Raw genomic sequence first — 242,825 nt, forward strand, 5'->3', positions numbered from 1 at the left:
TTAATTTTTTTTTAATGTTTTATTTATTTCTAGGAGAGAGAGAGAGAGACAGCATGAGCAGGGGAGGGCCAGAGAGAGAGGGAGTCACAGACTGAAACAGGCTCCAGGCTCTGAGCTGGCAGTCAGCACAGAGCCCGACGCGGGGCTCGAACCCACGAACTGCGAGATCGTGACCTAAGCGAAAGTCGGACGCTCAACCGACTAAGCCACCCTGGCGCCCCCCTTCCTGGCTGTTCTGTGCAAGGGCACAGAGCTGCCAATCAGTGGGTTCCCTGGTGAGGACACCCAGAAATAGGGACCACCTTACGGGCCTCTGCTCAGGGGATTCCTAGGGATTCCCCTCATCATTGGTCATCAGCTCCCCCCCACTCCCTGCTTTAAGTTATCAGTGCCGTTTGTGAATTTCAGGGTTTACTTTTACTGGCCTGCATTTCTTCAGTGCGATACATGCCAGGTATCATATTAACTGCTTTGAAACCTTGTATTCTCATAATACCCCTATAAGGTGGGTAGCTCTCATTACTCTGTCCATGAACACACTTTAGTTAAATCACTGGCCCAGGGTCACCCGGCTGGTGGACGTCAGAGCCAGTGTTTGAGCCCCGGCCCACACTTAACTGTGAGGCTGTACTGCCCCTTAAGGAACACACGGACTTCTGCACACGTTTACATGTCTACAGTCTCGTGTCCTCCTGTGTGTACGTCCTGTGTCCCTCTTTCACAGATCAGAAAAATGAAGTGTTGATGGGCGGCTGGCCCGGGAATGGGTTATAGGTCTGCTCACTCCACCTGGAAAAGTATGGTCAAGGTGTGCACACATCCCACTCTGAGAATAGAGTTGTTAAAAAATAAAATATACTGGAAAATTGAGAGGAAAAAGAGTAAAGAAAACACAAAGACCGGAATCTTCTGTTTACAAAGCCCTATAAGAGGGGCTTCTTTTTATTGCATTTTTACTAAGTGCCAGGCATTGTGCTTAGCACTTTACAAACGTTATTTCAGTCAGTCCCCCAGCAACCCCAAGATTCTATTATTGCCACCATTTTACACTCGCGGTCATTGATGGGTAACAAGTTAAATGACCGGTCTAAAGTCACACAGCTCGAGAGAAAGCGAGTCAGGATTAGAACTCGGGACACCGAGGTCCTCCCACTTCCCATGCGGTAACACCACCAGTCCGGGTGTTTGGTAATTAGACCCACTAGAACGGAAGCTTCCGATCCGGGTTGTGCGCCTGCGCAGTGCTCGCCCTGCTGGTCGCTGCGGACGCGCCGAGCGCGTGCAAGAGCGAGGAGGGGCTGGGTTCTAGCGGCCCAGGCCTCGCGTCCGCTCCCCAGCTGGCCTTCGTCCGCCGGTGCGTCCGCCCCTTCTCCGCAGCTGGCAGGGGCTCCCTCCTTAACGCCGGCCACAGATCGAGATCTCCATCTACGAGGACCGGTGCAGCAGCGGCAGCTCCAGCAGCGGCAGCAGCTCCGGCAGCGGCAGCAGCGGCGGCGGCGGCGGGGCGGGGGCCCGGTGACTGGCCGAGAGTCCCTGCAGGGAGGTGTATGGCCGGACTGAGGGCCTCTCAGACCTGCGGCGGCTGCGCTACCAGAGCACCCGCTTCTGAGTCATTCTCTGGGCCCCCGCTGCTCCCCTGGGTGGGGGGCGGGAGGAAGGGGGACTGGCCTGGTGTTTCCCGCGGGCCAACTACCCGCGCCCCCTTTTTCCCCCTCCTGCCTCTCGCCCCGGCAGGACGGCCTGCTTCCTGACCTGGCACTTTCTCCTCATGGGGCCTGGCGGGTCACACGCAGCCAGATCTTCCAGGGAAAGGCTGGGGCGGGGTGGGGGTGGGGGTAACACAGTTTAGACAGCCCTTTTCTTCTGCAGCTCCTTTCCCCACACCCCGGACGGGGGGGGGGGGGGTTGCTCAGGTCCCAGAGAGAATGCCCTTATCCCGCACGGACGGGGGGGGGTGTGTGTGTGTGTGTGCTCAGGTCCCAGAGAGAATGCCCTTATCCCGCATGATCCCTCACCCCGAATCCCCCAGGGTCCTGCTCCCCGTGGCTGTCTCCCAGTGTCTGCTCTCTCTGGTGCCACTGCAGGGGCTCTGCCTGTCTGTGATCCTGCCTCCACCAGATTCGAGGTCTGGGGAGACGGGAGCTGCCCTGTCCCCCTCTTCTAGGCTCCTGGCTTCCCCTTCCTCCGCTCAAAGCCTGGAGGCCACCTTGGCCTTGCCAAGAAATAGCCAACTCCTGAGATTCTGCAGGACATCAGGCACTGGTTGAGGGGCACACAGCCGGGGGCGCTGCGAGGTTATCCAGGGGTCTGGAGAAACGCTTAGTGGAGACATGTAGCCTTGGGAGGTTTGAACCTCCAGAACTGGAGCCAACTTCCTGAGATTAGAACCTGTGTGTATGTGAGAGTGTGTGCGTGTGCATGCAGGCACGTGTGTGAGTGCATATGTGTGAGTGCACTGTGTGCATACATGCACATGTGTATGGGTAGGTGTGCGCATGAGCGCACATGTGGATGTTCATGGGTGAGTGCAGCTGTGTGAGTGTATGTACACGTGTGGTCGTACCTGTGAGTGCGTGTGTGTGTGTATGTGACCGTGCACTTGTCTGTTCCCCTTGGTTGCCAGGCCAATGACTGCCCCTCTCTGCATCCTGTCTTATTTTTGTATGTAATGGTCTGTGGCTGCTTCCCTGCAAGGGGCCAGCCTGTCCCCTTGTAAATAAATGTCCTAAAGCTCCTTGCCCCTTGCCTGGGGCTGCCAGCTTGGCTCTCCTTCCTGGTCTTTCCCCTGCCTACAGAGTCTTCCCCACCTTCTGATTCTACTGTGTACATTCTAGGAGAAGAGAAGCTGGAGGTCTAGGAGAGCCAGCCTTCTGGGACCTTCTGTGTCCCTCCCCCAAGCTCCCCGTGACAAGGCAACAGGGCCACACATGCTGCCCGTTCAGCCCACCCAGGCTCTGGAGCTCTCCAAAGCTGTGTAAACAAGGCTTCTGTGGATGTTCAAAGGAACTGGCAACCTGCAGGGGAAAAGGCAAACTCCTTTCTTCAAAGGGAAGGGAAGCATCCCACCAATGAGGCCCCACTTGCCAAGGCTCAGGGCGGCCAGTGGGAAGGAAGCAGCCCCGGCCCTGTGCCCTGAAGACGGACAGAGAGAGGCTGCCTGCCCCAGCCGGCAGGAGGTGCTACCAGTGCATGTGAAAGACCAGCTGCTGCAGGTAGCTTTCTGGAACCAAAGCGGGGCCTGATTGTTTTTGGACAAGAGAGCAGTGTGTGGGAGGGAGGTGCCTACCCAGGGAGCTGGAGAAGGCAGCTCCTGAGCCTGAGGGGGGCAGGTCCTGGTCCAAGGATCCCCCATAGAGGGCTGCAGCCTGGCCCATGCCCATTCTGGCCCACTGTGTGGCCGGGCCTTACATCTGACCTGTGCCTCTCCTGTGGGATCGCCGGGCACAGGTGATGCAGTGGCCTTTGTTTTTATTATTTCTTTTTCCAATAAAAGGACTTGCCCAGCTTGAGGCTCTGTGCCCCTTCTGTCCCCGATGGTGATGCGGTGCCAGTACTATGCCCCAGGGCCACAGTGAGGGGATGCCCGGCTGCCCACCAACCTCATGCCAACGAGGTAGGGCTGAGTGTGTTCTTGAAGCAGCAGTGAGGCTGACGTGGGCAGGACCACCCCTACTTTCTTAGAGCTTGTGGTCTAGTGGGGAGGCTAGGCTCTGGATCCTCTAACCTGGAGCCTTTATGGGGCACTTGCAGCCTTGGGTGGAGGGAGCAGCTTGACTGAAAGCCAGGTCAAAAGTCAGTAATGAGTAGATAAATACCCATGTCTTGAGCTCTGACCCTGGGTTGGGCTCTTTAAGGGGTTGGATCACAGAAGTAGTTCAGTTTTAAAGGCTAGAAAAGCATGTGGGTGTTGGAACCTAGCAGAGTCATATCCTGGATTTTATAAAACTAAGTAACACTTATTGAGCACCTACTGTGTACCAGATACTTTGGTAAAACCACATGCTAGAGCTGGGAGGGGATTTAAAGATCATCTAAACGAGGCAGAATGGAAGCCCAGAGAGGTCACATGACTTGCCCCAGTTCACACAGCTGAGTGACAATGATACCAAATTCAGATCCAAGATCTCCTGACCCAGTGCTCAGTCTGATACCATGCCGACGGCATCTTGATGGAAGTTGCCTGCAGGGTGGCCAGAGTCACACTCTCTGGTCTGTGGACCAAGAGAGGATCTCACCAGACTGTGGGGACAATGGCTCCAGCCCCAGGGTGGAGGCTTTGGGGAGCTCCTCTCTGGGTGGTGCTGAAGGGGACTCTGGGTGGCTTTTACACTCGTGCTTGCGGCTCCTAAGGGGCAGCTTGGCCTTTGCCTGAGCCCTGGGGCAGGCTGGACTCACTGCCTCTGCTCAAACCTGGCGCGTGAGGGGTTGTCACAATGGAGGCTGTTCTTTAACATGTGGGTAAATTCATTCTGTTCTATTGGATAGGTTATGATTCGTAGTAATAATAAACAATAGTAGCTAACATTTATCACTATGAGCCATGTGCTAGGCTAAGATGCCACATAATCATTCAGTCTTCACAACAATTGTATGGTGTGGATTATTATTCTCATTTTACAGATGAGGAGACTGAGGCTCACAGAAGTTAAATAACTTGCCCAAAGTTACACAACTAGGAAGTGGAAGAGCTTGGTTGTGAATCTAGGCAAAGTTAATCCCGGTTTAGGGACCCTGTCAGAGCTTGAGGTCCTCAGCCATCCTAGGTTAGGATTTGGCAGATTCCCAGTTAAGGACTTGGAGCTGTGTCTGGTATCTCCAAGCCCAGGGCTGGCACTTCTAGGCAACATAGGAGTGTGGGTGGGCTGTGCTCTTCAACGGCAGAGCCACAGGGGCAGCCTGGTGAAGGGCAGAGCGGGAGAAGCAGGTGAAGCATGGCTTCTCTCTCCCTGGTTCTTTTCTGCTGGCTCAGTTATGGGGAAAGTGGCCTCTCCCTTGGGTTGGGTCACAGCCACGTCTCTGCGTCCCCCTCGCCAGCCAGGAACAGGCCCCGTCAGGCCCCAGGGAGCAGAGGAACCCCCAGGAAGCTCCGGGTGCCATTCCCCAGTAGTCACTGCTGCCAGACTCTGCTTTCCAGCTTCCGTTGGGGTGTGTGAAAACCACAGGTTTACAGAAGCTTGTGGTGCCGCCGAGCGGCAGAATCGGGCACTGCACCCCGGAATCAAAGCAGCCTGGGAAACAACCCCAGGGCTCCCAAACTCTTTGGGGCAAAGATGGAGTCCCGTTGGTGGTGACTCTCCCTACGGCCAGTCCTCAGGTGCTGCTTTTTTCCTGGGAAACCCCAGCTCCCTTGTCCACAGCTCCGGAAGGACTTAGAGTAAGGAAAGTTTCTGGCAGGCACCTACACTTCGTTTGGGCTTCACTGTTTACGAAGCATGAAGGCAATGCAAATACCACTCCTAATGAGATCTGAACTGGAGTTCAGGCTTTATGAGAGGAGCACATGGTGGAGACTCTCTGCGCCTCAGTTTCCTCCCCCAGATGTAAGATAGGGGTACTAATAATTTACAAAATTGCCGGGGCCAGTGCCTCCCATCTTTGGCTGCAATCTGTGTCACCCAGGGAGCAAGAGAAACCACTGACGGCTGGACCCAACCCCAGAGATTCTGATTTCATTGTTCTGGGGTGCAGCCTGGACATCAGGACTTTTAAAAACTTTAAAAAGTTTTCCTGGAGGTTCTAGCATGAAAACAAGGTAGAGAACCCCCGATTTTGACAGTGCCCAGAGCCTATGAGCCTTTTCACAGGCCTCTAAAGGTGTCTGAGGCCCAAATAAAAGTTTATCAGTTCCACAAAAGCAACAAGACACAAAATGAGTACCAGCTATGATTCTACTTGTAACGTATTCTAATACGGGAAGGGTATTCTACGGTGTTAGATGTCAAGACAGCAGCTGACCTGGGGTGGGGTGCTGAATGGAAGGGGGGCTAGGGAAGCTCCTGGGTGCTCATGATCTGTTTTCTCCGGCAGAGTGCTGGTTACACAGGCGGGCTCACCTTTGAGAATTCACTGAGCTGTACACTTAAGATTTGTATATTTTTCTATAGGTATGGTACATTTCAATAAAATTTACCAAAAAAGTTTATGGGGTCCAAAGTAGGAAAAGAAAACACAAAACTGAAATTAATGTTTCGTTACATACCTACAAAATGTAACACTGACAAACAGTCCACTGTAATTCAACTGAACCCTATGTGTGTGTGTGTGTGTGTGTGTGTGTGTATGTGTGTGTAATTTAGTGTGGGTTGTGGATATATATGACCATGTCTGATATAATGAGGGGTGGGGTCTCCAAAAGATTAGAAGGTGTCTGGTACCTAAGAAAATCTTAAAACGGCCAGGGTTTACACCAGGAGCTCTTAACCTTGACCCCACCTCTTTTACTTATTTGCAAAATAATGTGCATTTATCTGGGGAAGAGAGTTCACAGGTTTCAGCAGATTCTCACAGGAGTATGTGACCACCCGCTAAAAACTGGTTGAGAGCACCTGGTTTTGAGGAATCTGAGAACCTGGCCTAGAATGTGCCTAGTATGACATGGGTGTTTGGTCATGTCAGTTTCTTTCCTTTCAGAGTCCTGCCTTCTGAGGTTTCCATACGACCCTTCTCAGGCAACTTTGGGAGGATTTACTCTCTTGGCAGCGCCCAGGGCAGACTGTGCGGAGCTCACGGCTCTTCCTCCAAGGGGCTATTTAATGGGCTTGTCATTTCAGCACCTGCCGGATGGCAGAACTTAGCCGGGCAGCCTGGAGCTGCACGGGGCCTTGCGGTTGTGAATCAGGGACCTCGAAGGAGGTGGAAGAGTGGGAAGGGGGAGTCAGAAGCCTTCATCAGTCTGCCGACCCCTAGGGCTGCACTCGGCTATCCCAAGTCCCAGCTCTGTCATCTGTAAAATGAGAGCACGATGAAAATGCATCTTGGTGAATGAGAATTTATTTCTCCCAAGTAAAATATTATTGTTATTGCCGAAGTTACACGAGGACCTCATTATACAGTGGCCTCATGATACAGATTTATAACCGGGTTTCAGATTCTTGCATAGAATAAACGTATTTGTCCACGGGTCACTGGTTCCCTGATATAACCCCGGAATATTCATGTATATTACTATTTAATTTAGTTCTCTAACACTCTGGTGAGTGGTTATATTTGGATTCTTATTTTATAGATGAGGAAACTGATGTTCCAGGTGGTTAGGTAGCTTGACGAGCACCCACAGCTAGTAAGTGTCAGAGTAAAGACCCGAACCTACGTGTCAGACCCCAAATTCTGCTCTCATTCTGCCAGCGTGTCACAGTCGGGTGAAAAACTCTCTTCTACCTGAATTGTCTCATAAAGACAGATTCCAGACTCGGGGAGAAGCACATGGGCAAATGCGGACACAGAAGAATTAGCTTTGCAGAGGCATGATGGGGCTAGTTATTCTGGAGTAATTCAAGTTATCGATTTCTGTAATGGAAAAGTGATTGGGGACCAGCTACCACCTGAGAGCAGCCTGAGCCAGGCCCTGGAAGGGGGAAATGTTATACATAGCTTACTGGACCTTGTGAATGGCAATGGCCTTCTTCCCTCTGTCCCCACTTCCTTGGTAAACTCTTGAAGGGTGGGGATCTGGTCTCACTCACCTCCAGCACCTCCCACCTCCCCCCCCCCCCAGTCCCAAGTGCCTGTCACAGTGCTTTGCCCTCAGGTGAATGCAAAATGAAGCTCACCAGGAAGCCTGGCAGGAAAGGAGGCAGGAAGAGAAAGGAGTATACACGGGTGTGAGGCCCCTGCGGCAATGTGACCTGCGAAGCTGCTTAGGCAGATGCAGACAGGTGAGTGGCCACTGAATAACAATTCAACTGCAGGTGAACTGACTAACTCAATTAAAGGGTAGAGGCAGCGAAGCTAGGCCATCCCCTGTGCTGGGCAGCTGCTATGAGTTGCCCTGGCCGTGATCTCATGGCTCTGCTCATGATCTCCACCTGTCCTGGGAGGGGAGGGGAAGAAGCTTGCATCCTGACCCCACTCAGCCCCTACTCAATGCTCCCTGAACACCACTACTGTAAGGTAGGTAAATCCTCGTGGGGCTGAGTATGTTGCCTGGAAATCTGGACCTGGGGCCCTAGAGAGTGAAGTACCATGGGCGGGTGGATGGCTGGACGGACAGACAAGTGGATGGATACAGAAAAGATGGGTATCGGGAGATGACTGATAGTTCAGAGGTGAGCAAAAGGGCTGCCTGGCTTGAGATGGATGCTTGCAGACCCTGGAGAGGCAGGTGAATGGATGGGTACCGATCGGCCCTGTGCTCCCCAGTGCAGATCTAAATACAGGGCCGGAGCTCTTCAAAGGGAAGATACTGTGTAACCCGGTTCCCAAATGAACTCTGCATTTGAGTGATGGATGTGTCTCGTTGGGAAGGATTCTTATAGGTTTAACATTGCCCCAGTTAATGACTTATGAATTGCTGTAAAATCAGGCAGTGCCAGAAGTGAAAGCAGTAGATGAAAGGGCCTGGAACAGATTTTATAATATCTGCATGTGATCAGTCAGTCCCTGCACTGAGCACCTCGCATGCTTTATCTCAACAGCTCTGTGAGGTTGTTATGCTTCCATTCTGTGGAGGAAGAAACTGATGCTCAGAGAGAGGAAACAGCTTGCTTAAGGTCACTTAAAGGGCGTGTCACTTACAGGTGGGGTGTCTGGAAGTCAAGCCTCCGTCCATCTGATCCCAGAGTCTTAGGGCAAAGAGAACATTTTAAGGATGTAAGGAAGGAAGGAGGGATGGTGGGAGGACCATAGGATTTGTGGACCAGTTCTCTAGTATTGTGGCACACGAGACACATTCTGCATTGGGGTGAGGCTGAGACCCCCTCTCTCCCTCTTTCTTCTCTGCATCTGCCTTCAAGGCCTATCAATCTTGAGCCAGGGGACCAGGAAATACAGTGACACTATGGATGGGGTTTTCCTTCCTCCTTGTGGCCCAAGCTAATTCCTCTGCCGTGGTCCCCATGGGCAGTTGGGGACGATGTGATTAGGCCTTTCTCCTTCCCCAGGAGCTCTGTGCTCAGGTCTGGGGTGGAGGGAGGAGTGTTAGTTCCTAGATCTTTCGGTGGGAATGGGGGTTGGAGGCGGGTACACGAGATGGTTCTGGGTGCTAAGTCCCTCACGGTTGCTCTGGGGCTGGCCATGAAGAAGGACAATGAGTTCCCTTTATAGGAATTATTCTGGGCCCCAGACTTTCCTTCTGGCAGGCAGGCTGGGTTCATGAGGTTCTGGGCAGGGACTTCCTAGGAAGAGGTGATACAGGCCCTCCTTCTGTCCCCACTGTCATCCTCTGCTCCTGATCCTGGCTGCAGCCTCCCTTCTCAGCTGAGCAGAAACCTCTGAGAGCGCCTGCACTCAGCTCTTTCCCAGCTGTGTTCCACGGGCTGAGGATGGGTCTCTGGTTTGCTTGGGACGCCCTTACCCTGACTCTGATGCTGGGTCAGCACTGTGGAAAGAACAAGTTCTGCTTCCCCGTATTTCTGACACTGTTGATACAATTGCGCATCCGAAATACTTGCAGGAGTCAAATTCCTGGCTCGGCTGTGGTCCTCGGGAAGTCACTGTTCCTTTTGAGTCCCAGTTTCCACAGCTGAACAGGATGGGGCAGGACTAAATGACTTCTCAGGTGCCTCCAGACTTCATGTTCTAGGGCTTCTGTGAAGGTCAAGGGCAAATCCCCAGACCAGTTCACTGGTTGCCAGTGGATGTGCGCTCTGTGCAGCCCAGTCAACGCTACCCTCTCCCTGCTTGGTTTACTTTGTGATTATTCTCCCTCAGAATGGCCCTGAGTGACACATAGGCTGAATGTCCCCACACCTCGGGCCCCAGGAGGATTTGCCCTGCTCCCTTATGGCCATTTTCAGTCCTGAGGTCTCTTCTCTGCAAAGCTTCCTGAGGGTGGCCCAGTGTCCTCCACCTCTCCCTCGCTGCAGACCCCCAGGTGGCCTGGGCCACAGCAGGGAGTGCTGGGAGCCTGTGAGACCCAGGCTTCACCCTGAACTCTGCTACTTAGTAATATCATTAATATTTTAAATTTCTTTGGGGCGTACTATACGCCAGGCACCATGTCAAGTGTTTTAGATCATCTTGTTTAATACAATAACTCTGAGATGTAGGTATTATCCCCATTTTACAGATGAGAAAGCTGAGGCTGGAGGCCAGCACATCTACTTTACATTTTTGCTCAAATGCCTCTTTCCAGAGAGGCCCACCCTCTCTGTCCCTATTTAAAGGGCCCTCCTGCCTCCATCCTAGCACCTCAGTGTGCCTTCACGCTGCTGCCCAACTCCAAAAGCACTTATCTCCCGCCTCTATAGCTGTATTCCCTTAGCATGTTGTTTAGTGCCTGCCCTACGTCACCGGGGCATTCAGGAGTCCGCCAGTGTCGTACACAGGTGTACGGGCCCAGCCACAAGAACCATGCCCAGCACACAGTACGTGTCCGAACTGCATATACCGAGTGAGAGCTGGTTACATAATTTGCCCAGGTGTCAGTTTTCTAGAGATTGTTCCCCACGAGGCTTAAGAACACAAGCTTTGGGGGGCACCTGGGTGGCTCAGTCGGTTAAGCATCGGTTAAGCATCCGACGTCGGCTCAGGTCATGATCTCAGGGTTCATGGGTTCAAACCCTGCGTCGGGCTCTGTGCTGATGGCTGGCCCAGAGCCTGGAGCCTGCTTTAGACTCTGTGTCTCCCTCTCTCTCTGACCCTCCCCTGCTCACGCTGTCTCTCTCTCTCTCTCTCAGAAAAAAACAAACAAACACAAAACACAAGCTTTGGAGCCAGTCAATTGCCAGTTTGAACCACAGCTTTGCCGCTTAACCAGCCATGTGACCTTGTGGAACTTATCCTGAGCCTCTGCTTCTTTGGTCATAAAACAGACGAGTAACATTTAGCCCACAGCACGGTGTGGGGATTCATGGGGAGATATATGTAAGGTTCTTGGGATACGACAGGCGTTCTGTAAATGTTAGCTCCATTCCCCAAGGAGGGTTTTTTCTCTTCCTGCTTCTCATTTTTCTCCAATAGTCTACGTTTCGACCACTTTGCTGTTCAACCACAGTTCCTTAAAGGGATGGCTGCGGAAGCTTGGCATTATCTGTGGAGTTAGTTAAGCAGCCCGTGCCCTCTCACCTCGTTCCTCTTCTGGGATGTGCCTGTGCTACATCAGCCCTGACAGGAAGTGGCTGGGGCTCTGGCCCACACTGAAGGGGAGAGCCACGGCTGACCCTGGGGAGGGAGAGAAGGGGAGGGACTCGGCCTGCCTCCCCGGCTGACGGTCTGGGTGGGGTATCCCTCCAGGATCAGCCGGGCAAACTCCGCTGGCTCCCTGAGAAAACGAAGCACTCGCTCCTCCTGTGTCCGCGCGGCTCCGGAGAGGTGAGCAACAGCCCTGTTCGGAGGCTGGAGCGGAGTTCCTGCTTGGGCCACAGTCCAGGGGTGCTGGTCAGCGTGTGATGCCCAGACCCTGGGAGGGGGCCATAGCAGCCAGAGTGACACATAATCAAACTCTTGGCCCTCAGAATGGCACCTCCCCAGAGCAGGGCTGGCGGCTGAGTAGGTATTTGGAGAGGCTGTGCAGGTGATTCTTGGTGTTCCTTTGCTAAGGGCAGCCACACTGGCTGGTGCGAGGATGTCTTCTAGCAGCTGGAGAGTGACCGTGTGGCACTTGTCACAGATCCTGAGCTCTTCTTCCTTCCCAACCCATCCCTTGCCTCGGGCAACATAGACTGTGGCTTTTGTGTAACTGGTTAGTCACCCCAAATGGGAAAGAAGGGTCTGTGTTAAGAGCTCAGGCTGGGGGACCAGACTAATCTGATGGAGTCCTTCCTCTGTCTGTCCCAGCTATGTGACTGGGACAAGCCTCTTAGCGTCTCTGTAAAACTGGGATCATTATAGCACTTTCCGCTTGGGATTGTGGTGATTACACATGCTGATTCTTCTAAAGAGCTTAGATCTGGCCCAGACATGCCAAGCTCACTGAATGTGGCTATTATTGTCATCTTAAGGGTACATTCCTGGGGAGAGGAGTATTCTTGGGCAAAATAAAAATGGTATTCTTTTTTTTTTTTTTTTTAAAATGGTATTCTTATTCTTATTACTCTTCTTATTACCAGAGTGAGCTGGGGCTGCCCCAAAGGAGGCACGATCTGTTGTAGGTCCACGCCATTAGTCAGTGCTCGAGGCACTTGCTATTCTGTTCCAAACTCAAGTCCAGCATAAGGCAACAAAGATGTCAGGAGTCTGAGTGTGGCAAAGGGACAAAGAAAAGCCTAGATTCTGTGCTCAGAAGGAGAAGGCAAGGGTGTAGCACCTGTGGGCGTCAGAGGAAGGGGCATTAGAAGAAAGGGGATGGTGATCCTGTGCCTGGCTAGCTTGGGCGTGGCTCTGGGTGGACCCCTCTGTGGCCAGATCAACACAGACCAGTAAATGCACTGGACTAGGGGCACTTGGCTCAGAAAGCCTGGATTCCTGACCCACTGGGGAGCCCCTGTTTTTTTGGGGGGGCAGGGACCGTTCAGTTGGGTCAGTACCTGCCTGGCCTCTATTTCTTTTAGCCTCGTATTTTTCCAACACAAGCATCTTGGGGACAGGAGACTTGACCCCTTCGTTGGAGGGGGGTTCCTCATGGAAGGGACCCAGTGCTGTCACACAGGAGGTTCCCCATGAATGGTTGCTGAATGGATACTGGAACGAGTGAGCAAATACAGAGAGCTTGCTTTCTGGCGTGGCACCACTTAGTTTGATTTTTCAGACATACCCTGGAAGTCCTACTCTGATCCCATGCCCTTGGTTCTGGCTGGAGGGAGACCCTGGGTGAACAATAAACCATATCATCTCGATTTACCACTGTATGCCCAGAGCCTAGCTTGGTACCTGTCACATAGTAGGTGCTCAACTAATATTTGTTGACTGAATGGACCACATCCAGAATAAGCCTTCTTGGCCCCGAGTTGGGATAGTGTAGTTGTGCTCTTGGTAGCTGGGGGGATTTGGAACACCTATGTGTAACTCATCTGGCCCCACCCACCAAGTAGGGTAAATCAACACAAATATACTGTCGTAAAAACTCAGTGTGCGAGGACTTGTGGTTATTACTTTATAAGGTATCCTCTGAAGTTTGCTGTCATCCTGAATTTTCTGATGTCCTTGGCAGGCCGTCTCATGAGCTGTCCCGTCCCTTACTTCTCGTGCTGTTGTGTGTGGTCTGTCAGTGGACACTGTTATCTTACCATTTACCACTGCATTTGGAACCATTGCTTCTGTGGGTTTTGGATTTTATTTCTCTTGCTATCTTAGATCTACTTGTTCATTTCTAAAAAGGCAGCCGCTTCCAGAACGACTAGGGAATAGTCTGAACAGAGACAGTGTGGTCTGCTACCCTCTGACAAGATGGTGCGGCAGGAAAGGGCTCCAGCCTTGGCTCGGGACCAGCTGGCTCTGTGACCTTGGGTCACTTCATCTCTCCGATCCTCATCTCTGGGCCCATCCAGACCTTTAATTTCTACCTGAACATACACGAGTGGGCTTCCCAGAAATGGAGCAATTTTTAAGTTGTTCTATGCTTTCCTGTGAAAATGTAGTTGTTTTTATTTTAAAACTTTTCATTCAAGCTCCTCTTTTGAGTGTAAAAACAGTACTAGTTATGAGGAATTCATATTTTGTGATTTATTGGGAATATTATTATTATATGAGAAAATGGTCTTTTTTTTGTTAAATATGTTTTTAAAATGCTTGCTGCATTCTTAAGTGTGATTTTATTATATCTTGGGGGAACTTTTTTCCCCCTGAAGAACAGATCTGTGATTTATAACAAGCCTTCACTACCAAGGCTGGTTGTGAAAATATTCTACGGTGTTACATCTTTCCCAAAGGGTGCTCTGCTTACAAAGGCTTCTGGGTTTCTAAGCATATTGCAGAGGAGACCATGTTGCAAGATTCTTTCTAGAAATCAAGGTAACTTGAGACTATCCATATCTCTGTCCAGCCACACACTGAAGGGTCTTAGAAAGGAAAGGGCTTCCGGGATACACCAGACCAAATCTCTCCTTACTTACATTATGCAGACTGAGGCCTGTGTAGAGAAGCAACTTCCTCCAAGTAAAAGACCCAGAATATTCCCTCCACATCTGCCCCTTGCTCTTCCTACATCCCTTGCCTGGCCCACACCCCAGCCCCCCAAATGTGAATATTGGTGCACATAGCCAAACCATTGCTCACACACAGGACGTTTCCCTGTCTTGTGATTTGCTCTCCCAGTGCCACCTGACAGAGGAGCTGCTGCTAATTCAGCATTCCAACCAGCATCTGCTTGCCCCGGACACATTTTTGTTTTCGCCAGCTAGGTGCTAATATCCAGCAGAGTTTATTGGCATAATTTCTCCAGAAAGAGGCTGGAGGACGTGGCAAGTTCAAACTTTAACATTTTTGTCATAGGTCCCAAAGGGCCACCTTTCCCCCTCCCATAATAACCACCAACTCCAATATGGCTTTCTCTACCACAGGAAGTCAGGGTACACAGAGCAGAAACAGCACAGGCCAAACCAGCAGGCACATGATACAGGAGTGAATCAACTGAGCAAGCAACCGCCTGGGAGCCATCTTTGTTAAGGGCAAAGTAGGGTGCTTGTGACACTGGAGGACACAGAAAAGACAGGACTATCTTGATTCTTCTGAAGAAGTGAGGGAGGGTAGATGGGGTAAGAGGGGAGACTTTTCTGTTTTCTCAGAAAACATTCAAAGAAAGGCTTCACAAACAAGATTACACAAACATCAGTATCTTCCAAACTTCCCTTTTCAAAGATGGCCACCCCTGCGGTCCATTCAGAGGGAGCACGCAGCAGAGTCTACTGGGCGTGGAGAGAGAGACAGGCAGCGGGAGAGATTTCGTGTTCCACAAAGGTTGTTGGTTTAGTTTAGTTTTTTTTCCTTTATTGATGGGATTTAAAGTGCATATAACTGAAGGCAAAGTCCAAGGCCTAGAGAAAGATATGAGGCACGAGAGAGAGGCTCAGAGATTCTAAAGGCAGCAGAAGGATACCCACCTAAAAAGGCCACTTGAGCTGCAAAAAGGATGGGAGGGAGAGAGAGAGAGAGAGAGTGGGAAAAAGAGAAAGGGGATGGGGGTGGGATGGGGGTGGGGGGAAGCATTTGGGAGGAAGAAGACAAATACCAGTTCAGAAATTCAGGCAAAGATGAGTGGTAGGAGCTAGTTTACATGCCTGGCAGGAAGAGACGGGCTGACCATAAGGTAGGAACATGTACGAAATGCGAGAAGGGGAGAGGTAAGAAGAACGACGGCCTCTGGCCAGGGCACGGCGCCCCAGGGGCCCTTCGGATGGCGGTAGTAGTGGTGGGGCTTCTCCACACCTCTGTCACGGTCTTCCCCGGAGACCAACGGGGGTCTAAGGAGATTCCATCTGGCCGGGAGAAGTCGGGGGATGGGGACCTTGACCTGGGGCCTCCCCAAAGCTCTCCAGTGGAAGACAACTTCCCGTGTCCTACCGGACCGTGGCTGGGCCTCACTCACCCACACAGGCCGTGCCGTCCTCGTTGGGCTCGTAGCCCCGACTGCACCTCCTGTTGGTCCGGCACCTGTAGCTTCCATACGTGTTGACGCACACAGGCTTGTCTCGAGGGCACACGAACGGGAACTGGATGCATTCGTTGGTGTCTAAAAGGCGAGGGGAGCCACTCACCAGGGAGGTGTGGGGCAGTAGGTCCTCGCTCAGGCTCTGCTGCCCCACCCACCCTGTGACCTTTCGCACGTCCCTTCTTCTCTCTGCGCCTCAACTTCCTCACTTCAGTCCCTCTGGCTGGCTCGTTCTAGATTTGACCTCTACGTGTTGGGGGTGTCAGACTTGGTCCCGGGTCTTCTATCTACCACGCTTTGTGTAGGTGTTCCCTCTATATGTGGATGATTCCAGACTCCTAGCTGCAGCCACAACCTGTCCCTGGGGCTCCAGACTTAGGAACCTAACATGTAGCTCATATCAGTAGGTGCAAGGTGGAATTCTAGATCCTCCAGCCCTCAAAGTTTTTCCACCCCCGACCCCATCATGCCTGAGTCAGTCAACACCACTGCCACGCACGCGGCTGCTCAGGCACAGATAGGAGCAATCCCAGCGCCTCCTTTTCCCTTATGTCTGCAGGTGAGTCAACAACAGAGCCTGCCGTCCTGCCCCCCATAGAACCCCTCTGTCTGTCTGCCGCCTCCTCCTCCGGCCACAGCTGATTGCCAGCCGGCACCACCTCTTGCCTGGATTCCTACAGCCACCTTCAGACCAGCACTCTGGCTCCCACGCTTCCCTCTAAATCTGCAGTTCAGCAGGCAGGGTGATCTTTTGAAAATGTGAATCATACTCTCCTGCTTCATTGCGAAGGGCCCCAGGACCAGCATCCAGACACCGTGAGACCCTCCCTGACTTAGCGCCTGGCACGCCAGCCTCCTGCCCGTTCCACACGCGGAGCCTTTCTCCTGCCTTGTGATCCTTGCTCCTGGGCTTCCCTCAGCTCTCTCTGTGGCTGGACCTTCTCGTCCTTCAGGTCTCGACTTGCAGGTCTTCTCCCTGACCACCCTGTCTGAAACAGTCTCCAGGGACACCTTGCTTAAAGCGTTTTCAGTCCCTCTCATTGGGCTGCCAGGTCATGTGTTCTGGTCCCCTCACCGGAACAGATGCTGCTCCAGGACAGGTGCTTGGCCCACATCCCCAGCACCTCGCATGAGCACATGACTAGCCGCTAGAGAGTGAAAAAGAAGTGGTGGCTGGAAGGGTGATCTCATAGGGTCCTTCCGGTGCACAGGCTAGATGCTGGAAGTTTTGTGTACGTGCATCCTCTGTTTAGAGAGGCCAGGGTTGGGACACGGAGAGTGGAGTGGACTAACTTCCTCCCAAGCCACCCTTAGAGCCACACTCCTCCACGTTCTCACCTGTGGTCCTTTGCCCGTGTAGTGTCCTCCACTGGGGGACCTTCTCCCCTCTCCCTGCCTGGTGAACCCCCGTTGCCCCCCAGGTTTCAGCTCAGACCTTGTTTCCCTGGGGCACCCTCTGGGACCCTCCCTGGCTGGTTTAGGGCCCCACCTTTGTGCTCCCACATCCCACCCCTCCCCCATCCAGTCCTGTCACACTTAGTGGTCATCACTGTTTATTCATGTGCCTCTCCCACTGGCTCTAAGCCCCACGAGTGCAGGGACTGTGTCTGTCTTGTTTACTCTTTTTTTTTAAATTCATTTTTAAAAATGTTTATTTTTGAGAGAGAGAGAGAGAGAGAGAGAGACAGAGCACAAGCAGGGGAGGGGCAGAGAGAGAGGGCGACACAGAATCCAAAGCAGGCTCCAGGCTTGAGCTGCCAGCACAGCGCCTGACGCGGGCCTCGAACCCACTAACCATGAGGTCATGACCTGAGCTGAAGTTGGATGCTTAACCGACTGAGCCACCCAGGCGTCCCTGTCTTGTTTACTCTGGCATCTCAGTAGCAAACCCACTCGCCTGGGGCTGATGAACATCTGCAGAACAGACTTGGGAAGAGTGCTGCCCGAGAGTCTAAAGGCAGGAGGAGTCCTTGACCTGACCCCTCACTGCTGGTTCCTGACACGGAAGATACTGGGTTGAGGGTCTTTTAGAGGCTGAGCCCCTTGGCTGCCCTTTGCCCCTCCAGGCCCTTGGAGGACTTTCAGGAAGTCAAGGAACCCTCACAGAGCTGCGGTCCAAGCAGCGCTATAGCTACCTGCCTCTCAGCATGGCACGAGGCTATAGTCTCCCTTCTGCTCCGTGACCGCACTGCGCACCCGGCTGCTCCAGGGCCCCTGGCCACGCCCATCCTTGTCTGCCGGCTCGCGTGCTGGCCAGCTGGCCACGCTGAAGCCACCACGGAAGACGTGTGCGCACCCTAGCCACTGTGGCCCCAGGAGCCAGGCCTCCCTGTGAGCATCATACAGGTACTTATGCGTCTCTCCCCGTGCCTCTTCTCTCCGAATCCATGGCAGGAAGCGCTCATCCCCAGAGCCTTAGTGACTCGGCCTGCTGGCCTCCAGTGTCACTCCCACCTTGGTGAGTCACACGGCAGTTGTCTTGGCATCTGGAGCCCCGGGGACAGACAACACCTTTCCTTCCCCACCTTTCTCCTCTTGTCTGCAGCCTAAGCTTTGCCAGGGCTCAGGCTGACATTCCCCAGGGAGGGTCTGGCCTCTGCCCCGTCCTCTGGAGGCTGCAGGCAACTCACCCATGCAATGGCCATTTTCCTGCTGGGAGAATCCTTGGCCGCACTGCAGGGTGAGCGGAAACAGAGACACTAGTGAGTTGAGAAGATCCCACCTCTGGTTCCCCTCTAGTCACAGCCACAGAGCAGCTGTCACCCTGAGCCCAGAATGAGGGGTGCTCTTAGCTCTGGGCCTGGGGGCAGCCCCTCCCTGCCGGGACCCCTTCCCTTGCACGAAGAAGAGGACCCTGGGGGAAGGACAAGAATATACTCAGTTCAAACTCCTGCTCACTCTCCTCACGTGGGACCACGTGGCTGAGCTGGGACACATAACAGTACCGATCCCTCTTAACCTACAAATCCCTCCCCAAACTACACATGGAGGATCATTATGAAGCCTGCTCTTTGCTGAGATTTCCCTCATTCTAGAGGCAAAGTCTGCACATTCCTGGGAGTCCAGCTTCAGACCCTAGGGCCGTGGGTGGGGTCTGCTCTTCTGGCTCCGAGGCCCAAGGCCCCCCGACACCATTTCTCACCTCCAGTGGGGCTGGGTTCTGAAGTCTGTCCTCACCGCGGGGGTAGGGGATCTCCAGCACAGAGTTCATCTCCTCACCGGCCACGCTCCGGCTTGCCATCTTGCCGTCTGGCCATGTCACCTCCACACTGCTGGCTTCGTCCTTCCCTATGGGACAGAAAGAGAACTGAGTTTTAAATTCTATTTAATTTTAATTGGTTTTTATTTCCATAGCTACACATGGCCAGTGGCTACCATACTGGACAGTGTAGCACCTGAACTCACATTCTAGCGGATAGGCCAATCAGCATGAAGCTGCTTTAGGGGAGAAGGTAAAGCCTGGTGGTAAGCAGGTTGACTTTGCAGTCCTGGGTTCAAATCCTAGTGGTCTCACTTGCTTGCTGTGTAATCTTGGCCATGTTACTCTATTTAAATTTATATTAGTTATAATTATAGCCTGCTAGGGGCCATGCTTTCTTTTACCACCAAGAATGTTCCTGTTTTCAAGGAGCTTCTGCTCTGGTGGGGATAGACAGGCACAGCGATGAATAGATCAATGCTGTCAGATATTAACAAGCTCTGTGAAGAACACAAAGATAGGGCACCAGGGTAAGGCGGAACTGGGGTGTGGCCGGGGGCCTCTTCAGGCCAGGGAGATCAGGGACGGGCTCTTGTGGGATGGCGCTTGAGGTGAGCTCCGAATAAAAGCTGAGGTGATAAAGAACAGGACAGTTGAAGGCACGAGAGAAGGACCATCCTATAGAGCTGAGATGTTTACAAAAGCTAATGGTGAAGTGCAGAGAATATTCACGGCGAATCCATCTGCACACAACCTTAGAGCAACGTGTTACATCGGTGGCAGAAAGCAGGCTGGAGAGACCTGTCAGGCATTCAGAGGCGGTATCAGAGGCGGCCCCAGCCCCCTGCTTGAGGCATCAGGCCTGTCTGTGGCAAGGTCAGGCTAATGGTGATGAATTGGGGTGGACAAGAGGTGGGGGCTGGGCCTCACCTGCAGGTAGAGGTTGTTTTCCTAGTCTGTCACCTGGGAAAGGGGGCCGTGCTCAGTGAAGGTAGGAGAGAGGGGGGCAGCTCCCTCGTTGTCACCCACCAGGGATGACCAGATGCGGGCCCGTTGCTCAGGGGTCCACAAATCTCGTCATACCCTCAAGCGTCATTCGTGGGCTGAGTAAACAATGTCACCCACGTGGATGTGCTACTTTCCCTTAATGAATGCAGACACTCCGGGAAAAACCAGGGAAACTGAAAAGTGCTGCTGAATTTACAGCAGCTTTGGGCCCTTACTGTCCGCCGAAGGATTTTACAAGGATAGCTACTGTGGGGGCGGAGGGTAGTCTGGGACACATTTTCATGTATAAAAGGGATTCCTGCATTTTAGAAAAGGGTTGGCAGCCACCAGCAGACTTCGAGGAGAGTGTGTGTGTAGACTCCCGTGTGCAAGGGTCCACTCTCGGGGGTGATGCTTGAGACGGCAGGGGGCACGGGGTGGAGGGCCCCAGCTGCGCCTTCTTCCTGGAGCCCTGGCACCCTTCTATGGGGCCTCCCCTCCCTGCATTTGCTTCCCCTTGGCCTTGCCACTACCTGCTGTCATTAAGGAGGACAGGGTGCTGCGGGCACACGTGCACGTGTCAGAGGTGAGCGGCCCCTGTCTGAGGGCGAGGCAGGGCAGTGGGACCAGGGAGAGGTTCCCAGAGCCAAGACCCCCAAACCCCACACCCGGGGCAGCTTCTCTTCCCCTCCAGACTCCCCGCTTCCAACCTCACTGATTCTGGGGTTTCCTTTCTCAAGTCAGACAATTATTTCTCATAAACCTCTAATCCCCCACTCCCTCCTTCTATAATAATTCGTTTTGGAGAAGGAGGGTGGATCATGGGACCGGGGGTACCCACGGTGGGCTCTTTTTTGTTTTTTTCTATTTTGAAATAGTCTCTTGAAGTTAAAGAGATTTGGCATTTTTAGGTTGTACAGTGCCCAAATTAAGTGGCATATATAAAAAGTAAACACTTTTCCATTAAAAAAAGGAGACAAAGAATAGCAAATGTTTCTCACCTCAGCCGACAGAACGCTACAGGAATACATTTTCCAGCCTGACTGGAGTGCCACAAATAACTCAGAAGAGTCACCGAATATTCATAGACAATCACAAATTTACATCCTGTGTTTGCATCATGTAGTTCTGAGTCCTGCTTCCTCCCTTCCTCCCAGCCCAGGACGGGCAGGGCTGTGAGTTAAGCCAGTCATGGAGAATACATCTCAGTAGGAGTCCCTCTTCTGCTGCTGCTGATTTTGCTGACTTGGGCACCTTCTCCGGGGCCTCAGTTTCCTCATCTATAAGATGGGGGTGTGGCCCAGAGCTCTAGCACTCCTGGGAAGGACAGGCCTTCTTCCTTGTGAGCCCTGCCCCAGCTGACTGTCCCCTAAGCATCCCCATCTCCACCATCTCTTAGATATGGGGGCACCTGTAGTTCCCAGAGCACCTTCATTGATTGGCAATAATGCTGGAGAATATGTACCCTAAACTGTAGCACGTGGTCTCACTGTTGGCACTGGGCCCTCTCGGCAGCACCACGGGGAATGTACTAGATTTCTAATTTCCATTTTATTTTTTATTTTTTTTATTATTTTCTTAAATAGTTTATTGTCAAGTTGGTTTCCATATAACACCCAGTGATCTAATTTCCACTTTAGAGATAAAGGGGCTCAGACCCGGGGAGGGGACACAAATAGCCCAGAGTTCCCCAACTAGGGATGTCTGACCCCAAAGCCTGTACCTGCTTTGCCCTTGTTCTACTGCTCACTTGGCCCCCACACCCAGCCCCACCACGGGCCAAGTGTCCTGCAGGGGTCTGGGATTTAGCAAGAAGATGGACCCAGGTCCCATCCTGTAAGAGCTGCATCCCGTGGGGGCAATGGACATAGTGATGATGTTATAATAAACTGGGAACGTGCAGCCATAGCCTTGGTGCCACGTGGTGGGAGAGGCGGGTGTTAAAAGTCATTCCATTTGGGTGTTGCAGGAGGAGTAGGAGTTTGTGAGGCAGAGAAGGGAAGGAAGGAGCAGTCCAGGCAGATGGTACGGCATGGTACAGAGGTATGATGAGGTCATGTGTGTATGAAGAGCAGGGAGAAGTTACAAGTGGGGGAAGCAGAGTGTGGGAAAATGTATTGGCGGGGTTGGGGGGGAAGGAGACTGGGAGAGGCTTTGGAACTTTCATGTATGAGGCTGATCTGAATCCTCCAGATGACTCTGTGAGGTGGGCATTCTATCCCCGCTCACCAGGTGTAGACATTGGCAAAGTGAAGTGACTCGCAGGTGCCTGAGCTACGATTCAAACCCAGACTCCTGTCCCAGGCTGTTCCCTCTCTCAAGCAGCCAGACATCTCGGGTGGTCCCAGGCACTGCACAAGGCCAGCTTTCACGCAGTCTGCCTGCCTGCCAGGCCCATGAGTCAGGGAGTGGGGCTGTGAGCAGGGGAGGCCCCATTAACCAGCACAGCTGGGAGGTCAAAAGCAGCAGGGAGTCACCTCTGGCAGCATTTAAAGGACAAAGGCCAAGGAGGCACAGAGAATTGCGCTTTTCAGAATTACCAGCAAAGCAGATGGTGGGAATACAGTTGGTGGAATATTTTTGCACTTTAATAAAGCAATTTTCATGTGGGCCACTGAATTTTCCTTCCCTAAATGAGCACCAGCAGGCTTGGAGGCAGCTCTGAGTCACTTGCAAACAATTAGCTTAAAGGAAGGTGGTTGAGTGTGTGTGGCAGGGGTACCGTCAAGGCCTGGGGTGGGCCGGCCTGTGGGTGAGCCCCCTATGGGGGCTGGCAGGGACAAGTAGACTGTAGGTGCTTGTTTCCATTTTCTGGGTTTGGCTGAGCTGCCTTAGCCCTCTGCAAACCAGGGATGGGACAGCCAGGGTAAGAGATCTGTAGGGTGAGTGTGTAGGGGGTGGGGACTTGGATGCAGGTTCAGAGCAAACAGTGTGCAGCGGGCCACCCCGCAAGGGCCGTGAGCAGAAATGCTTCTTTATGAGCCTGGCTGGCCAGCTGTACCAGAAGGGGCAGGGAAAGGCCAGGGCAGGGTGCAGAGGAGAGGTGAAACAAGGCCAGGGGCTCCACTGAGCAGGGGTGGGTAGGATGGGAGCCAGCACACAGAATGGGCCCTCTGGGAACCCCAGAGAATGAAACATCCACCCAGTGAGGTCCATGAATTTTTGGTGCATGAGGATGCGACGCGGCCCAGACCCTTGAGAGCAGGGAGGATACAGGAGGGTCTGAGGAGCTGGTCCTCCGACCAAGGCTCAGTGCTGAGCTGAGCAGGACGTGGGCGTGCTGAGGGGCACGCATGCACACCCACATACTTGTCCACGCCCACGCCCTCAACTGAACCTTGCTGCAAAGTCAGGGGGAGGCAGAAAATGATTCACAAAGGCAGGGAGGGAGCGGGGTCAGTTGGGGTGAGCATGAGCGCCGTGAGTGCTGGAAGGGGGGTTTCCTTGGGCCCTCTTCCCTTTCGAGACCTCCCCCTCCTGGGACAGCCACGGGGCCCACACGTGTGGCTCAGTGATTCAGAAGGACAAGGCAGGCCTTTCTTGAATTCGCGTTCTGGACATGCCCCTTCTCACCCCGGGGACCACAAAACAAACTGCTCAGGACTGGAAACCATCGGGCAGTCCATCAATGGGAGACTTGCTCCATAAATTATGACTGCATACTGCGCAGTACTGAGCTTGGAAAACAAAGGAGAGATGCGCACACTTGGAATGGCATCCAGGTTACATTCACTGCTATGAAGGGGGAAGAAAAGCAAATTTGGGACTAATAGGCAGAGTATAGTCATTTTTGTTAACAAAAACTCCCAAGGAATATTTATCTATAAAGATGCTCCTATGCACAGTGCATGTGGGAAAAGCACAAGGAAAAGCGTGGAGCTGGGAGCAGGTGACCCCACCCCTCACTCTCCACATTCCTGATCCCCTATCCTGTTCTGCAGGTCCTTTAACAGCACTTAACATCTAACAGTTGATATATTTCCCTAGTTATTATGTTTATGTCATATGTTTCTTCTACTTTCCCTAGAATGTAAGGTCACCCATGGCAGGGGTCTTTGTCTCATCAGTGTTTGGCACATAGTAGGTGGCTCAGTGAGTAAGTATTGACTAAATGGATCAAATGGTACTGGAGAGGGTGAAGGGAGAAATGTTTCCCTGTTGCTTAATATTCAAAACATAATGGTGAGCTTTTGGGTCATTTTTCCTTTCTTTTTAATCATGGTATAATTTCTAATTTTCCCATAATCAGTCTGCATTATTCTTACAATCAGGAAAAAAACATTAAATCCTTCTAAGACAACACCAGCGGCTCTCCCTGCGGGGCTCATGGTGCAGGATGCCATCCCTGCTGGGGGCCCCTGGACATCCCTCCCCACCCCCTGCCCCAAGCAGCCCTGTCCTCCCACAGCATAGCCTGGCTTGGGCTTGCTCAGGGGAGCTCTGATCTGCCTGTCCCACTCCAGCCTGGCTCCTGGTTCCCCCTACAGTTTGGCTTTGGCCTACCTCTCTAGACTCCGCTCCTACCAGACCATTCCTGTTGTGTGGACACAACGCTCGCATCTCTGGGCCTTTGTTCAAGCCAGGCCCTGGAGTGCTCTCGTCAGCTGCCCTCCAGGCCTTCTAAATTCCCACCGTCCTGCTAGACCTCATGCTGGCCCATGTCCTTGGGAAGCAGAATGAAGTTCTCCTGAGCTGGTCCTCACACGGGCCCTGGGCCAGCGTGATGGCACATCTAGGTCTACCTTGCACCAGAATCCCTGTGTCCATCTGCCTCTTCCCCTGGACTGTGAGCCCGGAGGGCAGGGGCATTTATTCTTCATTGCATCTGTCTCTTTCCCACGTCTCTCTGTGTCTCTCGGGTTCCCCAGCCCACTGTCGGTCTGTGGTCCCCGTCCTCTCTCTTTCCTCAATCCTTCCTTCCATCTGGCCTTTCCTCTTGGCTCCCTCTCTTCCTACCCCACCGCTGCCCCTCCATCAGCCAGGAAGGCTTGCGCTATGCTGGATCCATGAAGGAGACCCTCCCAGAGTGGGGGCCTTGGAGCCGCGGGGACAGAGCCCAGTTGCTCCTGGCTCTGCTGCTTGCTCGGTCACCTCCGGGAGTCTCACTGTAGGCCTGAGAGTGATCCACAGGGACAGGTCTCCGAGAGCAGCCTTCCTTTAATGACTCTCTGGGAGTAGATCCTGACAAGAGAGGAGCCTGCAAGGGGACCCAGGGGAGCAGTTTGAGCCAGAGTTCAGAGCCACAATACATCCCCTGGCCTTGCAAAATATCAAGGGGGAGCTCTGCATCAGATGCAGCATCTACCAGCCCAGTTGTGTGAGGCAGACAGTTGGGAAGAGGCATGGAGGCTCTAGGGTGCCTGTGATCCCCCCAAATGATGTGGCCAAGGCTGCCCAGTTAAAAAGTAGGTCTGTACTGGCCAGAGCAGAGACACAGTGAGGCCCATAAACACGTCTTAAATTAGCACAGGCAGCCCATGGGATGGGAGGAAGGAGAACCTCAGCTCCAGGCCCATACTTAACCGTTGGTTTGCTAGGTGGAACCTCAGTTTCCTGATCTCTACACAACGGGGTGGGGATAAACATCCCACCTGCGCTACCACGGCATTACCTTGCTGACTGGATGGCCTTACATGGGTCACCTGGTAACTGAGGGGATGGGGATGTCCAGGAAGAGAGAGGCAGAGCAGGAGGACCCTGGCTGGCTCCCCACACGGCAGCTATGGAAGGTCAAGTGGTTAAGTCACAGTGGTCAAGAACTCAGACAGTGGTGTTCAAGGAGTCGGGGTCCAAATCCAGCCCTCTCCACTTTCTGGAGATGTAATTTGGGGGCAGTTTACTCAGCCAGAGCCTCAGTTTTCTGACCTGTGAAATGGGGTTATGATTTATCGTGTTGTGGTAAAAACTGAGCGAGGTATCTCTTAGGCAAGGCACTTAGCCCAGTGCCTGGTGCATACTAAGCGCTCAGTGACTGTTGGCGATGGCTATTTTGTCAGAGGACAATGTATTTAAAAGTCGTCTTGCACTTGGCCAGCACCGCAAATGGCTACCTTAAAAGTGACAAACGTTTCAACAGCCAACCGACCCATCCAGGGTGAAATAGGCCAAGCACATGCTCACATAACCAGGCCCGATCCCCTAAACATTTATGCTTCTTTTTCTGACTGCATAAATATTATGTATTCCTATAAAAATTGGAACACACACACAAAACATATGGAAAAAAATAAAAATCATACGCTTGGACAGGTCTGGATTTGAGTCTTAGCTCTGCCATTGATCTACTGTGTGGCCTCGGGCAGGTTTCTTAATTTGCTGTGGTCTTCAGTTTTCCTATTTGTAAAATGAGGATAAATAGTGCCCACATCACAGGGTGGTCTTGAGGATGAAAGGCAGTAAGAGGAGTAAAGTGCCACCTGGAATGAGTAAGAGTTACCGTGGTAACCCAGCCCCTCCAAAGCACTGGTCACATTTTCTGCATGTTCTTGCAGTTTTTTTCTGTGCCCATGTGATGTGTGTCTAATATTAACACATACATTAATTTCAGACCACATTGCCTGCTCTTTTTATGTTAGTAGTATACCACCGTGTGAGGTGCTAACACGCGGGGGTGGGGTGGGTGGTGTCTGATCTTGAGTCCCGGTATGTCTGACTCAGATGCTTTCTTCGCCATGGTGTCTTAGTGAGGACCCTCGTGGCTCCTCAACACTTTTTCTATGATTGCCCCTCCCTCTCCTCTCTCAAGGGCTTTTTAGACTCCCTGCCCCCACCAGTTTCCTCCTCAATGCATTTCTTTAAAAACATCTTACGTTGAAATGATTACAGATTCACAGAATTTGCAAAGATAGTACAGAAAGACTCTGTCCCTATCACCCAGTTTCCCTCGATGGTTAGAGCTTATGCAACTATAGCATAATACCCAAACCGGAAATGGACCGGAAGTGGACTTGGTCATGTGTGTGTGTGTGTGTGTGTGTGTGTGTCTTCATGTCATTTTCTCACATGTATAGGTTTGTGCAACCATGCCCACAATCAAGATACAGAAGTGCTCTATCGCCCCAAAGACCTCCCTCAGGCTGTCCCTTTATGGTCACACCCACCCCTGGCAATGACCACTCTGTTTTCTGTCTCTGTAATTTTGTCAGTTCGAGAATATTATATAAGTGGAACCAATAGTATGTGACTTTATGAGTTGGGCTTTTCCTCACCTCCCACCACAGAGCCCGCCAGAGCTATCCAAGTTGCCACGTGTATCAATGTTCACTCCTTTTTATTGCTGAGTACTATTCCCTGGCACAGAGGGACCAGTTTGATGAACCAGTAATCTATCATAGGATACCTAGTGTGCTTCCAGTTGGGCTCTTAGTGCTAAAGCTACACTGAACCATCTTGTATAGGTTTTTATGAGGACATAAGTTTTCATTCATCTGGGATAAATACCTAGGAGTGCAACTGCTGGGTCTTATAGTAGTTGTGTGTTTAGTTTTTTTGTTTTTTGGGGGTTTTTTTTAGATTTTTTAAATGTTTATTTTTTTTTGAAAGAGATATGGACAGACAGAATGAGAGAGAAGAATGCAAGCAGGGGAGGGGCAGAGAGAGCAGGAGACACAGAATCTGAACCAGACTCCAGGCTCTGAGCTGTCAGCACAGAGCCCGACGCAGGGCTTGAACCCATGAACTCTGAGATCATAACCTGAGCTGAAGTTGGACGCTTAACCGACTGAGCCACCCAGGCGCCCCTAACTTTTTGTTTTTAAAGAAACCACCAAACTATTCTGCAGAGTTGCTGTACCTTTTTACATTCCCACCAATAATGCATGAGAGATCCAGTTTCTCTGCATCCTCACCGGCTTTTGGTATTGTTCCTTTTTTTTTTTTCCAGCTGTTCTGATGAGTGTGTTGTCATATCTCATTAATAACACAGATATACTGTACAGCTATTTATGTACTGTATGTATTATCTGTGCCTATATACATATAAAAATAGTAGGAATTTTTTGTCCCCCCCCCGACAAGAACAGATTTTTACCCCCTTGAGGGTGATGTCACACCCCCCTCCCCCCGAGAACGCACAGCTTCTCCAAGCCTCCTAGTTAAGGGAAGGCACCAGGGGTTTGATGAGGCTTTAACTACCAAGCCGGCTCCCAGGAGGCCAGGGAAACAGCTGGTTTGGACAAGTTTGGTACAATGTCTGAACAAGGCCACAGCCCTGGACAGAGGGAGGATTAAATACTCTGACCCCAAAGTGAACTAATTCAACAGAGGACTGCAGTGGGGGCCCCTGTGAGGGGAAGGGCCTGGAAACCTTCCTCCCGGGCTCAGGTTCGCCCAGAGCAGGGCTGCCGACAGCTGGTGTCCACCGCGGCTCTCACAGAACCTGGAGTGCTCTGTACGGTGGCTGCTTGGGCTGAGCTCTCTGTTACCAAGCATGTTTGGGATGCAGCTTCAGGAGCCCACTGTCCAGGCACGGCAGCTCACTGCCTGACCCTCCCCCAGGCCTGACTCACCTAAGCCAAAGTGAGCCACGGGCTCCATCTCACACAGGTAGCCTGAGCCCCCGTCGATAATCCTCAGGTGGGCCCCACTTTTCTTGGTGTAGAGCACGACCTTAGCTCCTCTGGCGAAGGCCCCGAACTGCGTCCGAGGCACCACGCGCAGCCAGTTGTTGTTGAAGCCCTGCAGGGTGGGAGGGAGGCAGGCCGGTGTCAGGGGTGGGCAGGAGGGGCAGGGAGGGAGGAGGGGGAAGGGAAGAAAAGGAGCAGAGGGAAGAAAGGAAGCCAGGCAGGGAAGGTAAACAGGGTGAAGTTTGGAAAGCAAGGCACTGGAGAAATGAGGGGAAAGCTAACAGACTTGGAGAAAAGAGTTTTGGAGCACAACTGCCAGAGGAAGGCGAAGGGACAAAGGGCTTCTCCCAGGAGGCAGCCCTTCTTGGAGGTTTACTGTGTATCTGGGAATTTATTTCCTGGGTGTCCATTTTCCACCACGCTGGGCAAGCAGGCATCCCGGGCCTTCTGCCCTCTGTCACCCTAGACCCAGGGTAGACACTAGGCTGGGCTCTGCAGGTCCCGGGGTCCATGCACACCTGGTTTCCCCGGAAGACGGACAGTGGCTGAGCCATGGACTCCCCGTGGGACAAGATGAGGTCCAGCATCCCGTCTCCATCGAAGTCTGTCACCACACCCCCTGCAACAAGGCAGATTTCACTCTGGCTGTCGGCCAGGAGACCCAAGTGGGAGAGGGGCTCCCAGCTAGTACCATGCGGTGCTGCATGTGCCAGAGGGTGGGAGGCAGAAGGCACGGTGCTGGGGCAGGGGGACAAGGTGGAAACCCATCTCCTCTGCTTTCCAACCGTCAGCTCATGGGAGGAAATCATGAAGAGGGGGGTCCCTTTCCTTTCCCTGAACTTGTGCATGGAACGCACGCAAATCGTTCAGACCATGAGGACTTCTTCCTGATCTATTACACATGGCCTTTGCACTTTCAGTTTTTGTCAATGTATCATGTTTGCATATTCATGGTCTCCTTTTGGGCCTCACTACAACCCAGGCAGGTAAGGAGGGCAGGCGTAGTTATCCCGTCTAAGGATGGTGCAGATCAGGACCCGGAAGATGAAACAACTTTCCAAGACCACAAATGAGGCAATGGCAGGACCAGGTCTTGGGACTCCTGATCCAGTGCTCTTTCTCCAACACCAGGCTGAATGCCAAGAGGGGAGGGGTCAGACTGCAGAACCCGCAGCCTCTCCTTTCCATCCCCACCTTGGTAAGGCATTGCCAGAGAAGCTACTGCCCCTGGATTCCCAGACTCCCGCCCCCAGCAGCAGTGCTTCTGGCCTGCTGCTCCCAGGGGCTCACCCCGGCCTTCAGAATGGCAGGGAAGGAGTCCCGTGCAGAGGAGTTGGCTGCCCCACCCCTCTTGCCCTCACCCTGGGCGTACGGGCACTGCTGAGACAGGAGTGCGGGCCAGGCCCTCCCCCTCAGGTGCCCTCACCTGTGCCCCGGCCCTCGGGCTCCAAGGCATCACCAGGATTGAGCTCCTCGATGAGAGGGTCGCCATGTTCCCTGCGGATGACACTGCAGAAAAATAGAGAGGTCATTCCTGGATTAGTAACGTGCCCGCAAGGCACCCGGGGCCCCCTCACTCCATCCTCTGTCCCCTGAACATCCCCAGGCACCCTGTGCATGGGCCACCGTTTGGATGCCTACGGAGCCACTCTGCTCACAGAGCCTGCCTACACCCTGCCTGTCCCCTTCTTGGGTTTTAATTTACGTTGGTAAATATTGATTTTTCCTTCTCTAATGGATGAATTATAGACAGCCTGGGGAAGGGCAGTTGATGGATGGAGAAGGGGCAGGGACGCAGCTACCTTCAACTGACCTTCACTTTCCTTTAAGTGGTCCCAGGTTTCCAAGTTCTGGGTGTGCCCAGGATTTAAACCACTCCAGTGCCACTTCCTCTAAGTCTTCCCTGATAGTCCTGCGGCCTTCCTGCTTGGCCTTTATCACTTTCTGCCTTGTGTAAAAGCTCTGATCTGAACGAATGCATCTTACCTCCCTGGGTAGACTGTGAGCCTTTGCAGGCCGGGACCAGTGTCCCTCATTCCTGCGTTTCCCACAGCACCGAACACAGTGCGTGGCTCCCGGGAAGCTCTGGGCACATGTCTGTGGGTCACACGGATGAAGTCCAGCGGCACAAGGGAGGAGAGGGCTTCCCTTGGGCTGCAGGGGCTCTGTTTTAAGCTCTGAATCACAGCAATATTTGCTTCAGAAAAGCCCATTGTGACTGTCCTGCTCCTTCTCTGCACTGAGCTGAATGCTGATGACGGTGGTGAGCTCTCCTCCGATTCTTTTCTCATTAGATCCTCGCAGCCCTGGGTGCTCTGGATGTGTGGAGCAGGGCTGGGGGGAGACGGGGCTGGGGGGATGTGACCATTCTCCTGGCAACGCTGCAGGTGGCTCTTCTCTGCCCATCACAGAGGGTCACCAGAGGGCTGAGGGGTGGCCAGTACTTTCAGAGGGGGACAGGCGTCCCCTCAGCTGGAGCCCTTGGTGGCGGGATGGCAGAACTGCAGGGGGTCCGCCACATGGAGCAGCTGCCCTGGAGAGCCCTCCGTCCACCACATGGGGCACCTGTGCTGAACGCATCCACGTGCGTGGTGTGGGCTGAGGTCGGCGTGCCTGGTTGCACTTGGGTGTGTACACCTGCTGGAGGTGTATACGCCTCAGCCTGCCAGTGACCACAGTCCCTTTGACCACCTGTGTCCTGCAGACTCTGCCGCAGCTGGGCAGAGACACCCCTTGGTTCAGGTGCAATGCAGTTAAGGGTTCCCGAGAATAAAGCCCAGCAGTTCCGCTGTTATCTGTGTATTCGCTAAGCAAACTCTTCTGCAGTGACTGCTGTGTGCCTGGGGGCCTGTGGCCATGGTGAACAGCAGGAAGGAGCTTAGGGTCCATGAGGATGGGGAGGCTCATGCTGAGGGCAGAGGGGCTGCAGGGAGGGCAGTGCTGACAAGCTCAGCCGGTTTTGGGTAACCAGGACGGGCTTCCTGGAGGAAGGGCCAACTAAGCTGAGACCAGAACAATGATAAGTATGTGTCCCTGAGACGAAGAGGGAGGAGCAAGGGGCGGGGGAGGGGCAGTAAGAAGGGCGGGGGTTTGGCAGTAGGAGGGTCCAGGCCTGGTACAGCCCAGAAGTGAACAAAGCTGGCAGTGTCTGGGGCTCAGTTGTGAACGGGGAAGTGGAGAGTGGAGACAAAGCCGGGAAGTGTGGGATGAGCCAAAGAGAGGGCAACGGGGAGCCTCTAAACGGTTTCAGGTGGAAGAAGGGTGTGGCTAGATCCGCATTCTCGGCAGCTTGCTCTGTAGGACTGGGCACAGACACCTGCTGGAGGCAGGAATTCCCTTGAGAGAGATGAGGTGTGGTACGGGGGCGGAGAGATGAGGCCAGAGCAGAGGCATGCTTCAGTAGGTCAGGGTGTGACCACACATATCCTGGCTGGCCTGGGAGAGTCCCCGCTTGCCTGCTGTTCCACCATCATTAACAGGACCCCCTCGTACTCAGTAAGCATCTGGTGCGGGTGACGAAGTCCCTGGTTACCCTCCTCTTCACTGAAAGATTCCAAGCTCAAGCACACTGAGGTTTTCGGTCCCCAGGGTCCCCTACAAGGAGACTGCCACACTCTCTTCAGCAACAGGGACAGGTTGGGGCTAAACATCCAGACTTGCCAGCTGAGTGGTGGCCCGAGCTATAGCCTCTCACACTCTCGGCTGTGTGCCCCAGCCATCTGCCACTGGGACTTGGAGCACAGCCACGTACCTCGGAAGTGGCTTCCACTGCTGCTGTGTGGAGGCACACACACTAACCCGTGGGGCCACTCTGTGGCAACCCCGACCTCGTCCATGGCAGCTCTGGGCCAGCCCGCCCTTGGGGTGGCCAGAGGGAGGCTGGGCCGTGTGACAGGCAGGCAGACAGCGGAGGCGCCTGGGTTCTGGGGCCACAGGGATGAGAGCACTAGACCCCTGCTGCCCAGGGCCCCTGGCGAGTGACACTTTATTAGCCAGAGAAGGAAAGCGGTGTCTCTGTTAACGAGCAATTGATCTTCTGCAATTAATCTGGAAGTTGTGAATAAGCTTTTTGCAAGGCACCTAATTAGTAAATCTAGTGCCTTCGGGGGGTGATTACATCCAGTCAGGATTGATGCTTTGTTAATAATTATATTTAAAAACATGCTTAGTCACAGCTCTTGCCTTTTATTAATAGTTGGGGCCCCCCTGGGGTAGGGGATGGGGGCGATGGGGGTCTTGGGGGAGCTGAGCAGGTGATTGGGCCCATTTCCTGAATCCAAGGCCTCCCTGGCCCCACTTGCCTCCTCTCCCCACCTGCTCCTGAGCCCCATTAGCATGTCTTAGGCCAGGGACAGGGCTGTCTCAGGCCACATGGGTCCTGAGGTCCCCCAACAGCAGTTCTCACACTTCAGTGTGATAGGAATCACCTGGTGCCCAGTGTTAGTAGATTCCTGGGCCTTACCTCTGGAGATTCTGATTCAGAAAATCTGGGTGGGCCCCGGGATTCTGTACTTTAAATAAACGCTCCAGGGAATTCTGATGCCAATGGTCCCTGGACCCCTCTTAGAGAAGTATTGCCTCTGAACAGCCAACCTTTCCTCCCCAGATGCAGATCCTTAACAGATTCCTTCTATTGTGTCACTCCCTTTAACTTGTCCACCATTAATTGTCTCATCTAGCATTTCCCAAGGCATGTTTCGCAGAGCACCAGTCCCAAGAGGAAAATCTATGAAACAAGTGTCCTGTGGTCAAATACTCCGTCTACCTTTCAGAAAATAAAAACACTTATGGTCCTGTTAAAGGCTCTGAGAAGTCCTGCAGCCAGTAAACCTGCCCGTCTTTGCTTACCCACAGGTGCACCTGAACAAATTTGACTCTGTAACTCCTTTTTGTGGCTGTGTGACTTTCTCCCATAGAGCTTGGCTTCTGGGCACACTTTGGGCTGTGCCCCTCTGACCATTTCCCCCACAACATCAGGAGGCCAGCTTCCCGCCCAAGATCTGCCCTCCAACCCACAGCCTCGCGCTCAATCCCTCTTTCCCTCCTGTTTCTTCACTGGGGGACCTTCCCCCGCCTCAGCCCTGGGAACTACTCTCTGAGTCCTACACCTTCCTCTCCGACTCTCAGCCGGCAAGAGCGAGAGGCCCCCGGCTAGGCTGAAGCATCTACCGGAAAAGGCGGTTGGCTGAGGAGCTACGGTGGGCGAAGTTGTTGAAGAAGATCTCCAGCTCCTGGTCATTGTCAAAGTCGGCAGCGATGACTGTGCGCACGGGAGACGGCATGGAGAACTTGGGCGAGGCGATGTCCTGGAGGATAGAGGGCCGCGGGTCAGCGGACCGATGAATGGGAGAGTGGGGGTGGGCAGCATGCCGACTCCCCACACTGCATGCGTGCGCGGATGCAATCGAGGAGAAAAGATGGACGGCCTAGCACCTGCCATCTCACCTCCCCCGAAGGGACCTGCGGTGGCTACACTCAGGGCCACACAGAACTTGGGCTGCTTGTAGCAGGACAGGGAGGATAGAGGAACAGTCCTGATTCACACCAGTGAAGCATGTGGCTGTTCCCTAGGCAGGGTCACACGTAGCCCTCCTGTCAGGCACTTGAGGAAGGGCAGACATTAGTATTCCCATCTTACAGGTGAGGTTACAGAGTCCTGGGGCAGGAGGGAAATCGCCTAAGGTCATAGCTAATGATGGGGCGGGAGCCAGGGCTTCTGTCTCGGGAGGCTATGCCCTTCCCCCTCTGCAGGAGAGTCAGAAGCTGGGGGGCAGGTTGGGGGGACATTGGAAAGTGCCGTGCATTTCAATCCAGACTTCTCTGCTGACGAGCTGTGTGATCTCAAACAAGTTATTAATCTCTCAGATCTCACTTTCTTCATTAGCAACATAGGGCTATGAATAGTGGCTCAGGCTGTGAGGACTGCGTGTGACATGCTTGGTACACAGTGGGCATGAAATAGATCCCTGGCGATCTGTCCTGGCCCTGTTCACGCCATCAGTCTCATGGAAAGCAGCAGAGGTGGCTTTTAGTTGTTATCTTTTGTTTTTATTCTTTAAATATTTTTGAGACATTTGCTTTGGGGATTTGCAGTATCAGGTACACCTCTCCAGGGCTCACGGGGAGACCCTAGGCCCAGGAGAGCCCAGCTTGGGCCTCGAAGTGCTGACAGGGCCTGGCGGACCTTGCAAAGGGTCCTGCGGGTGGGACTTCCTTTGAAATAGATGAAAAGGTGTGGAGAGCAACCTTCCTCTTGTTTATGAGAAGAATATCTGTTATAGATGGTTTTGTCTCTTTGAGATTCAAGCAGCCTGTTGAAATCTCAGGAACCGCGTGGAAAGGGCTGGGAAGGGACATTCGGGGTTTCTGGGAGTGCCCCTCTGCCCCTCGGCCTGGCCCTGCTCCCTGGCCTCTTACTGCAGCCGCCCCCACCTCCACACTGCAGGAACGAGCCAGCCTGGGACCTCTGGTGAGCTGCCTGTTCGGGGGAGGCCGGGAGGGAGGCTGCCCCATCAGCGCAGTAATGAGGCTGATTGAGAGCCTGGCCAGTTGGCCGGGGTAGGCTGAGCAGGGCCTGAAGAGCTGGAGGAAAAAGAGACCTCAGGATCTCTAACTCCTTATTATTCTATTGATCCTATAAAAATGGAAACCTGCACAGCCCCCTTGGGGTTGCCCCGCTGGACACCTGGGCTTCTGAGATAATGTATGTAAAGCGCTTAGCACAGTTTCTGGCACATGGAAGGCACCTGATAAATAGGGCATCTATTCTCATTATGATTGCTCCTGTGAGTGCTGGAGAAGAGCCACCAGACGGCTTAGCTGCCACAGCACACGGGCCTGGGTCATTCTGTGCGGGGGGCTGTCCTGTGCATTATAGGACATCTAGCAGCAACTCTGTCTTCTACTCATTAGAACCTGATAGCACCCCTGTCCCATTCGTGACAATCAGGAATGTCCCCAGGCACCATAAATGGCCTGGGGAGAGATTCACCCCTGGATGAGAACCTGGGTTAGAAGAAAAAGCCGAACAGAGATGAAAATCATCCAGGACCAACTGCCCAAGTTCAGGGCAAGCCCCCTTCCTGCCCAGAGAGCCTGGGTTTCAAGGGAGAGAGCTTGTGGCTGCCTACGGGGGAGGGAGCTTGTGGTAGCCACCTAGACGTAAGGCTCCTGGACACTCCCCTGGGACCATCAAGCATCAGGCAAATGCTGGAACTTTTACACTTGCAGAGGAATCTGGTAAGACCCAGGTACCTCCAGAACAATCTGGACTCCCTCACACCTGTTTCAAGCATCCTATGAAAGCTCCCTGAGAAAGCTCCAAAGTCAAGCTCATCAGGTGGGTGGCACTGTCACCAAGCAGCAACTTTGAAGAATTCTTGGCACCACAATCTATTGACAGCTCAGGGAGGGGGCACAGAGAGGAGTTTGAGGTCATCTTGCCTACCCTCTGCCATTTGTCCTGCAGCGAGGGGGAGCAGCTGTTGGGAGCCCTGTAGCCTTAGCCTCCCCCATCCCTTTATTCCCCACTGCACCCTTAGCCTGAACTTAAACCTGAAAAGATCAGGTTTTCCAGGAGTCAACTGGAAAAACACCGCCAATGCAGGAATGAAGTCCACCTTCCAGAGCCTTCATTGACCTGCTCTTGCCCACCTTGGGAAGCTGCTGTCCCTCCTCTGCCCATGATGCTCTCTGCTCCGGGCACTAGAAGCCCAGACTGGAGTCTGTCATTTTCCCTCAGGTGCTACCTTCATTGTGGCTCTCCTGCCCCCAGCCTCTGCAGAGCTATGAGCCTCTTCTCAGCCTGGTGGGAGGCGGAGGCAGGGCTGTATCCCCAGGACATGCCAGCGCCACTCACAGTGCTGGACGGCGGCGGGGGAAGGAAGGGAAGGTCCCTTACCCGAAATCGGACCTTCCCATGGGCGCTCATCTGCAGGTAGAGCCGGTGGGGGCCATTCCAGTTGCCGTAAACGATGTCCACTTTGCCATCACGGTTGAAGTCGGCCAGGGCAACGCCTCGTCCGTGCTGGTGGGGGTCGTCCACACCTGGGGAGGAAAGACAGGAGCCCTCAGGGCAGCGCCCCCTGCAGGCTCCACAAACATCTTTCTGGAGCCCCTTGGAGAAAGGTGGAGGGTGACCCTTGTGCTGACCCTGACCTCCTGGAGCCGATGGGGGCGCGTGATAGCCAGCCCAGAATTTCTCCACAGGGGCAGGAGGTGGGACATGTGTGGTTGCAAAGAGGACCAGACTTGTCTTCAGCTGCATCTGCCCAGAAAGCGCCCGGTTTTCACTCAGTTTTGGGTAGTGTGGGTACGGGAAAGAGACCTGGAAATCCTGGAGGACTAAAGTCCTCCCCAGCCATCCGACACTGCCACTGGGGTACACGGTAACTTGGTCATTACTCTTGTGCTTAAATTTCTCAGTGGCAGCTTCTGCACAGCCAAGGAAACAACCCAGAAAATTAATAGGCAACCAACGGAATGGGAAAAGATAGTTGCAAATGACATATCAGATAAAGGGTTAATATCCAGAATCTATAAGGAACTCACCAAACTACACGCCCGAAAAACAAACAACCCAGTGAAGAAATGGGCAGAAGACATGAACAGACACTTCTCCAAAGAGGACATCCAGATGGCCAACAGACACATGAAACGATGCTCAGCATCCCTCCTCAGCAGGGAAATACAAATCAAAACCACACTGAGATACCACCTCACGCCAGTCAGAGTGGCTAAAATGAGCAAATCAGAGAACTCTAGATGCTGGCGAGGATGTGGAAAAACGGGCACCCTCCTGCACTGTTGGTGGGAATGTAAACTGGTACAGCCCCTCTGGAAAACAGTGTGGAGGTTCCTCAGGAAACTAACAATAGAACTCCCTTATGACCCAGCAATAGCACTGCTAGGAATTTACCCAAGGGATACAGAAATGCTGAGGCATAGGAGCACATGTACCCCAATGTTCATAGCAGCACTCTCCACAATAGCTAAAACATGGAAAGAGCCTAAGTGTCCATCAACAGATGAATGGATCAAGAAGATGTGGTTTATCTATACCATGGAATACTGCATGGCAATGAGAAACAATGAAATCTGGCCATGTGTAGCAACATGGATGGACCTTGAGGGTGTTATGCTAAGCGAAATAAGTCAGGCAGAGAAGGACAAATACCATATGTTTGCACGTATAGGAGGATTAGGAGGAACTTGACGGAGGAACAAGGGGGAGAAGAAGGGCGGAAATGGTGGGGGAAAGGGAGAGAGGCAAACCATGAGAGACTCTTGAATGCTGACAAAAACTGAGGACTGATGGATGTGGGGGGGAGGGGGGGATGGGCATGAAGGAGGGCACTTTGGGGATGAGCACTGAGTGTTATGTAGAAACTAATTTGACAATAAACTATTTGTAAAAAAAAAAAAAAAAAAAAGAAGTGAAAAGAGTCGGAAAAAAAAAAAAAAAAAGAAAAAAAAAAATTTCTCAGTGGCTTCCCAGCACGGCTGGGTCAAGTTCAAATTTCTGCCTGGGAGCACAAGGCCCCTGCCCACCTTATCTGGTCTTTATCTGGTACCCTTGGCCCCCTAACTCATAGGCTTTTGCTACCTGGGTTCCTGTCATTCTTCAAATGAGCCCTGTTCTTTCCGGCTTCTGGACCTTTGCTCAAGCTTGTCTCTGCTCCTGGAATGTCTTCCCCTGGCTCTTGGTTACCTGGCTCCTTGTTTTTCTTCAGCACTCAGCTACAATGTCACCTCCTCAGGAAGCCTTCCCTGACTGCTCCCATGAAAACAGCTCCTCCCCAACTACTTCGTTTTCTGCCCTGACAGCCTCTCATTCTTTCCCTCCACTGTGCCGATCATAGGTGCAGTTATGTTCCTTTGCAGTTTATTTGCTTAGCGTCGGGTTTCCCCACTAGACCTCACACCCCATGAGGTCAGGGACTGTTTTCTTTTTCACCTGTGTTCACACAGCATCTATCTTTGTGCTTGCGGTGATCCGGTAGTTTTCAGTAAATACTTACTGAATGAACGAAGAGACATAAATAATTTGACAGAAGGCAACTAGGGACAGTGGTGACAGCAGAGGAAATACCACACCATAACAGAGAAACCCACAGCATGCCTTGTGAGCTCTGGGAAGAGAAGCTTGTGTGTTCAGTGTGACCTGTGTGTGCTGTCCCCACATCAGCCAGGGCCCACGGAGCTGATCCTGGGGGAGGACATGGGGTGGTTTTGCCCAGAGGGGCAATCGGACCTCCTGGCTGCGCAAGGCAGATATGTGCCCTCAGGCCGAGCATGGAGCTGAGAGGTGCTGGATGCTGGCTCTAAACACCCATGCCTACTCTCTCAGAGGACAAACCCGCAGTTGGCCACCAGGCCCTCACAGAGGGTGGGCGACAGGACAGTGTGACGGAGGGGGAATCACAGGATCCAGGGTACAGGGGGCTCTCGCCAGCTGCAGCCAGAGCCCCTGGGGCTGGGAGCCAGGAGAATATAGGGCTGGGGCCCCCTGAGAACCGTGGAGGCTGGGGGCTGGAGAACCGTGGAGGGAAGGATCTGGACAATGGTGGGGAGAAGAGGCAGTGAGGCCTAGGCTTTGCAAAGGAGCAGGGGCAGCCCCACCTCTAGGATTAATACCCCATTAGTTCTCTACACAACTCCCCAGCCCTAATGTCGGTGGCCTTCCGTGCTGGCCCATTTCTCTCCTATCTACGAGGCACCTTGACAAGGAGCTGGTTCCCTTTCACGGGAATAATCGGTGCCAGGCTGCATTTCACAGCAGCATCTGTTTGGGTGATGAATGCCCTCTTGACATGTCTTGTTAAACCCCTGCAATCATTCTGACTTTCAATTACGGGCCTAGCACCTTTCCTCTCTCCTCCCGCCAGATACCTTCTCCCGCTCCAACTCGTTCACTCACCTCTGCTCCCATCTCTTTAACACCTTATCAAATCCTCTAGGCTCCCTCCACCACCACCTCCCCTTCATTTTATGATTTTTCAGCAATGAGAAAATTTGCTGCCAGAGTATATAGCACTGGGGTGTGTGTGTGTGTGTGCATGCACCGTGTGGGAGGACAGGCCAGGGCAGCTGCCTCCAAATCTGGCTTTGCCCGGGAAGGAGAAGAGGGCAAGGCAGGAGGGGAGCTGACTGGCTATAAGCGGAGGGGTGGCATTCGAAATGGGAACTCCTGAGCAGAGTGCTGGGGATTAGGTACTTGTACGTGGCAGGGAGTGGATTGGCACTCGCTCAAGGATTTGATGCTGGCTGTCAGCACTAGCTGCAGCTTGTAGGACCTTTGATCTATGTGTCTAGATTCCCGCTCACCTCTTCTTCTGGAGGCTAGAGCTCATCCCTACGCTGCCCAGAAAGAAGTGAAATCAATCCTTTCATTGGCAAGGTGCGGAGGAAGTGGGTGGGGGGAAGTGGTTGAAGGGCAGACCGATTATATCCACAAACTTTTATGAAGTGTCCATTCTCCCATGCAGCAAGATTTACTGGGTGACCCCTGTGTGCCAAGTGCCGTGTCAAGAATGAACAGTCCAGGGCCCAGTCCTTGCAGACATAGATTATTTTAGCAACATAGAAGCCTGATGGAGAAGTGTATGAAGGGATAGTGTGAATGCAGAGGAGGGAGTGTGAATCTCTGCCTGGTGGTATAGACAGAGGCAGGAAAGGCTTCATAGATAACATCTGAGCTGCGTGAGGAAGGATAAATAGAAGTTCTGCAGATAGAGAAAGGGAGAAGGCACTTCAGGTAGCGAGGACAGCAGGTGCAAAGGCCCTGAGGCAGATGAGGGATGAGCAAAGAGGGAGGAAGGGGAGGAGAGCTGGGAGCCTGAAGTACTATTTTGTGTGGCTTTTGGTCTCCCTCTTATTAGAGCTCTATGTTTATCCATCCATTTCCCCTGCTAGAATGCCCATGCTGGGGAGTGTACGTGTGTATGGTGGGATGAGGTGGTATTCAGGTCAGCACCCCCAACTCTTCCCACCAGCCTGGCACTTAGCAGGGGCTCAATAATCGGTTATTGGATTGAATTCAGTGGTTAAGGTGAATGTGGGGAGAGGGCCTGGAAAGAGGCAGCTTGGAGGGGAAATTAAGGCTGAGTACTCAAGTAGGACTCAGAGGAATGCGAGCCGATTCTCATGGCTGGAAAATGGATAAGGCCCAGGAGTTCCAGGCTTGCCCTTTCCCCGAGCCTAGGGCACGTGGAACTGAAGAGGACAAGCAATGTTTGCCATGCGAGGGTGGTGGAGGGTGTGGGGGGGCAGGAACGCCTGGAGGCCCCCGCGGGGCTGGGGAGCCAGGGACACAGGGCAGCGGCCGCACTCACCAGCACTGGCAGCAGCATCCACAAAGGTGCCATCACCCTGGTTGTGGAAGAGGAAGTTGGGCCCATTCTCGTTGTCACAGAAGATGTCTGAGGCGCTGCTGCTGAGGATGGGGCCCACGCTGACACCCCGGCCCCCTAGGAGAGGACATTGATCCGCAGTGAGTGGCAGAAGCAAAGCCTTGGGCCCGCGAGGAGGCCTTCAAGGAGCGGCCATGGTGAGAGGCCTCAGAAAAGCTGCTGGGGGTGGGGGGAGTGGGGGATTTCCAACCTTCTGGATGCTTCTCTGAGCCCAGATCTGGGCTCGCCATCCCATAAACTTGTGTGGAGCATGACAACACTGACGATGAGGCAAGTAAGTGAGGGGCAAGGCAGACAGAGTCACTCTGTGCCAAAGCAACGATTCCGTGACCTGCAGGACACAGAAGCCACCGTATCCTTCCTTCCCTTCAGAGGCCGACTTACAATACTCCCTTCGCCCAGATCTCCCCCCAGCATTTTGGTCAAGTCACAGATTTTCCTGACACCCCACCCCCACTGCGAGTCATACATATGCCACTCGAGACACGCGGCGTGCCCCTGTTCTAAGAACATGCAGGAACAAGCTCCAGCTAAAGCTGCAGGGCGTTTCCCCGACTTTGTGCGACGGAGCCAACAGCCTGCATGTGCACCGACAGCCACGGGCTGAACGGACGATGGTGCGTCCACACGACGGTTCCGCAGCCACTAAAAAGCCTGTGTAGATCCACATGTACGGACTTGGAGGAGTGCCCGTGGCATATTGTTAAACGCAAAAGCAATTCGCCAAGTAACGGTATTGTGTCATCTTAGTTTTATTTAAAAACAAAAAGGGAAATACGTGATATTTCTGAACGTGTTTATGCAAGCTTGTTCTTGAGTTTGGGGAGAAGTGGGAAAGGCCCTACTCTGAGTTGTTAACCTAGACTACTAGATGGGGTGGGATCTGGGGAGGGAAGGAGAGACGGTAGTTGGCCTTTTTGGGGAATGTCTTTGTATTATCTGGCTTGTTGCAACAGAACTGCTTCTGTAGTTTGAAAGGAAAAAATCCAATAACTACATACTTTTTTTTTTTTTAAAAGAAGGAAATCAAGCCAGCTCTACATTAGGGTTTGATGTCTCCAAGATCAAGTTTGAGCTCTATGTGTCATCAAGTCCAATCTTAAGATATCTTGAACAAACAGCCCCAACTACTGGGTTTCAAATCAAGAGCTGGAAGCCACATCCTTAAACACTGGAAACACTGGGCAGAAAAACAGCCTGACCAGGGCTGGGGCATGGACTCTAATCCCAGCAAGGCCTTTCACAAGTTGTGCTGGGCAATTTATGTTACCCTTTGAGCCTCAGTTTTCTTGTCTGTACAATGTGGGTAGTGTGACCTGCTTTTTCTATTTTAAGAATTTTAAGAGGATCCCATGAGGTGAGATCCTCCCTCACAGGGTCTCTGTGTGAATCCCACCCCCTTGCTACTCAGAGTCAGGTCCGTGGCTCTGCTGCAAGGAGGCCACGTTGTTAGAAATGCAGAGTCCCAGGTCCCTCCCCAGTCAGAACTTGCGTTCTGGCAGGATCCTTGGGTGGTCATGTGCACAGTCAAATTTGAAATGTGCTGCTCTAATGGGCTCTTCAGTACAATAAGAATAGTGTTCAGAGCACTCAGAAGAACATATTATTGTTATTTGTTAAATAAATGCGAGCTCAGGCAGATCTGAGTGATGCTGGGCCAAGCCCCACCCACCTGCCCACCCCGCTCTGGATGGCGAAGAGGTTTCTGTAAAGTGACTGCTAATTTGGGATGGAGGTTCTCTTGGTCCCCAGACTCCTCCCGTCCTCGAGAAATGCCCCTGGAGGAAATCATGGGGCCTTTCTCACCTGTGCAATACAGTCTGCCCACCTGTCCTGGTGCTGGGGGCCAGGAGGAGGGGATGGGGCAAAGGCATTACTGCTCTCCTTGCTCTCATGGTTAAGCTCCAAATTAACACATTCTGGGCCCTGTGCCTCCCCTATTCCTCCCAGGTAATCTAATTGCTCTCAAGGAGAGCCCAAGCCTCATGAAAATGGAGTCACTAAATCCACAGCGCTCTCGGGGAACCATCATCCAAGATGTGAAATGTGATTTTCCATTAGGACAGCCCGAGTGTGGGGTGGGAGGCTTTCAGATGTCTTTCCTAAAGCCAGCAGAGAGGCGTGCTGGCTTGCAACCCGGGCACCGCTCTGCCCATTCATGAGGAGCCGAGGAGTGGCTGCTGGCGGCTGCCCCCGCCCTGGTCCTGCCAGATCCCAGCCCGGAACAGGCTTCAGCGAGAAACCCTCCGCCTTTCCCAGGCCTCCGGAAATTCCAGGTAGGGCTCTGGGACTTGTCACCACGAAACTCCATCCGTCACCCCCACTCTGGTGTCCTCCAATTTCCTCTCTGCCTTTGGCTCTCAAGCTGTGACACATTCTCTTCATTTTCTACAAAGCAGGTTATTTCCCTCTTGGACAAATTTCTAAATCTTTCTAATTAACTAATTGGGTTGGGTTGAAGCCTTGTACCATTTGTAACCTGTAATTATTAGAAAATTGCCATGGTAACCACACTACTAATTAGTGACAATTTATTGCCATGGCAACCAGACCATAACAGAGATGTTACCCACAACTCCTTCTTGGCAAGTTTGCCGCACAGTTGGAGAGAAGGTGAGTCAACAGTCAGGGAGACCGCCTCTTGGGCACAGGCCCCCGCAGCCCCAGGAGGGAGAGCCCAACTGGGGTCTGGGGCAGGGGCGCGGAGCAGCCGCACCCCTTGCTGTGCTCCAGGGGAATCTCTACTCCTGGGTGGGCCACGGAGGTCCTCTTCAAACCAATAAAATCCATCCATTCTAAGGTAGCCTGATACTTCCCCTCCCTGTGTGATCAGTGACAGAGGTTCCTGATTCAGTCTCTTCTAACCAGATGGCCTTCCTCCCCGCTACTCTTCCCCTCTTAAGGTTTAGCACACACCTTTTGTGGCTACACAAGGGGCACTTAGGAACATCTTTATTTTAGCCTTGGAGAATGATGTCCCAACTGGGAGTTACATTCTACTTTACATCAATTAATTCCTTTATATTAGAGGCAGGCACATCCTCCTGGGGAAAAGTAGTTTCCCCAGTTGGGGCTGGAGACGCAGCCCTGGTGGTGGGAAAGATTAGGGATCAGGAAGTTTGAGTGTGACCTTGGGCGCCTCACCGAACCTTTCTGGGCGTCTGTTTTCTCACCTATAATGTGAGACTGATAATAACAACAGTTCCTTCTCAGGGCTGTCATAAATATTAAGTGAGCTGCTTTTTCGGAAGGTACTTTGGAAAATGTCAGGCGCCACAGAGTCATTAGCCAGGACAATTTCCCACGTGCTAGGTCAATAAAATCCCCTTATTTCCCCGGCACTTTCAAGCGTCCAAGGCCTCCTCATTCTGTTGCTGGGTGTAGATGCCACTCCCTGCCCAACCCTTCCCGACTTAGGCTCTCACTCTGCTGATCAGGCTGGGTGGGGGAGGGGGAGTTACAGGGGAAATGCCTCCCCACTGCCCTTCTTCCTCCTGCCACATCCGTGAGCCCCCTCTGATTATCTGCCCATGGAGCAACCTCATTTACCCTCAAGAACTGCACCCCTAAAGCTCTGAACCCCTGAACTCTGGCAATGCAGAATCGAGTCCAATTTGGGTAGAGGCAATCCATTTCTCAGACTGCATCCAGGCCATCCCCAGGAGAGCCTGCTGAAAGGACAGACTGTATCTGGGAGCCGCGGGTGTCGGGGTAATGATGGAAAGAGGGCTATGGGGAACAGGGCGTGTGTGCTGCTGAACCACCCCAAACTGTGGGCCAGAGGACCCACGCACGAGGAGGCGGGCGTTGCCATGCTAAGGAAAAGCCTCCAGGTCCTTGCCAGGCATCTGCGCGGGCTCCGGCTGCAGGAACTTGAGCTGTGTGCTCTTGGGGCCTTGGTCTCCCTCCCTGTAAACTGGAGGCCGGGGGTGGGGGTGGGGGGAGGGAGGAGATCTCCAAGGCTCTTTCCCATTCTCCCAGGGCATCCTCTAGGTTGGAGCTCAGGACAAGCATGGCTGGGAGTGGATTCTCAGGCCACATGGAGCCCATACCACGGTGGTTTGTGAGGCCCCTTGGCCAAGAGATTTGGACCTGTGGGATTTATCTGCTGAGACCTCAACAGAAATACGATTCTTAGGATTCTTGTGGATGCCAAGGCCTGCATGCTGCCAAGAACATCCAAGAAATTATAAAAGAGTAGCAAAGATGCTGGAAAACATAAGGGTGGAGGAATGGGCTGTGTGTGTGTGTGTGTGTGTGTGTGTGTGAAGGGGGTGTGAGGATAGTGCAGGATGGTAACAGGGTCTTTCATCCTAAATTTCCTGAAAATTCGAACACAGAATAATACAGCGTTGGTGCTGGTAATGATGCGAGACGGACAGAGGCCGGGTGGGGTTCTGAGTGCGTGGAGGGCAGGGTGTTAGATACGGACATGCCCACTCCTCCCTCAGTCCATGCCTGCAGGACATGGAGGGGAGTGGGAATGTGCAGGGGCCCGAAGAAGCAGGCAAAGGGCAGAGAGGGGCAGGTAAAGGAGCAGGAACAGCTCCTCTAGCTCCCTGCTGCCCGTCCTGTGCATGAGACATTCTACAGCATCATCTCACCCGACCGTTTCCCAGGTGGGGAAACCTGGGCCCCAGAAGTGCAATCGCAGCCAGCAGGCAGTGGGTCACAGTTCAAACCCACAGCAGAGTGACCCCAGAGCCTGTGCTCCCCCACAGTGCCCTCTCAAACATTTCTACAGAAGTTTCCTCCAGGCAGAAGAGGGATCCCGGCTCCCCGTAAGGCCCAAGGTGGTCAGCCACAGGCTTGACCTTTAAAACCTTATTTTCACAGTGGAAAAGATCGTATTTGTATCATATGACATATTTGTGTTTGTTCTGAAAGAAAAATGATGTCCCCTCTTGTCAATCATCCAGTAGAGCGACACGCCGTGTGTTCTGGGGCAGGCCTGGGACGGGCCTCCCAGAGGGTCCTGGGCCCTGGTGCAGGAGCCTGTCACTCCAGCCCTGCCTGTCAGGTCTGGCTGTGCTCCCGCTGCAAGGCAGTGCCCCCCCCCCCCAGCAGCCCGGGGGGCTCCGTGGCCCCCACTCTGCTGCCCACGGTCACCTCTCTGCGGTCGGCTGCTGGGGAACCGCCAGAGGCCTCAGCTGGGCTTTAGGCATCTCCTTCTCCTCCAATAACGACTTCCTATAAATCAGATCTGCCCTCCGCTTTGTTCTACACTGCTTCCAGCCAACAGCAAAAATCCCCACCCCACATCATAAATCCACCTTCATTTTCTTTCCAAAGTTCTTGTAAGGATTCTTTAATCACCACCTTGCAGCCCAGGCAGATGCTCCCTCAGAGGGTGAGGCCGAAATGCAGAGCTCCTGGGGAGGGAGGAGAAGCTGGCAGGGGTGGGGGGCAGAGTTAAGAGGGAAGACAAGTGGATTCCAGGAGGGATGGGCATGAAGTAGCCAAGGGCCGGAGGGCAGGCTGCGCGGGGGCCAGGCCGAAGCACAAGGAGAATGCCTCCAGGGCAGGGGCGGGGCGGGCTTGCTCTGTGCTGCCCCCTGTGCCTTGCAGGGCGCTCCCTGCACCTGGGAGGTGCCCAGCAGAGGGCCCTGGTGTCCCTTTGGGCACCTCAGAGGAGGGGGGTCTAGGCTCTGAGGGTCCTGTGCCTGCCATGTCCTCTGTTTGCCAACCTTCATTCTCACACCCCCGCTGCAGGTGAGAAAGCTGAGGTCCAGACACATTATTAACAAGCTGCTGATAGCTGCCTGGACAGGAGATGCGGCGGAGGCAGGATGGGTACCCGGCACTGTGATGCCAGAGCCTGTCTTCTTAGCAGCGCTGTGAGACAGTAGTTCACACTGCTAGTTCAAGGTGCTCAGAGAGGCTGGGGATGTGTTCAAGGTCACTCAGGGCTGCAGGGGCCCGTGCAGACCTCTTGGTCCTCACTTCCGCCCTCCTTGGGTTCCATTCCAGGCCCTCTGCCACACGGACGACTGATTCTCAGGATTCCTCTCACCGTCCAGGCTCCAAGGGGCTGCCGGCATCTGGGAAAGTTGGGGCTGGGGATTCTCCTTGAACTAGGAGCTATGGGGGAGTGGGCTTCCCTCCCCTCAACTCGGCACCAGCCCCTCTTCAGCCAGCAGCCCTCAAGTCCCCGGAGAATGGGCATGGTGGCCACTAGATGGCACTGTGACCTAGCAGAGTGGCCGCCGCCAGTGGAATTGCTCAGGTCTGGAGAGTAGGCCTTCCCTCCCTGGGCCCTAGAGAGCCGGACAGCATGGTGGTGCGGGCAGCGCCATTGGCCGGCCTGCCGACTGCTGGCCTGGGTCTCCCCCTGCTGCCCAGCACAGCCTTGGCCAAGCAGCTGCTTCAGCCACAAAACCTGGGGGGTCATACTCAAACCCGTGAGTGCCATTCCCTGGGGCAGTGCCCTGGGAGTGCCATTCCCTGGGGCAGGCCTTCCTCCTTCAGCAGCCCCTCCCGTTTTGCAGGTTGGAGCCGGATGTTCAAGCTGTAGGTCATCAGGAAGGTCAGCTGGTTGTGGCAGATTAAGCTTTGGGGGCCGGGGCTCTAAATGCTAGTTTCTTTACAATGCTTCTGCGTGACTTTGGGCAAGTCCCTTTTTCTATCTGGACCTCGATTTATTCTTTTGTAAAATAGGAGCTTCCCCAAGGGCCGTCCGGCAGATGGGTATCGTGTGGCTTGGCTCTGGGGACGTGCGGCTCCCCGACTGCACATCTGGCCACGGCTCACTTCCCTCCTGGCCGGCTCAGCACACTGCCTGCCTGCTGCCCCCTTCCTGGGCCCCAGGGCACTGGCCTGGAGCTGAGTGCTGGCCATGTGCCAGAGACTCGGCAATCAGGCTGGGCTCCAGTGGTGGCCCTCACATTCGGGGTCTGTCCCTGGAGTTCCAGGCGGTGCTCTGGGCTAGCTTTCCAGCCAGATGTCCATGCGTCAGTATCCGAGTAACAAAGGGGGCTGCAGGGTAGAGCTGAGGGACTTGGCGGGCAAGGAAAGGGTGGGCTGGCGAAGGCGGGCAGACACAATAGTAACTTGGTGGGCCAAATAGGTTCTCGTCAGCCAAACGGCTTCTGGATGTCTGCAAAGCTGCTCTAATGTGTCCTCTGGGCATGCCAGCTGCCCCGGCCCGCCTGTAGCTGCTGTCCCTTCCTTGAGCTGCCCGGTCCTCCCTGCACAGCCCGGCGCAGTTGGCTACTGCTCCCATCCCCATCCATACTCCTCAGCTGTCTCCTCTCGGTCCCCTCCTGCCCCCTCTTCGGTTCCTACCTGCCCCTGTGCCAGCCCAGCCAGCGTGAACAACGTCCCCTTCATGCTCAAACCCAGTCGCAACCTCCCGAATTCTTTTATTCCGTGTATAACCCTCTCTCCCAGACCTTGCCTCCCTTCCATCTCCTCATTTTCAAGTGCTTCATCTCCCCAGCCCACTCTCCTGCTCCTGCAGATCAAGGCACTTAATTGCCAAGCCAGCCCAGTGCACAGAGCTGGGAACTATTCAGAAAAATTGACTGCACAAATCTAGGCTGAAGCTCCTGCATGTTTATTCCTTTTCCCAGGAAAGCATGGTTTATTACTGACACTCAGCCAGAAAGGCTGCACATTCACGTGCGGGGCTCTCGAGCACTTTGATGGGGCTCGAGCTGTGCACACTATTTTACTGTCTAGCCGTTTGTTCCCACAAACTTTGTCAGACAGGCCAACATCAATCTCCCTGTTTCACAGAGGTGGAAAGTTGGCTAGAGAAAGGCATCATAAACTCAGGAGAGGCTGTGACCACTTTTTCCAGGTAGGGCTTTGAGAGTGTGCTACCACCCGGCTGTCTGGAGGCAGGGATGGCCCAAAGGACCCTTCAGATAGCCTTCCAGCCCCAGGATTTGGATTCAGGCAGGGCCGACACTCTGGACGTCTGCAGTGAAAGTTGGGATGGATATATCGGGAAGGTCAACCAGAGAGAGGATTTCTATGTCCCAGTTATAGGCTTGGAGTGAGTGAGCCTGAAGTTCACGTGCGAAGTTGTTGTGCACAGCTCCGGCTTCCTGATTTTTGGCACCCAAAACAGGAACCGGATTGCTCTGCCATCAGCAGTCTATTGGCAGATTATCAGAGTTTAGTCAGCAGCAGCGCTTGAATTAGAAAAACAGCCTTCCCTAGAAAGATCTCCCTGTCAGAGACTGACAATAGGTCCCCCATCCAGAGAGATGTGGGGGGAGCGTGGCTTCCAAAAAAGGGCCTAGAGAGGTTTTGGAACAAGAACACAATTCTTTGAGCTCAGTTATCCAAGACGGGACCCAGCTGAAGCTTAGGGATTTAGCACTCAATTCCCGGCCGCTTATGTATAAGTAAATAATTTCATCTGCTGTTTGGCAATAAAGAATTCTTTAAATCTCAGCCTTGGTGATTTGTCAGTTTTCTCCTACAGAATCCGTTCACCCATCATTTGGGTTACAGCAGGGAATGAGGCTAGAGGTTCTAGGAGAGGAAGGTGTTGGGGTGTTCTCACCTTCCATCCTGTGTCCTCTACGCCCCCAAAACCCACACGTGGCAGGTGTCTCCCCAACCCTTGGAAAGGCAGTGCTGGAGGAGCTTCGTGTGGCTGGGGGGATGGAATCAAGCCTTCATCTCCCCTCCCCAGAGACACAAGCGCACCCTCTCCTGTGGGCTCTGATAAACTGAACTCAGCCTCACAGAGCCCAGCCCCCAGCGCCAGCCCCCCACCCTTCCAGCTCATAGCATGCCCCGTGTCACTCTGCCTACCTGTGTATTTGCTGACCCCAGCCTCAGCAGCCACATCTCTGAGCGCCAGAATGCCCTGGGAGAGGTCACTGGCCTCGGGGTCCATTTCAATGAGGGCATCAGGGCCCACGTTACCGTAGGCATAATTGGCGATATAGATAGAGTAGCGTCCTGAGCCCTGAGGAGGAAGGAAAGGAGGGTGGGTGAGAAGACCCATTCGGGTGCATTGTGGTCTCTTTCCCAGAAAGTGGCTCTCCCCCTCCTCTTAGGACCATAGCTCTTTCAAGGGTCAGGTTCTCCTCCCTGGTCTGGGGTGCATGGCCTTGTAAGCTGGGCCCGACTCCAGAGGTGCTTTCCCAGGGGCTACAGAGTGCATGGCACCCACCCTCGACATGTCCTACGACAAAGCAGCCCTGCTTCTCCTTCTATCCTGTTCCAGAAGAACACATCCCTCCCTCTCCCCCACAACCACCTTTTTATAGACAATTTTCTAATGTGCCTCTCTCCAGCTGAGCTCTCTCCAGCTGCCAGCCAGGGTAGCTGCTCAATAAATATTTGCTGATTGATTGATCTACCAATTCCCATTATTCTCAGTCTCTCTCTCTCCCATTCAAGCTCCCTCCAGCCAAGATGACAAGCAAATTCCGGAGTCTTCTCCCTCCCCATTTGTCACCCTGTGTTTCCTCATGCCTCTATTTCGGTAGCACAGAGGTTCAGATATGCAGGGGTCCTTCTTCCATCCCCCTGGTTTTGCCATATTACCAGAAAGAAATAGTATATTGCTTCTGCCTTTCTAACCCTGTCTCAAATGTTTTTTTTCTTTGCATCCAGGAGAAGCCTGGGCACCAGCTCCTTGCGGCTGTAGTCGTTCTCCGCGCTAGTCCGAAACCCTGCTGATGAAAGACTCTTTTCTGCCTGTTAGTATAACGGTGTCGTTTCTTCAATGGATGTCTCCTTTCCCCCAGGAGATCCGCCTGATTTCTAAATTCTAACAGTTTTCTAGCTTTCCTCTCATCATTTCACTCCAATTAATCAGATAGTACATATTTCTTGAGCTCCAACTACATGCAACACGCTCTGCTCTAAATGTATCTAAGACAAAGTCTTCAGTCTTCACTTGCCTATAGTCTCATTTAAAGGCAAGCTGTAAACGTGGGGCACCTGGGTGGCTCAGTCGGTTAAGTGTCCAATTCTTGCTTTTGGCTCAGGTCATATCCTATGGTTCATGAGATCAAGCCCTGAGTCAGGCTCTGCAGGGCTTGATTAATAAACAAATAAAGTTAATTATTTTAAATGTTTATTTCCTTTAGAGAGAGAGAGAGAGAGATAGCCTGAGTGAGAGAGGGGCAGAGAGAGAGGGAAACACAATCAGAAGCAGGCTCCAGGCTCTGAGCTTTCAGCACAGAGCCTGACGTGGGGCTTGAACTTGCAAACTGTGTGATGATGACCTGAGCCGAAATGGGATGCTCAACAACCGAGCCACCCAGGTGCCGCAATAAATAAATAAACTCTAAAGGCAAGCCACACACACAAAACAACCCGGGAGAAACAGAGGAGTTCCAGGCCACCAGACTGTGCTATTTCTTACTCAATGACTCCATAAGCCATTCCTGTTCCACCTAACCAACCACGGACTTTATCCCTTCTATGGGAATGTTTTCTTTGGGGAAGCTGGTTAAGAGCTAGTTGGGTCTGTCTGACTGGTGGGTGAGGGCAGCAAAGGGGCTCCTGGTCTCCCGAGGGGATGCAGACACATCAACGATAACACAATCATATGTATGAGTAAGAGAATATGTGTATTAACTACACTGGATTTAAAATAAAAAAAATTAAGAAAATAAATACATTAACTCTACTGGTATTAGAATATTTTAGAAAAGAAAAAAAAAGAAAGAGGTGAAAGAGAACATATACAGCATTTCCTGGTGTACAGAAGAGGATCCCCAGAGGAAGGGCATTGAACCATGGGGAGTTCAGGAAAGGCTTTCTAGGAGGAGTCTCAGCCAGGTGAAGTGTAGAGGAAAGAACCTTCCAGGCAGAGAATGACGAACATAGGCAAACCACAAGAAGTTGGTTCAATGTTGCTGGAACATAAAATGCGAGGCAGGGTGTGTCAGGGGCCAAAGCTGGAGCAGGTGGAAAGATATTCTCTCAAGCTGTTGACGCCCCTAGTGCTTTGGTTATCTGAGCCTCCACCCTGCCACCTGGAAGTCTGTGCTTTGCGAATCTTGCTCCTCAGCAGTGCGTGGCCTGGCAGCCTCGGTGTCGTCTGGGAGCAGGTTGGAAATATAGACTCCCAGTGACCCCTCCCCTCTGCCAGACCTGCTGAATCAGAATCTGCATTTTCACAAGACCCCATGTGATCCCTCTGCAAAAGTGAAGTCTGAGACGCACCGCTTTGCAACGCGGCTTCGTGCCTGGGGGAGGACCCTGAAGGCCTCTTGCCCATCCCAGGAGCCCAGTACATGTGTGTGAAATGACAGGAGGAAGGCTGAATGAATGGGCCCGAAGAGGAGAGTGAGCCCTCCCTGTGCCCAAGCCTGACCCCACTGGCTGTTAGCAGTCCCATCAACAAATGGGCAATTAAGCCCAAATGAACTGAAAGGCATTCTGCTAGAAATTAGGATGTTGATAAAATTCCGTTATAGCTAGTTCCTTTCTTCAATGTACTGGGCTGATAAAACTTGACAAACACAGATGTGTTATGGCTGTGGGAGACTGCAGGGATGCACGTGTGACCTTGACTACAATCGCTCTGGGATGGTGAGGTGATCCCAGAGATGAGCCTGGAAAGGGGCTCCCAGTAGGGCAGTGGGTTCACCCTTCAGCCTACATCAGAATCGCCTGCAGGGCTTGTTAAAACACAGATGCTGCCTCTCATCCCTTGAGTTTCTGATTCGGGAGCTCAGAGTGGGCCCCGAGTTTGCATTTCTAACAAGTTCCCAGGTGAAGGTGATGCTGTTGGCCCAGGAGCCACCCTGGAGGGCCACGGTCTAGGATACTAGCCTGGTCTTCATCCAGCTCTGCCCCTATGTGGCTCTTTGTCCTCAGGGAGGTTCCTCGCCCCCTGTGGCTGCGTCTCCTCGTGTGTTAAAGGGGAATCATATTCTCCCTGCTTCCTGGCAGGGTTGTTGAGAAGATGAAATGAGACAACACATGTGAAAGGTCTCCAAGAGATAAAAATGCTATATAAACATGAGGCGTAATCATTATCGATCAGGGAACGCTTCTTGTAAGAGATGGGCTTTGAGCTGGATCCAGAAAGGTGGGTGAATGATGAGGCAGCCACAGGCAAAGGGCGGGCAAGTGTGCCAGATGTGGGGCCGAGAGGGAATGAGGGCTGCTGGGAGCGGGCAGGGAGGGCACGGGGTAGGGCTGACACCTTTACCTGCAGGACGGCTCTCAAACGGCAGCCTGCACCACAGTCACCCGCAGGGCTAGTTCAAACCCAGATTTCGGCTCCCCTCCACCCACGGTGGGCTCCGAATCAGCAGGTCTGGAGGGCGGAGTGGGGGCCGGGCCTCAGAATCTGCGTTTCTAACCACGCTAACCAGCAACAGGTGCTGCTGGTCTGCAGACCACACTTTGGGAACAGGTAAGATGAAAAGGCTCCACGTGGTGGCTGTGGGGCTGAGGAAGGAGTAGGATGAAGGCTGTAACAGAACCCGTGGTTAGAAATGTGTCTGATGTGGGTTCACCCAGAGACGGGGTGGCCATGGGGCAGAAAGGCATCTAATTCATTCTCAGGCAGGAAGGGCCCAATTCCTGGCTTTGCCTGCCGTTTACCATGTGACCAAGGTCAAGTTGCTTAACTGACTGAAGCCTTAGTTTCCATATCTGTAAAATGGGGATAATGAGAGCATGTACTTCATAAGCTCATTGCGAAGATTCAGCAAGATGATGCATATAAACTGCTGAGCACAGGGCTTGGCATGCTGGTAGCTCATGAAAGTTAGACGTCATTAAGACTGCTTTTGGGTTTCCTACCCCAGGGTGCATTCCTACTCCTCAGTTTCCAGAGTGGCCGTGACCTCCCGCTACTCCTCCCCCACACAGTTCTCAGGCCCCAGGGTTTGCCAAGGTGGCAGTGGTGGCTGGACACAGAAAGCAGCCCCTTTCCTGGTGGCAGACGGACTGTAGGGGTGCTTTCTAGCTCCCTAAGGCTGGGGCTGAGTGGGCTGCTAAGTGCCTGCCTATGGCGCTGTGTGCAAAAGCATGGTTGTTGTTTTGTTTTGTTTTTTCATTTCACATGGTGCCTTTGTCCTGTGGTTAAATGCGTGGGTGTGCGGATGACCTTGTTAGGACAAGAGTGCATCTCTTTGTGATTAACCTTCAGGCCCTGCCACCTGCTCGGAGATGGTTTCCACCTTGGCCATGTGTGGGAAGCCCTTGTTCGGAAGGACTGAGACAGGAAACACGGAGCCTGGGAAGAGGCTCCTAGCGGTGGCCGGGCCTGGTACACCCCAGACCCTCCTCACTCTTCGGGGCTGCTCCCAGAGCCAGCACCTCCTCATTCCCTCCCACTAGGCAGGAGTCCAGGTGGCGAAGATTCAGGTCAGGGCTAAATGTGGCTTCACAGCCCAGCTTGGCTTCTTTTCCCAGCACCAGCTTGTTAAGAAATAAATATTTATACCTGGCACCTGCCTTCTCCCAAGGCCTGGCGGCCCCTGCTGTGAAGATTCACACTGAATCCCCAATCCCCTCGGGGCCATCTCAATCCTGAGATGAGCGAGGCCCCTTGCCCCTGCCCCCAGAATGGAGCTAGGCAGCAGCTGGGGCCCCGAGTGCTGATGACTGTCTGTAGAGCCAAGGAGGGGCAGCAGGGGAGCAGGTGACAGGAGGGATTAATCACCCTCACGGCAAGCCGTGGCTCTGGCTGGGGCTGCAGGGACGCAAGCCTGGGCTGGGGCCGCCCCACAGGGCAGGTGGCGGCATCTGCTCCCGCCCCTCCCCCTCAGCCTTTCCTCCCCACCTGCTTTGGGCTGGCACCCCAGGTAAAGAGGACTAGCAGGTGCGAACACAGTGACAGAGCTATTGATTAAACAGAGCACTTGGACGTTCGGGCCACCCTTCACTCACCCACCCCTGAACCTCTTCGTTGTGCCTTCATTTGTTCCACAAACATTTCCGGGGGGAGCTCCATGGCTCAATGCTTGGCACAAAGTAAGCACTTAATAAATACTGGTTGAAAAAATGAATGAGCTAGAGAAGTCTAATTCATGTCCTAGACACACTGCCAATCTATTCCGGGTCGTCAGGCAAGCCACTGCACCAAGCTGGGCCCCGGCTCCCTCCTTTGCCCAATGGACAGATGATGAGAGCCCTTGACCGGTTTCCTCACTGGTTGCTGGGAGGGCCCACAAGGAGAAAGAACATGGAGTAGACAGTAACTCACCCTGCAGGGCTGGTTAGTATTGAGCATCTACTATGTGCAAGGCACTGTGGGAGCTGCTGGTGCAGCTTTGGGCTCTGCTCCCGACAGCCGCACCCTGTTGGAGGACGTCGCCTGTTGGCTCTCCTCCAGGCTCTCACTTCACTGTGTGCCCCCTCTCCTCCCCCAGCCCCCCACGCAACCCTGAACTCACCGTCCTGTCCACACAGGCCACGGAGCGCCCGGCAAAGAGGCTGGCCACACCACGGGCCACGTTGACCTCGTCGCTGAGGATGTCTTCCCACCGGTTGTTGCGAAACTTGAAGAGCTTGTCCGTGTACGTGGCCACCCCTGGAGAGAGGAGGAAGGGAGGGCCGGTGGCTGGTGGGCCAGCGTGCAGGTACGTTTCGGGGCACCTGCCATAGGTGGTCCGGTCATCTGCGGCAAGGTGAGTGCACCCTGCAGCACTCACTCAAGAGGAGGAGAGGCTCTGTCAAGGGGGCACTCAGGTATTTTCAGTTGAGAGAAGAGACCTTGAGGCTTATGAAAAGAGCCAGCCCGGGCCTCGGGAGCTACCCAAGAAATGTTACCACTGCTGTGTGTCCGAGATGACCCTCAGCAGCTGGGCTTCACGTTCGGTACCACGTTCCTGCAACACACAGGAGATCTGGGATTGCTAGCGTTTTAGCTCCCAAACACAACCCAGAGTATCTCTTTTCCCAGGAGTTGCCTCCTACATTCTTTGCTGGATCGCAGGACCTGATCTGGGTCTGAGAAGAAATGATCCTGCTTGGTGGGTGGAGCTCTAAGTCTGGATCTCAGAAAGGGCTGGCAGTGGTGTCCTGCCAGATCCATCGCCCACCCCCAGGGGGACCAGATGGCAGTAGGGTCAGCACCCAGGTGGGTGATTTTGGGGCAGCCCTGGGAGGCCCTAGGGAGCAGTGGTCCCCACCCCTTTGAGAAACGTATGGAGGCTGAGGACCCTCAGCTCAGGGAATCGTACACACGTGCACCACACAACATACCACATGTAACTGCGGGGGGTCTGTGGCCTCCCAAGGCAAAGCCATGGCTGAGCAGCTTGTTTTTGGGAAGTGGGGAAGAACTTCTGGTGGCCGGAGGCTCATGCTTTTCTAAGGCCACTTGAGGTTTCTCTCCACTCTGCTGTCACCCCTAGTTTATTTCTTGTTCCTGTGAGACCCAGAGCTGTCATGTTTTAGGACGGATCACGTTCTGCTCGCAGGGATGGGCACTGGAAACACACGCAAGGGGCAGCTACAGGAAGCCAGGGAGGTGAGCCTGGGGAAGAGTGGACCTGGGGACAGACCCCTGCCGTTGACTCTCTGGCTGGTCCAGGGGAGAGGCCACGGGCTCAGGTGGAAGGGAGCAGCATGGTGCAGTGGTTAAGACATCAGGGTTTAGAGTGCACGTGCCCCAGTCCTGGCCTCTGTTCTACCCAGATTCTACTTCTAGGGGCTCGCTGTTGATTTTGGGCAAGTTGCTTAGCATCTCTGAGCTCCAGTTTTCCTGGAAATGGGACAGCAGTAAAAGCTGCATCAAGTTTACCGTGAGGAATACATGAGATGATGCACCCCAAAGGATTAGCACAGTGTCCCCTCAAGGTGGTAGCTATTAGACACAAGTGGTCATTGCCATGTTACAGATGGGCCACTCTTGAAGGCCCTTCGGGACACCAGCTCTGCACTGCAGGAGCCTGGTGACAGTCAGTGCCTGAAACGAAATGACTGAGGAGGTCTGTGGGAGTGTGAGCATGTGAGGTGAGGGCGGTTATAAAGGATCTCTCAGGTGGCTCTGCCCAGGAGATGACAAAAGGCTTTGATCTCTGAGTGGCCTCCCCTGGGAGCCTCCTCAGACCGCAGGGACCCACGGGGGCTGGTGCGTGGTCTGTGGGGTCTGCAATTGGCCTCAGAGATGCTCACCAGACACCAGGGAGCTGACACTGGAGCCTGACCCTCCCAGAGGGGCAGAGGCCCAGCCAGGGGAGGGAAAGGCCCTTCCGGAGCAGAACAGGGAGCAGATCCAGGAGGCCTGCGGATGTCTGTTCCGTGGAGGCTCGGGCTGGGGAGCCACGCTAGGGTAGGGCAGAGCCGCAGCAGCCCGGGGGGAAGCCCACTGGGGCATCTGAGGAGCTGGTTCTGGACTGAAGCACAGGTGCTGACTACGATGGCCTGAGCCCATGCCCCATGCCGACGCCCACTGGCTCGGGCCTTGCTTACTCCTTATCCTCTCCAGCCTTGGTTTCCTCATCTGGGCATCAGGGCAAAAGCTGTGCTTCCTCCACCCAGTGGTGGTAGGAATTACAGGATAAAAAACACTAGAGGGGCGCCTGGGGGCTCAGTCCGTTAAGCGTCCGACTTCAGCTCAGGTCATGATCTTGCAGTCCGTGAGTTTGAGCCCTGTGTTGGGCTCTGTGCTGACAGCTCAGAGCCTGGAGCCCGCTTCAGATTCTGTGTCTCCCTCTCTCTCTGCCCTTTCCTCATTCGTGCTCTCTCACTCTCTCAAAAATAAATCGACATAAAAAAAAGGCACTGAAGCCCCGGGCCAGGGTCAGCCTTGTGCATGGCAAGTCACACAGCCCCAGTCCACAGCACCTCATCACAATCCCTGGGGACCAGAAGTATTTAGAAATTCAGATTTTTTCTTTCACATTTTAGAAAGGTAATACAGTGCACACACCATTTATTACATAACACCCCCAGGAGGGATGGGGCAGCACCCTGTAATTAAACACATTAATATTTCTGCAGTAAAATATATGAATATTCACGCTAAGTGGGATAAATAGAGCCTATAAATAACTCACATCAGCTCAGGACAGGTTTTGCTATCAATTCACTTTCCCATAAACTTAAAAAAAAAAACCACCTGAGGCGTTCAGAATGTTTTGGATTTCAGGACTGCGGTAAAGGGACTGGGGGCCTGGCCTGCCGTGCTCACGGCTGTCCCCGAGGCAGTGGCAGCCTTATCACCGCTTCCTAATGCTCAGGGCACCTCTGAGGAGGGCCCTGCAGGCGTCTGGGTCTGCAACCTCCCCGACAGCAAGTGACCCTTGCCCTCTTCTGTCGCGACAGGGCGACAGGGCCCCTTTGGACGATGCCTCTGCTAGTCTAGTCCCCCCCCGAAGTACTGTGGGTTAACGTCCAGCAAGCACGGGCCAGGGTGAGGCAGCCGCTGTGAGCAGCGGGGCCCGCGGAGCTCCGTGGGGACCCCTGCATTCAGTCATGTCACGGAGTTCCTGCCTCAGCGAGACAAGAGGAACAAACGGGACCGCCATGACTCTGTCCCTTTCTGCTTCATCACCTCTGATTCTTACTGCTCACCCAAGATAAACCTTTCCCAGAGTGTGCTTTTTTTGGTAATTTTTTAATGTTTATTTAAAAATTTTTTAATGTTTTAAGTTTATTTCTTTTTTTTTTGTTGTTGTTAAATGTTTTATTTATTTCTAGGAGAGAGAGAGACAGCGTGAGCAGGGGAGGGTCAGAGAGAGAGGGAGTCACAGACTGAAGCAGGCTCCAGGCTCTGAGCTGGCAGTCAGCACAGAGCCCGACGTGGGGCTCGAACCCACGAACCGTGAGATCATGACCTAAGCGAAAGTTGGACGCTTAACTGACTAAGCCACCCAGGTACCCCTTAAATTTATTTCTGAGAGAGAGTAAGACTGTGTGAGCAGGGGAGGGTCAGAGAGGGAGACACAGAATCTGAAGCAGGCTCCATGCTCTGAGCTGTCAGCACAGAGCCAATGTGGGGCTCGGACTCACGGACTGCGAGATCATGACCTGAGCCACCTAGGCACCTCTTAAAGAATTAAATTAATTATTTAATACAGTCCTTCCCAAATACAGTTGGCCACGGAACCTCTTTTTGCAGCTTATCTATTAACATCCAGTGGACCTAGCACTGTTCCTAGCAAACTGCTCTCTTAGGGTGTGAGGTCCACCCAGGCACTGGAGCGCCATGTGCTGTTAGTTTCTCCCCCTGTTCCACCTCCTGGCTTCTCAGCTGACCAAGTACGCCCAGAAGAATAAACTAATTAAGGTAAAATGTGCAACAGTGATGCAGAGCCTTGTAGATCATAAACGGGAACGGCAAAATCAATGGCAGCCCCTCTGCAGGCAGAGGCCCGGAGGCCTGGGCGAGGAGAGACGGGAGCCCATGATTTAGGAAGAGCAAATGCTCTGGCAGCTGCAACCTGGGTAATTAGGTGTGTCAAGAAGACGGATAAACAGCAAGCCGTGCGGGTCGATGGCACTGGCAATAACCACCCAGCACTGGCCCCCGGCGCATGTCTGCGTGTAATCCCGCCTCTGGCTCCTTGTAGCTGCACTCGGCCCTGGGGTCGCTCACCAAGTCGGGGGGCGGCTGCTCAGGAAGAAGAGAGAAGAGGGGAGCTCTCCTGAGCCCCTGGGGGAGACTCTGAGAGGGCAGTGGCCTGGGAGAAACAGAAGGGTGTTCATGGGCAAGACGTGGGGCGCTAGGGGTCACAGCCCCTACGAGAGACAGGTCTGGGGGCTTCCCAATTCTGACTTTGGCACCTTGGCATTAAAGGAGCCTTGGAACTGCCAGTTACTGCCAGGAGGCCAGTTGGGAAGGCCCAGTGGGTGAGGCTGGGGGGTCCACCATGCCCTGCTGGGCACCGAGTGCAGCAGGAGGCCACGGAGAAGCAGGAGTCTTGGTCGCTGATCCAGGATGCTTACGGTCCATTCGACAACAGGAGGGATAGGGAGAGGAGGTGCCACAGCACCGCAGTGAAACTAATATTACTTAACATTTCTACAGCACTTCACGTATATTCAGTCATGTGCCAGACACATATATTCCTTCACTAACTCTTACCACAACTGCGAGGTGGGCACTATTCTCCTGACCTGATGCACAAGAGACAAGGGACCTACCTAAGACCCCACGGTTAGCAGAGCTCCGAGGAAGAGGACAGGGTGATGCATCCTGGAGATGCCATGAAGTCAGGGTGGAAGAGGCCATAGTTATCAGAGAAGGCTTCATGATGGAGGAGGCACGTGTACCCGTACTTGAAGGGTCAGAATAACAACAACAGTGACTCCTGTTTCTAGAGCGCTTAGCACGGCCAGGCTTCCCATGAAGCGCTCTCTTTTACAGCCATCGTCTTGCCAAAACCCCACAGCCACCTTGAGAGCTGGTACAGACCCATTTTACAGATGGAGAAATTGAGGGGGCAGAGAGATTAGTCAATTGCCCAAGGTCACAGAACTAGTAAGTGGAGGAGACAGATTCAAGGCCTGTGCTTCTGTGTGCCACTCTCTGTGGCTTAGGCGGAGGGGTGGTGCTCTAGGCAGGCCGGGTGCACAGACAGGGATGCAGAGGGGATGCTAGAGAGGACAGTTTGTGGAGGCTGAGAAGGAAGAACATGGCCGGGCAGGAGAGACCCACTAATTCCAGGACGGAGGGTGAAGGGACCATGGTGGTTTCTGATCTGGGGAAGACGGTGTTTCTAGAAGATTAACCTGGCAGTGGAGTGAGGAGTGAGCTAGCAAGGGAGAAAAGGGGAACACTTCTGTGATGATGGGGGAGCGAGAGGAAGCACGGGGTGCAGGAGGCTGGAGCACAAAGGGCAGAAGGGATTGGGTGAGAGAGGTCCACAATGTGGGGAGAGCGACTGAAGCGGGAGTTTGGGCCCGCTGGGTGTGGGCCCATTTGCATTCGACAGGGTCACAAAGCGGTGAGAAGACATGTCCAAGAGGTCGCTGGCCATAAAAACTATCAGCTTGCATAGCAGTGAGGTTGGAGCGGGGGCGAACGAGACAGTCCGTGTCCCAGGAGCAGCCTCATTCGGGTGCAGGAGGAAGAAGGGGCAGAGATGGAGGAGTCATCAGACAAATACAAGGGGAAGGTTCTGCACCGAGGGCAGCAGTGTCAAGCAAGTGGCCCTCAAGTCACCATTCAGTCATCCTCTCCACACCAAGCTTTGCCCCCAGAGGATAACTTGGAGCCACCAGGAGGGTGAGTTTGGGTCATAAAGGGCTCTTCCTAAGGATCACTGGCCCTGAGTGCCTCCTCCACCATGGGCTGCCCCCACCTCGGGGAGACGACCTGGCTTGTGGTCTGGTGTTGGTGGCAAAGAGAAGAGTGAGCAGTGTGTGTGGCAGGGAGGAGGGCTCCACCTCCCGCTTCCTTCATAAGGCAAAGAGATTACTGCCAAACAGCAGGGTTAAGGAGGGGGCCAGCAACATCCCTGGTCTAGGTTGACCTTGGGCAAGTCATAAGCTTGTCTGTTTCTTAGTTGTAAAATTGGGTAATGAGAATGACCACCTATTCATCAGGCTGTTGTGAGAGTTAAATTCTATAATTCATGTGAAGTACTTACGACAGTATCTGGCACATGATCAGTTCCGTAAGTAATAAAAATAATAGGGGCGCCTGGAGGGCTCAGTTGCTAACGTGTCCTACCTACTCTTGGTTTCAGCTCAGGTCATGATCTTATGTTTTCATGAGTTTGAGCCCCACATCAGGCTCTGTGCTGACAGCATGGAGCCTGCTTGGGATTCTCTCTCTCCCTTCCTCTCTCCGCCCCTCCCCTACTTGCTCTGTCTCTCTCTCTCTCAAAGTACATAAACTTAAAAAAGTAAAAATAGTGTATAACATCATCATCATCACTGTCATCATCACCACCATCCTTGCCACCAACCACTGTCACCATCATCAAGACCATCCTCACCATCCTCCCTCTCCTGCCTATCATCATCATCACCACCCGCATCACTACCATCACCACTATCACCATCACATCATCACCACCGCATCGTCATCGCTATCACCACCACCACCATCATCATCATCATCCAGGGAATTACAGGCCATGACCACTCCAGCTCCACAAGGAGCCACATCCCAAGAGACAACTGAATAAACTGACATTAAGTGTAAAATGCTTTATAAGACTTTGTCAATGGAAAGCCAGCAAAGCTGTGATGGCCTCAGGGGAAAAAAGGATGAATTTAGACAAAGGACATTTTAATGAAGAAGGAACCTAGGCTCTCCTTGACCATGATATTATTTCTGACCCCAGTCTTCTTCCTTCCATCCCTGGGTGAAGAGGGAAATCTTGACCACCTGCTGCCAGGTGTTTCACTCATATTAGCTCATTTAGCCCTCTCTGTGTCATGTCAGGAAGGTAGGCTCTTCGTTTTACAGAGAGAAATTGGGACTCTGAGGATTAAGTCACTTGCCTAAGGATGCACATCTGGTGTTAAGTGGCAAAGCTGAGCTTCAAACTCTGGTCTGACTTCAAAGTGTCCTCCATTGCACCTTGTATTAACGAGCTGGAGGGGTGCTGGTGGAGGGCAGTCTAGTCCCTGACTCCTAAGGGACCTCACTCTGTGGTGGGACTGCGAAAATGGCCCTCGGAGCCCATGCTCTTTATGGAACTGCTTTGACAGCCTCAACCATCCTGGCTTCTTATGGGGCTACATGGAAACCATGGCCCAACTGTGGGGTTGGGAGAGGGAGCCTGAGCAGCTCGTGAGCTTCTTCCCAAATGGGCCTAGGCTGGGGGAGCTGAAAATCAGCCTTTTGCATCCAAAGGAAAGCAGGCTGGGGATTAGGAGACCTTGGGAGCCTACTAGGAAAGAAGGTGGAGACTGAGTAGTGTCTTCCAGGCTTTACCAGGCACTGGAGGTCAAAGACAGCCTGTTAAAATGATAGGTCTGGAGTGGGGCCTGCCCTTCAAGCTGTTGCCAATGCCGCTGGGCCACAGAACACACTCTGAGTGGCAAGACGTAGGGTGTCTGGGCGTAGCTGGAGGTGGCATGACTGAGGGAGCTGCTGGACCAGGGGTGTGCTTTCAAGAGCAGGTGGCTTATCCGTTGTGTGGGCAGAAGCCGGAAGTGCAGCCCGCCCCAGTCCTCTTTCTTTTCTGGCACAGTGACTGAGTCCTCCTCTCTGAGAGGGTACAGAAGCCCCTGCCCATGGCCTAAGGATGACACAGAGCCCACAAGCCACCAGAGAAAACAGCGATAAATCCAAGTTCCTAAAAATAAAATTTTTCTGCATTGCAAAACCCGCTATGAGCAAAGACAAAACAAAAATGACAAACAAGGGGAAACTATCTGCAACATGCATTACAGACAGAGAACTAATTTCCCTAATTTATAAAGAGGTGTTATAAATCAATAAGAAAAAGGCCAATAATCAATAGAAAAAATGGGCAACGATGATGAGCAGAGACTCATAGAAAACTATGCTCAGTCTCACTTGTTTTGAGAAAAATGAAAATTAAGATAAAAATGAATAAATGCAATAAAAATGAAATTGGTACATTTAGGTACCAATTTTTTTCCTATCAGATTGGCAAATATTAAAAATGAGGACACACTGTGTCGATGAGAATGTTGGGAGATGCTCACTCACATCAGGGCCAACAGGAATGTCATCAGACTGTCCATTTGAAGGGTGGTTTGGCAATGCCTATCAAATCCACACACGTATAAGCCTCTGATGCAGCGATTCCCTTCTAGGAACTCACCTTATGGGTGCACCTGCAATGCTGCACAAGCTTATTCATTTGGTGGCACTGCTTGTAGGAGCAGAAGATTGCAAGCAATCTAAATGTTCATCAACAGAGGACCAATTTGGTGAACGGCAAATCAGCACAATGGAGTACTACACAGCCATCCAAAGAATGAGCAAGCTGTCTGTGTGCTGCTGTGAAATAATATCTGAAATCGATTGTTAAATGAAACAAAGAGCAGCCACATGAGTAGAGCACAGTCCTGTCTGTGTGGAAGAGGAGGGAGAATATACAGATTGAAGGTAGCAGTAATGAGTGACTATTCTGTTGAGTGAAAACAACATAAGTGGCGGGGCTCACAGCTGCTGCTGGCCCATCCCCGACCCACGCCCCCATTACCCAGGTTATGTGGGCAGAAGGACTCAGGACCACACAGCACAGCATCTGGGGTGGCCAGCGCCAGACCCCAGGGAGCTGGCTGGGAGCTTCAGGCCTTCCTGGGATTGTGGCCGATCTTTCTCTGTTCCCTCCCTCCTACCTATCTTCCAATTCTTAATCCTTGACCCATGCCCTCCTGGTACCCTTATCTGGGTGGCATTTGTTTACATGATGGTCCTTTTCTGTTTCTGCTCCTAGAGTCTCTCTCTCTCTCCCATGGGCCAGCAGGGAGGCCTGGCCCCTCTGCCCAGGACACTTCTAAAGGCTCTGACTTTCTTCGCGCTGCAGGATTGTAACAGCTATTGCTTGGAGAGCACTTATTAAGTCCTAGACACCATTATAAGTGCTTTTCATTCAGTATCTCGGTTGCTCATTCAAATATATGTATTGAATGTTTATTAAGTGACATAAGCACTTCTTTGCACCTGGACATACAGCAGCAGGCCAGACAAAGTTTTTGTAACTGTGGGGCTGAGTAGGAGAGATGAACAACAACCAAATGTATAACATACTTTCAGATAGCACTAAGTGCTAGGAAGAGAAATAAAGCAAATTAAGGTCACGGGGAGGGGGTATGGTTTTAAGGCATTCAGTAGGACATCTGGGGATGAGCCTGAATGAGGGGGAAGTTCAGGCTGTTCTGAACTTCTGAACAGAGTGAGCTCTGAGAACAGTGGTGGGAAAAGCATTTCAGGCAGAGGGAACAGCAAGTATGAAGGCCTCAGGTGGGAACATGGTGAGTGAGAGGAAATGAGTGGAGGCAACGAGGTCAGAGGACAGTCTGGCTCACACCAAGCAGGGGCGCTGTGGGCCATGGTAGAGATTCTGCGTATAGTCTATGGAGCTACTGGAGGGAGTGGAGCTTATGAAGTTGATAGAATTTTCATGTTCTACAGATGAAGGGGTTGAGGCTGAGAGAGGTCACCCAGTGAGTAAGGTGCAGACCCCAGGGTTGTATAGACTGACTCCCACTGCCAGGGTGCAGTGTCCCAACCCTTCTCCAAGGACATTAGTGCTGACATCCCAAAGGCTGGCTGAGGGAGGGGACAGGGCTGTCCATCCACAGGCCCCTCCCACACCCCAGCACAGGCTGCAGGGGCCCCCAGGCACATGCCAGGGCAGGCATGGGCTGGCAGGGCTCCCAGAGGGGATCTCAGGGTCCCCACCGTGGGCAGGGTGGCAGTGGCTGAGTGTCATGCCAGCTGGACCCAAGGAGGCACTGATGTGGCACAAATATCCCAGCTCTACACCTGCCCACTGTCGATGAATCGACTGAATCACTCAACTGAAAAATGAACTCGAACCCACAGAAGGTCACAGGGAGCTGTGCGTCTGGAGCTGAGGCTGCTGGGCACTGCTGCCCTCACCCCAGCGCCGGGGCCCAGCTCCAGCTTCTCCCATATGAACACTTGCACCCTCCAACCCAGGAAGCCCAGGACCTCCTGGGGGGGCTTGCGCGTTGCTTGCCTCCCCTTGTCTTCCCTTAGTTCGCAAACCTTCTCTCAGGCCTAATGGCTCATGCCTTGTCTGCTCTTCCTGGATTTATTTATCAAGTTTTGACTGTGCTCTTAGGATGTTCAAAGTCTAGCTGGGCTGAGGGTGCCAGTATAGGGACTTTGCCTTTAAGGAGCTCAGAGTCTATGAGAGTCAGGTACCTAGAGAAATATAAAGCTGTATTAGGCATACAGTGTAAACTTCAGGAGGGTGAGGTTTTTGTCTGTTTCATTCATAGGGCATTCTCAGTGCCTAGAATAGTGCCTGGCACACAGTAGGTGTTCATTAAATACTTGTCCAACGAATGAATACATTCATGAATGAATGGGGCCATGGTTAGGTTAGGGCTAGGCTGGGCACAGAACTAACATGACTGGTGGTGGTGGGATGGTGGTGGTTAGTTCTCCAACTTTGAGTGCATGTGGACATCACTTGGAAAGCTTTACAATCTGCTAACTGGGTTCCACCCCCAGAGGCTCTGATTGGACTGCACTGGGGTGCACTTTGGGAACTGGGAGTGACAAAAGCTCCCCAGGAGATTCTAATGTGCAGCTGGGGCTGAGCATCTCTGCCCTAGGATTCACAATGGAATGCTCCAAGAGCAGGGGAGGGGCACTGCTTCAGAGCCACCTGAAGTCTCCTCCCAGGTGCTCTTTGCTGGGTGAGTAGGGAGGAGAGTCTGTCCCCTTCCTCTGGCAGCCTGCCTGCCACTCCTATGTTGAAGACCCCCTTCCCTTCCGTAGTTCTCCCTATTTCTGCCTCCCTGCCCTCCCACATCTTCCCGGGGACTCACCCCTTTCACTGGGGACTCACCCCTTTCACCGATGTCCCTTGCTGCTGCTCCCCTCCTGACCTTGATCAGCTTAAAGGGTTGATCAGCCCATCAATTAATTGTGTCCTAATCCAATCTTGGCTTGGTTGGAGAGAGGGCAGTAAATCCAGCTGGGTAATCATGCCCTGATATTTGTGTAGGGATAATTACTATCTCTCAGGCCTCACTTGGTGGCAAGATGAGATGAAAACCCATAAAACACCACTCGGGGCTGTGGCTCATTGTTTCTTGGCTGCACAAGGCTGGCTGCCAGCCAGTAAGCCCCGCCTGCATCTGCCCCTGCCCCTGGCATGGGCCCCAACCCCTTCCCCTCCCATTCATGCCACTGGCAGGGCTCAACATCAGGGGTGGTCTAGGGGCTGGATCCTGGCCTGGCCTTGAAAACCAGTGGGGGCAACATGGGCCCAAGGAAAGCTAATGTGTGTGCTGGGGCTGGGGAAGAGGTGGGGAAGGTGATCCCTATTGCCAGGCAATCACCTGCCTCTAGGAGACTGGGAGGGTCCAGGATGGTGAATACACAAGGTCTGAACTACAGGGTGTTGTCTAGACCAACCGAAGAAGCTGTTGCATCTGCAAGAGCCCAATGCATGTCCCACCTGGCCCCTTATACACATGAGGCTCTGAGTGCTCCAGGAGGACACTGTGGCCTGGGACTTCCCAGCAGATGTGGCTCCAGGGGAGTGGACTTCATTCTAGTGGGCTGAGCTCAGGCTTGAGAGAATGGGAGAGTCAAGTCTAGGAACCACTTTGATCTTTAACCCCAAGTACACAGACCCCCAACTTGTGTAACACTGAGCACCCAACTATGAGCCTTGCTCTCCACTGGGCCCTGAGGACATAGGATTGAGCAAGGCCATGGAGCATCTTTTTTTTCCTTTAACTTATTTAGAGAGAGTGTGTGTGTGCGCACGTGTGTGTGCATGAGTAGGGGAGGGGAAGAGAGAGAGAGAGAGAGAGAGGAGAAAGAGAATCCCAAGCAGGCTCTGCACTGTCGGCACAAACCCACGAACCATGAGATCATGACCTGGGCTGAAATCAAGAGTTGGACACTTAACCAACTGAGCCACCCAGGTGCCCAAGGCCTGGGTGTATCTTAATTAAAGAATGGATCCAGAGTTAGACCCCTGGGTTTGAAATGTTGGGACTTACAAGTTTTGTGGCCTTGTGCTAGTCACATGATTTCTGTGCCTTGGTCTCCTCAACTATAAAGTGGGGTGCCCAGGACCTCCCAAATTGAGCTGTTGCAAGGCTTAGATGAGATGATTAGTATAAAGTGCTTAGACCTAGGCCTGGCACACAGTTGATGCTACTTAAGTATTAGCTGTTATCATTATTGTTACTATTACTTAGCCTTCTGGGCATCCATTTTCCTCAGCCATTCCTTGGTGTGCAGGGCCTTGCTACTCAAAGTGTGGTCCCTGGACCAGCAGCATCACCATGGCCTGGGAGCCTGTTAGCAATGCAGGATGCTGCCCCCGCCCCCCTCCCACCTGCTGAGTCAGAATGTGCATGTATACAAGACCCCCAGGCAAGTTGGACAGACACTCCGGGCTGGGAAAGGCTCCATGAACTCAAGGTCCGTCTTCTTCCAAGTTGTGTCCTCAGCCTCTAGTACCTCTAGTCTGGAATGGAGTAGGTGCTCAGCAGGAATTTGGGGGGTGAATAAATGAGCTCAGCTAAAAGCTGTGGGGGGCCCTTGATTTCAAAGCATTTTGAAAGGTTCCCTAGAAGCAGCACGGAGGGCAATTCCAGAGGGGCTGTCTGTCCAGGGAGCAGTGGAGGGAAAGGAGGGGAGGATTTAGGAGGACGGGGGTGGGGGGTGGCAAGGAGGACAGAAAGTCTGAGTGAGAGAACCGATCTCCTCTGTTCACGCTCTAAAGTTTCCAGGCCCAGAGGCTGGGAGCTGAGAACAAACTTCATATACAAGAGAAGAAGGGGTCCTCCTGGGGGTCTCTGCTGGGACAGAGCGAGGCAGGAGGCAGCAGGGGTCTATGCCCGGGGGAGCCCGTGACAGTAGCCCGAGGAAGGCCAGGGCCCAGAAGGCCCTACCCTCAGCTGGTGTTGGGAGGAAGAGGGTGGGAAGCAGGAAGAGGCTCAAGGCCCCAAGCCCTTACCTGAGAAGGCATTATTGGTGTTGAGGAAGTAGATCTCCTCACGGCCATCCCCGTCAATGTCGCAGGCTGTGACCCCAATAGCATTCCCCTGCCGGTCCCGCAGCGCATAGTAAGGGGAACTGCGCTCATCCACTGCGATGTTCACCAGTCGCTTTTGGGCCCGGTCATACTTCAGAACCAGGTTGGGGCCGTTGTACCTGGAGGAGGTAGGGGGAGGGGGCGTTGAGGAGGAGCAGCTGGGCTCACCTGGTGTCTCCCCGCCACCGAGCCCAGAATGGGGCTTAGAAAATCCTCCCAGACTGGTCAACAGAGGGGCAATTCAGCCCTGGCGCATTTAGGAGTCCCTGCGTATTTGGTGAGTGTCTCTGAATCAGATACAGACTCACTCAAAGTAAGGGTTAACTGGGCCCACGTGGGACACAGTCTGAGAAGCAGAGTGGCTTCCCCCTCCATGTACCTTACCCATTTCAATGTAAAAGACACTTTCATATTTATGATCTACTAATTTAAGTCTAATAAGCAAGTGAGGTGGGCATGGGAGGCTGTATTACTAACCCATTTTACAGATGAGGCAACCGATGAGCGTCATCAGGGAAAATGAGGCTCAGAGAGACGTTCCCCAAGGTAATACAACTAGTAAGTGTCAGGTGCTAGGACTTGGAACCAGGCGCTTTCTGCACCAATGAGCTCTGGAGGAGCAGCGGCTCTGTTGCAGGGGTTTGGAATGACTGTCTCCTGACAGAGCCCTAGCATTTAAACAGTAGCATGAAATGAGCATCCCTGAATAGAGATGACGAACGCATCGAAAGTCAGTGGGTGGACCTGCTGAATCTCTGTCTCTAAGGGACTCCATATGAAAGGTTAAAATGCTCATTGATTGCCATCTCTCCTGTCTCATTCTCCTGCAGCCACACAGCCCCCTGTGGCACTGAAGCCCCAGGCATGTTCTTGCCACAGGGACTTTGCACTTGCTGTTCCCTCTGCCCAGGATGCATTTCCTCCAGATATCCACATGGCTCTCACCCTGGCTCTATTGATGTTTCTCAGTGAGGCCTTCCTGCCACATTCCTGAAACCTGCAAACACTTCCCACCCCTTCTACTCTTTATCCCTCATCCCTGCTCTCTTCCCCTGAAGCTTTTATCAGCAGCTGACTGTTCTCTACCTTCTTGTCTATCTCTTCCTTCTCTGTCAGATCCCACTAGAATATCAGCTCCAAGGGCAGAAGTTTTGTCTGTTTTGTTCGCCAGCACTTAGAACAGACCCTGACACACAATAGGTGCTCAAAAAAAACTTGTTGAACCATTGAATGAATGAAACCTCAGAATCTACGTCTGAGTCATAAGGGCTTAGGTGTCCCACAGTCGATTTCTTCACATTGCCTTTCCATCTGCAGAAAGCACCATGCCCAAGGTCACCCTCAGGCAGTATAGCCGTGAATGTCTGAAGGCCTCCTCCCACCTCCAGGGAACACGGGGGTGCCAGGCTCTCCTAAGGAACCTGGCCAATGTCCATCCATTAGTCCCGGGCTCCTGCTTTTGTTTTAACCTAAGTGGGTACAGCCTGAGTGACGTTCGGCTGCAGGCCTCTGGCTGTCCTGGCCCAGAACACTTTGGGGGTGGGGATGGGGTGGGCGGAGAGACCTCTCCAAGGTCTCTGAGAGAAATCACTTCTTGCTTTCCTGAAACTGGTCCAACTTGGCCCTCTCCTTCGTCACTGAGATGCAGAGCCAGTGAAGTTTGGGGAACGCTGAGCAACTGGCCAGGTGCCTTCTGGCACCCACAGTGTGTGTGTGTGTGTGTGTGTGTGTGTGTGTGTGTGTGTGTGTGGCGGGGGGGCAGAGCTAACTGGGAGCTGAGTCAGCACCCAGTGATGGAAGGTTGTCCTTGGGCGCCTTGATGAATGGTGTCTGAGGGCTGCAAGTCGAGGGCACGGCATGACCCACGGGACGTGCCTGGGCAGGGGAGACAGAATACTTGGGTTCCAGCGCAGGCAGCAGCTGGCTCCAGCCCCCAGGGACAGAAGGTGCCCAGGATGCTGCACACTAGTCCTCCAAGGCCCCGGGGCTGCTGGTTGCTACCATCTTACTGCTCCTCACAAGACACCACAGTCCTAGAGCGCTGGGCTCATTAAAAGCACTGTCAGATGCATTGTTTCACCTGCGCCCCACAGAATGAGGGTTGATAAGCCATTTTCCTAGAAAGGGAAACTGAGGGTCAGGGAGGCAGCGAGCTGCCCAAGGTTACACAGCTGGTACGTGGTTGTGCCGGGCCTCTGTCTCCAGGGTCTACATTCCGTGTTCTGTCCGCACTGCCCATGGTGTCAACACTCCTAGTTCTCTGATTTCTTTCTCAGGTGACTTTCCCCCAAAGTAGTGACCATGAGAAATGCCCAGGAGCTTCATGTCAGAGGTGGAGATAACAGCCCTACATTCCAACAGCACTTTACAAGGCACGTTCTCACCCTGGATTTCATTCACTTCTCCCAGGCCCCGGCTTTCCCCCAGGCTGGTGTGCCTCAGGCTGGCCAGCTTCCCCTGCCAGGTTCTGGGTTTCTGTTCTGCAAACTGGACCAACTCAGAGGGTCATGACATGTGTCGACAAATGTGGCCACGGGGAGGCAGGGGCCTTGCTCTGCACAAACTGGAGGCCACTCCTATGGCCCTGAAGACTCGGTGGTAGGTGTGCACACAAGGTCCCCACTCCCATGGTGGTGGCCCTGGGGGAGCAGATGGCCCCGAATCATCTCTTCTTTGGAGAACTTGGGGGTGCTAGTTCCAGGCATTCCCTAGGGGCTAGGGGGGTGGGGTTACCAGGCTGGCTCAAGTTCCTCCATCCGTTACGGAATGGGCAGGTGTCGTGGAGTCCTGCCTAAATCTAACTGGTGGCCTGGGGCGAATCCCGATCTGTGGCCCCTTCTCTCCCACCACCACCCCTGGGGACGACAGACACGAGGCCAAGCCAACAGCTCCCACTAGGCTTCCCAACAAGCCCTGACGCGAGGCCGGAGGTAAATGCACAGAGCTGTCAATCTTCCCTCTACCTAGGCTGCCCTTTGCTGGCTCTGCCAGACTGACATCTGGGACTCTCACAACCCTCCCCCAGGATAACCAGTCTTGGCCCCTCCCCTCTTCTCCCTGGAGCAGATGCTCCTGTTGGGTTCCTCACCACCTGCCCTCCCACCCCCAAAGAGGCTCTGCCTTTTCCAGCTCCTGTGACTGCTCAGCTGCAGCTGCCCCTTTCCGTGGGGAGTGGGTTTCTTGCCCGCCCACGCAGCCTGCCCCTACTGACCACCTCTCGCCTCGATGCACTCTCTTCTCTGGATACCCGGTGTTTTGCACCCTGCTTATTCCTGCGAGGGCAGAGCTGTTTGTGTTCCAACATCCCTTCCCTTCATTACAACATATGCTTCTTGAGCCCAGGAAGCATATGTGGGTACGTCTCTGCATTTGCTGTGCCTAGAGCGATGCCTGGCATTGAGAAGGCGCTCAACAAATGTCTGTCCAATGTACGAATGAGTGAGTGAGTGGATGAATAAATAAAAATAATCACGGGCAGCATTAATAGAGCAGTCACCACGTGCCAAGCACCTTCCCAGCACTGCATACTCACCATCTCATTTCATCCTCAAGCTCACAACATCCCAGGATTTTACAGATGTGGAGACTGAGGCACAAAGGTTAGCCACAGTCACTAACCCACCCTCAGGTGCCCTGGGTGGCAGTCCCCATGTTGACAGGCCTCAGGGACTGGATGTGAAGGATGTGAAACTTCACGTATCCTCTCTCTAACACCTGCCAGATATTGTTGGTTTCTTCCAGAAATTCAGGAAGATCTGAGGCTCAGTTAAAGGGGCTTGGGAAATGGGACAGAGTCATGTATTCTTGAAAAGCGGCTGTGACTTCGTAATATGAAAGCTGGGCCAGCAGGCGAAAGTGATTGGCTTGGTGGCAACTGGAAAACCTGCCTGAGAGACACTGGCAGGGCACAGACCTTGCTGTGTGAGTGCCAACCAATTCTGGTGCCAGGGCCCTGGGACAGGACTGCTGTGGACAGGGAGGGTCTTCGGGTTAGGCTGAGGAGAGCGGTATGGGCATGGGGGGTGAGGGGGGGCTGGCCCTGCCCCTTCCTGGCTGTGACCTTGAACTTGTCACTTATTGCTTCATTCCTAACTCGGGGCTGCTACATACCTCATAGCATGGCTGTAAGGCTGAGAGAGTGTGTGTGATAACACTCGGTAAACTGTGAAGAGTTACACAATTCTAAGTTCTCATCGTTAGGAGAGGTAACACAAAAGCTGAGGCACTATCTCTCACTCTCCAGTGATCATTTTGAGCTTCCAAACACACTCTAGTATTTTTTTTTTATTTATTTTGAGGGAGAAAGACCGTGCAAAGCCCAATGTGGGGATCAAACCCACGAACCATGAGATCATGACCTGAGCCAAGATCAAGAATCAGATGCTTAATGGACTGAGCCACCCAGGCACCCCTCTAGTATTTCATATCCCAAACATCTCACCCCCGATCTCTCATGCTCTGCAGGTATATGTCTTTATTCCCCCTTCATAACCGAACTTCTCAAAGGCTTGTCCTCACAGGCTGTCTTCATTCTCTCATTGCAATTCACTCCACCCTGATCCACATTCCCCCCCAACTCTAGCAATGCCACTCTTATTACTGTCACAGGTGGCTTTCATGTGGCCACATCTAGGGACAGGCTTTCGGTCCTCATCTCCCTCAGCCGCCCAGCTGCACCTGGCATGATGGCCTGCTCTCCACTGCACCACTGCCTCTTGAAAAACCCTGCCCTCTTGGCTTTGAGGATGCACCCTGCCCTGGTTCCTTTCTCTCTCTGGTTCCCCTTCCTTTTCCTCTTTACAGGTCCTTCCTTCTCTCCCCGCTCCTGAGCCCCTTTCTCCTCTCTGTCCCCTTCCACTGGTGGATGACATCCACTCCCATGACTGACAACCCCCACATTTCTAGCCCCAACCCAAATCCCCGTCTGAGCACAGACTCCTATATCTGACCGCCTGGCTGACATCTCCCTTTGCACATGCCACACTCATCTCTGATGGAATGTGCCCAAAATGGAAGTATGATTGCTCAGCTCCCCCTCTTCCCTGCAATGAGCACCCTGGTGCCAGCCTCGGTTCTTCCTCTCCCTTGTCTTCACAACTAATTCATCGGCCAATCCTGTCAATTCTACCTCCTAAAATATTGAATGCTTTCTCTTCTTTCCTCGTCCGCTGTCACCATCTCTGTAGAGTCTCCTTCCACTGCTTCCCTGCTGGCCCCCAAAATCTAACCATCCCCCTGCACTGTAGCCAGAGTCATCTTTGAAACACATAAACCAGATCAGCCACTCTCCTGCCTAAAACCCTTTGGTGGCCGCTTTCATGTTGGAATGGCCCCTCACTGTGCCTGGCCTGGGAGCCTGGCTCAGTCTGCCGCCGCCTTGCTGACCTCTTCCAACCACCTGGCATTTCAGCAGGCGCCACCCCAGCCCCATGCCGTCTTGCAGGGCTGCTCCCTCTGATGAGGACACTCTCCCTCCACTTCCCTCCTGCTTCACCCCAGGCTGGCTCCTATTCACTCTCTGGGTCCCACCTTGAAAGGCAGCTCAGAGAGATCATTCTCTTCCCAGTATTCCAATCGTGCATCCACTGTTCCACTCTCGTTCAGGTACAGAGTTATTGCCCATTTCTCCCAGTAAACCATAAGCTCTGTGACGGCAGAGACTGTGTCTGCTTTGTTCATTTCTGTCTCCCCAGCACTGAGTACATAGTGAGCGCTCGATAAATACTTGCGCAGTGAACAAAAGAAGCTGTGGAAGGTGCGGGGTCTTCACTGGGCAGCTGAGCAAAAAATCAACTTTGATCCTCCACTTTTATTAGTTCCCACAGGATGTGTACAGACATAGTAATGACAAAGAGGAGGCTTAGGGCTGGTGCCCTGGGTAAGGATGGGACACAACAACAAAGTGTTCTAGATAGATACAGAGGATCTACCTTCTTTTCTGTTGAGAATCATTGACACATGTGAAAAAAGTCACTTAGGCAGTTACATAAAGGGAAGTCAGATAAAAGGATGTAATAATTACTGGGTACCTTTTTAATATTAGATATGGTGCTAAGTAATTTACATATGATACCTCATTGTACATAAATGGAAATTTAAAAAATATACAGCATATAAAACATGAACACTATATAAAATATGCTATATCTATTTGGAAAATTAAGAATAGGAAAATTTTTTGTTCAAAAAGGGAAATAATGAAAAATATGCAGATATTCAACATTATAATCAGGAGAGAGAGGCAGGGCAGAAAGAAGAGACAGATGTATGTATACACAAAGAAACAAGATAGGGACACACAAGAATGCACACAAATGAAAACTGAGGGTCAGCGAAACCCTGAGCACAGACAGAAAATCACACACATAAACACAGATAAAGGGAGTGGCCCATATAGAGACACATGGAAAAGGGGATATGAAGACCTACAGAAACAAATAGATTCTTGGAAAGATATAAAGTCATGGAAATATCAACAGAACTCAGATATTATCATGGAGAAACAACCTATCTGTGGCCATCTTGGGTGTGTCCTCTACAGAGTTTTAAAGATGTGTGGCATTTTCATAACTATGGGCATAAGGGGGTATTTTATTCTTGTTCACTTCAATATCCTTATTTATTTTTTAAATCTATCTATCTATCTAGAATCCCAAGCAGGCTATCTATCTATCTATCTATCTATCCATCCATCCATCCATCCATCCACCCATCTATTTAGAATCCCAAGCAGGCTCTGCACTGTCAGCGTGGAGCCCCATGTGGGGTTTGAACTCATGAACCATGAGATCATGACCTGAGCCTAAATGAGGAGTTAGATGCTTAATCGACTGAGCCACCCAGGCGACCCTCAATATCCTTATTTATAGATGAAAAACTGATTTTCAGAGAAAAGTGACTTTCTGAAAGTCAAAAGCTAATCATTAGACAAAATAAACTGAAAGACATACGGATTCCTTAGTCTAAAGCAGGGATTGGCAAAACTATGGCTTTTGGGCCAAATATGGTCTGCTACCTATTTTTGTAAATAAAGTTTTATTGAGATACTCATTTATGTATTATCTATGGCTGTTTTCCACTTTTATTATACAACAGAGTTGAAGAGTTGAGAGGTTGTGACAGAGATTGTATGACTCCAAAGTTGATAGTATTTACCATTTGGCTCTTTGCAGAAAAAGATTTCCAACCCCTGGTTTAAAGGATTGTCAGCCTTATATATTATAAGTTCTAAGTGATCATTAATATAACAGAATGCAAAATTAGAATAAGCTCTAGTAAAAATTAATTTGGAGTTAGCACTTGGGAATATACAGTTTCTGACACAAGTACTTCAGGGTGAGTACAGGTGAAATGTAAGGAAGATATTAGGTCTGAGGATGGAGATTGTGAGGCAAAATAATGTGTGGGGATAAAAGGGATTGAGAAGAGTTGCCTAAGATGAGAACAGGGTCCCATATACGGGGGTTTATCTAAGGCTAAGAAATGAACAAAAGCATGTTCCCTTTAAGTGAGTGAAGGGGTTAAACGCAGTGTGGGAGATGACCTCCAAAGATGGTTGCCATCATTTTCTTTCTTCTCTTTCTTTCTTACTCCACCCATCAAGAGGTGGGTGTATTTTACCTCCCCTTGAATCGGAGCTGGCTCTGTCACTTGCCTCGATGGCAGAATATGGTGGAATGGAAGTGACATTGAGCCAGTTCAGGGCCTAGCCTTTAGGAGACCGACCAGCTTCGCCTTTGTCTCTGGGGGAAGCCAGTCACCATGTAAGAAATTTAACTATCTTGAGACAACCATACTCTGAGAAAGCCCAGTCTAGCCCCCTGGAGAGACTGTGTGGAAGGTCACCTACGCACTAGATACCTGAGTGAGGGCCTCATGGGGCTCTCCAGCCCAGCCCACAGTTGAATACAGCCCAGTGAGTGACACCAACTAACGGCCTGTGGAGCAGAAGAATGACCTGGCTGAGCCCTGCCCAAATTTCTGACCCACAGAATTGTGAGAAATCATAAATTGTTTTTAAGCTAATAAATTTTTGGAATAAGAAGCAGATAATAGTGACCTATCATTTCAGACCTAAGGGGAAGAGGAAGTTTCTTTCCTGGAAAGTAGGTAAGAGTATTATAAATCGGTGGAATTCTCTAGTACAGCCATTTCAGTTCACAGTAGGCAGGTCTCCCTAAGGAAGGCCTGGATCCATTGGGGTGATACTTGGATCTCAGAATATCTAGTGGTCTGTGCAGAGGCCGAGAGTGGAGGGGTAATAAGAAATACAGGGATTTGGGGTGCCTGGGTGGCTTAGTCAGTTAAGTGTCCAACTCTTGGTCTTGGCTCAGATTCTGATCTTCCGGTTCATGAGTTCGAGCCCTGCATTGGGCTCTGTGCTGACAGTGTGGAGCCTGCTTGGGATTCTCTCTCTCCTTCTCTTTCTGCCCCTCCCCAACTTGTGCTCTCTCTCTCTCTCTCTCTCTCAAAATAAATAAACTTAAAAAAAAAGAAATATAGGGATTCCATGAAACCCTGTTTTTGTACTCCTCTTTCTCATTTTTCTTTCCTTTCTAGACAAATCTGTTGAATGTACAACCTTGAACATAGGTAATTTCTTCGGAAATATATGTAATGCTCTTTTTTTTTTTCCTTTTTACATCTTTGTTAGAACGTTGTTGAGGTTAAATAGGACCAGGAAACATATGAGAAGACAGTTAAACAGGAGATTCACAGATTATATCCTGTAAGAGGATATATCCAGAAGTTAGGTATTATATGTAGCTTAAAGGAATGTACACTTTGGTAGAGGGAGAGCTGGCATCATGAGAAATCTGGGGATGGGGATTTTATAGGGGAGTAGATTGGATAGGTCTAGAAAGGCCATCCCAGAAGACAAACAAACAAAAACAAACAAATTTGATCCTGAATGAGGAGCTAACCTGGTTGGAGAAGACCTCACAAATAAATGCAAAGAAGCTCTAAGATGGAGGTCCAAAACCTTTTGTCCTAAGGAATGGATCGCTTTTCAAGAAAGGGATGTTTGACACCAAAAGGTCAGAAAATAATCTGTAGTGGTAAGTGTCTATGTTCTGTAAAAACTCCACACAGACTGATTGATTTATGTCTTGTTCTAAAAAAGATCTGTGCTCAGCATATGCTTTATGCCCTTGGAATTTCTTGTATTTTGATGAGCGTGGAAGCACCCAGAAGGCAGAGACTACCATTTGCAGCTCTTTCCCCCCACTATACCTAGGACAATGCTAGGAAGAGACAAGTGCTTGGTCATTTTTGTTGAGGTTGATGATGATGGTGTTGATGATGATGATGATAGTGAAGCCCAGGACTCCATTCCTCACTGCAAGTTTATCTCAAGGAAAGGGGAAGAGAGGGAGGCAGGAATCCCTTAAACTACTAAGGAGGGATTCAGATGACAGATAGAGGCTGTGTTAATCAGGATGCTTTGGCTGCAAGTGGCGAACACTCCAGCTAAACTAACAGAGGAATTTATTGGCTCGGATGTCCAAACTGCCAGAATGGAAAGGGCACAGCCAGGCTTCCGGGTGACTGGAAGCAGGGTTCTGACCAGAAGGTTATCAGGACTTCATTTCTCCATTCCTCTTCCTTTACCCTCTGTCTATCAGCCTCCTTCTCTCACACCAGCCTCCTTCGCGAGGCTTGGCCTGTGGCAACACTCTCAGCCTCGCCTCTCAACTTTGGCACAGATGGTGGATGCTTTCTTTCCTCGGTTCCGATGTGAGAGGCGTCGGGGAAGGGCTCCAATTAGCCCAGGTGGAGCCACGTGCTCACTTCAGGAGCAGGGAGTCCATGGTGGACAGCCCTCAACTAGTACCAGCGCTAGTGAGAGCTGCGTTGCAGGAGCTACATATTTTCAGGAAGAGAAGTGCCAGGAAGGATGAGGGATGTGTCTCTAGATAGACAGTCACTCGTCTGGGTCTGTACGTTCCGGAGACAGACCTGCCAGGTCCTACTGATGGAAGGCAATGATTCCCTGGCACCACTGAGTCCCTGTGTCCTCTAGAAACATCTCAAGGTCCCCCCACGCCCCTCCAGAAGCCCCAGAAAGAGGTAAACACAGAAAGTGGAGCGACTGTCTGACTCACTATGTTCTGGAAATGGGTCTGGTTCTTGGCTTCCTGCCTGCCCCTCCATTGCCGGCTGCAGGGGGGCAAGAAGGCGCAGAGAGCTGGCGGCGAAGAGCCTGGTGTGGGGCGTGAGAGGACACGCCGCGAGCCCTGGCCCAACTCTGCGATCAGCCTTCTCTGTGTTCAGGCAAATCACTTAACTGCTTCATCACAAAATACTTTAAATGTCCAGTCAAACCTTCTCCCCTCATCCCATAACTACCTGAAAGCTTTTAGATAAAACCATGTTAGTCTTTGTCTCTGTCTCTCTTCTGGTTAAGGAGGTGGGCCAATTTAGAGGCAGAATGGTGAGGCTAGAAGCCTATGGATGCCTCACTCTTCTTTAAGAGCCAAAAAGAGAAGCCAGTTTTTCTCCAATGACTTCATTCCACCTTTCTGGGATCCTGTTTCCAGGTTGGGCACACTGCATGACACATGATGTCATTCTCTGCTCCAAGGGCCTCCAGCCTAATACGGCAAATAAGGAAGGGCCCTGATCCCAAGCTTTCAGAGGAGGGAGAGGCCACTTCTGCTGGGGTAGAGCCTTTATAAAAAAGATACATTTGATCTGGAACTTGAAGGAAGTGTAAGTTTTCACAGAAGATATGAATTAGGCATGTACAAAAGAAATAGTGTGAGCTATAAAGCAGAAAAATCTGCTTAGGGAATAGAAGGTGGACTAACTAGATGATACAGAGATGTGTGTTGGACAGTCGTGGAAGAGAGTGGAAGCAAACTGGAAAGTATGGCAGCTAGGACTGTGGAAGTTGTGGCATGAAAACTAAGACTTCAGATTTTATCTGGTGGGAAATGGGGAGCTGTGGGGGAATCCTGGACACGATGTACCATTATAACAGGACTACTTTGAAGAGCACTGTCTGGTGGCTGTGTGCATGAGGGACTGGCCAGGGGACAGAACTGAAATGATAATGCAAAAGAGTGGAAATTCTTCTGAATTATTCCCAAAACTCCCAAACTACCCTGAGCAGGTTTTTGCTCCTTGCAAGCAAATGACTCCTAAGACAAAGCAGAGTCACGAAGGCATGGAAATCAAGAAAGCAAGGGTTAAAAGGAGAGGCATGGCCAACAGTGTTAAATGCTTTCAAGAAGTCAAAAAGGCCAAGGATTCGAACAAGCAAGTACCTGGCAACTTGGAAGGCACTGCTGACCTTCAAGGAAGCTGTTTCCTTAGAGAAGAGAGAGGAGCTAGGTTGAGGGCAGAAGAGAGTGGATGGGCAGCAGTGTGGCTGACTCAGTGAGGACCAGAAGGGCACAGGAAGGCCTAGGATCCTGAGTTAAGTGACACCGAGTTAAGTGACAGTTTCACCATGATGCACCATGCCTGTGCATATTTGTGGGGAAGAGGAAAGGACCCCAGAAGGTAGTGGATTTAGAGGGACCTGTGCAGGATGTATAGGAGGTAGAAGGGACAGAGTCTAAAGTACCAGCAGTCTAAGCTCTGATTGCCTGAAATTAAGAGAAGAAGAGAGGAAGGCAGGATGGGTAAGAAGGCAGGACGAGGTAGAAGAGAGCAACTGGAAGGCTGGTGCCCAGACACCTTGGTCTGCTCCTAGGTAAAGAAATGAGGTTCTGGGGCGCCTGGGTGGCTTAGGCGGTTAAGTGTCCTACTTCGGCTCAGGTCATGATCTGTGGTCTGTAGGTTCAAGCCCTGCATTGGGCTCTGTGCTGACAGCTCAGAGCCTGGAGCCTGCTTTGGATTCTGTGTCTCCCTCTCTCTCTCTCTCTCTGCCCCTCCCCAGCTCATGCTCTGACTCTCTCTCAAAAATAAATAAACATTGGGGCGCCTGGGTGGCTTAGTCGTTTGAGCGTCCGACTTTCGCTTAGGTCATGATCTCGCGGTTCGTGGGTTCGAGCCCCGTGTCGGGCTCTGTGCTGATTGCCAGCTCAGAGCCTGGAGCCTGTTTCAGTCTGTGACTCCCTCTCTCTCTGACCCTCCCCTGCTCACGCTGTCTCTCTCTCTCTCTCTCTCTCTCTCTCCTAGAAATAAATAAAAAAATATTAAAAAAATAAATAAATAAATAAACATTAAAAATAAAAAGAAGTGAGGTTCTTAGCTGAGAGGACAGTGTGGAAGTCACGGCTTGTGGAAGGAGGAAGAAGTCAAAGTAACAACTGAGGAGCTAATACATGGCCATTTTCCATGGTAAACGGAGCATGCAGGGTGAGCCACCTCAGAAGGTGAAGTCGGGACAACGTGAGAGCTGGTAAGAGGCAGAAGTCAGGGCGTGGAACACAGTGAGCTCGGGTGGTAGGGAAGACACACTTTGCACCAGGAGTGAAGCAGTCACAGCAGGGGGGCGCAGAACAGGAGCCAGGGGGTCCACCAGAGGTAAGGCACAGGCAGAGGTGGAGTGCAGGCCTGGCTATCTCAGGGAGCCACACTCAGGATGGGAGCAGGCATTCAGGGTCTTAGACCTGGAATAGGGGGCACTTGCTCTCAGTCCCTGGCAGTGTCTGGATAAAGGTGGTCAGAACGAACATCTTCTCTAGGGACTGAGTGGGGTCTGTGGCTACAGTGTGGAGGCAGCAGAAAGTGCACTGGACTTGGAGTTCGAACAAAAAGGCTGAGAGGCAGGTTAGCTCTGTGGTGAGGTGCATGGCCCGGAAGTCAGAGCACCTGAGGGCATATTCCCTTTCTGCAACTGTCTACAGGTATGGGTGTCCTTGGACAAGTCACCCATCCTGTCCATGCCTGTTTCCTGAAATCAGGCCCCTGCCATAGGGTTGTGCTAACAATGAAGGCAATACATGTAAAGTTGTTAATACAATGCTGGGCAAAGAGCAAATGCTCAATAAACACTAACTAGTATGTCCGTCTTCTCCCACATACACTCGGTGCCTTGCACATAATGGGAACTCAATAACTGTTTTTGAAAGAATGAATTATTAGGAGTATTACCTGGGTAGCCTTGAGCACAGAAGACTGAGCTCTGCAGAGTTTTGGATTATATTTTATTCTTCTAGTCTCTAACACAGTGTTTGATAAAGGAACCTGCTAACATTCTCTAGGATTCAGTTTCCTCATCTATAAAGTAGGGCTAATAATATTTGCTCTACCTTAAGGTCAAATGAGATGACATATGTAAACTGTGACCTAGCTGTAGGTTTTGCATGTGCACGCGCGCGTGCACACACACACACACACACGTGCATATGTGCATGTACACACACAATATATGGCCGTTGTCTGCAGCCCAGGCAGCCGCGTGGGCCCCCGGGGAGCTCTAGCTCTTCTACCTTACCTGACAGGAGCTGAATGATAGGCCCATCGAGCTGCAGGAAGCCCTGTGCAAGGGAGACCATAGGAATTTGTTGAGGGCCTGGTCGGAAGGTGTCTGTGGTTTTCTCCAGCAGGGAAGAAGTCCAGAGCTGGGCACTAGACTGGACATGAGGTACGCAGGAAGCTGCTCTAAGTCAGCCTGGCCTGATGCCTGCGTGGGACAAGCAAGGAGACACAGGGGACGAGCCACAGGTCCTAGGCTCTGGTGACGGGGAGAGAATAGATGGGTTTTGGCTGGCGAAGGGCAGGGCTTCATGTGAAGACAAGGACCAGATGGGCTCCTGTTGGTCACAGCTCATGAGGGATTGGAGATGGCTATCTTTAGCTCAGAACACCCCTGTCCTGCTAGCCCAAGGCTCTGTCCGACCAGAGTCCTGGCCCAGACTCTAGCTGGGTGGCAGGTCCCTCTTTATGCTCATATGCTTCCCCCATGAGGACTATCTGCTTGGAATTTCTTCTTCTTTTTAAAGTTTCTTTATTTATTTTGAGAGAGACAGAAACAGCATGAGTGGGGGGAGGAGAGAGAGAGAGAGAGAGAGAGAGAGAGAGAGAATCCCAAGCTCCATACTGCTAGCTGCAGAGCCTGATGCAGGGCTTGAACCCATGAACCATGAGAGCGTGACCTGAGCTGAAACCAAAAGTAAGACGATCAACCAACAGAGCAACCCAGATGCCCCTTGGAATTTCTAATTTAAGTCAATGTTAGAGTCTTCCCCCCGCCCCCAGCCCTGCCCTGTGACCATCAGGATACGTGGGCCATGCTGGGTTGGCCCATCCCTCTTTGCCTGTCTCGATCTCCACATGCTCTCTCCAGACCTTGTGGACACACAGTTCCACTTGCTCCTCTCCATATTCACCCTGCTATCCCACCCCAATGGGAAAATCAAGTTCCTTCCAGTTTTTCCTCATCCTGCAGCTAATGGGGGCATGCCTGGCTGTCTTAAGAAATAATAGTTGGAGGAGGCAGCAAAAGCCTTTCTAGTTGCTATGGAGTGTTAACTGATGAATTAAACTCTTCATTTTGATTTGAAGGAAATAGTCCTAGAAGAGACGCTCGCTTTAAAAAAATATAAAGCTGCCAACAATGAAAGGCATTCATTCAGAGGGGTCTCTGCTGCCAAGCTGGCTTGAATTCCCTTAGCCATGCATTAACACTAATCAGAATCTGGCTGTTGGAGCAAGTGTGCATTAAAAGTTTAGCGATAGAAAATGTTGTGCATTAAGTATTAGCGAGAAAGTACCAGATGTACCTAGATAGTTATTCTTGAAAGTGCTCGCTGTGTAAAATTACCTACCTAAATTGCAATTAAAAATAAACAGTTATTTTAATTAAGAATGAAAGGTAACATGACTGTAATCTAAGATATTAGGTGATGCAGACATTTTACGTTTATCTATCTAGAGTGAAGCCCCCGCTTGAGCTGGTATGCTGTGATCATAGAGGGCTGGCAGGAAGATCCTTGCTATTCAAAGTATGGGTGGGAATAGATGGCACCTGCATTTGGGGTCATGGAATAAAATGCAAAATCCTGGGCCCCAGATCTCTGAGTCAGAACCTTCATTTAAACAAGATGTCCAGGTGACTCCCCTGTGCACGGTAAAGTCTGACAAGGTTTGAGCTGGATCAGTGTTTCTCTTTAAAAAAAAAAAAAAAAAGTTTATTTATTTATTTTGAGAGAGAGAGAGAGAGGAAGAGAGAGAGAGAGGGTGAGTGAGCATGAGAGACAGCATGAGCAGGGGAGGGGCAGAGAGACAGAGAGGGAGAGAGAATCCCAAGCAGGCTTCATGCTGTTAGCACAGAGCCTGATGCGGGGCTTGATCTCACAAACCATGAGATCACGACCTGAGCTTGAAACTAAGCATCTGACCCTTAACTGACTGAGCCACCCAGGCGCCCCATGGATCATTGTTTCTCAAAGAGCAGGCTGGCGACCATTTAGATCGGAAACACCTGGAGAGCTTGTTAAAAATGCAAATTACTGAGCCCCATCCACACCTACCGAAACAGGATGTCCAGACGTGGAGTCCAGGAATCCAGCATTTTAAATAATCTCCCAGGTGGTCTTTATGCTCAGCAAATGTGAGACCTATTCAGTCCTTCCAGGTCTCACTGAGGTCCACTAAGGGCCAGGTGACAAATGGTATCCTGAGTCCAGTACGAAAGGATATTGATGGGCCGTCATCTCTTCCAGTTAGGGGTTTATAACAACATTGCTAGAGCTGAACATGTAGAGAACAAGCTAAGGTATAGATACCTCAAAGGACTATGTATTGAGTATATATATTCATAACGCATTTGAGTCTCCCATACTTGTGGATATGCGTCCTCCCTGAGGATGGAGAATAACCGACACATTGTTCTCATCCTTCCCAGCTCTTTTCCCATTGCTGAGCTGACTTCTACTCCAAGGGGCCATTCATTATTTTGGACTACTGGGCTGGGCCCAGCCCACAGCCCAGCCACCTGAGTGTCCTGCTCAGAGCAGACAGGATACCAGTGATTCATTTCATTAGCCTTTTCCTCTAAACCCTCTCCTCGTGCCCACCACCCCTCGCCAGGGCCAGCAGGTCTTGGCCCTGTGTAGCTCTGCCCAAGTTGTTCCCAAACCACAGGTCAGGGAAGGGTCTGATCAAGCCTAGGCATCTGCGAGCACTTAGTCCTTGGGGATGGCATGAGCTTTCTTCTTTGGCTTTTGATGTCTGCATTGGTTCTTTCAGAAAGAGAGAGATGTGAACCATAATACTCGTTTTTAGAGATAAGAGAAAACCAGCCAGCATCTTTTGAAATTCAATGTACGACAAGGGAGATGGGGTAATGTATGATAGGAGCCTGGCTGGAGGTCTCTGTTGTCTCAGAAGCTTCAATAAATGGTAAGGGGGCCAGCCCCCAACAGTGGTCCTTCAGTGGAAAAATGTGTAGGTTGGGCTAACCTGGCTCTGATCTGAGAACTCAAAATGCGCCACGCTTTCTGGTTTACCCACATGTATGACTTAATCCTCTCAGTGATCCAGTAGGGGTCATTATTCATCTCCCCTCCCCCTTTCAGTGCAAAACTGAGGCCAGAGGTTAATCATGTGCCTGGATAGCTGAAAAGTGGAGGGCTGGGCTTTGCATGTGCTTCCTCTGACTTCAAATTCTAGTTTCTTTTCACCCAACAATAATGCCTTGTTCTAGTCATGAGCTAACATTATAAAAATACATATATAAAAACATAATAAAAACATTACTTTAACTAGACCAGGAATTCCTTTTGGCACAGCTCTCTCCAAATTATACCAGTGAGTGCAGAACCAGCATGTGACACTCCCTCAGCAGGTGTGGTGGCCAAAAACAAGTTGCTGCTTTTTTACTTTGTGGCTCTGGCAAACTCTTGGAGGTAGGGGTGAAAAATCAAGCCAGATGGCTCCTGTGGAGAATCCTCAATGGCCTGGCTGCTGTGGGATCCCCCTGGGAGGAACGTCTTTGCAGCCAGAGTACATGGAAGCCCACACTGGACCCCGGACCACACACGCCCCGCGTGGTGGCACAGACCTAACTTGGCTCAGTGCCACTTTCAACGTTCAAGGCCAGTGCTCAAGTGAAGTGACAAGGAGTTGCTGTAGTGAGAGCAGTATCTGGGAGGCATCCCTGCTCGTGTCGAGAGCCCCCTCCAGGCCTGGATGTGGATGGTGATGAAGCTCGATGGTGACAGCAGAAATAATGTTCCTGTCCACACAATCATCGGACTCAACAGATAAATGCAGACCTGTTGTCATAAATGACAATCTGGGTGGTACAAATAACTAGCTCAACGTTGTGATCACTGGAGCTGAGGCTCAGGAGGGAGATGGAAATCTGGGTAGGAATCTATAGTGGCCAGGAGATTCTGGCCCCAGAAGGGTCTTCAAAGAGTGGAGAGGGCTCTTGACAAAGCCTGCTTGCCCACCTCCAAGAATGAGGCATGTCCCTTTGATGTATTAGTCCAAGGATTCCAGCATGTGCTTTCCTCCTCCATCTTTGTGTGAACAATTCCCATATGGAGAGTGTGTGCCGGGGCCATGCTGGGGCTGTGCACTCCTGTATTAGCTTCCAAAGGCTGATGTAACAGGTTGCAACAAACTGGATGGCTTAAAAAAGAAGTGTATGCTCTCATTGACCTGGAGGCCTGAAGTACAAAACCAAGGTATGGGCAGGGCTGTGTTCCTGGACCTAGAGGATCTAGGAGAGAATCTTCTCCTGGCCTCTTACAGATTCTGTGGCTACAGGTATCATTTGGCCTGTGGCTACCTCACTCCAACCTCTGCCTCCATGATTCTAATGCCTCCTCCTCTCTCAAAACCCCCCTGCCCATCTCTTTCAAGGAAGTATGTGATTGCATTTAGGGGCCATGCCAGATAATCCAGGACAGGCTCTTCTCAAGGTCTTTAATTTAATTGCATCTTTTGCCATTGAGATATTATTGGATCCAGGAATTGGGGTATGGATTTATCTTTTGGGGCCACCATCCAACCCACTACAGACTGCTCTGAATTAACTCGTATTTTCCCATAAGACATATACCAGTTAGGATACTAATAATAGTAGATGGGGAGCATACTAGGTGCTTCAAAGGCATTAGCTCATCTGATCTTGCTGACAGCTCTGTAAGGCCAATATCTGCCTTCCCCATCACAAAGGAAGAACGGAAGCTCTGAAGTCCATATTCCTTCAGCTGCACCAGAGGTTTTCGGTTTGTGTCCTCTGGAGCTCAATGGTCTTTAAGGACCCCACGGGGAAGAGGAGAGGATGAGCAAGACCCTGAGCCTCCAACCCTCTTTACCGCAGCTCCACCCAGACCTGATTTAGATATTAGAGACTGCAGAAGATTTTTTTGTTCCAAAGGGTTAACCACTGAGAAAATAATTTTCAAACTGCACTGTCTTGTGCTGTTTGTGGAGGGGCCTGGGTTTAGGAGCCCCACCTCTGGAGACACATAACCTGGGTTCAAATACACTTGCTATTCTGTCCTTGTTCTGTGTCCTTGGACAAGTTACTCAACCTCTCTGAGCATCATGTTTCGCATCTGTGCCATGGAAACGATAATAGTATCTACCTGAAAGGGTTGTTGTGAGAACTAAATGAGATCATGCATTTATAATGTGGACAAAGTGCTCAATAGAGAATAGGTATTCTTGGGGCGGCTGGGTGGGTCAGTGGGTTACACGTCTGACTTTGGCTAAGGTCATGATTTCCTGGTCTGTGGGTTTGAGGCCCACACTGGGCTCTGTGCTGACAGCTGAGAGTCTGGAGCCTGCTTCAGATTCTGTGTCTCCCTCTCTCTCTGCTCCTCCCCCACTTGCATTCTGTCTCTCTCTCTCTAAAAATAAATAAACATTAAAAAAATTTTTTAAAAAGAACAGTTATTTTTTTTATTGTTCTCTTCATTGGCTTGTGCATAACTGATCAACTCCCTTGATATTCAATCTGGAACCCCTTGAAAATAAGTGCTTCTCCATACAGGTAGGTCCAGCTGTTTTCCCCTCACGAGAGTTTTCAGAGGACAGGGGTGGCGTTAACCCAGGGCAATGATGGGCAACGTCACTCTTCCTGGCTCATGTTTGACAGTGCTGTCACCTACCCTATGCCCAAAGGGTCTGAGTCACATTTGTGCCAATAAATACAAGGTGCAGCCATTGCCTTGGGAGTCCACAAAGAGGCTGTGATGACAAACCTTGTAAAGGTGAGCCCTGGAGGGAGGGGTGTGACCTTCTTGACATCTGTGATGATCAAAAAGGTTCATTTAGCAACATCTGTGGGGTTCTAGATGATCTTGGCCTCTATGGCCGAGCACAGCTCCGCATAAGCTGCTATATGAGTGGCACACGGAAGCTTGCAGGTCTCTGTTACGGGCTTGCGATTACATTTGGCATCAGATGAACGAACATGTGAGTTCCAGGAGGCGAGCTGACTGACACCAACTTCTTCAATGTATTCCAAAGCAGCTGCTTTAAGCACAGGTTCTGATTGAATTTTAGAATGTGTCATAATGAGAGCTTAGCATTTATTGACTTCTTGCCGGCGGCCAGGCACTGGGCTAAGGACTTTATCTGCATGTTCTCATGTTCCCCCTAAATAAACTAATTATCCTTTTTTACAGATGAGGTGCAGGAAGTCAAGTGACTCCCCGAAGGTCACACATAGCTGTAAAGTGGTGAGGCACCATGAGACTGGGGTCTGCTTGAGTTTCCTGGGGCTGTGCTCTCTATCCAGCCATGACCCTACTCTAGGACCGATGCTTTCAAGAAAAATCGCCCACTGCCCACTCTTGGGCATCTTCATTTCAGACAAGATCTTATCCCGATCGTTGAAAATAAATGTTATAGTCAGACACAGGGGTGGTTAAGCAAATCAAAACAAACAAAAACACCACCAACAACAACAAAACCCAAACTAACAAAAATGCTTTGGGCCAGATTCTCTTTTAAATCACAGAAACGTGCAACCACACATCCCAAAAGGTACAAACCCTTAACACAGACACAGGCCAGTTTTTTCAGGGCACAGTGGTGTGCCAGGGGGACAGGTATGCTCTCAAGTGGAGATGTCAGGGGTGGGGAGAACTTTTCCGGAAAGTGCACTTGGAGAAGCAGGGCACTCATTTTAAGAGAGGAGGTATCACTGTGGGGGAGGGAAGGAAATGCTCCAAAAAAATGTTGGGACAAAGGTGTGCCTGGCACTGGTGGGCTCTCTGTGGGGCCAGCAGCAGATTCCTTAGGAAGAGAGAGAGGAACCGAAGTAAGGTGCAGAAGGAGAAATGGAGGGAGTGGTGGCAGAAGCAGCGTGTCTGTCCTGAGGCCTTGAGGGGTGGGCCTGTTCCTAACAGCATCAGCAGCATCCACAGAAACGGCAGCTGATACTCCCTGAATGCTCATTATAAACCATGTGCACAGGGGCGCCTGGGTGGCTTAGTCGGTTAAGCGTCCGACTTTCGCTTAGGTCATGATCTCGCAGTTCGTGGGTTCGAGCCCCGCGTCAGGCTCTGTGCTGACTGCCAGCTCAGAGCCTGGAGCCTGTTTCAGTCTGTGACTCCCTCTCTCTCTGACCCTCCCCTGCTTACGCTGTCTCTCTCTCTCTCCTAGAAATAAATAAAACATTAAAAAAAAAAATAAACCATGTGCACAGTAGCCGAATGACCCCATTCACTCTTCACAACAGCTGTATATGGTAGAATTATGATTACCCCTATTTTACTGATGAGGCAACTAAGGTTCAGCAAAGTTAAGCAACTTGCCTGACGGTGCACAGCGGGAAAGCAGCCTAAGCCAATTTATACCCAGACTTGTGGGTCTGGAGGTTGTTCTGACACAGCTTTCTTCTTGCTTTCCTTTGGGCTGATCCCTGTGCTCAGCCTTCTGCAGGTGGTACGTTTTGATGCAGTGGGGACTGTCCCTTGCGTTGACTATATCTACTGCATTAGAGTGTGACGGACTTAGTTGGCTAAGCGTCTGATTTGATTTTGGCTCAGGTCATGATCTCATGATTCCTGACATGGAGCCCGCATCGGGCTCTGGGCTGACAGTGCGGAGCCTGCTTAGGATTCCCTCTCTCCCTCTCCCTCTCCCTCTCTGCCCCTCCCCACCGTGCTCACACATACACATGTGCTCTCTCTCAAAATATATAAATATACATTAAAAAAACAAAAGAGTGTGATGTACTCTCCACCCAGGAAGTTGGGTCCAAAGTGTGTGAGAAGTCAAAGACACATTAGTGGGGGTGGGGGTGGGGGTGGAGGTGGTGGGGGAGGGGTTAGAAACAGGACCTGGCAAGTTCTTCATCACATACAGAACCTCTTCCTGCATCACTCAGGAGAAGCGGGTTTGAATCTGGGGGTACTGGGACCAGTCCTCTGGGGCCCTCCTCCCTCCCATCTCTGTACCCCCACCAGGGCTGCACAGGGGGACATCACTTCCTTCTTTGCCTCCTCGTACCCCTGCATGGGTCCTGTTGCAGCCCCAGCAGAAAAGTAGGGGGCTCCTGGAAACAGGATACTCGTAAAAAGGGTAATTTCATGCTACGCCTCTGGCTCCCTCAGGCCCAGGGCACCTTAGGTGAAGGATGTAGTTTAAAGACAGAATCGGGCATTCTCTGCCTTCTAAGCCTGGGGAGGAGAGGATGGGCACGTCACATGCCAGTTGGCAAAAGAAAGGGGACAATTTCTTCCCTTTCAAAGACATTCCAGTGCATTTAATGGAGATAGCAGTGGGAGACGTTAGAAATTAGTCACCCTTTTAAGAAATCAGCGATCTCTTGCTGCCCTGATCCATTCTCTAAACTCTATTTGGAGAGCTACAGCATGTGCTTTAAAAAAAATTAATAAACTTAATTTTTTAGAGCAGTTTTAGATTCATAGCAAAATTAAGCATAAAGTACAGACAGTTCCGTATACGCCGTCCCCACACATGCACAGGCCTCTCCACTGCGGACATCCTTCACCACAGGAAGTACCTTTGTTACCATCGATGAACCTTCATGGGCACATTATTACCTGAAGTCCACAGTTTACAATCAGGGTTCATTCCGTGTACATTCTAGGGGTTTGGAGACTGTCCTTTGCTTATCTGATAGGAAAAGGAAGGGGCCCCTGGCTCCTGACCACCCGCTGGGGTGAGGCTAAAGCCAAAGTTAGACCCTAACCCTTGGTTAGTCCTCAAACTCACACCTTCTTTGCCAGAGAATATGACCAACTGGTCCTTCAGGGACAGATAAGAAAGAGAGGCAGAGAGAATCCATAGGCATGAAACCAACAGGAATAAATTCTATGGGACCCCCTCCCCCCTCCCACTGGCCCCCGCTGCTTTAAGGAGGGCTGTTTCATGGTTTATTTTCACCTCAGAAAACCCCGAGATGAGACTAGGAGACTTGTCTGGACGTCCAAGAACAGCAGGACTGTTCAAGCCTTAGGGCCTATATTAGCAGCAAGTGTAAAGGTGCATCAGGCTACTTGGTGACACAGAACAAATGAGCCTGTGGTGTCAGACCTGGTTCAAGCCCCGGCTCTGGGAGTTACCAACAATACGTGCAGAACTGCTATAAGAGGGGATGAGTAACAAGCCTGTGGATCAGGGGTCCCCACGACCACCCAGGTTCAATGGCTCTTTAGGAGGATTCTCAGAACTCAGCATATGGTACTCACAGCCACAGAGAACGGGTACAAAGCAAAAAAACAAAGGGAAAAGGTGTACCAGGTGAAGTCTAGAGGAACAAGCTTCCAAGGGCCATCCCCCAGTAGAGTCACAGAGAACATGCTTAACTGTCAAGCAAGAGGCTGTGACAACACGTGTGGAATGCTGTCCACCAGGGAAGTTCATTTGAGGCTCAGTGCCCAAGGTTTTTATTAGGCCTCTGCCCACCAGGTACCAAAACTCCAGACCCTCAGAAGGAAAGCATACACCACAGTGTGTATCAACAGTTTAGGCACAGTGGGGATAGTGGGAAATCTCCTTACCTCCAAGTTACCAGATGCCGGCCAAGGGTCAACCTTAGAAGCAGGGCTCTCTACGGAGAACAGTTTGGGGCCTACTATGTTAATTCTTTTCTGAACAGCCTGCTTCATCATTTGGCACATAGTAGATGTTGAATAAACAGCAGTGATATTGCCAGCGGTGTCACATTTCTGTGCCTTTCTCTGTAGGGAGAAGAGCTCATCGTACCAACACTAGTGTCCTCCAAGTCAAACCAGGTACCTGCTTGGAAAATGAAGACTATGTGTGCGTACAAGCGCACACACATATCTGCACACACACCAGTATCTGAGGGAAAGTAACCGCTTACAGAAGAAACCCTTCCCTCTTCAAATGTGGAATCATTGCTCTTTCACCTATGGTCTTAGTCTACCATTTTTAATTCTGAATAGCATGCTTTTTGTATCTTCTGCTGAGTCATTGATAAAAGTGGGTTCACCAAGGCAGGACCCAGGACAGGGCCCCAGCACTCTATTTAAAGCCTCCCTCAGGCTTTTGTTTCAACCTCAGGGCATGATCCTCCTAAGAGACTGATCATATGGTTCATGGGTCAACGTATGAGTTACTATAGTATGTGGGGAGGCTGTTAGCTGCTTCACTATAATAAAAATAAACTATGTCTACAGCATTCTGCCAATCCACCCGCCGAATGCCTTCTTGCAAGGGAAACACGGTTAGTTGGTATGCGGATGATTCCTAGGCAGCCAGTGCTAGCTCGTGGTGATCACACACCATGTCCTAAACACTTTCAAGCCATGTGTTCAAACTACTGTTCTTTAATTGACAGATACACTCTTTTTGCCTCCCGTTTGAAATAACTTGCCTGTTCTCTGACTGCACCATTTTCCAGGATCACCATGTGTCTGTCATTAAGAGCCTGGCTGTGAGCTCCCCAGCCCTTGAGACGCATTTTGACTCGTGATCTCATTTCCGATGACAAGATGTGCACCTCACCTGCCTCAGGCTGCAGGGCCCTTAGTAGATTATTGGTTCTACCCATTCGAGTTTGAAGACCCCTCCTGGAGAAGATGGAGGTCAAAAGAAATTGTAAATTATACCTTCCTTCTATCACTTGCAACATTATATTCTACCTGCCTCTCCTAATCTTTGTCTCTTCCTTTGTTACCCCAAACAAGACATCGATGCACTCCAGGACATCAATAACAGTCATTAAAAACTCATCAAAAATTATAGGAAGCTCGTTATACTATTCGGCCTACTTTTGCACATGTTTAGAAATCTCCAATATAATTTTTCTCCAAAAGCCAATGAAAATAATTTCAATGATATTAGAAAACAATAATTAGCAGTCTGGATCTTGGGTCAGAGGGAAAGGTGGGGAGGGACTGAGCATGTGTCCAGGGAGTAGACCAAGCAGACATAGAGTCTTGGAGAAATTATCAACCTCCCTGAGGCCTTACAATCCCAAATCTAAAAACCAAAAAGCACTCTCTCCTAGTTCTTCCTTCCCCTTGGGTAGTGATGGCTAAGGAAGAGAATTTTGACTCCATATGAGCATAAACACCCCAATATTCACATGCACTGATCTCATGCCTTACCCTATGATACACAACTACACCCCCCGCCCCCCGGCTTGCATCTAATTTTAACAGGTCCTGGTTAATTTCCACATGTACTTGTGCTTCTGTCTTCTTCGTGTCTGTCATCTTTGCCGGTATCTTTTAGAACACAAGATCCCAGAAGACAGTTTCCACGTCTTGAACTTTCTTTAGAGAGATTTGGAACATCACCGTGCCCAGGAAACAAGAAATCCCTACTCCTGGGCACGCCGTCTCCACACCACCTCCCAGTGTCCATCTGCAGTCGGGCCTCAGGTCACAACAACTGGGTCTCTCTGTCCAGGTTTTCAGTCAACACTCCAGGCAAGAAAAAAGAGGAGAGGCTGAGAGGCCAGCAACAGCCTTCTCGAACAAGCCCAGGAGGGGTGGGCGGATCACCGCCAGTACCTAAGAGAAGTTTCTGATCCACAGAAAACAGGACACTCTGCATCGGTAAGAAACACTCAGAGCCATTTTTCAAAACTAGCAGCTGTAAAGGAATGAATGCAGATCACCGTTTAGTGCGCACCGACGCAGACTCATTCCACCCTCAAAGAGCTTCACAGTCATTATTAAAGAACACATTTCAGAACATAATGTTATTAGGCTATTGATTGTTGTTGGTTTCGATGTTTAATTCAGTAACAGCTCGAGTGGTGGAGAGCTTTAACTGAAACGGATGCTCTGAAGACCTGCACAAACGCTACAATTTTCCACTGGGTTTCACAAGCAGCTTCGGCAATGCCGTGGGGACAAGGGGCTCCTGGTGCCGCGAGGTTTTTACAGGCGGGGAACTCAGGGGCCAGCTGCCGAGCAAGGCTCTGCGGTTTTTGGAACAGAAAATAGAAAAGGCGGAGAGTTCCACATGAATCCAAACAACATCCGCTCCCTCTGTCACCACGCATTAAATGATCCGGGACCGAAATTCAATACACACCTCGGGCACTCTTGCGGAACGGTACCCGCGCATCTTGGCGGTATCAACATCCCAGGAGGAAAAGAAAGCAAAAAAAAAAAAGAAAGCTAAGAAAAAAAAAAAAGAAAAGAAATGCCCTCCTCTGAACATACACAGAGATAAAGACCACAGTGGGAAACCCCTGCTGGGACCACAGGACTGAATGCTCCCAGGGGATAGCCCACCCACACTGCTGCAGCTCCTCCCCCTGAGGCTGGTGGGTGGGCAGGACCCCCGTGCTGTGCAGAAATTCCAGGGACAAGCACTGAGGCTACACTTAGAGGCGGCCCAGCCCCAGTGTCCCTGGGGCCCTGTTGTCACCATTTCCTGTCCATTCTACCCCTAAAACCTTGCCTAGAACCCATCTCCCACCATCCCTAGTTAGTACCTGCTTCTTTTTGTTTTCATGCTCTCTTCTTTGGTCTGGACCAATGGTTCTTATCAAAGTGTGGTCCCCTGACCAGCAGCAGCAGCATCGCCTGGGAACTGGTTTAAAATGCAAATTTCTTTGACCCTAATCTAGACTTGTTATATTGAAACTCTAACGATGAGGTCAGGTAATCTGTGCTTTTAAAAAGGCCTCCAGGTGGTTCTGATGCATGGTCAAGTTTGAAACCACTGGCTTGGAGTGTTGCAGCAGTCTGTAATGGTCCCCTGTCTCTAGCCCAGCCCCCACACTGCCACCAGAGCCACCTTCTAACACACAAACCTAATCAGCCTCGGTGCTGGGCACAGCCCAGCGTATAGTAGGTATACAATAAATGTTCATTAGTTGACTGAATGAGATATGACCTTTGCTGCTACTCATGGCCTCTGCAAGATAACCCAGAAACTCCTCAGTAAGCTAGAATATTTATCTGACTGTTATTTCTTTTTAGTACTATTTTTATTAGCAGTTACCAGCTATGGAATACTTACATTATGCCATGCAATTTGGTGAATACCCTCGATTATGATATTTATTCTTTTTTAACCAGTCAACCCTGTGAGGTAGAGGGAGGGAGGTGCCCTTTACAGATAAGGAAACTGAGGTTCAGAGAGTTTAGGTAACTTGCCTAAGGACATACAGGCACCAGATGACGGGCTGGAGTTTATTCCAGGTTTATTTGTCTCTAAGGCTCGTGCCTTAAATGTATTTCCTTTCAACATGAGACCTCAGTGGCTGCTCTATGCCCTTCCCACCTACATGTTCTCTCTGGCTTTGGCTTGGGCTGTAAGTCTCTGGGAAGTCTTACCTGACCCTCCTTCAAGACAGAATGAACGAATTTTTTTTTTTTTTATAGAGTTAGTCATAGCATTCATCTTTTTTTAAATTTTATTTATTTTTGAGAGAGAGATAGAGACAGCATGAGCAGGGGAGGGTCAGAGAGAGAGGGAGACACAGAATCTGAAGCAGGCTCCAGGCTCTGAGCTGGCTGTCAGCACAGGGCCCGATGCGGGGCTCGAACCCACAAACCGTGAGATCATGATCTGAGCCGAAGTCGGACGCTTAACCGACTGAGCCACCCAGGCGCCCCCAGAATGAACGACTTGTTGATTATACTAATGATCCAGTACTTTATGAACGATGGCTGGGGGGGGTGGGTGGTGAAAAACCCTATGATGAGTATTTCTGGAACTGCTGTCCATGGACCACCTGCGGAGCAGAGCTAGAAACGCAGAGAAATGCAGAGCCCCAGGCCATGCACCACCCCTCCCCCAATTCTAAGGCAGTGGGCTTGGCGAGGGGTCCAGGAATGCCTCTCTCCTAAGCACCGCCCCATCCCTCGTGGCTATTCTGCACCCTGATGTGTGAGCTCTACTGGCCTGGAGTGTGAGCTTGTCTTGTCCACATGGGTCCCCTGTAGCAAATGTATAGGGCTGCCACTTGACAGGCCATCAGAGAATGAATGGATGGGTCCTTTTCTTTTAAAAGGGTTGAGGTGGGGCGGGGTGTCCCATAAAACACTCCCAGGAGAAAAGAAGCCGCAGCAGAGGCAGGCTTTCCAGATGTGGCACCAGCTGTTGGCACGCAAGAAGCAAGCCTGAGTGTGAATAGAAGACACATGTTTCGAACCACAAAAACTTGACATATTGACTTTGGCAAGGCTTGCCAACCACGCAGTGCTGATAACGTTATTAACGCTGAATGTATTTGCCTGACCTTATCAGGCCTTATAAAGAACACAGGAGTCTAATTAAGTTCAGATGTGAGCACCTCTAACTTCTTTCTCGATAGCTGCTGAGCCCATCATTTACCGTGATGTTCCTGAAATGGCTGGTCTTTAAAACCAAAGGAAGTGAGTCATTAGCATGTGTAAGGCGCTTGTCATGATTTGTGGTAAAACCAATCTGGTGCCCAGAGACAGAGGGTGTTTCATTCTACTTGGTGTGATACCAGCCTGGCTGGGAGGAGGCCCGGCCTTATCACCCCATCACACTCACCACGGGGCTCTGCCCTCAGTCTCCTGTTCAACTTGCACACAAATGAATTGGAAGAGACACTGGTGGGCCTGCTGGTCACATGGGCAGATGACACAGGGCTGGGGAGGAAACTAGGTCAGAGCTGTGTTGGAGCCAGGATCCAAAAGGGACTTGGGGGTCGGGGGCTGCTGGCAGGTCTTATACTTGGACTATCTCCACCCTCAAAACAAATATTAGATAGTAGCTGAAAACAAGAGCAAACATTGGTATAGTACGGGGTGCCAGAAACTGCTCTACGCGCCTTTATACACATGAACTTGTACAATCCTCTACACCCTACAAGGCAGGTTCTGTTGTTACCCTCATTGTTAAGATGAGGAAACTGAGGTGAGAGCAGTTAAGTAAGTTGTCCAGGAGACTGTAAATCCACCCACCAAATCTCCCCTTTGTAGCTGCCCAGTGTACTTAAATACCCCCATTGATGGGACATTCACTACCACTTCAACTCTGCAGAAAGTTATTCCTTACTGATTGCAGTGAAGCTGTTTGGGGACAAAATGGGGTAGTTGAGATGGAGATATTGAGATGTGAGGTGGCTGTCCCCAAAAGTACAAGTCGTTGAAGTCACTGAGGGCTATACTAAAAGAGATACAGTGTATGAGCAGAAGGAGGTGACAGGGCCCTGCTCTCCCCTGGGCTGAACAGCCCCTATGCAATATTCAGTTCTGGATAAGTCAGTGAACTCAGGAGGCTGCAGTCAAACTGAGTTGTCCGCAGAAGGGTGATCGGGTCAGTGGAAGAAGGTGAAACCAGGACTCAGGATCTGATAAAAGAGGTGGAGAGATCCATCTGGAAATGAGAAAACGGACGGGGCAGGGGGAGTGGTGTGATGGCTGTGCTGGAGGATGCATTCAGGCCAAGGACAGAGCCAATGGTAGGAGACAGGCAGGAAAGGCTGGTTTTCATTTTTTCAAAAATTTTTCGGTTTGGGATAGTTTTAGATTTACAGAAAAATTGCAAATATAGCACAGAGAGTTCCCCTATATTCCACACACCCAGTTTCCTTGATCATTGACCTCCGACATTAATACATTACCTTTGTCACACTTAATAAACCGATATCGAGAGATAATTAAAGTCCATATTTTATTCAGATTTCCTTTGTTTTTACCTGAAGTCCCTTTTTATCTTCCAGACCAAACCTAGGATACCACATCACATTTAGTGGTCAGGTCTCCAGAGGCTCTCCTTTCTCTAGTTTTGATGTCCTGGACAGTACCAGTGGTACTGATCAGGTATTTTCTGGAATGTCCTTCATTTGGGACCTGTTTGATAGTTTTCTCAAGGCTAGACAAGGGTTACAGGTTTGGGGAAGACCACCGGGATAGAATGCCATGTTCACCACATCATATCAAGGACACATACTATCAACCTGACTTATCTCTGTTGATCTTAAGCTTGATCACCTGGCTAAGGTAGTGTCTGTCAGATTTCCCTACTAAAAAGTTCTCCTCCCCTTCCTTTCCATACTACACTCTTTGGAAGTCACTATGCGAAGCCCACACTTAAGGAGCGTAGTCACGCTTCATTCGCCTTGAAGGTGAAGTATCTACATACATTATTTGGAATTCTTCTATAGGGGAGATTTGTCCATTCTCGCTCATTCGTTCAATTTGTCTATTCTTGCTCAATGTATTTGTTCAATCATTTATTTCTATCAGCATAGATTCATTGATATTATTTTACACTCTGGGTTATAATCTTATGCTTCCTTGTTATTGTTTAAATTGTTCCAGCTTTGGCCACTGGGAGCTCTTTCAGTTGGCTCCTGGCCTCTTGGACGTGCCCATCACTATGGATTTTTTACCAATTCCTTACATTCTACCACTAATACGTGCTGCAGGTTTATCCTATATATTTCCTGCCCTACTCCTAGAATCAACCATTTCTCCAGGAAGCCCTAGTTCCTTTTATTGGAGAATGGTTTTAGAAACCAAGACCTAGGGTCTGGGTGTGCTCATTGCTACTAGGGTGTCCCTTGCTACTAGGCCCTCTCAGATGACAGAGCAAGAAAATATATGTTTATCTAACCCATGTATGTATACATATTTGTAAATATTCCTACACGTAAGCAAATGTATCTATATTGAGTTCACACCGACGTCTCCAGCTCTATTACATATGAAACATTCTGTCCTTGGGGAGGCTGAGTTTTAAGCAACAACACTGAGGTGATGGACATACTAGCTAACCTTGTTGTGGTAATCATTTCACAGTAAATATGTGCATTGAATCATCGTGTTATACACTTTAAACTTATACAATATCACATGTCAGTTATATCTCAATAAAGCTGGAAAAAAAATCCAACATTAAAAGAAGACATTCTGCAGATGTGGGGCTGGTTGCGTCTAGAGGTAGTGAGTGCTCTATCATTGAGTATATTTAAGCAGAATAAGAAGCTATAGTAAAGAGATGTCGTGGGGAGAATTGGAAAGTAAATTCACTTTGACTGTGTTTGAGGTCCCTTCCTGCCCTATGACTGTTGAAACAGAAGTACTACGTAAGGAAAGAGTATATAACATGGCTTCCTAGAAAGATCCGCTGTCTTCTACCTGTCAGAAGTCTAGGAGCCATGTAAGGAGAGAGCTTGCATTTAGAATAAATAAATGAAGCACTATTCAACTGGTGGGAAATTTATGGCATTTGTAATCCAAAGAAGAGAAAACAGACTTAAAATATAAATGAAACTCAAAGTGGTTTTAAATTCACAGATGACAGAGCCAGAATGGATTATGAAAGGGGATGATGCTGGCTTATAGGAGGGACACGTGCTAGAGGGCTGACATCTAATAAGGAGTTAATCTTGCTGTCCTTTCAGAGTCCTGGGTATACGAGAGAGAAAGAAAGAGAGAGAAAGAGAAAGTGCAAGCAAGGGAGGGGCAGAGAGAGAGAAAGAGAGAGGGAGAGAGAGAATCCCAAGCAGACTCTGTGCTCTCAGCACAAGGCCTGATGTGGGGGTCGAATCCACGAACGATGAGATCATGACCTGAGCTGGGATCAAGAGTTGGATGCATAACAGACTGAGCCACCCAGGTGCCCCCAGATGGGCCTTTTACTGCCACTGCCCGGCACCTACTCAGGGAACATGGGGCAGCCCAGAGGCCGAGAGGAGACTAGGAACTGACCATCCTGAGCCACGGATGGCTCAGTTTCCTGGGAAGGAGATGGGAAAGAAGAATCCCTCTTTGGTTAGCAGTTCTTCCTTCCTGCTAGGCCCTTGTCCAAAGATTTTGAACAGGCATATCTGCAGTCTGGCTTGGAGATTTATTTTTTAAATAATCTCCTTTAGGTGATGCTGATAACTGGAATTTCTCAAGGGACACTTACAGTGATGCTGGTGATTTGAACACCAGGGTTTGCCCAGGACAGTCCCAGTTTACGTATATTGTTCTGGGTAATTATTAGTAGGTCTCCCTTTCTCCCATGTCAAAAGTGCCCTGGTTTGAGTGGCAAATTATAGAGTCACCCTTCTACATACTGATATGTCTCTGAGCCACAGAGGGAAGGAATCAAGTACTGGCATGGCATCCATTCTGGCCAAGCACTGCTATTCCGTCCCAGCTTCAATTTAAGAGCAAGTGAGGGTTTTCTGTCGGGGATGGGGAGAGGTTCAAGTTGGGGCAGGAGAGGGTTCTAGAATCTCCTGGGGTCAGAGGCTTGAGGGCCAGGGATTAACAGATTGATAAACTGGCCAGGTGTTTGGATGTGCCTCCCCTTCCCCAGCCCCTTAAGAATTACTGCTTAAAGAAGGAGCTGCCTGCCACTCAGCCCTAAGCCTCCCTTTGGGCCCTGCCTTTCCCTTCCCTTTCTTCTCCTTTCTTTCTCCCAAACCTGCCGTTTCCCCTGTCAATATCAAAGGGCTGCCAATGTGCTTCGCCCTGTTGATGATGGCTTCCTAGATGAAAGAGTTAGCTGATCTTTGGTCAAAAGTAACTATGGAAATCGGAGACATTAGCCACTGCCTCCTGGGGACCTCTGATAGGAAAATCTCACATTCCCTCCACACTCAGGAGAGAGGGCATAGGCCACAGGCGACCACAGGCGACCCCAGACCCACAAATCTGAAACGTAGGTCTGCTCACACCTTTGGACCCTCCTGCGGCCACCTGCTCACCCCCAGCCCAGTACCCTCAGGGTGCGCGCTGACCAAGCCTGCTGACCACGCCAAGGGAAGAGGCTCTCCTGACACTGGAGGCAGCTGACTCAGTGCTTGGGGTCTTCTCCCTCTGCCCACCACTCCCCATTCTTTGTGTCCTCGCACAGTATCAGGGCTTTAAATACCATCCGAATGCTGACAACTCCCAGATTTATGTCTCACCCCGGACCTCTTCCCCGAACTCCAGACTCGTATATCCAACTGCCTACTCCGTATTGCTCTTGAATGTTTAATAGACGTTTCAAATGTAACTTGTCAAAAACTGAGCTCCGGTGCCCTTCTCCATCCATCCCTGCTGCCTTCCCTTTCTCAACTCTTGACTTCCAGGTGCTAGGCCCAAAGCTCTGAGTCCTCCAATTCATTGGTGAATCAGAATCCGGTTATTTCTCAGGCGTCGGCTAACCTCTGGACCACTGCAGGAACTTCACAGAAGCTCTCTTGGCTTCTCCTTTCCTCCCACAGTCTCTCCTCAACATGGAAACAGAGCTTTCCTTTAGAGTGTGCGTCATATTGTGTCACCCCTCTGCTCCAAGTCTGTGTCCTAATGGCCTTCCGCTCACTCAGAGAAAGAGGCCAAAGTGAGCCGGCAGCCCTCAGGGCTGGCGGGGGCTGCTACTCTGGCCACACTCAGACTGGGCTTCTCACCCTCTCCCCTTCCTCACTCGGTGCCAGCACCCTCCCTCCCGCGCCCCCCTCCCTTCCTGCCTTGGGACCTCAGTGTGGGCTGGCCCCTCTGCCTGGTGACCTGGGGCTCCCTCCCTCACCTCCCCCGGGGCTGGCCTCAGACTCCTCAGCTGCGGCATCCCTAACGCCCAGCCCTTGCATTTACCTTCTGTCCCCAGTTCATCTCCTTAGCACTTACATTCTCTAACATGTAACACCATGTGCTCACTTATCTTGGTCAATGTCTCTCTCCCTCATGAGGACATAAGCCCCAGGAGGGCAGGGGTTTTGGTCCAATGGTTTCTGGCACTATCTCCAATGCTTAGACAGTGCCTGACACAAGATGGGAGACACTATGATAATACTGGTGATTGTTTGAAGGAATCATCAATCTCTGAGCAGCATATATAAAGTAATAAATAAAATACTACATGTTTGATAGAAAGATGATCACAGGACACAAAGACAATTTATAAAGAGTGAACACATCTGGCTAATGAAGATATAAGAAGTTCACCTTCATTAGGAATGCTAGAAGAAATGCATATTAAAACAATGACATGTTGTTTTTCTAGTATCAGAGTAGCGAAATAAACCAAATAATAATAGTCAATGCTGACATGCATGTTTACACACTAATAGAGGGAATATAAATTTGTATAAAGTTTTCTGGAAAGCAATTCTGTAATATGAATCAAGAGTTAAACATTTTTTCATATCTTTTGATGACTGGGAATCTATTCTAGACAGCCCAACCTTCAGATAAAAGCTTACGCACACCTACAGATGAATGGAAACACAGAATGTGGTATATACACACAATGAAATAGTATAAGCCTTAAAAAGGAAGGAGATTCTGACACATGCTACAGACACACGCTACACATGCCATAGATAAACCTTGAGAACATTAGACTAAATGAAATAAACAAGTCACAAAGGGACCAATACTCTACGATTCCTCTTATGTGAGGTAAATAGAATAGTCAACTTCATAGAGACAGGAAGTAGAATGCTGGGTGCCAGGGGCTGGAGGAGGAGAGAAGGGTACAGAGTTTTAGTTTGCAAGATGAAAAAGTTCTGGAGCTGGATGGTGGTGATAGCTGCACAGCAACACAAGTGCCCTAATGTCACTGAACTGTATGCTTAAAAATGGTTAGGATGGGGGTCGCCTATGTGGCACAATTGGTTAAGCATCCGACTTCGGCTCAGGCCATGATCTCTCGATCTGTGAGTTTGGGCCCTGTGTGTCAGGCTCTGTGCTGACAGCTCAGAGCCTGGAGCCTGCTTCGGATTTTCTCTCTGTCCCTACCCCACTCACGACTCACACGCACATGTGCTTTCTCTCTCTCTCTCTCTCTCTCTCAATAAATAAATAAATAAATAAACGTTAAAAAATTTTTAAAAATCGTTATGATGGTAACATTTATGTTATGCGCATTTTGCCACAATTAGAAAAAACAACAACCCAGTAAGATTGAACACAGAGCTGCCAGCCAAGTTCAGCAACAGTTTCTTTATGTCCCTTGGAGAGAGAAAGCATAACATATATTTGCCAAAGATAGGTCTTATTATACCATATCAATGTAGGGCACATTTATCTTGAGAAAAATATTAAAAACAAAAACCAAAATACAAGAAGCTTATGAACACCATTTTTCACTGAGGCACTATACACAGCATTAAAAAATAGAAATCAACATAACACCTGTTGATAAGGAAATGGTTGTGTAAATTGTGGAGTACCCAAAACCAGAATATTATGCACCTGTTAAAAATTATTTTTGCAAATACTTTGATAACCTGGAGAAGACTAGTGCTATCCTTCTGGGTAAAGAAGTGTGATACAAAATTTGCAAAACAAGGGGAACTACTTATGTTGCATCAAAAGCTACCTAGTTTTATTTTGTCGATTCCAGGGCACAGAATTTTTTCCCCACATGTTAACCCATCTGCAACATTTCACTCGCTCTGAAAAGCAGCACTGTATCAAGTGTAATTGCACAGTGTTAGTGGCACATAAAGTAACCACGTGCACCCAAATGATGGTGTCTTAGATTTAATGAAACATGGTGTACGGGAAGGAAACGAAAAGTAACATGCCAAAATGTTAACAGTAATTACGTTTCTTTATATTTTTCCGTACTTTAAAGAAATTTTATAATGAGCTTATATTGCTTTTAGAATCAGAAGGGGAAAAAAAGCATGTTAAAAATATCTCTTCAATGAGTGCTCATTGCCTGACAGAGTAGGGCACAAACTCCACAGCCCCGTGCCCTCTGGCTTCTGCCTGCTTTTCAGTGACTTCTCCTTCCCGCCTCCCATGCTCTGTGATCCAGCCCTTCCACACCTCAGTCTCCATGGAAATGGGCTTCCTCCCGCCTGAAATGCCCTCCCCGCCCGCCCCCCTACTTTTCTACCTGGTGAATTCTTATTTATTTTTCAATGACTCACCTCTCAAAACTCCTCTCCTCTGTGAAGTCTTCCTGTATATTCTCCACCCAGAAAGCAACAGTTCCTTCCTCTGTGTTTCCAGAGCACTGCTTGCTGCTCCTTCCTGTTCTGGCCCAAGATTTTGAACAGGACATCTGAACAGTCCTCACCATCTTGTCTGCGGGCCACGCCTTGAAAATCTGACTCCTTCCTTTCTCCCCTGCCCGCTGAAAGCTTTCTCCCAGGTCACCACTGGCAGCCTGACAAATTCAAATCCTAACGAATACCCAGTCCTTCTGTTCTCTGAGGCAGTTTAGGGGCACCGCTTCCTCCATTCTGAACCCCTTTTGGTCTGTGGCTTCCACGACATCTCACTTTTCTAGAATGTTCTCCACTTAACTTCTCCTTCTTGACCACTGTCACTGTATCTTCTTTCAACAGTCACTGAAATGCTTGTGTCCTCAGCCTCCCTGTCTCAGCCCCATGATTCTTACTTGGAGGTCTAGGGTGGCTGAGGACAGGCCCTGGGGATTGACGCACCTCCTAAGGCGGTATGCAAAACGCTGTGGCTGTGACGGTGTGCACATTCTACCTGGGGAGACAGCCACAGCATAAAAGATCCCATGACCAAAAAAAAAAAAAAAATTACAAACATTTGCCCTACACATTCTCCAGTGACCTCATCTACTTTTTATTTGAAGATAAAATACCACTTATATTTTTATCTCCCCTCAAAGAACTTCTAAACGATGGGCAACTGCATGCTGTGTGGGAGATATTTTTGCACGAGGAGGAGGCGTTTCTCTTAAATCACAACTCAGCCTGGTCTGCCTACACACGCATTAGAGGAGGGAAGACGTCTCAGACTCCCAGGAAGGGGCAGTCTGTGTGGTAGGAGGGTTGCCTAGATGGGGAGCGGCAGTGAAACCATGACCCAAGAGAGGAGCTGAGGAGCTGGCCAGGCATCTGTCCGGCGCTTACAAACTAACTCTGTTGCACGTTTCCTCTAATCACAGCACGAAAGCCTGGCAGTTCACCACTGGTTACCGCTCAAGCAGCAAGGTCATCTGCTTACAACTTAGAAAAATATCAGAGGCAGCACTGCTTAGGGCATTTGAACAGAAGTCCTTCCCCAGCACCGGCAGGGCGGGTTCTTTCAACACTTTCTCATTTCCTTCAAAATACAGAAAAACATTTAATCTAGAAGGGGGAGAAACAGCAGTGTTGAAAACTGTCTCCAGAGCTGTTGAACTCTTGCAGGTATGAAATGGATTTTGTCTCTTATTCCCGGTGTCTCCCCAGCATCCCCTGCACCCCACCCTGCCTCACCTCTGTCCCTTCCTCCCCTCCCCCCCTCCCCCCTGCCAGGTGGGAGGGTGGGGTGGGCTCTCCCTGTAACCCTGCTGGCTCCGGAGCTCCTCCAGACCCGCCTCCCATTTGGGACCAGGGAGGCCAGCTTGGATCCTAAGGCCGGCATTTATACTCCCTGCTCAGAGATAGGAAAAAAGACCCTTTCTTCTGCTTGATATATTTAGTAACGACCTTAAAGAGTCTGCGAGGCTGAATGAATTGGTGCATCTCTGTGCATTGGAAGCAGCTGCCACGGCGCAGACAGGAGGAGGGAGAGACTGGAGGGGAAGGCGGGAGGAGGGAGGCGCTGGGAGAAAGGGAGCGGGAGTGGGGAGCGCAGGGAGGGAGGGAACGCGCCGGGCAGGGGTGGGGAGGAAGTGGGGAGGATGCGCGGGCAGCAGTAAGGGCGGTGCGGGCCCCTGATGTCCCCGGTGGGCTGGCCTAGCATCTATTCCCTGGTGACTCTGAAGGGGTCAGCGCAAGGAGGGGTGCCAGTGGGGGAGGCGGTGGCCGGAGCCTCCCGTTAAATCTGCCTAAATGGCAGCACTTAAGGGCCAAGTGAAGGAATCCAATTTGCGCACAAGGAACATCTACAAATTTATATGTTGGCACTTAACACAAAATGCTCCCTGACCAATACCAGGGCGGAGCAGGACCTGGGGCCCGGCTGACTGATCCGGGCCGGTCCTCACGCTCCTCTCAGAGACTGCAGGCTGGGGGGCGGGGAGGGGGCACCTAGCTCCTGTTCCTCGACCTCCCTCCTGGCCCGAAGGTTCAAAAGACTTCAGACCTCCAGCTCCGGAGCACAGATATATGGGCTTGCAGGGGGGATGGAAGGGTGGGGATGGGAGCCTGCAGACCTCTCTCTCTTCCTTTTCTTCAGAGAAGTAGCTGCAAGATTCAACATCACCTGGCAGCAAAGAGGAGTGAGAGGATTAACCCCGTGGCTACTTTGGCCCAGGTTAGGCCTGAGTCACCTCTTCTCCCTTAAGGACGTGGGGTTGTTGTCAGATGGTTCCATTTCTGTTCAGCCTGTAAGCCACATCCCCTTTGCAGGCTCCCAGTGGATCCTCTGTGCAAATGATGGAAAGGTGCTCCTTCCTTCAGGCCCGGCACAGCCTGACACAGGTGCAGGGCTGGGAAAACAAGCAGCCCCCACCTCCCATGCAGAAGCCCTGCCTAAATTCCACTTTGTCCTCTGCACCGAGACCTCTCCCACCAAAGAGAAGAAAGCGGGGAGCACCTGGCAGAGCTTGCTCCTGGGCAGGTCCTGTGAGGAGCCAGCTCGCTGCTGCCTCGGGGGCCACAAACAGGAGCCATGAAGCCATGGAAGAAAGAGTAACCTCCCCGTGCATGGTCTCCCCTCCCCCAACCACATCTTACATCTTAGGAGTCTAAAGGGACCTCGGACACCAACCTCAGAGTCCCAGAGGAAGAGAGCAGGGTTTGGCTGGCCTCTGAGGACTGGAAAGACTCTTGGGGAGAGGGGGGAGCAGCCGGCCTGGAGAGCCCATTCTTGGCTTTCTAGAGCTCAGAAAGGCAGGCTACAGCAGCTTGCTCTCCTCGAGGGCCTCGCTGATTAGGTACCTCAAAAGCCTGTAGTGAGGGAGTAAACAAACATCTTCAGTAGGTCCTCAGTGCTTACTCTGCATCTAACAAAGCTCAACAGAGTTGATTAGTGATTTTAAAACGAGGGTAATAAAAAAGAAAACCAAATGTCTCGTATGCGGAGTTTAGTAGTTAACAATAGAGTTTAGTGGTTACCAGTCTGGCCACTGGTTCCAGGTTGCCTGGGTTCAGATCCCAGCTCCATGCCCCCACCCCAGCCCCCAGACTAGTATCTGGCCCAGGACAAGGTTCCTGCCCTGGCTGGGCTTCACCTGCCTGACCAGTGATGCAAGGATGATACAATATGTACCCATCTCGCAAGGTGAAGGAGATGACCAAATGAGCTCATACGTGTCAACATGGGAGAACAGTGCAGGACACGTGTAAGAGCTTAATAAATGGTAGGTATTATTCATCTCACTAAAAATGCTCATCCTGGGGTTGAAATTCTGTCTATCCATGGGCAAGCCACCCCTTCCAAGAAATCTTTCTAGACTTCTCCAGTTAGAATTAGCCTCCTCTCTGGGGCACCTGGGTGGCTCAGTTGGTTGAGCATCTGACTCTTGATATCAGCTCAGGTCATGATCCCAGGGTCATAGGATCGAGCCCCATTGGGCTCTTCACTGAGCCTGGAGCCTGCTTAAGATTCTCTCTCTCTCTCTGCCCCTCTCCCCTCTCCTTTCATGTGTTCTCTCTTTCTCAAAAAAAAAAAAAAAAATTAACCTCCTCTCTCACCCCATTCCCAAACACACTCTTGCTGCCATGAGTCCTCAGTTTATCACATCTGTTCTGAAGGCCAGATATCTGTGGACGTGTCTAGGGGCTCAACTGTACTAGGGCACCATCTTCTTGACAGAAGGGACTGAGCTCTACATATCTTTGGTTCTCAAGTCATTAGCAAGGTTCCTTTACACAGCTCAGTAGGTATTTGTTGAATTGAATAAAATGTGGATGAATACAGGTCAGTTCTGTCATTTTTGTTAATTTAGGCCCATGGATCATCTTGGTGAAAGGTGAGAAGCAGAGAATTCCCAGAGCAACTCAAGAGTCTTTGAGGGACCCGCAGGACATCTCGGGGGAAGGGAGAGTATCTGCCAAGCATTTCTATGAGGTTGGTATTCACTTGCAGTTTACTGCCAAATTAGTGTTGGGTTTGTCTGGGATTTATGGGGAAGTCCTGAACAGCTGGGCCAGGTGGGCCCCTGACAGCTGAGAGGGCCCAAGGTAATTGATAAAGGGGCCTCCTCAGGCATCTTCTGTGACAGGTTCTAAGTCCTCTGGCAAGCTGCTCATCATGACAGCAGCTGAATTGTGATGTCTGGAATAGCGTGGTTGGGGAGCACTGTCTGGCACATGAGCAAGATGGGAGCGAAGCTCAGGAGTTGTAATTGGATCTCCACAGCTTCTTTTTGGGACTGGCCCCACTCACCCCAGGAGGCAGGACACTGTGAAAGGCCCCCCCGAATCAAGTCTTGTCAGTTCTTTTCCTCTCTGGATAACAGTGGCTAGTGCAGTGACATTCCTGTTGTGAAAGAGAAAGCCAGCTGTTTATGGTATATGCTACTTTTTTTCTGGGGCCATTTTAATGGTGACTCTCTAGGGTACCGGTCCAAATCTGAGACTGGAGGGCTCTGGGGAGCAACACCAGGCTCTGATAGGAAATTAGGATCTGGTTAGCAAGGCAACCAGTAAAATGGAGGCTGCAGTGCCTTGGGAGCATAACCAAGAAGAGAAATGTTGGCTTTATGGAGTTGGTTTCGCTATCAAAACTGGAAACCTAAAATAACTCAAGGAGTTGCCTATAGGAATTGATGAGCACTTCACAAGTGTAAATCAGAGTGGCAGGGAGCCAATATGCTGCGGTCATCAGTATGTATGTCCTGACCCGAGGCTGCGCCTAAGACAGAAGAAGGATTTCACGCCAGCTAGGACCCAGCTGGCCTTTCTGGTGCTCCTGAGGGGGCGAGATGGTCCCCACAGCCTCTTCCTGGGTGTTATGTCATCATCTGAGCAGATTTGAGCCTCTGTTACTGGACCCTGTGCAGGCGGGGGGAGGTCAACTGCAAGGACACCATCCACCTGATCAAACAGCCAGGGTACAAAATAGCCACTGAAGGCCTTGCTACTCAAAGCGTGGTCCATGGACCAGCAGCAGCAACAGAACCTGGGAGCTTGTCAGAAATGCAGAATCTCAGGCCCCACCCCAGACCTAGAGAGTGAGGATCTGCATTGTAACAAGGTCCCAGTGATTTCTGTGCACACGTGAGCCTGAGAAGCACTGTCTTTAAGTTTTGCCTCTTACTAACCCTGTTGCCTTGGGATTGACCCTTTACTTCTTTCCACCTCAGTTTCTTAGTACAATAAATGGGGATACATACTCTGTTTTCTCTTAGAAAAATTTTTTTAATGTTTCTTTAATTTTGAGAGAGAGAGAGAGAAAGAGAGTGCAGGGGAGGGTCAGAGAGAGAGGGAGACGGAGGATCCGAAGCAGGCTCCATGCTCACAGGACAGAGCCTGATGCGAGGTGCGAACTCACAAACCACAAGATCATGATCTGAGTCAAAGTCTGGTGCTTAGCTGACTGAGCCACCCAGGAGCCCCTGTACTCTTTTTTCTCTTCCATCACAGGGCTGTTACAAGTATGGACATCAAGACTGTACAGGCTAGGTAAATGGGAATGGCTGTTGCCTACCTATAACCTTGGCTGGCTTCCTGCTCTTCACATGCACCAAGCAAGTCTTGCCTTGGGAGCTTTTGAACAAGCTGTTCCCTTAGCCCTATGTCCCTTGGAGTCACTCGTTTCCTCTCGGCCCTCATTTTCTTAAGAACCCAGTTTTGACATTTTTGATACAGGGACTCTTCTTTGTGGCCCTTGAAAGACCAACTCCTTTCATCTTTCAAGTGTCAGCTCAAATGTCCTCCCTTTGGAAGGGCCCTTCTACTCTTCCCAGGTCTAAAACCACACTTGGCTGGGTCACCCTGATTTCCTTGCTTCATGTCACTTACTGCTCTCTGAAATTGTCTTGTCTTGAGTGTGTGTGTGTGTATGTGTTGGCGTATTGGTTCCCTACAAGAGCTCCAGGAAGGTGAGAATCTGGTCTGCTTAAACACTGCCTGCCACTAAGAAGGCATTACATATATTTTGTTGAATGATTTGATGTATTAACATTTGTGTCCAGAAATGAGTGTAATAACCTGTGATTAAGGTGGGGCTGGAGGACTAGGGGAAAGGGTCAGATTCTTGACCCATCTCTTTATGCCTCAGTGGTGTGTCCCTCAAATTTCATGGTCAAAGGGTCCAAGACCCAAGAGAAATTCTTCCTCCAAAGCACAGTTTTTCAGTGGCCAGGGAGCGGGGCTGGGCCATCCTTATGCTCATGTGGGACGTGAGTTCAGCGACAGGCAAAATGCTAAAGCAGAGGCCTGCTGATGACCAGCAGCCCCAGCCCCACCCTGGACCAACTGCATCAGAAACAATGGGGACAGGGTCCTATGATCTGTTTTAATAAGCTCTCCTTATTGTGATTCTGATACACAACAAAGCTTGGAAATCACTGCAGTGAGGAAGCAAAAGAGAATTTCCCTCTTCATCCCAGCTCTGGCCTATGAAGCACCCTTCAGGACATCAGATTTTGGTGTTCAATCAGGAGCTGGGGAACAAATGGACAATAGGACTGCTGTCACACCCTGCTGGGTATTTTTGCTTTTCTCCCTTCAGCCTTTACATGACTTCCTCTGATGGCTGGGCTCGAAGAGGGAGACGGTCGGCGCCGAGTGATTCTTCTTTCACCAGTGTTTCTTTAGTGAGTCAGGCTGATTTAATTTTAATCAGCTGAGGCAGCAGAGCGATGGTTCTCAGCCCTGGCTGCACTTTAGAATCACCTGGAGTGTTTTAAGATCCTGATGCGTAGGTCCCACCCCAGTCCGATGAAGTCAGAATGTCTCTGGGTGGAGCCAGGTACCAGAACATTTAAAAAAGCTCCCCAGATCATTCTAACTTGTAGCCAGGCTGAGGTCCACTGCAGGCTTGTCAAATACCACCTCTCCCAAGCTTGCCCAATGATAAGAATCACCAGGGCACTTGTTAAAACTACCACTTTCCAGGTTTCTCCCCAGACTGCCTTTCAGAGAAGCTCCAAGGGCCCGGGGCCTGTCTCTGTAGTGAACACTCTGGATGATTCTCCTAGGCAAGCTTTGGACACGTTGGTTAAATGGCCTCTGTGACCTCTGGGATTGAATTCTAGCTTCATAACATAAGATGACATCAGGGAAGTTTCTTAAACCTCATCTTTAAAATGGGGGTGGGCAGGTAATCATAGCATCATTCTCAGAGGATTGCTGAAGAGTACTGAGTAGACTCAGGTAAAGTGCTCAGCACAATGCCAGGAACACAGCAAGTGCTCAAAGAAAGTAACTTGCTATCCCACCCTCATATAAGGTGTGGTTTTGGAAGCTGTATCTAGCAATGCACTTATGTTTGGGTCCTGCCTCCCCTGTAATGAGAGACCACAGAAGCTGCCATTTACTTCTAAGCTTCTTGAACCTCTAATACTATATTCTATATCTCAATAGTCTCACTCTTATTGACTGAAGGGTGGATTTTAATTCACTATCATTAGTTTTTGTTGAGGAAGTCCTGGGATTCACTTCCACAAACATCACAACTGGGCTTTAAAATTTGTTTTCACAATTGGGTTCTTAAAAAAAAAATGAGGGGATAGAGGAAGTGACCAACTCCAAGTAACATATAACAAGTCAGGTTGGAATCGGAAGACACCTTAGATCATGTAGTCCAACCTCCTCACGTCACAGCCACGAGGTGGAAGGCTTTTCATTTCCAGCACACTGACACCAGCTCAGAGGGAGAGAAATTGAGGCATCTATAAACCAAGGCAGAGGCTCAAAGTAATTTGGCACAAAGAAGAGATGGAAAAATGACCCCAGGAAGGCATCTAGCATTCTTCAAACATTTTATAACATATGTGGATTTAAGTGCACTCCTATGTGCGCGGGCACGCGCACACACACACACACACACACACACACACAGTAGCCACCAGCCCCCTTGCTATTCCTAGATGGACAGTTGCTAAACAAAAATGAAACTGTCACTGAGCTCTGGAAAGAGCATTTCAGAGACCTTCTCAGTTACAACAATTATTGAGGAACACGTTTTCAACTCTATCCTGCAATATCAGACAAAAGAATCTGCAAAATCCCTCTGATTCTTGACAAGGTGCAGAAAACCATCAAGCGACTAAAAAAAAAAAAAAACACACAAGGCATCTGGAGCCCATGGAATTTCTGCTAAAATTTTCCAAATTAGGTGAAGGGAAAGACATAATTGCTCTCCCCATTCTCATTCTGAGGATCTGAAGTGCTGAAAAAAATTCTTGGGTGACCCTATGGATGCTGTGATTATGATCATTAAAAGTTTTTACTAGTTATAAAAATGTACTTTGTGCAAATTTTACAAGAATTGGAAAAAATACAGAAAAGCATAAAGAAGAAAATTAAAATCACCTCCAAATCAACCACTAGAATAGCTGTTAATCTTTTGGTATATTTCCTCCTTAGTCTTTTTCTGTGCATATTTAAATGTTTGACAAAGTTGGAACCATACCGTATTAAGTTTTATATTATGTTTCTTTCCCTTAGTTATGATATTAGAAATAATTCCCTCATGTCCTTAAATATTCTTTGAAGAGAACTTTTAATGATCACATAGTATTTTATCATGTTGGTATTCCATAATTTACTTAAACATTTTGTTATTAATAGATAATAAAGTTGCTTCTGGTTTCTTGCTATTATAAGATGCAACAAATAGCCTTTCACATAAATTTTTGACCGTATGTTTCTGATTACTTCCCCAGGGCAGAGTTATAACAGCTGAATTATAGAGTCAAAGAGTCTGCATATTTTTAAGGCACTTAGTACCTTTTGACAAATTTCTTTCCAGATTTTTGAACTCCCACTAGTAGTTCATGAAGATATCCACTTCACCACATCCTTGTTAACACTGAACATTATAATCTGCTTAAGTTTTATACCAGTTTTCTTACTGAAAACTATAGCCTGATTTTATGCTGTATCTTGAAAACCCTAAGCAGTTGTATATTACTTTCCTGCCTGTTGTCCATTTGCATCTTCTTTTTTGTGAATTATTGGCTGTGATTATTCTAAGAATTCATATACAGAGTGAAATTACACATATCACCTTATAGGAAATTCCTGCCTGGGACCACCCTTGGGCTTTCTCCTAGCATCTCACTGTGGCTTTAAGTCATAGACTCAGACTCCTAAGTCGTTATTTCCACCTCTTGCCAATGACGGGAAAAATTCAAAAACCATAATCCTATTCTTTTTTACCTTATGTGATTTCATGAGGTAAAATGATTGCCTTACTCAAATGATAGCTACTGCTGGAAGATGTTCATCATTACAAATGTCCACCCAAACATGTCAACATTTATTTTCTCTAGGATGCTCTAAGGGCAGAAATCTTGTACTTTTTCAGTCCCTTCAAGGTCATCTCTAAAGTCAAACAAGGTTGGGTTTTCGTTCCAATGCTCCTTGACATTTCTTTTTCTGATGGTAAGTTATGTCACTAACCATCTTCTAGCATGAAGTTAAATCAGTCAGTGGACAGTAAATCTCTGCTGACTCTGAGGGAGAAGGAAAACCCACTCTGATCTAATCAAATCTAATCATCAAGCTCAAAAATGCTGCTGCCGCTGCTTTAATTTCAGGAACAGATCTTCACACAACTGTCAACATCATTACCAAAACACATCAGAAAATTGGATGAAGGTACAACATGTAGACAATCATAATCCCCCATCATCAATCTCTAGCAGTCCCCAGTTGACAATTCAGATTAGGGGTGAGCCTCCAGGGGACACACTTTGTAAATCAACTTCACAAAAGAGCAATATTAACCCTAGAAGCACCTCCGCTGTGCAAATTCCGGTGCTGGCCAGCCGAGAAACACGAATGCAAACAGCGACTCAACATTTGAACAAAGTGTATGGTTTCACCCATCTGTTATGGATGACACTCCATGGACAACTAAGGGTTGCAGAAAGTGGGAGAGTTGCTGCCTGTGAAAAGGTTTTCAAGTACATTGAGCAAATGAGCAAACAACTTTTGACCAGCAAAAGCCAAGAGCATTGAGCGATGGTGACCAAGAAGAATTCTGCTGGAAAACCATGTGAACCTTCAATTCTAGACCCCTGGAATGAACCTTATATGCTTAGTGCGGTACTGAGCATGCTCAGGAGAATGGCAGAACAATACTTTGGAAAAGAAATACCAAATGCATGTGAAGCATGCCAAGGGGCAATGGTGATGACCACCATGGGGAGGGAGCCCAATTAGTAGGAAAGTCATGCAGTGCTAGAGCTGAAAGGACCTCTGAATTCATCTCATTCACCCACAAATACTTATTGAGCACCTATGTTGTATCAGGCGCTGTGCTCACACTCAAAACAGGTTCAGAGAGGTTAAATAATTTGTCCAAGGTCAGACAGATAGTTAAAGCCAAGACATCCACTGAGAAACTAGCATTTCAATTTTTTATGACAAGAGACAGAAAAAGGATGTTTGACAGAAATGAGTTACAGAACAAATAAATAATCCAAGACTGTCTTGAAGCCTGCCAAAAGTAGAGATTCTTCTCTCTCCCCGCTTGTTGTGCTGTGATCGTTTGATCACAAAGAGATGGAAATTGTAAGATACCAGGAGACAGAAGTCAATTCTGAAAGCTTCACTCTTCCTTTTATTCCTTATCAAAAGACACACCAAAAATGACCACATTTCTCTTGCCTCTTGCCTGAAAGTGGTATTCTCCAGTTGTCGGGATGGTCCAGGACCCTGGCCCCGGCAATGGCAATGGCATGGGGGTGGATGACGGCGGATTTATCCATTCCTTGTGTGACTAAGTGTGGACACAGTCCACAGTCCACATTCCATAGGTGATGTGGCAGGTGACCACATCAAGGTGGAGTGGAGGTGGGGGGCGGTGTGTTCTCCCCACCCTGATGTTTCAATTTGGGGCCCACAGTGCTCCCCTCATTATTCTGGGAAGCTAAAGGGGAAGCCTTTCCCTTGTCTAAGAGAAACTTAAAAAGAAAGGAAGCACGATGCACACATTAGAGGTTCTAAAGCAGGATTTACTGATGGATGCTGTGTTCTGTTTTTTTCAGATTTGCAGCCCATCCTTGGGCAAAGGACACACATGGTGCTTAAGAACAATAGACAGTAGCTGCTGCCTGTTACACCTCATCTACTTCCAGTGTGAAGGGGAAAATCCTTACCTGGCTGTGTCTGGGGGGAGGGTGTGTGTGAGGGGGGGGTGGATTTGCTGTGGAGTATTCTCAGGCTCAGAAAAATATCTCAGAAGACTTTCCAAAGGGTCTTTAAAACGTGGTCTAAGTTTTAGGCTTGGAAACATGACTCCACCATGGAGTGTGACTCTTAGATAATGACACAGGCTATTTAATAAAGATAGCAGAATATATCCAACCAAATGAATATCCTCTCTGAGTGGTCATCCAGAGATGCCAGGTATGTATCCCAAGGCTTCTGCCATTGTTTTTGATACTCTGGGGACTCCCTAGAGACTTTCCTCAAACTGATGCCACATTATTTGGAATAAGCACAATGGTGGCAGATCGTCATCCTGTGAGGCTGGATTTTATTTTTGGAAACAGTCAAAAAGCTTTTTGGCATTTGTAGCCAACTCCGGTGAATAATCAGCTGCTTGAGCTGGTAATGTTGTTTTGGGTCCAAATTGAGGCATCGTTATGAGGTCACATGTTCTTCTGAGGCAGGGAAACAACCCTCCAAGGCCATTTCGACTGTGGTGGCCCAGCACTGTTTGAGCAATGGCAGCACCACTGGACCAGGTGTGTGACCTTCCAGCAGCAACCGAGAAGAGGACAGCACTAATTTGGATGGGTGATGCTCAGTGGGGTTCTTTGGTGATAAATAATAGAAATGACTCAGCCTAACTTACGTGAAAAGGAAACTGATTGGCAGGCTATGAGGAGTTGCTGGTTTAAAGGGCGGTCCGCAGGGCCAGGCTCAGAAAGGATAGCTTCAGAAGGAGCTGGAACTCTCTGACAGCCTAGCTCAGGAGCAATAGTGAAAATGACTAAATTCCAAATGTTTCTTCCATTATTGCATTGTTCTGCCCCAAAATTACAGTGTGAGGGGATATTCCAATTGGATATGCTTAGGGCTTGTACCCACCTCTACCCTTTGGCATCTGATGGAAGAACCTCCAGGGATCTTTTGGCTTCTGTAGAGTGAGGGCAGTGTTGCTTGATTACTATTCCTCCAAAACTACCCATGAAAGAAGAGAAGTAATTCTCCACAAGTAAGGAAGAATAGTTTTAGTAAAAGGGGGTAAATACTACGCCCCCTAGAATGACAAACATGAACCACAGTAAGTCCTGCTATTATTATTACTAATTCTGCATGTTATGTATAATATTAAGCTTTGCTCTGTTTGTCAACATTTTTGTCACTTTGTAAATTACATTGGCTTCATTAGCCACCCTCAGTCACATAGCTTATGGAAGTTTGCCCCTTTATCTAAAATCACCTAAAAAATATGTAGGTCTACCATCGGGTCCATCTTCTCCAGAGGAGCCAGACTCTGTCCTCCTTCAGAGCACTCATGAGTCCAGGGGACAAGTTCTGTTCTCCTCCTCCTAATGAAGAGAGCAGGCATGCTTCCTGTCTGCATGTATGGTTGCCATAGCCACATCAGGCAGTCATAGGAGGCCACACAATGAGGCTGTGACTGTGGACGAGCTGGGCATGAGTGAGGACAGGCTTTGGCCTACCCAAAGGTGCATCTGCCTCTGCAAAGTGTCTAGGTCTCCTATGCAGACTGAAAGTGCATGCTCCCAAGGAAACCAGCCCCAGCCTGTGCAGCGAAAAAACCACCCTCCAAACTCTGTGCACAGAGGGAAGGTGATGTGCATGCACTGAGACCATCATGAACAGGGCCTGAGACTCTAGAGAGCTCAATTGACCTCACTGTCAAGGAGCAGAAGCACACAGCTCACAACCTTCTTGTTGAGTTTCTCCAGGAAGTTCTTCCAAGGTAGAACACCCAAAGAAAGCCGCAAAAGTTGGCCTCAGCCCTCTAAAATCCTGTTTGTGGAGCCTCTGAAAGCTATCAAAGATTCAGCGCATAGGGAAGGGGTGGGCTCTGGGAGAGAGCGACTGTGAAGGGAAGAAGAGGCTGTCACATCAGCTAGGAGCACTGATGTCTCATAAAAGCCCAGGAGTGGGGGGAGGGCTGTTTGGGGTGACATGCATGGAGCATGAGGAGGCTGAGCCACTTGCCACCACATAGGAGACAGAAGGTGTAGTGCTGGAGCCCGAGAGCCTGGGCGGGGATCCTCGTCCCTCTAACCCTCTGTAAAACCAGGGCAAGACCCCCTGTTGGGGTTACATCAGAGATGATATACAAAGACCACCCCAGTGAGTGCCCACGTACAGCAGGCATCAATGAAGGGCAGCTCTGCCTTTCTGCGATGCCAACATCCCAGAAAGAGCAGTGCTTTCCAGACTCTGAGATTTCACAGCACAGGACAATTGCAAAATGCAAACTTTGCAGCATTCACAGGATGGCCAATGTTTTATTTTTGCCAACTAAGGACAAGAACAAAACAAAAACAAAACCCCAAAAAACAAAAACAAGCCCAACAACAAACACCTATGATATGATAACCATAAAAGTATTTTCCAATACCAAAAGAAAGCAAAAGGACAAAATCTTAGAATGAAAAATGTTAGTCCTTTAGATAGAATATTTTTAGCTTTATGAAAAAAATTACATCATCCTTATTTAGTTAAGTTTGTTGCCAAGTGAAAACAACTTCATTCCAGACTGGCCTGACTCAGGAACAGGGGCAGGAAGGAAAGAATTTGGGTCTTGGAGCCAAATGGGGCATGATCTGCCTCCCAGCTCTGCTTCTTAATAGTTGCCCAACCTTTAGCAAGAGATCAGGCCTGTGGGCCTCACCTTCCTCCTTTATAAATAGGAAACCATAGCACCTCCATAAATGAGAGTATGTGTGAAGGGCAAAGTAGAGTTTGGTAGATAGTAAGTGTGCATGAAATATTAATGCCAGATTCTCCCCAAATTTGAGAGGACCGGATCACTTCTAATTTTTGAGATTGTTAGTATATTAAAAAATAAAGAAATACTTAAAATAGGGTTGACAAAATCATTCACATAGTTGAAAAAATATAATATTTGGAACACATCTACACACAAACACACATGCAATGCACCCAACAAAAGCATGAATCTAGGAGGGTGAGGTTATGTCCCTGTAGCCCTTCCGCCCCCATGTTTGACCCTGATTAACTCCTTCCTAAGCCACGTTCTCACAGATAACACATGCCAGGAATTCCACGACACCAATATTACTCGTCTCTTTTCTCTTTTTTCTTTTTCCTTGACTGGAATTCACCTAGAACATTTATCCAGATTTCTCTTCCTTTAGTTCATAATTCTGAGCATGCAAATTTTCTTGGAATTCTAGCTGGTGTCTTTTTTGCATCACTGGATCTCAATAGGTTTCAAAAGATTAAAATTGCAGGTTAGAAGGGAAGATAAACGGGTGCTGAAGTGGGTGGTTTAACTGAAGTATTCTAGGGCAGCCTGAAAAGTGGAAGGGGTCTGTGCCTGAGGCCTCTGGGGATTGGTGATGAAGGTGTGCCCCCAGAAGGCTGTGTAAGATTTTCCCAAGAGGCGTGTGTGCATGCATGTTTGTACCCTGTTTCTTGACAGAAATTAAAATTTCCCGTTTCTTTGTGTATTGTTATCTGCCTCATTAGAATGTCAGTTCCATAAGACCAAGAACTATAAATGTCTTGGCTAGCTTTGTGTCTCTAGTGTTGATGACAGGCATGGGCACACAGTGGGTGTTCAACAAATGTCTACTGAATGAGTGACTGTATCAAGATTGTTTGCTCAGCACTCTGTTCTCCTGGATCTAGGAACAGATCCCCTTATGTCTGGAGGATCAACCCTTCCTCCATTCCCAGATGGCTTCCTGAACCACAGGGATGAGTGCATGGCCACTCAGAATTCTTTCCCTGTAATTGGAGTTTTCTTTCTGTTGGTTAGGTTAGGAAGATATATGCCCAGAAGCTGCTGGTAGTTTAGGTACCAGACAGAGTCTGGGACAAAGATGCTCTGAAATAATTAGGCTGGCAGGTCAAGGTACAGAAGCAGGGATGAGAGGCACAAAGTCAGAGAGGATGATCCTAGCTGTGTTTGGACTCTGGCTCCCGTCAGTCCTGACGACCCTCTTCTGCCTCCATGCCTGCTTTCTCAAAGCTTGGTCAATCAGATTTTCTTTGACTTATGTGAGTTACCCCCATATGCTTCCACTAGATCTTCTATTCTTTGGTGAGGAGGAAAATAAGATGGCAAGGGTTATTTCTATTGTACAATCAAAAGAGTTCGGACTGATCTGGTTAATTAGAGATGAGAATTGACCAGTAAGTAGCATTCAGGTATTTGCTGACAGGTAGGCCATGAGAGATCTCATGGGTATATGCCCAGTAAGAAATGATGGTGATGGTGGTGGCAGCTAATAATTGAGTACTTTCCATGTGTCAGACACTGGACCAAACATTTTGTGTCATTATTCTGTTTAACCACTACTAGAGTGCTATGATGAAATAAATAATTAGTTATTATTTACAGATGAGGACACTAAAACTCAGAGAGGTTAGGTAACTTCTTCTAAGGCCCCACAGCAAGGAAGAGATGCTGGAGTTTTAATGCAGGTTTGCATGACTCCATTGTTTCCCTTCTGTGCTTTGTGCATGTTTCTTCTCTCCTCTATCTTCATCTCCCATCTCTCTGTTCCTACACCCTTTCTCCACCTCTTCCCTGAAGTCTCTCACTCTCCTCCTTTCAGTGACCTTCTCTGGCTCCTTTAACCCCATCATTTTTTACATTACATGAACACATATTGGTTTTCAACTCTTTTCAAATATGAAAATACCTTTTTAATGTTAAAAAAAAGCCCACATAATAGTAGCTGTGCTGTAGTGTCTATTAATAAAATGCCCATGCACAGATGGATTCTCAGATGCCTTGTGACCTCTAGGTTGGCATCTTTTACCTTCAAATATATGTGAGAATCCATATAACCATCCCTCTTACTGCTACCTGCTTGGTTTATTACAATATAGAAGAGGATTATAAATGCTACTATAGAGCTCTTTTTTTGCTCACCCTCTGCCTTAAGGCTACTAATTTCTTCTGAAATGTGGTCTTTTTGTCTCTCCTTTAATATGTTTAATTATTTAAGAAGGCATGAACTTACATTTTATATATCATCTCTTGATTATTCAGGGGCTGATTAATTCATGGATTGCCCCAGTCATGTCCTTCTCTTTTCTATCCCCATTTGTTTTATCATTCCACTTCTTATTAGCATCTTTTAGTAAGAATGGACAGTGGGAATGAGAAATGATTCTGGTTACAAATTATGAGTTCTGATAAAAGGTTTGGTTGGAGGGAGCTGAAATTCTTTCCCAAAGTAAGAATTTCTTTAATTCATCAGGCATATTGATTCTCCCTGAGCTCAGTGAAGGCAGGAGTTGCTCTCATTCACCACTAACCTCCAGGGCTCAGCAAGGTGCCTGGTATATAGGAGCTTACTTTAAAAAAATTGTAGAATGAATGAATAAGAGATGGCTAATGTAAGAGTGGTAAATAAACTTTTTCCTAGGTGTAACATTGATTTATAGGAAACTAAGGAAAATACAAGACAACTTATTTTAGGTTTGTATGTCTGCAGGCAACACAGTATAAAACTGTTTAAATGACTGTGTTAAAATTAACAACACAGGATATATATTTCTAATTAAAAAGCAAAAAAAAAAAAAAATTCCACAGTGCTATGCTATCCCATTGATGGAAAAAGACATAGAGACACACACAGATGAGAGTTGGTCCAGGTAAACCACTACTGTTATATTAGGCATTAAATAAACATAATCACCCCCAACACACTACCAGCTGAGCATTTAGTATGTGCCAGGTGCTGTGCTGAGCAATTACATGCCTTATATCATTTGTCTTCACCACAGCCTAGGACATATTATTGCCAGATAGGCGTCAGAAAGTTACCAGTGTCCCCTGAAAGTTTCTTTAGCTTTCTATCTCTTTGAACCAAGGATGTACTCATCTACTTTCTACATCTTAGTTTTTAAATTGAATATTTTCCCCCATGAAATGTTAGATCCACTTGAAACAGATTTTAGATATGCCACTGGAAACTTTTAAGATATCTGTTATTTCTTTTACTAGCTCTTGCTTTTTGAAGGCCACTCAAAATTGAAATTAATGAGTTGTATGGAAAGGAAACTTTTTAAATGATACTTGCCATACTTTTCAAAGTCTTCCTAACTTGTGGAAACAAAAGGGTTTGCTTGGAGGGATGCAGTGGGGGAACCCACAGGGCCTGTGGACCTCTTCCAGGGCTCTGGTGCTGTCCAGGAATCAGGTGCTGAAATGGCTTAACCAAGGCCTTCTCAGGTCAGCCCAGACAGAGCAAAGGCTGATGGGAAGTAGGAGAGTGCAATTTTGGCTATAGCCTGGTGTAGCCACAGCTTCCCAGGATAAGGAGCAACTTGAAAAGGTACTGGAGTAACTAGAATTATGGCCCATTTTGTTTGTTTGTAGGGAACTGGGGGGAAATGACTGCCTCCTTCTTCTACACTTTGCTTTATTTGGCTTGGAGGGAAGAATACGGACAACAGATTACTGATGAAAAAGTATGTTTTAAAAAAAACCAAGGTTGACATTTGTATTACTGGCTAGTGGTGCATTCTGGAGAATTCAACGGACTCTCTGAGGTGGTAGACAGGAACCAGGAAGAACCAGGACCGGGGCTCAAGGATGCTGTCAGCTCCTTGGGACTACACTGTCAACAAACAATTACTGTGGTTTAATGAAAGGGAAATGAACACAGGGACCCTGGCTATAATGAGTAAAAGAAGATCAAACCTGTGACATAACAGAGGAATTCCATACTGGGGATAAAGAGCCTTATTACTACAACCTCAGATGAATTCAGTGTTGATAGGAAACTGGAAAAACTGGAATATTCACTGGGAAGATGAACCTGATAAATGTGCCAACCATGGAGTGAGTTTCTTTCTATAGCTCATATGACATTCTGCTCTGTTATTTCCATTTATGCCTTATCTCTCTTACAAGTAAGATGGCTTAAAGGAAGGGACTGTATTCTTGCATATGCCAAAGCACTGAGCACACAGTTATGCACATATAAGGTAGGACTGTAGGATATTTTTATTGAATTTACTGATGTTGTTCTCAAGGCTAAGGTCCTTGAATCAATCACTTCTGAGTATAGCTAATGTTTATTATTTTCTCTTACCCAAGACCACCCCCCCCACCCATATGACCCTTGCTTATTTCCATATATGCCTTATCTCTATTACAGGTAAGTTCATTCATTGAACACTGACTACATGCTCGGCACTATTGGTGCACAGATGGACAAGAGAAAGTTCCTGCCTTTAGCAGTTAGCAATCTAATGTGAGAAGGGAAATTTTAAAAATAATTCTTGATACAAGTGTGTATATAGAATGTTTACTGTTTAGTTAAATAACATCGTAATATTTCTTGGTTTGAGTTATCCTCTCAATCTAACCCACCTGGCAAGAGCTCCTTCAAAAACATAAGTTAACACTGATCACAGATCATCAACTGTTCTTATGTATTCTTGAGGATCTTCTCTTTGACTAGATAGCCATAGGGTCTATTTTGGGACTAGAAACAGTTATGCTCTGGTTTGCAACACAGCATCAGATAGGGTGTTTGCTCTAGCCTGCAAAAGGGCTGCTTTGTCTAGATTTATAAGCCATTAGTTTTGGCATTCTTATGTGACTTTTCTTAAAGTCATTCTAGAAAAAAGCTCTAGAGGAAAATTTATTGGAGGTAAAAAGGTGCTTCCAGAACTGAAGCAGAGATGCAGGAGACCCATAGGTCTGGGGGTCTCAGGGACAGGAATCAGGGGCTTAATGTCCCAGGATTCTCTCCCCTTTTTCTCTCTGGGTTTCATCTTCCTTCGCTCAGGTTCCTGCATGAGGTGGGGGACATGGGCCTATTCATAGTAGTTTGCTGACATATCCTTACAACCCATGATCCAAGAGCAAGTTAGGGCTTTCCTTCTTTGATTCATGATGGAAAAATCTCAGATGAAGACACTGATTGGCCAGCCTTAGATCACAGGGAACCCCAGACTATTGACTGGCAGCCCCACAGGATCCTGTGATTGGAATAGTTCTCTAGAGGAGACAGAATGTTCATCCCAAAAGAAAAGAACAAAGGTGGTGTGGAGATCCAAAGAGAAGATTCTGCTACCCTATTTTACATGACCATGCAATGTTGCTCTGCAGGATAGCTCCCAACTAGGGAGAATCTTCATTACCTTTTTTTAAAAACTTTTTAAAAAAATATTTTACTTATTTCTGAGAGAGAAAGAGAGAGACAGCATGGGCAGGGGAGGGTCAGAGGGAGAGAGGGAGACACAGAACCTGAAACAGGCTCCAGGCTCTAAGCTGTCAACACAGAGCCCGACGTGGGGCTCGAACCCACAAACTGTGAGATCATGACCTGAGCCGAAGTCAGACGCTTAACTGACTGAGCCACCCAGGCACCCCTTCATTAGCCTTTTTATCTTCCCAGTGACCATTCATGGCCAGCATACAGAGTGACTACAGCACCAGGGCATGTCAAAACACACTGGGTAGTTGCCCATGAGTCCATATGGCTGTAACTCTACTCTACTCTATAAACAATATAGAAAGATGGCTGCTGAGGGGGAAGGAGGTCCTTTTTGATGTACAGTCACACATTTCCTTCATTGGCATAGCTAAACACTGGTGACTTTACATGGTATCATCTATGCTGGAGATGACTTTCATCTTGATTCTTCTTGCTCCTTCAGAGAGGCACAGTCCAAGGATCTGGCCTGACTACCTGAGTGCCTATGGCTTACTGCATGTGTTTGTCTCCCCGCCCTCCCCACACATCCTTACCCCTCTCCATCTCACACCCAAATCTCCCATGCTGTAGAGCTCTATTTTGCAAGAGGTAAGTTCAAGCATCTCTGAACAGGTAAGTGGGAGAACCTCTTAAATACTATTTCCTTTAGCTGTGCAGGCCTTCCCAAGTCCTCTTAGTAATAGAAAAAGAAGCTCTGGAGATCCTAAATCATTGAAAACTCCAGACTTCAGTTTCAATCCATATGACAGACTGCTGAAGGACCCTACCACTACAAAACAAGCAGGTTCCAGATACAACATATTTTTAATGTATTACTGGGCTCACAAACTTAAAGGAAATCTTCAAGAATCATCCTATTCCACAGAAAAGGGAGTCAAAACTAGATCTGGCAGCAAGGACCAAAACAAATGGCAATAAGAGGCTCAGAGCACTGTGAAGAGTATCACTAACTCTTGGGCTGGCAGCATAGGGAGGATGGTGAACCTTAGGATCCTACATTAACCCAGGACCCTTGAAGAGAGCTAGTGTTCCCACTTAAGAACATTCCTTTAGACAATCACAAAAACAACAATAATAATTATAAGTGGTAGGGTTTGCCAAGGGCAAGCTTGGCAGGAAGGGGTGCTTAAGAGTTAAAGTGGAATAAAGTCCTTGCAATGTTATGGAAGGGAGTTAAGGTCATTTTAGAGTTTGTTAAGTTAAATATGTATCATAAAATTTCAAAAGAAGCCACTAAAAGAACAGAAGAGGGTCTAAGTCCCAAATCAATTAAAGGCAAAAAATAGGATTTAGAAAACAAGTAACTCCTTCTCTTTTCCCCGCCACCCAAAGCTCCTCAATCAATCTTTTTAAAAAGCAAGAAAGGAAAAGAAGCATTGAACGCATGAACATTTAACAAATGAGAGAAACAAGTTTAAACATATTAATATTCCCATTAAATTGAATGGACTGAACTCATCAGTAAGAGGATAGACTCGGTTAAACAGTTAAAAAAGAAACTTAAGCTATATATATGCTGTATACAAGAAACACACATAAAACATAAGGACTTTGGAAAGTTAAAAGTAAAAGGATGAAAAAAGATGTTCCTGGAAAATACTAACAGAAAGAAAGATGGGATAGTTATAATATTAGCTATATTAATTATAATATATACTATTATATCTAATAATTATAGCTATATTGATATTATAACTAATATAAAATATTAGATGGCCTAATAACAATATTAAGCCAAAAGCATAATTAGGGATTGATGGGGTCACTTCATAATAATGGCTCCATTCACCAGGAAAATGTAAGAATTCTAAGATTTATTGTGGTCATCATTTTGCAATACATACAAATATGGAATCATTATGTTGTATGAACCTGAAACTTATGTGTCAATTATATCGCAATAACAAAAAAAGAATTCTAAAACTACACCTAATAAAATGGACTCAACATAAAGCAACACAGAGTTATGGAAAGAAATGGATTACTACAGTAGGATATTTCAAACCAATCCTCTCAGTTATTAATAGGCAAAAAATATTAATCAAGATAATGATTAATTAACACAATTAATAAGTTAACACAATTAACACACTTAAAACTTATTGGGTAGATGTAGAATAATAGTTCATCTTTCACCATCTCTATAACTTTCAGAAGATCTGTGGGCCTCAGTTTCCTCATTTGCAAAATGAGACAATACTATCTGCAATGCTTTCATCAAATCTAAGGTGTCATCAGTGATAAGACTCACCACTGTTGTATGTATCTCTAGGAAAGAAAAAACTTCCAATTTACTGCAAGCTGCCAATTGTAGGTCACATTCCAATTTTAGTGATGTGCAAATGTGAAAAAAAATGTGTGACGCAGGCTCAGTTAAATACTACATGTCACGTGGACTGCTGTGATGGTTTAAAACGAGATGCTGTAAGTAAAATACAAGACATAGGTTGCTTATGCCGCCCCTTCATAACTTCAGTCTGCAAAACAGCTGAAGGTAACCAAGGGGAGGGCATGACAAGAATCCCAAGTGGGGAATGTTTTAGCTTCTCACATCGTTGCATGTTTTCCTCAGTATCTGCACCTCAAAACTAACTGCTTCTTCAGAGGGAAGATTAAGTCATAACCATAGCATTCTTGAAAGAATGTGACTCACCAGGTCAGCTGCACTGGGGAGAAGGGGTGAGGCAGGCAGGAGTCAGACAGGCCCCCCAGAGCAGAAGTGATGCAGAGAGTGGAAATGGCAAAGAGAGGTGTAGATGTGTTTGGGGGAGGGAGAGGAGGGAGAGAGCAGCACCCTTGCGGCTGTAGGGGTGTAAGGGAGCCTTGGCTCCCCCACCAGCCTGCCCTGTGCCCTGTGACATCCGGAGGCTGGAGCTGGGTGAGGAAGGCCTTCTACCCAGCCCACCACTCAGAAGATGGGAGAGGAGAGACTTCAAGTGACTGGAGACAGGCATCCATCCACTTTCTGAATGGATGAAAAACTCAGACTACTAAAAGTAGTTTTGCCTTTTTCAGCAGAGGCAATTTTAGGGTCTTAATTATATTACTATTTTGGAATGGCTTTTTATAAATATTCTTCACTATGAAAAATCAGTTTTTTGTTAAAATGCTTTTTTTAAAAAATTAATTTTAAAACAAACAAACAACAAAATCCAAGTAAGCCTAAAGCTGTCTTCGACCTGGAGAGGACATTGCCCCCTCGGTAAATGGACCCGCATATGCCATCCATATGTCCCCTCCAAGGCCTTTGTGATTCTCACCTGGAAGTGCCCTCTGCCCTGGCCGACCTCCTGCTGACCTTCTGGAATGCCTGCCTCTCTCTAGGGGTGCAAGTGGCTTCTAATTTCACCTAGTTTGGGTCTGCTGTCCCACCATGGGCAATGAGATCTTTAAAAGCTCTGAATCCCTCTCCCCGCCTCCAACCATCCAAGGCACCAGCTGTCAAACGGTGAACTGCCTGGTGAGTTAAGGTGGTTGATCCCTAAGGAACATGTTCCTAAGACAAGGGATTGCCATTGATTAAAAATAATACTTTCGTTAGTAGTATACTTCTTTTACTCTTTTAAATACTATGCTTATGGATGGTATATTTATTTTATTGCTATGATATTGCTAAAATAACACTATTAAAATTTCTGAGGTAATGGCCATCTCCTCTCTGAAAAATCACACCAAGCATCTGATGTATTGCTGCTATAACAACTCACCACAAACTTAGTGGCATAAAACAATGCAAATTGATTAGCTTACACTTCTGTGTGTTAGAGGTCCATCATTGGTCTGTGTTGAAATCAACGTGTTGGTAGGACTACATTCTTTCCTAGAAGCTCTAGGGATAAATCTATTTCCTTACCTTCTCCAGCTTCTAAAGCCTACGCATATTCCTTGATCTGTGACCTCTCCCTCCAGCCTCATAGCCAGGAATGCTGAGTTTAAGTCTTTCTCACATCACAATACCATGACCTCCTCTTCTGCTTCCCTTTTGCCACTTTTAAGAACGCTGCAATTACATTGGGCCCACTTGGATAATCTAGGATAATCTCACTATCTCAAGGTCTTAATCACATCTGCACAGTCCTTTTTGCCATGTAAGATAACATATTCATTGGTTGTGGGGATTAGGACACAACATCTTTGGAAAGCTATTATTCTGCCTACCACACCTTCTGTCACCTCGCTTTGTGGGGGGGCGGGGTAGCCAGGGTAACAAGAAAAGGGGCTTCAGACCTTCAGGCTGTCAGAAGAGTGTATGACTATGTGTGCAGGGTGAAATTTTTGCCCACTGCTTCTGGGGAGAAGTTCAGATGCAGCAAGAAGACATCTCTGGAAAACCTGCCATGCACTGCTGAGTAGCCTTTTTAGAAAAGTTTTAAGAATGGGTTTAAAAGCCTTGCTTCCTGCTCCAGCTCATGTCTTATTAGTATTCAAAATCGGGGGTAGTCCATGCTTAACCAGAGCAGACGAGCTGGCACCCCGCAATCATTCTCCCATGATACCGGCGACAATGAATCTGGAGGTTAAGGGTGAACCATTTAAGAAATATATTTTTGCAGACGAGGCTTTAGAGGAAGTCCTCTTAGCAGTTTGACTCAGAAAGTATTGAAGTTCCTCAATCTGGTTTTTAACATCAGCAGCTTCTTTTGCAGATGTAGAATAGGACTTTTTTTTTTCCCCCATTCTGGGAACTATTAGGCCTAAATTGATTAAGTTCAGACCCTGCAGCTTATGTGGGCTGTACACATAGTAGGGGCTTGAGGAGATGTTGAATTCAATAATCCCCAAACTTGCCTTTTATTTCTAGGCTATGAATAAGTAGAAAAAGACTGAGATTGGAAATAATTTGGCAATATTTATTAAGATCCAAAATGTATATAGCACACCCAGCATCTCTGCTTCTTGGTATGTACCCCAGAGAAATATCTGCACATGTGGGTAAGGATGTGCAGTACAGTGTTGTCTGCAATGGTCACAGATTAGGGACAGCTTAAATGTCACTTGAGGGGTGGGAAAACAGATGTGGTATACCCACACTAAATGACTTAAAAAAATAAGCTAGATCTGGGGCACCTGGGTGGCTCAGTCGGTTAAGCATCCGACTTCGGCTCAGGTCATGATCTCACAGTTCGTGGGTTCGAGCCCCATGTCAGGCTCTGTGCTGACTGCCAGCTCAGAGCCTGGAGTTGTTTCAGATTCTGTGTCTCCCTCCCTCTCTGACCCTCCCCTGCTCATGCTGTCTCTCTCTCTCAGAAATAAGTAAAACATTAAAAAAAATAAAAAAAAATAAGCTAGATCTATATGTATGAACAATAAATATATTATACAGTGAAAATAAAGCAAGTTTTGGGACAATGCATATCAGCTCGATTCTTCCAAAAATGATATATTTATAACTTATGAACATATATATAACATATATATGTAACATAGAAATTTCTAGAAGTACAAACACCAAACTCAAAACAACTGTTATTCTGGGAGAGGACTGGGATGTGCTTGAAGCAGGGGTTGCTAAAGATGATTTTTTTGGTGAATTTTTTGGTAATAAAACACAGGTACATGTTATCAAATTGTAAGATATATTTTAAATTAAAATAGAAAGATAAACTGAATGAAATAACTTAACATTTTTTTTTAATTTTTAAAAAAATGTTTACTTAATTTTGAGAGAGAGAGAGAGAGACACAGAGCATGAACAGGGGAGGGGCAGAGAGAGAGGGAGACACAGAATCTGAAGCAGGCTCCAGGCTCTGAGCAGTCAGCACAGAGCCTGATGCTGGGCTCAAACTCACAGACTGCAGAGATCATGACCTGAGCCAAAGTCAGTCACTTAACCAACTGAGCCACGAAGGTGCCTTATCCTAATGTTTTAAAGTTGTCAAAACTGAGATCAAATCCATCAAAATGTTTTTACAAAGCAACAATTAGGACAGAAAGTTCAAAACTCTTTTTCATATTTTGTTAAAAGTTTGTGTGCATATATACACATAGACATATAGACTACAGTATCTATATATATTTATATGGATACTACATCTACTATCTATCTACCATCTATCATATACATGCTGTGTATGTATACACAACCTATGCTGTGTACATCTATATACTTACATTAAAATGTATAAATGTTGCTTTGGTTAAATCATAGACAAATATCTCATTCTTTATCATTGTTCTTATTATTTGTAATGGCAAAAATATCTCCTATATGATTATGATTAATCTGGTAATTGAATATGGTTTGCCTTTTAAATAATTCAATTAACTAGTAAATTAAAAAAGTTTTCTCACATAGTTGCAAAATTAAGAACAAAACGAAACACTGCTTTATGATATGTAGCATCCCTTTAACTGAAACCCTTCCAAGTGTGAAGAATGTGTTAAGGTTTTATCAAATGAATGCTCTGTGTAGAAAAACTGATCTAAATCGTGATTTAAACTTTACAGCCACTACAATCTTTCCATTTGAGCAAAACTTCTGTTGGAAACTGAAAGGGTGGGGGGGTTATCTCAGACCTCTGGGTATATCCCAGGAAACAAAAGCTGCTCTAAAGGAATTGTGCAAGATTGACACCAACAGGAATTCCTTTCTAGACGATGTGAGACTGTAGATTTGGTATTTAGTTCCACTGAGAAAAGGGGAAGCTACTGAGCTTTTTATTCACCTGGGGAACCAGTCCTGAAGATCCTCAATGGTCTGTGCGTGTGCAGTTGTCTCTGGGGGTGATCAAATCCTCCCCTCACGCTGCAGGGAGGAGACTGTATGTAGAGACCGCAATCATGCACCTGCCGGTCAACAGATAAGCCCTCCATATGCAGAGGCACTCGCCCAGCTGTGGCGGAGGAGCAGAGGCAGCCCATTCCCTCCCCCATCCCCGCAGAACAAAGGCCGGTCATTTTCTGCTCCTCCCAGAGTCAGATGCACGCACACGCCTTCCATCACAATTAACTCAAGAAACTGAAACACAACACAAACTCACCCGCAACATGCTCAAAATCAATGCCATCAATACCCAGAACAAGGATACTAAAAAAGCAAAACAAAACAAACCTATTCAAAGAGTAAATACTCACAGCAACAGGGCTCAAGTCAGATATACTACAAGGTCAACAAATCTAAGACAAGTTCAAGTACAGGGTGCCTTATAAACTGAAGAGCTGGCCATTATCCCAGGGGTCACAAACGTTACCGCCTTCAGCGACCAGCTAATGGAAAAGTCTATAACATAATACAGAGTGGGCCTGTCATGAGCTGGACCACAGGTGCCCCAGGTAAAGGCATTCACATTCAATTTTTTTAAAATTAACTCTTGCAGTATGATTCTTAAACGGAGTCTACAATCAAATAAAGAAGGAAACAGAGTTAATTATGGGTATAGAGTAGATGAAATAGAATAAGAGTCAAAGCCAGAAATGTGGCCAAGTCCACAGAGAATGAAAGGCAGAGCAGTGATCCTAGCTGTCTTTATTTGAAAGGATGGTGACCACTTGGTTTATATCTTCAAAGGCAAGAGCAAAACAAAAGTTAAAAGAAATGGCTTATTAAACTCTAATATGAGGGATTCAGATTTGTCAAACAGATTCTTGCCATAAGTAATTGAGTTAGATTACAAAAAGATCACACACATTCTGTTGGAAGGCTTTAAATAAATGCAGCCTCCAAGAGCTATAGGTGTGGCCTTATTGGAAGGCAAGGGGTGGACCAAATGACCTCCCAAGGTCCTGATTTAAATATGTCTGTATAGTCAACCACTGGTTATCCAGTCCAAAGAAGAAGACAGTGACAAATCATCCTATGCTGTAGATAATAAAAAATTATATTTGTCTTTGGAATGTATTTGGTACTTAAATTAGAATGTGTCTTTCTGATGCTCTGAGAATTCACAATGCTTCACAACAGCCACAAAGAAGGCCTGACCTGGAGCTGGGAGGCTGCCCAAGTTTGCCATCCCGTCCTCCACGCAAGCCTTCTCCTTTGCTGGGGGTGGGCAATATCATTGTTTAGAAGAACACTCAGCAGCCCAAGCTTTCTCAGACAGGGCCTATCTGGCTCAACCCTTCCCCAGGATCAAAGAGAAGAGTCTTTCCCTGATCTCTGGCTGATTCAGGATGAAGACTCGGGATGGTCTGGGCTTTGTTTTCAGAGGATGACTCCCAAGTGCTGTAGGACCCATAGGAAGCATCAAGCTAGACAAGGTTTACTCAAAGCTGACTACAAAAGATGGTCTAGCCTTCCCACCACAGAGACACAGAAGCAAATTTATGGGGTTCCTTGGGAGACAGAGAGGGAGGGAGGGGCTTCATTGAAAGGGAAGATGAAATGAATGCCCAGCACTTGGAAAGAACGAAGCTACACGTTCAGGAGACGCAGTACAATTCGTGTACATAAAAGGATGGGTGTAATGGAGAGCTGCACTTGAAGCCAGTGTCCAAGGTGAAGGGAGAGCATGCTCACAGCGGTAACTTGTGGAGGGTCCAGCAGGAGGGAAGGATGGTTGCCCCACTGTCCTCTGTCAGCTCCCAGGGTCTACCAGGGGAGGCTGGTGCCACCTAACAGGAGGCAGGGCCAACGAGAACATTTCAGAAATGCATCAAAGTCATTTAACCAGAGACTCATGGCTCTGGGAAGAACAGTTTGATGAGGTGGGCTGCTCCCTGATTCAGAGAGACACTGGACCATCACAGCACGGAATGCAGAGAAGCTGCTTGGCTCCACCCTCCTCAGGTCACTCAGGCAACAGGGTCACTACAACCACTTCTGGTTTTTCTTTTTCTATCAAACTCTGCTCTTTAGTTTGTCCTTCTTAAGGCCCAGAACTATGTTAATTTAAAAGTGGCTATTTAGTTTAAATGAAATAAAATTAAAATTTCAGTTCCTCAGTCACTGTTGCCACAATTCAAGGGCTCAGAGTCCCATGTGGCTAATGGACACCATATTGGACAGCACCAATATAGAACATCTATATCATCATGGAAAGTTCCATCGGATGGTGCACTCATCCAGACTTCTAGGAAGGTCTAGAATCAGGTACTTTCTGCTCTTCACATGGTAGAAGAAATAAATAAGTGGAAGAAGAAGTGTGCTTTACAGAGTGCCTTTTCTACACATCATCACCCCTGACCCTCACCACTGCCCTGTGTGGTTGGAGGGGGTAGACTTCAACAGGCACATTCTACAGATGAGAAAAGTAGGCACCACATAGCTAAGTAACTTACACAAAGTTCACAACTATTGAGTGGTATGGTGAGAATTAAAACTGGATCTTCCAATTCCAAGGTCAGTGCTTTCTACTGTTACATGCAACTGCTACAAATAATGTTACTTGCCAGTGACTTTGTTCGGTGCTGGCATAAAAGCTTGGGTCTCCCAGAATGATGCTGATGGGCCCTTGTGTTTTTACTGGTCGACTGATTTTTGAAGTGATAACAAAACTTTGCACAACTGTAGTTCAGCAGCTCTGGAGTTAGGAAGCCCAGGGGTTCAAATCCTGACCCATCCATGTCCTGTTTCATTGACTAGGGCAGGTTGCTTACCATTTAATTTCCTTTTCTTGTACACATACTTCATAGTGTTGTCAGGAGGATTGAACGAGACAATGCCTCTGAAAAAGGCTTAGCACGGTGCCTGGCATGTATTAGCACTCCATAAATAACAACTATCTATGGTTACTGGCAGAATTTACAATGCACTGGTACATGCAATACCCTACTGAGGCTGAGGACAAGAAAGTAGTATGATTTTTCCCCTTTTTCCAGCTGATATACCTGAATCAGTGAGTAAGGGATTGACTTAAGGTCATGCAACTAGAAAGCCTTTAGATCTAGGACAAGAACTCAAGCTATTTGGACTCTAAATCACATGCTTTTCTTCCTACACAATGTTGCTTCTCAGGAGAGAAGGGAACAGTGGGCACCAAGGCATACTTTGGAGGATGTTTAGCTATCCTGAATTCCCATCTTCCTCCCTTCTTTGAAATGGACAATTAATGTTTTCTTAGCCTTATGGAAGATATTGTGCAAAGACAGCTTTGAGTATCCCAATCTATCATAATTGTTACCTTTAAGGCCCTCCTATATAGAGATGTCTCCTCTGGTAAGGAAGTAGTGCTTGTATAACTAAGGAGGCTTCACAACATGAAGAGAATGCCTTGAAGCAGAGTAATCAAATTCTCTCCCTGAAAAACCATCCACCCTCCATCCTCTCCCTGCTGAAGGCAAGGACATGGCATACTAGAGCCCCAGCTGAGCCCAGCTGACACCTATGGGTGGGAATATGTGCTGCTGCAAGCCATTGGCTTTTGGTATTTGTTACTCAGCCTTATCACAGCAAAAGCTGACTAATACACTTGTCAAACTCACGGTAGGAGGCACTTACCCTGCCACAACGATCTCAAAATCTCCATCATGGTCCACATCGGTGACTGCCACACCATAGTTGAGCTGGGTGGGGTTGCTGTCATAGTCAGGGGGCAGGACCGAGCTGGTGACTGCAGTGAACATGGGTTCTGCACGCTGGGACCCCTCAATGGGGGGCAGAAACCGCAGCAGCAGCAGGAACAATAACATCCTGAACATCTGAAACCAAAAGTTATGAATATTACTGAAAGATCTGATAACCAAACAGCCCAGAGCAGTAACATATGCACCTTTCCCCCTTGTTCACGGAGGGCTTGGCAATTCCTAGGCTGCCACTTTCCCATAAGACCCGCCCTAACTACTGTGTTGAAAACTGCAGCCTGCCTACATCACACCTGATCTCACTTACCCTGCTCTACTTTTTCTTTTCTTACAGCACCTTTCACTGTGGAACATACTGTCATTTACTTATTCATTGTGCTCACCATTTATTGTCTGTCTCCCTCTGCTAGAACGTAAGCTCCACCAGGGCAAGAATCTTTGTGCTTTGCTAACTCACCTACATCAAGCCAAGGACAGGGTCTGGCACATAACAGGCACTCAATACATATTTGTTGAGTGAATTAAGGAAGGAAGGAAAGGTTGAGTGTAAACATATAGGCATCTCCCATACTCCAAAGAAAGACTGGGGGAATGTCCAAAATAACCACTCTCAAATAGTCCAGGGGTGGAGTGAATCCCCATGAGTACCCTGGTCTAGAACAATAATAGAGGCAGTGAAGGCTTATCCTCCTTCTATGGGACATACCCCAGAGGCAGTCTGGAGGGAGTCTGGGACTTGGCAAGTTTCCCTGGCCAAGGTCCCTCCCTAGGGCAGCTGGCCATCATCTCCAGATCAGGAAGCAGTCAGTTATGGAATGTATCCCAGCAGGATCTGATGGGTGGTACATCATTCACTTGGAAAAATTAAACCACTGTGTGCGTGTTTTATTATAAATTAATTATGTATAACCCATTGTATAATTCATTATTATATCTCTAACATAACTTAGGGTGTTGCTGAGCAGCCTGGGGCCATGGGAGCTGGTGACCCGCACCCAGGAGACAGAGGAAAACAGCCAAGAAGGTAGAAGGACTCCACCCCCTCTTTGCATGAGCTACAGATGGTACCACCCTGAGACTCTGCCAGGAGGCCTGGAATCAGAACTCGGAATGTTCTAAAGGCCCTGCTCGAACAAGTCTCAGGAAGGCTGTAGGCCCGGTCTTGCAGGCAAAGTAGGGCCTTCCTGCTTTCAGAAGGCAGCAGACCCCTTCTTTTTTTTTTTTTTTTTTTTTTTTTTTTAAATTGTTTATTGTCAAAATAGGTTTCAACATAACACTCAGTGCTCATCCCCACAAGTGCCCTCCTCCAGCCCCCCCCCCCCCCCCCCCCACATCCATCAGTCCTCAGTTTTTGCAGCAGACCCCTTCTTGATGGAACTTTTCCTGCTGGCATGCAGGTGCGTCTGGCAGCTGAGAGCAAGGCTGAGTGAGGCTGATATCTTAGTGAAGAGAAGATGGGGAGGCTGACTCCCCATATGGAGACAGACGCTCATGCCAGCAAATGAGCTTGCCTCAGTTCAGGACCCAGAAACCCAAATGAGGAGCCCAGGCACTGCCTTCACTGTCAAACATGGTTCAGAAGCCTCCCTAATGCCTTGTTGTGAGGCTGCGAAGAGACCCAGGGGGCAGGGCTCCAACTTCAGGGCAGAAACTAATCTCAGTGAGCCTTCCTGGGAAGGAGGCTCTCGGAGTCTGTTCACAGGGCACTTGTTGGGTGTTGCACTATCAGAGTGAGGTCAAGTCAAAATTGCAGAGATGTCTGAACAAGACAATATCTTCTACTGGGCTGTCTCATCACTGAAGGCAAATGCATCACTGTGAGAGTTCTGCCACTCAGCAGGACGTTTGGTTGGATGAAGGAAACTTATAATTGGATTAATGAGCAGCTGTTGGTAAAATGAAAAGCTAAAGAGTATTTAATAACCAGTGTAGACATGCTGAAATGTAGGGTGGATCTGAAGGTCACTGGTCTTTTCAAGGTATGACCTCTATTATAGGGACAGCAAATGAGTTTCAACTTGAGAGCCAGATCCAATTGATTGGCAGTGGATTGAAAGAGTACTGTGATCAGATTACAAGGTTTGCAGTGGGCACAGAAGAGAAAGGGGCATTGAGAAAGAGAAAGGGGCACCTTATAGGAGCTAGTTGGTCCCTCCCAGGCACCATTCCTACAATTTGGGTCACTGCCATCAATCAGGGAGGCAGGTCCTATTAGGGTAATACAAGCAACTGGTAGAAATTTTCTAATGAAGGCCATGAAGGGCAAGAAGCCTGATCCAGCCTGTTGGTTTTTACCTTTTCTATGAAAAGGTGAACTTTTAATTAAAGGAGCCATATGAAACAGGTAGCTACTCCGTGTTAACCATTTCCAGAAAAATAACCTAAAGCAAGGCTAAAAAGAAGTAATACACTTATGGGTTGACCTCTGTTTTGCTTGGTGACCTTGAACAAGTCACGGCCTTGGGTCTCAGCTTTCTTCTCCAAAATGAAGGTTTGGGATAGACTCTAGAGGTGCCTCCCAGCTCTAAAATTCTATGATGAATTAAAGGATTTTTTTTTAAGATGCAGACCTTCAGCAGTTTTTCTCACTAGCTTCTTCCAAAAATTTCAGACCAACCTGTGTGATTTTCCTTTCTGAGCATATTGAACATATTTTGAACAAAACAGCTTTTGGCAGGATTCTACAGTAGTTCACCCCCAGGAGCCAAGGCCAGAGAGAGGAATCAGCCGTCTGAAATCTCCCCATAGTGGACAGCCTCCCCCATGATGCAGGGGGAACACGCACTTTATCATGAACAAGCTCAGGAAAAGGTCTGGAAAATATCTCCTACTCTCAGGGCTCATGTGAAAGAAATCACTGAAGTGCTCCTCTAGACCATGGCTACTCACACTGGTGGTCAGACCAGCATCAGCATCAGCCAGGAGTTTGTTAACATGCAGGATCTCGGGCCCCACGCCAGACCTAATAAATCACAATATGTGTTTTATTGTTTTTTTTCTTTTTAATTAAAAAATATTTTAATGTTTATTTATTTTTGAGAGAGAGGCAGAGACAGAGAATCTGAAGCAGGCTCCAGGCTCTGAGCTGACAGCACAAAGCTGGATCTGGGGCTCGAACTCATGAACCACAAGATCATGACCTGAGCCGAAGTCAGATGCTTAACTGACTGAGCCACACAGGTGCCCCCAGAATATGCATTTTAATAAGACTTTAGGGACAAAATGCACATTAAAGTTTGAGAAACACTGCTTAGCTGTACACTAGATTCACCAGGGGAGTTTTAAAAAAATACTGTTGTCCAACAATGATTTCTTGGACATGACCCCAAAAGTACACCCAACAAAAGAAAATACAGACAAAATGGATTACCTCAAAATTTAAAACTGTTGTACATCAAAGGACACTATCAACAGAGTGAAAAGGCAACCCACAGAATGGGAGAAGAAAATATTTGCAAACCATATATCTGATAAGGGATTAATATCCAGAATATATAAAGAGTTCTACAAATCAACAACAAAAAAAACCTAATTAAAAATGGGCAAGGGACTTGAATAGACATTTCTCTAAAGAAGAGACATACGAATGGCCAATTAATATGAGAAAAGATGCTCAACATCAGTAACGATTAAGGAAATGCAAATCAAAACTACAATAAGATAACACTCATACCATTAGGATGGTTATAGTAAAAAAAAAAAAAAAGAAGAAGATGGAAAATGGCAATTGTTTGTGAAGATGTGGGGGAGTAAGACCCTTGTATATTGCTGGTGGGAATGTAAAATGGCACAGCTACTGTGGAAAAGTGCTATGTAGCAGTTCCTCAAAAAAAAGCCCTAAATACAACTGTCATGTGACCCGGCAATCCCATTTCTGGGTTTACACTGGAAAAAACTAAAAGAGCAGGCTCAGACAGATATTTCTACACCCATGTTCATAGCAGCATTATTCACAATAGCCAAAAGATAAAAGCAGCCTGAGAGTCCATCAACAGCTGAATGGGTAAACAAAATGTGGTCTATACATAGAATGGAATACTAGAACCTTTAGAAAGAAAGAAAATTCTGACACATGCTACACCATGGATAAACCGTGAAGACATTTTGCTAAGTGAAGTAAGCCAGTCACATGGATATATACTCTACAATTCCACTTCTATGCAGTACCCAGGGCAGTCACGTTCACAGACACAGAAAATAGAATGCTGGCTGCCAGGGCTTGGTGGGGGAGAGGAGACATGGGGAGTTCCTGTTTAATAGACACAGAGTTTCAGTTTGGGAAGATGACAAATTTAGAGATGAATGGCAGTGCTGTAGCGAGACAATGTGAATGCACACTCAATGTCACTGAACTGTACACTTAAAAATGGCTCAGGTGGCAAATTTTATGTTCTCTCAATATATATATTAGCACAGTAAAAAAAAAAAAAATACAGATGTCTGATGTCATACCAAGATATTCTCACTTAACTGGCCCTGGCTGCAGCAGGGGCATTAGAGTTTTAAAAGCCCCCCATGTGATCATTCATGTTGCAAAATTTAAAAAACGCTGTTCTATATGAGTGCTTCAGTACTTCTCAAACTTTACTGTATATGAATCACCTGGCGATTTGTTAAAATGCAGAGTCTGACTAGGTAGATCTGTGGTAAGGTCCAACATTCTATAGTTCTAACAAGTTTCCAGGGGGCGTCAATGGCTCCAGTCTACAAGTTGTACCTTGAATAGCAAGGTTCTATACTATAGCTCCCAGTCCAGAAACCAGGGTATATACTACAGTGAAGGTATAAGATTAGTTCAAGAACCTTCCCCTCTGTCTCCAGCTCTAAGGAGCTGAAATCAAGGGAGGGTTAGCCCCAGGGCTGCAGGCTCAGCTTATCCTTATGCACTAAAAGTATACTAGCTGTCTTCAGCTCAAAGTTAAATTCCCACACTTGATATGGAGTGACAAAAAAGGATTCTGACTCCAGTTTCTGGAAAAAAGTGAGAAGAGGGGAAGGGTTGGAACTGGAGGGGGGTCAGGTCAAGGAGAAAAGAGATAGCTACCATCCAAGTGCTAGAGAAAATGGGGTATGGGCAGGAATTTGCAGGCTAAGATAGAGATGCATGCCAATGTATTCTTAAAAACCATCATAGTGCCTGGTACTAGTAGGTGCTCAGTGAACATTTGTTAAATGTACAAAGGAAGGAATACATCCAAATGATAATGTGAACCAGCACAAACTGCTTGCAACTTGTCAAACACGTATTTAAAAACTGTTCTTTCCCTAGAGCAATGCTTCTCAAACTGTAATGTGCTTACAGATCACCTGAAGAACTTGGTAAAATGCAGATTCTGATTTGGCGGGCTTGGGGTGCGGCCCGGGTTTCTGCACTCTAACAAAACGTCACAGGATGCCTCTGCTGCTGGTCTACAGACTTCATGTTCAGTAGCAAGGCCCTAGACTGATGGCTCTAAACCCTAGCTGGCCATAGCATCCCCTGGGGAGTGTTTAGAAACAGGCTGTGGCCCAGCTCCTTCAGTTTTGATTTCATGGGTCTGAGGTGGGGCTTGGGTGCTGTATATGTTTAGGAGCTGCTCAGGTGACGTTGAGGGGCAGCCTGGGCTGAGAACCAGTGCCCCGGCCTCACAGTCCTCAGATATCTGGGAGTGTAAGCTACAATCTGATTTAACGTAAAAAATGTTTCCGCTACCAAAATGTGTCAGCAGCTTGTTGAAGTATGTAAGAAAGCCTACTTAGCTAGAGAATGTCAAAGGAAGATGTGAGACGCGGAGTTTGGGGAGGAAAGCAGAGCGAGTAGGTACTGCCTGAGGCAGAAGTACAGCAGGCACCCGAAGTGACCTCACCTCTTACATGGCTGACTTGGGAAACCTCCTGTCACACCACTGTGAACATCTGAATCTCTTGGGAGAGCATGGAGAAGTTAAAAATAGAATTAAAAAGTAGGTTGAACTGAATTTTTTTGTTTTCTTGAATGCTCACATATTAAGCGCCTACTATGTATTTGAACGATGCCGTGAGTGGTGCTGAGCCTTAGGTTCAAGTATGTAAGTGCAAGGGGCGGAGCAGCCTGGAGGACTCGAGGCTAACTACCAAAGGCAAAGCTTGGGCAGTCAGGGGAGTGGGGGCAGAGTACCTGGTACCTGGATAAGGAATGTGCGCCTGCAGGGCAGAAGCGAGGAGGGACAGAGGGGGGACTGTCTTAACAAGGGTAAGAGATCGTAGGACTTGTGTTACAGGCAGTGAGAAGAACAGCTTTGTAATAATTTTTTTAAAAATGCTCTATAAGCAAACTTCTTGAACAATCCTCAATGGGATAAAAAGAGAGAAAGAAAAACCCAAAGCCTGGAGTCAGGGACTTGGATTTGGAAATCAACACCAGCCCCGCCCCATAAACTAGGGCTTGGAGCCTGTTTCTTAATTGTTCAGATCTTCAGTGTCCTCATCTGTAATGGGGGATGCACGTGCCACAGTGAGGTTCCGTTCCAAGGATTAGGTGAGCGAGCGAGCACCTGCGGGGGGCCAGGAGGGCCGAGCTCACTGCTTGGTTCCTTTCCTTTCACACGGACAGGACAGTGTTAGGTTAGATCGTCCCCTTAGACATTGGCTGGGGGTCACATGCAGCCAAACTCCATTTTCTGTGTCCTTGGGACTTTCCTGAATTGGGTCTGAAAACTGGTAACCAAGCAACCTAGATCTCGGATGTGGGGTCAGGCAGCTGTGGGGACAGGCTTCCAGGGCAATTTTCAAGGCAAACAGTTCTTTAGCAATTATCGGAAGAGCCAAGGACACCACCGTGCGATCTCACAAAAGAAGAGCCCGGAATGCTTCAGATGTTGGGAATGAGCAGAGAGCACAGACCCTTTCCAGACACTGTAGGAGGGGGGAGTCTCACTCTACAAAAGAGCCCTGGATGCTTCCAATGTTAGAGATGAGCAGGGAGCCCAGACACAGTAAGAGGGAGAGGCTCCAGGGAGAAAGACGGCTGCAGAGGCACTGCGCCCTGCATAGGCTGGGCCACCAGATCTACACAGAGCCCCACGGAGGAGGGCTTGGAACTAAGTCATCTTTGGAGAAGAGCCACCAGAAGCTGTTTTGGACAATTCACCCATAGCGACACTCCCTATGGACCCTTAAGGAGCCTGGGATTCCACCTGGCAGTGCTGAGGTCACAAGGAGGAAGTTAAGTCAACATTTGCAGTACAGGGTGAGGGTTGCCATGGAGGAGGGTGCACAAAGAGATACCTAACTTAACTGGGGGTGGGGCGGGGGGCTGGAGCTGTTAAGGGGTAGTGGACAGGAGAGGCAGGAGAGAAGAAGCAGAGAGCAGACGCAAAGGTATGGAGGACCCGGCTGGCATGCCACCCTGACCTTCTAGAGCTGGTATAAATATTTATTTATATTTTTAATGTTTTTATTCATTTTTGAGAGACAAAGACAGAGTGTGAGCAGGGGAGGGGTGGAGGGGGGGGGAGACACAGAATCCAAAGACGCAGGCTCCAGGCTCCAAGCTGTCAGCACAGAGCCTGACACAGGGCTTGAACCCACGAACTAGGAGATCACAACCCTCCCAATGGAGCCGACTGAGCCACCCAGGCACCCCGGCACTGCTTATTTAAAGGCCCCAATCCCCGGGTCATGAGTTGAGAGGAAGCATTCATTTCCCACTCTAGAAGTTTCCATCCAGAAGACCTTCCACTTGCCTAGAGTGGTGGTTCTCAACTGGGGGAAATTTTGCTCCCCCATCTACCCCCTGGAATATCTGTCAGTGTCTGGGAACATTTTTTTGGTTGTCATAACCAGGGAAGAGGGTGCTACTGGCATCTAGTGAGTAGAGGCCAGGGCTGCTGCCAAACTTCCCACGGTGCACAGGACCGTCCCTACAATAAGGAAGTGTCCGGCCCAACGTGCCAACAGTGTGCGCTTGAGAACCTCCAGCGCGGGTGCAGCATTCCCGGCCTCGTTTCTCCCCTCAACTCCTCTTCCTGAGCACCCGGGACTCCCAGACAGGTCAGTGTGCAAGAACTGGGTGGGAGAGCCCTTTATGGACCCACCTCCCTGCAGAGGCTGCGCTCTGCCCTGTGCTGAGGCAGGCCAGCCAGGCTCAGCCCTTCCCCCACCCGCAGGGAGGGCTGCAGCCAGGTGCCCACTCTGAAGCCTGGCCTTCTCAACAGCTGTATCTGTAGTGACCGTGGCATTTTAATCTCTACCTGCCTGAGGCCTGCCTCTCTCCTCTTTTCTTCCTCCCCCTTTCTTTCTCTCAGATGGTCCTGAATCTGAGTAAGGAAAGGGGATGCTCTTCATTGGGCCCCTTCCAACCCCACTGTCATTCAGGTTGGAAATCTGGTGTCATAATTGGTTCTTGCTTCTTCCTCATTCCTCTCAATCACTGGATTACCATGGCCATTCTGCTCCATGGAGATTTCTCAAAACTGCCCAGTCTTTCCATCCCCACTGCTGGAGATCTGCTCCTCTATCTTTCACCTGAACAGTGGCAATACTAACTACCCCCTTCCTCTCAGCTCACCCACTTCCGCATCCCTGTCAGAGCGATGTGTCTAATCTTCAAACTGATCACATCTCTCTTCAGCTTAATTCGTGGGACGCTGTATACCAGGCAAACAGATTTCCACTGCAATTTTACATAACAAGTACTAGATGAGGAATGGGTAGTAATACTCACACTTACCTACTACTGACTGGGTGCGGGACACTACTGTAAACCTTCACATAGATGATCTCATTCAATCCTTATAGTAGCCTTGTGAGGGGGTATTGTCATTGAACCCATTTTATAGATGAGGAAACTAAGGCATAGAGAGGCTAAGTAACCTGCTTACGGTCACAAAGCTAGTACATGATGGAGCCAGATTGCGTGTCTAAGCCCACGGGCTCCAGAATTGGTATTCGTGGACACTACACTAGACACTTTCTCTCACTATACCAAACTCGTCTTAAACCAAGTGAGATGGGGACACAGTGGACAGAGCAAGCACCACTGCCTGCAGGAGCAGAGCTCCCCCTAAGAGGCAGGCAGTGGTGAGATGGCCAAGGGGAGAAGATGGAGAGAGTGTCCCGGGCTGAGGAGCCAGCATGACACGTGGACAAGCCGGCTTGTGTTGTGCACTGAGGCTCTGTTTGGCTGGAGCCCAGGATAGGGGAGGGCAATCTTTGGGAAGGAGTGTAGCTGAGGAGGCTGGAAGAGAGTGGCGGCCTCGCGAGCAACGCTAGCCAGAACAGGCTAGGGAATGATAGGATACGACCCAGTTGGGGGATCGTGTTAGACCACTGCGGGGGTGGCGGTGGGATACAGCAGAGGGTGTGGGGTGCAGAGAAAGCCATGGGAGGGTGCTGCTGGAGGCTGAGACTCCAGTTGGGAAGCAAATACTGTGCCCAAGTGGGAGAGAAAGCTGGAGGTGCCACCAGTCACTCACTCATTTATTCATTCCAGATTCCTGCGCACACACACGGGATCAGGCACCGTGCCCAGCTTTGGGAAGGCAGCTGTGGACAAAATAAAGGCCTTGCCCCATGGAGCGTATGTTCTGAGGCTCAGTCATGGGCGACTCTCCACCTTGTCTCTGTCCTGGTCCTCCGCATTGCCAAATGCTAGACCTATGGCTCCCCCACCCCGAGGGGCCGCTGTGTCCTATGCATCTTCCCCAGCAGCCAGAAAATATAAGGCTTCCTTCTCTTTCCCTCTACCTGGGGAAAGCACCACATGCTGCCTGCAGCTGCACTCACAGATAGAAGGCAGACTTGGTCCTGCTCCAGAAAAACCAGAGGAAAACTCAGGGGACCCAGGCTAGGAGGTGCCACAGAGCCTAGCAGGCTAATGAAACGGGGCTACGGAAAGTGAGAGGACAAATGGAGTCTCCTAACCTTACGCGCAGGGCACGGCAGGTGCCTCAGAAATATTATTAATTGCTTAGGCTCCCTGGTCTGTAAATCAGGAAGTGAAATGAGATAATGCCTGTTAAGCACTGAGCACAGTGCCTGGCAAACACAAAGTCCATACATGGTAGGTAACGGTAACAGCAATCACACTATCACTACTGCTAACAAATGTCTGTCGAATGAAGGAATGCCGTTCAGGAGGTGGAGCCCAGGCCCACCAGGTATTCCCCTTCCAGAAGCAGTTGCCAAAGTTGAATGGAATGCCTGGGACTGTCAGCCTTTGAGAGATAGGCTTGCTTCTGTGACTAATTTGTCTAGGGGGCCTGGTGGATGGAGTTCTTTGACTTTCAAAACACAGGACCCCTCAATTTACTGACATATATACACACATACTCAAACAGTTAGTAGATGCCCATGGGCCAGGTTAGAAATGACACCTAAGGCAGAGCTCCCGACCTCAAGGAGCTTACAGTCGAGTAGGAGTGAGGCACAATACAGAGGGATAAGCTGCAGCCTGTAAGAGGGAACTGTCTAGGGAGGCAAGGTAGGAAGGGCAGGTAGAAGGAAAGAAGGAAAATTGAGATTGCAAGGGAGCTGCATGCTAGGTGGATTTCCAGATCAAGGCCTGGGTATGACACAACTCAGTGCACTAGGCAAAGGCAGTTGTTGCTGGAAGGCAGTGTCCGGGGTGTGGAGTGCAGGGTGTGGGAGAAGGTGGAGGCAGCAGGCAGTAGCCTATAGAGCCTGCAAGGTCAGGAGCCTGGAGTCATACCACGGGAGAGGGTTTGACGTTGGCTAAGACATGATCAGACTTGCATTTTATTTAAAAAAAAATTTTTTTTTTTTTTAATGAGAAAGAGAGATTCAGATTTGGGGCAGCAGTGTTCAGAACAGGCAGGCTGTGCTTCTGAAAAGTGAGTGAGTCTCACAGAGGGGACTGGCATCCTGGGGCAGGGGAGTGGCATGACACTGGCCGACCTCCAGAGTTCTTTTCCAGGCCTAAGAGTCTACAGGTCAGGGATTTTTTTTTTTTTGGTTGGTTTTTTTTTTTCCCTAAGTCACTTAAAATGCATTAGTGGACCTTGCTATTTAGAAGCATGCCCCTAGGAATCCTTCAGTGAAGCAGTGATTCACTCCCTAGTCTGTCTTGAGTGGAAATCCAAATTATCATGTATTCTATTGGCTGAAAGCAAAGGCATACTTATACTGAGCTTCCTTGCAGCAGCCTGGTGGGAAGGGAAGTGGAGCGAGCATGCAGAGGGCGGTAAAGAGGAGGAGAAACTCGGCCTTGCTCAAGGCTCAGAGCCGGCCACCACCTTGTAGGCTGGGCCCTGCCTGGGGTCCTCAACCTCTGCTTGAGCAGTGGGACCTTGAAGCCTCTAAAGCCCTCTGGGAAGAAGGAGCTAGAAGGAAAACTGGTCAGTTTGGAGATCCACTTTCATAACAAGAGCCACCTCTGCCCCAGAACGGCCACCTACATTCACTTATTGATTCAACCACCCACGGAGTTCTTCCACGTGTCAAGCACCATGCCAGGCACTGAGTTTATTATGGCTGAGAACAAAAGACACAGTGCCTCCCCTGACACTGCTTGCGAGGCAGTATCTCTCCTTCTCAGGGACTCTTGTGTCCCCACTTGCAAAAGCCTCCATGGACACATATAGCTTCTGAGATGAGAGGTGCATGATTACGATTTCCAAGAAAGAGTCTGTTCTTAGAGACCAGGATGAAAGGGAATGCGACATCACTTAGACAACGAGTCTGTAGGTGACCGAAAGGGCCTGTCTGCTTAGCTCCTCTGATTACAGGGATTGACCAGGGTGTAACTTTGATCCTCTAAGGAGAGACTCAAGTGACTGCCTACCACCAATCCTGAGCACGCAGAAAGCGAGACCAGAGATGGGCCTTCGATGGAAAATACCAGCCGAGGTTGCTCCTATCAGTCCCACAGGAGCTCTTCTGCCCATGCAGGTGGGGATTGGGCCCCCAGGCCTGTTCCTCACCCAGCAGCTGAGTCAGGATTTGCCTGGTACAACGGGTCCTTAAAGAAGCCTTGAAAGGAAGGCAGGGCAGGAATGCCGAGGGAGAAAGCTCCACTGGAGGCTGCTCTCCAGACAGGTGGAGGCTGTTGTTAGGGAGGAAGTCCCCGCAGTCTCTCCCTTGGTCAATGGGACACCCTGAGCTCAGCAGTGATTCCCGTGACCTTGTCACTGTACTTGCTGGGTGCAAACAAAGATAACAGTAACTAGAAACAACAGGAAGGGTCATTTTATATACTCTCTGCACTTGCAATTCTTCTGTGGCTAATTAAAGTAATATGTCAAAATGTCCCTTGGAAGAGATCTTTAAGAATATGTCTGTTAAGTAAACAAGGTTTTACTAATTAATGACACGTCTTCTCAACCCTCCAGTGAAGCTCCTTGCAGAACTTCCCAGTGCCAAGAGGGTCAAGCAGGAAAGGGTGGAGAAGTTCCCACCTCCCCTTCTGGAGGGAGTGGGGACAAATCCAATCGCTTGTCATTTGTGAAGCTATCAGTTTCTCCTCCGGATGTTGATCGGATTTCCTGGGCTGGAACCAACTTACAGGGCCAGGGTACTGGAATGTTTCCAAGAAGAAAACGCTTTGCTTCTTAAGAAGTCAACATGATTTCTTTCAAGGAAAATTTTTATCTTTTCTTTTTTAAGTGCCTAGGGCTTTTGAAGGGCAAATCTTTGGACTTTTCTCTCGAGATAATGATTATGATGTACTTACCATTTGTTAAGACCACCCACTCCCCACCACACACACGCTCAGAGAGGCCTGGGGGTAGGGGAACGATGCGCCCAATATTACACAGTGAGTCAGTGGCACAGCCAGAAATAGAACTTTCTAAACTCCCAAATTCTTAATAATAGCAATATTAATAATAGTCTCTTCATAATTGTCTAAGTGTTTTCACAGCTCACAGTTAATCTTCACAACATCTTTGAGAGAGTCTGGGTAAGTTGGTCTCAGCAAACAGCAGGTCTGAGTTCCAGACCAGCGTGGCCGCTCACTTGCTATAGGACCCTTGCTAGTCTTTCCACCTCTCTGGATCTCAGTGCCCTCAGCTATGAAATGGGAGAGCAGGATGAGAACACCTCTGCAATCCCTCCCATTAACAGCATGCTACGATTCTGCGTGGCACCGCCCCAGTCCCAGTTTCTCAGCCTGGCACTACATTTAGGCCAGACAATTTTTTTGTTGGGGGGTTGTCCAATGTACTGTAGGATGTTTAGCCTCATCCCTGGCCTCTACCCACTGGATGCTAGTAGCACTCCCTAGCCCAATGTCTCCAGACACTGTCAAACGTCTGAGAGGCAAAGTAGGCCCCCTAGTCACTGCCAAAGAACTTCAATAAGGTCAAGATCATGAGTGGTTCAGTGGCAAAAGTCCCCAAACCCTTCAGGCCTTTCTGTGTGTTTTTCAAATACAGCCTCCAAGTCTTTTGCTGCTTCTCATTTCTTAAATGCCCTAAGTGGTCCAGGGTGTGTTGAGTGTGATAATAAACCAATTGATGTCATACTTTTTCCTGAGGAGAGTTCACAGGTTTATGTCCCCCAAGCAACCAGCCAGGCTTCCCCGAAATCCTTCGCAGAGCCCCAGCTGGCCTGGAAGCCTGTATCTGCAGCCTGCAGGAGGCTCGGTGAGCACAGATTTGTCAGCACTCTTAAATCACTGGGCTCCGGGAAGGCTTCTCCCAGCACAAAGATCCTTCCTTAGGAATCAATAGCTCAGGGCCCTTCATCACGTTCAGAATTATCCTGGGACCTGTAAAATTTCTTTTCCCCAAGTATGGCAGAACTCCCAAATGAAACCCCCAAGGTGGGCAAAGGAAGAAGGCAAGGAGGGAGCCCTGCCAGGAAGACCTTGTCTATGAGCCCAGATGTTGAAGTGAGCAGAGGGCCGATATGCAAACCTGGACACTCAAGTCTTGCTTGCCTGGAAACAGAAGGCTCAGTGTGGTTCCTGGTGATCCCACAACAATATCCCCTTCTAGCTGAATACCTTTTTTATGTCTTACCAAGGGCAGAGGCATGTTAGAGACTATCTTCCTTGATCTTCGCTAGCCTACCCTCATCACAGGGTGCCCTCTTCACCTTTTTGCAGAGGAGGAAACTGAGGCACGCAGAGGTTAAACAGTTTGTCCAAAGTCTCTAAGCCAGTCAGTGAGGGGGCCAGATCCTAAGCCTGTGTCCTTTCTACTATACGGGCTGCCTTCCCAATGACAGTAAGGTAAGTGTCAGCCATCCAGTGGGGCTCACAAAAGGAGTGGCTTCTTGACTTCTCAGGGTCTAATGCCACTTCTCAAACTCTATGTCCTCTCCCCCATTCAACCAAAATGCAGAGATCCTATGCTATAGCCATGTTTTACATAATTATATTCCTCTCCTTATCCAGACTAGACCAAGCCTTGGGAATGCAGGCACATGTCTTCAGCTAGAGCCGGGAGCTGGCGTGGATCTCAAGCACAGCCTCTCAGAACTCCACTTCTTAAAGGAGGGGCTCTTGCTGTCTGGTGGTCCACGTAATCCTACTACCTCCCTCCTCCCCCTGAAGACTAAGACCCGACTTGCCTGTGAGCCTGAAGGAGAAGAGGAAACTCAAGCATCTTCCCTGGCAACAAGCATCCCTTGGGTGAGCTTTAGGGACAGAAGAGGATCTGGCTCTCGGAATTCTGAGGCTTGGCAGTACTAGCTCCTCCTGAGGGTCTAGCCACCAAGTCTGCCGAGGCTCGAGCAGAACCCAGAGGAGCTCTATACAGTGTGCAAAGAAACAGGATGGAGAGAAGAAACCGAGGGGCGGCCCACAGGCCACTCAGCAAACCTCCTTCCCAGGGCCCAGCTCAGATGTCGGCAGTCAGACTCACAGAACAGAAAAAGAGCAGTGGAAATGGTAGCATCTTCCAGGTCACCAAAGAAGCCCTAACATGAGGATTTGCAAAAATAGAATATCCTAGCACTCTGACCTTGAGCTGGGAGCAGCAAAGATGGGGAAATGGGCAAATAACGGTTGGTAACTCTCCACTCCACCCAGTATCTGAGTAATGGAGGTGTCACAGGCAGTGGTATGATGCAGGACAGGGCAACCCTACTCCAGCATGCCTTTGTGAAAGAAAGGAAGAGCTTTGGCTTGGGTTCCAAGGCACAGTGAAGGACTGGGCACTTCCGATTCCGACATGCATGGATAGAGAACTGGAGTTGCTTTGTCTCTAGCTAAAAGACTGCTTGGAATAATGAGATAAGATAGTGGATGAAAGGGAAAAAACAATTAGGAATTTCTATTACCTGTATATGTACATTACAAGAACTTTATCTGCTCCTCACTCTGAATAATTGATTTGAAGGAAACATCCCCAAATTTACTAAACTTATTAATTGACCAATGTCAGCAGCTAGGAGTACCTAGTGTGCCAAGAACATGCGTCCATCTCCATAGTAAAGAGGAAGCAGGTCAGAGTGGAAAGAGCTCTGATCAGAGAACTGGAAATCCTGAGACCTCATCCAATGACTTCCATCAAAGAGCCATTGTGACCTTGGACCAGACACTTGCCTTCACTGGTCTTCAGCTTTCTCACCTGTAAATTAAGTATGCATGTGAGTGTTGGGGATGGGATGAGGTTGAACTGGATGCTCTTCAAGGATCCTCCCTTCTAGCCCTAATGTTCTTGGACTCCATGAGCTCCTAACAAGTTCAAAGGACACACCAGAGCCAAGCACAAAGGAATAATCTCAGAGAGCAGGTGGGGCTGAGTACTAGCTCTCTGTCCTTGGAATGCTGTACGTGCATCTGCCCCCGTTGCACCTGAGATCACAGGACCACATGATGTCCAGGAAATCTATGGTAGAAGGGCTTCAATAATGAAGGTGAGGTTTGGGGTCTGTGGTCTGTGCTTGCCTGTGGTCAGGGAACAGCATGAAGTGGGAAAGTCAGTAGTCTTGACCTGGGTGACTTTGGCGCCCCCTACCGGACATCAAGGAGCCTGCTTCACCTTTAACCTCTGATCACTTCAGCAGGAAGCAAGGAAGATTAACAGGAGACTGTCACAAAGCCCTTGAATAGGACTGCCTTTGTGGTCTCTAGGCCTGTCTCCATAACAGCGTATGTTTCACTCCCTAGAATTACACAGACTATTGGTCCACACATTCACAGGCAACCTGTGCAGCAATAGGATGTCTTAAGCAAACATCAAGATGCCAGGTAATAAACATCAGGCTTCAGAACACCAGGTGCAACCCAGATGGAGAGAAGGGAAGAAAGGGCAACAGGCAGGTATTTCACTCCACAAATAGCCAGTGGAGAGAAGGTGTTGGGAAATGCAGCAGAAAAAATGTTGACTGCAGGCAGAGGATGGAGCTGGGTTTGGGGTTATGGATTGATAACCCCCATAAAAGATCTCCAGGTTGAAGCTACTCTAGGAGTTTAAAAGACCCACCCATGTTCAGGAATGGTATACAGATGAAGGATATACCCCAACTGAGGAGCATGCCTTTGACCTTCTCCACAGTCCCTAAGTGCCAATGGGAAACCAGAATATTCTAATTGTGGGCCACTGTGCCAGCATCAAGACCCTCAACCCCCTTCATTGCTTCTTAAATCGACTTTGGGACCTGCTACCAGAATGAAGTTCTTAAGCCAGAGAGAGAGAAAATGCTTCCTCAAAAGCTATATTGGAAGAACCACCATGTTCACACATTTCCATCCTCCATCTCCCCATCCTCATGGCCAGAGTGAGGTACAGCATGACTGTGAATTCACTCTGCTTCAGTCTTGGGTATGTCCAACCCCAAGGCATCGGGGTAAAAAATCTCCCATCAGTAGCGTTTGTTTTCCCACCTGAGTTCTCCCCTAATTCAAGGCAGCATTACAGAGCTGTCCCCTATTCTTGGAACCTTTTCCCTTTTTTTCCACCTGGCTTCACTTGGGAAGTCCTGCACCCATCCCAGAAGGCATCTCAAGTGTGACTCAAGAACGTGTCCTGCCTGGAGAGTAGAAGCACCTCCTGGGACGCACAGAAGCCACACTAGGTGCACACTCCACAACCGCCGGCAGCAATATTCATTAGTCATTCCCCGAGGAAGGGGAGTACTCCCACCCCCCTCCAACCCCAGGAGCATTTCCCGACCACTCTGGGGGGTTCCCATCCAGGCTGGGATGACTTTGGACTCTTGAGTTGGTTTCTGTAGAAACGGGACTAACCAGGGCTCTCAACTACTGTACTGCGAAGAAGCGAGCTGCATTGTTGGGCATGCCCCCAAGTCTGGCCTGCTGCCCCATCAAAGCCTCCATGTGCCCCCACGGGCCGAGGAGCATCCCCGGTTCCCCCTGGAATGCCTGAAGCTGATTTGCCTGAGACAGGCTGCGAGCGAGGAGACCACACCTCGGTCCAGCAAAGGCTGCTGGCAGCTACGCCGCTCGCGGGGCTGGCTCCCAGAGCTCTCGGCCACCGAGCGCTGTGCCTAGAAGCTCGGCTTCCCCGGGGAAGAAGCACCAGCTCCCGGGGGCTCTTCCCCATCCTGGCAGCGTAGTAGGTGAGCTACTACTACTGGTCGAGGCTAGTAGCTTCCCCGGCCCGGAGCTGAGCCCGGCTGGGTGACTCCCAAATACTCCCGGCACATCCTTCCTCACCTGCTCCGCCCCCCCCCCCTAGCAGCCCCACTGCCCCCTCCCCAAACGGCTGACCTCCAGCGCGCCCCCAGCACCTTCCCTGCCAGCGGAGTGGGCTGTCTTCCGCCCACCCTCGCTCCCCTCTCTCTTCCACCTCCAGCTCCGCGTCCGCCTCGCCCCCAGCCCGCCGGGGAGGCTGGGCGCGCCGGCCGAGTCCTGCGCCTCTCCTTAAGTTGGACACCCAACCGCCACCGCTGCCTTCAGTGGCGGTGTCCGTCTTCCCGGTTCCCCGGCGGCGTCTCCGCCACCCCTGCGGGCGAGTCGGGAGGGGCGCGCAGGGCGGGAGAAACTTTCTCCGCCTGAAGGAGTGGGGGTAGGGGGCACAGGAGCCGGTACTCACGCCGAGGTCAGCGCTCGGAGCCATCTTCGGGCTCTCTCAGCCCCACCGCCTGGGGGCGTCCGAGCGCGGGCGCTGGCTGCCGCTGCCGCTACCGCCGCCGCCGCCGCCTTCCAGCTCCCAGCCCCGGTCCCGGGCTGGCCTCGAGCCTCCCGCCCCGCCACCGCTCGCTCGCTTTATACAACTCCACTCGAGCGCGCCGGGGCTTATGTAAAGGCTGGCGGAGACCCGCAGCCAATGGCGCCGCAGCTAGAGCGGGGGGGCCTGGGGCGGGGGGCGCCCGCACCGCCAATCGCCGCGCCGGGAGCCCGGGCAGCCGGTGGGGGGAGGGGACGCCTCCCCGCGCTGATTTAGGAGCGGGGATTGCGGTGGCAGCAGCCGGCAGCCGGGCCGGGCCGGCTCGGCACGGCGCGGCGGGCGCTGGGGTGGGCGGCGGCGCAGGCGGCGCAGGCGGCGGCGAGGGCGGGCGCTCCCCGCACCCCGCGGCTGCTTCGCGTAACCTTCAGGAGGCAGCGGGGCCTGGCGTGGTGGGGGCGGGGGTGGCGGCGGCGAGGGCGCCCGGCTGGGGGCCCCGGGCCGGCGGGAAGCCGAGGTCCTTCGGGAGGAAGCGCCGAAAAGGAAGGCCAGGGGCGAGGGGAAGGAGGCGAGCCCCGGGGCCCGGCGAACACCCCAGCGCGCAAGGCCGAGGGTGGCGGCGGGAGCAGTGGCTCTGCTTTGCCTCCGCGCCCCCCTCCCGCCCCCCAAGACAGCGATCTGGCGTCGCCAGGCAGGGCCGGAGCGGCAGCGCGAGGCGCGCTGATGGCGAGATTTCGCGCTGCGCAGCGAGCGCTGAGCCGATCTTTATCCGGCCTGGGAACGTGTCCGAGCGCCTCCCGGGGACTGCTCAGTATGGAGAGCTGAGCCTCGCAACGGCCCCAGAGGCGGGGAGCGGGCGTGCACGGCTCGGAGAGCAAGCGCGGCGGCCGCAGTGGTGGAGGCGGCGGGCCGCGTCCCTTTCCCCCATTCCCCGCGAGCCGCCGGCAGTGCTTCCGCCGTGTCCCCAACCCGGCAGCGCCCGGGCTGAGCTTAACCTGGGGTCCACCAGTAGGCCTACCCGCTCTGGTCCTTCCAGTCTCTGTCGCCGCTTTGCTCACAGGTACTGCTGACCCCCTCCTCGCCCCCCAGCCCGCTGCGGTGGCCGAGATGGTCTCAGTCTCTCTGGACCAGCGGCTATGCCGGCTAAGCTTGGGAAGACCGTGCTAGGTCAGCAGTGCCCAAAATACCCGTGTGTTGGGCAGGAAACCGGCCTAGGTCGATAACGCTCTGAAGACAAGTCCTTTGTTTTGCACCTAGAATAGAACCTGGCACGTAGTAGGTGATCAGTAAGGATTTACTGGATGAATTTTGAGATTCCATGAGTAAAGTCTTTGGGTTTCTGAAAGCTGGGGCAGGGGGCACTGGAAGGGAAAGACCTGGGAGTAGGCCATCAGAAAGGAGGGAGCTAGGGCTGTTTTTCCATCTCTTGAGGGCTTTGTGACCATCACTCAGGTTTCTGGGCAATGGACTCTTTAAACGACTCCAATGCGTTTTTTTAATGGAGTCCCCCCCTGCCAACTAGCCCTTGGTCCCACTTATCCCAGGTTTTGGCAGAACTACCAGAAGCTACTTTGGGCCCTGTTTTCAGGTCTCTGTGGTTGTCCTCTGGAAAGAAATAGCTAAGCATAGGCAATATTTCTAGCTGTTGGGCCCTGAAACTACCTCAGGTCCTTAGTCTTTTGAGGGTTGTGGACCCTTTTGAGAATCTGGCAAAAACTGTTGAATCCTCCACCTAGAAAAATCTACAAACACACGTGCGCAAATACATCTCTGAGTATCATGTCAAGATCATTAGGGATCTCAAGTCTTTCCTGGGGCTCTGCCCAATGTCAACCTGTTTCTCTGGGGGTCTAGGGCAGTGGTGTATAGCCGTTTCCCTTTGGGAGATCAAAAGAACTCTTTTGAAGAGAGAATCTTCAAGATTCTGATTAAGAACCTTCATTTAGCAGAAACTCTGCCCCAAAGACACACCTGATTCGGAGCTCTTTCCATAAGGAGTCCAGTCTGCTGCCACATCATGCCATCAGGCTGTTTGGAGGCCACCTGAGTCATATGGGTGCCCCTCCAATCCACACCTCTTTCTGCATCTTGGCCCCCACCACCCTCTTAGTGTGGAGGTAAGTTGCAGGTTGTCATGTTCTGTCTGATCAGTGAGTGTTCCTTAACTAGAAACTTCAACTCAGGGAGACAGCAAGTGACTGGTAATTAAGCAGTTTCACTCAATCCCAAGCACCTAAGCACACCTTTCTTGGTTTTTGTTCTCACCTCTCTCTGCTTGTGAAGCTGTGAGCAGCAGCCCCAGCTGTGGAGCCTCACCTCACCTAAACCCAGCAGATTTAGTAACCAGTGCAGTAATTATCAGCATCAGCCATCCAGATGTGAATAGGCTGTCTGCACAAAACAGCTCTATAATGATGTCACACTTTCCTGCAGCTAGACAAGTAAGGGTGCAACAGACCACAGGTGCTGCGGGAGGACAGAGAAATGCAGGAAATGACGGAGACATTCTTTCCAGGAAGTTCTCTAGGGAATGCAGTCTGGTTTCTGCTCTTGAACTTATGAGGGTTGAGCCCATGGGCCAAGCATATCTGGTCCTATGACTTCTAATTCCTCTAATGTCCTCCACGTCCATTCACTCAGTTCATGTCTGTGTCCACTCAGAGTGCAGCCCTGCCCTGCCTGTTTCATTGTAGACATCTTGTCCTCCCAGACTGCCCAGACACGCCCTGCTTTCTCGGGACACGTGCACACTGTTATGGGCTGAATTGTGTCTCCCCACCCCACCTCCAAACTCAGATGTTAAAACCTTAACTCCCAAAGTGACTGTATTTGGTTTTTAAAAAAATTTTTTAATACTTTATTTATTTCTGAGAGAGAGACAGCATGAGCAGGGGAGGGTCAGAGAGAGAGAGAGGGAGACACAGATTCCCAAACAGGCTCCAGGCTCCAAGCTAGCTGTCAGCACAGAGCCCAACGCGGGGCTCAAACCCATGAACCATGAGATCGTGACCTGAGCCGAAGTCGGACGCTCAACCAACTGAGCCACCCAGGAGTCTCTAAAGAGACTGTATTTGGAGATAGAGCCTTTAAGGAGGTAATTAAGATTAAATGAGATCACTGGGTAGAACCCTAATCCTTAGGATTGGCGTCCTTACAAAAAAATAAACACTGGAGATTTCCCTCTTTCTCGGCACGTGGACAGAAGACAGGTCATGTGAGGACAGAGAGAGAAGTAGCCATCTGTAAGCCAAGGAGAGAGGCCTCCAAGGAAACCAAACCTGCTGGAGCCTTGACCTGGGACTTCCAGCCTCCCGCTGTGAGAAAATATATTTCTATTGTATAAGGCATCTGGTCTGCGGTATTTTGTTATTGTTGTTGTTGTTTTAATGTTTATTTCTAGGAGAGAGAGAGAGAGAGAGACAGTGTGAGCAGGGGAGGGTCAGAGAGAGAGGGAGAGTCACAGACTGAAACAGGCTCCAGGCTCTGAGCTGGCAGTCAGCACAGAGCCCGATGCGGGGCTTGAACCCACGAACCGCGAGATCATGACCTAAGCGAAAAGTCGGACGCTTATCCGACTAAGCCACCCAGGCGCCCCTGGTCTGCGGTATTTTGTTATGACCACATACGCAGACTAAGAAACACACATTTTCTACCCACTCCTTACCCGATCTGGCCTGCCCAGTCTCCTCCCAATACCCTGACTCCAGCCTTCTCCACTCTGGTGAAGTCTCTCTCCATACTATTCTCCCACAAACCTGTGCATTCTTTTCTGGTACATTTGCCTAAGAGGGTTTCTCATCTTTTAGTTTATTTTAGTTTAGTTTAGTTTTCTTTTAGTTTCTCACCCGAACTAAATTTCACCTCCCACACCACCTTTCCAACCTGTTCTGGCCAGCAAGCTTTGCCTCTTCTCTCTTGCAGGTCTGCAACATCTTAGCACTGCATTGTGCATATTATCCAGTCTTCTAGTTATTTCTTAGGCATAAACTTGGCCATCCTATCAGAATGGAAACCCCTTTGAGTCCAGGTTGTACCTTACACATGACTACTTCATGGAAGCCTGTGTGAAACTCGGCACTGAGTGAACACACGGCATTCGCTGACTAATTTATTCCAATTGAACATATTTACTTTAAAAAATATTTAAAAGGTTATGTGGCACTTTGTTTCCTAAAAGCTCAAGACATTTAGTGTGTGTCATTTCAGTTATCTTGAAAGCCTATTGGAGCAGGGGCTCTCGGGAATGAGCTTCCTCCTATAGTCCAGCCTCAGACGGTTTACACGAGCCACTTAGAGTCACACCGAGTCACCCTTTCTTTCTCCACAGCAGATTTGCTATCCTTGCTTTTCTTGTCACCTTCACTGATCCACCTGGCTGTCTTCTCACTCTCCAGATGGAAAGAAAAGGCCAGGGAACCTCAGATCCTTAGAGATGCTTCTGTTCTAACAGTTCTGTTGCGAAAGAACAGAGAGGTTGCTACAATTCCTCAAGCCCATATCTGCAGCTCTTGAAGCCAAAGGGGGGGTTGTAGAATTCAGAAAGGTGCCATACGCTCTGAAATGTCCCCTGTGAGGTCTTGGGCAGCATCTGTTAATGGGATGCACTAATATTTCTGCAGTAAGATGTATGAATGTTCTCACTAACCAGGTGTGAGGATAAAGTGGCTTCATATCAGTTTAGGTCAGGTTTTGTTACCAGATGTGTTTTGGCACCAAACTCGCAAACCAAACAACAAAACAAAAATCCACCTCTTGATTTTGAGAGATTTGAGAACTTGGAGTTGCAGATGAGGGGTTGTGGAATTACGTTTGGTTGTCCCCCAAAGAAAGAATGGTTTTGCGAGGGCGTGCAACCGCAGCGGTGGTCGCGAGTGAGAAACCATAAACTGAAAGAAGGGAGGAGTTTAAGGGACAGTGGAGAAACAACCCCTTCTCAAACCAACCTGTATTGCGCTGTTTTCCTTTCTTCTAAGGAACACGTGTCTATCAGATGGCTGGCGAGTTTCAGATGCATTTGTGAGAGTAGTGGCTCGCATGACAGATGCACGGAATGGATTTATGAGGGGAGACAAGTAGGGGTGAAGGTGCAGGTCTTGTAGAGAAGCCACACACCATGGTGGACTTCCAGCTGACCAGAGAGAACAAATTCAGAACAGCTTGAAATGGGAGTGCATGCTACAGGAAACCTGTCCAGGTGGAAAGAGGGCCGACCTGCGAAAAGAGACTAGAAAAAGGAGAGCATTACGGAATCCTAGAAAAGCTAGTTAGAAAGGTCAGAGCCTCTTAGGGCCGGGGCAGCCTGGGAGCAATAAGGCGGCAAAGACATCAGATAATCATGTTAATCTGCACCTAGGTGGCTTGGGTGCTTTGAAGTTTTCACACACTGTTGTAGGGTGGCTTTGCGACCTGAGAGGCTGGCTGGGAGTATGACACGGGGACAAGGCAGGGCCATGGTGAGCCCCTGACTGCACAGCTCTCTATTCGTGCTTTGCGATGCCCAGCCAGCAATACCTTTCATGGTCCGGGGGCTCCCTGGAGCCCAAGGTCAGTAGCAGGAAAGCTTCATCTTGAATCGTAAGGCTGGCCTTGTTGCTGACCTTGATCCTGCCCTGCTTTTGCTCCAGGTCCTAGTACCTGCTCCTACATTTCTTTTCCTGACTGAGCTCTGTTTGGTACTCCTGCTCCAATAACTGGGTCTCTGTCTCAGTGTCCCATCCTGGTACTCAACCACATGACCCAGGTGTTTGGGATTCTGGGGTCCAGATTCTTTATTTCCCTCTCTGGGCTGAGTCATTACCACCTGCTGCCTCACATCCCTGATATCAACTGCCTTCTTGAGCCTCTGCCCACTGCCTTATGCCAGCATCCTTTGATAGTCCCCCAGCCTGGCCTCACTTCCTCCTACCATTAGCGGCCAGGATCTCCCAAGCTCCTGGCCCTGCCTTGGTGGGTAGATCTTGATCCAGGTTCCAGCCACTCCTGGTCTGGCATATCCAGATGCCAAACCGGCCAGGCTTCTGACAGATGTGAACTCATGGTCATGGTTTAAAGAATAATAATAAAAAAGCCTTTAGCAGCTGGAGAGTGGAAGCAGGCATTTGCCAGTAGCATATGCCAAAGAGCTCTTGGGCTGGGAGCGCCCTGGCCAGTTTCATCCTCGGGAAGAGAGAAATGTGTGAAAAATGAACAGGAGAGGAAGGTGAACAGGAAAGTGTAAATAAAAAGAGAGACAGAATCAGGAGGAGAAAGAAAAGGGAAGGAAGGATGTTGGAGAAGAAGCATAGGGTGGAGGAGAATGTTTCTAATCTGTTTTGAACGTGTAAACTGAATATGAAGATCTTGTCATCAAGAAAGAGTTCAGTGTCAGGGCGCTAGGTGGCTCAGCCGGTTAAGCATCCGACTCTAGGTTTTGGCTCAGGTCATGATCTCATGGCTCATGAGTTCGAGCCCTGCATCAGGCTCTGTGCCAACAATGCGGAGCCTACTTGGGATTCTGTCTCTCTCTTCCCCCCTCTCTCTGCCCCTCCCTGGCTCATCCTGTCTCTCTCAAAATAAATAAACTTTAAAAAAAAGAGAAAGAGTCAAATATTGACACAAAAGAAGATGGAAAGGGTAATTGGGTGGCAGGGAAGAGAGAGAGATCAGGAGGGAGGGAGGGAGGGAGGAGCCATAGGGAAAAGAGGGAGGAGGGAAGAGCCAGACCATTAGAGAGGAGGTGGGTTAGAAGTGGAGGGCTAACAAGAACAGATGGACAAGAATTGATGGCATCTGGGAAAAGGAATCTATGTTTGAAGTTTGCAAGGGGCATGAGCTTTGATTACTCCATCGTGATTTCATTAACCAGCATTTGTAGAGGACTCCCTTCTCCCACTGCTTCTCCCTGCACCTCTCGGTTCTTTCCGGATTTGTCCCAAAACTCTATCCTCATCTTGACACCACATTCTATTCAAGATAGAATGGATTTCTTGCAGGTTGGTTTTCAGAGTCTGGAGATACTGTTATGACCTGCCAAATGCAGGGGTAAAATGAAAACAATAAAAACGATGATCGGGGCGCCTGGGTGGCTCAGTCGGTTGAGTCCGACTTCGGCTCAGGTCATGATCTCACAGTTCGTGGGTTCGAGCCCCGCATCGGGCTCTGTGCTGACGGCTAGCTCAGAGCCTGGAGCCTGCTTCCGATTCTGTATTTCCCTCTCTCTGACCCTCCTCTGCTTACACACTCTCTCTATCTCTCTCTCTCAGAAATAAATAAAAAAACATTAAAATTTTTTTAAAAAGATGATAGGACTTTCATAAGGAACACATGAGATAATGTATGCAAAGCACTTAGCAGAGCACCTGGTACATCGTGAGCATTCCATCAAAGGTACCTGTTGTCATTCTCTTTCCTCCAATCTCTGGGCACAATCTGTCACCTCCACCTGCCTGTCCTTCCTTTGAAATGCCACTCACTTTCATCTCTTTCTCTTCACACCCAGACCTTCGGCATCCCACTTTTATATTCCTGCACTGGCAGATCTGTAGGTACCCCTGTCCACACATTCTCCCCACCCAATCTACAGTAACCCTTTCAATTTGTACAGAACTTTATAGAATTAAAAAAAAATCTCATTGACACTTACCTATATGGTAGACACAAATGATGGCTCGAAGGGGTGCTTGGCCTGCCCAGCCTGCTCAGCTAATGGAAAGCAGAGCTGGGATGTAAACTGAAGTCTCTTGGTCACTGCCTACTGTCCACAGAGTCAAGCAAGTAATTGCTCTTTTCAGAGACACCTGGCTTTACAGATCCCATAAACATCGTTAGGGTCTGGCGCACCAGAGGCTCTCAACCAGGGTCCATTCAGTCACTTCTTCCAGGCGCCCAAAGAAGCGCAAGGTCACCGTCCTCAACCCCACCCCTGTGATGACAGGGTCCATTGTATTTCAGTGTTGCTCTGCTCACTCCTCAGAGGCAAGAGCCCAGCCCTGCCACAGGGCCGTGCACATGGTAGATGAAGGCCGACCAACAGAAGCAAAGCCAGCATTCCACACACCGGTGAGCGAGGAGAATATCATGAGGAATTATGGTTGTTTAAGTGTGGCTCAAACTATAGAGAATAAAAGCAACTCCATGCGCATTGCAACAGAAAGGAATTGAGATTTCATGAAAAGAAGGCTTTCTTCTCTGCGAGAGTTGTGAGATGTTAGAACGAGATTCCTGCAGAGGTGGTAGAAACGGCTCCCCTGGAGGTCTTTAAGAGCTGAGCTGGAGCACAGTCTGGTCTGGCTTTCCAGCGAGGTAACTAAAGGCTGCGTGGAAGGCTGGGGTGCGGGCAGTTGTGGGGGGGTTGTTTAGGACATCTCAGGAGGCAGGCAAAACCTCAAAGGCAAGGCCAGGGGCTGGGGCAGGGAGGGGAGGGCAGGGGCCCGAGGGAGGCTGGGGCCAGCGTTTCAGGCAACAAGAATGGCAGTAACAACATTGGGTTCTGAGTAGAGAGCCCTGCAGGCTGTTTGTTGTCTGATCTGTCCAATTACCTCCTGCTGGCTGGGGCCGTGAGCGCTGCCGCTGCCTGCCGCTTGCCGCTTGCGTGCGGGGAGGGAGCTCATTCTGGCCCCTCGAGAGTTGATTGGACCCAAACAGACAAAGGCCAAGTATTCTCCCTCTGTAAAGCATGGTGTGGAGGCTGGTCCACCACAAGATTAAATGCAAATAATGAAACCTACAGAGTGCTTTTCCACCACGCTCCTTAAATAGGGATGTTTGGGGAATATTCCAGGACCACAGATTATCCCCAGTAAAAGCACCCCATCTTCCTGGACTACCCATTTTTACCAGAAGATGTGCTAGAGGCAGGGGGCAAGAGGAGGTGTTGGTAGGTAATTTGGTAAGAAGTTGAAAATACACTTTTCATTTTGATAAATCTAGATATATCACGGAGTTGAATGCAAATGCATTGTATGTGCATCTTTTAGACAAAAGACCTTTCAAACTTCCTGTTGGGTGAGATTCCCCCCAGACCCCCAAGCTGGGGTTGGGGGACACCCTTTCTTCTGCGTTGAGAGTACTTTGGCAGACAAGTTTTAACAGAGCTGCTCCAGTATTTACAAAGCATTGTCTCAGGTACTGCCTCATCGGGATATTCAACAAGCATTTAAGCGCTTTCTGTGGGCCGGGCACTATGCCCTTTATGACAAAGAAGTGGGTATTTATATTTTCCCTGTAGTGGAGTCGAGGAAACGGGCCCAGAAAGAGGGAGTGATCCCTCCCTCTCAATGAAATTCTCATATGGCAAAGGAGGCCTAGGAATGTGAGTGCTCTTTTTTGGTATGCAGAGTCTATTCCATTGTGCCTGCCGCCCTTCCCCATGACTCTGCTGGTCCTCCCCCCAACTCCTGTTCCTCCCTATCAATAAGCAATTACACTGCACTTGCTGCCATGTGCCCCCTCCTAAGAGACTTCCAGGCAGGAGGGAAACATCCAGGGCAAATGGCAAACTCAGGAAATCCAGCTGGTATCTTTTCTCTCGCCTGTGCTTGTGGCATGCTCTGCACACATTCACAGATAAGGACATTAGCAGAGAGACACCAAAACCCCCAGGTCACAGGGAGAGCATCCAATTCATAGGCCGGGCCAGAGGAGTTCCGGCTCAGTGCATAGCCCAGAGGCTTCTGGGATGTGACCAATTCACTACCCGGTCCAGGATGGATGGGCCTCCGCCAGCATTTATTCAGAGCTTGTTAGGTGTGGGCCCTGTGTTAGGCCAGTGGGGGAACAAAGATAAATGAGACCTTCTCTGCCTTCAAGGAGCTTACAGCACAGCGGGAGTTGATGCCGAACTCATGCAGAAAGAGATAGGGAATAGACAGGCTGGGGAGATGTGGCCAGCAGGTGACGCCCCTTCTTCATCCTGCAACCTCTTCTCATAAACTGATCTACCTAAATGGTGCTTTACAAATGGTAACGGCACACACTGAGGCTGCACTTGCATATGCTGGGTGCTGGTCACGTGCTCTTACTGCTCCATTCATCCCTACGAGCCTCTGATTCTGATTACTATGCACATTTTACAGATGAAAAAGCTGAAGTTAAGTAAACAGCAAGTAAGTGGCAAAGCTGGGCCAGACACTCTGGTACATTCTAGACAGCCTCTAGCCGTGGTTAGACATGGTGCCTTATCTGGGCCTCACAATGATACGCTGGCATAGGTAGATGGGGGAATTGGGGCCCAGAATGAGCAAATGTACTCCCAAGCTCCACTGGTCTGCAGACAAAGTAGTGGCTTGAATCCAGGTCTGACTCTTAGCTCGGTATTCTCTCCATTATATTTTCTTTCTGAAATCAGAGAATATTCCCTGTACATTTCCGGTAACCCTGTACCCAAACAGTCTTTGCCTCCAAAGAGTCTTTAGGTCTTTGTACTTCCCTGATGGGTGAAAACAAGGACAAAATAGACATGACCAGGCACTGGTGAAGCTAGAAAAGCTTGAAAGACTGCCACCTAGTGGTATCCAGAGTGGTGGCGGTTGAATGGGGTCCAGGGCCTTGAGGGGTGGCCATGGGTGTCCATGATAAGAAGTCCATAGTAGTAGAAGTTGGAACTTACTGTCAAGTAAGTCAAACCCCAATGGCTTTGTCACTTATTCGTCACATTAGCCATGGGAGGTTGGTTCTATTAACATCATCCCCATTTCAAAGATGAGGAAGCTGAGGCTCAGAGGTTAAATAACCTGCTCAAGGTCGTGCTGCTGGTAGGCCTTAAAGCTGGGATTCAAATTCAGGTTTGTCTGACCTCAAGGATCATTTTTACCTAACCATTCCTTATCTTGCCCCCTACTCCCTTATATCATCGGGCCACTGCCTCCTTCTCTGATCTCATACCACAGCCTGGCTCCCTGAGCTGTAGTTACTCAGACCTTCTCTCTGCTCTTCAAGATCATCTTCAAACTGGGTCTTTGCACTGGCTGTGCCCTCTGTGTGGAATGTTCTCTCAGGTTCATCCATCGCTTGTTACTCATTACACAGGTTTCAACACATGGTGGTCACCTCCTCAAAGTTGCTATTCCAACCATCCATCCAAGATGCCCCTAGGGATGCCCGGTTCCTCACGGTCCCATTAATTTACCACATTCCTTCTCAGGGCTAGGCACTCTCTGAGGTCATCTTGTTTATTCATTTGTAGGCTTCTTTGGTGTCTGTATTCCCCAGGAGAGTGTCAGCCCCATCGAGGCAGCCACCACCGTATCCCCAGTGCTCATTACAGTGCTTGCATAAATATTCGCTGGGTGAGTCACTGGAGGTGGCAGGGGGAAACAGGCCCTTCGACCAGTATATTATGCATTTAACTCAGAGGCCTTCTCATCTCTCCTGTGGTTTCCTGTCATCCTTGCTTCCTTCCTCTTTGGCCCCCTCCCCCCCCCTCCCCTATCCATCCAGGACCAGAAATGAACTGAGGCCAGAGCTAGGATTTGGTTTGATTTGAGGGGCAGAAAAATATTAGAGGCAGTACAGATAAGATGGCTTGCATTTCTGGTCCTCAGTATTTGATATAGTTGAAGTGTCCGGGGGTTTTTGGTAGTAGTTGTTGTTAATTCTTGTAATTAGCTTGTATCTTATAGATACTGCTCTTGGTCATTTAAAAGGAGGCTTAATTGGTCATTCAGGCTTGGAACCTATTCTGTTCTCTAACTTTATTACTTCCTCCACCACAGTCAGAACCTGGAAAGGTAGATTAGCATCTCAGGATTATAAACTGCCTGTTCTCACTCGCCCACATTTGGACGTGCTCCAGAAAACAGGCTCCAGTTTGTGAATTTGAATTTAGAATCCTGCACTTGTAAGGAGAAGCCCAGACCCAGGCACAATTCCTAGGGTCTGCTGAAATCCGGGTGGAGTATAGATGCTTGCACAGATGAGTTTCTATCCGAAGATGTGAGTGACCTCAGAAAGGAAAAACTGCCATGGCTAATGGTCATTAGAGCTTCCTGATACAATTTCAGAGAATGAGGAGAGCCACAAACCAGGTTAAATGAAACCAGGAGAACTGAACTCGGAGCTGACAGCCCCACCATGGTGACGTGATTATTGGGGGTGAGTACGGACTGGGAGGGGGCGGCCTGACCTCTCTTGCTGGGCCTGCCTCTGTCTTGCTCTATGTCATTCCTGAATCGGGAAAGATAAGACAGAGCTGGCTGGTCTTCAGATTCCCTGCAGCTCTGATGTTTCAGGCCCTAATGGGGTGGGGGGAGCAGGAGAAAGGGTTGGCAGGGAAGGAAGCTAATGTTGACCCAATTGCTACTCTACATCAGGCACCGAATGGGCACGGGTGGTCTCAGGTCCTCATGGTCTTTATTTTGCAGGTGAGAAGAAACAGAAAAGGAAATTAAGTGACATGTCTCAAGTCACATAGCTGGAACGTGATGGGGCTTTGCCACAAGGCATCTGGCACTTACAGACCATCTCCACCTGATGCTCCAGAATATTTGATTCCTAGAGGTGGTACTCACCTCCTGAGGAGCAGTGCTCTGGTTCCCACATCGACTGGGGGAGGGGAGGGCACAGCTGGGGTTGTCAGATTTCTTGGTTTTTTCCAACACCGTGCTCTGGCTCCTAATTAGGCAGCTGAGGGGTGAAAAGCTAATGTGGATGTAAGTAATGAGCAGCAGACCTTGTGTCACAGGCCGACCCTGGCTACAGGACCCAGAATGATTCTGTAATTGCAGCAGCCAGTGTTTCTCGAGGGCCCCTCGTGTGCTGGGCGCTGACAGCAGCAGCAGCAGCAGCAGCTGAGGGCTCACTATGCACTAGGCACAGTAATGTCCTCAGCAGTATACTTCCTAGGAGGGGAGGCAGATGACTTTCCCTACTTGCTGGTTGAGGATATCCGGTCTCAGTCTCTGAGAGGTGAAACAAGGTCCCAAACCCCAAGGTCAAGCTACCAGGCTTGCCTGTTTCTGCTCCTTGGTGGTGGAGGAGGAAACTCGCCCGGAAAGCCAGAGAGCTGTATTTTCTTAATGAGAAATTGGAGCACGTAGTTTGATGCATTGACTGGTCATGGAGCAGGCTCTTGGAAAAATCCTGGGACAGTTGCTGTCACCATGGTTCTTGGCATAATCACCTACCTCTTGGTATTCCCTGTGTTCCAGGTCCCCCACACCACTCTCTGCCTGCTCAAAGCCCCTTCCGCAAAGACCCATCACTCTGGCTTTCCTCCCCTAGAGAATCCTGTGCTCTAGAATTACAACTTCATTTAATATACAACCAAACTGACCGTTCTTGACCCCCCATTTTGGGGGGCAAATGCCAGAACAAAATGATTGGTATAATTCATACTAAGGTGTGAGTGACTAATGAGCCACTCATTACTGCCAGGTGTTTGTCCTTTTAAAGAGAAGGTAGTTGGGGCGCCTGGGTGGCTTAGTCGGTTAAGCGTCCGACTTTCGCTTAGGTCATGATCTCGCGGTTCGTGGGTTCGAGCCCCGCGTCGGGCTCTGTGCTGACTGCCAGCTCAGAGCCTGGAGCCTGTTTCAGTCTGTGACTCCCTCTCTCTCTGACCCTCCACTGCTCACGCTGTCTCTCTCTCCTGGAAATAAATAAAAATATTAAAAAAAAAAAAATAAAAAAAAAAAAAAAATAAAGAGAAGGTAGTTTATTCACCAGACATCTCTGCCTACTGGGATCCTAGCTGCCTAGCACTCCATAATCATGGGGGTAGGTGAAGAGAGAGACTTCCCTCCCCAAGGGGCTATTTTCTGAAGGGAGATGTTTGTCTCCTCTTTCTGATCCCTGAATAGAGTACAGTGACCCAGGGAGAGCTCTTGGAAAACCCAAAAGCTACCAGTGGCATTGTCTCCTCTTTCTAGACCCTCTCTTCTGTGAGAAACCATTTTAATAAGGCTGTAATTTTGTTACAGAATTTTGTAATTAAATATCCTTAAAAGAAATGAGGCTGCAGGTCCCTATCTCCCAATTTATCATAGACTTAATGCCCCAAGCTACACAGTGTTTAATCAAGAATGTATCCCCGTTGTAACTCCATGCAAGCTTTAGAGATAGGAAGTGTTCTGAATTTATCACGAAGGTTACTTTCTGTTCTTGAGATGTTATTCTGTTTACCAAGTTTAGAAAATAAATGGTGGCTTCTTGGTGAGAAATAACAGGCTCTCCTTCGTCCCTGCATTCATCCCAGTCCCACGGGCCTCTCGTTCTCAGAGGTAAATCTATCCATCAGCTTCTCCACAGAGTAAAGGTTCAGAGTTGGCTTCTTCTTTTAAGGAGCAGACGCGCTCCCCCTGCTGGCTAAGGGCATCCAGTACACTTGTGTCCTGCAAAATCACAGCCCTTTGGACTTCCTTCAAACCAGAGAATGAGCACCTACTATGTGCCAGGTGCAGTACTAAGGGATATAAAAATGAGAAAGACCAGGTACCTGTCCTCAAAGAGCTTAGAGTCTGGTTAGAGAGACAAAATGTGCATATATATTATACATAATACATAAAACAATGTAACATCTAATTGCAGTATCATAGAGAAGCAAGAAATCACTTCTGTCTACAGAGATAAGGGAGGCTTCAAGGTGGTGACAAGCATTTTACTTACATCTTGAAAAATCAGTCGGATATGAGAAAGTGAAGAGGGAGACAATGGTCAGTGGAAGGAGTCCTAGAATGCTAAGGGTGAAAGAGACCTAAAGAATCATGTGCTTTAATCTCCTCCTTTATAAGCCAGGGAAAAGGAGCTCAGAGATGCCACGTGCCCCGGATGTAAGAGTCATGCCCCAGGACAGACTGGAACCCACCTCTTCTTACCCTAACTGCAGGCTCACTAAGAATTCCAGGCAGCGGGAGGAATGAAAGACAGGGGTGGGAAGGGCCGGATATGTCAGGGAAATGGAGAAAGGAGTCTGAGTCGCCACCACAAGAAATCCAATCCCATTTACTGAGGAAGTGAAATGGTCTGGTTAATTTAATTTCCTAATTAGATGGAAGTTCAGCAGAAAGCCTGCATTGTTAGAAATGTTAATTTTTTAAAACTTCCTAAAATGTTTTATTTCACTTTTCTGTCTTAGCAAGCAAAAATAAAGGTAGCAGATCATTCATTGATAATTCTGGATTTTTCAATATCTCACAATATCTTTGATGTAGACAGCATGCAAGCTCATAGGTATAGACCCTCTGAGAGTTTTTAAAATTCTGTAACATAATATACTTATCTCCTTATCATCAGCCATAGTATCTAGGTTTATGTATCAGAGTGGGGTAGTTGAGGAGGGAAAATATTGTGATTAAGTGAAGGTACTATCTTACTTTTCTCTGGCTAATTGAGGTTTTACTGGGTTATTTGGGTGATCTCCGCTGAGCGCCTTACACAGCTCTGCTCCCATCCTTGCAGAATTCCTGCCCTTACTTTGGAAAGGAATATGTGGAACATTCCACTGACGATGCTGGCTCATACCCAGCTCTCCCCACTGTGACACACCTTCCAAAAGTTATGAGCAGTGGCTTCGTCTAAATGGGGACCCTGTGGGATTTATCTCCAGCCTGGGTGTGGCCGCCAGCCTCCCAGATGGCCCTCAAATGATTGCCTTGTGTGGGTCCCTCCTCCATTACACCAGAATTGATTGGTACAACCAATAAAATACAACTGAAGTGCTAGTATTTTACTTCCTGGTTAGGTTACAAAAAAACATTACAGCCTCCATCTTGGAGACTCCTTTTCTCACTCGGATCGCTTGCTCTGGGAGAGGCTGGCAGCTGCGGGGCGAGCTGCGCTGTGGAGAGGTCTATGGGGCAAGAAACTGAGGCCTTGAGCTAACAGCCACGGGAGTGAGCCTGGAAGCGGAGCCTCCAGTTGGGCCTTCAGATGAGTCCCACTCTGGCCTACATCTTGACAGCGACGTTATGAGAGAGGCTGAGCCAGAACTATCTAGATTCCTGACCCTCAGAAAGTATGTGAGATAATGAATAAATGCTTTTTTAAAAAAAAAATGCTTATTTATTTATTTTTGAGACAGAGACAGAGAGAGGAGAGGAGAGGTGAGGACAGAGAGAGAGAGGGAGAGGGAGAGGGGGGGGGAGAGAGAGAGAGAGAGAGAGAGAGAGAGAATCCCAAGCAGGCTCCACACTATCAGGACAGAGACCCATGTGGAGCCCAGACCTGTGAACTGTGAGGTCATGACCTGAGCTGAAGCCACAAGTCAGCCGCTTAGCTGATGGAGCCACTCAGATGCCCTTTGTTTTAAGTTTCTGAAATCTATGCTAATTTGTTACAGCATAGTAGATAACTCAGAAACCAAGCTGGTGGCCTCCCTGGGCCGGGGAGCTCTTAGACATGGCTGTTTCTCAGCTCCATCCGAGTAGCCAGAGCTAGTCTTGACATCCTGGAATCTTAAATCCAGCAGGGAGGGGCCTTGGAGCTTAGCTGGTCTATTCCCTCATTTTACAGATGGAAAAAGAAGGGCCTTTGTGTGGAGGCCACGCTGAGGCCAAAACTTGGATCTCTTAATTTGGGGTTCAGCCTTTTCTCCCCACATTCCCATTCACAGGACCTGGTTAGCTTCCCTGTGCACTGTTTAATCCACCAAGTATCTGTTCTGTGCTCAATGCTGTGTGAAGCCCTGGAGCCTTGCAGGGACTCACAGTGTATGTCAAAACCCGTCATCTGAACAGCACATAATTATTAGAGTGGATATACGGTGAACAAATGAATGAATGAATGAATGAATGAATGAATGAAAAAGACTGCACTACAATCAGGAGACTCATGGGCTAGTCCTGTCTTTGCCACAAATGTCCTGGGTCTCCTTTGTCATTCTCTTTAAATGAAGGTTCCAGGCTGGTGTGTAGTACAAAGACTTAGATGAACACATAGAATCTTAGACGTTTAGAACTAGACAGGATTTTGGCAGGCAAGTGAGGCTGCAATTTTAGAATAATTGTGTGTCCCTTTGAAAATCAAAAGAATCTATGGGTCCCTTAAGCCACATGCACAAAACACTCTGTATACACATTTTGGAGGATTCCTTGAACATTGGAAGCCCATCCATGGATTTCCCAGGGGTCCATCTGCCAAGAATCCCTGAACTGATCTAGCTTCCTGTTATTTTAGGTGAGAAAACTGAGGCCCAGAGAAGGGAAATAACATTCCCCACCTCACACAGCAATTTGGTTGCAAAGTCTGTGCTCGGACTCCTGAAATCTGGTCCAGTGCTCTTCCCACACAGAACCCTGACCAGCTCCAGCTTCTGAAACATAGAAGAACTTCATGAAATCACACACATGTATTTATTTTCTGTTAATATGTCTTGGGGACAGGCAGAGTGGCTTAAATATTCAAATCTGTCTCTAGCACAAGGCTAGAAGGCATCAGTGGGGACTTCCTAAAACCAGGCAGTTGGAAAGCACTAGAGATGGGACTGACAGACCCAAGGAGTGTGGAGGGTGGGGAACAGTGGAGCAAAGTCCTGTGGTGTGAGTGCTCAGCTGTGAAGCCCCAGGGACAGCCAGCTTCGCTCTGCCCACTGGCTGGTCCCAGTCTCTCGGGGGCACCTCTAATGTGCAGCACATAATCCACATTTAAACAGGACCTGGTTTCTCGCTATCACTTTAAGAGGTAGTTTAGTTCAGTGTTGAAGAGCAGGTGCCCTGGTGCCAGGCTGTCTGGGTGCAGAGTCCTGTTTTGTTCCTTTTTTAGCTGTGCCATCTTGGGCTACTAGCTAACCTTCCTTTCCGAAAATGGGACTGACAGCTCTTACACCACAGACTTGTTGTGAGGGTCCAATGAATTCGTTCTGTAAAGTGCATAGAACAGAGCCTGGTGGGGGTGCCTGGGTGGCTCAGGTAAATGTCTGACTTAGGCTCAGCTGATGATCTTGCAGTTCGTGTGTTCGAGTCCTGCGTCAGGCTCACTGCTGTCAGGGCAGGGCGTGCTTCAGATTCTCTGTCTCCCTCTCTCTCTGCCCCTACACCACTCTCACACTGTCCCTCAAAAGTAATAAAGTAAACATTAAAAAATAAAAAAAATTTTAAAAGCTAACTTAAAAATCAACTTTATTTCAACACAAACTACTTACACTAATATATATGTATTGTAAGCATTCATTGAGATGGATGAATTTTGGCACATGTATATACCATAATTGGGATATAGAACATTTCCATCCCTTTACCCCAGCCCCAGACAACCATGATCTTTGCCACCAAAGGTTATCAGGATGCATCTCTATTGGTAAGCGGGCATTGAACTGCCAAAACATACATATGTCTCCCAATATATGGATGCATTTACTTATATATCACATATGTCTTTCTGTAATTAAAGACATTTTTACAAATTATTTTTAAGCTTATTTATTTATTTTGAGAGAGACAGTACGAGCGGGGAGGGATGGGGGGGGGGTGGAGAGAATCCCAAGAAAGCTCTGCACTGTAAGCTGCGGATCCCGTTATGGGGCTTGACCTCATGAACCACAAGATCATGAGCTGAGCAGAAACCAAGAGTCAGACACTTAACCAATGGAGCCACCCTGGTGCCCCTAGAATGAGAGACACTATTAAGCAAATGGGCAAAATGTGAACAATTGGTGAATCTGGGAAAAGGGGATATGAGATTGTTTTTTAGAAAGTTCTTGAAACCTTTCTGTAAATTTGGCATTATATCAAAATAAAAGGTTATAGCAAATAAAGTAAACCTAAGTAGCAGTGGATAGAACCACTGTTTGGCATTTGGAGCACGGTTCTTCCTCAGAACCCCCTGGAGAGCTCACGAAGCTTGCCGAGGCCCAGCTCACCTGGCTGGAAGGAATCTGAGCACCTGGAATGAGGCTTTGGGCATCTGCTTGGCACCTAGTGGGGAGAGGGAGCTTTGGCAGAGGGCCCCTCCAGATAGCTGAGTTCATACTGGCCTGTGGGGTAAAATGGGCCAAACTTGAGTTTGGTGGGCAAAGAGCTGGCTCAAATGGGCAGGGCAGATGTGTTTGTGAAAATGCTTTGTATCTGTAAAGCCCTGTATATGTATGAGGGTTTAAAGCATCCTCAAACTTTAGGAATGTGGCAGCTTACAAGCGAATAAATATAGGATTGTTATGTAAATGTCATAGAAAGCACCAGGTAATTATTATACCACCTCTGCCGCAGCTGCCATCACTACCCCAGTCACTACTGTTGCTGTAACTGCTGTTACTAGCTGGGGTGACCAACCATCCTGGCTGGCTCGAGACTGGCCCAGCTTCAACACCGAAGACCTTGCATCCCAGGGGGGCCCTCAGTTCTGGGCAAACTGGGATGATTGGTTGCCAAGAGCCTATAACTCATTTTTTTTTTGTTTTGATTGCCAAGATGTTTCCAACCATCACTATATTGGTCTGCTCAGGCTGCCCAAAGAAAATTCCACAGGCCTGGTGGCTTAAACAACAGAAGTATATTTTCTGCGGTCCGGAGGCTGGGAAGTCCAAGATCTAGGTTCTGGCTGACTTGGTTTGTGGCTTGCAGACAGCCTCCCTCTCGCTGTGTTCTCACCCGGCCTTCGTTCTGTGTGAGTGTGGGAAGGACAGGGGCTCGCTGGTGTCTCCTGCTCCTTTTATAAGGGCACCGATCCCATCTGGTTGGGGGCTCACCTTTATGACCTCATTGAATCTTAACTATTTCTGGAAGGCCCTATCTCCAAATACAGTCACACTAGAGATTAGGGTTTCAATGTATGCATTTTGGGGGACCATCCAGACGGACCATTACCATGATAGCCATAACCACGTAGCAAGTCCCTCCTGTTCCTGGCTTTGGCCAAACCTGCCCCCTCCCGGGACAGCTCCTCATGCCCCACAAGGCATTCTCTGGTCTTTATTCTCTTCCAATGCCTTGGCCCCTTTTTGGGCTCGTAGCTCTTAGCTGTTTGCTGCTCCCCAAGAGTGTTCCGTGTCTTTGCACATGCTTTCCCTTGGCTGCTTGCCTTGGCCAAGGAAACTTGGCTTTCATAGGAGCTGGATCTACAAGCCTAGAAAAGGCATTCCCTAGCGCCCTCCCATACTGGCAGCCTATCCCCCTCAAGTCACCCCTAGCCCCCCTCTTCTCTGACTGTCACAACGATGGCCGTCTCGGCACCCATCAGCCCACCAGCTGCGTGAGGGGTGCACGGGGAAACTCATGGAGGTTAATGAAGCTGCCAGTCCTCCTGGAGGTCGCAGTCACCCTGAGTGAGTCGTGCCCCAGAGCCCTGTGCTGGCCTCTTCCTGTCGCCGGGACATCATTAGAAATGTTAATTATTAATTATCACTAAAAGCTCTTTTTGCTGCATTGCTGTTCTCAATTGCTCTCACTATCTCTCTTGTCCCCCCATTTCTCCCTGTAACTGGATCCTGGTTCGTGGGTCTCCTGTTTTTCTTTTAGTCCTTTTCCTCTGATCACCTCTCACCTGCAGGCTGCAGAACTGAGATATCTTGGGGCAAGAGGCAGCCAGGGGGAGGCAATGGGACGCATCCTTTTGCTGTGGCCTTCTGGCCAGAGTGCCCACTTTCTTCTTTCAAAGCATTGAAGGCTCAAGAGATAGACATCGGGCAGAGCCTGGGCAAGAATAGGCTCCAAAGTTGTGAGTAGTTTTGGTAAATCGGAGAAACTCCCATTTCTTCCATCCTGTCTGTATCTTCAGCTTGGGTGCCAGGGCCCAGTGTTGTTGGCAGACTTGGGGATCCACCCAAAGAGATGTAATCTGAAGGAACCCCTGGGAGAATCTCCCCACTGAAAATGTCCCTTCACCCTCTTATGGTGACCCACTTCTGCCCTTGGTGGGGGGCAGCTTCGTGGAGGGGGAGATGGCTGGAGGAATCAAGTGGCAGCTCAAGACCCTGAGTTGTCACTACCCGCTCTAAGAGCACAGTCATCTCTTTTCATATTGGGCCACATAGTTAGTGGAAAGAATAGGGTTTTAGAGCCAGGAGACGGGTTTGAATCCTTGCTGTGCCAGGTACACCCTGTGTGGCCTCAGACAAGTTAAATGACTTCTCTGAGCCTCATTATTAAAACATGGCAATGATCTCTTCCTCTCTGGGTTACTGGAGAATTTAATAAGATCATGACCTCTAGTTCTGAGCCTGCCATATTGAGGAGCTTAATAAATGTTCATGTCTTATCTATAAGAAAGAGATGAAAAGTCTTGTCCTTTCTATGTGACAGAGCTGGGAGGGTTAAATTTCTGAACAACCTGTCCTGCACTTGGCCACTATTCTATAAGCTTTACACATATTAACTCATTTACTCCTCATAGCAACTCTGTCATGAAGACACTGTTATTGTTATCGTTACTTATGAAGGAGGAAAGTCAGATAAAAAAAAGTTCAATAATTTGCCTGAGGTGACGTGCTAGTAAAGTAGAAAAGCTCAGAAGCTTTTGGGATAGTTTAGGGACTAACACTATGTTGTCTAAGAATGTAGCTACTTGCCATGTATGGTTACTGAGCTCTTGATACGTGGCTAGTCTGAACTGAGGTGAGCTTAAATGTGAATTATAACCCCAATTTAAAAGATAGTGCAAAAAGAGAAGGAGAATGTAAACTTGGTCATTAATAATTCTTTATATTGATTCCATGTTATGATGGTTATGTTTTTGGAGATACATTGATTTAAATAAAAAATGTTATTAACGTTAAATTTACCGGTTTCTTTTTCCTATTTTGGATGTGGCTACTAGAAGATTTACATGACAGGGGCGCCTGGGTGGCTTAGTCGGTTAAGCGTCCAACTTTTGCTTACGTCATGATCTCGCAATTCGTGGGTTCGAGCCCAGCGTCGGGCTCTGTGCTGACTGCCAGCTCAGAGCCTGGAGGCTGTTTCCGAGTCTGTGTCTTCCTCTCTCTCTCACCCTCCCCTGCTCACGCTGTCTCTCTCTCTCCTAGAAATAAATAAAAAATATTAAAAAAAAAAAAAGAAGATTTACATGACATATGTAGCTCACATTCAGTTCCTACTGGGCTGCATGGCCTGCTCATAACCTCTCATTATATTGTCTCTAGCAATGAGGGTTTGTAGATACTGAAGTGCTAGGTTATGACAGGATAGGAATGTCCCCACTAGCTCCTAAATACAGCTTCCTAGGGTTTTGCCACTATCAGGAGTCCCTTTCTTAAGGTGCAGGCACTTCTGAGAGAAGGGCTTCTCCAGTTCTGTCAAGGAATGGCTTACCAGAGATGGAGTCTGTGTGTGTGTCTGTGTGTGTGTGTGTGTTTAAACAGGCTTCGTGCCCAATGTGGAGCCCAGTACGGGGCTTGAACTCATGACCCTGAAATCAAGACCTGAGCTAAGATCAAGAGTCAGACACATACCAACTAAACCACCCAGGTGCCCCAGATACAAAGGCTCTGACCTTGTGTTTGCCCACCAACCTGCCAGCCAAACTGGAGAGAGAAGGGAAAGGAAAAGAAGCTTGTCTGAGACAAATTTTTGCTTCTCAGGTCTGCCCCAGTGTGGGGAGGGGGCTCCCCTCTAGTTCCTCGACATCCCAACCAGCCGCTTAGGGCTCCCAGCAGTGAGGGAGGGAGGCGGCTGGCCTGGGGCCGCGCTCCTCATGGTAAGCACACACATGCTCTGCCTGTAAGCTTTTGTGGCAGACTCTTGTGTGAGAGCCTGCAGTGATGGGGAGCTCCGTGGCCCTGTCTTCCCCACAGCTGAATACTTCTACTTTTCAGAAAATTCTCCTTTTTATTGAACCATTCTTTACAGGGTGCTTCAATTCCATAAATAACTGCAGGTTCTAGTTTCTGGAACACCACTTCTCAAAATTCCAGAAACTATGGCAGGGAGTTCAGTGCCCTCCAAGACCTATTGGGTCCAGATCTCCAAGGGGAGAGAGCTCGGGGATTTGCATCTCTCTCTCTCTGTTCTTTCTCCCCCTCCCCACTTTCTCTCTCCTTTTCTGTCTCTACATCTCTTTCTACCCCATCCTCTCTGTGTCCTCCCTCTCATCCCCCTTTCCCTCTCTGTCTCTGCCCCTTTCTCTCCCTCTCCCTTTCTCTCTCTCTCTCTCTCTCTCTCTCTTTACACACACACACACACACACACACACACACACACGCATACAGCATTATAAGAACCAGACTGCAGTCCAGGGCTCCCAGCTAGATGTCATAGTGCCCAACAGTGTGATCAGTTGTGACATAGGCTCCCAGGAATTTTTCCTAAAAATAAAGTGTCCAAATTTGCAAATTATTTACTTCTTAAATTTAAATTGTGCAGATTTAAGAATACTCCTATAATAGTGTTGCTTTTACTTACATGTGTTCCTGGGCACCTTCTTGATTAGAAGATAAAAGTGTGGTATTGCTGCCACATGGTAAACATTGCATACGCCCATATCCTCTCCTACCTCTGCCCAGGGATGGCAGTAATTGCAGAGAGCAAAGTATGGGCCAACAATTATGCTAATACTGAGCCCTTCCTCTGTGACCAGCAGTGTGCTAAGAACTTCATATGTAATATTGCATCTGACCCTCACACCAATCCTTGGAGGTAAGAACCATTATTAGCTTCATTAATACAAATGAGGAAACTGAAAAGAGAGGTCTAGGTAACTTTCTCAAGGTCACCCAGCTGACAAACCAAAACAAAGTCTTGAACAGGTAGGTAAGTCTGTCTATCTTGATAGACTTTAATTATTCCACGACTATTGGAGATAGTTGGAGAAATTCATATAATTCTTGCTCAGGGACCCAAATAAGGGAATCCTGCCATCTTTCCATGAGAGGTACCCAGAATTGCAGAACAGAAGGAACAAGGCAAGGCAAGGGAACAGGTTATTACTCTTGGGGTTTGGCCCCAATCTCCAGTGCAGGGTGCCAGTGAGCCAAACCAAACCCTTTAGACAACTCTTTTACCTCAATGAAGACAGCCTAGAACCAAAGCCAGCTGAAAGACCTGCTCTGCCAACTTCCATGCCAAAATGTCTACCCAACGCTTGACTTTTAATATTTCAACTCGAGGAAAGGCCATTCTTGCCAACAAGAAGTAGACGAGAGCACAAGAGACCAAGAGCATATTTGCATGTTGTGCGTTTATTTATTTATTCCCCAGCCTACTCAGTCTCTACCCCTATGAGGGTGCCCCAGTCAGTACCCTGAAGACCTGATGGGCTGTAGAATGGTCTTCTTCCTGGGAGGTGGGGAAACAAGAGAGAAGTTGTGACATTTCCTAGAAGTACCCACTGAGGAAGTCTGCTCCAGCCTCTACAGGAAAACCAGTCACATGTTTGAAGCTGCACTCATGTGCCTCTTGAGTTGCATTTTCTCTCAGACCAAAATTCTCCAACTCCCTCAAGTCTTCTTTATGGACATGACTTTCAGCCTCTGTAGCATATGGCTGCCATTCTCAGGACGTGGTCCAATTTCTCATTGTCCTTCTTACTCTGGAAGGCCTAGGTCTGAGCCTTGTGCTCCAGACATGATTGACCAGTTGTGAGCCAATCGAGGCCACGTTATGATCTAGACTAGAGACACTGCTTCCCTTAATGTAGCCAAGATTGTGTTCACTTTATGTATCATGTATCAACCACATAACACAGTTGGACCAGGCTGAGCTAGTGGCCAATTTACAGAATAACAAACAAATAGGTCATTTTCCCTTGGACTGCTGCCAAACCAGGTCTACCCCATCCGGTACTCGTGCAATTAGTTTTTAACCTAAATGTAGGACTTTGCATTTCTCTCTTCTCATTCCATCATGTTGGTTTCAGCCCTGTGTTCCTTCCTGTTGAGGTCATTTCTTATTTCCATTCTGACATCTGTAGTGGTAACTCTACTTCCCAGCTTTGTGTCTGCTGCAAACTCGATTAGAACACCTTGTACGTTGTCTTCTGAGTCACAGGTAACAATGCCAATGAGGTCAGCACCAAGGACAGAGCTCTATGGCATGCCACTAGAGACCTCCTTTGGGTTGACACAGAAAAACTAATCAACATTCTTTGACTGCGGTTGCTCATCCAGCTATGACTCCACTTCCTGTCCTGTGACCCAATTCTCATTTCCCCATCACATCCTCAAGGGCACCAGGTAAAGCATTTGTCAAACGCCATGCTGAAATCAAGATGCATTGGGTCCATATCATTGCCTTGATCTGCTGCCTGAAAAAGTAGAATTGCTGCTGACACACAATGGGCAAGATATTTACCCATCTCAGAGGTGGAAAAGAAAAATGGCTCAGAATATAGGGAATCACTGTGAAAAATATAAGGAAAGCCCATTTGAAGTTGAAAGGCTAGTACATAAACCTCTCCCACTAGCAAAGACTGTCCTATTTACCCAAATGTTTATGTTGTTATAACAGTCTATCATGTATGCTAATTTTTGCATGCCTTTTGTTCTTCCCCATGAAACTTTGAGCTTGTTTTTCTTTTTTCTTTCTTTCTTTTCCTTTCTTTATTCTTTCTTTTTGTTTTTGTATGTTTGTTTGCTTGCTTAAGCCACTTTTACATATCTTGTCAACAAATGTTTTTAAAAATATACACCTTAAGTCAGGGACTGTGTCTTAATCATTGCATAATAACATATGAAAAACACCCAGCCCAAAGTGGCCCAATATAGGAGCTCAAAAAATATTAGTACCCTTTCTGTGCCCACAGCATATAGCACAGGGCCCTTCACTCAAAAGGTACTCAATAAATGTGTGAAAATGCACACATACACGAATGGTGTTTCATATCTCCCTGCTGACATAGTAAGGGCACAGGAGCAAGGATACCAGGAGACCTGGACCCCAGGCATAAAGTTGAGCTGAGTTTAATCAGTGCATGTCTAATTCATATTAACCAAACCAACTTTACAAGAGGCTAATTGTTAAGCCAAAATGCAGCCCATTAACTTTCTCTGAAAACTACTGTCTGACCCCACCAGGAGGGGAGAGGCACATGCCTGGCTGGAGGATACTGACCAAATAAGCTCAATTATTTGTGGGGGATGGAACATGGGATCCCAGAGAGGGCAAGAGCAAGTACAGAGGATGTACTCAAGCAGCATCTGAGAGGGAGGTCAGGGCTCAAAGAGAAGTCAAGTTTGATTGGTCATCAGGTATGAGGGGTAGGCATGGGCTTGACATGGGAGACAAGCCAAGAGGGCAGGTGCCAAGTAAGTGCTAGAAAAATCACAGAGCAAAAGTGGGCATGCTCTGAGAGGGTCCAGGACTTTCACTGCAAATATGCCCAGTAAGCCAAGAGCTTGCTATTATTGGGGCCAGCTGCATGGAGTGGTTTGGCCTGGTTGAAAGACCCGGATCTGGGCAGACTGCTATGACTGTTAAGTGCATGTAAATACATAATTTTTCCTGCTCCATATTGGAGAAACACCCATATATCTACACTATCCAAATGCTCCTTTTAAACAAAATTCTTTCTTTTGTTAACCAGACAAACCTGTTATTACAAAGGTGCTTGCTTCATATTCCAAGGATCCCTTACATGTCCATGGAGGGCTTTGCACATAGGCAGCCCTTGGTTCAAATCCCTGCTCTGCCATTGGTAGCTGGGTGATCTCGAGTAAGTTACTCAGCTTTTCCAAGCTTATGTTTCTCCCTCTAAAAACTGGGAATAATGATAAGCATCTAACTTATGATACTGTTGGGAAATTAGCTTTAACATATCTAAAATGCCTTGCAGGTAGTTGTAGTAAACTGTAGCTATCAGTATCAACTTTGTGACCTTGGGCAAAAGTCACTTAAGTCCTCTGAGCCTCAATTCCATCATGAACATGAGGTCTGTAAGGACTGTGAGGGCATGGAAAGGAAAACATTTTGTAAAGTGTGAAGTGCTCAATAAATGTAAAAATTCTAGTTACTCCAGGTTGGTTAGGTAACTTAGTCTCTTCTACACACCCTCCAAACCCAAAGGCGTGCCCAGCATCAGGTTTCCAGGGGAAGCATTCAGAGGGGTCTGTGATGCTTTCCAAATTGTGTGCAAAATGTTGTCAGCATCTGCACACTACATATCTCTCAAAAAGGTCTCTAGTTCCCCAAAGGGCTGGAAACACTGCCCTGGGGTTGTGAAGCTGTAGGAAAACTATAGTTTCCCAATATTGCTGTAAAATCTGATGTGTGGAATTCCTTAGAGTGTGGCGAGAGAATAGAGTCAGTGCTGTGGATATCTGGGGCCATTCCAAATATGGGTCCATTTCACTTGGGTCTTTCTTTCTTTCTTTCTTTCTTTCTTTCTTTCTTTCTTTCTTTCTTGAGAGAGAGCACGAGCTCGGTAGGGGCGTGGGTTGGGGGAAGAGAGATCCTAAGCAAGCTCCACACCCAGCGCTGAGCCCAATGTGGAGACTGATCCCACAAACCGTGAGATCATGACCTGCGCAGAAAACAGGATTAGACATTTAACTGACTGAACCACCCAGGTGCCTCACCCTTGGCTCTTTCTCTAGCACCCAGGAATTCAAAGTCCTGCTCTGTCATACCCTGCTTGTTTCTAGAAGCACTGTACATGAGCCTGAACTGGCTATTCTTTCAGTCTAAATAACCCTCCCCATTTGCAAAGGCCTTTCATGTCATTTCCAGAGTAATTCCAAACAAGCCTGCAAGCACATTTAGAATTATGGCCCCCATTTTGCCAATGGTGATAAGGGCTAGGAGATGCTGGGGACAGTGGCCAATAGAGTTGATGTGCAGATCGAAATCAGCATTGTTGGTAGTTAAGACTAGAGACAGAGGATCTGAGCTGTAGACCAGGTTCTGCATCTATGTGGCTGATGGAACAGGCTAATTTAACAGCTCTGTTTGGCCACTACAGAGGCTTGGTGAAGAGGCAGAGAACAGTTGTCTGGTAATGGATCTTGTCTTGGCCACCCTAATTTCTGACCCACCCTGAGGTTGGTGACATTGGGTTATAGTCCAATATCAGCACCCTTGTAAGAAGATGCCATTATCCACCCCCATCCTTTCTCCCCAAGGCTGGCAGGCATGGGGTGACTCCTCACACCTAAAGGGCCTTGAGGAGAAGGCTTAGACCAGCAACACACTAGGCATTGGGATAAACCCCTCCTCTTGCTCTCTCACCCTCCCTTTCCTTTGGGTGACCTTGTATCCCATAGTGCATCATGTTCCCAGACCTGAGTTTGGATATTGAAGGGAATAAATGGTCTCCTTTGATACCAGGACAGAGTGTCATTGCATAGCTCAGCCTACTGAGATATTAGTTCAAAGCCTCACCTGATTGTGGCAACAATAGCCAACACTTAAATAGTTATATAGTGTGGTACCAAGGTTTGGGGGCCAGTATGAAATGCATTTAGGGGTGCCTGGGTGGCTCAGTAGGTTAAGTGTCTGACTTTGGCTCAGGTCATGATCTCATGTTTCAGGAGTTTGAGCCTCACATTGGGCTCTGTCCTGACAGCTCGGAGCCTGGAGCCTGCTTTGGATTTTCTGTGTATGTCTGTCTCTTCCCCTCCCCTGCTCTCTCTCTCTCTCTTTCTGTTTCTCTCTCTCTCACACACACACACATTCTCTCTCTCTCAAAAATGAATAAATGTTAAAAAATGCATTTAATTTTCCCAACAACATATCAAATAAATGCCATTAAAACTCCTTTCCACGAGAGAGGGGAATAGAGGCATGAGGCAGGGAAGCAAATGACGTGCCCAATGTCACACAGCTAGTAAGTGGTGGTGCCAGGGTTCAAACCCAGTAAGCCTGGCTCCATCGTCCATGTTGCCTCTCTATAGGGACAGCACCTTTTCTGGTCCTGTGTCATTTGTGCACATATCTAAATTTAGGTCCTTGTTAACAGGAACAGTACCTAGGCCAAGGAAGAACTTATGAATTCCTGGTTTGAATGTTGTATCTGACCTCAGTTTCCTCATTTGTAAAGTAGGGATTTTTCATGCCCTACTTTTTAACAGAATTATTGTGTGGATCAAATAAGCCCCAGTGCAAAGGCTCTGTAAACACTGAGCATTGCCCAATAAAAAGCATTGCCATTATCATTATTGGTTGAGCAGCTCTAAGCGTCCCAGCTGCCTGGGGCGATGTGCAGTCTGTGGTTCTGCTGGAGCCATGACTAGAGACCTCTCAACCTGCTTCCCTAAGGCTCAGTCTCTACCCTCTCCCCCCAGATTCCCCTCAAAGGAATTTGGAGGAGACATTTTGTTTTCCAGCCCAGAACACAACCCTAATCCCAGGGGGAGAAGATGCGCCAAGACACTGACCTGTTTTGCCAATGCATTTGCCCAGGTGCCCTGGCCAGCTCCCAACCCTGGCAACCAATCCTTGGCAGTGCCAGCAGCCGCTTGCTACAGGTCCGTTTGCCCTCTACACCAGCCTGCCAGGTAGCACCAGTGTCGTCATAACTAGGTGCAGCCTTGCACTACTGAGAAGACCAGACTCCAGGTCCCAGGCCATGGGGTACAAGGAAAAGGACCCAAGGAGAAAGAACAGTGGTCTATGTCATGCTTCTAAGATTGTCCTTTCCTGCCCACTTCCCACCTTTGCAGCAACAGATCAATTGAGATACGTTGGTGTGGCCAACAACTTTAACGGCATCATGAAGGAAGGCTCCAGCATTGGAGGAGGGCCTACTCTATCCCAGAGCCATTTCACTCCCTGAGCTGCTGGGCTTCTAGACGAAGGTGTGGTTCCTGGTTGGTTGAAGTTTGAGGGATGGGGAGAGGGAGAAGGGGAGAGGGTGTGGAGAGGAGGAAGTTGACGATGAGCAATAACTCTAGGAGTCAGGCCAGCTTGGAGTGGAGAAGATAAGTGGTAGGATGTGGGGGCTCATGGCTTTCTGGAGGGGGATCCAAGCTATAGAGAGAAGTGGGAGTATCTAGGAGCACAAAGGAGGACTGGGGGAGGCCTGCCTTGATAGAAATATAGTTCTGGAAGTGGGAATGTACTGAGTGAATGTCCCATGAACTTTTCATTTTACAGATGGGAAAACTGAGGCCCAAGTAGATGAACCAGCTTGGCCAGGGTTGCATGGGTAGTGGCAGAGATAAAACTAGAATAAGTTTTCAAGTCAGACCTGGGAATGACTCCTAGTTCTGATGTTTATTAATAATGTGATGTTGGATACCTTACTTAACCCTCTAAACCTCAATTGTCCCCATCTATAAAGTGGAGATGATAATGTTGACCTTGCAGGGTCATTCTGAGGCCTGAATGAGATAATCCAGTGGTGTTTCACCTTTGTCCTTTCCACTGCACACACTGATCTTCCAACTTGGCAGCCTTGGCCTGTGAGGGATCTAGAGGCTTGAAATATTCATAATCTGGATTATTTTGAGGGTGTTATTTTGGTGAGTGGTCAGGTAGCAGAGTGGATGCCTTGAGCAAGGAACACGTTGGGTCAGAGAAGCAAGAGGAGAATGTGGGCCTTTCCTGGTCACTGGTTGCACTTTGCTGGTCTCACTCTCTTTTCAGTGTCTCCCCCTGGCCACAGTCTTGATGACTTTCCTTCCTGTGTCTTCTCTTACCTAGCAGTAAAAAAGAAGTACATCCATCATTATTTTCTGTTCTTAATAAATAATACAGTATAGACCCTGATCTGAATTTTAAAGTCCCATCGCTTTCATTGTCAATGTAGTCAATACTCATTCACTCGATAAGTATTTATTGACCATCTACTATGTGCCAGTCACTATGCCAGGAGTTGGGAACATAGCTGTGAGAAAAACAGTTTAAATTACCTTCCCATGCAGGACTTACATTCTAGTGGGATTATTACCCAGCTCCACCTGCACTGCTCAATTAATACATTTCATTTCTTTTTTTTTTTTTTAATGTTTGTTTATTTTAGAGAAAGAAAGACAGAGGGTGAGTTGGGGAGGGGCAGAGAGAGAGAGGGGGACACAGAATCTGAAGCAGACTCCAGGCTCTGAGCTGTCAGCACAGAGCCCGATGTGGGTCCTGAACTCACACTGAGGGATCATAACCCGAGCTGAAGTCAGACACTTGACCGACTGAGTCACCCAGGCGCCTCAATACATTTCACTTCTATTTTTATCACTTTTCTTCCTTGGCTGATGTGTTTTTGTGAGTCTCTGGTCCTCCATATTATAGAACACTCCCCAGCATGGCTGAAATCAGTTGCCTGGTATAATCAGACTTGGTTATAAACCAACATGTAAAGGAAAACAGGTAAGTGGCAAAGCAAATAACACCTCCCTCCACCCCCTCCCTAGGTCACATGCCCAACCATGCTGTTTTCCAGGACCTGAAGACTATTTCAGTCTGGCTAAAGGAGCGATGGCAATTGGCTATCCCTTCTGTTGTCCTGCAGTCATTGGGGACAGGCAATGTGTGCTCCACAACACAGCTGGGCATGTAGGAGGGGCTCAGATTTGCCAAAGAAATGTGGGTAGATGGTAATGGGGAAATGAATAATCAGAGCTTCTTGGAAGAGTCTGGGTGAAGGCAGGACCAGGTACTCTGGTAATCAGCTTTGATTGGGGTATCTAGCCATGGAAGGGCTTTATTTAAGAGCAGACCTTATCTTTGGGGATGGGGGACATGGAACACAAGGCTTTTCTTCCTGCTGAGTCTCTTCCTCCTGAAAACCTAGTTATTAGCCTTCGCTGCAGCTGCTGAGGTGTGCAAGGTCCTCAGGAATGTCTGTGAGGGAGGGAGGTCCTGCTTACCCAGAAACGCTATTCTCAGGAGCAAACACAGAACAAGGCAAAGGAAGCCTGTCGCTTGCACTAGTAAGTGCCTCTAATCTGCTCTGGGAGGTGAACCGGGGCCTCATCCCTCCGAGCAGGAGATTAAAGGCCTGAACTTGTGATTGCTGCTCGGCTGGGGACCTCTGTCGTACACCGACAGGGAGCCCTGAGAGCACAGAGAACACAGCTGCCACTGGAGAAAGTCAGCGTGGGGGACCGCCAGTGGCAGGCTGTTGAAAACAAATGGGGCAAAGAAACGATTCCGTGCTATCGATTGGAGCTGATGTTTGCAGAACAGCCGGAAATGACTTACTTGCCTTTAAAACCGATAGGGAAACTGAAGTCACTGAGCCTAGAACGGACCTTGCTGATCCCCGCAAAGAGTTTTCATATCCCCAGAAATAGCCACACATCAACCACCGCCCCCCCCAACATCTCCGAACCTGGGGTCTGAGCGATGGGAGGGGCACTCCCGGCTGCCCCGCTTCTCCCTCCCGCTGGTATCCTGTGATGGCCTCCAGCGCTAATGTCTTCCTCAGCCTCCCACCAGGCTGGCTGCTGCCACCACCACATCTGGCCTCTGATGCCCCCCACCCTTGCCACTGTCATCAGGGCTTCTGCTGTGCGTGTGTCAGCGTGTGGATGAGCACAGTCCCCCCTAGGTCAGCTGCAACAGCACTGGAGCTTTTGTTGTACTGGTTTACTTAAAAGGAACTCCACTAGTAAATTACCCAAACAAACCCAGAAGAGAAAGTACAAAAGCCTGTATGTAAATCGATGAGTTTGCAGAGCAAGGACCCTTCAACCCAAGATAACTCAAGATGAGCTCAGTGAGCACAATCACCTGGAGACCCAGGCCTTTTCTTTCCTTTCTTACCTTTCTTTCTCTCTCACCTTCTTTTCTTTCTTTTTCTCTTCTTTCTTTCCCTTTTCTGTCTCTTTCCTTTTTCCTTCCTTCTTTCTTATTTACCTCCATCCTGTGTTAGTCTGGGCCTTCCAAGAAGCAGATGCCAAGATAGGATTAAGGGAGCATCAGTTTTATTGGGAGCAACACCCGTGTGAGAGAAAATGGGGAGCTAAAAACAGTTGGAAGAAGCAATGTAAGTCTGGCCCGGAGTGCAGGAAGGAAGGTTGGGTGTGCCTGGCTGTCCTGCAGTCAGAGGAATGTTCACCAGGGCTCTTGAAGGATTCTGAGCCTGGGTTGGCTTCTAAGGAGGCTGATATCTCCGGGCATGGACCTGCCATAGCTTCCCTGCTGTGCTCAGTCATTGAGGGGGTGCAGCCTATGGGAAGCAGGTTAACCGGGTGATGCATTTTAGAGCCTGATACTGGGAGCCTTTGTCAATCCTGTCCTGGCAGATGGTGGCCACATTTTCATGGCCACCATGACCTTGTCTGTTCTGGCCTGCCTAAAACCAAGTCACAGATGATTCTACCCTTCGATGGATTCTTCCTCTTCCTCTAGTCTTCCCCTAGGTATCTACAGGGCTTACTTCCACTTCTGCCCTCACTACAAGGCCTTCCCTGGCTACCTCATCCAGAATTGCAACTTTCCGTCCAACATCCCCTCACCTCCTTCCCTGCTTCATTTTTCTCCCTTGTTCTTAGCACTGTCTAACCTACCATAGAGTTCCCTCCCCGCTTTTTTATTGTCTCTCACTCCTACTACGATAGAAGTTCCATGGCGGTAGAGATTTTTGTCCATCTTGCTCAGCGCTGTATCCCCAAAGCCAAAACAGTGCCTGACACTTAATGAATATTTGTTGCATGAATGTATCAATGACTATTGTTCGGAGTATCTGGGCTCAGTATCTCTAGCAGCTGTGTGGACCTCAGGGAAAAGCCTGCCTCCCTCAGAGTGTGAGAGCTTCACATTCCTCTTACACAGATGTAGATTCTATGGTGCAGGGGGCTAATGCCAGGAGGCTTGGCATTGGACAGACTCAGGTACTGCTCTCAGCTCTGTCTCTTACCAGCTGTGTGAGCTTGAGCTAGGTTCCCAAGATCTCTGAGCTGTAGCTCCCTCATGGGTAAAGTGAGGACAACAATCTACCACTGTCAGAGTTGCTTTAAGCTTGAGAAGGTTCTGATTACCCCAACTAAGCCTTGAAGAAGACTTTTCCTATTTAAAAGTCAGCACTCACTAATGGTTTGTCAACAAACATTTCTTTATTGAGGGAGAATGTTAGCTCAGCCCACTTCCCATGGGCCCCTTTCCCGCTGCCTCCCTCTATCAACTTCCTTCCCCCAAATAGCAGTGAGATTCTGGAGTTCCTAGGTCTCCATCATAACTAACAACCTGCATTTCCAATGGGGAATTACTTTGCATACACGATTGTATGGCTCATATAATTAGAGCTCTATAATGACAGGTACCACATATCTGGTTCCCTGCTATATCCCCAGAGTCTGAGCTGAGTAGATACTCTGTAAATATTTGTTAAGTCATCAAAGCTATTTAGGGGGTTGGTATTATCCTCTCTATTTTACAATATTAAGATTGAGGCTTGCCCAAAGTTGCAGAGCAAATAAGCAGCATGGCCAAGACTTAAACTCAGATATGTCTGATTTCTAAGCTTGAAGGTTTTCAATTCTATGGCACTACCTAAGGAAGGTGGTTCTTTTACATAATCCCCAGAGGAAGAGCCCAGGATGCAGACACAAACTCATGATGGTCTCAGGATTCATCTAGCCTCCTGCTTATCAAAGTTTCAAGTACTCCAGTTCAGTGTTGGGGGAGAGCATGGCCTCAAACACATTGTGCCTTTAGTCCATTACTTTTATTGCCAACACATTATTTTCTAGGTTGAGCGAATCATCCTTGGCTGAAAGGTAGACCTTTATTTCTTTTTCAGCTGCTCCTGAATTCTTGACAATGTTGAGTCATTCCTTGGCAGAACAGTGCCAATGTTGTGGCAGTTGGGACAATTGATGTAAGCCAAATGACTTAGTTAGCTAACCTATAGGTTTTCTTTCAACATGGCGCAGAGTTTAACCCTGTTCTAGGCAGCCTAGGAAGAGTGGTGGCAGAATGCTTTCAAAGTCTTGAGGGTGGGTGGAGGCAGCTGGGACACAAAGGGTTTGTATGTGTATATTGGCAAATGATGAAGTCTTTTAACGATTCAAGCTGGGCTGTTTGTGCTTGAAATAAACTCAGGCATGCACACAATACACAAACACCCTGTGATGAAAAACTTTAGTCTTTATTGTACAAACAGCAGTGTTTGCCTTTAAATGATGCAATTAAAGTAGTGTTACATACAAGTAGGGTGTGGCATTAGCCCTGCTCAACTCTTTGAGGATCAAAGGAAAAGGTACTAATGGGGTCTGGTTTTTGAGAGGCATGTCAAAAGCTACTCTTTCTCAAAGTCTCTCCACCCCTCTTCCACTTTGATGGCTGCAATTTTCCACACTTGGTCACTGTAGAGGGTGTGGCATTGGGCCTTTTACTGAAGAACCATGGTATGCATATGTGATGAGAAAGTGGTGACATGTGACCACACAGGTGCATAGTAACAGCTCAGCCATCCTAGGTGTCAAGCTAGCCAGCTGATGGCCTGGAAAGGCTGGGAGAATACAGGTGAGAAGAGAGTATGATTTAGTTGTGGAGTGGGTACTTGTTGTTTTTTGCCTGCCCAACATCTTTTTTTCTAGACACAGGATCCTGATTTTCCTTTGGGAAATTATCCCTCTTCTAATCTTAATCCATGGAATTTCACAGGCATGTGACCATACTGTCTTCTCACTGTGACCTAGGCTTAGCCAGTTGGAGCATTTCATTCCCTTGGCCGCTGTAATTGGTTCACAAATAGGCATGTGACTTGAATCAAGCCAATAGAAAGCCTTCCCCAGACTTGTGTGCAGTTATTGGGGCAGAGTTATATTCTTCAAGGTTGCTGAGCTAGTAGGTATAAGGCTGGAGCACCAGGAGAAGGCTGGAGACATCATGCAGACAGAGCCTGTCTGAGAATAAAGGCAGAGGAAAGCAATAGAGAGAAAAGCAGAGTGGATAGAGGAAAGGGACACATTCCCCAGGACATCTTTAGAAGTCCTGGATCAAGTTATGCCTGAAGTCATTACCCTTAAGCTTTTAAGGTATATGTTACAACAAATTAATAAATTCATCTTTCCTCATCCCCCTTGCCTTTCTCCTTCCCCCTCCTCTTCTTCTCTCCCTCCTCCCCTTCTCCTCCCCCTTCTCCCCCTTCCTCCCTACTCTTCCTCCTCTCCTCCTTCTCCCCTCCTCCTCCTCCTTCTCCTTCTTCTCTAAGCTTGTCATCTAAAGCTGAATCCTGACTGATATATTTTGCTTGTTTACTGCCCTTTCTCTCCCAACAAATTGTGAGATTCCTGAAAATGGGGATTGTTGTCTCATTTATCTTTGCATCTTTGGTATCTGCACAGTAGAACTTCAGTACTGAACTGTAGAAGCTAAAGAGAAAGGGGCTGAAAGGGTGCACTTCAGGCAAGGTGGTCCTGAACAAGAAGATGGTCTATCCCACAGAAGCAGGCTGGATAGATGTCTCTTTTCTGGGCCATTGTGTAAGGGGCTTGGCAAGAAATATAAGAATGGAATATAAGGAATAGAGTGGAAGCTGATCCAGGAAAGATCCCCAGTGATCATCAACAAAGAGTGGGTGGGTGCTGATGTTACCATCCAGAGACTCAGAACCAAATGGAGCTTGGAAAGCCAGGCCTACCCAGAGGTCAAAAGTGGCAAATGGGAGGTAACTAGATGGATTTTAGAGACAGGAGTCAATACCTGTGGTTTGACACTTGATAGAGAGGTCAACTCCTTTCAAAGGTGGCAAGATGCGATGGGTAGGGATGGGGATATCAAGTGCCATCTTGGAAGACTGGACCCAGAAGGGCTAACAAAGACAATACTCCCCATTTTCACCTTTATTTTGGAACATTTTAATTAGTTGATAGAACTTGCTGATGCCTCTCTTCCAGCTTTGCTTGTTACAGGGGTGAATGAACTTGAGTAGGAGAGCCCAGTTATGGGCTTTAAAAGCATTTCAGCATATCCTGTATTATATAATTATACATGGCTCTAGACAGTAGCCCCTGCCCAGGTGTCCTCTCTTCCAAAGTAAATCCAACTGCTTGTCATTCCTATCCACTGACCAGAAGAGACCATGTGACATTTCAAATGAGCTCAGGACACCTGATGTCCAAATACTGCTGAGTCAGGGGCCACTTTTTCTTCCATTGTCAGACTCCTTGTATCTGTTCTAAAGTCTCTGTCTCTGGAGGCAATGATTCTGAACAGAGGCAGGGGAAAGTATCTCAATGGCTGAGGTAGGCTGAACATTGAGTAAGCCTGAGCCTCCAGTGTTACTGGGGGTAATGGCACAGAAACCATGAATCAGTGGTCATCCTGTTTAGAATTCCTAACCACATTCCATAGGAAATTTTGTTCACTCTCCTTGCTTCTCCATTCTATGACTGCCAAATCCTTACTCTGGCACCAATTAGAAGATACATGGCAAAAAGTGAATCAGCATAGTCTTTTCCCCCATCTTTGGCTCTTGGGGTTCCTGTCTCTTAGGTCACCTTCTCCATGGTGTCACTGTGGGAAAGGACCGTGTGGCAGATTCAGATGGTATCATTGATGAACTAGGAGGCCTGGATTCTAATTCCAGCTCTTCCAGACCTTCATTCCTCGGCTTTGTTAAGGAGTCTTCCCTCTCTGAGTTTCAGTGGCTTATTGATTCTGTAATTCTGGAAACTGATAAAGCAAACCCCTTCACCATCCCCTACCCTCCACCTCTGCCTCCACCTCTCTCTCTGTTTCTCTCTCTCCATCTCTCTGCTGGGAAGGCTGAGTACTTGGCCTCTGTGTCTGGGTCTTGCCATGTGAGATGCTTATAGTCTCTTTGGCCTGACACCTGCTCTTTATACACACCCTCTCAGCCACACCTTCCAGTACATGCCTGGATTTGTCAGTTAGGAGATCTAAAGTTGGCAATAATGTTAGAGAAGACTAAAATATTGGGCCATCAGAGACCAATGGGGGTTTCAATAAATGAGACTTCAGCATTTAAAAGATTCAAGTCCAATTCCCTCAGAAAAGTTCCTGAAAATAAAGATTATCCACTTAAACACCCAAAGATAGCATTTACGAAAAAGGCACTTTGCAGGGAAATCAATCTTAATGTTGCCTTTCACAATTCCAAATCCCTTGTGCTCTATTAAAAAGTAGCCTTTTAACCTTTTCTTGGGTCTCTATTCACTAGCACCCTCCTCAGGTGGACCCGCTTCTGCTTGAGGGCTTTTCTTCTTTTCTGTAATGACGGTTATGGGAAAACTGGAAGATTAGCAGTGGTATAGTCACCGTATGCTGAGCATTGATATCAGGAAGGATCCTGGTCATTTGGTTCCCATCTGTGAGCAATTACAGACATAAGGGAAAGTAGTGAGAGGGATACATAACCTCTAGCTCAAATCTCTAACTTCGGGAAATTCTTTCCAAACTCTTGTGCAGAGAATGGTCTTTTAAAGTCCTTTGCCTACCACTCATGCACATGCTTCTGAGTTTCCCAAGGAAAAGGAAGCAAAAACTTCTCACTGTCTTTGGATTAGTGGTAGCTCAGAGTTGGGGGAAAAACTGAAGTGATAAAGTGAACAATGATATTCCTTTCTTATTTTAGATCAGTTTTTTTTTCATTACAGCAGCATTCATGTCCATTTGAAAAATAGTAACACATATGTGTGAGAGGTATATTATTTATCCATTTTATAGTTTTTTCTTAGTTGTCATGCAGACTTGGGGTTCCTCTATAATATAGACTCCCTACTAGGATCTACTGCCCACAGGTTGAAAACTGTTGTTCTACAACAACAAAAAAAGTATTGCTATCATATATTGAGGATTTCCTACATGTCTGTCATGATGCTTAGCGCTAAGTGTTTTACATACATTCCATTTGAGTCCCATGACAACTTATAAAATAGACACATTTATAATGTCCATTTTATAGATGAGAAAGCATGGGCTTAGAGAAGTAAAATAATCCATTCGAGCACATACAGATAGCAAGTGGCAGAGTCAGGATTAAGACCCACATATTTCTGGTTTCAAACCCATGTTTTTAATAACTAGAATTTGGCATATGCTGTTGTATATCTTTTGTAACTGGTTACTATGAATTTAGCTCTTTGTATCTTCTGTGCCGGGATCTACACAATTTTTAACTAATTGATTAGTTTCTAAAAATTTGATTCATATGATTTTACTACTATTTCCAAATAGTGGCATTTTCACTTTCTTAAGTATGGGGCCATCAGTGATCTTGGATAGTGACTACACCATACACCATAGATGGTGAGCATTGAGTAATGTATAGAATTGTTGAATCACTATTTTGCATACCTGAAGCTAATATAACATTATATATCAACTATACTTCAATTTAAAAAAAAATATCTTGGATGGTCTTGGCTGACAAGTATCATTTTTACAAATTTGAGTATAGTTGACACACAATGTTACATTAGTTTCAGGTGTGTTGGCAAAGATGTGGAGAAAAAGGAATCTTCATACACTCTTGGTGGGAATGTAAATTGGTACAGCCACTGTGGAAAATAGTGTGGAGGTTCCTCAAAAACTTAAAAACAGAAATACAACATGATCCAATAATTCCACTATTGGATATTTACCCAAAGAAAACAAAACACTAATTCAAAGCAAATATATGCACTCCATATGTTTATTGCAGCATTATTTACAATAGCCAAGATATGGGAAGCAATTCAAGTGTTTATCAATAGCAATTCAAGTGTCTATCAATAGATGAATGAACAAGAATCATTTTCAGTTTGAATTCCAGATCAGGAATTAATAGATAGATATCAAGAAGGAACTTATCTTGGAGTCCTGACCCTCAATCTGATTGGAGGTTTGATGAAGATCATTTTGTTTGCAAACCATGAGTCATCCATCCTATTTCCCAGAGCATCTGGTTAAGCTTCTTTGTCATCACCGTCATCATCACCATAATCACTATCATTTGTTAATATTTACAGAACTTCTTATTCTTATAAGGAATATTCCTTTTTTAAGGATTTTTAAAGATATTTTAAGGATAGGTAGATAGAGGTATGATACAGCTCCTGTCCTGGGGGAGCTTCCAATTCAATGGGGGAAACCATCAAAAGCTTCAATATGGAGTTTCTTTCAGCCTGGGCCTTCAAAGCCAAGTTGTTTGGAGGAGAGGGGGAGCAGAGTTAGAATTTGTACTATTCTACACAGAGAGAACTATATAAACAAAAGCAGAAAGATATGGAAGTGCATATTTAAAGAAACCCATGTTTAAGGAGATATAAGCAGTAGGACAGAGGGTGTATAAAAATTGTAACCTATCTGGAATATGTTTTATGTGGTGCAAGGTAGGGATCTACTTATTTTTTTTTTCCATATGGATGATTAATTGTCCCCACACCATTTAAAGAATTGTTAATCTTTTCTCTACCTATTGATTATAACATCTTTTTCTTATACCAGATTCCCTTAATTATTTGGGTCTCTTTCTGAATTCTGTTCTGTTTCATTGTCTTCTTTCTCTGTATCTGAGCCAGTACCACATTATTTAAATTCATATAGCTTTGTAATATGTCTTGACATCTGGTAGTACAAACCCCTCTCTTTGTTCTTTTTAAAAAATAATTATGGCTATTCTTGCTCATTGACTCCTCTGTATGAATTTTAGAAGTTGCTAATCAAATTCCCTGAAAAATCATATGGGCCATGAAGAAAATGCTCTGAGGCATAGAAGGAGTGTAATGGGCCATGGGGGTGGTAAAGTGGTATGAAGGTCAAATAATGGAGGCTTAGATTGTCAAGCCAATATCTTCAGAGCCTACAGCTCTTTTAGGCATTTCTAAAAAAGCTGGGATAACTTCTGGTATCCTAGCCTCTCTCTTAAAAACATTGTCTGCAATGTCTTGCACATACAAATGCTACAGACTGGCCCAGAAAACCCATGTCTCCATGTCTCCAGACATGGTGGGCTAAAGAGAGCTCAGCCTGCATTGGTAGACAAAAAAAAAAAAAAAAAAAAAAAAAAAAAAAAGAAAGAAAGAAAAAAAAAAAAGGCTGTCCATCTTGTCTATTCAGAACTCAGAAGTGACCTGAATCTGAAACCACAGAGGCAGCTCCTTTCTCCCTTCCTTGGTCTTTTCACTGCCTCTGCCCCTTTTCACATGCAGCCCTTCCTGGCTGCCATCTGTCAGAGTTACAGATGATTGAACAAAGATAAGGAGAGAGAGTCAGCTGCCCGTTGCGTCTTCCTCTGAGGACTAATGTCAGCTCTGGATCAGAAACCATGGAGAGCAACCCTGGCCCTTTGGTGAAGGGAGGGAGCACAAAGGCCCTTTGGACAACCCTCTCAGGACAGGATGCCCTCTCATCCATCCCATTCTATTAGCCACAAGACAGAGACATGTGCACAGGAAGTGCCTCTCCTCTGCTTGCCCCTCTGGTTTCTCTTCTTTGGTGGTTATTTTTTCATTCAACAAGTATTCATTTAATATTTGCTATGGTGCCAGGTACTAGGTAAACAATGTGAGGAAAATAGACTTATTTCTGTCCTCATGGAGCTTACAGTCTGGTGGGGGTGGAGTGAGGGGAAGGGAGAGACAGCTAGCAATAAGCTAACAAACATACAAATACTTCTTTTCTTCTCTGCTCTCCTCCCTCCAAGCACAGTCTCCCTCTGGAAGCCCCTGCCAGATATGGGTAGAGGTTAGGCAGGGGTAATATATCTATATACAAGGACTCTAAGCATACCAGCCTGGGTGTGGTAGAGTGGGAGATTAATGGATAATTATAAATGTGTAAGGGATGGCCTGAAATGATATTGAAAATCATACCTAGGTTCCTGTTTTTTTCTGACACTACTAGGTGACTACTGCTTCCCTTTCTGAGGGTCAAATTAATGTCCTATGTCTGAATAACACCCTTCACTTAATGACATGAGTTGTAGAAGATGAAGGAGTTTTTCTGGTTTATGCAAGGAAGAGGAGCATGGCGAACAATTTTGTATCCAAAGGTGACGGGGAGGACAGAGCATTCTGGCAGGGGAATCCTGACTTCCCGGAGGCATCTTCCCCTGGAGGGGTTCCTAGTGTTGGTGACCATAATGTGATGTGTATGATTGAAATTCTGGGCCAGCTCTGCAGCCAGACTACTCTGAGAGCAAGAAATACATGAAAAATGGAAAGAGCAGTGGTGTGGCCTCAAACACAAAGCAAGGCAAACTCATGCAGAAGATGGCATGGAAGGGAGCAGTGTAGGCCCATGACAAGGATACCAGAGGGCTCTTGATCAGAGCAGAAATTATGAAGAACTTTGGGCTGGTCTTCAGAATTCCAAGGATGGAAACGTTTTAATACTTGAATATAGGTGCATGAAAAATATCTTTTTGTTGGAAAAGTAAATAACCAACCAGAAGTGTGGCCTTGGAAAAGCCACAGGGTACTAGTTTTTGCATGTATGAATAAATTGTAGTTGGGAAAGTGGGATGAGGTGCTGAGAGTGGGGTATTTAGTTTTGAAGGTTTTTGATACACCATTAATGTCATGTGATTCTGCTCTTATCCACATGGATCAGACAGCATGTTTCTAGAAATTTGCAGAGGAAATTTTTTGTTTTTATAAGTTTACTTTTGGGAGTCTATACACTCTTTGAAAGCAATAGATTATCTCCCTAGCACAGGAACATGCATCAAGTTTTGTTGGATGAATGAATGAGGAAAAAAATAAAACATATGAAGACTTCCCTCTTACCAAGGAGCCTACTCCCAGGTTTGAGACACCAGATAATATACTTGAAATAGTGAAGGAAGTCTGCTAGACAATCCATATTCAAGTTTTAAATTCTGACTGGACTCCCTGATTCTGACTGGACTCAGTACTTCTAGAGAGTACTGTGGACAGCTCCATGGTGCTGGAAGGAGAACTGTAATGAGGTGAATGCACTTTTCAAGTCAGCATTCACCAACTCATTCATCCCACAAACATTCACTGACAGCTTATTGCATGCAGGCAGCATCCAGGTACAGTAGGAAAGAAGTCTTTGAGTATTTGAAAGTTGAAGATAACCTTAGAGGAAATGACCAAAAACCATGGCAACAAAAGTTTCCAAGAAAAAAGGAAAAGAAACACAAAAGAAAGACCATTTCAGTTTAAAAAGTTGAATTCAGAAAGATTAGGAAACTTTTTATAATAGGTACCATTTACTGGGTGTCTACTATAAGCCTGGATGTGTACATACATTCTTTCTAAATAGTCTTGTAAAACAGGAGTCCAGAGAGGGTATGGGTCCCAAACAACATGGCTTATAAATAGGAGCAGGATCAAGGCCCATGTCTGTTTCTGCCTAAAACCTGGAGTCTTTCTTTTTTTTTTTTTTAAATTTTTTTTTTAATGTTTTGTTTATTTCTAAGAGAGAGAAAGACAGCATGAGCAGGGGAGGGTCAGAGAGAGAGGGAGTCACAGACTGAAACAGGCTCCAGGCTCTGAGCTGGCAGTCAGCACAGANACAGACTGAAACAGGCTCCAGGCTCTGAGCTGGCAGTCAGCACAGAGCCCGATGCGGGGCTCGAACCCACGAACCGCGAGATCATGACCTAAGTGAAAGTCGGACGCTTAACCGACTAAGCCACCCAGGCGCCCCTGGAGTCTTTCTAAACCCTCATAATCCATCCCCCCCTTAAGGCCACCATGGGAGGAAGGAACTTTCTAGTCTATACACAGTTTATTTGAGCTCATGAGGGAAATACCAGCTTGACTGCTTCCCTTTCCCCTCTTAGTGTCTCCTTGCCATCTTAGCCATGTGACAGCACCAGTTGGTGCTGAAGGGAAGCAGAGAGACTCCAGAAGTATTTGAGATGTATGAGGTGTATTAGGCAGAAATCTTTCAATAAGATGATAGTTTCTACAACTCAAACAAGCCTAATCAAAAAGATAGGTAAGTAGCTCAGAAGACTAGGAAATTTAGGTATATATCCGGCTTCTGATGCTGAATCTTGTGGGAGATGGGGTCAGGAGGAGGAAAGAATGTAGGATGTTTATCACATGATGTCATCCTGACTATGCCCTTCCCTCCAGCTCTCGTTCTCTGCTTTGCTTTATTCTGGAGACAGAATCTTGCCATAATGTGATGACAAGATGGCTCTCAGGAATCACTCCCTCTCTGATTAGCAACACCAGCAGAAAAGTACCTTCTATCTTCCAATCTTCATGCATCGATCACAGATAAGATTCTGATTGACCCTCCTTAGGTCATGTTCACATATTCTGACAGATCAACCTGAGTCTCATGGTTTTATCTATTGTGGGGGATGGGGGGGAGAAGGGCATGCAGACATGAGGATGATGGCTCAAATGGCATCACCTAAAGTGAGGGAAGACCTAACTAAAGAACCAGAAAAAAGATGATAAGGAATCAAACTGGATACAGAAAAATGTTAAATAATATTCTGGAACCCTGTAGTAGAAACACACAGTCTCAGGTAGTTAGGCCAGAGGCTCCCTAGATTATCTTCTCTTCTGAGAGGAAAGTGGGGAGGCTATGGGAAACAGGGTTCAGGAAAGGTGAGCAATGCCTGATTAGTGGATTCTTTGGGATAAAAAGTAGCTCTGGTTCCTGGTTTTACCTGAAGATCTCACCTTTACAAGGCAGAAGATCACTTGTCCACAAAAACAATGACCCCTGTCTTTATACCATCATTCTTTGCAGTTTACCAAAGACTGTCTTGTCATCTTCTTCTGAGAGCCTCATAATAACTCTGGCAGGTAGTAAGGGCAGATATTACTTCCCGATTTTACAGGTGAGGAAACTGAGTCTCTGAGATGCTAAGAGACCTACCCAAGGTCACTCAGTTAAGTTGCAGAGCTGTGACTAACAACCATCTCTCCAGCATACAGAATTAATTAAAGGTCTATGAAAAAGAACTGCAACTCAAACAGGATTGGTAAGTGATAAGGAGAAATCTCATTGGTTAGACAAAAAACTGCAGAGGGAACAGATCTGCCAGTTGGAAAGGCAAAAACAGAAAGCTTGGCCCAATTGCCCAAGAAGAGAACAAAGAAATAGCCAGAATTTATAGGTGTGAGAAGAGAAAAATCAAAGAAAGAAATGAGATGCAACCTGCAAAACACATAAAAGGAAATAGAAAAACATTCTTTAAAATACACTAGGAACAAGAGAAAGATAAGGGGAAATGTTTCTTCCTAATAGATGATGAGGGAACGCTGATAATAGATGGCACCAGAAATGCATAGGTTTTCAATGCTTTATTTCTCGGGTAGCTGGAACAAACTGCATACAGACAAGAAGGCAAGGAAAACAACTCAAGAGTAGAAGGTGAAGGGAAGAAACTAAAGATCTGGGGTCATCAGTGACAGGGAACCCTAGAATATCAATGCCGGAGGGACCCTAGATGTCATCTGGTCTCACTCCTCACTTGACAGAAAATTAAACTGAATATCAGTGATGGGAAGTGAGATGCTCAAGGTCACTCAGTCTAAGAAGAGTCAGGCTTCTGGCTCCTGGTTCGTGTGTTTTTCCAGCACCCTTGGAAGATGGAAAGAAGGGGAGACACATGAAGGATAAGCCAACATACATGGTATCTAGTGTGGGGACTAGGCAAATGCCTAAATAACCTTGATGGAAGACAGGCGAAGATCAGGAGTTGGGGAGGATAGGGAATACAACATGAGGAGGAATCTGCCTTGATATCAGGGCTCAAGTCTTGCTGTTGCTCTGGCTTCCAGTCTTCTGCCAGTCTGTTTTTTTAGGGTCTCAAGTTGGCATACTCCCTCATATCCAAGGATCTCTGGATCACTGGCTGTTGTCTGGTGCTTGGATGCTGCCTGTATTTCTTTGTCTCTTGAATTTGCCACGATAATACTGTCTAACCACTCCACTATTCAGAAGCTTAAAACAAAGCATTTATTTAACTTGCTGCGGGACAGTGTTCATGTAGGAGGTTTTCCTGTAATGGTTGCATCCTTCCACATTTGTGAGGTGGTTGGCTTGCTGTTGGTTGATCTTGGATGGTTTGGATGACTGGGATGTGTGAAATGACTCAGCTCTTTGTCGAGTGCCCATCAGGCTAGCCCAAACGTGTTCTCGTGGTATGGTAGGAGTGCACAGCCAAGGAGCCCAGTTGCACAGGGAATGCAAACACACAAGCACCTTTTAAGTTTCTGCTCACAAACATGTTTGCTAACATTTTATTGACCAAAGCAAGCTCCTTGGCCAAGTCCAGAGTCCAGAGTCAAGGTGAGCAAGACTAAAAAATTATAAGGTAGAGGGTGTAATTCAGCAAAGCCATTAACTGGAACCATTAGCACAACTAGTCTATACCAGGCCTCCATTCTCAAGGTCTTTAACTCTGCTGCCTTACTCTATTTCCCGCCTTCTTTGTCCTGCTGAGTGAGCTGGTTATCTGGCTCCCAACCCTCATCATTGAGAGTTCTATGCTATCTGGGGTCCCACAGCCCATTTGCCAGTAGGACAACAAGCTGATTCTCACTCACACCCTGGTTCCGCCCAGGTAGACTATGGATATCCCTATCTAGGCTGGGTTCGCCTTTCCTGGGACCGTGGTAAAGACACTGCATGCTCAGAACCTGTTTACTGCTGCCACAATTTCAGAAGCAGTGCTCTTTCAAAGGTCTTTAACTGGAAACCCCCAAACCCACAGGCATTTATCAGCTGGTATTTACTTCCAAGTCCTTTCTACCCACGGACATATGTCACAAAGAAGCCAGGTAGGTCCTCTGCAGACTTTATCCTGTGTTCATAGGACACAGGATAGTCACCCTGGACGCCTCTGAGACAGTGTTATGGGCTGAATTCCATCCCTCCTCCCAATTTAAATATTGAAGTCTTAACCTTCCTAATGTGATTGTGTTTGAAAACAAAATCTTTAAAGAGATAACTAAGCTAAAATGAGGTCATTAGGGTGGATCCTAATCCAAATGACTGGTGCCCTTATAAGAAGAGAAAATTCAAGCACAGGCACATGTGAGCACAGAGGAACGACTGTGGGAAGACACAGGGAGAAGACGGCCATCCACAAGCCAAGGAGAGAAGCCTCAGAAGAAACTAACCTTACTGACACCTTGATCTCAGACTTCCGGCTCCAGGACTGTCAGAAAATAGACTTCTGTTATTTGAGACACCTAGTTGATGATACTTTGTTCTCTCAGCTAGAGAGCAAGTGAATGCAGAGGGAGAGGTTCAGTCTTGGATGTTGGACTAAAGACATCAGGTGCTTGGTAGTGGTCTTCCCTTTCGTACTGTAGCTCTGGACAGGGAACACTCAGCTGAGACACCAATTTGTGTGAAGCTTCCTTGTCTCCATTGTGAAGACTGAGCATGCTCTGACCTCTCTGCTTGATAAGCCTCAGGGGCAGAGCTTACCGACTCGGGGATAGATTCTGGCTGCTGAGCTCTGCTTCCCCTAGACAAAGCAAAGGTTCCCTCAGTTTTGGCTCCTCTACCTTGCCCTGCCTGGCCCTGCACTTCCTTCTGTCCCTCTCCTCATCTTCATCAGGCCAGTTTGAACAGCCATCATCTCCTGGCCTGGGGTCTTGTTGTCCAGAGATTGGATCTGGGTTTTCATAAATTTTGGATGTGAAGCCCATTCTCATCTTTCTGTCACCCTCAACAGTATGTACTATTTATCTTTTCTTCTGGAAGAAAAACACCAGTGCCCCTCTGATTTGAGATGAGAGGGAAAGTGTGTTTCATGACAAGACAGTAAATAGGGATCCATGGTAAGTTCAGAGGCAGGAGGATTGCCTGTCAAAGGAAGCATTGCTGGATGTTGGAGCATACTTTAGGTTGGTGGCTGGGGGGATGAACCAGGTAGCAACTGCACTGGCAGGGAGGACAGTGCCCTGGGCTGAGAGTCAGAAGACCCAGCTCTGAGCCTGATTCTGTTGGTCAAACCTTCTACTTATTGTGTCCAGTGCTCTGTGCCACTTTGCCAGGTGCTGCGGGTACAGAATTGAATATGGCGGACATGGACCCTGCCCCCATGGGGCATTCCCTCTCTCTTGCATGATACAAGGCAGTTCATATCTGAGCCTCCGTTTCCCCATCTCTAAAGTGAGGAATTTGGACTACGATTTCTAACGTTCCTCTCTGCTCTAGCATTCCAGTAGAGCTGTCCTAGGGTATGAGGTGTTAAGGACCAGATCATAACAGTGACAACTCTAAAACTGGGAGGGGAGGGATGAATCTGGAAACACTCCCAAGAATGAACTGACTCCTTGGCTATGCGGAAGGAGTGAATCTGAAGATACAAAAATGCCTGCGGTTTTTAACCTGAAATTTGTTATCTAGGAGGAAAACAGAAATTGGGAAAAGGACGAAGATGAATACTGGCCCCAAAATGGTTATTTCCTGGTAATTAAACAGACAAGTGGATCAAAATTATATTTTTATTCAAAAAGGAAAAAAAAACCCATATAAATGAAAAGGTATGTGTGGAGATAGGGGAAGTACTCAGAAATTATATATGTGCATGGATGAAAAAAGATCAGGGGGTCCTAGTAGAAATCGATGTCGTGGTAGAAAATGGTCACAGTATGACTGTGTGACGACAGATGGGAATTGCGCACATAGAGGCCATTCTCTATGTGCTCTGGAGGCTGCAGCGGTGGAGAGGAAAATTACCAGGTCATTGTCCATCCCTGGGGGACTGTGAACCTGAAGCAATGTCCTTCTTAACAATACAATTTTTCATCTTCTGATGGAGCCAAGGGCCTGATAAACCAGCCAATCCAGAAGTACCCACCATTTAGGCAACTGAACATTAGTGTAGTACCTTCTAGGCTGCAAGTTAGGTGCCAGGGATGCAAAGATGAATACGGTTCCTGTTTATAAAATTAAGGGTGGGGTTTATAAAGGTAAGGAGGAGAGGCAGACACACGACCTACTCTAATGCAGGTAGCTTGTGACTTTTGTTTAAAACTGTTGTAGGTAAAATGCTGGTGATTGATTCTGATGGTTGAGCTCTCAGAAGGCTTTGGGAGGAGGTGGCTTTATGAGCCTTATGTGCAGTCTATATTGGAAGAGGTAAGCTGAGTGTAGGGACTTACAGCATCATCTGTAGACTTTGGCAGGAGGGGAACGGTGGACGGTGGCAGGGGGAGGGAAAAGTGTTTTGGACCAAGGATGTGATCAAGTTTGGGGGTGACTCGGGGGGGGGTCTCCTAAAATGACCCTGGATGTCTGAGTGCCCACATTAGACAGAACCAGATACACTGATTTTATTCAAAAGGAAGTGGGGCCACAGTCCAGAGGATGGGAGAAGTTACTTGGTAAGAGGGAGGAGAGTCAGTGGCGGGGAGGCAAGGGAAGAGGCAGTTACAAGCCGGCAGGAGGATGTGGGAGGTTTTAGACAACGCTGCTCTCTCTCTGAAGGGTGAGACAGGCCAATGCCGCAAAGGCGTGAAGGCTCCGGAGCCCGAGGGCCAGTGGGCTGATGAGCTGCTTGGTCAGTGAAGCAAGGCAAGGAGCCGGGTTGGCTGCTGAAAAGATGTGTGGGGTCCAAGGAGGAGGGAGGTGGCAAGTGGCCGGGGAGTTCTGAGCTCCTACCTATGCTGCCCAGCCTGAGCCTGGGCCTAGAGGTGAGGGGCCCACAAACTCACCAGGACCTGCAGAAAGGGATTGTGGACCAGCTGCAGGCCTCTGAGCAGCAGGGGAAGTGATCCGACTATAACGTACACAGCTCAGCTTCCGAGGCAGTGGGGCTGACCAGATGCAGACTGCTATCTGCCAGGTATCCAGACAGGGAACAGGTGTGAGCCCAGCCCCCCATACTGCTCTCGCTGGCTTCCTTCCCTAGAGCCTGCTTCCTTTTCCTCCTCCCTTCTTCTCTCACACCCTCCCTACCATTCATCTCCCTTCCTTTCAACAAAATTTATTAAGCATTTATTATATTTATACTTGTACTAGTTTTTTTTTTTTTTTTCCTGCTCAGAGGCTTAGAGAGCTAATTTCTAAAGAGGAATATCTCAGTTATAGTTACTCCAGTCTGGCTCCCCGCCTAGAGCCTTTTCAAGACCCTTTCTGTGCCCTGTGTAGGCTGGGGGGGATAAATCCTGCTGGCTACTCTATTCCTATGTTCACCCCCCCCCCCCCCCCCCCCCCCCCGGCCNTATCACATGGTTCTGAAAGAAAGCTGGAAGATTCAGCTGGGAGGGTTAATAATAATAATGGCTACTTACAATAACCACATATAACCAGGCATTAAATTAAACATGTAACTTCATTTAAGCCTTACAACTCATTAAGGTAGACATTATTCCCCCACTTTTCAGATGAGCACACTAAGGCCTAGAGAGCTTAAGTCAACTTTCCCAAGATCACACAGTTGCTAAGTAGGAGAGCTCATATTCCATTCCAGGCCTACCTGATTCCAAATTGGTGTGAATAAACACTTTTCACTGATTCCCTGTAGGCTTTAAACAAAGCCTCATGGGTGGTTTCTCACCTGGGGTGAGAGTCCAGATGGTCCTTTCCCTTCATACCCTTCTCTCCTCCCCTGTGAATCCAGCCACTTTCAGTTCCAGCACCATCCACATGCTTAACACATCCAGTGTTACCCAGTGTTACTGTATTACCTACATGCTGGTTGGGGGCGGGGGGGGGGGTGGTTAGAGTGATTTCACCACCAGCTTTCCAGAGCAAGGGGAGCAAAGGTAATTTGGCAACAGAAAGGACAGAGCTCAGACACATAGAACACCCGAGGACAAGGGCAAGGGGGGGGGGGGGGGGGGGGGGGGGGGTGGTTAGAGTGATTTCACCACCAGCTTTCCAGAGCAAGGGGAGCAAAGGTAATTTGGCAACAGAAAGGACAGAGCTCAGACACATAGAACACCCGAGGACAAGGGCAAGGGAGGGAGTTAGTTTCATTTTTCAATCCTGGTGACTTTATTGGCAGGACAAGGTAACCAAGCGTTGCCAAAGCTAGTTCATCAACCGCCTGCACTTTCCTCTCCAGCGGGAGCCAAAGCTCCCATCCTGATCCAAGCTGGTTGGTGTCCCAGGGGCAGCTGCTAGCTCCTGCCACCTCCTCTCCCTCCAAAGCCCCTATTGTCCTTCTTTGATTATCCAGAGCTGATGACTATGATGTGTGCAGCAATCTAACCCTTATGATGCTTTTTCACAGGCTTCCTCTTAGCTCCATGTTACTAATGAGGTCCTGTTTCAAAAGTGCTCTGTGGCCCCTAAAAGGCCTAGAAATGCCTTCCAAAATGCTGCTCCCATCTCTGTGCCTGTTTTTGAGTTTTCATCTGTCTCCTTAGCTGGATTTGGGCCCCAAGCTCTTGCCCCCAAAATGTGGACTCTACTGTTACCTGGGAGGGAAATGGCCTGCCTCTATCTAAGATATAGAGAAACTGAGGCCCAAAGAGATTAGGTCTTGAGTGAGGGGACATAGCTATTAAGTAGAAAAGCCAAGATTCAACAAGATTCAAGCCCTGGGGATCTCTCTACTACACTGTGCTGTCTCCATCCCTGCAGGGGCCTGAGGGGCAATGTTTGAACTGGGCCATGATGCACAAACAGGGTTTTGCTGGTGAGAGAGGGCATGTGAAAGGGATGAAGGACATTGCATGCTAAGTGGTCCTATACAACTGGGGACAGATAGTGCTGGGAACATGGTGGGAATGTGGGGCCCCATTTTGAGGAATTTCTCTGCCATGTTAATGAGTTTGAACCTCATTATAGACATGGCCAATAGGGGGGCCACTGGGATTTGGAGGTAGAGAGTGAGATCATCTGATCTGAGCTTTAAGGTTGGTGGGATTTCTGGGGGGAATTATATGCTACTCTAAGAGAACAACTGAACACCAGTCCTTGGAGAATCAGATGAAAGAATTAAAGTTGAATCTAGTGAGAATATTTTGGGAGCTGAGGTGAGTCTGAGGCTGCTTGTTCAACAGTAGGGGAGGCATGAGAAGACCCACGTGTCCCTAGTGGCCTTCAAGGCTGGCTCTGAGGGATGTGGCCCTTGCCTGGGCTAGGGCGGGAGGTGTAGAGGCTGTCTTACTGGGCACAGGGGGTTCCCCTCAGCTTAAAGACCAGGTATAGAGACTTAAAGAAAGAGCCATGGGAAGTGAGAAAAATTACTTTCAGTCCTCAGGGCCCACGGGGGCAGGGGCCCATGGATTGAGAGAGAGAGAGAGAGAGAGAGAGAGAGACTGATTCTTCTTAAGCACATTTCTGCTGCAGTTGCCCTCCAACGGACCCAAATGTCTTCTTTGCTGATTTTCTCCTATAATGTCACCCAATAAGAATGCTAGAAGTGTTGTTGTGATTTGTCAAGACTGTTGAGGGGTTCCAAGTTTTCCAAACAACTCTAGATCCTTCCTTTCATTTGATATCAAACCCTCTGAGGCAGTAGGGCCGGTATTGTCATCCACATCCAACAGGAGGGTAAGGAGACCCAGAGAGCGATGGGATCTGCTGTGGTCACAGGTTCGTGAGAGAGCAAGTCTGTAACCTGGCTCTCCTGACTCCTGGGGCAGAGCCCTCGTCCCCGTGCACCTGATGCCTGTATTGGAAGCGGTCATCATCAGCACATACTTTGCCTTTACTCATAGGACCGTCCCCCCACCCCCACCCCAATGGCTCAATTTTTCTATGAGTTTAGGCCTCCATTGTTTGACAGAAGAGTGAGAAGCAGGGAGAGGGATACTCCTTTTGCAGTCTCTTGTCCACCCAAATAAACTCACCTCCTGGGGGCACTCCCTTTGTGCCAAACACAGTGCTGGGGCTACCGTCCCCATTACTTCCTTCAACAGTCCCAGGAGGTAGAGCTGGTGCTGGAAACCTATTTTTCAGATGAGGAAACTGAGGCTCAGAGAGTATGACTTGCCCAAAGTCACACTGTTGGCAGCACAGTTAGGATTCGACTCCCTGTCCGTGTGACTCCAAAGCCCACGGCTTTCCACAGCCTCACATTGCTCTTCATTATCATGTTCCCTGGGAGGAACTTGAGAGGAAGACAGTGCAGATGCTGGATAATGGTTGTTTTTTTTACCAGAGGCAGGAGTCATCTGCTCCAGGAGATGTGACTCAGTCCTCTCAACAGGTTTGCAGGGGAATGAAGAGGATTCTTCATCTGTGACTCCTCCCTGAACAGGGCAGGCTGTACCCAGAGACCAAAAAGTTTATTTAGAAGCTTCAGGAGTGTCTTTCCCCGAAAGAGATACAAGCAAGCAATGGGGCATTTGTCAAAGGTAAAAAACAGGAAAGAAGAACAAGAAGTCAGTGGGAAGCAGAGAGAGGAAATAGGAGTCAAGGGGACTCGGACGACAGAGAAAGACAGAATGACTCAGGAAGAGGGATGGGTGCCCTGGGGGAGGGGTTGGGGATAGGACTGGATTGGCGAGCTGCAATTTGTGAAGTTTACAGATAAATCTTGGTCCTTTCAGCAAAGCTTATCTGTAATGGGCTCGGCTCGCTGAGGCCCCGTCTCCTGTACACATAAATCATTTTCTAATTTATAACATGAATAATTGATTTTGCCTCTGTAGCCTCAACAATAAATCTCCGGATCACACATGCATAAGAAAATAATAATAATGAAAGCGATCAGGATATGCTGCCATCGATTAACTGTGAGAGGGGCCACTTGACTCGCAATTCATGTTTTAAGTATTCCCGGTGGCACCGCGCCCACAAGCCACTCCTGTCCCTTGCCCCTGGGCTCTGCCTGTCACTAGTGGGGAGTGGAGAAGAGAGAGGGGAAAAGCCAAGTCTGGCCATGGTCAGCCACAGTTGGGATCAATTCAGATGTTTCCTTGGTGGTTATCATTCATTCATTTAACAGCGATTTACTGAGCCTCTCTTGCCTGGAAGGTCCTGGGATAGATGTTGTCCAGGGCAAAGCAAGACTTGCTTTTTGGCTTCTAGGAGATTTTGATCCAGTTAAAAGCTCAGAACACATAATTTAGTGGTCAGGAGGGACTGAAGGGGAAAGAGACTTTCACTGTTGTGCTGTGCACTTCAAAGCTGGGAACTCTGAAGCCCTCCCTGACTGCTCCCTCTCCCTCCCTACCAGGTCTTGCTGAGTCTATCTCCACAAGGACCTGGAATCCATCCACTCCTCTCCAGTCCCAACCATAGCCTCCATCATCTCTCTCCTGGCATCACAATGACCCCCTAAATGGCAGCCCCGTATCCCTCTTGTGGCCCAATCCCATCCATTCTCCTGGAACCAAAGCAATCTTTAAAATGGCAGGTGAGATTTCCCATAGGATCTCGGGTTCAAGCCTTCCCAGCCACACCCACCCCTCTCCTCTCCAGCCTCATGTACCAGGATCCCTCCCCATTCTGACCTTGAGCCATGTTCAACTTTTTTTTTTAATTTTTTTTTTAATGTTTTATTTATTTCTAGGAGAGAGAGAGAGACAGCGTGAGCAGGGGAGGGTCAGAGAGAGAGGGAGTCACAGACTCTGAAACAGGCTCCAGGCTCTGAGCTGGCAGTCAGCACAGAGCCCGTCGCAGGGCCCGAACCCACGAACCGCGAGATCATGACCTAAGCGAAAGTTGGACGCTTAACCGACTAAGCCACCCAGGCGCCCCAAGCCATGTTCAACTTTTTAAAAAACTTCCAAAAGTGTCTCATTCTTCTTTCCGGCAGCAAAGACCTTTTCTGTGTGTTCCTTCTGCCTGGAATGCTTCCCCCCCGCCCCACCCCACCCCTGCCTCTCCTGTTCCCACCCTTTAGGTCCTAGCTGAACCATCACAACTGCCCCAGGTGGGATGACATTTCCCTGATGAACACTCCCACCACTTCTCCTTCATATCACGTGCCACACCGATAATTTTCTGCTCAGTATTTTTCCTTTCTGTTGATAATGAAGCCCAGGAGGGCAAGATCCATATTTTCTTTGTTTGACATGGTTTCCTCAGGACCCTGCATAGTGTCTGGCACATAATAGGTGCTCAATAAATGCTTGTTGAATGATTTAAATAAATGATCTTCCTGCCACCAGCATATTTTCTCTCTGGACCTTCTTACACAGAACAATTTTTTTTTTTTTTTTGTAAACAGCTTTGCCAGATTATTCTTCTTTTCAAAAAATTTTGTCACTAGTTGTCAGTACCTGTGCATGAAGTCTAATACCCTAGCCTGGCGCTGACAGTGGCAACCTGTCTTTACTCAAAGCTCCTGAGTCCACTCTGTGGGTTCTCTGCTCACTTACTGAACTCCTGCATATCCTTCAAGACTTGGTTCAGATGCCAATACAACTGTAGCACTTCTTTCCCTCCTTAAACCCCTGTGATGTTCTCCTTAGCTGCTGAATGCAAGGGGGTGCATTTCAGAGCTTTAACTGGCCAGTTTTGGGTTAGGATTGATTGTTCCTAAAGTTTCTTGGGAATGCAACGGAGGCAGAGACGATGGGAGGGAGGCAGGCCTTTCACTCTGAACATGATCCTTGTGTAGCACTTCAGATCCATGGATCAGGGGGTCGCTCAGGGTTTCCAGTGATTCATCACCAGACTTAGATTTATACCTAGTTGATGCCAAGGCTGCTGCCATTTTATTCACTCAGTCATACAGTTGATCCGGCCCCCGGGACTGTGGTTTCCCAGCTCCCTGGATCCCTGGCCTGAATCCCAGGGTCTCCCTTACAATGGAACCTAAAAATAGAAGCTGCTTTTATAGTGTAAGTGAAGAGGCAAAGAATCCAGGCAGGGTTTGAATAGACAGAAGTGATGCCTGAAGGACTCTCTGGGGACATGGAGACTGACCCCGGAGGCTCTGAGTGTGAAAGGGAGCAGAGGCCAAGCCTTCTGGCAGGAGACAGAGCATCCCTGGGCATTTGGGAAGGCCTGGCTTTCCTTTCCTCACCCACTCACAGCCTACACTTTTCCTGGCTCTGAGCCCACGCCTTGCCCAGTGCTCTGTCCTTATCCCCAGGGAGGGCTCGCATAGCCATCAAACCAATACAGAAACATCTGAGAGAGAGAGCTAAGGCACTACCGAACCAAAGCCACACAGTGAAGAGGATAGGGGTGCAGTGGGGATGGTGCAAGGCAGGGGTGAGGGCATGGCCTTGAGTATCTGAAGTGACTGACCACCATCTTGAGCAACACACAGCTCTTTCTGGGAGACTGTCTATGCATATTACTGCTTTCACCCAAGGGTCACTAAACATGCCCCAGATGAGCCCACACACCAGGGAGATTGCATCACACTATCCTTGGATGATCCCGATCCTGACAGCGGGACCCAGACAAGTTACCTCCCTGAACCATAGCTTCCTTGTATGTACAACAACACTTTACAAAAATAGCAGGGTTTTAATTTTTTAAAGTGGAGGTTTAACTCACGTATAATAAATCACATAAATCTGAAGCGTATCACTTGGTGGATTTTTACATATGTGTGCACCTGTGCAACCATCACCCAGATCAATATACTAAGTATTGCCAGCACCCCGCTGGGCTCCTTCTGTCTCCCCCCCAGGCAGTAGCTCCCACCCACTCCATCCCTGCTTCACCAAGGGGAAATACTCTTTCTGATGTCTATAGTTATGGACTGGGTAGATGTATTTTTGAAATTTATATCAAGTCATACAATATGTGCTCATTGTGATCTGGATTCTTTCCCTCGGGGAAAGGGCTTTGAAAGGATCAAGTGAAATAGTCTGTATCAAAGCACCAAGTAAGGCCCCGGCATATAGGAGATCCCCATGAATATCCAAGCAGGTGTGGGGCCATTTGAATCAGAAGGACCTGACTTTGAAATCTTGTCAGCATTGTCATCTTCTGAGCCTCAATCTTCCCATCTGTAAAAAGGGATAATAATTCCTTCCTCATGGGGTTGTCAGAGGCATTCAATGATATAAAGAAGACATAGGATATAAACGGTAAGTGTTCAATAAATATTCCATGCGTCTCCCATCTACGGTGCTGAAGCTGAAGCCCCAGACTTCCTTCTAGAGAGCCAGTTACTTTGCTATATTCCAGTGGCTTTCAAATTGCATTTCCCGGAGCCTCGGGATTCTGCAGTCATGAATCAGAGGCTGAGGGAAAGGGTGAGAACAGGAGAAGGAGAAAGCCTAGGGGGTGGGATTTGGGTTTCCTACCCCAGGGCAACCAAAGCAGCTCTATGTCCTTATTGTCGTCTGTTTGACAAGCTAAGGAGATGGTATTTGCAAAAAGGGCTCTTCTTCTAAAAAGAGTTTAAAAACCTTAATTCTATTCTATAACCAGAGTGTTGCCCAACATGCCAGCCAGATGTTGCATAAAGGCGAGAACAAATGAGAACATATCCATGCTAATTGGTTAGACCTTCCTGAAAACCTCTCCAGACAAATGCCCTTACACTTCAGTGCAAGGACACTGTAAAATGCAACCAGCAATGAATGAAGCAGTTTCTTTTTTTCCCCTTAAGAATACATTGCTTTTGAGGGACATCTGTATTTCTATTTATTTTATTAACTGTAACACAAGAATAAAATACTATTTTAGAAGAAAATCTTTCATGATTCCATCACTTTAGTATAGCAACTATGAAACCCACTTTAAAAAAAAAAAAAAAAAGCCACAGTGCGTGTCTGTTGTTTTTGTCTGCCAAGCAAGCACTTGACCCATTTTCCTCTGTGAGGACACCCCTTTCCCACTCTTGGTCCATGTGGGATAAATCTGGTTTCAAGAAAGCACATTTGACCCATGCCTGGTCACTCAGGGAATTCTATCCCCTTGGCCATGGTGATTGTTTAGGGAAAGGCATCACACAAACCAAGCCAATGAGGGTCCATCCTGGGGCTTTTTTGGGAACTGCTGGGAAAGTGAAGGAAGCTCTCTTTTTTCCACTACATTTGAAGATTAAGTGGCTGGAGGGCACCATGTTTGGAAGGCCTGCTTGAGAGTAAAAAGAAAGCACAGGAAAAGAACAGCAATCAAGAAAGACCAGGTCCGGAATATATTACTTCAGCCCCTGGATGCAACCATGCCTGAAAAAGAACCTAACTGTGGGTATTTCAATCCTTGAGACAATAAATTATTCTTCCCTTTAAGGAGATGTCTTTCACCTGCCACCAAACAAGTTTCTGTTTAATATAACAGTAGATCAAAACTTAATCATGTAAGTGCATTTCCCTTCAAAACTGTCACCTTGGGAAGCAACACTTATTCCAAAGAATGTTTTAGAATTCCTCACTGAGTTCTAAAAACCTCCCCTAGTACCAATTTAACAATCAAGTCATCTCCTTACTTTATATGATTGCAAGGGAGGAGAACAGTATTCTGTTTGATCACTGAGTTTGTTCACCAGACTTAATTCTGATCAATCATATCCAGGACTCCCACCTGCCCTCAGAGGGTGCGGACGTGCCGATGTGGACACCAGCTGAGCGTGGACGGATTGCATGTACATCTTTGAATTCCTGTTTTGCTTTTCAAGGTGAATGAGAGAAAATTAATTTGCATAGATGATCGTAGTATGAAATAGCAAGCTCATTTTCTTTGGTCCCACCTCAAAAATAATAGCAGTCTTGTCTCCTGGTCTCTCTTGCTCAGAGAACCATATGGATTCCTCCCTCCCCCACCCCTACCCCTGGCCCCGGTCCCAGTGAAAGGACTCATACTTCCATTTCACAAATAAGAAAATCAAGGCAAACTTAGGTTCAGAATAAAGCTTCTTTTGCAAGGCTGCCAATGTAGTGGGATCTAGAATACTAAATGGAATCACTAAACAAAGAGACCTCCGGGAGGCAGGGCCTGAGGACAGATCTGGGGATGGGGTGGTGACAGAAGGGGCTGAGAGGAAGCAAGGTGAGGAACATGTGAGGGGAAGATCAAGCAAAGGCAGTTACTCACCAGGAACAGGCTGAGATCGGGAGATACCAGAGGATGTGCCCAGCAGAGGGGTGGGGACCTGACTTCGCCGGTTTCTCCTCCTGCAGCCGGCAGTGAGCTGTGTGTGGGCTCCATGGGCACAGTCTGTGTTCCCTGCAGGGTCCTGCTCAGTGTGCACACGACTCGAGGAGAGAGCCAGGAGGGACTCCGCGGCTCCTGGCTTCCTGGCTTCCAAGCTGTACCCAAGAAGAGGTGTCTCACCCTCAGGAGAGGTTTACTGCATCCAGGCAATTTAGCCTCCCAAGCAGCTGAACAGGCCCTGGAGATAATAAAGAAAGAAGGTAACAGAGTGGATCTGCAAAGCCTTTAATACACAGCATTAAAGGGTAATGGGAAAATCGATGGGACTATACAACAGGGTCACCCCAACTGCCAGCAGTGCTGTCATTAATGGGACAGTTGGCATTCCAGCCACTGCAAGGCCACTGGGCAGTGCCCCAGTCTGACCTCTTCAGAGCGCAGATGGCTTCATGGACACTGGGACTTCCTACTGGGATCAGAACCCTAGGCGACCACCTTCTTTTCTCCCGTGGACACATCCCACTCTCCTAACGCTGGCCAAGTGATGTAATAATAGCTACCATTTATTATCACTTTCTATGCGCCCAGGCTCTAGGCCAAGAGCTGAACTGTTGCATTTAATTTCTGAACTGTTGCATTTAATCCTTACAACAACTCTATAAATCAGTTGCTATCACCTTAGTTTGCATTTCACATGTAAGTAAAGGGAAGTCCAGAGAGCCACACGTGTCCTTGATCGTTGGCTCGGAGACCAGGTGGTTGGGTCAGCACAGGTCGTAGCACGTGAGCTGGAAAGGGTCTCACGGAACATCCGGCCTGACCCTCAGCACAGAGGACTGGAGTAACTTGTCCTGGATCATAGAGCTGCTCAGTAGAAAATGTGTGGCTATGAAGCAGGCATCCTCCCTTTTAGCCCTGTGTTCTTTGTCCCCATTATATCATCTGATCATTTCCATCCACACAAAGCACACACTCCACTGGCTTTGGACTTCAGAGTCATTCATTGTAATTAAAGGGATAGTCATTTAGGAATTGTTTCAATTTGATGCAAAGTTACTAAAGCCATTCCCTGTGTTGTGGGGGAGGGGTGCTGAAGAGCCAGTAGGTCTGGTTATTGTTCTTAAACACCAACAGCATGTGGCTGGGGAGAGAAAAACACATAGACCTGAAACAACCTTAGAATAACTCTAAGACAACAAATAAATAAGTGTGAGCGTGTGGGCTGCAAACCGTGCACACCACGCGCCAGGGAATTAACAGCGAAGGAAGGGAGGCTCAGCCGGAGATGGCTCTGTGGGGCGAGGAGCTTGGAGCTGGGCTGTTAAAGGAGGGAGGGTTGGGCTTCGAGAAAATGGGGTGGGGGCATGGCTAGTGGCCGAAAGCAAAGGCCTGCGGCTGGAGAGAACACGATGATATTGTCGGGCCTGTAGATAAAGAGGATCCACCCTGCTGAAGCAGGGAGCCGTGGTTTGGGGTGGCCGGGGACCCGGACTCAGTGTGGGAGACAATGTGCAGCCAATGCAGATGGTTAAGCAAGGTAATGCAAGATGACAGCGACGAGCTTAGGAAGGTGTAACTGACACTGCCACCCTAGAATATTGGAAAGCTGGAGGACTGAATTCCCGCTAGGAGGATAATGAAAGGAGTCTTCCAGGCATGAAGTGCTGGTGGTAGTGGGGGCTGGTGTGAGGCCAGAGAGTCATCAAGGGGTGATGGCCCCAGAGGGGCCACAGCGAGGGGCTACCAGGGTTTGGGGTGAGGTTGATGGACTGAGGGCTGATGGGTATTGGGGGTAAGGGGGGTGATGGGCATGGAGGAGGGCACTTGTGGGGATGAGCACTGGGTGCTATATGGAAACCAAGTTGACAATAAACTTAAAAAAAAAAAAAGAATCTCCACGTTACAGACCCGAGAACCTGGGAGAAGGAACAGTGGCAGACAGGGTGGGTGGGGACTAGGGTGCAGGGTCGTGGGGTACACAGGGAGAGGGGATTTGAGAGGAGGGACATCAAGCCTCACACAGGAAGACCGGGGAAGGGAAACAACAGGAAAAAAAGCTTTCTTCTCTTGAGGGATATTTTCCCTCACACCTCTTATGGGAAAAGAACTTTCCATCGCAGTTTTTCCCAAGTGTTCCCTCTCCTTAGCCTCTCTCCAAGGGGCTTGTGCCGTGGGCCGCATGGAGTGGGGCTAGGGGCCCAGTGCCTGCTCTGCCTTACCTCCCTGGAGCCCCGGGCAGTAAAGGGAGTGCTCACAGCGCAGCCCGGGGATCAGATGAGAGGCAGACAAAGTGCCTCCCCAGATTCCTTACACACATGTGGTCAATCAGCTTAGCTACTGCGATGACAAAACCAAGTTTAACATACCATACGGTTCAAGCTCCCAGATCACCAAAACAGGTCAGGACTTTCGTGGACTGTGGAAAACAGGTGGTATTGGAGGAAAGGCTGTCAGCTTGGGTTAGCAGGCAAGTCTGAGGCAGCAACTTGTCCGAGCTCACCCAAGTGTCTCAAAAAATGGCCAACGGCCTCCTGCTCTGGTCTCCTTATGGAAACTGCAACTCTTTGGCCCTTTGCAGACCCAGAGAGCAGAAACTCGGGGGCAGGGCTTGGAACTATGTTTTTAATAAGCTCACAGGTGATTCCAGAGTACACGGAAGTCTGAGAAACACATTTTATCTGCTAACATGAATCTCCTTGGCAAGAACTCCAGCCTATGCGATCACCACCAAAGTGACGGGGAGCTCACTACCCCACTGGCCAGCTCGTTCATCTCTTTGGAGCAAGTTCCTTGTTAATAAGGTGTCTCCCAGCCGCCTGACTCTCCCAGACAAATGAGAGGCAGAGGAGGGAAGAAAAGGGAAGCGGAGTCTGGCAGCAGGAAAGATAGGGAGACTCGGGAGGGAGGAGCTGGGGGTACAGAGCTGCGTGTCCCTGGGGTGAGGAAAAGGGAGCGGCCAGAGCTGGCTCCCTCCCAGTGCAGTCAAGCCAGGTTATTAAAGGAAAGAAGAATGAGTCTCTGTATCTCGGTGGAGCAGGGCAAGAGTCATCAGCAGACGTTATTAAAATCCTTTCCTCACCAGTGAAAGATACTTATCGCTCTTCATCAGCAAAGCTCTCTCTTTTTGAAAAGGAAAATCAACTTAACGGGTGGGGAATGTCCTTTTACTCTTCCTGTGAAAGAGTCCGAGGCTGCCTCCTGACGGTCCCCAAAGTGGTGCGGGGCTCACAGAGCACCCCCCATAGTGGCAGGAGAGGGACTCTGGACCCACAGTGTCTTGGCACTGTATTCGCAAAGGGGACCGTCACCTGCTGCAGGGAATGTGTGGGCAGCAGAGGCAGCAGGCCCTGGCTGCTATGGGTACAGCGATGACCGGATCCCTAAGTGAGAAACGGAGGAATGTCTGGGGGAGTGCTGTAGGGTGGCGGCGGGGCGGGGGGTGCAGGATCCGAGCTGAGCCTCAGGCTCCTGCTGGGGTCCCTGCACAGCTCTCACCTTCTACCTTCTGTCCCTCGTCCCACCAGAGACATCTCACTCCCTTGCTGACAAAACCTCAGAAACTGCCCACTGCGGCAGGAGCCCATCTCCACTCCTTAACCCAGGCCCTTAGCCCAAGGCTCTTCCGGTAACAGCCCCAAGCGGCCCTCTAGCTCTCTGCCCACCTCGCCCTGCCAGGCTGCTCAGTCGTTATTCCCCAAACCCACGCTGCCCCTGCATGCCTGCCTACCTTTGCTCAAGGCAGTTGCTCTGCCTGTAAAGCCTTTCTCCCTCCTCTCTGCCAGGGGATCCGCTTCACCGCCCAGCTCAAATGTCTCCTCCTCTGGGAAGCCTTCCCTGACCTCTCCAGGCAGAACTAATTATTTCTTCCTCCAGGCTCCCATAGCAGGCATGCTACTGTTTTAACAATTACCACATTATAGTCTAGTTGTTTGTAATCCCTTGTTTATATGTGTCTCTCCGTCTCTCCTCATTACAGGAAGTTCTAGCAGGAAGGGAGAGGCAGGCTGTATCTTGCTCCTCTTTGCATCCCTCACAGAACTAGACATATTTCTTAATAAAAATACTAGCTAGCATGTACTGATGGCTTATTCAGCACTCTGAAGTTCCTTCATATACATTATTGAGACTTGGAGAAGTAGAGTGGTCTGTTCAAGGACACATGGTTAGTAGACGACCGAGGAAGAATTAGAAACCAGGACTACTAGAGCTCAGTAATGTTTGTCGACTGACTAAATGACTGCCCATAGCCCACCTCTGGTGCCAGTAGTCTCTTGGGTGGACTGCGCCGATGTCTAGCTCCTGAGCCAGATCCCATCAATCCGGCCCTCTGTGCTCAGGCTTTCTCTGCCTCCAGGGCATCATATACTTGCTCTGAAGGCCTTTGTCTATTCTTCCCCAGACAAGGTAAGGCCCTAGAGAAAGATCTTTGTCACCTTCCTGGAACCAGCCCCCATCACTCAACCACCTTCACTCTCCCTCCCCAGCCCTGCTGTACAGCCAGCATCTCAGCTTCTCTCCCTGCAGCATCCCACCCCTGTGTTCCTCTAGCCTCTGGCTAAGGCCTGGAAAACCTGTACAGGGCAGTGTTCTCGCTCCCGGCCCTGGGTTTCAGGTAACTCTGAAGGGGCACAGAGCCCTGGGCGCTTGTCACAGCTTCTTCCTTTACTGGAGGATTCAGGAGTGGCTCCTCTCTTCCTATGCCCCAGTTTTCAAGACCAACGCTGATTTTACAGCTTTATAAGTGTTCTGAGAATAGTAGCTAGTTTTTTCATCTCTAACGACCCCAAGATCCCCAGTCCAGACCTGTGCGCCCAGGTAGATGCCCAGTAAGTGGTAAAATGAATGATTTCTATGAGTGCATTCCCAGATATGGCACTCTCTGTCTCAATATGTCTTCGTGTATCCTTGCATCAATCTTTGTGTCACTCCCGCTGGTTCTAGAAATGGTGTCTTCTCTCCTCTCCTCTCTAATCCTGACTCTCCATCTCTGCTGTGCCTACCTCCTTGGGGTAGCACCTCTCCAACCGCTCTAGCGTGGGTCAGTGGGCCCTGGTGACCTCCCCTCCACGTGCAGCCAGGCCTGTAGCAAAGTGGGTGGACCCTGCTTTAAAAGACCAACAGAATTCATCTCATTTCTATAGTCTCTTAATGCAAAGTTAAACCAATCAGGTAGTAGGAGCTACAGGAGAGAGGAAATGTGGTTCGGGGCCACCTTGTGGTGTGCAATCTAGGTGCAGCAAATCATACCGTTTTGTTCACTGTTGGGTCCCTAGTGCCTACTACAGTGCCTGGCACATGGCTAAAACCCAATAAGTATTTGTTGGGTGAATAAATGCATGGATGGCCATTGTGTTTATTATAATTTTCTGTTCATTCCAAACCTGTTTATCTGCCACCGCTGTCTTTCTATTTTTCTTCCAGGAACCTCTTTCCCCCTCCCCCCTCAACCACGCCTCAGTCAGTTCTTATGTTCTCATCATCCCATGGCCCCCAGTTCTGTAATGCCCCCCCAAGGACCCCAAAGCTCCCACCTACTCACTGCCATTAGCACAACCCTTCCCTCCCCAGGGTCTTCAGTCTCTCCCCTGCCTCCCACTGCCCGAGTGCCCTTTTCTCTTCTGTCTTTGCTCACCTCCCTACAAAGCCTGCACCATAGGAGCCATTTCAGCAAAGAACTTGGCCATCTCTCGCCTCGGTCGCCTGCCCCTGCCTTCTTGCCCTACCACCTTACCAGACTTTGGCTCTGAATGGCTCTCACTGTTTCTTTCCCTGCAAAAGGAGATTGCCCAAGAGTCCTGCAGACCAGCATCACTACCAATGCGTGCTGACTAGCTTCAGCTGCTTGACAGCTTTTTAAAAATGTGTATTTAAACCATTTTATAAAGGGGGAAAAAATCTCTCCACCGCCTCACACCAACCGTTTACATAATTCAGTGACCTTCTATGAACCACAGCATTGTGTGAGCGTCATTTTCTGGGGGTAGAAATCAACCCATCCATCCTATTTCATACTCTGCCTTGTTCGCCTAACATTTTTCTGTATACGCTTTCTCATGTATTGACAGAGAACTCCTATTTATCATTTGAAATGGTTATATAATATTCCATCATATTAATGTTCTATAGTTTACTTACCCATTCCCCAATCGCGGAGCATTTGGGTGGTTTCCAGGATTCTCCTATTATGAACAGGGCAGCGATAAACATCTTTTGGCAAATAGCTTATATTTCCTTTTTAGTTATTTTCATGGTATATACTCCCAGAAGAGAGATTATTGGGTCAAAGGCTAGAAACACTTTTATGGCTTTTGTTGCAAGGTGCCAGACTGGTCTCCAGGAAGACTACTAATTCGCAGTTCTCCGGTCTTTTTATTTGTGTTTTTGTAGCCTCCGAATGAATTCCTGCAAGTTGTTCCAACTCTTCTCGGCCTGCCTGGGGCATCCAGCTGCCCTCACCCTCCAGAGGTGATTTTACAGGCCTGTGTCCCTGAGTTTCCTCAACTTCCTGCTATTTTCACCCTGGCTCCCCTCTGGGGAAGAGATGCCCAATTTCCTCCCCAAACAAACCTCACTGCCTGCATCACCGACCTCGTTCCCTCCTGTCTCTTCAAAACCATGCCGCCCTCACCTTTCCACTCTTTCATCATCTGTCTCTCCCGCTGTTTCTCTACAGCGTGCGAATATCCTCATCTCCCTTTCCCTAAAAGCCACAAGCAATTTTCCCTTCTCTCCTGAACTGTTCTCTTCTTCTGTCATCAACCATCATTCTGAGGGAATGATGTCCACATCACCTGCACACCTGCCACTTCCTTCTCAGCCTTTTGTTCTTTCACTGATGACCAATGCTCAACTGTAGCAGCCATTTCAAGGCTACCAATAATTTTCTTAGTCACCTGAGCAAGTGACTTTTTGTCAGTCATCGTCCCCCCCGCCTTGTTGACTATTGTGTCACCTTTGAAATTTTCTCCTGTCTGGGGTTCCAGGGCAGTGCAATTTCCTTAGAGCTCCTTCTCTCCTCCCAACATTGTATCTCGAGGAGAATCTGTTCTTGGACCTTTTAGTGAACTTTGAATCACATCTACCTCCTGCTCTGTGGCAGCCAGGAGAATTGGGTGGAATTGATCCCACACCCAGCTCTGGTGGTAAGTGATGACTGATCTAAGGCCACGAGTATAATCCCATTCCTCCTACCACAGTGATGGTTCAAGGGAAAGCAGACCAGAGCAATCAACGTATGACATTTACATGTGACCTATGGTGATTCGCTGAGAGCAAAGCTCAAGACTTTTGTTTCATAGTTGAGGGAAGCCAGTTCTTTCTCTCCTCTTGGGTATAAATGACAAAGTATATGTTTAATCACTAATTGCTGTTGACCACCGTCTTACAACCTTGAGGCAATCTAGTTTGAAGATGGAGTCAAAATACAGAATAGATCAGAGTTTAGAGAATGGAAGCATTGTGGACCCAGATCCCTGATTGTGTGCAGTGGTCAGAAGCTAGGATTTTTCAGTTGCGTGAGTCAATAAATTCCTTGTATTATTTAAATCATAACGCTTAGGGCTTTCTGTTACTTGCAGTTGAAACTTGTAACCATTATAGCCCTCTTCACTATTCTCCCTTATACTTTTTATTTCACCCATCCTAGCATCTTCCGTGATCACATCTATGTGGATGATTCCTCCTCATCCCTAGCTAACTCCTCATCTCCAACTCCAGCACGGCCAGATTTTTGACGAGTAGCTGTATGTGTCTACGAAGCTTTCATCTTAGCATTTAACACCAACATTTTCATTACTACCCAAGCCAAATCAACTTTACTTCCATGCTTCCCCATGTCCGATTATTCAGTTGCCCAAGTTTGAAACTTTAGAGTCATCCATATGCTCCTCTCCTTTTCATACCACAGACAATCAACTGTCATGGTCACTTTTGCCTTGGGTCGCATCCTCACCTTCGTTATTTCTCTCTCAAGTTGACTGGCTTCTCTGGTGCTCTTCCTGCCTCGTGGCTTTCCCACCTTCTGACCACCCCACACAACACCTTTATCACAAACATCTCCCTAAAACACCAGAGCAATCAAACATTTTCATTGATTTCTCAATGTTTCAGATTTAGTCCAAACTTTCCATCCTAAGTCTGTAAGTCTTCCACTGCAGGGTCTTTCCTGATCTTTCTGTTTTTATAATCCCATTACTTTCTCATTGGTTCCCAAGCTACTGCCAAAGTGAGCTATTTATCCTTTCTTTCGCATGTTGCTGGTCCCACCTGGATCACCTTCCCTTCATATTTCACCCACTGAATTACTGCTTATCCTTTAAGACTCGTCTCAAAAGACAACTCAATAGGGTATAGTCTGATTTCCCCAAATAGATAAATATTTCTTTTTTGAACCCCTACAATGTGTCACTCTTGTGGCACTCATCAGAATAGACAGGTAGATTTTTAATCTTGTATCTCTTAAGCACAAGGCACAGAATCTTGAAAATAGAAGTTGCTTAAATAAATACTCATTACATTAGCTTGAATCAAGGGCAACCTTATGGAGAGGGGAAGCTATAAGAAGGTGCCTGAGAGGAGGTCTTAATTCTTCTACCTGCAGATTCCCTGAAACCTCCTTTTTTTCTTTTTCTTTTTTGTGTTCCAGTTAGCAATTTGTCAAGTAAACAAAGATTTATTTAGTGCTAACTATTTGCAAGCTAACCCTTGAATCTGGGTAGCAAGCTTTGAAATCTTGTACCCTGGGGTGCTTCAGAACTTGATTCTCAGAGCATGTCCATATGGATGTTCCTGGAAGATGAGGGATGATCTACCTTCCTACATTATCAATATGTAGGGCAGACTCTGAGCTGTATAGCTAGTAAGGTTAGTGGGGGAAAAACCCAATGGGCTAGGAGTCCATAGACCTGAGTTCTGGGTTTAGATCTTTGACTATATAGTTGTGTGACTTCAAATAAGTCTTTTGACCTCTCTGGAACTCCTTTACCTGTGAGACAATACAGTTAGGCTGCAGTGTTTCTCCAAATGTGGGCCTCAGAACACTCGCATCAGATTCATCTAAGTGACTTTTAGGAATGAAGCTGGACCACTTTCTTACACCACACACAAAAATAAATTCAACATGAATGAAAGACCTAAATGTAAGACAAGAAACCATCTAAATCCTAGAGGAGAAAACAGGCAACAAGCTCTTTGACCTCGGCCACAGCAATTTCTTACTAGACATGTCTCTGGAGGCAAGGGAAACAAAAACAAAATGAAGTATTGGGACCTCATCAAGACAAAAAGCTTCTGCGCAGCTAAGGAAACAATCAACAGAACTAAAAGGCAACTGATGGTACAGGAGAAGATATTTGCAAATGACATATTAGATAAAGGGTTAGTATCCAAAACCTATAAAGAACTTCTCGAAGTCAACATCTGGAAACCAAATAATCCAGTGAAGAAATGGCCAGAAGACATGAACAGACACCTCTCCAAAGAAGACATCCAGATGGTTAACAGACACATGAAAAGATGCTCAACATCACTCATCATCAAGCAAAAACAAATCAAAACCACAATGAGATACCATTTCATACCTGTCAGAATTAACAACTCAGGAAACAACAGATATTGGCAAGGATGTGGAGAAAGGGGACCACTTTTGTGCTGTTGGTGGCAATGCAAACTGGTGGCAGCCACTCTGGGAAAGTATGGAGGTTCCTCAAAAAATTAAAAATAGAGCTACCCTATGACCTCACAGTTGCACTGCTGGTATTTATCCAAAGGATACCAAATGTTGATTTGAAGGGGCATATGCATCCCAATGTTTATAGCAGCACTATTAACAATAGCTGAAAGATGGAAAGAGCCCAAATGTCCATCGACTGATGAATGGATAAAGAAGATGTGGTATATTTATACAATGGAATATCACTCAGCAATCAAAATGAATGAAATCTTGCCATTTGCAACAACGTGGGTAGAGCTAGAATGTATTATGCTAAGTGAAATAAGTCAGTCAGAGAAAGAAAAATATCATATGATTTCACTCATACGTGAAATTTAAGAAACAAAACAGGAAGGAAAGAAAAATAAGGAAGGAAAAATAAGATAAAAAACAGAGAGGGAGACAAACCATAAGAGACTCTTAAAGACAGAGAACAAACTGAGGGTTGCTGGAGGGGTGTTTGGTGGGGAGATGGGCTAAATGGGTGATGGGCATTAAGGAGGGCACTTGTTGGGATGAGCTCTGGGTATATATGTAAGTGATGAATCACTAAATTCTTCTCCTGAAACCATTATTATACTATATGTTAATTGACTTGGATTTAAATTAAAAAAAAAATTCCCTGGACTCAAACTAGTACTATTGAAAATGAATCTAGTACTAAATGAATTCATTCATTTAATGAATGAGTGGAGAGAAGGCCTAGGGGTCTGCATTTGAGCAAGCTCCCTTGGTAATTCTTACTTCCACTCAAGTTAAGATCTCTAGACTTTTGAAATTACAAGGCTCCTTCTGATCTAAGATGCGGGGGTTACCGGATTAAGTAATAATTTAAATTATTTCTCAGTGATAAGTAAAGTGGATGAGTGAGTAATCCAGAGGGCTGCTTGCCCTAAGAAAGCGTGTGGAACAAAAGGTTAGAGTACCTATTCTGTGGCCCCGCTACCTAGACCACAGCCCCACAGCCACACTGCCACTACATGCCCGTCTGCTGGCTTGCCTCCTTTCTTATCCCTCCTTGTCTCTCTACCTTTCTTTTCTCCTTTTCCTTTCTTCTCTTCTCTTCCCTTCCCCTCTCCTGTCTTCCCTCACTCCATTCTCCCTCTCTCCCTCCCTTCCTTCTTCCTTTTTTTTTTTCATTTTTATTTCCCATTCTTTCCAAAATCCCACTGGCACCTGGGTAAACACATCATTAGCAGCACATTCATTTGCACTTACCTAATATACTTTTTTTCCAATGAAGTCTTTCCGGCTCCCTCAATCAGATGTGAACATTTCCTGCTCAGAACTCTCAAAGCACTTTGAACCTCTCTTATGCCATTAATCATACTTTGCCATGTAGTATTTCTAGGTCTATTTAATTGTATGCCCCTGAGTAGAAGGCTGCTTTATTTGTTTTTATTCACCTTTTCTATAGTGCCTAGTGTGGGGCCTTGTACATGTTGATAATATTTTGCATGTATGTAGTATATCCTGGTTTAATAAGGATTTTCACAGACATTAGTGAATAGCAGACACTGAATAAGGATTTGCTGGGTGGATCAATGAACTAATTCCTCAATTTCCCTTATTCTAGCATTGAGCTTGTCTTATCTCCTGTCTAAGTGGCAGGCTTGTGCCGTGGCAAGGCCACTGGGCTTGGAATCAGAGGCCTGAGTTTGAAAGCTTTCTCTATCTCTTAATAGCTGGGTAGTTCAGGCAAGTTGTTTAACCTCTCTGAACTGTGATTTTATCTGTAAAGTTCATATCTGACTACCTTATTTTTAGGGTCGGGGACGATGAACTACAATTTCTTGTGAAAACATCTGGTACATAGCAGATAATTTGAAAATACTGCTTAAATGAAATTCTTTCCTTCCCCTAACCCTTCACTTGTATTAGAATGTCCCTTAGGACAAACACTGGCTTTTCTAAATCTCTCCCTCCTGATTTGTATGCTGGGTCTTGGTGCCCTGCGTACAAAGACGTGCAGAATACATTTTGTGGACTCTTGAAAATAGTCAGTGTGATAAGGTGAAATACATATGGGAAACACACAAACTGAAATGAACAGACTGTATTTGTCAGGATTCTTTGCTGCAAGGTCTATAAGCCCAATTCAAACAAGCTTAAGGAGAAAAAAAAAAAGAATGTATCGACTCCCATAAATGAAATGTTCTAGAGTGGGTCTGGGTTTAAGCACTGCTGCATCCAGGGGTTAAAATATCGAAGTTGGCATGTTGTGTCTTTTTCTCCAGCTCCAGGCCCTGCTTCTGTGGCTTCCCTCTGAGGTAGGATCTCTCTAGTTGGTGGGAAAGATGGCTTGCAAGCAGGGAGGACTCGCAAAAGGACTGACAACTTATCTTTGTGTCTTCATGCAGAGCTCGTGGAAGGATTCTTATTGACCCTGCTTGGGTCCCGTACCCACATATGGACCAGTCAGTGGGTCCAAAGGATGTAGTGCTATGGTTGGCTCAACCAGGGTCACGTGCCCACCCCAGTGGCCCCTGGTGAAGGATGCAGTGATTGACCGACCACAGAAATGAGGGAGAGGTAGTTCCTCTAAAGGAAGGGATGTCAGTAGACAAAACTTGTTTCGTGAACAAGCAGATAATACATCCTTTCCATAAGATGCTTGATGCTTAAAACTGCCTGCTTTGTGTTATTTAAGGGACCCAGGTTCATTCACTGTTATTGGGGGAAAATAAAACCATTTCAAGTGTCTCTAAGCCGCAGGCTCAGGGCCAAGTTCTGGGGTAAAGCATTGTTAAAATAAAAAACAAATGGAGACCAGCTTTGAAAATTCTCTGAACAGACAAAACCAGTTTGGTCATACAAACAAAGCTAAATTTAGCTTACTTTATGAGACTAACTTGACCTGGGTTGTTTGTGGCAAATGCCTCTGAAAATTATAAGGAAAACTTCTTGAGGTTGTTATGACGTAACCACTGACCAATTCTCTATCATTGAAGGAAATTCTAACATTTTAACCAATCGTCGCAAAGAAAAAGTAGTGATTGCTTTCTTACTAGCTATGCTGTTTTCTAACAATAGACCTCTGAGCCCCATTGCATGTTCTGGCTTGAGTGCTCCCAGTTTGCAAACTGCCTTCTTTGGTGTGTGCACACTCAACTTCTACTAATGACCACTTTGGTGATTCATTGAGATTGCTTCTGTTATTTTTGAACTTTTGACATTTCCTGGTGTGAGAAGTGGAATTCAGAGAAGATCCCTGATGACTGGGAGGCCTGTGAGCAAACAGGTTCTGGTGCCCACAGAGCCCACTGAGCTCCCTGCCTTCTTGTTGACCCCAGAATTTGACAGTAAGTCTCTCTTGAATTCAAGCTCCACTCTCTTTGTGTTTGGAGCTCTAGGACTATATTGTGATTTTATTTCTGGAAGCATCTTGGTAAGTCACCCTATTCTGTTTCAAAGGGTGGGGGCATGTGATTTTCTGTGTTTTGGAACTGCTGTTGAAAACTAGGGCCCTTTAGGAAACCCCAAAGGTAAAGATGGGTTCCACATGGTCTATGAACCAAAATCTTGTGCCTTTTTGGAAAATGGGTGAACTTTTGGAGTTGTAGTGGCCACTTTGGGGAAGCTTTAACCTAGGGAAGTTTATCTTAAGGGGCATCCTTAAAAGAGAGATTCCAAACCTCTCAGAGACAATGAAATGCAGCTTTTATTGGTTTACAGAAGCTTCTAGAAGACAAAATGACTCCATAAAGATCTCTAAGTGGGTCTTGACAGCATGCAAGTAAAAAATCTTTAGTGAAAACTCTTTGGCCATTGGAATAAATAACCTTAACTTAGTCCCTCTGCCAGAAACATAATTTGGATACAATTATTCTTTTAAGTTTACTTTTTATCTGAGACATGGTTAAAATATTTTTTAAAACAACAGCTATGAGATCTGTTTGCATGTTGATGTATGTTCAAGTATGTATATTATAGATATTTGATATTTTCCTACTTCTGGATGGTATTGCCAAAATTAATTTGTAAAGAGCTCTATTTAATTGGCTTCAAGAAAATTAAGCATTAATATACATCAAACATACTCTCAGAAATACAGAAAGTAACCTAAAAAGTTTTTTCAGTTTATTTATTTTGAGAGAGGGAGAGAAAGAGAGAGAGCACAGAGGAGGTGGAGAGAGAGGGAGAGAGAGAATCCCAAGCAGGCTCCTCACTGTCAGCACAGAGCCCAACACGGGGCTCAATCTCACAAATCATGAGATCACGACCTGAGCTGAAATCAAGAGTTGGATACTTTAACTGACCGAATCACCCAGATATCCCAAACCTAAATGTTTTTTAAGTTCACACAATCTGGGATGTTTGACAAATAAAAGCTAGTTTAAATTTGTTGGTTTAATAAAAGCAGTCATGTCTTCAAAATTTGTCAGCAAGAAATGAGTGCCTGGGGGGCTCAGTCGGTTAACTTGGGACTTTGGCTCAGGTTATGATCTTGCAGTTCCTGAGTTTGAGCCCTACATCAGGTGCAGAGCCTGCTTTAGAGCCTCTGTTCCCACCTCTCTCTGCCCCTCCCCCTCTCGTGCTCTCTCTCTCTCTCAAAAATAAATAAACATTAAAAAAAATCACCAACAAGAAAAATAACGTAAGGTGATGGTTAACTGTTTAATATGTAATTAAAGAATAATTGTTGAAAGCAAGTAATTTAAATAAAATGGATGTTTATACTGTTAAACTAATTAATGAATATTCATTAAATATCTAAATTATTTCCAAAGATGATAAACATTAAATGCTAAATATAAGATTATCTATTTTAGCTTTTTAATTTTTTCACATAGAGACAAAAACTATTGGGGCTTATTAATAAACATGTTTTGTACCACACTGAAAAATTTACTATGAAGAAAAATATAATTGCAGAGATTATGGAATGTATTTATAAATTTGCCAGTCCACAATTGCTTACTTCTTAGTTTTCACTAGGAACTAAGAGTTCTCATAATTAAGAGTTCAAATTAATATAAGTAACTAAAACCACTAGAAATAAGGGTGAAAGAAAATGACTATATAGAAAAATAGGTAAGGAAAATAGAGTATGTTTTGTTTATTTGTTTTGTTTTGGATAAGGAAAGATATGAAGGACATAGGCTTTTTTTTTTTAAAGAAAGTACTTTTGTCCTAAAGTAAAATGTGTGTTCCAGAATAAGAAGGGAAAAGCTGACAAAAGTGGAATGAATATAGAAAGTTACAGAAGGTTTATGGAAAAAGAACATTGAGAAAGGAATTTTAAGTGTAGTCAAACTAGGATTGGAAGAGATCTATTTGAGTTAAAAAAGAAAAGGAGATTTTTAATATCAAAAGTACACTGGTAGGGGCGCTAGGGTGACTCAGTAGGTTAAGCCTCCACCTCTTAATTTCGGCTCAGGTCATGATCTTGTGGTTTGTGAGTTTGAGCCCCACATCAGACTCTGCTGTGCTGACAGTGTGGAGCCTGCTGGGATTCTCTTTCTCTCCCTCCCTCTCTCTCTGCCTCCACCCCTCCCTCCCAAATAAACAAATAAACCTTAAAAAAAAGTACACTGGGGAAAAATCAGAATTGATTTTCTCTTTATTAAAATCACAAACTTTTAGGTTATTTGTCTACTCTTAATAAAAAAATGATAAACAAAGTTTCTTCACCTTTAAAGTCATCTGCCTAGAAAACAAAGACTCTGTGTTTTGTCTTTATCAGGTTTTTGATTACTTAAGAAAAATTAGTCTTCTCTATCAAAAGAACTGTTTCTTTTACAACTATGTAACTTTTTGTATACATTAAATTGCATGGGAAGCATTGTCAAATAGGAAGTGATGCCAAACTTTCTTTAGGTATATATTTGTATGAAAAAAATTTTTAAGTGTTTTAAAAAAATGTATTTATGCAAGAGCAGAGAGAGAGGGAGAAAGAAAATCTCAAGCAGGGTCTATGCAGTCAGCATGGAGCAGGACGTGGGGCTCAATCCCACAACGCATGAGATCGTGACCTAAGCCAAAATCAAGAGTTGGATGCTTAACCAAGCGAGCCACTCAGGCACCCTTATAATAGTATGAAATTCTTAAAAATCTGATATGTCCTAGTATAATGTTTTCAATCATAATTCCAGCTATTATCTTAAAATATTGCACATCACAAAAACAACCAAATTTAGTTGCCAATTACATCATTTTGGTGTGTGTGTGTGTGTGTAAGTGAACTCTCATCACATCTTTAACCATGACAATTTTCAAGTCTTTGGTCATCCACAGACAGCTTTTCCCTGGGCCTTTTGCATAAGTGTTCCTGCAAAAACACTTCATGTTTAAAAAGCTCCAGGGAAAAGACCCTGACGAGTATTCCAAAAGGTAGACTTTTGATAACTTTAAGATCATAATGCTAAACTGGGTAAGAATTTCCAAAACTTTTATGGAAAACAGATTGATTCATAAAGTTGCTAACTCAAGATGAAGCAAAAATAAGAATTAATTGTATAATGTTGAGTGAACTGATGAACATGATTATAATTTTTATGACTTCATTCAAAACATTGCTATTTCTTTTTTTTAAATATAATTTATTGTCAAATTGGCTAACATACAGTGTGTACAGTGTGCTCTTGGTTTTTGGGGTAGATTCCCATGGTGCATCGCTTACATACAACACCCAACGCTCATCCCAAGTGTCCTTCTCAGGTATTGTGCTAATTCTTTAATATAGTGTTTTCTGATTTAAAGGACTTTTTTCCTTCTCTCTCTCTCTTTTTTAAAAATGTTTTATTTATTTCTGAGAGAGAGAGAGACAGTGTAAGCAGGGGAGGGTCAGAGAGAGAGGGAGACACAGAATCTGAAACAGGCTCCAGGCTCTGAGCTGTCAGCACAGAGCCCGACACGGGGCTCAAACCCACAAACCGTGAGATCATGACCTGAGCCAAAGTCAGACGCTTAACCAACTGAGCCACCCAGGCGTCCCTTTCCTTCCCTCTTTAAGCTGTCTATACCTTACAACAATTTGATAAAGTGTATTTTTGCAACAAAGGTTGAAACATTTCTGTTTTTCTCTCTCTCTGATCCCTCCAGAATTCTGTAACTCTTATTAAATATTCTTTTTTTATGACAATATATGTATTTGCATAACTTCAATAAGAATCTACTCTCCTCATTACAAGACACAGTTGGACAAGTCCTTGGCTTGGCTTCCAAGCCTTGAGAAGCTTTTGAAAGTCCAATCTGAGATTCCTTATGAAAAGTTCCAGCAAAGCAGATTTAAAAGAGCCTCTATGTTCAATCACTATTCTTGCTGCACTTAAGTAAATAATCAGACCAAATTTATTGAAACTAGAGTTAATTTGCAAACAGATTAGCCTTACTACAGCTATCTTTGATAGAAATGGGGATGATTATAGAGAGAAAAATTGTGTTTCAGTAACGTGCCTTTGTGGATATCAGATTTGATTGCTGCTAATTGCTTTCGGGTTTTGTTTTCTAGCTATACACTGGACAAGATTCTGAATTCTTCCAGTTACCTCTAATATTTGGCTAGAACTCTCCAAACTAACATTTCCAATTTCCCCCCATTCTTTGGACTTTGAATCACTGTGAAACTAACACTGCCCCTTTCCAAAGCCACGCAAGCTAAGGCTGGACACTTTGATGTAAACTTCAGGGAACTCACTGCAACAGCTCACGTGTGGACAATTTTCATGCCTGTGGCTATGTGGCCCCTCAGAAATATCACCAGAGACATTCACATTGCATATCAGAAAACTCTGCCAGATTGCCACTGCCCTCTCTCACTCCATCTGAAGATGTTTAGAGCCCAACATCGAGACATCTTCTCAACTGGCTGCTATCTGAACCCAGAAGCTGAATTTATAATTTTCCCAAACTATTAACCTTTGTTTTTCTTATGTTTCCATAGAAATGCTTCTCATTAAGTCACCTGACCGCTCACATCATGGAGAGGCCTTACTTAGGTGGAAGGTCACCTGCAACAGCACCTCCCAGAAGAAAACATCCTTATGTTCATGCTGTCCTGAGTAGTCATGAGGATGCGTGTTTACTAACATATCGTGTTGTGCCGATGTAAAGAACTTTAAAAAATTATAACCTGTTTGAGTTATATAATCGGTTAAGCCTTGGCTTTTGGGGAATCTCTACTCAGGGGAATTTCTCAATCCTTGACTATTCTTCTTATAGTCATCTTAACCTCTCTAGTGTGCAATATACTCATGAGGGTTTTTATTTTATTGTTTTTTTAATGTTTTATTTATTTCTGAGAGAGAGAGAGAGAGAGACAGCATGAGCAGGGGAGGGTCAGAGAGAGAGGGAGACACAGAATCCGAAGCAGGTTCCAGGCTCTGAGCTAGCTGTCAGCACAGAGCCCGACGCGGGGCCCGAACCCACGAACTGTGAGATCACGACCTGAGCCGAAGTCAGACACCTAACCAACTGAGCCACCCAGGCGCTCCTCGTGAGGGTTTTAGATGCCTGTTGGCAGCCACTCAAATGCCCAACGGTATCCATCAGATTCAGAGAACGGGATGAAATAAAAAATAACCACAAATAATGAAGACAGTGGCTACACGGCCCTCTGGCCTGACAACTCAGTGGGAACACTGGATGTGTGACTCTGTGATCTGGCTACATCAGTGGTGGTAAGAAAGAACAGCACTCTACTGGTTTGTCAGCGGCCTGAGAGCATGACCAAAAGGGGAGAATTGTTAAAATAAAAATTGAAAGGACACCAGCTTTGAAAATTCCCTAAGTAGACAAAACCAGTTTAGTCATACAAACTAGGCTTAATTTAGCTTATTTGCAAGACTAACTTGACCTAGATCATTTCTTGCTTACACCTCTGAAAATTATAAGCAAAACTTAAACTGTTTCCCAAGGTTGATGTGAGGTAACCACTGACCAACTCCCCATCATGTAAGAAAATGCTAATATTATAATCAATCACACTGAAGAATAAGCAGTCACTGCTTTCTCTCCATATATGCCGCTTTATATGGGGTCCCCTGGACCCCATTCCCTGTTTTGGTTTGAGCACTCCCAATTTTCAACATGCCTTTTTGGGGTGTTGCACAATCAATTTTTACTAATGACTACTTTGGTGATTCGTTGGTTTTGATTCTGTTTTTTTTTTTTTTCTTCTGAATTTTGACAACGGTGATGAAAAACACCAGCTTTCTCTCACAGAGCTTCCAATCCAGTCAGGCTCCCCAAACCCTTCTCTGCAAAGACTACCACAGCTCCTAAGTACTCTCCGCTCGTCCCTTAGCTTCCAGGAATGATTTCCAGAAGATTCCAGCTATGGTGCACTAACTGGGAGAAGTATCATATTATCCTGTTATCATCCATTTCGAACAATCAGTTTATTGGCTGAACTAGCATCTCCTGGCAGAGATCACAGAATCAGAGACAGTGAGACGTAAGGCCAGCTCCCTCCAGAAGCTTGTGCTCAGTTCCGGAGGATCCCACAAGGGGAAGACTGGGGACTGGGGGGGGGGTATTGCAGTTTTTTTGGTTTCATTTTGTATTTGTAAATTTAAAAATGTTGAATTATAGTAAAATACACAAAGTATAACATTTACTGTTAGCCATTTTAAGCTCATAGTTCAGGAGTATTCAGTACATTCCCGGGGTGGTGTAACCAATCTCCAGAACTTTTTGTCTTGCAAAACTGAACCTCTGGACACGTTAAACAATAACTTTCTATTCTCCCTCCCTGCCCCCAGCCCTGGCATCCACCATTCTACTTTCTGTTTTTATGAATCTGGCTACCCTAGATACTCACGTAAGGGAAATCGTACAGTATTTGTCCTTTTGGGACTGGCTGGTTTCACTTAATATATGTCTTCAAGAGTCACTCATGTTGTAGCATGTGTCAGGTTTTCCTTCCTTTGTAAGGTTTATAATATTCCATTATAGTATTATATATGTTTATATGAATATATAATATTCCATGTGTTTATACCACATTTTGTGTGCCCTTGATTGCTTCTACTTTTTGGTTATTGTGAATAATGCTGCTAGAAACATGGTGGGGAAGGTCAGTTCTGATGGTGGGAGCCTGAGTGTTCTGGAGTTTGGCAACATTCACCTGAGGTAGGGCCCAAGCACAGTCCCAGTGGGCAAGCTCTGTGTTTGAAGGGGAAGCGTGAGACCTCAGAGCGCCCTCTTCTGGTGTAGGCTCAGGAAGGAATGGTTTCCTGGGTCTGAAAAAGTGTATCCAGGTTTGAGGCAGAGAGGATCCAGGAGGAAGGGAAATGCCAAACTTTATCTTCCTCACAACATGTTCAGCCCTGGCCCTGATTTCACACTTTGTTGACCAATCTTTGGAAATCTTGTCAGGTCGTTCGAGATGACTTCCAAACTGTAATGTTGAACTAATTACTTTAGGAGAGATCTTTACTCATTCTCCCAGACCCACATCCTTCCTGCTCTGAGCCTCCATCAAGGCACTCCCAGCAGCAGCTGGCCACCCCAGCCCACCCCTCTGGCAGAGCATGGCCTCCCTCCTCTGCCATCGCCCAGCCACAATTTCACTTTTGTTTGCCAGAGTTGCCTACATCAGACTTGGTGATGTATCTTTATCTGTCATCTACATGAGACTGAGGTTTGGAGCCAGCCATACGCCAAGTGCCCAGTGCTGTTCCTGGCACTGAAGAGGCAGGTGTTCAACGTGGCTTTGTTGGAAGGTGGAAAAGTAGTAGTTTTACGTTCGGATTAAACTAGGGTCTGCTTGGTGGTGCCCAGCATGAGTAGACTGTTAGCTGGAGCCTGAGCCAAATAGAAGTAGAGTGTCTAGGGGACTTTGAAATGGCTGCCAAAGACAAGGGAATTGCTTGTTGGAACCAGGCGACCCAGGAGCAGGTTTCACGGTGCGGTAGATCAATACTGTTCTTTCTAAGGAAACAAACAGAATCAATGCCAGCTGCCCCAGGTCTCTGAGCAGATCTGAAAGCCATGGAGCTCATGGGTGGAGGCTTCACGCTGACTTTGCAAAATACAACAATGTGTACCCATTTGGGAGACTGGAAGACACTTCATTGAATTTCATACCTGCAATTGTACCCGGGCCACCAAAGACCCAATATACAAGCATATAGCAACAAAGGAACATATGATTGAAGGGTCTAAAGAGCTCTTTGCTATTATGGTTGGTGTTCTGCCTGCCATTCCCTACTCCTCTACCCACATCAGACATTGCCCATTGACATCCACACGCTTGCTGAGCAGAGATGTAGGCTCAGAATGTTCTCACTAGTGTATCAGGCAGCCACAGCCAAAGATTCATGGATGGACTTAATGTGAAAACTTTCCACCTTCTCTGATTTAATTCAGCCTAACATCATTTCAGTAGGCCTCCCTTCTACAGCTTTCTCGAGGGCTGCTCTAGAGACGTTGTGAGCCTATTTGGGTGTTGAATAGCTTGAACTGTTAAACCTCTAATTCAATTAAAACGTACTGTTTCTACCGCAGGAAAGGCCTTGGTTAGGTGTTGAGAAGGGGCTTCTTTAAGCAGGACAGAAATCTGCCTCCTTTTAATTCTTCCCATTGACCTTACACCTGCCTCATGGACACCACACAGTATGGTTCTTCCCTGTTACATCAAGGCCCTTTCACTACCTGAAGATGTTTGTGCCTTCAGTACCTCCTCCCTCCCTAGTCTTGTTGGTTTGTTTTTTTTTTTAATTTTTTAATTTTTTCTCTAGAGGAGATCTAAGTTTTTCTAGCTGTTTCTTATAGAATTTGGTTTTCAGACCCTTCACTCTCTGGTTAGCCTCCCGTGGTCATGCCCCAATTTGTCTACTTTCCTCTTAAATTGTGGTGCCCAGAATATACACAGAATACAAGCCAACACAGAGGGACATTTAGGTAAAGGCTTGATCGATGAAAAAGAGTTCACCAAGTTGGCAAGGCGCATCAAGGTGTCTCCAGGTACAACTTGTTTGGGGTGAATCATGCAGACTCTTATATGGACCAACTCTTGTTAATTTTCAGGATTTAACAATTATCCTTAGAATTATAAAAGCTCAGAGTTCTGAAGATGCTTAAAAGGCACGATCGTCCATCTGATGATTCACCGAGCCCTGCAAATGGTAGAGGTCTTGAGTATCTTCTCTAAGAGAATACTGTGATCTTTGAAGGCAGGCCATTCCGTTTTTTTGACTCTTGTGCTCAGGAGTTTCTCCTTTTCAGTTGAAATCTGCCTCCTTGTCCTGTTAGTCATTTTTCAGAGTTATTGAGGGTTTCATTTGCTCAGCAATATTCTAGGCATTGTGTGCACATGGGCGTATGTGTGCCAGTGGACCTGAGTGTCCCAGGGGGACAATCAAGGCAGAGGGACAAGGACAAATAAACTTAGATTTTTGTCTCCTAGGAAATGCCACTCTTGTGGGGTTAGGGAAAGACACACACCGAGAAATCACAAAACCCAAAGGCTGTAATCTAAACATGGGCTAAATATTGTGGAAGTACAGAGGAAAAGGTACCTATTGCCGATGAAGAGAGCAGAGATGGTCTGCTCTTGTGTTTACACAAAAGCCAGAGTTTTCTCTTCAAAAACCGAATCAGACTGCATTGCTGTCCTGTCAGGCCTGTCCACGGCTTCCCGTTATGCTCAGAAGTGAGGCTGGGGTCCTGACCATGACCTGCAGGATCCTGCATGGCTGGGCACCAGGCCACCTCTCGCTGCCCATGTGACCTCTTCCACTTTTCTGCTCTGGTCACACTGACTTCCTTGCTGTCCCTTAAACCCCCGGGGTTCCTGTCGTAGGGCTCTGAGCTATGTGCATTCCCTCAGGCCTCCCTGGGGCTTGCCTCCTCACTTCATTCAGTCTCTGTTCAATTGCCGGTTGTGCTGAGAGACTTAAAACACACCCCTCGTCATGACTTGCTGGTGTCCTTCCATCCTGCCTGATTTACTGAATAACATTTAGTACTACCTGAAATTATGTTTATTTATGTATTTATTTATTTTGAGAGAGACAGAGACAGCATGAGTGGGGGCGGGGCAAAAAGAGAGAATCCCAAGGAGGCTCCGTTTTGTCAGTGCGGAGCCTGACGCAGGGCTCAAACTCATGAACTGTGAGATGGTGACCTGAACTGAAACCAAGAGGTGGTCACTTAACTGACTGAGCCACCCAGGCGCCCCATGTTTATTTATTAATCGACGATCTCCTAGTGGAATATAAGCTTTAGGAAGACATGGATCTGTTTTGTTCCTGTCTTTTCCCGAGTGTAACAAACAGGGCCTGACATGTAACAGGTAGCAAATAAATATTGGTGGAGTGAGTGAATGACTTAACCTTCCTGATAACTTATTCTAAAAAACTAGCAGCAGTTGATATTACCATCCTGTGTACTTGATTACAGTTTCTTGAAACAAGTTCAGTCTCTTTGAAAATGAGCCCAAATAGTTTCTCATTTGAAATAGTGTGGTGTGTCCTACTTTTCAGGATTTCTCAAAGATTATAACTGTGCAAACTCTTTCAGCTGTCTGGGAGATTTTCTGCCCAGGCCTAGGATCTAGGCAAATTGTGTGCACAGAGAATTCACTTCTGGCATGAGGGCTACACTCTCAAGTCAGCACAGAAAGCTAAAAGTGACGTATCATTGGGAGTTTTCTTGAACATTCTCGGCATTGCAACAAATCACTGATTCTTTAGCTGTGCACCCGAGGAATTGGTTTGTCTGCATTTGGAGTCCTGTAGTATGAAAAATACAGGACTCCCATGTGATGAATTCCCAGAGGCCATATGGATCTCTGAATACCCAAATCACTCTTACCGGTTAGTTGTTTTTTCTATAGGAGGCATTTGGGAACAGAGTCTAGTGAATGCTGGAGCCAGGCTGTCTCGTTTTGAATCCTGGTTCCATCACTTACTTATTTGCTATATGACTATAGGCAAGTTACTCAACCTGTCTATGCATTCGTTTCTTCATCTGTAAAATGGGATAATAGAATATCCCATTTCATATAATATGAAGTTATAATGCTTATAACCTCATATAACCTCATAAGGTTATACTGGGAACAAAGTTCACTAATGTGTATAAGGTCCTTAGACTGGCAACCCGGCACATAGTAAGGATTTAATTTAATATCAACAATTATTTTATTATCACCCATCTCATGTTCAAACTAGGGCATAGGCTCAGTAAGTGAAAAGGCATGCAGAATGTGCTAGACCATTTGAATTGTCATTTCTTGCTCATTTTCTCTCCATCTCTGTTTTCTCTCTTTCCGCAAATGCCCATTGTTGAATTTGTATAATGTGACCCTGCTATAAATTGTTGAGGGGTTTTCCTTCTGTTGGGATTCTATATGCTCTTATATTGATTATCATATGATTTTTAGTTTGTTTGAACACCTTCATAAATACTAGAAAGGTGGGGGAAACACTAACACGGAATTCTTAGCTTCCTCGTCTGTTACCTGTACATTCCATATTTTCCGCCACCAGTGGGTTTAGCCTTTTCTTACTATTCTCCAAACAGGGCTATTGTGTCCTTTTGGCTCTTTTTAGCTTTTCCTGGAGAACTGGTTCCCTCTCTAGCTTCGGCTTTTTGGACACTATTCTTACAGATTCATGTTCTTTCCTTTCTTTTAGCACTGGGAGAGTAAAAAAGTCAAGAAGAAAGGCAACACTGCAGAAAATTCATGAAAAATAGCCAGCTGGGTTTTTCTTTTTTTTTTTTCAATGTGAAGAACAGAAAGGAGAGAGGAGGCCTGAGGAATTGGCATGAGGAGAAAGAAGCATCTGCTGTTATATACAGCAGGGGCTGCTGTCATACCCCATGTGATGAATTCCCAGAGGCCAGAGCTGCTGGAGCCGTTCAGGGCTCCCAGGAGCAGCCCTGCTGGGGTGTAAGCTAACTGTGAGGGTGTGTAAGCAAGATTGGCCACATCTGGTGAGTTCAGTTATTACAGGTATTTGTTTTCCTCCTAAACCCCTTGTTTCTGGACAGAATTCCTCGTTTCTGTCCTAATATTGAGAATAGTGAGGGAAGAGCTTAGTAGGTACCAGTTAATATTATTAATATCATGCTTAATATTATTAACATCATGTTTTGACCCAATACTTGGCCCAGTCATTCATTCAACAAATATTTACTGAACACTATGTTCTAGGCACAGTGCAAAACACTGAGGATGAAAAGATGAAGCAGACCAGTCTCTTCTCCTAAGTTACTCATGTCTAGTAAGCAAGAGAGGTACAAATAGGTAAGGCCCACAGAGTGGTGTAAGTGCAGTGTACCCAGTTGGGTGCCTTGGAAGCAGTCCCTGGCAGTGATCCCTGGAAGTACCAGGAGAGGAGTGAGCAGCTGAGACAAGGAAGGAAAGGAAGACGGTACAGGGTATGTTAATGAGCAGGTTATGGCTGCGAATGACTGGGGCTCAGTCCCTTTGGGAATTCTCAGAACTAGTGTAGAAATCATCTCAATGTCATCCCATCTGAGGGTGAGAATCTGGAGTATTTGTCCATTAACTCCCCCCTTCTGGCTTGCTTTGCACATATGTGGCCACAGGCAGCAGAAAGCCATGGGTGTGTAGGAAATGATGGTGCCAAGAGGAGGTAGGCAGGGCCCTGACCGTGTCAGGACACTGCACTGTAAGTGACACTTATAGGAAGAAGCACAGGCCATACCCAAGCCCCAGAGAGAAGCGCTCAGCTCAACCTGGTTGGGTCCAAGAAGACTTCCTGGAAGAGGAGACAGTTAGGCAGTGTCCTAAGGCCAGAGCTGTTTGGCAATGGCACAGGCAGAGAGAGCTGATGTCTGATTCCACTAAAGATTTTGGATTGAGAGTTCTAGCTGAGGTTAAAAAAAATTCCTGTTTATCACCCAACCCTGGGGTTTGGAGGTTGAGAACAGGACAAGAACTCAGATGGCTGACATCCTCACACTGCCGCCCTCTCCAAAACTGGAGAATGAGAGAGAGAACAGCAAGCAGCAAGCCTATGTTTGCTTTTTTAAGGAAAGCCTGAGGGCTTTTCTGGGTTTGCCCCCAAAGTACCCTAAGTTTCTGTCTTTTTGTAATCGGTTGCCTCCTCTGAACATCCTTTCTTCCAGAGCTGCCATCCCACTGTCCTGCTCAGCCCCCAGATGCTCGCTGCACTCACTCCTTCATCAGCACCACCTCCCAGTTAGACCAAGGATGTGGCAGTCAGCTGCCCAGAATTGCTCTCCCCACCTTCAGCTTGCCCTGAGCAGAGTTCAGATTGCACATTTCCCGACACTCAGAGAGACCCATTAATATTTAGCATGTTGCATTTCCAAAGCACTTTGCTAACATGAATTGATCTTTTCAGCACCCCCTTGTGAGACAGCTCAGTACTGCTGGCCCTACTGGGGACGTCAGCCTTTGGGAAGAAAAGCTACTCAGGCTAGGGCCAGGGCTGATGAGTGATGGATCCAGATTAAAACCAAAGGTCGATGACACCAGTTGTCTCAGCCTCCAGACAGAACTCCAGAGTGGCCCCAACACCCTCGCCCTGCCCAGGATGTCCTGGAACAAGTCCAGCTGTCTGAAGGTTTAAATGGAATGGGGTTGTCATCTCTAGGAGTGGATTGCTTACAAACCAGCTACTGTTTATGGAGCCTTTATTATGCGCCCAAAGCTGGGTGCATATCATTTAGTTCCCCCCCCCCCCCCCCGTCCACCTCCTGTGATGTCACTACTATTATTATCACTGTGTGCATCCCTAAACTGAGGCACAGAAAGATTACGTAACTTGCTTAAAGTTGCACAGCTAGTAATTGCTAGAGCTTAGGATTTAAACCTGCTTCAGAGATCTTCAACTATGGTGACCCAGGCTGAGGGTGGGTAAGAGGGACCTGGTTAAGCAAAATTACTCTTCGAGAAGTTCTGCTTACTCCCAGGCAATTCATCATATGCTCTGCAAGATTATTTCTGGAGGTAAAAGAATGGGGGCAGGAGGCTGTCAGCTAAGGTGTTTTCAAGGAACGGGAGTGTGAACTGAAGTTGTTGGTCACTGGATTTTGTCTGATTTTACCCTTAGCTTTCTACTCACGGCCTAAAAGGCCAGAGAAAACCAGTACATCCAATAAACAAGTATGGGACCCGTGGGCCCTCCATTGTGCTTAATTAAGGCACTCACTCTGGTGGGGTGGAGACACACTTAAATAATTATGATTCGGTGGGGAGCATTATGACCAAGGATTATGAGAGCTCACTGGGGGAGGGTGCAGAAGTGAGTTGTTGGTCCAGAGAAGTTTTGTGGAGGTGATGTGAGTTGGATCCTGATGGAGGTGGAGGAAGGAGAGAATGGGCATTTCAGGCAGAAGGGACAGAATGGGCAAAGGAAGGGAGGTGTGAAATAAAGTGGATGTTTGGAGAGTAACAGGAAATTCTGTCTGCCCAGAGATGGGCTTCTTAAGTGGGCCAGTTTCGGGCCCTGCTGCCTAGCTAAAGGACTGGATTTCAAATTCTAGGATATCCTTGAGAATGTAATTCTTTACAACATGTCTAGCCAAATCCTTGATGTTCTGTTGTTGAGCAGAAAAGATTATTTGTTTAACAAATACTATCAAGTACTCCCTTAAGTTAGGGGATACCAATCCGGGCCCACGTTTCCAAGGGGTAGGCTTATTTACTCCCTCTCTCCTGAGAACATTTTCTCTTCTATCTTTCATATCATATGAGTAATTATGGTATTATCTTGGAGGATATTGAAACTCCAGGAAGATTGTGAAATGTTCCCCCAGCAGAAGTTTTCTTATATATGCTTTGTTCAAACTGTCCAAATGGACAGCGAGGCTGGAGATGACCATGCCCTAACCACTGGGCAGACGGGCAACAGGGAATCCCTGGGTCTGAGAACCACATATCCGGGGACTTCGAAGGGTCATGCTACTAAAGCAAGGGACCTGTCATCAGGAACATCGGTATGAGAGGCCGTGTAATTTAGTGGTTGAGAGCTCAGACTCAAGAGCCAGACTGTCTTGGATTAAACCTCAGGTTTGTCACATATTAGCTGCATAGCTTTGGGCCTCAGCTTCCTCCAGTGTAAGATGATGGTACTGTTCCTGAGAGTTAGATGGAAAAGGAAAGAAGCCTCGGTTCTTTTCACTGCTGCAGAAACGAAGTCCCCGGATATGTGGTTACTTTAAGTACACTTCAAGGGAGGAGTGGGCCAGTCAGGAGAGACAGAGCCCCCTAGAAATTCCGGGGTGTGGGCATAGTTTGGGGGGGGTGGGTCCTAGGGTGGCAACATCTGAGGGACAGTCCTGGATTATGTAATAATTAGCCAACCATGCATCTCCTTTCCCAAGATGTACTCAAAATACCTGCAGGGGGTAGGAAACCACATTATTTCTATTCTAGAGACAGAGGTCAAACAAGACCAAGGCTGCTTTCTGCACAAGTGTAATGAGCCCCACAAACTTAACTCTTCCTCTGCCAGGGTGCTGTAACCCCAACCAACTGCTAGAGGGGCGGAATCCGGTGGTCCCTGGGCTGTCCTGGGCTGGGGCCCACCATCAGGACATCTAAGGTCTGTCCTCCAGTCGCTCATGCCTAGCTTCCTGCCTAAAGTAATAATAGAAGGTACCTTGTAGGGTTGTGTGAGGATTGACTCAGATAGGACACGTAAAGGGCTTAGCCCATCTCCTGGCACATGTTAAGCATTCGTTATATATTAAGTGCTATTATTTACTAAAGGGATAATCCTTTTCTCCTCTCCCGGGGTTTCTTTCTCTTCCTTAGTTCCTTGACCCTTTCCCTACTTTGTATTCTGAAGCCAGCTGCTCAGGTGTCCTCCCTCTTCTGGTCTGGGGTGCAAAGGAGAAACAGCTTGTACATGGGCATATTTTTTTTTTCTGTATTGTTTATGGTATCACCTTAAACCAATATACCACAGCTCATTTTAATCCAAGAGCTAAGGGCCCTTTAAATCAGCCACTCCTTATTTATTCTGTTTTTTAAAAAGTCAAGATCCTTTGGTTTCATGTTCCTTTATTGTATTTTGTAAGGCACTGAGCACATATTGGATACTATGTAAATGTAAAACAGTCTAACAATAGTAACTGAAACAGATGAGAAACTCAAGGAAGCAAAGTCACCATTTTGAATTTAGCCTTTTATTGATGGGCTGAGTGATTTGGGAGAGACAATGTGGCTCCAAGGCTAAAGAGCCCCCAGAGATTCAGAGAGCAAAGGTTTGAATCTCAGTCACAACAGCAGCTCCGGTGACCCCAGGCAGGCAGCTTTTTTTCTCTCCACCCCAAATTCTCTCCAAGAATACTGGGCTTAATGCCACAAAACCATCTCCCAGTGATGTTAAGCTGGAGATGCTGTGTGTGGTTGTGCAGGCTACGTACAGCACAAGGCTGCCAGCTGAGAAAGTAGGTGGGGGCTGAAATGTAGTTTATGCTCTCTCTGTTCATCAACCTGTGCACTCTGGTGATGGGCTGTGTCCACCTAGAGGAAGGGGCACTATTTTTTTTTTCTTATTTGCACAAAGGTACTATATGGTCTAGTGAGACCTTATACGAAGCAATGTGACTTTGATAGGGCACAGAGCTTAGCATGTAGAATGGATAAAATTGTTCAACACACAGTTATTGAACACCTACTATGAGCCAGGCCCTATTCTAAGGGTTGAGGATATGGAGATGAATATGAACAATCTCTGTCCTTGGGTCCTCTCTTCTTTTCACCAGCCCATTGTCCCCTACATTCAATCTATCAGCAAATCCTGTTGACCCAATCTGGAAAATGCCTGTCTAATCCACCCACTTTGTTTGATTGCCAGTATTTCGTTTCATGACTTCTTAGCTAGACGATAGCAACAAGTGGGCTTCCACTTCTATTCTGGGCCTCCAAACAAAACCAAGAATGATTGTATCAAAACATGAATCGGCTAACATCATCTCCTTGTCTGAACATTTTTGTGTTTATAATTTAGTCCAGGGTCCTCACTGTGGCCTCAAGGTTATGCATGCCTGGTTCCAATGACCGCATCTTATCATCTGGATTACTCAACCAATAGGATATCTATCTATCTACCTATCTATCTATCAATCATCAATCATCTGTATATATATATATTTCCTATTTATGTAAATATATGTATACAAATAGGATATAGATCTCCAACTTGTGTTTTTTTTATGTATATGTACACTTAATGTATATGTAGAAGAGATTTCTGTGTTTTTATACTGTGAGTTTTTGGTTCATGCAATTGTAGAGACTGAGAAGTCTCACAATCTGCCCTCTGCAAGCTGGAGACCCAGGAAAGCTAGTGGTGTAATTCTAGTCTGAGTCCAAAGGCCTGAGAACCAGGGGAGCTAACGGTGTGAATCCCAGTCCAAAGGCAGGTGAAGACCAATAGACCAAGGCCTCAGTTCAACTGACAGGCAAGAAGGGAGTGAATCCTCCCTTCCCGATTTTTGTTTTATTCAGGATTTAGCAGATGTGATGATGCCCGACCACATTGAAGGAGGGAATAATCTACTTTGCTGAGTCTGCTGATTCAAATGCTAATCTCTACCGGAAACATCCTTGAAGACATAACCAGAAATAATGTTTAATCGAGGCACCCTGTGGCCCAGTCAAGTTGACACATATAATTAATCATCACACCATCCCAGTAAAACTGACCATTCTGTCCTTCAGACAGCCTACCTCTCTTTTGTATAGCCTGATTCCTTTGGTTGGAACACTTTTCCCCTTGATCATCTCTTTCTAATCCTTTGGTGCCCAGTGGAAAGGTCGTCTCCTCAGAGAGGCATTCCTGGACCACCTTGTTAAAGTAGCATAGTGTTCTCTGTCCACTACCATTCGTTGCTAGGATGTTCTATCACAAAGCAGCCAGCTCAGTTTGTAAATGTAGAGGTCTTTGTTTATTTTCTGTCTTATCTGCTAGATTGCAAACTCCTTCACAGTAGGGACCATGCTTTTTTGTTCTCCACTGTATGTCCCTTTAGCATCGTGCTAGTTTCCGGTGCATCACAATAAATAATAAAATTCTGCTAAGTGCAGTTGTTACAAGGAATTCATCTAATAGGGGAGTAATCACCACAGTACAACGTAGAGATGCATGACATGATAATGGCAGTGATGTGCTGGCAAACTGGTGCTCCAAAAAGGAAAAAAAAAACCCCAACAAAACCAAACCCAAAGACCCTCATTTGTCATTTGCTTATTTCCATGGTGGTGTAAATACTCCCATCACTGCTGATTTCAAGCTTCCAATGCTTTAGAAACTGACTTGGGAAATTCCCGAATATTTAATAGTTGGCTCCTCAAACCTGGTGTGATCTGGGTCTAGCGTTTCACTAGAAGAGAGGTTGTCATGGGTGCAATGAATACCGAGGAAAGAGGCAGTATTTCATCTTGGCGGAGCTCAGAAAAGACTTCCTGGAGGAGGTGACACTTGATCTGTGTTTTGAAGGATGGGCATGTTGGCTCAGGCCCCGTGCTTCTAAACTGGCTAACGTGGCCCCGCTCCCAGTAGCTCACATTCAACTCTTCCTGGCTCCCCTCTGTTTGCCTGAGAGTTACCAGCTGACTCAGTTCAATCCTCAGAAAATCCTTCCACGTGGCTGGTGTTCTGTTGGGTTTGCTTTTAGTCCAACAGAGGAGGATTAGCCAGGGTAGAAGTTAGCACAGGGAGAAGGGGAAGGGTTTTCCAAACAGAGGGACAGCTTTTGCAAAGGTGAGCAAGCAAGTGTAATCAGGCAGTCTGTTCAATCTAGATGTATGTGGGAGTGAAAAGAAGGAAATTAGCTCCTGACAGTTTTTGTTTGGTAGGCTGAGGAGCATATGCTGATTCCCACCCTGGGCTGGAACAGTGTCAGAAAGAAAGGGAAAGGGACGGATTGCTTTTCCTGTATAATTCTTATCACAACTTGTAATTGTGTTTTTTGTTGTTATTCTTGTTGGTTTTGTTTTTGGTATGTAATCATTTGATTAAAATCTGTCTCTTCCAAGAGACAGGGCAGGGACTGTCTTGTTTTGTAGAATTTTGTCAGTACCCAGAACAATGCCTGGTGTACAGTAGGCAATAAAAAACATCCTTATTACATGATGCAATCACTTGGGGGAACCTGTAAAGTTTGCCTATGCCCATCTACCCTAAAATAAGATCTCTTATAAATCTCCCTTCTCTGAACCTCCCAACCACAATATGGGGGAGTGGGGCTGGCATTCTTGTTTTGTAAAAGCTACAGAGGGGATTCACCTCCATACCTCTTCCCAAATTCAATCAAGTGGATCCTCTAACGGATATTGCCAAAAGTGTTGACATGATTAAATTCTCCATTTGCATAACTGGGTCAAATGACAGTAGGGAGGACCAGAGGGGCTGAGGTGCCGAGACTAGTAAGAAAGCCAATGCAAGAAATCATGCAGGTCTGAGTTAAGTCCCTGGCAGTGGTTGTGAGGAGAGGACAGATTCAAGAGCTACTTGGGAGACAGACTATAAAATTTGGTGACTGTATGGGCATGCGTGGAAGAGGAAACCAGAGGAGGAGGAATGTAGGTTGGAAGTCGGAGTGAGTATTAGTGAATAGGGGATGGGAGGTTTGCTTTTCAAATTGCTACATTTGAGATGCCTGTGGGACATGGATGAGGAAGGGTCGTTTATGGCGTTGGGAATACAAACGTGGAGCTTAGTTCCCCCCCACCCCCCTTCACCCCATGGCCAAGAACTCTGGAGAACACTACTCATATTTAAGAGCTGGGTTAGAAAGAGAGTGCTTGAAGGAGACTGAGAAGGATGGCCTGAGAGGAAGAAAGAAAATCCAGACATAGACATAGAAAATAAATGATAATGTCCAACAGCCTCAAATGGCGTCTAAAGGTTAAGTTAGAAGACCTGGAAATTCCTCCCGTGAGTTTGGCAATTAAGATAATGATGGCAACAAAGGCACTTTATGCTGGAGCAGAACCTGCGGGGAAGAGCACGAAAGAGGAAGTGGAGACAGCAGATTAGATTGCCTTTTTCTTTTTTTTTTTTTTTTTTTAATTTTTATTTATTTCTAGGAGAGAGAGAGAGAGAGAGAGAAAGACAGCGTGAGCAGGGGAGGGTCAGAG

The 242,825-nt window shown here is 48.0% G+C and overlaps 1 protein-coding gene and 1 long non-coding RNA gene across 4 annotated transcripts; one reads left to right on the plus strand and one right to left on the minus strand.

Annotated features, from left to right (window-relative positions):
- Positions 1 to 952: 952 nt before the first annotated feature.
- Positions 953 to 151,612, minus strand: CRTAC1 (cartilage acidic protein 1). Of its 3 annotated transcripts, none has more exons than XM_039221220.1 (15): positions 151,487 to 151,612; positions 133,480 to 133,679; positions 68,343 to 68,539; positions 55,176 to 55,312; positions 49,612 to 49,768; positions 40,765 to 40,899; positions 36,333 to 36,478; positions 33,602 to 33,738; positions 29,859 to 29,941; positions 28,951 to 29,051; positions 28,376 to 28,544; positions 18,825 to 18,970; positions 18,313 to 18,355; positions 15,620 to 15,763; positions 953 to 1,533 (listed from the first exon to the last, which is right to left on the minus strand). In XM_039221220.1, the coding sequence occupies exons 1-15, from the start codon at positions 151,508 to 151,510 to the stop codon at positions 1,202 to 1,204; spliced, it is 2,151 nt and encodes a 716-aa protein (XP_039077151.1). In that variant the 5' UTR covers positions 151,511 to 151,612; the 3' UTR covers positions 953 to 1,201. The 3 variants fall into 3 exon arrangements, with proteins under 3 accessions (XP_039077151.1, XP_039077153.1, XP_039077152.1); XM_039221222.1 differs by lacking the exon at positions 953 to 1,533 and adding an exon at positions 14,979 to 15,152; XM_039221221.1 differs by lacking the exon at positions 953 to 1,533 and adding an exon at positions 15,168 to 15,509.
- Positions 1,876 to 3,504, plus strand: LOC120223185. Its single transcript, XR_005526221.1, has 2 exons — positions 1,876 to 1,913; positions 1,977 to 3,504. It is a non-coding gene; the product is annotated as an uncharacterized LOC120223185 (long non-coding RNA).
- Positions 151,613 to 242,825: the final 91,213 nt, after the last annotated feature.

The sequence above is a fragment of the Hyaena hyaena genome, unplaced genomic scaffold (genome assembly GCF_003009895.1).
Source record: "Hyaena hyaena isolate Hyena2069 unplaced genomic scaffold, ASM300989v1 scaffold_964, whole genome shotgun sequence".
Classification (NCBI taxonomy): Eukaryota; Metazoa; Chordata; class Mammalia; order Carnivora; family Hyaenidae; genus Hyaena; species Hyaena hyaena.

Bases quoted from the DNA above. Each gene is read 5' to 3' on its own strand.
- CRTAC1 (XM_039221220.1), bottom strand. From the start codon at position 151,510: ATGGCTCCGAGCGCTGACCTCGGC. The intron at 55,313-68,342 runs GTAAGGGCTTGG...TCCTCTCTCCAG, and splicing joins CACCAATAATGCCTTCTCAG to GGGTGGCCACGTACACGGAC. The intron at 29,052-29,858 runs GTGAGGGCACCT...GCCTTGTTGCAG, and splicing joins GCCCGAGGGCCGGGGCACAG to GGGGTGTGGTGACAGACTTC.